This window comes from Carassius gibelio, chromosome A5 (assembly GCF_023724105.1).
Source record: "Carassius gibelio isolate Cgi1373 ecotype wild population from Czech Republic chromosome A5, carGib1.2-hapl.c, whole genome shotgun sequence".
NCBI lineage: Eukaryota > Metazoa > Chordata > Actinopteri > Cypriniformes > Cyprinidae > Carassius > Carassius gibelio.
Window position 1 is genome coordinate 36155202 of NC_068375.1, and position 222009 is coordinate 36377210.

At 36.0% G+C, this 222009-nt stretch overlaps 12 protein-coding genes across 67 annotated transcripts; 7 read left to right on the top strand and 5 right to left on the bottom strand.

Annotated features, from left to right (window-relative positions):
- Positions 1 to 1715: 1715 nt before the first annotated feature.
- On the bottom strand, positions 1716 to 3755 carry LOC128014238 (glutathione S-transferase theta-3). Its single transcript, XM_052597645.1, has 5 exons — positions 3455 to 3755; positions 3168 to 3255; positions 2861 to 3011; positions 2609 to 2782; positions 1716 to 2473 (listed from the first exon to the last, which is right to left on the bottom strand). The coding sequence occupies exons 1-5, from the start codon at positions 3576 to 3578 to the stop codon at positions 2327 to 2329; spliced, it is 684 nt and encodes a 227-aa protein (XP_052453605.1). The 5' UTR covers positions 3579 to 3755; the 3' UTR covers positions 1716 to 2326.
- Positions 3756 to 5047: 1292 nt separating this feature from the next.
- LOC128014249 (solute carrier family 2, facilitated glucose transporter member 11-like) lies at positions 5048 to 16407 on the bottom strand. 2 transcript variants are annotated; one of them, XM_052597665.1, is made up of 12 exons: positions 16285 to 16407; positions 15331 to 15429; positions 13787 to 13947; positions 13557 to 13681; positions 13287 to 13416; positions 12980 to 13128; positions 12081 to 12268; positions 10764 to 10874; positions 10104 to 10205; positions 9825 to 9900; positions 5906 to 6033; positions 5048 to 5684 (listed from the first exon to the last, which is right to left on the bottom strand). In XM_052597665.1, exons 1-12 carry the CDS (start codon positions 16336 to 16338, stop codon positions 5496 to 5498), a joined length of 1512 nt encoding a protein of 503 aa, XP_052453625.1. In that variant the 5' UTR covers positions 16339 to 16407; the 3' UTR covers positions 5048 to 5495. The 2 variants fall into 2 exon arrangements, with proteins under 2 accessions (XP_052453625.1, XP_052453614.1); XM_052597654.1 differs by lacking the exon at positions 16285 to 16407 and adding an exon at positions 15848 to 16230.
- A 1653-nt stretch (positions 16408 to 18060) lies between these two features.
- On the top strand, positions 18061 to 25485 carry LOC128014254 (WD repeat-containing protein 31). Its single transcript, XM_052597680.1, has 10 exons — positions 18061 to 18265; positions 18817 to 18953; positions 19034 to 19160; positions 20590 to 20664; positions 20824 to 20968; positions 21052 to 21152; positions 21259 to 21326; positions 22223 to 22364; positions 22448 to 22610; positions 23366 to 25485. Exons 2-10 carry the CDS (start codon positions 18907 to 18909, stop codon positions 23524 to 23526), a joined length of 1029 nt encoding a protein of 342 aa, XP_052453640.1. The 5' UTR covers positions 18061 to 18265; positions 18817 to 18906; the 3' UTR covers positions 23527 to 25485.
- A 654-nt stretch (positions 25486 to 26139) lies between these two features.
- Positions 26140 to 28967, top strand: LOC127988089 (E3 ubiquitin-protein ligase RNF183-like). Its single transcript, XM_052590621.1, has 2 exons — positions 26140 to 26455; positions 28091 to 28967. Exon 2 carries the CDS (start codon positions 28160 to 28162, stop codon positions 28739 to 28741), a length of 582 nt encoding a protein of 193 aa, XP_052446581.1. The 5' UTR covers positions 26140 to 26455; positions 28091 to 28159; the 3' UTR covers positions 28742 to 28967.
- A 27025-nt stretch (positions 28968 to 55992) lies between these two features.
- On the top strand, positions 55993 to 57169 carry LOC128014261 (uncharacterized). Its single transcript, XM_052597689.1, has one exon. The coding sequence runs from the start codon at positions 56064 to 56066 to the stop codon at positions 56682 to 56684; it is 621 nt and encodes a 206-aa protein (XP_052453649.1). The 5' UTR covers positions 55993 to 56063; the 3' UTR covers positions 56685 to 57169.
- A 9549-nt stretch (positions 57170 to 66718) lies between these two features.
- LOC128014266 (discoidin domain-containing receptor 2-like) lies at positions 66719 to 100142 on the top strand. Its single transcript, XM_052597703.1, has 17 exons — positions 66719 to 66868; positions 77619 to 77726; positions 77823 to 77925; positions 80025 to 80253; positions 81239 to 81386; positions 82847 to 82952; positions 84603 to 84789; positions 88453 to 88699; positions 89305 to 89397; positions 90822 to 90976; positions 92125 to 92329; positions 94383 to 94627; positions 94871 to 94998; positions 95585 to 95782; positions 96827 to 97061; positions 97204 to 97353; positions 97473 to 100142. Exons 2-17 carry the CDS (start codon positions 77666 to 77668, stop codon positions 97608 to 97610), a joined length of 2628 nt encoding a protein of 875 aa, XP_052453663.1. The 5' UTR covers positions 66719 to 66868; positions 77619 to 77665; the 3' UTR covers positions 97611 to 100142.
- Positions 100143 to 101140: 998 nt separating this feature from the next.
- Positions 101141 to 106402, top strand: LOC128014280 (sesquipedalian-1). Its single transcript, XM_052597727.1, has 3 exons — positions 101141 to 101240; positions 102272 to 102372; positions 102956 to 106402. The coding sequence occupies exon 3, from the start codon at positions 102976 to 102978 to the stop codon at positions 103753 to 103755; it is 780 nt and encodes a 259-aa protein (XP_052453687.1). The 5' UTR covers positions 101141 to 101240; positions 102272 to 102372; positions 102956 to 102975; the 3' UTR covers positions 103756 to 106402.
- Positions 106403 to 107546: 1144 nt separating this feature from the next.
- LOC128014274 (SH2B adapter protein 3-like) lies at positions 107547 to 151498 on the top strand. The gene is made up of 8 exons (XM_052597716.1): positions 107547 to 107688; positions 122036 to 123010; positions 141968 to 142072; positions 143439 to 143533; positions 145096 to 145181; positions 145524 to 145738; positions 146402 to 146573; positions 148060 to 151498. Exons 2-8 carry the CDS (start codon positions 122063 to 122065, stop codon positions 148398 to 148400), a joined length of 1962 nt encoding a protein of 653 aa, XP_052453676.1. The 5' UTR covers positions 107547 to 107688; positions 122036 to 122062; the 3' UTR covers positions 148401 to 151498.
- An 8773-nt stretch (positions 151499 to 160271) lies between these two features.
- Positions 160272 to 162008, bottom strand: LOC128014290 (uncharacterized). 50 transcript variants are annotated; one of them, XM_052597960.1, is made up of 6 exons: positions 161777 to 162008; positions 161526 to 161624; positions 161072 to 161210; positions 160917 to 161017; positions 160761 to 160856; positions 160272 to 160574 (listed from the first exon to the last, which is right to left on the bottom strand). In XM_052597960.1, exons 1-6 carry the CDS (start codon positions 161856 to 161858, stop codon positions 160441 to 160443), a joined length of 651 nt encoding a protein of 216 aa, XP_052453920.1. In that variant the 5' UTR covers positions 161859 to 162008; the 3' UTR covers positions 160272 to 160440. The 50 variants fall into 50 exon arrangements, with proteins under 50 accessions (XP_052453920.1, XP_052453879.1, XP_052453858.1 ...); XM_052597919.1 differs by having other exon boundaries at positions 160272 to 160586; XM_052597898.1 differs by having other exon boundaries at positions 160272 to 160598.
- A 2175-nt stretch (positions 162009 to 164183) lies between these two features.
- On the top strand, positions 164184 to 202030 carry LOC128014507 (cyclin-G-associated kinase). Of its 3 annotated transcripts, none has more exons than XM_052598137.1 (28): positions 164184 to 164580; positions 169050 to 169111; positions 169712 to 169771; positions 170004 to 170118; positions 171098 to 171240; positions 171758 to 171883; positions 173031 to 173120; positions 173387 to 173522; positions 173631 to 173743; positions 175657 to 175729; positions 178428 to 178548; positions 180665 to 180714; positions 180817 to 180965; positions 183736 to 183858; positions 184100 to 184233; positions 186580 to 186774; positions 186878 to 186995; positions 188006 to 188085; positions 188192 to 188385; positions 189135 to 189299; positions 190445 to 190870; positions 193364 to 193498; positions 193673 to 193813; positions 196591 to 196677; positions 196758 to 196997; positions 198642 to 198790; positions 198879 to 199055; positions 200180 to 202030. In XM_052598137.1, the coding sequence occupies exons 1-28, from the start codon at positions 164439 to 164441 to the stop codon at positions 200279 to 200281; spliced, it is 3846 nt and encodes a 1281-aa protein (XP_052454097.1). In that variant the 5' UTR covers positions 164184 to 164438; the 3' UTR covers positions 200282 to 202030. The 3 variants fall into 3 exon arrangements, with proteins under 3 accessions (XP_052454097.1, XP_052454089.1, XP_052454105.1); XM_052598129.1 differs by having other exon boundaries at positions 164192 to 164580; positions 193640 to 193813; XM_052598145.1 differs by lacking the exon at positions 193673 to 193813 and having other exon boundaries at positions 164192 to 164580.
- Positions 202031 to 204956: 2926 nt separating this feature from the next.
- On the bottom strand, positions 204957 to 211757 carry LOC128014523 (UDP-glucuronosyltransferase 2B15). 4 transcript variants are annotated; one of them, XM_052598181.1, is made up of 8 exons: positions 210902 to 211756; positions 209989 to 209990; positions 209065 to 209689; positions 208432 to 208580; positions 206365 to 206496; positions 206102 to 206189; positions 205745 to 205967; positions 204957 to 205586 (listed from the first exon to the last, which is right to left on the bottom strand). In XM_052598181.1, exons 1-8 carry the CDS (start codon positions 211632 to 211634, stop codon positions 205304 to 205306), a joined length of 2235 nt encoding a protein of 744 aa, XP_052454141.1. In that variant the 5' UTR covers positions 211635 to 211756; the 3' UTR covers positions 204957 to 205303. The 4 variants fall into 4 exon arrangements, with proteins under 4 accessions (XP_052454141.1, XP_052454118.1, XP_052454125.1 ...); XM_052598158.1 differs by lacking the exons at positions 208432 to 208580; positions 209065 to 209689; positions 209989 to 209990 and adding an exon at positions 210458 to 210606 and having other exon boundaries at positions 210902 to 211757; XM_052598165.1 differs by lacking the exons at positions 209065 to 209689; positions 209989 to 209990.
- A 5745-nt stretch (positions 211758 to 217502) lies between these two features.
- On the bottom strand, positions 217503 to 218744 carry LOC127988096 (T-cell acute lymphocytic leukemia protein 2-like). The gene is made up of 2 exons (XM_052590633.1): positions 218529 to 218744; positions 217503 to 218438 (listed from the first exon to the last, which is right to left on the bottom strand). Exon 2 carries the CDS (start codon positions 218424 to 218426, stop codon positions 218097 to 218099), a length of 330 nt encoding a protein of 109 aa, XP_052446593.1. The 5' UTR covers positions 218427 to 218438; positions 218529 to 218744; the 3' UTR covers positions 217503 to 218096.
- Between the last annotated feature and the right edge of the window lie 3265 nt (positions 218745 to 222009).

A 222009-nucleotide genomic window follows, 5' to 3' on the forward strand; every position in this document is an offset into this window, starting at 1 on the left:
TAATACAATATTTTGAGCAAACTGCATTTGTCAGAGAGATACATCATTGATCCCAAAAAGGAAAAGTGCAGAAACACTTTTTCGTGTAAATTGTGAATAGTTGTGAAATATATCTTTACAGAGTGGCTTGTTTTGAACAGGGAGACAGTTTAGCTGTGTACTTCTCCCTTATTTGATAGACAACAGATTGAGCTTCATCAAAGGAGTCGGAGAGTGCTGACAGAGACAGAATTGTGGCAAGTCACAGATCTGTCCAAGGTTACAAAAAAATTCTGCTGCACTTAAGGTTCCTAAGAGCACAGTGGCCTCCATAATCCTTAAATGGAAGATGTTTAGGACGACCAGAACACTTCCTAGAGCTGGCTGTCTGGCCAAACTGAGCTATCAGGAAGAAGAGGTAAAGAAAAACCCAAAGATCACTGTGGCTTAGCTCCTGAGATGCAGTCGGGAGGTGGGAGAAAGTTGTAGAAAGTCAACCATCACTGCAGCCCTCCACCAGTCGAGCTTTATGGCAGAGTGGCCCGATGGAAACCTCTCCCCAGTGCAAGACAGATGAAAGCCCTGAAGGATTATCTGGTCTGAGGAGACCAAGATAGAACTTTTGGCCTTAATTCTAAGTGGTATGTGTGGAGAAAAGCAGGCACTGCTCATTACCTGTCCAATACAGTCCTAACAGTGAAGCATGGTGGTGGCAGCATCATGCTGTGGGGGTGTTTTTCAGCTGCAGGGACAGGACGAAGGTTGCAATCGAGGGAAGGATGAATGCGGCCAAGTACAGGGATATCCTGGATGAAAACCTTCTCCAGAGTGCTCAGCACCTCAGACTGGGCCGAAGGTTCATCTTCCAACAAGCCAATTACCCTAAGCACACAGCTAAAAAAAGGAGTGGCTTCACAACAACTTCGTGACTGTTCTTGAATGGCCCTGCCAGAGCCCTTACTTAAACCCAATTGAGCATCTCTGGAGACACCTGAAAATGGCTCTCCACCAACATTTAACATCCAACCTGACAGAACTGGAGCGGATCTGCGAGGAGGAAAGGCCGAGGATCCCCAAATCCGGTTATGAAAAACTTGTTGCATCTTTCTCAAAAAGACTCATGGCTGTGTTAGATCAAAAGGGTGCTTCTACTAAAGCAAAGGGTCTGAATCCTTAGAATCATGGGATTATTTCAGTTTTTCTTTTTTAAGAAATGTGCAAAAATGTCAACAATTCTGTGTTTTTCTGTCAATATGGGGTGCTGTGTGTACATTGAAAAATTTTGGCAAATGGCTGCAATATAACAAAGAGTGAAAAATTTAAGGGTCGTCTGAATTCTTTCTGTACCCACTGTAACTGGTCGGTGTTAACATTCACAGTAGAAAAAAAATAGCAAAATGTCTGAAGTTATCATCATCTATAGTGCATAATTTCATCCAAAGATTCAGAGAATCTGGAACAATCTCTGTGCGTAAGGGTCAAGGCCAGAAAACCATACTGGATGCCCGGACTAAAGAGGACATGGACAACCCAAGCTGTTATCTGCGCTCCATTCAGAAGCCTGCATCTCTGATGGTATGGGGTTGTATGAGTGCATGTGGCATGGGCAGCTTACACATCTGGAAAGGCACCATCAATGCTGAAAGGTATATCCAAGTTCTAGAACATATGCTCCCATCCAGACGTTATCTCTTTCAGGGAAGACCTTGCATTTTCCAACATGACAATCCCAAACCTACTGCGTCAATTACTTTACTTTTATTGATATGTCAACAATTACAATTTTGCAAAAACTGTCATTTGTTTCTTATTTTCTTAGAAAGCAGAGGTTACACTCTCTTTGTGAAAAAAAAAAAAATATTTAAAACATTTGCTTTCAAAAGTCACTGTCTAAAATTCAAGAAAGAATTACAAAAAATCTTTTAGAAGGATGTTTGTTTTTGTGAACATAAAGTTGCATGAGTGAATAGTTTAATTGGACATTTTCACCACAGAAAGATAAGGCTCTAATGAGAGAAGGAAAACCATCATTCAAGAGCAAACCTGGTTCTCGATGTTCACACATTTTTATTCTTGTAAATAGTATTCTTTTATCAATTACTGACAACAATAAAATGTTTTTACATTTTCTGCTCATTCGGCACAAACTATAGTATGGGCCCAAAAAAGTTGTGGATATAAACCTCTTTTCAAACCATATATTAATCAGACGTATTGGTAACATGAACTGCATATGCATGTAAAACAGATGCATCATTAATTTGTGACATATAGAATTAATAACTAATAAAGAATTAACTTAAAGAATTAACTGCTGTGAATAAAGACTGAGTAAAGAGTTGATTTTTCACAATTTAGCTGTGAACTTCTCCCTTAATTGATAGACAACAGAGTGAGCTTCATCAAAGGAGTCCGAGAGCGCTGACTGGACTCGACTCCTCCAGCTCAGAAGTTTGGGTCTGTCCTTCAGAACGTCCCTCCCACTACACAAGGGCTGAAAGAGACGATCAAATGGACTGATGTAGACTCATGTGCATGCAGAATTGTGCATTAAGTATTCAATTCTGTCTAAATGAAGGATGCATAACAGCCTCTAAATGCAATTAACCTCACAGTATGTTCAGCTTACCTGCATGAGCTCACAAACTGCTAACAGGTCAGCCAATGAGATGTCGTCCCCGCACAGGAAGGCCTGTCTCTTCAGAAACATGTTTTCTAGCATGTCCAGTGTGCCATCCAGGTCTGCCAGCGCCTTTTCAAACTTCACAGGATTTTTCGGCTGTCCCATCATTGGAAATATAACCTGTACAGGAAAAGAAGTCAAAATAAATAAACTCACTGCTTAAAATTTCGTGTCAACTAGCCACATTTTAAACACTACCTCTTGCAGGAAAACTGTGGCAGCATGTATACGTGTGTTCATATGATGCCAGGCTGTGTACTCATCCACTCGGGCTCTCTTCTCTGGTAGTTTGGGATACCAGTGATCAGGGACATTGTAGGTTGTTGCCAGATACTTCAATATGGCATCACTGTCACCAAGAAGAGTTAATAATAGAAACAACAATTCAAATTTCACATATTAAAAAACTACTACTCCTACTAATAGCAATCATTTCAAATTATAAAATGACAGATGTCCAAATTTTATTTTAAACAAAGGTTTCCTCTTTTTACAAGTACAATACCTTTCAGTAAGGATGAATCCATTGTCGTCCAACACTGGCACTTTTTGCATGGGGTTGAGTTTGGTGAACTCGGGTGTTTTCTGCTGCCCTACAGTTCCATGGTGAAAATTAATTTAAGATGAAGTTTAAATAATACAATGCATACAAAGTTCTGAAACAAATATAGAAGGGCAATGCAAATCTGTAGGACAACCTTTGTACAGTCTTGGATTCAAGCCATCTGGACTTTTACCAATGCACACTGCACTGCTTCCACTGAACTATACACTGACAAAAATGAAGCTCACCTTTTCGTAATGCAATGAGTTCCACCGTATGTGGTATTTTGTTGTGTTTAAGGAATATAAGTAGAGCCCTGCATGGCTGCGACAAGAGGTCTAAGTACGCTTTCACAGCCTGTCTGCCAGCCATAGTCAACCAACTGTAGGCGGGTTCCCCTTTAGACTGAAACAACACTCCTGCTTTGACAAGCGTCACTTCTCTATAGTCCAATCACAAGCTGCTTAAGAAAAACGACACAAAGGTGCCTTCCTTCAAAGCGCGTATAGTGGATCACAAACGCTAAATTAAAACGCCGGGACTGAAAAACAATAGCTATGCGCTTTTGTAATCTTGATAAGATTAAATATTTAGGGTAGTTGGGGGGGGGGGGGGGGTCACGTAATTCTAAACGATTGATTGGTCGATCCGTTTTAGCGCTGAGTAAAACAACACATATCACGTGAAAGGTGAAAACGCGTTTGACGTTTTTACAGCTGTGCTCTAGTAGCATGTAACGCGTAACGATTTTCCTCTGATTAATGACACGCTGGAAATCAAATAAAAGGTTTTTCAGAAAGAAAGAAAAAAAGGTAAACCTTTAAAATATCTTAAGTTTGTTAAGTATAAAAGATGTTGTGAAAAGAACTGTGAAAACTACTACTAGGGGAGTGCGGGGCAGGGTTAGTTGTAACACACGTGGTTTGAATATTTCCACTCAATATTTTAAGTATTGTTACCATATCAAGGAATAAAGAGGGGAAAAAATGCGGGTAAAAAAGATTTTAAAAAATCTTTTGACGATATCGCTGAATATGTATTTTACCATAGTACTACAAATTCTGGCTTAAGTAAATTTTTTATCTCAGGTTTCTTTATTTATTTAAAATGAGACAAATCTGCTGTTATTTTAACCTCCAATCTGTTATTTATCAGTTCAGATAGTTTTTAATAACCAGTTTTAAATTCCTCTTGTGCAGATGGGGCACTTTGTAACACTGCGTTACAAATGTGTTATTCTATAACAATAGCGATGTAAAGAACAACAGGTTAATAAACACTGCAGTCGATGTTTAGTCAGTTTAATGTTTAGAAATTATTAGTCAAAACATGTAATGCATTTTTTCTCATTTATGTGGTTCCAAGCATTGATTGCAATGAGTTCATTGTCAGAATCTAAAATCAGATTATTTTTAATTCTTTAAAAAAAACATTATTTTATTAAAAATATATATATTATTTTATCTTATTAACAAAATATTTTTAGTTTGTCATGTATATATATTTTTTTCAAAACGTATACACTGTAATTGTGAAACAAAGCAACATATTTACACTAGACAAGTGTAAAATTACTGTGTATATAAAAAAAAATTATATTCTTAACCCCATGTGGATGTACACACTGGGTTGTACTGAGAAAGTCAAAAAGTGTTACTTTGTTCTTTGTTCTCTCCTACTACTATAAGAAGAAAAAAACATATATATTGTCATCATTTTCTCAAATTGTTTGTTGACTTTAAAATTAAGTGAATTCAAGCTTGATTCAAGCTGTGGTTTTTAGTGCTTTTAATGTATCTGCAAACTTTAAGAATGTTAAGAATAAAAAATACATGACTGTGAAAGATACAAACATTACCTTTATTGCAAAAAAAAAAAAGAATGAATTGTTGTTGACAAATAAATTTAAGCATGATTCATTCCGTGATTTCACGAGATGTTTCTTGCTTAAGACTATAATATTGATCCATTTTACAGAATTAGAAATAAAAAGTCATTACAGAAACCAGTATCATACAAGTACACTTATTCTAATCATACTTTGTAGTATGACTGCATTGAAGTTTAATGATATTCATTTGTATAAAACACATACAAGAAGTAATTCTGTTGAAAGTAACTACTATGATATATGATCGTTTTGAAGACAAATAATATATAGTGTATATTGTCTTTGTCATAAAGATATTTTCCTGTTTTACATTTCCAAGTATTCTGGCACATTCATACATAAGTACACAGATATTATAAAGCCCTTTAAAATACAGTGCTTTGTGTATTGTGTGTGTTTTACAACGGCGTGGACAGTAGAGGGCCCTCAGTCCCATTGACAGCAATGAGCTTCTTTCTAGAGTGAAACTCGCTCTGAATCTCCAGAAAGGTCTTGTTCTTGGTTTCAGGAACCACAAAAAAGATGTAAGTTGCCACCAAGCAACATATAACAAGGAAAACAAGGAAGCAGTACTGCTTAAGTCCATTCTGAAAGAGATTGGCAAAGAAAAGTTTGTTAAAAACAAAACATTTAAATTCCACTATGTTTTTTTTTTATAATTAAAAGTAATTAACAAATATCATAATTTGATTGTTTTTACAGAATCTGCATGGTTAATAAGGTCCTGTATATCGGAGAAATGCAACTGCTATGTGAAACTAACCACCATATGTATGTGGGTAAAAGGAAAGAAGGTGCTGATATATACCACAATAAATGGAAAGATCATTCCAATGAAGAAGAAAGAGATCCAGTTGATTGAGCCACCGATCATGTACGCAGCAGGTCGATCGGTTTGGATAAATAGCTCTGTTGTTAAAATGTTTGTCACACCACCTACAGCACAAAGCACATTGATATTACTGATCAAACTAGTGTATATACCAGTGTTATATAGCCTAACAATACAAGTGTTGAGAGAGAGAAGTTTTTATTAATTTGCTGAAAATGTACTCACCCTCAGGTTATTCAAAAATTAGTTTCTTCATCAGAACATGTTAGAAGAAAATAAGCATTACATCGAATGCTCACTGATGTATCCTATGCAGTGAATGGGTGCCATCAGAATGAGAGTCCAAACAACTGATAAATGCATCACAATAACCGACAAGGAATCCACATGATTCCAGTCATTGGACATGGTCTATAGAGGGGTTAATATGAGCTAGACTGCTCTTAGACCAGTGGGCTCTACACTCTTAAAGATAAAGGTGCCTCAGAAGGTTCTTCACAGAATGCCATAGAAGAACCATTTTTGGTTCTACAAAGAACCATTCAGTCAAAGGCTCTTTAAAGAACCATCTCTTTCTTGCCTTTTGTATAATCTGAAGAACCTTCTTCCACCACAAAGGAACCTTTATGAAACAGAAACGTTCTTCAGATGTTTTTTTTATGGAATAAGACAAAAAGGTTCTTCTATGGCATCATGAAGCACCTTTATTTTTAAGATATTATGTTCCACCTTGCACTGTCTGTGACGTGTGCAGAGAAAAGAGGAGTTAAAGACCTCTTTCCATGTTTCGTCGTCAATGACGGCACTAATGTCTTGGGACCAAACAATGTGTAGGTTATCAGAGAAAATTATATTTACTAATTTAGAAATTGATCCTCTAGCACAAGGATCCACACCCATTATGGTGTCCAAATCTGAAGAAAAAGACAGTTGGAAAGTGTTTGTAAATATCTGAATAAAATTGCTTTTGGTCATATCAAACTGAGAGGTCAAGTGATCAAAAGAGGCAAAAACACCATTGATGTAAAGGTCACCAATAGAAACCGATCAAAGGCCTCTCCATTGGGCAAAAGCACTGTCCAAGATTGAAAAGGATTGGAATATATGAGGGATAATAAAGGGGTATTATAAAGACCAAAATAGTGCAGGTACAGATTTGACTGTTTTTTACAATTTAATTATCTGAATATTTCATTGGCGCCTTTGTACATTTGAACATTTTGAAGAGCCAGACCAGCCTATTTTTTTTTTCTGAAGAATGCCTTTTCAAATCCTTGCATTTTTTTCCCACCACTACTACTACTACTAAATAAGTATAAAAAATTGAAAGTAAGTTCATCTTAATTTAGTTAACCAGGGATAGAGGGAGGAGGCAACAGTGATTGAAATCCTGTGTAAAATGAGTAACTAACGGGACAAAGTGTCATCGGTCCCTCTTCCCTGTGGTGTAATAAGGCTGAAAAGTTTCTTTTGTCAAATATAAAATTTAGCTAATAACCTGAAATTAGGCCAAAATCTGCTAAGACAATAAAAACCAAAGGTACGGAGGTACCAGGGTGAGACACGTATAACAAGAGATCATCTGCATTTACAGATAGCTTATGCTCTAACCCTCTCCTCTGCTTGCCAGCCATTGTACTGAATCTTAAAGTAGTTGCCAAAGGCACAATAGCTATTGCAAATAGCAGAAGGGAGAATGTGCTGCCCTGTCTAGTCCTGTGATCAAGGGAGAAATACTTAATAGTTATTATTTGTTTGCACACAGGCCATGGGAGATGTGTATAAAAGCCTAATCCAAGCTTTAAATCGATCAGGAAAAACAAATTTATTCCGTGTGTAAAACAAATAGCTCCACTCATCACCATTGGAGATAACTAATTCTGGAGATATAAACAGTAAACAATATTCAAAAGCCAGCTAAGATTACGAAAAGAGTGTCTATTTTTAAAAACCCTGTTTTGTCTGGTGAAATTATGGTTGGAAGAACAGTCTAATAATTGAATATCAGAACAAAGTAAAGATATGGGGCCATAGCTGCTGCACTGAGAAGGATCTTTATCTTTCTTCAGCATAAGGGAAATAATAACCTGCCGTAAAGAGTGAGGGAAGATACCTGAAATGTAGGACTCATTAAACGTTAAGCAAAAGAGTTGATCATTTATCAGAAAAGGCCTTTAAAAATTTAGCAGGGAAGCCATCAGGCCCTGGGCATTTGCCATTTTGCATTAGACTAAGAGAGGTCTTCATTTTGTCCAATGTACAATAAGTGGAGCCACCAAATCAGAATCAATACGAGGCACATTTAGGAAACGGAAAGTGTTATCGAATTGCACATCTTCAACTGTATATAAAGGAGGTATATAAAGTAGCATAAAAGTCTTGTTAGTGGAATAACTGAAGACAAGGTGGAGGTGGAGATTTTAGTAATAAAGTGTGAAATAAAAAATATTCAAGGCTGCTGATAGTAAAATCAAGTCTACTGAGTTTACTGTTAGTCCGAGCTCTGGATGAAGTTGTTGATTTAAGTTCTGAAACAGAAGCCAACCATTTCTTTCCACTTTTTGGAAGTAGGATTCACAGTCTAGCAGGGTAGAGAAGCTCAGGCTTGAGTCCGCATTTGTAGAGTGATGGCTTCACATCCTTATACTCACCATGACGTTTTAAAACCTCAGGGCAGAATCCTCTAAGGTATGAATCTTGTGGCCATCATACAGCTTTTGTGAGATTCACAGATGGCCAAGTCCTTAACTTGAAAGCGATTAAATCACAGAATGATGGGTCGTGGTCTCTGCCCTGTGTGGGTTTTGGTGCAAGGCTATGATGAGTTCCGTCCAGCTTCGGTGACGAGGGTAACACCTAGGAACCAGGCACATTGACCAGAAGTTGAGAGAAAAAGCCATCAGATGCAGCCCGTTGACTGACCAAATACTATAGAATACTCAAGATGTATCACTGGTGTAGTTTTGAATGAGAAAAAATGCAGCGCTCAATATGGTTGCTCTTTCAAAGGAAGCCCTGCCTTCTGAATAAAAGAGCCAATCGTAAAACGCTATTATGTCACTGAAGTCCCGGGTGCTATAGAAACAGTCAGCGTCCTGGAGACGTGCACTTAAGAGTGAAAAAAGCTTACAAATAAGCTTTTTAACACTATTTGAGCGAAAGAAACAACATTTATGAGATAGTTGTTGTCAGATATCATTGGTGATTTCAAACATGAAATTTCATCGTAAGCTTAGCGAACAGTTTGGGAGAATTTGATGTTTACCCATAAAATAGAGATAGGAACTGCACTTGCATGCCAAGAGGTGTTTCAAAGATGGCCATCAAGTGAAATGACTTGCCCTTGAGGTTCTTTGGGTTGACTCAGGTAAGCTCAGTGCTCTGTGGCTGCGGCTCTCAAGATCTGAGACTTTAGCCTTAAGTCACTAATTATCCTTCTGAAGCCTCGAACATGTAGCTTTGACTTGTTCAAGCTCCTGACTGATGTCTGTAGTGCTGGACTCGAGGTTACCGATGCAAAGATCACGATCAGCCATGGATTAATTGTTATCTAGTTTGGCTGTCACACTTTCCAAAGATGCTTTGAAATTTGTCTGAAGTTTATAAGACAAAACTAAGAAGTTTTTGGGAGCGAACTGTGCACACATCTACTCCTCAGACTCCATTACCAGAACCTCTGGACTTTCATTCTGATGGCACCCATTCACTGCAGAGGATCCATTGGTGAGCAAGTGATGTAATACTACATTTCTCCAAATCTGTTCCAATGAAGCAATGAACCGATTTTGGCAGGCCTGAGGTTGAGAACATTTTCATCCAATTAAAATTTTTGTGTTAAAACATTCATATAGGTGTAATTTTACTTCTTTGCTTTCTTTTTTACTCATTCATTCACCTGGTCCAAGGCCAAAACTGAGAATGAAGGCAAAAACACAGATCATACTGAGGTAGGGAACCCAAGGGCTGGACTCCTGTGAGGAAAAAAACACCAAATAAACATCACTAAATCTGCATACATTCAAATATTAGAAAATTGAGATCACAAACTTTATGCCATTTTTCAGCATAACCCCGTAAGTATGATTCTAATAGTTTATGCTAGCAACATAATGAAATATTGCTACAATGCACAAAATAAATATGAGGAAAAACAGCAGGTATTAGGTCACTAGACCTGAAAAGTGAGGGCGATGGTGAAACAGACACAGCACACACTCATGAGAGAGTATCCACCAATAATCAGAGCTCTTCTTCCCAAAGATTCAATCAGAAGACCCTGAAACACACAACATCAGTTTGAATGAACTGGGAACTGACTCAGGCTGAATAATGACATTACAGTCTTCGGTGCAGCTTACATGTGAATTGAACTTGCTTCATAAATTGTGGACTTTACACAAGTATTGCACTAAATCTGAACCAAAACTGAACTGACGGAAGCTGAATAATGACACTATTGGCTTTTTAGAACTTTGAAGAATTTGAATTTGTCTCAAATTTGAAGTTTTCTTCATTGATTGTTATTTTCCTGTTTATTACTGTGAAGCTGCTTTGAAGCAATGTGTATTGTATAAAACAATAGAAATAAAGGTGACCTGACACAACAAAAAAATACCTTTCAAAATCTGGCTCAACATTTAATTTTCAAAAATTTCCATGCACTATGCAATTTAGCCAAGTGGTACATGTTTCTGGATCAGAAGTCATTGGCCAAACAATTTATCTGGCCATAATTTACAGTATAAGCCTCCCAATTAAAGTTCTATGTCATAGTATTGCTTTATTTATGTCAAGTATACAAATTTGCACAGGTAATGGTAAATTCCAGACTTACACACGTCAGTGCAGTGATGCATTCACAAGCTCCAGTTCCCACTGTAGCGTACGGAATCTTGTCAGCTGGAATCCCAGCCTGGGTGAACACATAGTCTGCATAGAAATAGATCTAATGGGAGAGACAAACATATATCAGCAATGCAATACACTAGATATGAAATGTGACAGTTGCACAGTAATAATAAAGATATTATTTCGTATAATAATAATAATAAACACACCTTTCCACCACTGAGTTGAACAGTTGTCTCATTGCATGTTCCATTATTTTTATTTTATTTTTATTTATTGTTAATGCTAAAAAAAAAAATTCAATTAAAATAAATGTCAAGTTCCCATCCAAAATCTGTTTTTTTGTCTTTTATTTATTATTTTTATTTTTTTAATACCATTAAAAATGTGTGCAAATTTTCGTGAACAATGATTATTTTCTGACCGCACCATTAGACGATTTAGTTACAGTTTATTTTTTGAACATATGTAGCCTTTGAAAAGCACTTTAAGTTGATATGTTGATATAAACTAAAGTTTGAATCTAATTTAGATTTAAATCTAATAACAAATTATAACAAACCTTTTACAGAAATATGAATTTCTGCTATCTAATGGTTTGATGTTTCCGCTAATCCAATGAAATGTATATATTTAATTAAAAGGATTCGAAATGTCTAAATAATGTTTGCGTCTGCTGCACATTCTTCACCAATGGCTTTGCCATTTTACTAGAGGATCTCACATGACACTTAATAAAAGCTTTTAAGTATGTGTGCAAAATCACTTTCATGCCCATTATAGAGAATCATGAGCGTGATTATACAACATTCCTATCAACCAATCAGAATTGAGAGATAACTTTTCAGGAAATATCTGTTTTAGGCTTACCATCAGGGTAAGGTGCTATAACACCCTTATTAATCAGCTATCATTTCCCACTGATTTTAGGAATAAATTATGGGTAGGGTTAGGTTTAGGGGTAGGGAATGGGTTAAGTCTATATTTTTGAACAATAATGTTGATCCAGGATCATCAAAAGATGTTGATCCAGGAACATGTCTTACTTGGCAAAATTACGGCGACCCCCATTATAGGAGCTCAAGTAAAAGTCACAGCATCAATGTAAAAATCTGATTGAGTGCTTTTTTCCTTGCTTTAATAATCGTTTGCTCTGAGAAAAGATCAGGGTTTAATCCACAGCAGGTCGATCACATGCCATCTTGGCAGGAAGGGCTGTTGTTTTTTTTAAGAGAGCACACAAGACTAATCTAAGCCCCTAATGTGAACTTGTTGTTTCTGGGTGTCTGAGTGAGATACACACCGCATTGATGCCATTGAGTTGCTGGGACGTGTGAATTACGAAGAGGGTAAGGAGTTGCCAGCGAAGACTAGTGTCCGAAAAAAGCTCCCAGGGCTTTTTAGGTTTAATGCCGATAGCGCTGTCCCTCTCTCTCTCCATATCCTCCTTCTCTCCATGGTACTTATCCTGGCCATGGAACCACATTAGAGCTGAAAGAAAGTGGCAAAGGGCATAACATTCCTTTACTCACGAGATTCTCTTCTCCTCGCTTCTTTAGTTGGTTACAGTTCAGCGGGTTGGATTTATCTCCCTGCAGAATGCTCACATCATGACATCCGTTCAAGTGTGATCACTTCAATGAGATTTTACGCTTCAGTCTTTAAACACTCTGATTTTGTGGTTATACGCAGTCGAGATGACAACACCATCTTTCTTTCAATGGAATCATGAGTTTAAATGTGACTTGTGACCTTATACTTGCCAGAAAAACAGATAAAACTTTTTTTGCCTAGTCATTTTCATAGTGGTCGGTTAACCTGGGTTGTTGAGTAATTATTTCTATCTTCAACGATTTATTTATTGAAATATACCGTTCAATCTTACCTGACACTGTTTCGGAATTATCACATTTTGTTTTTTTGAAAAGTTCTACTTTAAAAAAAATACATAAAAATTCTCCCTCGCTTGATTCTGACATTTAACAAATGCAAAAAAAAATATGTTAATATTTATTGATCTAAAACAGAAAAAGTTTACTCTGATTTAATGCATGACAGTAAAGAAATACAAGTTTTTGTGTTTTTTTTTTCTGAAGTGTATGTAAATATCTGGTTTCAACTGTATATCCGACCACATCCTAGAACACCTTTAATTAAATATTATTTTGCAATTGTAAATGTAGTTATTAAACCATGCTGTACCCTTTTTGCAAGCAACGTCATCTCCGCGGTCGATGAGCAGGTAGCGAGGGCTCTCGGGGAACCAGGGCAGAGTCAGCAGCTGCATTATGGCTGGAATACAGACGGTGGACAAGAGGATGGGCCAGTACTCCTCCTTACCTAACAACTCACTAACACACAGACAAAAACACACAAAATATGAGTCTTAACATCTTTACTTGATATCCTCTGGTGTCTACATGTAGGAATCTATGCCATTTCACCATGTTGAGATCAAACAAGTTTTGACTCTCCTCGTATTCTTTACAGTATATGTTTTATTTCTTACTTGAGACCAATCACTTGTCCTGTTAGGATCCCTCCGGTGATGAAAATGGAAGTTCCCATTGCCATGGCACCACGCAGAGCTCTAGGTGCGATCTCACCAATATACAAAGGCTGCACACATATTCCGATACCTGTCATTCAAAAAAGATGTCAGTTAGGAGATTTCTTCCAAAAAAATTATACTGAGCCCAAACATTTGCACAGTGGTGTATAATGTTCATGGAATCATAATATAAAACTGCTTGACCATGTGCTTGAAAACTTGAGATACCTGCATTTACTCCCGTCAAGAAGCGTCCAATGATTAAAAGCTCAAAAGTGTTGGAGGGATAGCTCAAGCCCATGAATAAAGCAGCCAACAGAGCAAAGACGTTGTTGAACAATAGTGTCCCTTTCCTGATAAAAAAATAAATAATAAGTGATTGATTTGATCCCCCAGTCTTGCACGTTTGGTCACATCCTTTATATATTTTCTGTGCAGAGTTTTTGACTTCAATTCACCTTCCAAATCTGATGGCTAGAGTTCCGCCCACCGACGCTCCCACGAGTCCACCGAGAGTGAATATGGACACTATGGTGGACCAGAGGAGCGTGAGCACCTGTGTGGAGATTTCAGTGTTGTAGCGCTCAGTCCATGTCTGATTAATGAAGTTCTGCACAGCCTGATAGGAAACACACAAGTGATTAAAAAAAATGCTGTCTTGCATAGGAAAGGTCAGCTTTAACTTGGATAATAGTAACATGAACATAAATAGAACAAAGACACATTTTTTTTTAATATCTTCTTTCATGTTCCTTAGAAGAAAGCAATTATTAGTGGGTCTGTTACTAATTTAAGGTAAAGTATGAGCATTGTGAAACATGGTTAACAATGACCCTGGGTTAATGATTAAGGCAAAACCAATGTGTTTTCATGCACTGGTCAGTTTTGAGATTGTTGCCTATTTTGCTTCCATAATTGCAACTAGTGGAAAGAAAACATCCAAAATATACATATAGCCCTAGTTTTACAGAAAATGCTTAGGCTTAGTCCCAGACTAAAATGCATGTGTTAACTGACAGAAACTTGCACTGACATATCTTAAAATATGATGCACGCAGAATTTATACAAAATTTTATAAGGCACTTTTATAAAAGAGACCTTGAGATCCTTGGCCTAATTCTGGCTTAACCTACATTCTCTGTGAAACCAGGCCTTAGTGTTTATTTTATTATAATTCATGGAGAATTACAATAGATTTCAAATAAATTACATATCTTCAAAAACAGTTGTTGTTTTTTTTCATGCAGTCAGAAGTTTTCGCTTAAGTAGCACTTTCATACATCAAAATTTAGGTTTATTGGTTTTGTCTAAATAATATTCACCTGAATTATATTACAATTTATTGCTGAAAACATGGTTCTGGCTTTTAACAGTATATTCTGATTTATGGAGTGATAAGAAGAGATCCAGTCTGTGAAAACTGTAATATGTCGGGAAAATTAAACAAGAATATTGAACCTGGCATTATGCAATGTTCAGATTTGGGTTCTGGAAATGTATCAACATTATTCTATATTTAATTATACAGTGCCTCATTTTAATATTTAAACAACATTTCAGAAAAAGTTACAATTAATGTACTGTAATTAATTAACTGTGAAGTGTGGTGGTATTGATTACAGATGTCAAAATTGTAGTTTTATTATATTTACATGTGGTGTATTGACTATGTAAAAAACAAAAAAAAACAAAAAAAAAACACCTGTGTTCAAAACCCAAATATGGGTTTAGGATTCACTTTTTTTTTATTTATACATGTTTGGGTCAGTCTAGCAAAAATGTGCCATAGACCAAAATCCATATCCATGTGATATATTAACTATCTAAAGAGTTCAGGTAACTTAGTCTGATGAGCTAGTGCAATAATAACTCACAAAAATACATTACACACATGCATGCTGCACTGAACTTAATGTGACTAATGCATATTGCAAAAAAATCTGCTCTAGATGTAAATACTTAAGTAAAGTGATAAGAATAATCAATGCACACTTTTCTTACCTTGGTAGGTGAATTTATGATAGATATATTGTATCCATACTGAAACGTCCCACCAATGCCAGCCGCACAGACAGCTAGAAGAAGAGACTTACTGGGAACCTGTAGAAATCATGTTCAAAAGCAATTTTGATTTAAACTCATCATTAATAACTAATATTTTTACTGGTTAAGAGTAAAGACAGAGAAACCTCAGGACTGCAACAGCAGAAGTACTCGAACAATGAAGAGTTGTGAAATTATGTAATATGCAAAAATATATGTGCACTTAAAATATGTGCATATAAAAGATGCAGGAAATATTACAGTCAACTTCATGTTCATAACTGTTCATTAAAGGTGATGAATGGTACATTATATTAATACTTATTTTTAAAAATAATAATACAAATGTTAAATAAATAATAAAAGTAATTAAATAATTTCTGTATTTTAATCAAAAATAATAATAGAAACAACAATAATATTATATAGTATTTAAAAATATATATTTCATAAAAATGATTTATTTTAAACATACCTTTATTTGTTGAGCCGGTTCTTTGAAGTCTTTAAGTAAAGGTTGATATTCTCTAAGCTCTCCATTGTCTTTGTCCATTTTTGAAAAATATTTAAACATTTTTACTTATTATTCCAAATGCCTCTTAATCACGGATTCAGTCTATCTATGAAATGCAAACTCATCCTAAGACAGAACTGTTCTTAGAGCTCTAGATAAGGTGCATAACAGATATACTAGCAGGAATACAATCGTGCTGTTGTTGATTGCATGACCAGTGAAAACTGCATGCGTTCAGAGTTAATTCAGGATGAAATTCCATTTAGAGCCATGAAGAAGCTCTGTAGGGTATTTTTGTCTTTTAACACATGCATGTCAATTGCTTTCCCATGTTCAGTCCTGTGGATAATGCACCGTATGTGGTGGACTGTAAATTTAAAAGTCAAACGAAAGCTTACCTTTCTTCTTAAAGCTGTAGACTCTTCTGGGCCATTCATTTTAAGTGCATTCATTTAGAGCAACATTTAAAGTTAAGAGTGATAAAGAACTGAGCTATTCCATCATGCTTTCTAGGTCTCCCTGCAAAGATTAACTTTGAAGGGTGGTTGGTCTGTGTGCAGTCATTAGTGTAATCATAAGCTCCAGTTGACCACAACTTTACAATTACCTTATAGGCACAGATTCAGAGTTATTAATGTAAGATGTTGCAATTATAGTCGGATAGTCATCTAATGGTTATTTGTAATTATAATACTTCATGCTAGTTGGCAGTTCTTTGTGAGCAGAAATATTCAGTTATATCAAGCATTGTGCTGCTTGGCCTTTGATCACAAAGAGCACATTGTTGCTGTTTCAGTCAAGTGACCTGCAGAGCCCATAAGCCTCTTTCTGATTCACTAGAAAAATCAACCAGTTTGGAGGTCTCTGAACAAACCAGTGTCATCGTTTTATTAAAAAATTGTCGGATGGTAGGCTTATGTTATATAGGTCAATAAATTATTAAAATGCATGAGACAGAAGGAAAGCTTGTGTTGCCTCACTAAACTCAAATGTTCTGTTCAAGCTCCTAGTGGCCTTGTTTAGATATGAACTGTTCAGTAGAACTAGCAATACATTCATTGACCACAGGAGGGCAGATCTTTGAAGAGAAATCACTCTCTTTCTTTTCTTTTGAAATGAACAAAATGTTATTAACTTTTAATTAGTTTATTATTAACTTAACAATCAGCCCCAATAATGATTATAAGCAGCCCGAAAAGAAAGAGCACCGACCACTAGAACAGTTTTTTCCCCCTTAGGATAAATTCAGGCTAAACTATTGAATAAACTAAACTTCCATACATTGTCCATTATAACTGAAACATTTATAAATAGCATCTGAAAATTTAACTTTTGTAAACTACATAAGCTGTATATTGTAAAAGAAAAAAAAATCATGAAAACATTTATATATTTTTTTTCTCCATATTTCTTCTAATGTATTGTATTGCATTATTTTCTCATATTAGAGTTATATTTAATCTCTACTGAGTAATTCCTATGTGGGCATGTCTGCACTATGTATTTTTTCAGGATGTCTGTACTTTATTCTGCACTGGAAGCTATATAGACAAATTCCTTGTGTGTAAACATAATTGCCAATAAAGCTCTTTCTGACTTTAAACTTCCGAAAAATTTCGTTTCACTTGGTACTTGTATCGACATAATGGCCTATCGACATTTACAGATATGATGCCCCCCACCCCCAATGCAAATTTTAATTTCTTATTTTGAATTTATGAACATATTTAGAATTAATATTTATTTGTTTTCCACTGACTTAAAGAATTTTAATTCTTTAATGGCTGTAGCCTAAAGAACAACAGTAAAGTCGAGAACGCATATCTGTTGTTAAAAAACATATTTGGTGTAAAAGCTAGTCTTATTTTTAAATATTAGATGTATGAGATATTTCTATTCGATTATTTTTGTTTTGTAACTGCAAATTTAAACAACTTAAAATCATTTAGTTATAATATAGTGAGTGTGTGTGTGGTTTCATTTTGTTTCGTTTAACTTTACTTGTGTATTTAAGGTGAAATTATATTTTAAATTAAATTTTTTATTATTTATTATTTTTAAATTTAATTTTTTATTTAATTTAATTTAATTTAAAATAATTTAAATTATATTTTGCTCAGAAAATTCACGTGACCTGAAGCCCCGCCCCCTTTGCGCTCACGTGACCTCCGTGCGCCTGGTAACAGCGAAAGCGTCGCTCCTAGAGAAGCTGCAGACGAGGAGCCGCTGTAGACTTAACGTTACAGCCGAAACGTATCACGATGCGCGATAAATATTTCGTTCACGTACTTCCAGACAGCTCGGACATCGCACACACCCATGCGAGTCGTTCACAATAACACCGACACGCTGACGCTAAGCGTCTTAAGGTTCGGGACGGTAAGTTTTGTTTCGGTCTCGCGAACTTTACTACATTTAATGCGCGTCTGCGTTTGTCTCGTGGAGTGTTATAGCAGATGCATGGTTTAAAAGCGATGTTGTATGTTTGTCATGCAATTCTTGCTGGTTTGCCTTCGACAGAGCAGTGTATTCTGCACCGGCACATCTCTCTCTCTCTCTCTCTCTCTCTCTCTCTCTCTCTCTCTCTCTCTCTCTCTGTGTGAGTGTGTGTGTAGCTGTCTCATATCTGAAGGTTAATTGCAGGAGATGGATACATTGGTTTGGCCGAATATTGTCATATTGCATCCTACTAGTTACCTAATGCGATGAGGCACTAATGCACTTAATAGGATTCAGGTCGCCCTCCCTGTCTTCCTGTAGCTCTCAGAAGCAAGCTGTGTCCATACATAACTGAACCCAGTACATAACTGATTACCAGCTTATGCTAGAGACAACATGGGCATCTGTTCTTGGCAGGTAATAGCTCCCTTGTGAAGTTGCCAAAGGACTTGATATCTTCATTAACGTCTAAATGTGTGTAATTCTCACAGATCCCAAAAGAGTCTGAAGATGAAGTCTTGCGCTGTGGAGAGATGAGTAAGACATCCTGAAATCGGGTTATTGGACACCAATTTATAAGCATGGGGAAACTGCAGAGCAAGTTCCGGAGGCGCTCGGACATTTACAAGTGAGATATCATGATGAGCAGTGGTGTTTTGACAGCTGGTTGTGATGAATTTATGGTCATTGACGCTGTATTGTTGACAGGGCCAAAGAGGGGGCGGAGCCTGCACCTGTGCACCAGGTAGTGCAGTATGAACCTGCTCACACAGATGCCATCAACTGTGTCGTCAGCTTGACCTCTGACCTGTGCGTGTCAGGAGGGCATGACCAGGTGAGTTTGAGAAGCTTTGAATAGGGAGGTTTGGAGATTAATGAGTGTTAGAGGTGTTCCACAAACACCCGATGGAAATGCACAAATAATTAACCATTCGCTAAGCTCCACCCACCTCGGTTATCATGGCTAACTCATAAAGTGGTTCAAACTGATTGGAATGAATTGTGGAATTGCAAAGCATTCTGTCATTTGTTTATCTTTAAAGAAATTTGTAAATAACAATATGTGCAATGAAATTAGAAGTAAACCATGTAATCAGTGTTATTATTGTTAAATGAAACTATTAAAAGTAATTTTTATTTACAATAATGGGGTGGTGTTGGCGCAGTGGATAAGTCACATCCCTTTGGTGTGAGAGACCCGAGTTCGAATCCGACACCATTGTGTTCCTGAGCAAGACACTTAACCCCTAGTAGCTCCAGAGGCATGCGACCTCTGATATATATAGCAATTGTAAGTCGCTTTCGATAAAAGCGTCAGCTAAATGAATAAATGTAAATGTTATTTTATTAATGTATAAATATTAGTTGAAAAACGTCAATGAAAATTAGAAGTTCACTGGAAAAAAAATTATAAATTGAATATACTAAATTTTTATTGTAAGTGGTTGCAATCAGTTTATTTAAATAAACAAATTTTGCTGAAAGTTAATCAACTAAATTTGTTTATTTAAATATAGCTCAAATAAATTGATTGCAACCACTTACAATAAAAACATTTAGTAAATTCAATTAATAATTTTTTTCAGTGTTGAATACAAAAATTACTCAAATTAAAACTGAAATAAAAATAAATAAAATTAAAATTAAAATCTGTAAAAAGAAAGTAAAAAAAATGTCAAAGCATATAAAAATTTATACAAATTAAACAAAAATTAATATGAAAATTATAATAATAAAGACTAATTTGAAATGTTTATAAATAATATAATTGTATAAAAATAATACTCAAAAAGACTGGTGAAAGAGAACTGTGATCTCACTGTAAACTCTACTTATCAATACATAAATGAAATGTAAGTTTGTAAAGTGTTATTAGTGGTGCTTTATTGTACAGTTAAACAAATCTTTAAATCTGTAGAATATTTGATTCTGATTGGTTAAAAACATTCTGTGGTCAAATAATTTTTTTTTATATTTACATTGTGACTGTCATTAAAACTCTAGTTTTGACTGCAGCAAACATACGGAACATCATAGCAACTGTACATGCTAAAACCACTCCGGACATCTTAGAAACCACATAGCAATGCTCTTACAAGATGATAACATCAAGCATGTCAAAATCTAGCTATTCCTGCAGTTCAGTTTGGTGCCACTAGTGGCTTTAAATCAACAGGCAGTAATCGTCATTATATATTGTTCATTGATTTACATGGTGTGGATTTTAATATGCTTTTGTCGTTGTTGTTGTTGTTTTGGGACAGGCTGTTGTTGTCTATGAATGGAGAGCTGGAAAACGGTGTAAATCTTTCCGGGGCCACAGCAGAGAGATTACAAAGGTATTAATTAAAACTGCAGTTAGTGCCTCTAATTTGATTTGACATACAAAGCTTTGAGTTTTCATTGGTGGAGCAAAAATGAATAAAGCATTCATTATTTTGCACACATGGATATCATTCAAGTGTTTTGTATGTATAAATCTCTCTGTTTTCCTTTAGTTATGCTGTTTTAAAGAAAGTTCCTTGGTCTTCAGTGCATCCCGTGATAAGTCGGTGCTGATGTGGGATCTGGGTCGAGATACAGAACCCGTCCAGGAGTTTTGTGGCCATGAGCTTGTAGTTAACGGGGTAGCGGTAAGCCCAGGTGAACAAACCCTCAACGAAAAACACTCAAGGACCACAAAATCTCAAATACGGTCCTTTCATGTGGTTTTATTCATTTCGTAGATGGCTCAAAGCTATGCACGGGCTCTCGTGATAACTCCATGCGCCTCTGGGACATTGAGTCGGGAGAATGTCTGCAAAAACACACCATCTCACGAAACCTGGTTAGAAAGGCTGTATTCAGAATGTCCTATTATTCTTGTGTATGTGTTAAAATTATTTTTGGTCCCCGATTATGAACGTGTCTTGTCCCGTTGCGCTCCGTTTAAGGTGACTCATGTGTGCTGGGTACCAGGAAGCACATCTATTGTCCAAACCTCAGAAGACAAGACGATAAGGTCAGAAGTTTCCTGATACTGTATGTCATATGATCCGTTAAGTTGATGAATGGTTATTGTTTACAGAGATGCATTTCTCAGAAAAGATTTACTAAACGAATAAGCTGAGTGATCGTGTAAATTATATCTACATCAGAGCAGATGTGGAGAAATATAGCATTATATAATTTGCTCACCAACGGATCCTCTGCAAGTGAATGGGTGCCGTCAGAATGAGGGTCCGAACAGCTGATAAAAACATCACAATAACCAATAAGTCATCCACACGACTCCAGTCCATAAGTTACTGTCTTGCGAAGAAAAAAGCTGCATATTTGTAAGAAACAAATCCATCAGGGCATTTTAACTTTAAACATTGCTTCTGGTCAATATACCATACACTATAACAATGCTTTTTCAATTTTTATAATATATATATATATATATATATATATATATATATATATATATATATATATATATATATATATATATATATTAATGCTTTTTTTTATTATTCTGGACTGTTTTAACTAAAAAGTGATTGATATGCATATTTTGGACGAGACACCTTTTTCCTCTGGAAAAGCAATATTATGGATAGAGACTCATACTTATACAAAGTAAAAAAAAAAAATAATAATAAAAGTCTTGATGATGGATTTGTTTTTATACTGATGGACTGAAATCATGTGGATTATTTGTGGATTATTGTAATGTTTTTATCAGATGTTTGGATTCTCATTTCGACGGCACCCATTCACTACAGAGGATCCATTCATGAGTGATGTAAAACTGTAAGGCACAAAAACATTGTCACTATAATTTTCTGTAAAGCTGCTTTGGAACAATGCATATTATAAAAGTGCTATATTAATGATTTAGATTTGTGTTTTGGTGTGTGTTATCTGTCTCAGGGTGTGGGATAGCCGTTCCTGGCAGGTCACTAACACTTTTCCGGCAAAGCAGCACATCCAGACCCACTGTGACATCAGTTCCAACTGTTACCACCTGCTTTCGTCCAGCAATGGTTTCGGTGGTCAGGGTAGTGAGGCCACGGTGAGTGTGGAAACAGATACTGCCAGGACACAGTTGTGCATGTACATGGATTTAAACATTTGTGTGTTTATGCTTTTGTGTAGCTGTGGGACCTCAGACAGCCCGGCTGTAAAGTGGCCGAATACAGAGGACACCTGCAGACCACAGCATGCTGCGTGTTTGTGCCTCCCCGTCCCGGATATCCTGCTCTCGTGGCGTCGTCGTCATATGACAGCTCAGTAAAAATATGGGATCAGAACACTGCAGGTAACACCCACACACATACTTGTAATATGTTTTTCAAACACACACGAGTGAATTGGCCAGGTGGCTCATTTGTTAACAGACCAGTTTCCTGTTTATAGAATTCAACTCAGAAAACGCTCTAAAATGTTTAGAAACTTTGAGAGACTTAGCTGGGGAGGCCAATCTCCTCTGGCTGACATATTTTTAATTGAATCGAAATATTTAAATATATGCCACGTAGTAATTAACTTAGTATTAATAATAATTTAGAAATTAAATAATATATAAGTTACAAGTCAGTAATATTCAAATCAGCATATTAGAATGATTTGTGAAGGATCATGTGACCCTGAAGACTGGAGTAATGATACTGAAATGAGCTTTGTATTACAGGAATGAATTATATTTCAAAAAAATTTATTTAAACCGAAAACAGCTTATTTTAAATAGTAATAATATTATACAGTATATCTGTGACTGCTGTGTTTTTGATTTAAATAAATGCAGCCTTGGTGTAAATAACTTCTTTTAAAAGCGCAATATATTATTATATACTGTATATGTGGAGTTGAAATGTAAATCATTACGAAACATAAAAAATGATACTTCTCCTTTAAATAACAATGTCAAAGGCAATGGTTGACATCCTTTCACATTATATTTCATGTGTGTCGTGCTTTCTGAAGCAAACAGCTTTTGCTAAACATGTCAGGCTGGTATAATTAGCTTAAAATCTACATGGTTTGATTCTGGTCTCCTCCATATTGTTTCCTCAGCGTGTTTGTACACGTTAACGCTGGACGGCTCAGGGCCCTTGGTGTCTCTGGCTCCGTGTGACTCCAGCAGTCTCCTGTGTGCCAGTTTTAACTCAGGACTGCACCAGCTGCATCTAGATCAGGGAGCAGTGCCCAGCCTCACTGAAGTGGCTCGCTTCTGACGTCTATCTGGACCACCTGGAAAATCAAACTGAACAAACACACATATTTAATAACTGGAACTCCTGGAAATGAGAATGCATACTACAGTATGTAGACACTCTATTCTTGTTAAAGGAATAGGTCAAAAATTAACATTTGCTGAAAATGTACTCATCTTCAACATCCAAGATATAGATGAGTTTGTTTTTTCATCTGAACCGATTTGGAGAAATGAAGCAGTGCATCACGATCCTCTGCAGTGAATGGGTGCCGTCAGAATGACAGTCCAAACAGCTGATAAAAACATCCTAATAATCCACAAGAAATCGGCGTGTTTATAATAAATCCTTTTAAGATATTTTTAACTTCAAACCTTCAAATTGCATTAAGCCAAAATATGAGTCCTCTTTCCATAACATCGCTTTCTTTAGTGGAAAAAGTAGTCTCATCTGAATCCAATGAAGATCAAGTATTGTTTTCAAGCATTAGAATTTCTAAATAATAAATAAATAAATGAATGTTAATTTAATGGGACAATATTGTTTCCCTTATTTATTTCTGAAGATTTTTTTTTTTTACTACTACTACTTAATTAAATGTGGACTTTTTTTATATATACATTCCTAAACATATATTTTCAGCTGGATACTTTCTCTTACAACTAAGTAAAATCTAGAGGGGGAGAAAACCTATCCGTGCTGTATTTTTTACACACAAAAAAAAATACCTTTTATTTGCACTTTTCATTAAGCAATTGCTAATGGGTCAAAATGATGCACTGCCAAAATCATTCATGCAGAAAGTACATCAACGGATATGAAATCTCAGTCTCTCACTCTTCACTCTTCTACATCACACAGGCTCAGGGTTTGGCAACATGTGAAGCTGAATCATTTTTCACAAAGAAGCTGCTAGAGTTTACAGACACACACTCATAAACACATTCAAACATTTATGGAAACAGTCTGGTCTTGTATTTCACACTCGGAGAGGGAGAGGATGCTTATGAGATGATCTGGCCCTTTAGAGAATTCCAGACAAAAACAGCAGATCTCAATATTTTCCCAGAAACATGATCAGACAACACAGAATGTGAAGTCAATGAAAATCAGTGATGCAATGTGTTTTGTGGTCGTTGCTTTTAAATATATATATATATATATATATATATATATATATATATATTCTTTAATATTAGGACCATAGTTCTAGAATATTGTGGCGTTCTCTGAAAATACTGTCCTGCCAACATGGCAATGTTGATTTCACGTGTAATGACAGGATTGGGATGTTTTAAAAATATTTTTTCACAAATATACAAACCAAAGAGTTTTTGTTTTGTTTTATGAATTTTATTTCTGCATAACATACAATGACCTCAGAAAAGTATTTTTTTCACTTGAATCACACGGCCTGAATGTCATTGCATTGGAAAACAAAATATCAAGCAAATGCTGCCAGAGGCATTTTATTGTATTTTTATAATATATATTATGTATTTTATTTGTTTATGTATTGTAATATTGTCCTATGTTGAGAGGGGCAGGGGTTTATTTTAATTATATTTGTATTTAATTTTATTATTTTTGCTCCAATTTTTTGTTGTTGTTTTTTGGATTTCTGAAGTCAGTTCTCCTCAAAAAAATACACAAATCTAGTTCATCACTTTACATATCACATGATATTTAGCATTTGTCATCAGCTTAATGCTATGTACTATACTGTGTACTGCAGTGACTAGTTGTGTATTTTATATTGTTCAAATACTTTTTGCAGCCACTATATAACATTAGCAGAATATTGATGAACAAATACAGCAAGCGCATTCATGTATCATGACTCAGAAGGACGTAGAAGGTTACGCTGATGAGTTTATTTGACTTTTATGTAAATGCTGAGGTGTGGAGTTATCAATTGGAAGGAAATGTTTATGTATTTGCACATTACGTGAATAAATTATTTCAGTCCAATGAAAACAACACCTTTTTGTGTCTTTTTTTGCACACAGACACAAGAGGATATGGAAACATCCATGAAATAATACACGCAGCTTGATATTTGCTGCCTATGAATAAGAAAGTTTGGATGAACAAGAACAAAAGCCAAAGGTTTCCCTACAAACTTTTAATTCAATTCATTTTTTTTTTTTTACTTTACAGCTTAAAAAGAAAATTTTCGTCAACATAATTGCACCAAAATGTAATTTTTTTTAATGTATTTATAGTTTTCTTTTTATCAGGAATTAATGTGCGTGTGTGTGTGTGTTTGTATGTGTGCGTGCATGTGTACATGTTTGTGTGTGTGCGTGCATGTGTATGTGTGTGTTTGTGTGTGTGCGTGCATTTTTACGTGTGTGTGTGTGTGTGTGTGTGTGTGTGTGTGTGTTTGTATGCATGCATGTTTACATGTGTGCGTGTGTGTGTGTACGTGTGTGTGTGTGTGTGTGTGTGTGTGTGTGTGTGTGCATGTATATCACAATGGTACTATCCGAGTAACTTTTTGGTGGAGTAAAGATGGAGGCTTTTGGCACACAGTCTTCTCTCCAGGTCAGGTATGTATTCTCTATTCCCTCTTTGGTTCTCTCTCTTTCAGGTCAGGATTGTTGAGTTTACACTGCTGATCTGCAGGGCGGCTATATTTGACTACTCACTGTGCATTTCCTCCTGCCTGCTGCTCCAGTATTCAAATGTTGCCATTCTTTACAGCACAGTGGTAGCGAGAGACTAAAAAAAGAAAAGAAAGTGGTAGAGTGACTCTGTGTTTTTGTTTTTCTATGTAAATCATGTCAGGAAAAGTGCAGTAGATGAACAAAGACATCGAGTCGGCATTGAGAAAAGACACTGACACATATCATTTTCTCCGACAGGCATCAAAGACACAAACTACAGTCTCAAGGTCCAGGACACCTGCCTCATCTGACGGGGTAAAACAAGAGTCAGCTTGAAATGAGTGAGTTACTGTGAATCTATATATTACATGAGTGTATTTTTGTGTCTGCTATCTTTATACTAAGAAGAACTAATGAACAAGAGTGGCTTTAATGTGATATTTTGCTTGACTTGATAATAGTTGAGCATGCTATGCAGCACAAAGCCTGTAGTTTATAAACTCATCATTGAAAACCAATGTGGTTAAATGGGATTATGCCATTATAAAAGAAGACTTTGAATGTGTCATGCATCTCTCATCCAAAACCTTGAGGTATGTTATATGAAATCAGATGTTCAATACTTGAAAAATTGTATGTAGGTAAATTAGAGTGCATGCTCTCAAACATACTGGACATATAGATTAAGTTGTATTGTTAAGTTTGTTAAGTTTGCATTGTAAACTGTGAAGCAACCATCTCAAATCCACTTAAAAATAATAATACAATTGCAGGTGTCAGCAGACTAAGAAACATATTGCAGTTAAATCCTGAAGCCCTGAGCCTCATTTAAACACATCATATTTGACTATACTGCCATCATAAATGCAAACTAATATAAGTTGAGGCCAAACTAAAGGTCATCTAATGAACCTCTAATGAAGTAACCCAATCCTTTCTATCTTCATTATGGCCATCAGTAATAAGACACCCTTCTGCTGCTTTGCATAGTTTTGGGGCAATCTTTGATGGAAAGCATTTCCAAGGCAAATCTTTTTTTGTGAACAAATCTAGATCGTGGGCAGAACGACAAACAAGTCTGTTTACCAGTTGTACATCATTCTCTATAACTGATAGCTAAGAGATGGGACACGGACGGTCCATCTGGAGCAGCCATGAAGTCAAGGGTGTTGTTCAGAAACGTTTCCATTCATGCATTTACTCTAGCAGATGCTTTTATCCAAAGTGGGATATGAGAAATTATCCACACGGCCAACAATATATTTATTGTGTGCAAAGCCAGGTTTTATTTAATTGTATTTTTTTCTATGCAGCCATCCGTTCTCAAAAACAAAATAAAAATTGCTGAAGGTAGAGAAACACTCTCAATGAATGGCTAGTCCATCACTGGTTTACTGTTTTGTTTTTGTTTAATTTAGTTTTTTGTTTTGTTTTGTTTTCTGTTTGAACATAAGAAATTTTTCACAAAGCCAAAAATATTCATAGCATACCACGGTTTTTGTTTTTTGTTTTGTGTTTTTTTCTAGATTTATTTTTTTCTATGGCTGGTGGTACAAAATAATAATAAACTCATTATCATTCTAAACTCATTAACAATCTAACTTATTAATCTAATCCATTGGTTCCAAACCAGATTCCTGGAGGCCCCCCAACACTGCAGGTTTTCCATGTCTCCTTAATCAAACACACCTGATTCAGATCATCAGCTCATTAGTAGACTCCAAGTAAATTAAAAATTATTAAATTAAATTAAGTTTATGCATTTAGCAGACACTTTTTTTATCCAAAGCGACTTACAGTGCATTCAAGCTAACAATTTTACCTAACATGTGTTCCCTGGGAATCGAACCCACAACCTTGCTGAAAATGGGTGTGTCAGACAAAGGATAGATGCAAAATGTGCAGTGTAAAGGGGCCTCAAGGAATGAAGTTGGGAACAACTGATCTGCATCTAATCTGTTCTTGTACTTCTTCAGACTTGCCACATCGCTATGGATCTTGAAGATGCTTGTTGAATTCCCTCTCCCACACCTCCTCCCCGTGTCATGGAGTTTGACCCGAACCACCTCCGTGACCCCTACAAAACTGTGGACGACAACGTCGAGCCCCCCGATCTGGAGTGCGCCATCTGTTTCTGTCAGTTCAACAATGTCTTCAACACCCCTAAGGTACTTCAATGCAAGCATACCTTCTGCCTGGAGTGTCTTGCGAGGATGAACGTGACGTCCTCCCAACCCGACACCATCCAGTGCCCTCTGTGCCGCGCATACACCCCGTTACCCAACTTGGGTCTTCCCAAGCTAGCAAATGACTCCACAGTGCTGTCTTACCTCCCAGCTGCCATGCAGCATGTCTACAGTATCCGCTTTAACCGTGACAAAGGCAAACTGCAGGTGAAGAGAGTGCCCAGCTCTGCCCCGGCTCCGACGCAAGCCATCAGCCAGACTCTGGACGTCGGGAACCCAGCGGGCTCGGAGGGTCACCAGGGCAGAGACGGTGGTAGAGAGAGGTCATTACTGATCACAGTACTGAGAACACCCCTGTGCAAAGCTTTCATCATGAGCCTGGTGGCCATAATGACCGTCGTTCTCACTATTACTATCATCATCATCAGCAACAAGAAATAAAACCAAATATATTGGTTTTTACACATATACGCTAGAGCATGAGAATATCACATACAGTTAGTTTTTCTAATGATTTGTACAATGTACACGCAGCTCACACATGTGCTTTGAATTTTTTTAATTGCACTAATCAGTTTGTCCACAAGGTGGCGACAATGGCCCTGGCTGTTTCACAGTTGGAAAAGAAACAGAACGAGAACAACAACAAACTGCCATGATAACATAACAATATTCGCTGAGTCCCAATTCGCCTACTTATACTACGACCTAAAAGTATGTACTTTTTTTGTGAGGAAAAAGTACATACTTTTGAGTGTGTAGCAAAAGAGTATGCACATTCTGGGACATACTTCGATGACGTCATGCAAAGTGAACGACAATGTGGTTGCCTAGTTACGCACACCACAACTGTTAAGGTTTCATTCATTCTTTATGTCCATTAAAATTTTATTTACTATTCCCATCTTTTTTTCTCATCGTTTTTTTTTCACAATACATTTTACAATGTGTTCTTCTACCAAGTTGAGGAGTGAAGAAGCAGGGCTGCGTCGTCGTAGAACCAAACGCAGGTCGTTTGTGAGGCGGCTGGTTCTGACGTTCATGTGCAAAGTGTGTAATAAAATAAAATACAACTTTAATTAGTTATTAAAACTTTAATAACATTTGAATTATTACACTTAAAAGCTGAGGGCTCATCTCCGTTGCTGCATCCGGCTGCCATGTTTACATCACCGCAAAGCCATCACAAAGCTCCTCCCTCCCGCATGCAATGGGTTGTGGGCAATATTAGCACTTAGAATGTGCATTGATCTGCACTTCGAATTCTAACCGGAAATAGTAGACCATCCGGGTATCTTTGGAATACTCTTTTCAACATACTACGATTTGGGACGTACTAATTCTAGTTTCGCATACTATTTAGGACGGATAGTATGCGAATTGGGACTCAGCAATAGACTTCTCAGTTGACAAGGGATTGCCTGATTAAAATACACCAGCTTCAGTTTAACAAAGACATTTTTATTTCTCAAAACTTTGAGAGGAAAAGCGCAGACACTGGACAAGGAGGAATCTTTCTTTTGCATATAAATGACTTTGAAAGGCTGAGTGTTTGACTGTTTAGAGTACACTTTATGGGCTTTATTATCACTGACAGTGTCTGCATTCACGTCAAATGACAGTGTAAAAAACAAACAAACAACATGACAAACACATTTTTGAATCTTTCCATCCTAGGCAAATTTAATGTCCATCATGCAGTCTAAAGTTATATTTAACATCTGAGAAGGATAGTGGTTACAAAAAAAAAAGGACTATGATTGTACCACAGTATTTACGTGGTAGTACTGTATGGTAATTGCACAAAACACTATACCTTTGTTCTAAGTTCCTTACAGAAAATGATCTGGTGGTATAAGACGGCATGGTACTTTAAACATACACTACTCTCTGGTACACTTCGACTCTAAATTCTTTAGGGAGGTTTTGTCAGCTGGACTGTGGTATGTTGTTAAACAACAGTCCAATCCACTGAACGCACTGCAATTCTTCCCCTTAAAGTCTTGTTTTCATCCAAGTTAAATTCTCGTAATAGGATAATAGAATCAGGTTGAATTAATATTTTTTGGTGTAATTTTCTCCTCATTGAACTGGACTCCTGAATTGAAGTCCGTTGCATTTATATTTATCTGCATGGTAAAATACCTAGGCTATATGGCCAAAGTATTGTTAACATTTAGGCTACACGCGAAAAAAGCAATATATAATAATAAAATGAGAAAACTGTTTTTTATAATTTTTGTCTTTTTTAGGCCTATTACATAAAGTCTTTTTTGTCTTATTTTACAAACCGATTACATAGCGATAGCATTATAAAAGTTGATGTCCTTTAGATGTGTTGCCCTGCGCGTCCAGCAGATGGCGTCCTCTAGCCAGCGTTCATTCACGGATGCGGCCCGAACTTTACCGAGCCTTCAGTAATGAGCCGCTTACACAATGGAAAAGTACTAGAGCTCGTGAGGCGGCACCCTCGGACTCTCTTTCCTTGTATGCTTGGCAAAACCACACAAACCAGTAAAAAGAGGATGATAGCCATCTGAGACCCTTGAAACCTCAGAAATGTGGAAATTTGTTTCTGTGTAAGAGGATGTGAGGGGGAAAAAATGAAGGAAGTAAAGTTATAGATACTTTGCACCGAAAACTGGACTTTTTCAGAATTTTTCTTTTTTTTTTTTTAGAAATAATTACATCATCCATGTGCTATAGAAAATACCTAAAAATAGCACAGCACTAGCACATGCTCAGGTCAATCAGGTCTATTTTGGTCAAATTAGCTAACATTAACATCACATTGATCCACACATAGCCTAGCCTATACACGTCGCCGTTTTAACTTTAAGTCATCATTCATTGCAACTAAAATACAAATCCATTAACTATAACACTTCTTCCAGTGAAAAAGTAAATTTCCTATTGTCCTCTCACATCAAAATCCTCCAACATATTTGTTTAGGACTGTTTTTGCATGTACACTGTGCTTGATCTGCATAATTTGAACTCCTGATTCAGACTTTTTCATTGGAGAAAGCAATATTATGGATTATTATGGGGGAACAGCTGGAAACAACAGTTTAAAGTTTAAACTGTTTAATTGGTTTAATCTTAACGATGGATTCATTACAGAAAAGCAGCTTTTCCCTTCACACAATGTTAACTGATAGACTGCTGTATGGATTACTTGTGGATTATTGTGATGTTTTTATCAGCTGTTTGGACTCATTCTGACGGCACCCATTCACTGTGAGCAAGTGATGTGATGCAAAATTTCTCCACATTTGTTCAAATAAAGAAAAAAAACTCATCTACATCTTGTATGGTCTGAGCAGATTCTTTTTTTTTATTTAATGTTTAAAATGAGACCTTACTGTAAAGTGATTCAGAAACATCTGGTCTTTAAATAAATATTACAGTCTGGAATGACTTGAAGGCATGCCGGTTGTTTCTGTGTGGATTGGAATCAGCTGTCCACAGACATTACAAGTTCGGGTCTAGAGACAGTTTGATTGTACTGTAGAGATGATTTTATTGTACTGTAGTAAGGTAAATGTTTGGTTAGATTCAATGATTCAGACGGTGATGTCATAGTTCAGTGCCACTCTCTTGTGACACATCTCTGCCTTTGTATGGTCGCACTTGCAGCTAATGCTAATGTACAACACAAAGACCGAGCAGACTGGATTTTAGCAGTCTGTTTGTGTTACTGTCCTGCTTGTGTTCTGCTTGTGTACAGCATGTGAACTACAATGCACAATTGTGCTTTTGTTTGAATGTGTTACTGATGTAGAAAGGGAGAGTGTGTGTGTGTGTGTTTGTGAGTACTTCCATAAACTAGTGTGGGCTGGTGTGTCCTTCATGGGAACTGGCACAAGTTTTGTCTGTTCCTTTTCTTTGTTTTTGGAGGTCTGATTTGTTTTGCATGTTGAGTCTGTGTGTGTGTTTCATGGCATGCTGCACTAATATTGGCACCCTTGATAAATATGAGGAAAGTCCACTGTGAAAATAAATCTGCATCATTTATCTTTTTTGATAACTCACAAAATTATAAACTTTCAATAGAGTTAAACAATTAAAAAGTGGGGGGAACTAATATTAAGAAGTCGTGGCCTAATGGTTAGAGGGTTGGACTCCCAATCGAAGGGTTGTGGGTTCTAGTCTCGGGCCGGACGGAATTGTGGGTGGGGGTAGTGCATGAACAGCTCTCTCTCCACCTTCAATACCACGACTCAGGTGCCCTTGAGCAAGGCATCGAACCCCCAACTGCTCCCCGGGCGCCGCAGCATAAATGGCTGCCCACTGCTCCGGGTGTGTGCTCACAGTGTGTGTGTGTGTGTGTGTGTTCACTGCTCTGTGTGTGTGCATTTCGGATGGGTTAAATGCAGAGCACAAATTCTGAGTATGGGTCACCATACTTGGCTGAATGTCACTTCACATCTATCACTGGCCAGACGGATGTTACTGGATGTGAGAATACAGAAGTCCTTACATTATCAAAAAAAATGCCACAATTATTGGCACCCCTAGAAGTTCTTATAAGTAAAATATCTCTGAAGTATATTCCTATTCATATTAACATTTAGCAGACCATGGTGATTATGAGCATGAAATTGTCCAGCCATGACTTACTGTTCTTCAGGTTTATAATTATGGGGAACAAAAAGGTCACATTCCCTTAATCATCCATCACAAAGAGTAAAACCAAACAATATAGTTCTGATGTACTGGAACACATATTTGAGCTTCACAAAATAGAAAGTGGCTTTGAGAAAATAGCTAAAGCATTGAAAACCCCCATTTCCAGCATCAGGGCAATTATTAAGGCATTCCAATCAACTAAAGATGTTCCAAATCTACCTGGAAGAGGACATGCATCTATATCGTCCTAATGCATGGTGAGGAGGAGAGTTTGAGTGGTCAAAGAGTTGTTTGGGAGCTCTGAGTGGGATCGCGAATCATTTGAGTCAGTTCGGGATTTCGGAGCAGGTTCGCGAATCATTTGAGTCAGTTTGGAGATCGCAAATCATTTGAATCAGTTCGGGAGCTCGAAGCGGCTTCGCGGATCATTTGAATCAATTTGAGAGTTCGGAGCGGGTTCGCCAATCATTTGAGTCAGTTTGTTGATCAGGAATCACTTGAATCAGTTTGGGAGGTCGGAGCGGGATCGCGAATCATTTGAATCAGTTCGGGAGTTCAAAGCGGGTTCGCGAATCATTTGAATCAGTTTGTTGATCAGGAATCACTTGAATCAGTTAGGGAGTTCGTAGCGGGTTCGCGAATCATTTGAGTCAGTTCGGGAGTTCAAAGCGGGTTCGCGAATCATTTGAGTCAGTTTTTTCTAAGAGTGTGTTGTCATAACGTTCACCTTGGAAATTGAAAATGTTTATTTTTTGAGACCCCAGGAGCCCAAATTGAGACCCAGAACAATAAAACCCACAGAAGAGGTGGGAGTTCAAAGGAGGAATATTTATATTACCAAACTGCAGGGAGAGGAAGAGATATAAGTCATGATCTGCAAGATTAACCACAATCTGATGTGATTGACCACCTCAGAGAAAACCAGTGTTGAGCTGCTGCAAGAGCTTTAGAAGCACAGCAGCTGTGGTCAAAGAGCTCTCGTGTGTTCTGATTGGTGGATGATGATGATGAGTGGATAAAGACTAGAGCAGTCAAATAGTGAGAGAGTGATCTGCTCACCTGGTTATGTTAATGGATGTTTCGACGTGGAAAGCAGTTTGGAATGTAAATGTTGATATTTTATTTGTTAACAACTTACCTTTCAGTAAAGTTTGGGAGTTCAAAGCGGGTTTGCAAATCATTTGAGTCATTTTGGGAGTTCGTATGGAGCGTGAATCATTTGAACCAGTTTGGGAGTTCGGAGCGGGATCGCGAATCATTTGAGTCAGTTCGGGAGTTCTGAGTGGGTTCGCAAATCATTTGAATCATTTCGTGAGTTCGGAGCGGCTTCGCGGATCATTTGAATCAGTTCGAGAGGTCGGAGCGGGATCGTGAATCATTTGAGTCAGTTCGGGAGTTCGGAGCGGGTTCGCAAATCATTTGAATCAGTTCGAGAGTTCGGAGCGGGTTCGTGAATCATTTGAGTCAGTTCGGAAGTTCGGAGCGGGATCACGAATCATTTGAATCAGTTCGAAAGTTCAGAGCGGGTTCCCAAATCATTTGAGTCAGTTTGGAAGTTCGGAGCAGGATCGCGAATCAGTTCGGGAGTTCGTAGTGGGTACGCGAATCATTTGAGATTTCGAGATTGAGATTTAGTACTGCTTCAGACTCTGAGTACTAAAAGAACACAGTCAGAATCAGCTGACTCGCTAGCTGACATCCCACCAAGCCGGAATGATATCTTTGGAGGTCAGACGCAAGCTAATGAAGAAATGCAGTAGCTCTTTCTAAGGGTATTTTTTCAAAATCCTTTTGCACATTTTATTTATGTTCAGTAGTTCTTTCTAGCTCAAGCAAATCCACAAACTAATAAAATGATCTATTATTAAGGTCGCCTGTTGACTGCTTTATATAAAACCCCTTCAATATAGTTGTTGTTACCTCAGGGGATGAGGGGAGTCTTCAAAAAAAAAAAAACATTGGCTATAATAGAGTACCGGCACCTCTTTTGGGCCACTTAAAGCACTGTATGTATGTATGTATGTATGTATGTGTGTGTGTGTGTGCATTTGAATAAAAATTTTACTGACCGCAAAGATTTTATTATTACTAGAACTAATAACTAAGATTTATACTGTACCATTACATTTAGATTTTCTATGCTGTTTTCCAATTTTCATTTTTGCTTAAAGTTTGTGGCTGTAAATCTCAGAGCTGCTTAGGATAAGTATTACAATGTTTTATTGAAGATGTTTTATTTTGAAACTTTCATCCCTATGGAGAAAATTGAATCCCTGTCCCTGCTTTAGTCATCTTATGAAATGCATGCAAATGCCAAACAAAACACCCTGCTAAACTTCTCTGCTCTTTCAGTCAGAATAGCGAGTCGCTCGTGTCTCTGAGGTAAAGGCCAATGTAATACACCACCAACAAACAAACAGTATTGCTCACCATTACTCCCACATACAGTGGGTTTTCCTGACTTTCTCTGAGTGGATGAGTAATCAGACACCTTTCTATCTTAAGAACATGAAACACGCTCCCTTTTTATATATGAATATAGTGATTTATTTATTTTTATGCTTTATTGGAACATCCAGGTTACAGTGTGGTACAACAGAATTAGAATATAGCAATAATTATAAAAAATAACAGCAATAGAAAGAATAGTTAAAGAAAACCTTTAGCAATGAAAGAGTTTATAGGCTGCAATAAACAATAATAATAAAATAGACTGCAGCAATTAACATTCTGTCAGAACCTTTAGTAAATTACATGCTATTTTTTTTAATTGTTTAAATGCTATTTTGTCTACATTATTTAATTATTTATTTAGAACAATAGTATAAGTATTTGTTCCTGGATTAAATAAGAGTGTGTTCCCCCTACTGCACGACATAAAATATGCATAATTTGCAATAAAATCAGAAGTGCAAATCACAAGTGTGGTTCCCATGTAATGTTGAAACATAAACTCAAAGTCCACTCCAGATTGTGACTCAAGCACTCATTCAGTTTTGTGTACAAACAGAGGAACAGATGACGAACTTGGTGACAAGCGTGTGTCAGGTGGAAATTCAAGGCCATGAACTTTCGTGGATAAATTCATGGTCTCTCTCTGTCTGGGCCGTTGGACTTACAATACCTTCTGTTCATTATTTTGTTAGGAATCTCGTTCTTCCAGCAAAAATTACCCTAATTGAATAATTAGTGAAATAGACTGCAATTAATGCAAAATAAATCCGCTTTCTGTCCCACCCACAGTCTCAGAGCAGTTATGTAAATGTTATTTAAACAGTTTGTGAACAATGTAGATATACGCCAGTGATGCAGAGATGGGTCATTCAGATTTACTGATGTACTTATCTGTTTGTTTGTCCTTCCAAAAATGTATTCATCATGACATACTGTATTTCATAAATGAATTATTGTATAAGATTATGCTTAACAGCATCACATCAACTACAGACCTTTGATTATAAAATGCATTTAAATATCATCTTATTAAGACACATTATTGAGAGATAGAGACTCTTATGTAAGTATCTGCTATACTGTTATGAAGCTGTCATTGATTTATTACAAGCTATAAGAATTTCATCTTACTTTTGCCATATCAATATATGCAACTGCACCAAAAGCCTCTGAATCAAATTAAAGTGTTTTCACCCTTGACTATGAACTTCATATTCTCAGTGTATCATACTATATGACCCAAAAACAGTCTGATGGATCAACATATTTGCACAAATATTTTTTTAAAGATATTTTGACTTTGACTTCTGATTTTTCTGTCTATTTTTTCTCGTCAGGCTTAAAAAGGTTAAAAGGTTTTGATCATAAATTGCCTACTAAAGTAGCATCACTGACAATAGAATCAATTGCTGACTAGTTAAAAAGTTCCTTATATAATACCTGGAACTAAAGCTTTTTATTTTGACTAATTTTGGGGCCTTAATATACCAGTAATAGACTAAATCTAAAACTGTACAACAGTTTATTAACAACAACAGTATTAACAAAATTATGCAACATGCTTTACACAGTTTTCTATACGATTTGCATCGTGACTTTTCCACCTGAATGTACCACTGCAGTTGTGCAATGACCCTGATACAGGCTACATGTTTGAGCTTTATTCAACAACATAGAAAGAGGAAAGGACAACAGGGAGCGAGAGGGTGGAGCTCAAACATAGAGATGGAGTGATTGAAATAAGAGTGAGCAGGTAGCTGAAAGGTGGACAGGACTGGTGTGTTTGGAAGAGGGAACTTTATCGCCTACTTCATCATCAAAATCACCATCTTAAGGAAAAGGAACAAGACTCAAGGAGTAGGAAGCACGTAGATGCCTCATGCAAATTTGAAGGTACCAGTTTCTGTTTTCTTTATCATTTTCTGTATGATCGTGATGTCTCTGTTGACTCAAATTTCTCTTCATCTCATGATGTCAACACAGCTGATACCAGACTGATCCATGTCAGGTAAAAGCCCATATTGCATTACTTATCCGTATAATCAGACAAGTTCAGTCATTTGCCAGGGATGTTGACAAAAGAGGAATCTTCTTCAAATTTTTTAGATCATCTGCTGTATTTACACTCTTAAAAATAAACCATAGATGCCGATAAAGAACCTTTATTTTTAAGAGTGTATGTTCATATTTTATGTTACTGCTGTTGTGCAACAGAACCATTTGCATGGTAAAGTTTGCAGAACTGACCTTGCAGAGCTATGTGCAAACAAACACCATTCTTAAACCATCGCTCCAAAGATGAAAATATACAGTCATGTTTTCATATATGCATCTGCAAGGTCTTCAGAGTATTTGGACACTTAAGTCACACTTAAAATTCTCTGAATGTCATTGCATTAAATAAACAAGGCATTTATATTTCAGGCAAGACATTAAACTAGATATTGCCATACTTCCCCACTTGACTGATTACAAAAAAAAAAATTGCATGCGTTTTTTTTTTTAGATCTTATGTTTCAGAATATGCAAATAATGTATTATCTAATTAAATATGCAATAGTTTGCATACATTTCCATATCAGAAATCTGAGCACTGATATAAAGGCAGGTTCAAAATTCCTCTTTCGTTTTGTTGACTTCTTTCAGTCAAAGAAAGTCATGCGAATGTTCTGAACAAACCCCTCACTGAAAACCTTAAGAATATAGATAAGAATAAAACTGTAAAGTTTCTTGTGTAAGTGCTGCTGATGTGGAGATTCCTGACACATATTTCAGAAAATAGCCTTTAAAGATTTGTATTATAATTGAAATCTACAGATGCAAACCGCTAACATGCGATAAAAATAAACACTTCATTACAAAGAAATGGCAAGTGACACACAGAATTGAATGTGAAATTTTAAAGTAGAATAACTCAAATTGTATTTTCTTGTAAAATGTACTCTAGCAATCCTTGTTTTTAATACAAAATTATTACCCTGTAATTCCAATGGCACAGTATGTTCTACATCAACTTACTGTTGTTCCTGTGCATCTGCTGTAATGCAAAGCAGCAATGTGAGTGTACAGTTATGCAAAATGGTAAAGTCATCACACACTCACATACTGTATGAGGAGATAACCCCCCCCCCCCCCCTCCCGGACACACACACACACACAATCACCCCCCCACCACCACCACTCTTTCTCTCTCTCTGCCCAGACTTGCGGAAGACCGGAAGACGAGGAAATGCACTTCAGATGACATTACTGGGGAAAAATACACCAACAGCACTGTGTTGAAAACTTTAGTTAGAAATACATGTGGACTTCCCCTGCGAGTATGATATTGCGGATGTTGAGTAATTAAACTGGATTACTGTGTTTTCTGAAGAAAACTCAATTGTTTAATCATGCAAACGATGCTACTATTATGCTGACGTGTTTTTGGTCATCACGAGGCCACTGTGAAATACTACTCTGTATATGTTTGTTGTGTCTTTTTCAAATTTTTCATTTTTTTTTTTTCAATTTTTATTTATTATAGTTTTTGTTCATTTTTATTCGTGTTTTATTCCACTTAAAATAATCCAAAATGAGAAATAAAATAATTATTTTATAATTTCTTTATGATTATAACCCTGAACCTTAGATGTAGCAGAGCTTACCTCTGATATAATTTAACCAATTAATATTGTCATGACAAATTCCTTGGCTGTTTCTAAACATAAATCAAGATTTGTGTGATGCTCAAATTTTTCAGTTTACAGGCACAAATGAGCATGTATCATATTTTATAGGACTTGTAACTTTTGCTTAATTATATTAAATGAATTATGATTTATCAGCGCATATTTTTTGTCTGTACTGTCAATAAACGCTCTGTAATTATAGCAATCAATCAGTAAAAAAGCCTAGAAAGTTTAAATCAATTTATGAGCCACGATTTAAACTTTAAAAAAGCAATTAGGTTGATTTATCACCATAATGTTCTTTACTTTGCATTTTTCTTGCCTGAGGTTCATGCTCTACATCCACCCTCTGTACACAGTAACACACACAAATCTCTATTGTTGCCAAATCCAGCTCTTAATTACCTCTAATTATCAAGCGTTTGCCAAGATACAGCAAAATGTATGAATGTTTAAGCCTACCATGACCTTTAGCAGAACTGTATGAACTTTGAGAAGCTGTATGCTATAAAACACACAACATAATGTGTTATACTGTATGTTTTTATGTAACAGTCTTATGTCTGCCTCGCTCAGTTTTCCAGACCGATGGTGGACTGTGAAGGGGTTTCAATGGATAGGCTACTCAGGTGGAAGCGGAGAGAGGAGATGAGGAGAAGGAAGGTGGGAAAAGTGTGTCTATTCTCTCTCCACAGCTGAAAGCCATGATCCGGATCAAGAAGAAATACCTAAAGAAATCGAATTCAGTCAGGTCGGCTCATAATATTAACTCAGTTGTGTCTGATGGTGTTTGCACCCTAAGAGTCCCCAAACCAGGAAGCCCAAGCGCAGGAAGTCCCGCGTGCTGTTCCCAAATGACACTTTGATATGCAAGCCAAACAAAAAAGAGCGCAGCAGAGCGAATCCTTTCCTGCTGCTCTTTAGCATAATCATCTTCATCCAGGTAATTCTCCCTGATATTTACTTTGAGTGTCATTTTTGTGTCAGAACTGAAAAAGTAAAGACTGTTTTCAAAGAAGTTTGTCCCCCATCTACCATTGGTTGGTAAAAAAAGAAAATAAAAAACTTAAATGAATAGTTCAGCCAAAAATGGAAATTTGATGTTTATCTGCATACCCCCAGGGCATCCAAGATGTAGGTGACTTTGTTTCTTCAGTAGAACACCATCAAAAAATTTTACCACAAACTGTTGCAGTCTGTCAGTCATATAATGGAAGTGAATCATGCCTCTGAGAGTCAAAAAAAACATGCATAAACAAAGATAAATGAAACTCTCCGCTCATGACAATACATTTGTCACGATTGGTCAACCGTGATCTCTGGGTTTTGCACTTTGTGGTGAAGTCTGTGTGTTTCGTGTCTGCACTGATTAATTTGTGGGCATCTCCATTAATTGTAATCAGCAGCAGCTGTCACTCATTACACACTCCCTGTATATTGGTTTGTCTCATGTCTTGTGTTTGTGAGTACGTTGTTTTATGTCGGTACCTCTGTCTTTTGCGTCTGTGATGTTTGCGTTGGATGTCCGTGTCTTTCCCCGGAACCTCATCCACTCTCCGCACTTTCACTCTTCATCAAGACTTACCTTCGTCTCTATTCCCCGCAGTTCCTGTGCCATCCTCTCCTGCTGCCTTCTCACCGTCACCATCCGGATTACTCACCGCCTCACCGCCATCTTGGATTGTCGTCTTCCCAGCATTGTTTTTGTACTCTTGTTTGTTTGTTTTATTATCATTAAATTGTTAACTCGCATTTGTTTCCAGTCCCTCCTTCACCCAGTCGTCACAACATTGATATGTAAAGCCACAAAATGATTGGACTGTGCAAGAAACTGAACACTATTTGCTGTATATTGTTTTTTGCCTCTGATTCAATCAATGTCCAAACTGAACTTTGAACTGTCCTGAGCACATTCTCAACAGCAGACACGTGACTCATAATGCACTTATAAGTCTGTGATCCACCGTAAAGCAAGAAGAAGAAGAAGGCAAGAATGCTGCTGCTGTTGAGAAATCACTCAGGTTAAAAAAGAAATATATAAATACTGTTCAGTTTCTTCCAAAGCTGATTGTTTTGTGTCTTTACACATCAATGTATCGTCACAAGCAGCAGGGTTTAATTTGGTTTTGTTTGTGTATGTTTTTTTTTTTTTACTCTAAAAGCCGTTATTCCTATTCACTGCCATTATATGACTGACTTTTGATGATCCTGGATCAACATCATTGTCCAAGAATATAGAGTTAACCTGATCCCTACCCCTTAACCTAACTCTACCCATAATTTATTCCTAAAATCAGTGGGAAATGGTAGCTAATTAACAAGGGTGTTATAGCGACTTACCCTGATTGTAAGCCTAAAACAGATATTCCCTGAAAAGTTATCTCTCAATTCTGATTGGTTGATTTGAATGTTAATGTTAAATATATTAAAAGCCTAAACCTAGAAATTTTAGAAACTTTAGAAATTTAACAGAAATAATATATAAAATTACTAAAACAGAACATTAAATAAAAATAAATTTAAGATAAAATGGAAAATGTAAGAAAATTAATAATAACTAATAAACATGACAAAAGCACATAAAAAATATTCTAAAACATAAAAATAGAGAGTATAAAAAAGTAATTCAAAATATTACAAAATACAGTACTGTAATAATATATATATATATATATAATCTCATTTTGCCATTCCAGTGAGATTTTGTATGCACCGAAGACTGGAGTAATGGACACACTTTATTGTCTTGTGAGATGGATGCAGAAAAACCTTTACAATTTTGATCACCAGTACATTTAAAGAGTCTTTAACAGGATTGTATGTAAAAAAAAAAAAATAAATAAATAAATAAAACAGTCTCTAAGTACAGTTTTATAAAATGTCTGTTTTTATTACATGACTGGAGTTATGATGCTGTAAATTCATCTTCGCATCTCAGGAATAAATTACATCACATATATTTTAGTTTGCAATAATATTAAACAGCAGTAAAATTCATGTTTAGCTGTTAGCAATTAAAAATGTATGTCAAGTACTGCTTTTTGTGTCTCTTTGTAAACGATTTCTCAAAAACATTTCTGGCTGATTGGTTAAATGAAAGGCTTTTTGTGATAACATTAAGTTGCTATAAAAAGAGGAAATATTTGTTATGTTTAGATTATGAAGAAAAGATAATACATGCAGTTGTAAGCATTAACAATTCAGTGCAATAATGTAGTTGATGCTTTTGTACAAAATTGTTCTTGTGAGCTTTGGTCACATGTCACAGGTGCATTTCCTGTGGGCGGAGTTTGTTCTATGTAAACAGTGCTTTATGTCACTTTGATTTCTGGTCAACGTGTGCATGTTGTACAAAAGTTACATGATTTAGTAGCTGTGGCAGCTTTATGTCGCCGTGACAATGAAAATGAAAGACTGGATATAATGTACCTTCACACAAACCAGGTCAGTAAGCCATTGTTTCATAGTAATTTATCTTATCAAGTAATCTTGTGTCAGTATTTTTAAAAATGTGTTTATTTTAATTTATTTCTGAATATGTTATTGGAAGTGTCTTGAAATATTTAGTTATTTGAGGAATGAGTTAAGATTCTTTTGTTGTTGTTGCTAATCAGAATTATGTCACAAATATTGCCATTAACCTATTAAACCCAAAATGTAAACAATAATAATAATAATATGTCCCAATAACAATAATTTGAGTTTCAAGTGAATGAAACACACAGGAAAACAAACTACAAAATAACTTTCTTAAAGTGATCGTTATCCATAATGCTTTGCTAATAGCCTTACGGGAGGAGTGTTTGTGAAGAGAATCATCAAATTATATTTGAAGAGCTTGGTTCCAAAATGCGATAAACGCCATTTAAAAAAGAAAAATTAGTTTTTGCCAAAATCAGTAATGTATCTGGTCGGTCATTTTTTCTCCATTTCTTTCTAAAACGCAACAAACGCCAGTCTCCCTTTTTTGTATAACACGATATATCCGCTCAACCAATCACAGCGCACCATTCCATGCACTCTAGACAGTAATGGTGGCGCTCTGAATACACCCGGCATCCTAGTTTTCCTCATCTACTTTGTACTTTGTGCTCAACAAACAAGGGCTGCACGATAAATCACATGTGACTGTCATGTGCATCTCATCAGTAAAGCCGGTTCTGTGATTAATAGTACCGGTAAATTTCCATCACGTGCTTTCAGATGGAAATTATTCAGATGCATTTAATATACACTATATAGCGTATATCGCGTTCATTAGATGAATCACGTTTGATTATGAATGCGATATTGCATAGCTTTTTAGTCTTAGTGGTTTTATTAATGTTTATTTATTAAGTTTTTATAAATAAAGCACATAGCACTAGTCACTAAATTAATGTACAGTAACATGGTAAAGATGAATGCACTTTTGGAAGTTGAATGCAAGGGAAATGTCATTTTGGAATGTGATATTGTTCATGATGAAATTTTCTTTTATTGCTGTAATTGATTTATAGCATTAACAAGATGACCCGTTGAGTTCATGTTGGAAACGATGACTGATGAATGTATTTTTAGTCCAGTGTTCATATATAAGACTAGTATTGACCAAGTGGCTGTCATTATGTAGATCAACTTACTATGTTGTGTATTTTCGTCTGTTTCAATATGAAAAAGAACTTTCATACTGATTCAATGGATTTGTTAGATTTTGAGAAGAAAAAAAAAGAATAAAGTTTTATAATAAATCTTTGAAAATCAAAACCTGGATTTTAATTTTTAATGTCATTATAGACTAAAGATGCTATGTGAACGTTTGAAACAGAAAATAGAGGTTTTCATCTTGCCACAGTCTTGGTAAAGAAAACACATTTTTACTCAAATTAATCAAAATTGATTTATTGCGTTTTGTAACGAAACTCTTCATTTAATCTGGCTGCTTGTTGCAGCAGTGACATATTTCAATTGTTCGACCATATATAAAAGCACTGCTCTTTTCGCTTGGTTGTTGTTTGGGTTTGTTTCCTCCGCTGTGATTGGCAGGTTGATCTCGATTTCACCCTTGTGTGTATCTGTGTGTGAAAGACAGAAGCCTGTTTACCACCACAAATCCTTTTTAGATCTCAATTACACAACCCATACCTGCCTAGACCTCTGTCTGAGAATGTTGAGCAAAACAAATTTCACTTTTAATCACTTCTAGACACGGCCGAAAAGTGAATGTCACGCCATCACCACACATGCACACACTTTCCATGTGAAATATCTTCCATCTGGAGAAAATGTCTTGAAATATGAGTAATTCTGACTGTACTAGCAAAGCATTTGCAATATATAAAAACATTTTTTTTTGATATTCACAGATTTTCCATAATGAAAGACTATTTTTGCAGATAATGCAACGGAATCTTGCTTTATGTTGTAGTTGTTGCTGAATTGTCAGTTTGTGTGAGACACAAAAAATTTGTAATAATGTATAAAGCCATACCACCCAGCTCTAATTCTGCATAGTTACTTTCATTTATTTTTCCCTGCACACTTTTCCTCCAAATAAAGCACGTGCCAAGCAGCATCAGTGTTGAGACATGCATACTCTTGACAGCAGCATTTAAAGTCAGTTCAATTATGTGCTTTCTGATAAATTAGTGTGATTCAAAATAGCTGAAAAGGCAGCAGAGGTGCTGAAGGGGTCACATTTTTGTGTCTCACACAAACTGACAATTCAGCAACAACTACAACAGCATCACAACCAATTTAGAGTTTGCAAAGAAGAAACTGTCCTTTGTGTCATTTGAAAAAATAAATAAATTAAAAGGTCAAGTGTGAAGGTTTGATTGTGTGTCTGATCTCTAGATTGCATGCAACTATTGTGAGCAAAGAGTTAATATCCGAGGGAAGGTTTAGAACAGAGCCAGTACATTCCTCCGTTTAGTGGTTCAGCCCAACACCAGACTGACTTTCCACAGCTGCCATCAATTTTACTGCAACAGGGTCTTTCAGCGCACCAGAACTTTCCACTGCTGCACTGCTGTGCATTATACAATGCACCTGTACATTTGCTGCTTTATTAAATTGATTTTAAATATTAAGTTGTTTAAAGAAGCAGATTGCAATGGAAACAGGAAAACACTGCGAAGCAACCCGGATAAAAACTTACAAAATATCCTATTAAATCAGGAACTGAAAACACAAAAAAAGAAATCAGACAGTTTTTGCAGAGCCAGAGTTTCACTAAGATCTTAGCTCTGTTAACATCAATATTATCCTGTGTGGAAATAAAAACAGATTCCTGGCACGCACTTATTGTAGAATGAACTCTATTATTTTAGTAAGGCAAGAATCACTTTTATTATTGCTTACAGTTAGTGATTTAAACAAACTCTTCTGCCTTTGCCTTTTACTTTCATAAAAATAAAAAAGGAAATCCTTCTGGGGTGGTACCTCTTCAAAAGGTACACCTCTGTACATTTCTTCTCCCTATAGAGTGCAAATGAGTACCTCAGAGGAACATTTTAGTACCTAAATGGTGCAAGTTAGAATGATTTGATGTGAATGATTTTTGAATTGAATTTGATTTTGATCTGCCAGACAATAAAAGAAAATATATATATATATATATATATATATATATATATATATATATATATATATATATATATATATATATATATATATATATATATATATATATATATATATATATATATATATATTGTACACATACTAACACTAAAAGACGCCCCAAAGCCATATTTAGGGACCAGAAAATCATATAGAGTCTTAGGGTTGGGCTCTTTTAACTTAGGCCAGGAAGAAACCACCTAGCAACCATCCAGAACCAGAAACACACTAAAAAGACAACCTTAGTTATTGCAAAGCAATGTCTTGACGAGGACAAACAGCACCATAGCAGTGGGTTTCTGCCTGGGTAAGAAACACCCACATGTTCTTAGAATATGTAAACATCTAGTTTATTTTGTCACTGATCACCTTAAAACAAACTCGTTCTGTTTATATACAGCAGACTGTTTATATGAATATGTACCATATCCGACCTGTTGACTGGACAGTACCCCACTGAACTTCCAATGTCTTTTTAGATATCCATTTTCATTTTATACATAAATTAGATATGAATTTACATCATTTAGAATGCATCCAATTATATATCTAAATATATTTAATTCAAATAAATAAATGCATGCTTAAAGGTACACACACAAATTTAAGATATCTAAGTCATATGTTTATATAAATTATCTATATATTTACATATAATCAATAAATAAATATATGTTCTTATATAATTAGTTCATATTATTATTTTGCATATATTATTATTATTGGTGCATATAAATGAATAAAGTGTTACTGTTTTTGACTCAACTTTTGTTAGATATATTTTATATAATGATCTTACACGTCTCAGAATCTGACTATGCATTTTATAATCTTTATTTTAACTAAAAGCAATATCAAGGGTTAAAACCACATTGTTTGTTCTGATGTTGGGAAGCCCCATCTCTGAGGGGGATCCTAAATGTTTAAACAGCTTAAGAGTTTGTACATGACCTATGTGTAAGTTAATTTGTAAGTGATGTGGCAGCTGCTATATAAACACGCCTCCACAAACAGCCGGACACGAAGTGGAAATCCTTCACAACTACGGCATCATCAAAAGATAACGTGACCCCATCATTCACTGAAAAAAATACATCCTGATAAACACTAATTGCACAATATCATTGTTTGTGTGGGTGGTGATTATAAGGACTGTTATTCAATTCAAAGAGTATAATCTGACTCTTCAACTATTGTGGTTACCAAGATGGCGGCGCGTCCACACGCAACGGCTTCTCTCTGTCCCGAAGCCGTGGTGTTTTCGTGTTTTAGGTCTTGTGAGTCGCAGTGTTTTAGTACGTCGTCATTGCGTCTACCTGTCTGTAAGTGCGCATACAGTTGCGAGTTTCTGCTTGATGTCGGAAGAACCGCATTTTTACAGTTAAACTCCATGCACGCGGAACAGCTACGGGATCTCGGTCTACTACGGAGGCCTTCACCACCACCGACCCCCACTACTGCATCTCGCCCACAGTGGAGGCACCACAAGTGGTGTGAGAGGAAGCAGAAGAGGGGTAAGCGCGGAGGTATTGCTGCCTTCAGAGCTGGAGATGAGGTGGGCCTGAGAACAGCCAGGGCCAACCTGTCCCGCGGCATCAGAGAGGCTAAGAGACAGCACTCCAGGAGGATAGCTCATCAATTCAGCGACAGCAGAGACACTAGGAACCTGTGGCAGGGGATACAGACCATTACGGACTACAAGCCCCCACCACGGACCTGTGACAACAAAATCTCTCTGCTAAATGAGCTGAACACCTTGTTCGCTCACTTTGAGCAACAAAACAGCACCACTGCACAGAAGACTCCACCTCCTCCCAGCGACCAGGTGATGATGCTGACCCAAGACAGCGTGAGGATATCCTTCAGCAGGATCAATGCACCCAAAGCTCCGGGTCCTGACAACATCCCTGGGCGTGTACTGAGAGACTGTGCAGCAGAACTCACTGATGTCTTCACAGACATTTTCAACATCTCACTGAGTTAGGCTGTTGTTCCCACATGTTTTAAAACCACCACCATCATTCCAGTTCCGAAGAAGCCATCTCCATCCTGCTTCAATGACTACCGTCCATCCCTCAACAGCTTATTTACAAACTGATCCAACTGAGGCTCAACACTTCGCTGTGCAACTGGCTGTTGGACTTTCTGACTGGAAGACCTCAGGCAGTACGGGTCGGCAGCAACACATCCAGCACCATCACACTGAACACTGGGGCCCCCCAAGGATGTGTGCTGAGCCCCCTCCTCTTCACTCTGCTGACCCATAACTGCACACCTTCACACAACTATAACCTTTTTATTATGTTTGCAGATGATGTCTCTACTTCCTCCTCAAACTGAGGAGAGCCAGATCCCCACCCCCATCATGTACACCTTCTACAGAGACACCATCAAGAGCATCCTGTTGAGCTGCATCAATGTGTGGTATGGCGCCTGCAACGCTTCCTGCTGAAAGACTCTGCAATGCATAGTGAGAGCAGCTAAGAAGATCATTGGTGTCTCTCTCCCCTCCCTCCAGGACATTTATGGAACCCGTCTCGCAAAACCCTCCGCATCGCAGGTGATCCCACCCATCACACAGCTTCTTCAGCCTGCTACCATCAGGGAGGAGACTGCGGAGTCTCCAGGCCAGGACCAGCAGACTGAAGGACAGCTTCATCCACCAGGCTGTCAGGAAGCTGAACTCACTCCCAAATCACTTCATTGATTTGCACTCTATCTGCCCTTTGCCTTGCGCTGCTTTATTTAACTTTATTTTTAATTCTATTATATGTCTTTTTTAACATTCCTATTACTCCCCTCGAGGTTGAATTAAAGGCTCAGGTCGTTCTTGGTTTTAACAGACATTTATTTGGACACGAGTCTTCAAAATGTCTTGTACATGCTAGTCTTTTAGCCTTTTTTATGTCCCAACAATGCCGTCAGAACTATGAAAGAAAATACACAAACTTAAATTAACCCTCTAAAAGAGATGTTTTACACATAATAATAAACAAAAAAATACATACAAACGAATAAATAAAGTGCACATTTCCACCAGCAAGTAAATACACTTAATTGGCTAATTATACAGTAACACACGATCACGTAACAAACATTCACATACGGAAACCAGTTAATACGATAAAACACATACCTCATTGGCCTCTCTGACTCAAGAGGAATAAACTTGGAGGGTTACAGCTTCCTTTAAACAAAAACTTGATATCTCTTCTTAGCACCACTTATGGCTTAACTCTTACAGACATGTGTTACTAGTGCGGCACCTCGTGCGGCTCTTCTTACAGGTAGTGCACCGGAAACTATTCTGATAGCAACAATTAAATAATTCCCAAGCGGAACAAAATAAAAAATAAATAGATTCCCCCTTTTCTAAGGTTTTAGCTGAATAATAATAAATTAATTGACATGTATTAACAAAAATATATTACTTATCTATTCTAATGATTATTCTGAACATTTTAACTATTAATTGACCTTTTAAATGTAAAGTACATATAATGAATGAAATATATAAGAAGTTGCATCTGACGGCAGCTACAATTCCCTTATTGTATCTACATTTTATATTTTGATCTAGATTTTTAGGCTTTAAAGTTAATGTTATCTGTGTGCACCGGGGGTCTGAGAGTAACGCAATTTCGATTATCTGTATGTATGTACTGTACATGTGGAAGAATTGACAATAAAGCAGACTTGAACTTGAACTTGAACTCTTCAGCTCTTCAGAGTGTAAGAGCATGTTCTTCAGATGAGTGAGTTGTCAGGTTTCCTTGGCCACACTGGAACATATGATCATTTATGAGGAGTCATCTGAAGGAGTCTAAAATTATTCTGTGCGGAATTTAAAAACTGGATATTCTCCTTCAGGTGTCTCCCTGAGATCTCAGAAACGCCCAGGATGTTCTGTCTGCTTTTATTGTGCCTCATTTATTGTGCCTCATTTACTCATTTATGAAAACCTATAAGTGTGATGTTCTGGACCTGATGTACTTGACCCCGCCTGGCTTTCTCGCAGTTGCACTTCTCTAACAAACAATACAAAAAGAAGCAATGTGTTTTGCATGGAAATACAAGCAACAAAGAACACCCAATATCTTACATTTTGTTTCAAAGCAATGTTCAGCTTACATCGTGATCATGCAAAAGGCAGATGCAGAGTCTCTAACTTATTCTAAAAGCCTGAGTATTGTTGAAATGAGTATGTGTAGACAGCGTTTGTTCCCTTAGGGTAGCAAGCCAAGGCGTTCCTGAAAACACACTAATTTGAAATGCCACAAAAATGTTGCAATATCGTGATATCAATGAGCAATCTTAAGCGACATGCTCCAACAGTTAACGGTTGCAACAAATGAAACAGAAAATTAGAAAGCAAGTATGTGAGGCATGTGAGGGCTTCCCCTGTCAAAGGTGGAGGTCGCAAGGGTAAATAGACATGTGCATCTCTAAAAATATCCCAAGGAACCAATCAACCGCACACAAGGCGGGCCCAGAAACCTTAGGTGTGTGGGTTACACCCATTCCAAGTGCATCTACTGTATAAAAAGGAGAAATTAAATAAGCAGATAAGACATAAAAGACAGTAGCCAGTGGTAACAGGCAAAACTAAGAGGAGATCTTTTGGAAAAAGAGTCAGAAGAGAGACAAACTGTTTGATTTTCAAGAACAGAACAACAATAATGATGTGCTCTGCATCCTCAAAACATCCTCATTCTAGTGTGGAAAGGTTTGGAGATGGACAAAAGTCTTCAATCTCCCCGAAACCCTCCAGACCTCAAAGACCTCGTCTTCGACGGGTCCTTTACCCTCCTGGCCTGAGGAAGATTGTGCCAAAAGAGGAGTCTGATCCTGCCAGACGTTGGCTGGTTTTGCTTTCTGCTCTGCTTTTTCTCCAAATCTACATGGAGGAAGGGCTCTGCGAAACTCTGGGTGTCCCGGACCGACCGCAAGCCCAGGATGATCAAAGCTCAATGCTTGAGGAGAATCCCTTTGGCCAGGCGCCTTCGGAGGTAGACGTGGCTCAGTGCAGGGAAATCGAACAGTCATGCAACTTGTACTGGGAAATGAGGAGCTGTTTCTGAGACGGGTGCCAAATGCAACAGCAGTATGTGAATGCAAACACGCATGCTGAGCTGTACAGGACGCTCGGATGGCGGGCTGCAGGGATTAGTCTATTCGCTGAGTGAGCTTTTCCATCTGTACTTGGCTATGAGAGTGAGTGCAGACGCTCACATACACACAGGGGAAGAAAGATGAGGCCCTTCTGCAGGAACGAGCAGGAAGACTGAATAAACTTGTCTGGGCTGGATTTGATTTACCGCATGTATTGAAGCACCACTCTGGGGTCAATGCTCTGACTGTAACCTGATATGCACGTACGTCACTTCAGCGTAGGGGAAAGTGATGAATCACCAAGTGAAAACAACCTCAAACACTGCGCTGAATGCTCTAGAGCATTGAAACTCAGCCCTGTGTATGTCTGGGAAAGCTTCTGTCATTGATGGCAAAAAATGTGTAATGCTACAGTATGTGTACGAGTGAACATGTTTCCAGGGGATATTCATAACTGGTAAAAAATGTGATGATGTAAAATGTCTGTGCTCTGTCTGGATGTGTTGAGCCCTCTTTCTTCTACTTAAAAGTCACTGTGTAATCGATAGAAAGACATCTAACCAGCATCTATATGCATCATTGAGCAAATAAATATGTCAATATATATGAATGTTTTCCTTGTGGGTTCTCAGTTAATCTTCAAATTCCTTGAAAGGCAACAAAACTGAAAATGAAGTCAACTGAAATCAAGGTGCACATCTTTCTTTTCTTTTTTTAAACCAACCCCACAGCCTTAGTACTGCTAGGGATGTAGTGCTTTATGCTCTACTGGATAGTAGATGAATGTGTGAATGTGAAGGTGACATTGATGGCTGACTGCTAGTTTCATGTAATTGCCGCATAAACATCAGTCTCATCAGAATGACACTCTAAACATGTACACACACAAACTTTACCTTACATTATCTGACCTCCCTCAGGCCTTTTAACGACAAGATTAAAGTTTAGTTCCCATTAAATCTACCTGCCTCTCCTACATCTGAGCTAATGCAACTGTATTGTACAAACAAAAAAATAAGAAAATATATCTAAAATGGTAAATTGTTGTTAAAAATATTTTAATGTATTTACATACATACATACATACATACATATATGTAAATGCATTTATTTTATATATTGCATTTTATTTATTATGAAAAATGTATTAAAAATATTAATTGTTTTGTTTGGAAATAAAGCTGAAATAAAATACAAATATAGGTTGGGAAAAAAATTACTAAACAAAAATCAGTTTTTTTTTTAATGAAATAAATTTTAGTTAAAGTTAAAGCACAAAATGTAGCTGTAAATAAATAAAACTGACAATAAAATAGTTCTAAATAATAGTGTTTATAAATTAAATTAAAATTAAATTAATTAAAATTCTTAAATTATTACATTCAATTCTTAAATTAAATACATTTCTGTTCAATACAATTAAAAAGACATCATTAGTCACTCACTAGTCACCCATTATACTCCCTGAGACCCACCAGTCATCATTATATCATGGTGTAAACAGCATGAGCCAAACACCTGTCTAAAATGAATGACGAAATGTGTAACACCTGCTGAGGGTGACAGAAACCCCCTTTAGCTCATTAAAACTGTGTACGTGAGTATTAGAGCATACATCACAGCTAAGAAAAAGGAAGTCTTGAAAAGCAATGACTTCATGCTTTCACACAAGGTTTTATCATCTTACAAGCATACCATGCTTCCATTTAATTGATTTCATGATAAATCATTCAACAAAATCTGATTGCAGTGACTGATTTATGCACAACAATCATTAGTCATCTGGTCCAATTTTCAAACTCTATATCCTCAGAGTGATTATGATCAGTGTTGTGCTTTAGTCACAGTTTTATATTAAACTCTGCTTGTCATAAGCTGTCAAATGTGGCTTTACCAAGCTCAATGGCTCTGTCCCGAGCTGATATAAATGAAATGCCATTGGCTCTTTAATAAAATGGGGTGAAGCTGCTATTTCAGTTGGAAAAATTCATTCTACCCTTAAAGCCAATTGACATGTCAGATGAGTTGAATGTTTATTCTTCAATACCTGCAATTAATTACCTATGATGATTTCCAAATTGCTCTACTCATATATTGCACAGACTGTACAATGTTCAAGCTACTACACTGTAAACTGTCTAACATTGTTACAGTACAAAGCACAGTAAACTATTTCTATAAAAATATAATTACACTACTGATATTGTGCATAGAATACATTGTTTAACATTACTATTGTATACTCAACCATCTGTATTTATTACCACTGTTCTTACATCGCTGCTGTTAAAAATGAATATAATCCTACATTGCATTCCTATTAATACTATATATATACTCTGCTTAATATTGTATATTGCAACTCCACTGTACATTCTGTAAATAATAGCTTCACTTTCTCTGCACTTATATGTATATATTCTGGTTAGATGCTAACTGCATTGCATTAGCTCTGTACTTGTACCCTGCATATTGACAGTAACGTTGAATCTAATCTAATCTAATCTCATTTTTTTTAGAAACAGTCAGGCATTGAGGAAGCATTCCAACATATAAATAGAAACAGGTCTATAATAAGGAGATCTATTTTAAGACTTTAGAAAAATTTCACTGTGCACTCCTTAGTCATTTTTATGCTCTTTAGCTGTATGCTAAAATCATATTTTGTATTTTAGTTTTGTCATGTAGTGTCCTAATAATGTTTATGTGGTTGAATATCATGAAACCTGTTAAGAAGTCATCTAAAAAATTAAAATAAATAAGAAATTATATTTTGCACTTTTAGAGTTTCATCTCCCTATCTGATGTGAGCTTAAGCCTCACAGGTCTTTCTAAGTGTTCAGCTGTGTCCTGTTGCAATAATTCTTCAGATATTAAAAGCAGGAAATGTGTCTTATCAGTTATATCCATTGCTTCTGCATTCTAAGTCTTGCATTCGATGATGACACACACAAACCAGGATGAAGACGAGAAATGAAAAACCCCAGTTTTAACAGGGGGGCAAACACTTCTTCACACAGGGCCATAGTTTTGGATTTTGTTTTCCCTTAATAATAAAAACTTTCATTTAAAAACTGCATGTTGTGTTAACTTGTGTTATCTTTGACTAATATTTACATTTGTTTGATGATCTGAAACATTAAAGTGTGAAAAACATGCAAAAAAAAAAAAGAAAAAAGAAAAGAAGAAAGAAATCCAGAAGGGGGCCAACACTTTTTCACACCACTGTAGCTGAGGCACACTGTAAATACCTTTACTGTATGTGAATGTGAAACTGTCCTGCCTTTAATGAGTGACACTGTAGATAAATGACATTCAGCTGTCATGATAATCAGCACGTAGACACTTGGCATGAAAGACACGCTGTAATGAGACTTAAAAGCGAACAATGACCCACATCTCGCTAACAAACCAAGAACTCAAATGCTCACTGTTCTGCCTGTCAAGTTGCATCTGTTGCCTTTGCAAAAGCACAAGCTCAGTCAAACAGGGTCATGAGAACTGGTGAGGGGAAAAAAAAGTCAGAATTATGACATTAACAGTCGTATTTCTCTCTTCTCTTCTCGGAAATGGGCTTCATTTAGCGATAACACAATTGTTCTACTAACCAATGCATGATTTAAAATCAGATATATTTAGCCTGAAAGAGCACAATGTAAAAGTCACCACATACCGAGCTGCATTGCTTCACACAACTGAAACCGTAAGTCATACAGCTCGGCACTCACACCCACGAGCACATTCACTCTCATTCCTTGAGTGTTAATTTTAGTAAGGTGACGCAAAGCCTTGAGGCCCTTCCTAGGGTAAACATGCTAGGCCTGAAGCAGGTATTCCAGACCTGAGGTTTCACCCAGGGCAGACATTCCCTACAGACCACAGAGGGTGAGACATAATGGTGCTGCCATTTGATTGGAAAGAATAAGTGTTCATTCAACATGAATGTAATGACAGATACACAGTGGAATCAGTCCATATGAGGCCACAAACGCTTACACTAGGAATCCTCCTTAAGTTCACTGCATTAGATGGTGCAGTGCATCGGAAGTGACACACTTACTAACCAGCTATTTTTAACTTTTTTTCTCTCAATACTGAGATTACATACCACGGTTCTGTTTTTTTTTTTTTTTTTTTTTTTTTCTTTGAAATAAAGTGTAGGTTTTCCTGAGTAAGTTCTGCCCAGGTTGTGATGAATCAAATGTTGGTGTAGCATGAATGTAGATGGCGCTTAATCATGCTTGAGTCACTGATGTGATTCTCCACTGAAAAAAAAGGTGCAGGATTTACTTTGAAACAATTTTCACTCAGAAATTGATGGACGATTTCACAATTTATTACAAAGAAACGACAAGTGACATTTAGAATTTTTATACACTAATGAATCAACTGAATATGGAAATTGTGACATCTAAATTGTTCATATTAAGTTCTGTTCATATTAAACTGTGCGCATAGATATGTCAATTATGTGATGCTGTATTAAGTTATTCAAGAAGAGGGTTCATTTGAAATACAGTGTAATAATGTGCGCAATACAACTTTTCTGTGATGAACATGTTTTCAAATGTTTTATTTATTTTTATTTATTTACTTTATGCAGCTTAAAAGTCAGGAATGCTTGGGACACACACAAAAGAAAGAAATTGAAGTTATTTAAAAGGTCTCATATAATATATATATTATATGTCCTTGTACTGTGTTTTATTTTTTCTTTTGTACTGCTAATTTTATTTAATTGTTTCAAAATTTTTGTAAACCTTGTGTCCTCCAGAATCAAGTGAGGACGCTATATGTAGCCTAACGTTACACAAATATACAGGGGACTTTCTAAAAAAAAAAATCAATCTATCAATCAGTAAATAAAAAAAAAAAATAAACAGTTTCTTAAAAATCAATCAATCAAACAAACAATCAGTCAGTAAGTAAATTAATTAATTAAAGTCATTTAAATCTAACTTGTGATCCTATGTGATCCTATGATTTTTGGTTTGAAAATATATATATTTTTAAAATATTTGTATTTTATATAACCTTTATTATTTTCTACTGAACTAGGCTATCTGAAGTCAACCGTACTTCGCTCCCTATTGACATTTGTTGAGCTCATTTATTAAGTTAAATAAAACATTGGACTTTTTGGTGTATTTTCCGTCTGCCTCGAAGGTGTGGCTATTCTTATGGGCGTCTCTCAAAAGCAATATATATATAAACTCTCGCTGAAGTTAGAGAAGTCACTTTTGACAAGGCACAGAGCAACTAACGCATACTGAAACTGACCTGAACTAGCAATGTACTCCAGAACAAACAGCCTGGTCTTCTCACTGCCAGCGAACACTTTCTTCCAGCCGCAGTCGCAGTTTGAATTCAGACCGATGATGCCGCCGCGCAACACCGAGCCGGAGATCTTCACTTTCGAGCGGATCCCGGAGCCGCAGCAGCCGGCGTTCCCTCCCCGCGGAGCCCCGGTGCGCCCGCGCAAGAGGAACACGCGCGTCATGTACCCCTCAAAAGTGCGCAAATATCTGCCACCGGCCGAGAAAAGCCCCGCCAAACGCTGGCTGATCATCCTGTGCCTGGTGGTCTTCATGCAGATCTACACTGAGGAGGGATCCGTTGAGACCACGCAGAGTGAAGGACCGACTTCATACAATGTTCTCTCCTTCCAGTCTGCTGACGAGCAAACCAGACAAATGATGGGCAACTGTCCCAAGGACTCGAGCCTGGTGTCTCATCAGCAGCTCAAGTCCAGCAGCGAGGAGCAGAAGGACATCTCTTGGCTTCTGAACACTACATGCCCGAGCTCAAACTGGGAGGAGGACATCAACACTCTCTACCAGCAGAGCAGGAGGAATGGATACGTGGTGGCCCTTCTCTACCCAGTGTACCATAGACTTGGTGCAGAAAACTGAACTCAGAATCAAGTCTGTGGACAAATCAAGTTCACTGAACCTTCTTGAAAAAGAAAAAAACAGCCTCCCGTGGCACCCAAGTCATGCCTGAAGAACCCGGCTAGACTCCACAGAGCGGGACGAAGTGATGAAAAACACAAGCTGAGGAGACACCTGATGGACTTGAATGACGAAGAAACTTTAGAATGGAATGAAACTTGAACGGCTCATTTAGATGTTTCACTTGAAGTGTACAGATTTACCATGTAGCCTCACAAGTAGACCTGTTTGTTGTATGTCTAAACTCATGAGGGTGTCGCAGTGACCATTTGTGTTGCTGAACGCTGCCACTCGCACAAATACTTGAATCTCACATTGAAGATTTTGATGAGTGTTAAATGAAGAAATATTTGTTGTAGCTATTTATTTAATGTTATTTATTTATTGTTATTTGCTTATTTATTGCCTACTGTCTTGTGAAATTAAACTGACATTTGCATCTTCAATTCTCATTTACTTTTTCATTGTCTTCTTGAAATATTATTAGCTGTGCTGTAAAATACAGTGAAGAACAAAACTGAAACAAGAAAAATGGACAAATATTTGACTTGTGATGACGTGTATAAATGCATTAATATTTATGCCGATATGGCTCTTTAAAAAGTGGATTTGATTGAAATGTTAGAGCAGAAATACTTTGCTAACTACTCTACTACAATTATGAGAAACATAATATTAACACAAGCTATGAATATTATGAGCACTATAAAAATGAAAATGTTTGTGGTACAATGATTTTCATATAATAAATACATTTGAATTAATCACAATAATGTTTTTTTTTGTCATTTTTCACTTTCATTACATGATTGCATTCAGAACATACACTGCAAAATGTTTTGCCAGGTAACTTTAAAATGTGGCAAGATCAAGATTAGGTTACATGAATAAAGGTTGTTTTAAAAGATCATGCCTAAATATCTATTTAAAGTAAAAACTGGACATTTTTTTAAATGTATCATGAACCAAACCTCTGACATATTCTTAAAAAAGACATAATGAGTAAGTTTTTATGGGAAATACTGTGCTTTGTCACTCATATGCATCATACCATAACTTGGAAATGGATATTAGAGAGAAAATAAATAAGGAAAATCACCAGATCATCAACAGTCATGCAAAATGAGATCAACAGCTTATAGTTGACACATTATTCTATTATTTTCTATCATCGATCTTTACTAATTAGAAAAAAACTGCATTACTATATGAGTATTAAAATATATATATATATATATATATATATATATATATATATATATATATATATATATATATATATATATATATATATATATATATATATTACCATTAATAAGTATACCTTATTACATTTAGGTTGAATACAGTCATGTAATGAAAGTGAAGCATGACACAAAACATTACTGTGATCATCGCAGCTTAATACATTATACAAACATCATTCATTATGAATCTACAAAATCTGTCCTCTGTTTTTGTGCATTTAGGGTTGCCTATCAACCTTCTTAACAAATATTAGACAGTGCATGTACTGTATTTTGTCTTCAATATTAGTCTTTAATGATGCTTTAAAGTTGCTTCATACGTTCTTTAAATCTTTAAAGACTAAATTATATTTTTTGGTATAATTGATTAAAAATGTTTCATTAAACACACATCCTGGGCCTTACATGTTTCCATCACTCTTTGAATGACTTCATGTCAATTATCAGAAATCTCCTCTAACTTACTAAATAGACACACACAAATACATACACAGTATAAGCTCTCATCTGTCATATTTGTATTTGCAAGTGTATATGACCTGGCGGAAATTGTGGTCAGCAGCCCACAAGGAAGCCCTGTGGGGGATTGCCCCGATGCACTTCCTCTCCAACACGCATAAAAAAGCATTTACTTTCCACAGCCACAAATTTAAATAAGTGATGTGGTTTACATTTGAACTCGCCCACACCAAACAGAAACTCTGCCTGTGCAGGCAAACCTCCTGCTTTTCCATGTTTTGTCTTTTCATCCCTGCCGTCTCTCTCTGAATGCATCTGTGAGCTGGCATTCCAGAGCAGTGAGTCAAACGGCACCACAGGCTCTGAATGAATCCCGCCTACTGCCCCGGCACCTGAGAGCTACTATATGAAAAAACATGGAGAGAAAAGAAACAAAAAGTAGAATTCCTTCTGTGGTCAAGGTGTGCTCGGCCTGTTATGGCTTGATCAAAGACTGTACAAAAAATCCAAACCTTACCTTGACACATACCTGTATGCCCACACAGAAACACTGGAGAAAGCCACAGGTGATCTTCTAAAAAATGCTACATGACTATTAGAAAAAAAATTGCATGTGTCATTTCCAGTTTATAATATCAAACCTCAGAACGACCTTGAGTGTGTGTAGAGATACTTTGGTCTGCATAAACTCAGAAATGATGCTGTTTAAGCGTTTTTAGCAATGTACAATCTCAAAAGTCTCATTTGCAAAGTTTGTCCATTTTCAATGAGAGCGCCATGATCATATTAAATATGTGGCACAAACATTATAATATTTTTGCATGCTTTGATGTAAAAATAGTTCATCTTATATTTGATTTAAGTTTCTTTAGTTATAATCTTAAAAATAACATTTCCTTATTTCTATTAATGGTTGCATTAGGAACCTTTAACATCCATGGCATCTTTTAATTCCACAAATGACTCCTTTACTAGATTTTTAAAATGTTCTTCACAATATGGGGAGAAAAGAAGAAATGTTCTCGGAAAAGTTATTGTGGAAGCAAAATATATGCCAACATTCTTGCATAAAATGTTTTACTAAACTAAAATTCTTTTTTTTTTAATATATATATAAGTGGAATAGAAAAAGTGAAAGATAATCAAATATATAAGGAAGTAATTATTCATTTAAATGATTGGTTTCAAATTACTGATGGATTTTTGCTGTTCCTTTGAACTTTCGATTCAACAAAGAATACAGAAAATATGAGAATTTCATAAAAACATTAAGCAGCACAACTGTTTTCAACATAGATAATAATAAGAAATGTTTCTTGAGCAACAAATAAGCATATTAGAATGATTTCTAAAGGATCATGTGACACTGAAGACTGGAGTAATTAATTGTATCACAGGAATAAAAGATACTGCAAGAAAACACCTATTTTATATTGCTAGAATATTTTATAATATGACTTATTTTATTGTGTTTTTTAATCAAATAAATGCAGCTTTGGTGAGCATTTCTTTCAAAACATTGCAAAAGTCCACCAACCCCAAACTTTAGGAGTTTTTATTAGATTTGACGTCTATATAATAAAATAAATAAAAATCCATGTGAATATGAATTATGTGAAGTATTTTTTCTTAGAAATCTTAAAAATCAGCAGCAACAGCATTCTTTTGCTTGTCCTGAAACCACTACAATGTGAAATGTGCTGTTAATGCATCATTTGGTTGTCATTTCTACATGCATATACTTGTGGTATTTTCAGATGCATGTATGGCATTGTTGAAATGATTTTGAGATCTGAAGGTGGCTAATTAAGAAGAAGAATGAGAATATTGCTTCATGCTGATGGAATGATCAAACTAACATGTGTGAACCGATACAACAAAAAAAACAAGGGCTAACTTTATGACTGTAACGATTGTTCTACTGTATGTAAAGAATTACAAAACTTCTGGAAATGATAAGATTCTGTTTAAAAAGGAAGGTGAGAAGAATCTGAATAAGCTGTGAACTGAATGATTGAAATCATTTTGGAAGAATGGCAACTATGAGTTTAGACAAAGGAGCACAGGAAGGAAACTGATGTAATCGTGATTATTTTCAGAACTATGCTTTGTTGCGTAAGGTTTCATAATTTTCTACATTTGTAAAACCACTGAGACTACAGGTAACCACAACCTGAGTTTCAGGTGTAGAATAAAGACCAAAATCATCAGTGAAAGGTGTGTGTGAGAATTTCTGGCATGGTTTCATACACCACTGTCTCTCTCTCTCTCCCACACACACTCTAGTAAATTACTTTTAATTGGTTAATGTTAAGCTCCCTTGCAAAATACTGTAATAAATTGAACAGGACATTTCATACAGTAATATATAGTACTGTAGAATTTACAGTTTTTGAAAGTGAAAAACCGTAAACTGACATTCCTAGAATTCCCTGTGGCACTTTCTGTTTGATGTTTTTTTCATTTCAAATTATTATGTTCCTTAGTTGTTGTTCTTATTTCTATCTACGTTACCATGATGGTGTTTAGTATTTGTACAGAGGACACTGCATCCTCTATATATTAGCATTTACTCCTCAGCATTTGGAAACGCTACTTGAGATGAGTTATAATTTGGCTTTCTCATCCCCAACTGTGTTTTTTGGTAGCTGTCAGTGTATTATAAAGAGACAAAATAGATTTTTAGTAATTCACTAGGTTGGAATTTTAATGTTATATCAGTTAATGAAATACAAAGTATAGAGTTTTCCTGGAAAATATTTTAGGCATTCAGGGTACCGTTTTGAATTGGTTCCAGTCTTTTTTAACTAATAGGATGTTCTCTGTCTGTATTGGAAAACACACTTTCATAACCGGACATCTTTCTTGTGGTGTTCAGCAGGGATCTATTCTGGCACCAACTCTGTTCTCCTTATACCTGCTGCCATTGGGTTCCATCTTTTCCAAATATTGAGTATCATTCCATCTATGACACCCAATTATACCATCCTTTTAAACATAATGATTCAAGTTCCATAGAGATTCTGCTAGCTTGTTTACATGAAGTGAAAATGTGGCTTACACATAATTTTTTAGCCTTAAATGAGAATGAAACCAGAGTTATGCTGTGAAATCGAAGTTAAGTGATTCATATGATTTTGGTGATCTGGACCTTGGCAACTTAATCTCTCATGTTACTCCATGTGTGAAAAATCTAGGTGTGTTGATTGATTCAGGTCTCATGTTTGATAAACAAATTAATTCTGTTGTCAAATCCTGCTTTTATCTTGCAAGTAAAACCAGCTTTTCTTTCTTAAAAGATCTTTGAAAAAAATTATCCATCCATTTCTTCACACCTATTAATTTGATCGTAATTTCTCCCATTTTAACTTCTGCAACAGATTGTACATGAACTGGATACAGATAAATGTCATGGATGTGCATTGGATGGTATCCAGTGGTAGCAGATAGATTTTTTTTATTAAATGCAGTGTGTATGTATAGTCCAGTGTTGAACTGTTTAAGTTAAAGTGCAGTGTGTGGCATACCATATTGTGGGAGTATGCTGTAGGGTGTATTCGTTTTGACAGTTCATTAGTCTGATAGCCTGAGGGAAAAAGCTATCCCTCAGTCAGCTAGTGCGGGATCGGATGCTGTGGAGATATCTTCCTGAGGGCAGCAGAGAGAGCAGACTGTGGGACAGGTGGCTAGAGTAACTGATGAGCCTTCAGGGTTTCATTATGCACCGCCTAGTGTAGATGTCCAGGTGGAAGGGAAGCTCACCTCCAACAATGTGGCTGGCAGTTATATAGTGCATGTGTAGAATGACCTGAGGATGCTGGGGCTCATTCCAAACTTACTCAGCTGTCTCAGGAAGAAAAGGCGCTGATGTGCCTCCTTCAGCACTGCATCAGTGTGTGTAGACCAGGTGAGATCCTCACCTGCTCCTCACCCGTTTACCTGCTCCACATGTGTCTTGTCGATGGTGATGGGTGTGTGTTCTCTGCTCTGTCTCCTGAAATCCTCCACCAGCTCCTTTGTCTTGTCCTCCTCTCTGTAAGCAGTCTCATCGTTGTCGGTGATCAGGCCCATCACCGTTGTGTCATCAGCGAATTTGACGATGACGTGTGTGGTTTGATGCGGTTTGTAATATCAGACATTTGTTTCTGGGAATACCAACAGGGAAATGAAAAGAGATACAGTAAACAAGACAGATCCACAAGATTAAATTTTCTGAAGAAAATGTTTCTTGGCTGAGCAAAATTCACTGCCACAATGCTACAATTGCAAGAGTAGTCTAGGATGGAATTTAGAACTACGGTATCATGTCTGCTCTTGTGAAGTATGATTTCTTCTCTAATTACACACTTATGACATCTCATGTACAGTAAAAGTCTTCTTCATCTGGAAGCAGGGCAGGAATAAACCGGTTAGACAGATGTATATCCTACCGGGGTGTTTCGCTGGGCTGGTTTAAACCAGGAGGAGTTATATAAGGGTGAATGTGTCTGCACGGGCAAGTCTGAACCCCGGCCAAGGCATCTAGGAGTGGGTGGATAGAGAGGGAACCTCCTCACCTCATACACCCTTAACACTGTCATCGAATAAAGATTGGACAACTGATAACAGATCTAATGCTCCAGGATCTGTCAGGACTGTTGCTATGGGATTCTAACAACACAACAAAGATCAACGTATAATAGTGTCATAGTAATCACTCCGATGAGTTAAAAAGGTTTTTATTCGTCATATTCAAAATAAAAAGGTGAATAACAAAAGTAAGGAAAAATATACATATGTTCTAATGTAATGTGATGTAATTTCCTGTATGATATAATGGTCTTGTTGTCACATGGTGACAACAATGGTGCCTGTATGTTACATCACATTGACTTTAACTATTTATTATATTATTTATTAAATAATTGATAATATTAATCATCATTTATATGTGTTATTTTAATAACAATGGTTGTTCTTATTCTTGCATTCTTTACCAACTTGACTTCACATCCCATAATTGAAATGATAATTGCATTTATATGATATATTTTTAAAACAGTAATACATCTAAACAATAAAAATATCATCAATCCATAAATAATCAGCAGTCTGCTGATTATATTTATATTTTCATGTAAATATTATGTACAGAGTTTTTGACAGCTGAACAATAATAAAAAAAAAAAAGCTGAATTACAAATATTAAGTCACTAGAACTAACCCAGAATCTCAAACTAGAATAACCCAGAACCTGCTCTTAAATGTTTCTTAAACCTACTGCGGTCAAAACAGATCACGGGAGAAGATCACTGGAAAAGTTTTTCATATAAGAAAAGACCTTTACCTTGAGCTTGTTGCACATTTAAACAATCTTTAAAACCACATCTATCATACCCCATCTTGATCCTAAGAAATAAACAGTCTGGTTCCTAGAAGAGAGTAAAGATCTAACTTCTGTAAGACTTTAACAACTCCAGTAGATCACTGTAACAATGCCTTCCAGATGTCTGGTGGCGGAGGGAAAGTGTCAGCCTAAATATAGGGTGATTGTGATATCGTTTCTTCAGAAGAATGAATGATAAGGAGGAAGTTTGGCAGTAAATGATGTAAACTGAGCAGTAGCGAGAGAAACTTTGTAAACCTGTTAGCAATCTCACCTGCATCTCCTCTCACCTGTCCCAAAACAAATCATAACTATCATACCTGGTCCATGGCAGTAAAAATGTGTTTATATAAACTACAGAAATAGTTTGTTATGACCAAAGTTGTTTTTATTGTGATAATCTGTGAAATTTTGACCAACAAACATATTAAATAAATAAAAACATCATGTCAGTATGCATTTACTGTACATGTCAGTAGACTGGTCTATTAATATATATGATTTAAAAAAGACAGACATGATCAAATGTTTTTCATTGACACATGGTCAATCAAATAATAAAAATAATAATAATAAATGTTAAATTAAAATAGGATTTAAAAAATCACGTCAACAAAATTCCATTATCTTTTTTTACATTAATTTAGATTAAGAAAGGCAATGCCAGGTGTTTATTTTTATAACACATACTGTATCATACACCATGATTACTTTAATAATAAATAAATAAATGTAAGAAAAATATTCGATTAGTTAAAATTAAATAATATTATTCATTAAAACGTATATAAGACACATAAAAGATAAAAAAAAATAAACCACAATACAATTTATTTGTTAATTTTGGTAAAACAAACAAACTAACTAACTAAATAAACAACTAACTAGCTAATTATCTAACAAACTAACTAAATGTAAATTTGGTCTTGAATTTTTTTTCCACTGTTTAGCTTATAATAATAAGTGCTATTTAATGCAAATTCCTATTAAGATGATTGACCCCGTATAATGTGACAACATGCCCCACATCTGGGTTGTTTTTCTGGTCAACAAATAAACAGGTTAAACTGTTAAACACCTTTTTTTCTGATCAAATCTAAGGGTATGTGTCAATACAAACATTTACTTCACAAATCATCTTTTCAAATGCAAAAGCCGCACATTTGACTGAAAAACTCACAAATAATTTTATACAGTGAATCAATTGAACTGTTACAGAAAAACTAATAATTCCTGCGCAACCCTGGATGTGTTTTCCAAACTTTCTCTCCAAGATCAGCACTCTCAGTATTTCCTGTGTTGTCACGGTTCTGCCCGACTGCTCATTTCCTCTGCCTCTCTCTCTCCTTCACACTGGCCAACAGAAGAGAGGAAGTCATGTTGCATCACTCAAGTGTTGTTTAATACAGGCCTTTCCGAAGCATTTCATCATTTCCTCATTAATTACACGATAATGGTCATTCAGCCGAGCTGCTCATGACCGGTTGCTTTGAGGATGAAGAGGTCAAGAAGCCACGATGACAAAGCACTTCCTGTCAGCTGTGATGTTTCTAAGTGGGATAGATTTTGCCGGTCAGGCTGTAAAAACATAACAACTCAATGAATGTCTAGAAATGTCTGTTTTTGGGGCCGTGAGCACTGTAATTCAGCCTATGACATATGCATGCAACAAACTTTTGGTCTTGTATCAATCTGTTATTTTTTGTTTTGTTTGGTTATTTTGACAGAATGACCAGCTGATTTTATGTTATCATTTAAATAAGAAACATGCAACACACATATACATATTCCATATATTCCATGTTATCTGATTATCTGATTGAACCATTAGAACTGTTATATATGTGGAAGTTGACTGAAAAAAAAACGAAATAAGGTTATTCAAACCTAAATAAGGTTGCATTAAATTATTTAACTTGATGTTTGACATATTTTGCCAGTAACACTTTGCAAACTCGAATATCTGGAAATGGATGTTCAGTTTCCTAGCGTTGTGAGCTTCAGTTTAAAACATGCATACAAAATATGTTGTCTTGTATCATGGAGTCTTGTTGATACTTCCCAAGCAATCTTGTGTGCTTCCACAGACTGCCAATAAGTCCTGTTGGGTCTTGCATCACCACTGACTAAATGCAAATTTGCTGGAAAGATCTGTTGAGGAATGTGCCGAGACAGCTGCTGCCCCCAAGACACATTACAGCTGTCAGAGAGACAGAAACATGAGTCTGTGCTGCCCTCTCGTGGACGACATGAGCAACTACAGCGGGAACGTCCTGCAAATAAAAGATTTTTAGGTATTCAAAATAAATGAATAATATAAACCTGTGTGACAATTTTATATATAATTTAACAGATGTTTTTTTTTAGAAGCGTTTTACTAGTGGCCTAGTTACTAAAGGAGTATTTTTTTTGAACAGTTGTTGTATAGCTTACACTTTGGAGTCCTTATAAAATTATGATTTGACATGCTGACCAGAGAAGGGATACGAGATAATAAATGTGCGTTCATGCAAATCTATGCATGGCATAAAAAAAAAAAAAAAAAAAAAACATTTGGCTATTTATCCCGCAGAGGCTCAGCAGTACAGCTTTATTTACTGTAACACACATACACACGAAGGCTATATTTCATATAATTCCCAACGATTTTGCCTTTAAAGAGGACATCCTGAGCTTTTCAGTTTATTCATAATATAATAATATAATATAATCTATAAATGAGTTTAAATAACATACATTTATTTTATTTATTTATAAATAATATGAATGCAATAATATATTTGATATTTTCATAGGCTATATATGTCTATTTTAAGTGAATACCTTGAGTTGATCAGTGTTATTACATCCATTGCTCCATTCTTCAAGCGGCCGGAAGAGGGATGTGATGTAAACTCACATTGGACCGTTTTTTCCTTCTTCTCCTGCAGCGGAGCGGTCGGATCTTCCGATGCATTGTAACAGTGAGCGAACACAAACTCTTGAACACAATGCCTCGACATCTTCTGTAACGGCGCGGTGACTTTCGGATGTGTCTTCGGTGGAATAAAGGATTGTCAGGATCCCGAAAACAGGTGTTTAGTCAGTTTAGAGATTAAGTTTAAGGAGAGTGAAGTTTCTGGAGACAAACTGAAGTCGTTGGGTCTTCTGAACTCTTTGTTGCGATTGAGAAACACTCTTGCGTTCAGACAGATCAGATGTGTGCTGCTGTTGAACTCGAGGTGATTCATAGAGGTTTGAAACTTTGATTTGTCAACTTTGGACGCTTTTGTTAGACACCAAGAGCAGGTTTATCATCTTTCATTTACAATCTATTGTGTGAAAAAAGTTTGAATACATTGACAATATCATGCACATGGTGCTTTTTGATGTTTTATGGGGTTATGTCGGTAGAATGTGCTTTGTGGCTGTTTTTTCACTTTAATGTCTGCTTTGTGTTTTTATTTGTCTCATTGGCGATGAGCTTTATAAATCAGGCCGAAGTGCGCATGTCTTACTTTTAACTACAAGAACTGATTGCTGTTATCATGACTACCTCTAAAAACTATATGTTTTATTTTGGATTTTGCACGATTGATGTGATTAGTGAATGAGTCTTTTCTGAGTCGGTTCACTAACCGGTCTGAACGGTTCGTTCGAGAATCGGACTGAATCAGACCGAGCCACTACTGATCTATAAGTGGTCCGAAGTCTCCGAACGCTTAAAGGGATAATTCACCCAAAAATGAAAATTTGAAGTTTATCTGCTTACCCACAGGACATAAAAGATGTAGGTGACGTTGTTTCTTCAGTAGAACACAAACAAAGATATTTAACTCAAACCGTTGCAGTCTGTCAGTCATATAATTGAAGTGAATGGGAGTCAGGGCTTTGAGAGTCAAAAAAAAAACATACACAAACAAAACGATAGGTCTGTGCAAGAAACTGAACAGTATTTATATTGTTCAGAGGTGAAAAAAAAAACATATGCTGTTTAATTTCTTGCACAGACAATCGTTTTGTGTCTTTACACATCAGTGTATCATCACTAGACGCAGGGTTTAATTTGGTTTTGTTTGTGTATTTTTTTTTTTTGACTCTCAAAGCCCCGACTCCAATTCACTTCAATTATATGACTGACAGAGTGCTGTCAGTCATATAACACGTAATTAAAAGTGTAACTCCGTGAATACTCAACGAAGAGACATGAGAGAGATATCTATAGAAAGTTGACATGTCTTCTTTAAAACTAAACAAGTGCTGCCGAACATATATTCTGTGATAAAGTAATCCATATGAAAACAATGCGATGTCTGTTTTTCATGTCTCCCTTCGTTATATCTAATGTGACCACGCCCCCGCGATGAACGCGCTATTCAGATTCAAACTGAAGCACGCGGCTTGAATACACCCACACAGAAGAAAAAGCAGCGAGACTGTTCAAGTTTTTTATTTTACTGTTTGCTTCGCGGTGAGAGGAATAAGACATAATTCACCCCAAACAGATGCTAACGCATTGTTTACCGTTAAGTTGTGTGCGGAACAACCAATCAAAACTATGTCAGTTGACCAATCAGAACACAGTATGCCACCAAAAGGTGGGGTTTAAGGAAACTGAATCTTTTGAACAGCTTCCCGCGAACCGTTTGGGGATCTCTGAGAATTAAGGTAATTTTAAAATGATATTTTGACAAAATGACAATGTCTTTTGACCTTGGATGGATTTAAACCTAATTTACAGGACTTATAAATTTCGTCCTGAAGGTTTGGGCAGGTGCACACCAATAATCCTTTCAGCTGTCCTAACAGTCCGTTGCAGTCTCCTTATATCTGATTTGTTGACTGACCCACACTAGACAGTTATAGAAGTGCACAGAACCAGCTCAGTTAAAGCTGAGTAAAACTGTGGCATCTAACCCTTCCCTTTTTTATGATGTAGTCAGTGTGTTTGTGGGTGAACTTTAACGGGTGGTGTGTATTAGAAACATTAATCACTCTCATTGACTATTGATAATTTATTAAGAACTGGTGATGATAGATTGATAGGTTGCTGTTTTGAAAAGTGAAAGATCTGTGATCTGTGCCTGAGAATCCAAGGCATTTCATCTCTTTGTTTAATCTTTGGAAAGCCGGTTATAACATCTATTTCCTCTGTGCTTTTTATTAAGTGTGCTGTTTTTCTTTCTCCTGTGATGCAAGAAAGTGTTGTATGCCAGAGCAGAGGTCAGTCGTTGCCTAACAAATGAAAAATGCCTTGAGCCTAACTCATCGATTTTCTCATGCTCGCAGCTCTTGTTTCTGTCTGTGTCTGATTATCAGGCTGTCTGTTCTACGTTTATCTCTGAAAGTTACTGCAGACCATAACAATTGACAGCATCGGCAACAAAACGATTGCTGAAGCCATTTTGAGGTCAATGAAGAGATGGCTTCGATGTGTTTGTTATAGATGCAGTATGAACGTAAAGTAGAGGTTGAGTGATATTTAAGTACCCAAGCAGATGATGAATTAGAGTGAAGACTTCTATTGAAGACTTACATTGAGTGCACGTAAAGCTCATTGTTTACAATTGAGATTTCCCAGAAATAAGAACAAATGATGCTGTTAGTCTAGTCTTGAACATGTTCGTTTTGCACATGCTGGTGTCTTTTTTCTTTTCTGTTTTATATATATATATATACAGTGGGGATCGAAAGTTTGGGCACCCCTTGCAGAATCTGTGAAAATATGAGTAATTTTCAAAAAATAAGAGAGATCATACTAAATGCATGTTATTTTTTATTTAGTACTGTCCTGAGTAAGATATTGTACATAAAAGATATTAACATTTAGTCCACAAGACAAAAGAATTGCTGAAATTATTAAAATAACCCCACTCAAAAGTTTGGGAACCCTTGGTTCTTAATACTGTGCTCTGTTACCTGATGATCCTCGACTGTCTTTCTGTTTTGTGAGGGTTGTGCATGAGTCCCTTGTTTGTTCTGAACAGTTAAACTGAGCAGCGTTCTTCAGAAAAATCTTTAAGGTCCTGGAGATTCTTCAGTTTTCCATCATCTTTACATATTTGAACCCTTTCCAGCAGTGACTGTATGATTTTGAGATGCATCTTTTCAGACTGAGGACATTTGAGGGACTCAAACACAACTATTTAAAAAGATTCAAACATTCACTGATGATCCAGAAGGAAACAAGATGCATTAAGAGCTGGGGGGTGAAAACTTTTGAACACGATGAAGATGGCCAAATTTGTCTTATTTTGTTGAAATATAATTGTTTTCCATTTAGTTCTGCCCTTCGTAAGCAACAGAAGATACTTGTATGTTTCCCGGTGCACAAATTAAGTACAATTTACCTTGATCTTCAAATTCCAAAAGTTTTCACCCCCCAGCTCTTAATGCATCTTGTTTCCTTCTGGAGCATCAGTGAATGTTTGAATCTTTTTAAATAGTTGTGTTTGAGTCCCTCAAATGTCCTCAGTCTGAAAAGATGCATCTCAAAATCATAAAGTCACTGCTGGAAAGGGTTCAAATATGTAAAGATGTTGGAAAACTGAAGAATCTGCAGGACCTTAAAGATTTTTCTGAAGAACGCTGCTCAGTTTAACTGTTCAGAACAAACAAGGGACTCATGCACAACCCTCACAAAACAGAAAGACAGTCGAGGATCATCAGGTAACAGAGCACAGTATTAAGAACCAAGGGTTCCCAAACTTTTGAGTGGGGTTATTTTAATAATTTCAGCAATTTTTTTGTCCTGTGGACTAAATGTTAATATCTTTTATGTACAATATCTTACTCAGGACAGTACTAAATAAAAAATTACATGCATTTAGTATGATCTCTCTTATTTTTTGAAAATTACTCATATTTTCACAGATTCTGCAAGGGGTGCCCAAACTTTCGATCCACACTATATATATATATATATATATATATATATATATATATATATATATATATAAACTAGTACTTTTATTCAGAAAGGATGCATTCAGTTGATCAGACCTGACCCTAAAGACATTTATAACATTACAAAATAGTTATATTACAAATAATGGCTGTTCTTTTGAACTTTTTATTCATAAAAGAAAAATTGTACCACAGTTTCTACAAAAATATTAGGTAACACTAATATTGATAATAATAAGAAATGTTTCTTGAGCAGCAAATCGGCATATTAGAATGATTTGTGAAGGATCATGTGACACTGAAGACTGGAGTAATGATGCTGAAAATTCAGCTTTGCATCACAGGATTAAAGTATATTCAAGTATATTATATTGTATTAATATAAAACTAACTATTAATCTCGGAAGTACTCATTGAGATATGTTTTGAGTTGCGATTTTATTTTTTTAATTAGTGTTTTTTTATGCATTAGACAGACAATTTTATTCATATTGAGATTTCTGACTTTTGATCACAGACTTCTGTATTTTTTACTTATTTATGTTTATGCATTTGACAGACTTTTTTTTTAGTCCAAAACAACATTGCATTAAAATGATACATTTATCAGTTATTAGCTTGCCATACTAGTTGTTGTTTCCTTCTTTCCTTTGGGTTCTTTCCATGCTCAAAAAATAAAGAGATCTTAGCTTGAACTGAATAGATTAAATGCTTAAAGTATTTTTCAGCTGCAGTTGTGGCCACAGTAAGTTTGTCCCTGAGGCAGCAGAGCATTTGGTTTTGAATATATTGAGACTTCCACGTTTTACTATCCTGTTTTGTTCTCCTATGTGTGTATCTGAAGTACATTGTATCTAACGTGACTAACTGGCTGTTGATTGAGATTATTTACAACATTTATGTCATTTGTGTCTGTGGTTTTGTGCAGTCTCTCTCTCTGTCTCTGGTGAGCTCAGCTGTCAGCGACTCTCTCTTGGTTTTGCTCTGCACATTGTTTAATGTGTTGCATAATTTGAGATGTTTGGCAGTAAGATTCGACAGAGGTCATTGAGTGAACTGTACTGCAGTTCCTTAACACCAGGATGTGAGTGTGATGCATGCGTATGTGTGTGTGTGAAACATGTTGTGCAGATGAGAGTGAACCGAACGCATTCATGTTTCTCTTGGTCCTTTAATTATAGCTCAGTAGGGCAAACACGTTCCTGCATGCTTGCAGGGTTCTGCATGTTTTGTCTGTATGCATGCATGTACGTGCCAGTTGTAAGAGTCAGGAATTTGGGTACTGTAGGTTATGAGATGAGACTTTCTTTCATGAAACAGACTGTTTGTTGTTAGTATAGCGCTTTGTAGATGCATTTTTTTTTTCTATAATAAGAAATGTAATTCTATATAAGTTGATACTAATTAATAAAAACGTAACACATAACTTGTATTTAATTATTTCCCTGATGGCATTTAAAAAAGATTAAAACTATTTTTTATCACTTTCATGGCCCTCAGAATATTTTCCTGTATGTGTATCTGAACTGTGTAGATTTCTTTTATATTTATAAAAACAATTAAGCAAGAGACAAAAAAAGAATGAAGATATGTGTACATGGACAAGATGTTTACTTGATCTACAGGCAGAACGATCTGCATGCATTTGAATTAGGGTGTAACAACTACAGTTAACTCATGATACCATCAGAGATGCTATAGACATGTAGCATGAGCAGTTTCTGATTTACTGCAAATTATAATTTTATAATGTCAAAATTTGAAGCAAAAATAGAATGGTCTGACTTCAGCTTTGTGAAATTATGCTACATAAAACATCTGCACAAAATAAAAACAGCAGATGGGCTGGATGAAAATGCAGTTTCACTCTCTGACAGCAAGGTGGCGCATATGGAACAGCAGCAAGACAGCATTTACTTCGTTACCGCTGTAAAACAAAGCAGCACTGCTTCAAGATGAAAATAAAATGCCGTCTAAACTTTTCTGAAGACAGTAGTTTTCCTCAGAGATACATTCTTATAAACCCCCAATTCAATATTTCCAATATTGTGCGCATCGCTAACAGTGAGCTGCTCTGCCTGTGACAGTAGGCCTATTTTTTTTTCTGCTGATGTCTCTGTGCTCCATTTTCAGCATCTCTCTCTCTGTTAACATCCCATTTATGTCATCACTCGTTTCCGCTTCTTTTGCACCATGTTTTGATTTAGAGATTCAATACTCTTTCAGAACATGTGTAATAGTGCCTCCTACCATATAAAAGTGAAAACACAGAAAGCCAGAAAATTGTTAATGAAGGGCAAAGAGTTAATTTACTAATATTGTTAAACCTCAATAAATTAATGGATGTTTAAGAATTATATTCATTTTGATAGAGTATTATAATTGGCTTGGAAAATTTTAAAATGTCAATGATATTGGTATTGGTACTAATGTTTTGGTATAGTGACAACCCTAATATATTATTTAAATTGCATGGTATTTCTGTATCATTGTTGTTTGGTCATACATCCTTTAATTTATTCAGAATTTGAAGAAAATAGGCTGTATTGCATGTTTGTTTGTCTCTGTTAGCATTGTTAATGTTTTGTTGCTTTATTGTTTCCCAGTCAGTCACACGATGAGGCCCCTTAGAAAGATGAGCAAGAAGGCTGGAATCCCAGCTCTAGACAGGCCTTTACTTGAGCCAAACATTACATAAACCATCTGCAACCTCCATCCACTTCTTCCGCCTCTCACTCTTCTTCCTTTAATAAACATATTACTTTATATCTGTGGCCCTCATCACGCAATAGCCATAAAGTATCACACAATTTTCTTTCCAAACATTTCATTTGCACTCCAGAACTGTTAGTTTGATCGTGTGCATGCATGTGTTTTTGTTCACTGTAACAAGTCGGGTGTTCTTGCAAATTACATAATGGCTCATGGGGTATTCTCATCAACACACTGAGAACACAATGTATGAAAAACACACAAACCACACAAGTCATGATCGTGTTTATATGTAATGATCAAAAACACACTTTTTCTAATAATATGCTATCATTCAAATGTTTTGGAAGTGTGTAAGACTTGTTTTTGAATACATTCTCTTATGCTCAGCAAGACTACATTGACCTAATCGGTCCCACTTTATATTAAGTGTCCCAAATACCTCTGTATTTACATAGTAATTAGATGTGTACGTAGTATGTAACCACAGTGAAGGAAACTAGTTAATGCTAGCTAGTTAATTAGCCTGTTATCTGCCTCGATAGCAAGCCAAATAGTATTTATTTCAACACTGGAACAAGCAGCATGTGTGTGTATCTGTCTTGATCTGGGGTGAAAGAGGGAGAAATGAAGATGATACAGATATATAGTTTATGTTCGACGCAGAATTATTTATTTAGCGATCGGTGCTAAAACGTCATCTGTACGGAACATTGTTGTGTACGGAAGATGGTTAGTCTAAGTTACCCGAAAAATTTCCCCCAAAAAAGTTCTAGGGATTCACCTCCTTCGGCTGTCACACCAACCGGAGGAGGGGAGGAGTTGTGTGACTCGTTACGCTCTTCGCTGCACAAAACTGAGGGAGTCCTGCACTTTCCGTCTTTGACAACAGATAAAAACAAATAGGGCATCCCGCAGGAATGGTTTAACAAAAAATGTTATTGGTTTTGAAACTGTGACCTTTCCAAACCGTGGTATACCTTTAAAACGGTTATCGTCACATGCCTAGTCTCAAGTATTTGTGGGGTTTTATTTAATTCCACTGCGTCTCATATGTTTTTAAATGAAAAACGTACTGTGTGATTGGCTTTTCGTGCTCTGTATTAAACTATGAATGCATACATGATGCTGTTTTGTTTATGGTTTTTTAAGCAACTTAATTATAATTGGTTTATAAACATTATTTTAAATATTATTCACTTAACAGTCATGTATTACTTAACGTGCATTAGTTGTATTTTAATCTATATTTTGATGCACCCTCTTGTGGCATCGGGAATAGAAGCAAAAGCTTTTCTTCACCCTAACTGAAATTTTGCATTTGACAATATATAAGTAAAAAAATCTAATTTAGCTTTTCAGCCATTTTGACAGCCCTAGTATTAAGTGGTGTATAACTACATGATGCTGTTTTGTTGATAATTGTAAATGCAATTTAGGAAATCATATTTGATTTAGAAATGTTAGTTTAGAAGTTATGGATTTTTTTTAATAGACAGTCGTTATTTCATTGTTTGTGTTGACTGTTAAAGCTAGAATTAGTTGTTGTTTGACTCAATAAATGTTGTAATTTAAAAATAAAGTGGTTAAATTTAAGAGGTTGTAAAAAATTCAATAATTATCAATATCGAATGATATGAAACATTATATCGTGATAAATTTTTTTGCCATATCTCCCAGCCCTAGTTGTAAGTAATGGCTGCTGATGGTTTGTGTGTAATTGTCTCTGGGGTAATGGCTGGGGTGTGATGCACTCATGAAATCAGACTCATTCCTGTGGTCTGAGGTTTGGGAAACTAGAGAGACCCTCCACAGTAATCGCGCTGCACTCAGCACACTCTCAAACATATAGTAGTAGTATGTGTTATATATGTGTATATATATATATATATATATATATATATATATATATATATATATATATATATATATATATATATATATATATATATGTATATATGTATATGTTTTATGTATGTATTAATACCAGTTACTACTTCGGCTAAATAAAAATGATAAACTATTGTTTAACAATATTGTTTAACAAAAGTATTTAAGAAAAAATATATCAATAAATAATACAAAATAATATTATTGTTATTATTAGTCTAATAATAATAATTAGAAGAACAGCAACAACAGAAATAATTGTTGTAATAGTTTAATACTAATTATTATTATCATTATCAATACTATTATTATGAATTGTACTACTACTAAATAAAAATTCTTCATTAAAAAAAGTCTTCCTAAAAATAAAACAAATAAAAACACTAAACTTTTATTCATATGAACCACTTATCATTCTAAGTTTAGGAAGATGGATGCTGTATTTTGCGTTTCCAAATGTGTTATAGGCCACCCAATTTAATAATAGCTCTAAATCAAATTTAGCAATTTCAGGTTTATTTTGATTAACCATGCAGCCCTACTTCTGGTCTTAAGTGTCTAGGATATTCTTCTCTGTAGATATGTCTCAAGATGATCCTTCAACACACATCCAGATGCTTAGAAAAGTAATAGAAAAGACCCTCTGCTAAACAAACCAAGGACTCATTCATCTCCAGGACAAGTTATGTTAATTTAATACAGCTAATAAAAGGGTTAGAGGTTTGTGCCTAATTATGAACAATAATAGTGATGTTTGGAGCAGGAGATGTGGAAAATTAGTTTTAAAGTTTTGGATGGAAACCTCAGAATAAAATGGCTATTTTATAGCTTGATTGTGTGAGAGAGACAGTCTGGTGGTTTAAAAAAAAAAGATATTCTCAATGATATTGTGTGTTTTAAGAAAGATCCCCTTTTATTTGTCACTAATGAGAATCCCACCCTGAATGAGGCAGAATTCTCCGTGATTCCCGGCCACATCTGCTCTGGCATTGTTTGCATAGTTAGCATAGCAGTGATACTAATGTGATCTGTGAGTTCCCACAGGACTGAGAAAGCCCAGAGGATTTTTGCAGCTGCGCCGCGCTTGAAAGCATCAGGGTGCCGATTTGTCTTGCATTTACACTCGGCTCTCTGACAGAGTTTAAGGATGTTTTCTTCAACAGCTGACATTAAGAGCAAATTATGGAGCAGCAAAAACATAAGCATACTTAAAATGCACAGAAAAAAAAACTCTGTAAAAAAAAATATAGACTACCATTCGAATGTTTGGGGTTGGTCAGATTTGTGTATGTTTTTGAAAAATGTTTCTGTCTTATTCTCACCAAGTAGGGCAGGTCTGAATACCATTTTTTTGAGCTTCGAAGCTTCGATAGTAATCAACACAGAATGTAGCTTCGGAGGGAGGGGCTTAACATATACTTCTCAGAGCAATACTTTTAATATAGACAAATAATTATTAGTCCGGTGTATTTTTTTAAGTTTACAGTGCGTGTTTAATTTTTTACTGACAGTGTAAAAATAGTACTTGATTGGGTGTTTTCTGGGGATGTAACAATTAACTACGAGCCGGTTGAAAATTGATTTAAATATGTGACGATTTAAATCAGATCAGATGCTAAACAATCGCGATTCAATACAGGGTAGTTTTGTCTTTAGAAAAGTTTAGATGGTATATTTTCTTTTCATCCTGACTCTGTATAATGCATATTAAAGTTCATAAGTTCAGGGCTACTTTGTTTACAGCGGTAACCAAGGAAATGCTTTAAGCGCCACCTGCTGGCGTCTCATTCAGCTCTTCCGCTGTTTGTGTTTCATGTTGATATTTTTTATTTCTAGTTTCACAAATCTGAAGTCAAATCATTCTGTTTTTGCTTCAAATTTCTAAATCTAATTTAGATTAAAAACTGCCCATGTTGTATGTATGCACATTCTTTGTTTGGATCATGATTAAAATACAGTGGTTGCCTCTCATTTTAAATGGAAAGAGCACAGACAAATCCTTATTTTGTTTATGTGAAGATATTTATTTTATTTGTGCTACTTATTTATATGATTTAGGGCTTGTTTTTTTTTTTTTTTTTTTTTAAAGCATTGTGAATCGAATCGTGAGTTGAGTGAATTGTTACATCCCTTCCCTAGTGATTTCACATTAATGTGGAAATTATTTCAACATTTTCTTTATTTAACTTCTTTAAAATGTGTCTAGTCTTTGTCTACAGTAGGTACTGTATGGCTCTGATATTGTTCTGTTTTGATTCCATTTCTGATTGTTAAATGTTTATTTTGGCTGGAAATGAGTAGATGCTACTGTACTGATATGTTTCTTTTGTTCCTCAGAGATGTAGTCTGTAGTCTGGTCTGTCGGCAGACTCTGAGGTCTCACTATGCTGCTTTATCTGCTGCTGGCCATCTCACTAATAAACGTCAATGGCCAGATAGACCCAGGTAATGTTACATGCAGACAGACACAAACATATGCTTTCATGGAGACAGTGGCAAAAACATTCACTTTCTCACCATGTCCTCCCTCGACCTCCTTAGCTCACTGTCGTTATCCTCTTGGTATGGAGGATGGGAGGATCAAAAACGATGACATCACTGCCTCCAGCCAGTGGTATGAAACCACAGGCCCTCAGTATGCAAGGTAACATCAGTGTTATTTTAGTATCATGTGATATTCTGTTATAGTTTTTGTTGATATCTTGAATATGATTTTATGTTTTCTGCTCCAGATTTAATTTTGTGTTTTTGTATTTTTTTATGTCTATATGTTTATAAGTAACTTTGTTTTAATTTTAGTTGTTTTAGTACTTCAAGTTAAAAATAAAAAAGAAATGTTGCCTTTGACAACTAGCTTAAATAAAATAATTTGCAATGGTTTACAGCACAAGAAATCAAGTAAAAAAAAAAAAAGCTAAATTAAAAACATATAATTCAAAAGTTTAGTATCAGGTTTTTTATTATTTTTAAAAGTCTCGCCATGGATGCATTTCTTTAATCAAAAGTAAAAATGCAATATTATAAAATATTTTAGCTCATTCTCTGTTTTGGTATGCTATTGTAGTTTTTGTTAATATTTTGAATTAAAATGTTATTATATATTCGGCTCACACTTTAATTTGAGTTAAAGTTTTAGTAGTTTTGTTTTAGGTGTTTTAGTACTTTAAATTAAACTAAACAAAAATGAGAAGCATTAATGAGAAACAAAGAAAAACAAAACTTCTATAAACTATAAAAAAAAAATCACAAGTAATTTTAAATAACTGTAAGAGTTATTAACTGTTAGAATCAGAAGGCTGAATCCTGACTGACAAAGGAGGAGTTGGGGATGGAGGAGGGTAATTAGCTGATGAGCAATGCTAAAACAGCTGATAATACTGAGGACCTTATATATGAAGGCTTAGACAGGTGTCGTGTTCCCATAGGTAGATGGGGATCAGCTGAGAGTTAGCTGATGCGAGCTTGACTAACGTTACCTGCCAGAACTAACGCTACGCTAGATTTTTGTTGTGTTTTTGTGATTTTTTTTATTTCATGTCTTAGTTTTTATGAAGTAAGTTTTTATGAAGTTTTTATGATAGTTTTTATGAATTTAGTAATTTTAGTTTATATTTAGTTTTAGTAATTTCAGTACTTAAAGTAAAACTAAATAAAAATGAGAAATGTTCAAGTAAAATAAAAATCTAATTGTATTTTATTTTATTTCAGCTAATGTTAAAGGCGACCCCGATCTCCTTCCTTCTCACCCACACAAACTGAAACATATCACACTGCTAAAGAAACATTTGTTATTAATCCTAATATCATCAATCTTTAAAAACAATTGTGGCTTATATACCTCTGGATTTTTCACAGATTCTTGAATATAAAGTTTAAAAGAACAGCATTTATTTGAAATAGACATCTTTGTTAACATTATACAGTAAATGTTTCTACTATCACTTTTGATTAAATTAATATGCCCTTGCTAAATATAAGTATTAATTTCTATAGCATTATGACACATTTAAAAACAAACAATCATTAATTTGAGCTCATTAGCTAATATTTGTTCACATACCAGACTGTGTTTCAGAGCGGAGACTGCTTTATTTAAGTGATGGATTTTCATTGAAGGCAAAGTGAGTGAGTGAGGTTTCAGGTCTATAACACTTGACCCAATCTGATTAGTATATCAAACATATTTATAGTCTGAATATATATGATAACACTTTCTAGCTCTCTCCGTTTCTCATCCTCCCACCCATGCGATGCACATCTCTTGCTAACTATTATGATTTCCCAGCCCATTTCTCACAAGCCCACATGCTCCACCTGGAATATAAGCCAAAATAAACACAAACACAACTATAATCATATTATATTCAAAACTGTTCCCAAAGCTTCAAGTCAGCATAGTCATAACTAATAGTTTTAATACTCAGAGATTAGTATTGTACCTGAGAGAGCCTATATTACATGCAATCTGCATCTCTGCAGAATCAGAGCCATAAAGCATTAATAGCTCCTTGCTACTGCTAGCTGTTGTTTTACTACTATTTTTTTAATAAGTAAGAACCATGGGTAGCATATGACTTTAAGTGGATACGTGTAGTAGATAAAGCTATTAGTTTTTTCGCAGTGCATCAAGCTTGTTTACCTCAAAAATCTAGCTAAAATTAGATTTGTCATGGTCTGACTCCTTTAAGTAAAGCTCTAGGCCTCTTTTACAGCGTAATTTGCATCTGTCTGTTGTTGCATCAGGTTAAACCACGAGGAGGGAGACGGCGCCTGGTGTCCTGCTGGACAACTGCAACCCTCAGATGTTCAGTATCTTCAGCTTGACCTTCGTCAGCTCATCTTCCTCACCGTGGTTGCTACACAGGGTCGCTACGCACACAACTCCGGCAACGAGTTTGCACGCAAATACCGTCTGGAGTACAGTCGCGATGGACACCGCTGGATCTCCTGGAGAAACCGCTTTGGCAGTGAGGTAGGAAAAACCAGAGTGTATTTAATAATGTTCCATTTTTAAATAAATGACCTGAATAAACTAAAGTTTTGATGCTAAACTTAAATGATCAACATTCATAAGTTATACCAGTAAGCAATCATGTTATATACAGCTGTCCAAAGATTTGGGGTGATATTTTTTTATTATTTTTAAAAGAAGTCACTTATGCTAATTTATTTGAGCAAAAATATAGTAAAAAAAAAAAAAGTAATATTGCTGAAATATTATTACAATTTAAATGAAAAATTCAGCATCATTACTCCAGTCTACAGTGTCACATGATCCTTCAGAAATCATTCAAATGCTGATTTGCTGCTCATTTGTCTTATTATAGCAATGTTGAAAAAGATTGTGCAGCTTATTATTTTTTTTTTAAACATGATAAATTTTTTCAGGATTCTATTCATGAATAGAATGTTCAGCATTTATTTGAAATATAAACCTTTTGTAACATTTTGATCAATTTTATACATCCTTGCAGAATATAAGTGTTACTTTCTGACTCAAATGTTTAAATGGTAGTATGTATTAGTGCGTTAACCAGTAATCATAGCAATCCTATTTTAGTTATTGAATAGTGCAGTGTGTTGTGTTATCAAACTAAACCAGTCCTGGATGTTAATTAGTCAATACCTATTGACATCACCTATAAGCTTTGGTTTATGTCAGGGACTATATCTTCTAGTGGAAGGATTCCAGAAAATGAATTGGTTTCATAACATTCTAATAAAAGTGTTTAAATTGAAATTAAATTAAATTCATGCATTTAGCAGACGCTTTTATCCAAAGCGACTTACAGTGCATTCAGGCTATAAATTTTTACCTATCATGTGTTCCCGGGGAATCGAACCCCAAACCAGTGCTCTACCAATTGAGCTACAGGAACACTGCACACTCTTATTACTGTTATGCTCATAACACAGCACAGTCTCGTGCCTTATTGTTTAACTAATGTCTTCTGCAGATTTTAATGGCCAATATAAACACCTACGACTCTGTGGTGAGAGACCTCCATCCTCCCATCATCACTCGGTTCTTACGTTTGATTCCCGTTACTGATGCCGTACACACTGTGTGCATGAGAGTAGAGCTGTTCGGATGCGCCTGGCAGGGTAAGTCATGAGAATTACATAATTCATGTCATGCAGTTTTATATATAAAAAAGTCCTGGTTCTAAGACAAACCACAGTTTTCGGTGTAGTTTTGGGGCTGTCAGAGCAGAAACAAAAGCTGCTCTCTGTGCTCTCTCTTCATAAGTAATTTGCACAATACTTATTTCACAATATTAGATCGAAAGATCAGAAAATCCCACATATACTGGCCCATAGACCCTCCCCTCAAAGAAATCTGGACTGAAGTGGTTGAAAGTAGGGATGCTCTGATCAGGTTTTTCAGCCGATACTGCGTACCGATATCTCATCACGGTGATCTGCCGATACTGATGCCGATTCTGGTGCTTCAAGCTTTATATAGACTAGGGATGCATGATAAATATCAGCACGGTATTAATGTGCATCGCATCAGTAAAGCCGGTTCTTTAATAAGCTGTAAATTTCTACATGTGCGTGCTTTCACGTGGAGCAGCATTTACTACACAGTAGGGGTTGAATGACTTCTCATTTTTAAAGTTGATTTTTATGTGATGAGAGTCGAGTCGAAGTCGACTAGTCACTGATGATGTCATTAATGAACCTGCTGTCTGAGAAACCACGGTTTGTCCCGCGTTAAAGCACCTCCTGCTGCCTGAGAATGAATTAGCATTTTCAGTAAGTCCGTCTGATTTATGCAGAAAACATATTTTGCTTTTCATATATCCAAGTGCGCTGTGGATAATTTGCGGGTTGGGTAATAAAATGCATTCTTAATATTTGCTGGTGTGTCACGGGTGGATAAAATAAATCATAAATGATGCAAAATTAACTAAATTTTTTTTATCATGAGACAGATGACTGTGTCTGTGTGTGTGGCTATATCCAGACTCTAAACTTTTATCTAAAAATTTTCATTATTATTTAATGTTTGCAACACAGAAATGTGGTCTACTGTTTGTGAAGCTGTTATAAACGTAAAGCCTTCATGATGATTGCTGCTCTCTCTGGATCTCTGGATGTGATAGTAATTTCATTTTTTTTTTTTCATCATCATTTAGGAATAATATAGTATGTGTTTGTATTGAGTGTGCAATCATTTTATTATTAATCATATAAATATATGAGCCTACAGCCTATGTATGTCATATTTTTTCCAGACCTCAGAAGTAACCCCCCCACCCACCGTCTACTTATGATCCAAATGACCAAAACACATCTTAATATCAGGTGTTAACAGGACCTCAGTTTCACACTTGCATATGAGCTACAGACTGAAACAGATTGTCTTGGCATCTCACACCCGAGCAGCTGTGGCTTGTGTAGATTTGCCCCCTAGTGTCTGATTTGCTGCTTAGTTTAATTTGACCTCAATTACTCTAGTGCCTTAAACGTGAGCCAAGAGAATGTTGTAATTACATTCTAGAGCTAACGCAATATTAACGTTTGGGACCTCTCTGTTTTCTCTTTCTCCTGCTGTGCAGATGGCCTGACGGCATACAGGTGTCCTGAGGGCCAGACCATGATGGCTCCTGGCTATCCCATTACACCTCTCAACGACTCCACGTACGATGGGGTCCTAGAGCGCAGGTGAAGGTCTCATCTAATGTAGAATATTCCAAAGAATATGTGTAGCTACAATTCTGTCCTTTGCTGATTATACTTTTGCACACTTATCCATCTGTATTTATTATCACTGTTCTCACGTTGCTGCTGTTCATAATGTGTATATAATAGTACATTTGCATTCCTATTTATATTCTGTATATATGCTGCTCAATATTGTATATAGATACTCCACTGTACAATCTGTATATCATAGCTTCACTTACTCTGCACTTATGTATATAAAACACTATATTCTTGCACTTCTGGTTAGATGCTAACTCCATTTCATTAGCTCTGTACTTGTACTCTGCACAATGACAATACAGTTGAATCTAATCTATTCTAATTATAATAACTACTGATATCATATTATGGTTGATGGTTTTGCATACAGACAAAAAAAATAAAGTGTATTAAATATATGTTGTAAACTGTGAAGCTCAATGAAATATATTTTTTAAATCGGAAATATATTTAGTTTCAAACTTTCTATACCAAAATGAAGAATTTGATCGAAGTAAGAAATGCATTCACATAAGTTCAAAAGTGCTAAAACTAATTTGCTCCTGTGAATATGATGGCAAATACATAATTGATAAATAAAACATTTAAATTAGCTGATATTGAAATTCTGTTTTATTTTGTCTAATTAAATAAATAAAAATTAAGCTTGAAAAAAAATATTTTAAATTAGTGTAAAGTACATTTAAGCATCACAACATTAGAATTATTTAGAATGAAAAAATAATAACATAACATTCATTTTGAGATATAATAAAAATTTCATTTAACGTTATTTAACTTTTAGTGTTTTTAAAGATTGATTGTATGTTTATTTTGGTGGGAAATGTAATCTAAATATAATAATAATAGAAATAAGTACTCTACCATCGTAATGTTTTATGTAAGTACATTTTATTTTAAGAAAGTAATACATTTATTTAGCGAGGATGTTTTCAAATTGAACAAAAATTAAAGTAAAGACTTTTATAGTGATTCAAAAGATTTCTATTTCATCCAAAAAAATTATTCATCCTGGAAAAAAAAAAAAACATATTACCACTTCCACAAAAATATTAAGCATTGTAACTGTTAATGATAATAATAAATGTTCCTTGAGCAGCAAATCAGCATATTAGAGTGATTTCTGAAGATCATGTGACACTGAAGACTGGAGTAATGATGCTGAAAATTCAGCTTTACATCACAGGAAGAAATTACATTTTAAATATATATTAAATAGAAAACAGTAATTTTACATTGTAATAATATTTCACAAAATGTACTGTATTTTTGACCAAATAAATGCAGCTTTGGTGAACATAAGAGACTTCTTTCAAAAACATTTTAAATCTTATTGAGCCAAAGAAATTTCTAATATCAGTCAATGCCAATACAATAATGATAATATTTTGGTTAAATACCTCTTTATACATTTGCTGGTTGTCTTTCCTTCACATTAATTTGTCATCCACTTTTTCCTGACTTGTTGATATGAGCCAGGTTTGGAATTGTGGACTTTTCAGGGTCATTCTATGGCAAAACAATCAAGATTGTATATAAGTTCTAGAATGAATGATAATCACTCTTCGCCCAAAACTAAGTGCTTCCTGTCTCTCTCTGCTCTCACAGGAAGTTGTCTGCAGGTCTGGGTCAGCTGACAGATGGTGTGATTGGTCAGGATGACTTTGTACAGAGAAGACAGGACCGGTTGTGGCCAGGATATGACTATGTGGGCTGGAGGAACAACAGCTTGGGTCCTGGATATGTAGAGATGGAGTTCCAGTTTGACAGTCAACGAAACTTCACTTCTATGAAGGTGAGAGTGAAGCACAAGCTGTGTATGAGGCAGGTATGGAAGTAAATAGGGCCAGCATTTGAAAGCAGAATGTAAAGCTTTTATTTTTGATAAAGAGCAGAAATATAGTGAAATATTTTTACCATTCAAAATAACTGTTTTCTATTTGAATATATTTTAAAATGCCATTTATTTCTGGGATGCAAAGCTGAATTTCAGCATCATTACTTCAGTCTTTAGTGTCACTGTCACATGATTCTAATAATCATTTTAAGAAATAATTTTAATATGCTGATTTGCTGCTCAAAAAATATTTGAAACAGTGATACAAATTTTCTGGATTTTTTCAAAATAGCAGCATTTATGTGAAGTATAAATCTTTTGTTACATTATAAATATCTTTACTGTCACTTTTGACCAATTTAATTCATTTAATGCTAAAAACAAAATTATGTAATTTTTTTTCTTTTTTTATTACACTGACCCCAAACTTTTGAACAAAATAATATTTAAATATTGTGGTGATTCACTTGAAACTGTGTATTTTGATGTTTATTTATTTCTGGTCCTCACTGTAAGTCAACTCAAGTCACCTTTATTCATATTGCAGCTTTACAGTATCAAAACAGGAAAATATGGTGTCAGTGCTAAAGGACAATAGTAAACACTCAGTTTTCAGTTAAAAGCAGTTCATCACTGAATTCAGTGATGTCATCATCCAGTTCAGTTCTAATAGTATCTGTGCAATCAAGTCGACAAAATCACTGGAAATTAAGTCACCACAACTAACCAAGCCAGAGACGACAGCGTCAGCGAAGAACCAAAACTCAATCGGTGACAGAATGGAGGAAAAAACCTTGGGAGAAACCAGGCTTGTTCTCCTCTGGCCAGACGGTTGATCAATCCTGCAGCAAGTTAGATTGTGCTGAGGACTCATCTGGTTCCATGGTCTTGTCTCAATGACAAGTCTAGGAGATAAGGTCTTCACTGGGGATCTGATTCTGAAGCTCAGGAAACTCAGGGCTGTAGATGTCGTCTCTAGGTGCTAATTCACCGTCGGGGCTGGATACGGACTGGATCTGCTGTCTATGGTGACCTTGGAATAAGAGAGAAACAGACTGAGATTAGTGTAGATGCCATTCTTCTTATGATGTAAAAAGTACATAGTGTGTTATTGGAAGTGTCCCAAGTTCCGGTTTACCTAATTAATGCAGCCTAACAATCCTTTAACAGATTTGAGTAATAGAAATGTGTACATTTGTTATTTGTAAGCCAGGTTAAAGAGATGGGTCTTTAATCTAGATTTAAATGGTTACTCCACCCCAAAATTAAAATTTTGTCATAAATCACTTACCTCCATATCGTTCCAAAACCTGAAAAGTTTGTTAGTCTTCGGAACACAATATATTTTGGATGAAAACCTGGAGGCTTGTGGCTGTCCCAAAGACTGATAATAGCTTGCTCAAGTTCTGAGATGTTAAAACATTCAGGGCTTTATAAGAAATTAACAGGATTTAAAAATCGATGCAATGTTTGATAGGGAACCAGTGTAGTGTTGACAGAATCGGGCTAATATGGTCATACTTCCTAGATCTAGTAAAAACTCTAGCTGCTGCATTTTTTTTGACGACGATGTGACATTCAGCCAAGTATGGTGACCCATATTCAGAATTTGTGCTCTGCATTTAACCCATCCAAAGAGCACACACATAGAGCAGTGAACACACAGTGGGCAGCCATTTATGCTGCGGCACCCGGGGAGCAGTTTGGGGTTCGATGCCTTGCTCAAGGGCACCTAATTCGTGGTATTGAAGGTGGAAAGAGAACTGTACATGTACTCCCCCCACCCACAATTCCTGCCGGCCCAAGACTCTCACAACCCTTCGATTGCGAGTCCGACTCTTTAACCATTATGCCACAACTTTCCCCTTTTGTACAAACTGGAGCATGTTTTTTAAGTGTTGAGAACATCTACCCAATAAAGCATTTCTATAATCTAATCTTGAGGTCACGAACACATGAATTAGCGTTTCTGCACATGACATTGAGAGCATAGGTCACATTTTAGATATAATGGTGATGAGATAGAAAAATGCAGTTTTACAAATGCTAGAAACATGTCTTTCGAAGGAAAGATTGGGATGAAATAGCACACCTAGGTTCCTAACTAATGATGAAGAATTGAGCAGCCATCAAATGTTATACATTGTTCTAAAATATTACATGCCCAGATTTTAGGTCTGATAATTAACACCTCTGTTGTTGTTTTTTTTATTTAGCAGCAATAAATGACTTGTCATCCAGTCTTTATATCTACTATGCATTCTGTTAGTTTTTCCAATTGGTGTGTTTTGCCAATTTGAGTGTCATCAGCATAAAATTAAAGCTAACTCAATGTTTCCTGATGATATCTCCCAAGGGTAACATGGAAAGCATGAAATGTAATGGGCGTAGTACTTAGCCTTGAGGTACTCCATACCGCACTGATCGATATGATACCTCCTCATTCATTGCTATGAATTGATGGCTGTCAGATAAGTATGATTTGAACCATGCTAATGCACTTCCACTAATGCCAACAAAGTTTATTTAAAAGAATGTTGAGGACGATCATTTTGAACGTAGCACTAAGATCCAGTAGCACTAATACAGTGATACAACCACGATCAGATGATAAGAGCAGGTCATTTGTTACTCTAATGAGAGCAGTGTCAGTACTATGATATGGTCTAAATCCTGACTGGATATCCTCACAGATACCATTTTTCTCTTACATAAGTACCTTTTGGTATATTCATTTTTCAAACTCAGGAACAATGTAATTATTTTATGAACTTGTACTGAACCCAAACCATTGATTTACCATGTGTACAGTATGTGTTCTGGTTTACATGTTTGTAATTTGAACTTCATGTGCTTTGAAGTGTTTTACGGCTGACAGTTTTAATATAGCACTAATTATACACCATATTTCACACATGATTACATATTGCAGCAGGATGGCTTGCCATAATAACGATGCTTATTGTGTCTGTATATAATCATGCCCGTGTCTGTGGAGTGGGTGGTTTAGGTGCTTAATCTTGAAGTAATTATTTTATACATTAGAAAATAACATGTTTATTGAAGTCGGGCCACTTTCTTTTAGTTGCTTTTTATCTACTTATTTTTATTTATTTATTTAAATCGGCATGAAATCATAGCTAATATTATTTACTTACAATTTACTTTTACGCATTGTTTAAAAGTTTGGGGTCAGTAAAAATGTTCTGTATGTTTTTGAAAGTATGCTACATTAATATGTCAGTTTTTAGACGTTTTTTCAGGACATTTCGATGAACAGAAACATTATCTTTTGTATTATTATAAATGTCTTTATTGTCACTTCCTTGAACTACTGTATAATTCCCGCTTTTCACAATTCAATCCAGTCATTTCCCAATGAATACAGTTCCTCCTGTTGTTTTTTTTTTTTATTTATTATTGGACAACTTGTTTCATATATCACTCATATATCACAAATACATCACTTTATTAAAAAAATAGTAAAAAATGTTGTTCATGTTGACTTTATTAGTACATATTATAGTACAATAAGGTTTACAATAAGATTTATACTGAACACAGAAAGGCTTCAAAAAGCCTTTAAATGTTAATGATATTTTTTTATCTTCTTTTGAACAGGTTCATAGTAATAACATGTTCTCTCGGGGTGTGAAGATCTTCGCGTCCGTGTCCTGTGTGTTTAAATTGTACCTCATTTCTGAGTGGGAAGCAGAACCGGTTGAGTTTCACACCGTTTTAGACGACCGGAACCCAAGCGCTCGGTATGTGACCGTCCCGTTAAAGCACAGATCGGCTACGGCGCTGCGCTGCCGCTTCTACTTTGCAGACACTTGGATGATGTTCAGCGAGATCTCATTTCAGTCTGGTATGAAATTAGAACAACTCATCTCTCCCTCGCACTGGTATTCTCAGTATTACCTCATTAAAATACAGCCAGAACCGTGAAATGCTTTTCATATCATTATTCCCAATTTATTTGGGTTTGGGAAGAAATAAAAAAAAATTTTAAATTGAAAGAAGTATCTTATGCTCACTAAAGGATGTATTTGATCAAAATGACAGTTAACAGTAATATTGTCAAATATTATTACAATTCAAAAGAACTGTTTTCAATTTGAATACATTTTCAAATTTAATTTATTCCTGTGATGCATAGCTGAATTTTCATCATCAAGCATCATTACCCCAGTCTTTAGTGTCACATGATTCTTCAGAAATCATTCTAATATGCTGATTTGCTGCTCAGAAACTACATTTATTTAATATATATATATATATATATTTGTAGATGAGACAAAAAGTGTTTTCTTTTGATTCATTTAATGCATCCTTGCTGAATAGAAGTATTAATTTCTTTGTGTGTTTGGAAATGCATACAATATTGTAATAATATGAATCATAAATGCATTTTTAAGTGGGTATAATTTATGGTTTAGTAACTTCCTGTGCTTAAATTATTTTCCATTGCAGCAACTAATGTGCTTCCTACCCAGAGGCCCCAAGTCTTGACCCCTCCTTCATATGAGCTTAATAGCAAAGTACCACAAACTACAGAAAAAACAGGTAAAACGTCGCTGTGCTGATAAATCACTGCATTTTTCTAATCAAAATGTAATCATTTGATACTTAATGCATATTATTTCAAATAAAATTAAATGTTTGTCTAACCAAAATCTTATAGAGAACACTTTTCCTGATCCATACAAATGAAGGAAATGTGTCACATTATGGAAGTAAAATGTGTTGTGAACATCATTTCCTGTTGGCTTTAAATGAGTATACTTGACTACTGTACTATTCTACACACTTTGATTGAACTTTAAAGAGCCAGTCAGATGAAAATTCTAAGCTTCCTATCACTGTTTTATAAGTCCTGTACATTAGGTTTAAATCCATCCAAGTTTAAAAAACATTGTCATTTTGTCAAAATATCATTTTAAAATTACCTCAATTCTCAGAGATCCCCAAACGGTTCGCGCGAAGCTGTTCAAAAGATTAAGTTTCCTTAAACCCCACCTTTCGGTAGCATACTGTGTTCTGATTGGTCAACTGACATAGTCAGGTTTGATTGGTTGTTCCGCACACAACTTCATGGTAAACAATGCGTTAGCATCTTTTTGGGGTGAATTATGTCTTATTCCTCTCATCGCGAAGCAAACAGTAAAACAAAAAACTTGAACAGTCTTGCTGCTTTTTCTTCTGTGTGGGTGTATTCAAGCCGCGCGCTTCAGTTTGAATCTGAATAGCGCGTTCAGCGCAGGGGCGTGGTCACATTGGATATAACGACGGGAGACATGAAAAACAGACATCGCGTTTTCATATGGATTACTTTATCACAGAATATCTGTTAGCAGCACTTGTTACAATTCATTTTAATGACGTGTTTGTAAATGAAGATCAGCACAGAGAAAGGCTGCAGACAGCACACATACTGATAAGATGCTCGGGAGAAAACAAACACATAACTTCATAATCATACTTCGTGTTGTGATTCGGAGATGCTTGTTGGTCTAAATAAAGTTGGTAATGAACCCTCTTTTATGGCCAAATGCTTTGAAAATCCCGCTGTACTCACCGAGATTAGAAAAGCAGTCATCAGTGAAATGTTGTGAACACAACAAAGGGGATTTGTTGTACTGCTCTGGTATTGTGGTGAAAATGAATTTTAGCCATGTGTGTGGGGGTGGGGGTGGGGCAGGTCAGAGTTCGGTTTCTCCCAACACGGTAGGCGGAGATTATTATGCAAAGTGTTCCTAGTGTCGTACATAGAGATGGGCAAAAGATTTGAACTCTATAACGACTCGTTTCAGCGATTCAGAGTCGACTCCTTACTTTAGAGGCCAATAACTTTATAAATCGTGTACTTTTTGGTTTAATTACTTTGCACATTGTTTACACAGATGTACAGCTACATCATACACTGTAATACAGGTAATTTTTGATTTCCCATCTGTGTGGATCTTTAATAACCCGTCTGTGTTTGACAGAGGACCAGACGACAGTAAAACCATCAAAAACCGACTCTCCTGAAGAGAGCAGTACATCGATTCTGATTGGCTGTCTGGTGACTATTATTCTTCTACTAGTGGTGATCATCTTTCTGATTCTGTGGTGCCAATATGTGTACAAAGTCCTGGAGAAGGTGTGTATGTTGTGTACTGTAATGTTTGTATTAATGAAACAAATTATAATGCTTCTCAACAATGCATGAAATATTTGAATAGTATAAAGTGCCTTTTTCTACTGAAAGTAGGGGATCGTTGTATTTAAAGAAGTGACTTCACAGGCATGTGACATCTTTGAGGATTTGTCTCTCTAAATTTATCCCCAAGAAAGCACCGCTTCTAAAAAAATATATATATTTAAGAAATAATAAAAATATTCTGGAATATCCACTTTATTTTACAGTGCAGAAGTAAGCTATTTTCAGTGATTGTATGAGTTTTCCATTTCATTAGCCACTTTAGGTAAATTACTATAAGTATAAATATATGCAATAAACAGATAACTTTGAAGTTTGCACTACAAATGGGTGTTTATGATTATGAAAAGGCATTAATATGATAAGAAATACCAGTTTGCAATATAACACAAGCTAACAAATCCTTTATGTATAAGGCCTTTATGTATAATGCATTAGAAAGATATTCATAAGGTATGTCATAATGCACTAAATCTTTTCATAAATAGTTGTAACCAAAGTTAAAATGCATTATAATATTTGAATGTTTGTCTTTCATGTGTTATAATGCATTATACTTTATAAAGGTGTGACAATGAATGGATAAGTATTATAATTTATTATAACTGTGGTTACAATTATTCATGAGATCATACAGTGCATTATTAGGTGCATTACAAGGCATAAATAATGCAGTAAAAATATTGAATGTTTTTATTTAATTCAAGTAAAAATTTAATGTCCTACCAAACATGCCGAGACTTATATTCTTAAGCAACTTAATAATGCAATTATTAAGCATGCAAAACATGCACAAACTGTACAGTTTTTGCTCTTAATAAAATTTGTTTGTGTTCAATATTTAGAGTAAATGTTGTTTATAATGAATGTCTTTATATACAGTATATTGAGTTATTAAAATAAATTGTTGTGGAGAGAGGGAACTACATAACATCTATAAACTAGCATTTTGTTTCATATAGCATTATTTTACATTTACATTATTTCTAAATGTGATGATAAAACATGGTTTATACATAGATGCATTGTTTTTTGCGACTTATTTTCTGAAAATATGGTAATACAAATAGTCTCTCTCTCTGTCTCAGGCTCCGAGGCGTATTTTGAAGGAGGAGGTGACAGTACGTTTGTCTTCTAGCAGTGACACTGTAATTCTGCAGACTCCTCCGGTGCCCCCGCGCATCTCCCTCGACCCGCCCTACGAGAGGATCTTCCTGCTGGACCCCCAGTATCAGGATCCCGCTGCACTCAGGAACAAACTTCCCGAGCTGTCGCAAAGCGCAGAGGCTTCTGGTAGCATCCATTATACACAAACACAAACTAGCTTTGTGTCAAACCCTGCTGAGCTGAATGAACTACTGATACCATGAATCCTGATGAATTAAAAATGCCACAATATAAACCTATTGCCTTAAAGGATAGTGCACACAAAAATGATAATTGTCCAAGTTGGTCCTGACCTGTATGAGTAGTTTTCTTCTGTTGAATTTAAAAGAAGGTCATTTGAAGTATGTTGGTAACAAAACCAAAAACTGGTGTCCATTGACTTCCATAGTACAGAATGAAAATACCAGCAACTGCAACATTCTTCAAAATATCTGGATAATAATAATTTAAAAAAAAAGGATACGGTTTTGAAACAACATGAGAGTAAATAAATGATCACAGAATTTACATTTTTGGGTGAACTGTCCCTTTAAGTCATAGCATATAAGTATAAAACCAGCATTTTTATTTTTATTTTTTATAATCAAATAAAAACAAACATATATAGTAATATTATTTCAAAGGTAAAAAAAAACACTTTTCTTATGTTCACCAAAGCTGCATTTATTTAATTGAAAATTCAATAAATATAGAAATATTGTACAATTTTATAGTAAATTTTAAAATTTTTCTGACATTAATATTTTTGTGGAAATTAAATGTTTTATTTTTTGATGAACGGGAAGTTTAAACGAACAGTATTTATTTATTTGTAACATTATACATGTATTTGTCACTTTTTATCAATTTAATGTTTCCTTGCAGAATAAAAATATTAATTTCTCTAAATTAAAATCTTTCTGACTCCAAACTGAACTTTAGTGTAAGTACATGAACCTGAAACTGACTCGTTTCCATCAGTCTGGGATTGACTATGATTCTAAGATACATTTCTAAGCTGCCTTAGAATGTGTCTAGAAATAAAATATATTATAATGAAAGTCTTCATGTCAAATATGAATCCTAACAATGTTGCCTAAATAGCGTACTATGTTCTGGACCAGAGCTACTGAAGAAATGCTTTCAGTGCATTACTGAATATCTGAACACGCTGTCCCTTCTGAAACTAACCTCTTGTACTATCTTTTAAGAAATATTCTCTTTGAGTTCTATTTTTCATCCTATTGAACTTGATTTCATTGACATTTGTTTCCTCAAAACAAGTTTGCATGCTGCCTGCCAGTGCACTTTTTCCTTTCTTCCTCCTCTAGCCTTGCGTTCTTTATCCTTTGCTTGCAGTCTATGAACTCCGTCTGACCTTGTTTCCAGACTGAAGGACTTTGCAAGGGTAGGACTTGATGCAAGAGTTTCCTTTGGTCCTTTTTTGGCATCCTGCAGTTTCTTGCACCCAGACACCCCTCAGGGTTTTGGTTGAAATAAAATGAAGTTGGCCTGTTCCTCTATTGTCATCTTCTGCTTTTTCTCTCTCTCTTTCATCCTCTTTCTCTCACTCTTCTTCCAACATTTCCAATTTTTCAATAGCATGTACAGCACTTTAAAGGGATAATCCACCCTTAAATGAAAATTTGTTCAAAATTTATTTACTCACCCTCATATTGATATTTTTAATATTTTTTGTAGAACTAAAAAGAAGATATTTTGAAGAATGTTGGAACCAAATGGTTTCGGGTTCCCATTGACTTACATAGTATTGACAAAAAATACTTTGGAAGTCAATGTTGTTAACCAAACAGTTTTTGAGTCCGTTTGACTTCCGTGATATTTTTGTCGAACACAAAATAAGATATCTTGAAGAATGTAACAAAACAATTTTGGGTCCATTGACTTCTATGAAAATACTATGGAAGACTATGGGACTCAAAACCGTTTGATTACCAGCATTCTGCAGAATTTCTTTTTGAGTTCCAAAAAAATTCATACAGGTTTGGAAAAATATAAGGGTGAATAAATTATTTATTTTTGGATGAACTGTATAGAAAATAAAAAGGGTGGCAAATAAAGATATGCATGAAATGAAGTGGGAAATAAATGGAATGCAATGGGAAACAATTTAAATATAAAATAATATAAATTAGAATTGACTAAGCTGACTGACATGTTGACCGGTTTCTCTGCGCAGCCTGCAGCGGAGGATACGCTGAACCTGATGTGACCCTGTGCACCCCACACCAGTGTTTTCAGAGCAGCGTCCCACACTACGCTGAAACAGACATCATAAGTCTGCAGGGCGTCACCGGCAGCAACATGTACGCCGTTCCGGCCCTCACCGTTGATTCCCTGACACGGAAGGACATCTCTGTGGCCGAGTTCCCTCGAGAGAGACTGCTGTTCAGAGAGAAACTGGGAGAAGGCCAGTTTGGTGAGGTGAGTCCCAATGAAGCACAGCAAGAGCTTTTCTTTCCACTTCCTTTATTCCTTCAGCTCCTTTGTCTTTTATTCAGAGTTAGTTGGTTAAACAAACAGTGCTGCAGTGCCTGATATTTGTTGCATGACATGGTAATACCATAGTACGTTGTGGTATTTTTGCATGCAAGTGTATTTCCGTTCCCACGCTGTTTAAGTATGTTTGTTGGCACATGTTCATAGTGGTGTTGTTGCTGTTACCAGGTACATTTATGTGAGGCCGAGGGTTTGGCTGAGTTTCTGGGAGAGGGTGCACCGTTACCGGAGCAGGACGGCAGGACGGTGCTCGTAGCAGTTAAACAACTCCGAGCGGATGCCACCAGCAATGCCAGGTTTGGGGGGGTTACACACAAAACAAAATTGATTGGAAAGTTGCATCATAGAGTGAGGCTTCTGGGAAGCTCTTGCTTAAATCTTTGTAAATGGTTATGTTGTTTTATTCGGTCGGCACACGGATAAAGACAAATAGTAGGTAAATGGCAAGTTTGTTTTATATAACAAAAATTAATAAATATGTGTTATGTTTAATTTTGTTTTATATATATATATATATATATTATATATTATAAATCAATTATGAATAAATTATTTAAAATGTCAAAGTATTCATTGATTTTTAAAGTGATTTATTTATATAATATATATATATATATATATATATAATTTTATTTTCTTTTTTATTTATTTTTTTATGTGAAGAAGATTGAATCCTAATAGACTCCTAATTCTTCATAAAATGTATCAGATTGTTTTAGAATGCACAGTTATCATTGTAATTTCTCTATGAGAGTTCTAATCGGTTTACAGCTGGATTTTATTTCTCATTTATTATCGTCAGTCAGTATTTATTGATGGATGCTAAACTTTAACCTTTCTCCTGATCCCATGATAACCTTTCAGACTTTTGTGTGTGTGTAGAAATGACTTCCTGAAGGAGATAAAGATCATGTCGCGTCTGAATAACCCAAACATCATCCAGCTGCTGTGCGTGTGCGTGAGCTCCGACCCACTCTGCATGGTGACGGAGTACATGGAGAACGGAGACCTCAACATGTTCCTGTCCCAGAGAGAGATAGAGAGCACACTCACGCATGCCAACAACATTCCATCTGTCAGGTGTGTTCATCATTATGAAGAAGCCATTCATCTCCAGACGCCTCAATATTGCTATTCTACAAGTCAGAGTCAAGCTTAACGTTCTTAACCTCCGAATTCTTCAGCTTAACCTTCCAGTTTCTAGTCAGCTCTCAATTTATGATGGAAATGTTTCAGATCACTGGGTAAAAATCAAGCCAACTTTTGAAGTGAGACCTCTGAGTCTTCAAGTCATAATAATAAAAACCTCAGAAAATCATTTCAGTCTGTCCTTTTTTCAAAACCTGAATTAAAAACCTGCATTTTTGAAGAAGAACCTGCAATCAGATTTGTAACTCTCAACTGCTGAACACACACAAAACATAATAATAATAATAATAAAAAAAAAAAAATTAAAAAAAAAAAAAAAAAAAAAAAAAAAAAAATATATATATATATATATATATATATATATATATATATACACACATATATATATATATATATACATATATATATATATATATATATATATATATATATATATATATATATTACTCACCCTCAAGTTGTTTCAAACCTTTATGATTTTCTTTCTTCCTTTCACACTGGTGTTATTTTAGTATTATTTATACTATTAGATTTATTTACTATTATTTTAGTTTTAGTAGTTTTGTCATGTGCTTTTGACATTATTCTTTTTTTATATTTCTATTTAACTTTAATTTATTTTTATTTCAGTTTTAGTACTTAATGATTTTTTTTCACTTTATACTTATTTATTTCCTTTTTTAAGGTTTTCATGTAATATTTATTATTAATGTTTTATTCATATATTTATATATATATGTGTGTGTGTGTTTCTCTTTCTCTCTATAAGTGTGTGTGTGTGTGTTTGTGTGACTATTAAGCAAGTCTTCTGAAGCCAAAATACAGTTGTAAATTAGATTTCCATCTCCGTTATAGCTTTCATGTCTCTTTTGTGCTTTCACACATTCAGAATTTGATACAGGTTTGAACCCAGGTCATATTTTGTGTGCATTTGCTGTTTTATTCTCATAAACTCTTTTATTTCGGTCTCTGCAGCATTGCTGACATGTTGCACATGTCGGTGCAGATCTCTTCTGGGATGAAGTACTTGGCTTCTCTGAATTTTGTGCATCGTGATCTGGCCACCCGGAACTGCCTCCTGGACCGCCACCTCACCATAAAGATCTCTGATTTCGGCATGAGCAGAAACTTGTACAGTAGTGATTACTATCGTATACAGGGGCGCGCTGTGCTGCCTATACGCTGGATGGCCTGGGAGAGCATCTTACTGGTGAGGGAAAGAGACGCTGTAAATGCTGTTCTTTTGGACTTTCTATTCATTCAAGATTCTTTTGTAAGAAATGTATCTTGGTTTCCACAGAATTATTAAGCTGCTTTCTTTGAATCAGTGCAGTATGTGTGTGTGTTTTTAGGGAAAGTTCACCACAGCTAGTGACGTGTGGGCATTTGGAGTAACCCTGTGGGAGATCTTCACGTTATGTAAGGAGCAGCCCTACAGCCTGCTGTCTGATGAACAGGTCATCGAGAACACCGGCGAATTCTTCAGAAACCAGGGGAGACAGGTACACACTGGGACAACTTCACTTTGATTTTGGTTTCGCTTTTGATTTGAAGTGACTTTGAACACTGATGTTTCATCTAAAAGATTTCTTAACTATGTTTTCTCTCTCTTTCTCCCTAGATCTTTCTCTATGCTCCACGACTCTGTCCATCCTCTCTGTTCGAGCTGATGATGCGTTGCTGGAGTCGTGACATCGCGGACCGGCCCACTTTTCACAGATTGTATCAGGCCCTGCGAACTTTTGCGTCCCACTCATGACCGAAAATTGCTCTTCTGAAATAACCTGGAGGAAAACGGTTACACAAGTCTTCTGACGGCTCGCCAGTCGCTGAAGTAGAGCAGGAACATTATAGCCACAATGTAGCGCCATTAGAGCGATAGAAATCCAATGGAGGAGAGATCTAGAGATGATGAGATTTCACTAAAGGCATTCATTCATTTATCCACTCACATATTCATCTCCATTGGGATTCAAAGAGCTTTTTTTTCAATCCGTAGACACTTGAGATTTTTTTTAGACTTGTTGTTGTTCTTTCCCTTTTTTCTTTATCATACATGTTATTTCTGTGTTTTTTCTTTTTCCCAGAAGAACAGTGACTCTTGAGCCTACTGTATATTTTAGGCAGAAAGAAGCAACTGGACAAATGTTGTGTTTGTCAAAACTGTGGTTGTGTATCCTTAAGCACTGCTGTCTTTGGTTTTTATTTCCTTTTTGTCTATTTTTGTTTCTTATTAACCCCCACACTGGAGTTACCGTGTCTTAAGATATCATTTGTTGTTTTGCTCTCTAAATATGAATGTTTTTACAGGTTCTTTGGATATAGCCAGGTCAGAGACTTGCTCTGCCTGGATCTAGCAGAACTACTGTTATAGTTAGATTAAAAACCCTTTCAGAGGAGGAAGGAGAGGGTTATAGAGCCAACAATGGACTGACGTGCAATTTAATGCACTGTTTCTTCCCCCAGCTTCTAACAGGCCACTTTAAAGTCAACATGAAATCAGAACAGACCAATGGACCAAAATAATTATTTTGAATGATTCATCCGTGCAGGTTTCCAAAGAAGACAATGTTTGTTTTTGTAGTATTTCAACAAAATATAATAACTTGGTTCTTGGTTAATGTTAAAGAACAAGAAGCATTTCCATTGTGATATGTCAAAATGTTCTTGGGGTGAATTTTGCCCCTTAGGCTCCACATCCAGATGTCCAATTATAGAATTAAAATGGGTTGTTAATGCCATTTCATCTTGGCTTTAAAGGAATAGATCACCCAAAAATGAAAATTTGCAGAGCATGTAGTCACCCTCCAAAATGTAGATGAATTTATTTCTTCATCAGAACAGATTTGGTGAAATGTAGCATTCCATCACTTGCTCACCAATGAATCATCTGCAGTGAATGGGTGCCATCAGAATGAGAGTCCAAACAGCTGATAAAAACACCACAATAATCAACAGAAACAAAGAAAGCAATATTATTGCAGGTGACTCATATTTTAGCCTGAAGCAGCAGTTTAAGCTGAAAAACACCTTAATGATGGATTTGCTTTTTGCTTCACTTTAGACATTAACTGATGGATTGTAGTCGTGGCGTAGTAGCTTGGATTATTGTGATGTTTTAATCAGCTTTTTGGACTCTCATTCTGATGGCACCCATTCACTGCAGATGATCCATTGGTGAGCGAGGGATGTAGTGCTACATTTATTTCAATCTGTTCTTATACAGAAACGATATGCATCTGCATCTTGGATAGTCTGAGAGTGACTACATTTTCAGCTAATTTTCATTTTTGGTTGAATTACTCTTTTATTATCCAGAATAAAAAAAAAACAGCCAAACAAACTGAATTTCAACTAAGTTGCAAAGAAAAACCCTATACCTATACAATGTTATTGGCATACAGTTCTACAATTGCATTGTTGTTGTATTTAAATGAACTAAGTCTGGCTGAGGACATAGAGGACCAATAATATCAATATTGTAGAGATCTATTTTATCTTTGATCTCTGTAGAAGGCACATGATTACGGGGGAATATGTGTAAGTTTAAAATTATTCAAAGCACATTTTTCTCTTTTATTCCACTTTAATGTTTTATAAATGTCATTTAATGTTTTTTGCAAAAGTTTGTGAAATGAATGAGTGTTGCACCAAAAAAAAAACAACAACAAAAAAACAAAAACATTTGGTGCACTACGATGTAATCAATCTGACATTTCCATCTTTTATCATCTGTGTGTACTAGTTTCTACATTCCTTTTCTGTAGTTTGTGTTTACTATATTTCAGAAATTGCTTTCAAATGTACAGGAGAAATTTTATTGTTTGGCTGCTGAAAGGTTTGGCTATGCAGGACGTTTTCAAGAGTCCTCCAATAGCACTGGGATTTAGACTGAATGTCAGTGGTAGGAAAGCTAAGGAGATGGGCAACCACTAAAACTCCATCTCCCAGAAGCCTTTGCTGAAGTGAGCCTGAGGCAATTTCTGTTATTACTGATCAGAGTTTGCTTTTTCCTACATATTTAGAGACCAAGAGTGCATGTCCGTGTGAATGCGTGATACTGTGAGTGTGGGTTTTTTCTTTTCAAGTGAAATGAAATGTATCTTATTTTATCGTCTAGTATTCAATAACAGTCTTTCGTTCAAACATTTTAACTCTGTATGTGTCCTTTATGTACATTACATAAGCAGAGTAGATACTGTATGTATAGTAATATATTGGGAACTAAGGAAGACTCGTTTTCTGTCATCTTCTTTCTTATTTTCCATAATAAATACAGATTTTGCTGTAATTGCCGTGTAAATGCTTTGCTTGTTCTGAATACTATTTTATTTTTCTAAATATCTGATAAATAATATATAATTTTTTTATTTAATATTAATATTATTTATGTATTGTTTATATTCATGTACAATGCCACAGTCATGGTTTTGCGAAATGTTAAAAATGGCAGGCTGTATTTCATAAAACATGATTTTATAACTACTTATAGCTTTGGATATGTACCATGGAGTACCATATAAATACCATAAAATAGTATTACCATGTGATACCCAGAGCTGGGTTTAGAATCAGATTCCAAAAATTAAAAGCTTGTTATTATATAAAATAACATTTTAAAATAATCCTAATCAGACTACAGTTACTTTTTTATTGATTACATGAATGCATATTACAATAGCAATACATTATTCATAATTAATTAATGAATAAATTATTCATAATTTATTGATTCTCCCTAATCTTTTAAATGTCCCTTTCTGAAATAGCCTACTTTATACAACCAGAAAGTCTTCCAGTTTTGTATACATTCAAACAAAGACCTAGTAACCTCAAAGTAATGTTATGTTTAGTGCACTTCATTGTATTAATAAAAAGAAATGATATAATTTTTTTATTTTTATATCAATATATGGTACGAGATAACATTGTATCCTATTTCAATATGATAAACTAGTGAGGTCAAAAGTAATCAGAAAGTAGTCGGATTATATAATCTATCATGTAATGTAACGCATTACGTTACTAACTACATTTTTGTCGCGTAATTTGGAATCAGTAACGGATTACATTTCTCAAGTAACGTTAGGCCTAATCTGCGAGCTCTGGCGATACCATCACTGTTCCCGCAGTATTTTATCAATTATAACCAAACGGAATTCATGTAATCTAAATACAGATGTATATAATCATGTTCTCACTCTTAAACTTAAGTTTCGGTGTGTTAGAAGAGCGTGTGACTCATTGTGATCTTTATAATAACCCATTGTGTGAGAATACGCACACACGAGCGAGAGATTCCTGCAGCGTCACGTGATCGACAGACTCAGGAAAGGAAGACTGAAAAGGAGAAAAACTGTCTGCTGGGGACCAATAACACGCTCAAAAGGCAGGTTAAACATCGATATAATCTCGAAACGACGTACTGTATTTCTTAAACCTTTCCCTTGACGAGTTTCTCTATCTTTGTAACGCGGCTTTGTATCAGTTTTAAGATAGTTACGGGGCAAGCAGTCTGCTCGCGCTGCGAGAGGAGAATGACAAAGACTGCATTATTAAGACACGTTGAGTTTTTCCTAAACGTAATGCAAATTATGCATGATTTGCTTACTTTACGGATTTAAATGAGTTTGATAATGTTTAATTAAGCTTTCAACACCGTTGTCGTTGTTGTTAAGCCATACTTGTGTGCTAAATCTGACTGTATTTCTGAGGCTTACTTGAAATGCAGTGTATGGATGTTGTTTAAATGTTTATTCTTGAACGCACGCTGATATAAAAGTGCTATCTGGATCACTAAAACTTTTGCAGTAGCCTCTAATCGCTGGTTGGGTCAGTAACACTGTTTTTACTGTGATAGTACTTTGATATTTTGATGTATACCATGATATTTACATTTTTGTTTCATGGTGTATACACAACTTAAATCTGTTTTCAAGAACACCATTGGTAATACCACAAAGCATGTATAAAACATGACACTTTCATGATGCATGGGTCCTTTTTTGTACATGCATACTAAAGAAACAAAAAACCAAAACAAAGAAGTGATCAGATATCAAAGGATAATACAGTGGTTCTTTGATATGGTAGTGTAGCATGACATTTAGATGCAAAGATAGTTATTTCCTGGAGTATTTTGGTAGTAGCATAGTAAATATCCAAGGCACTTCAGAAAATTCCATGGAAAAGTGATTGTATAGCGTAGTATCTTTTCATTAAATATCTTTGTCATTGTTTTGACGCTATGCCTGATTCCTGTACAGTTTAGTCACGTCCACAGACCTTTTTTTGACACTTGTTTCTTCCACATGAAGAGGAATTTGCTTATTTTAAACCAGGCCAGATGTGTGAAGTAAGATGTTCCCGTATATATGACACGTCAGTCATGTGTGGCTGGTTTTGTTTTTGTTTCTTTAGATCAGAAATGGGATGGAGCTGTTCGGCAAGTGCTGGTGTTTCGATTGACAGCTGGAAGCAGGCCACAAGTGAAGGGTCTACAGAAAAGCGTTGAAAGAAAGGTGAATTTATTTTACATCTACACTACTGTTCAAGAGTTTGGGGTTGGTTACTTTTTTATTTATTTTTTTAAAGAAATGAATACTTCTATTTAGAAAGGATGCATTAAATTGATCAAAAGTAAAGGGGACATATTTTACAATGTTACAAGGTTTCCGTTTCAAATAAATGCCGCAGCACTGGTTGCTGGAAATTCATATTTGCCATTACAGGAATAAATGACATTCTTAAAATATTTTTACATTGAAAAAAGTTATTTTAAGTTGCAATGATATTTCACAATACTGTTTTCACTGTAGTTTTAATCTAATAAATGGTGAGCATAAAATATATAAATGTACATAAATTCTCAGTAATTTCTATTATCACAGTATTGAGTAACGTCATACATTGTTAAATAACCGATATGCACAACACATTTTTTTATTGTATTGTTTTTTCTATTACTCATCTTAAAAGATTTGGAGATTTAGAGGTGTTAGTAGAAAAGCGTTAATTAGGGTAAAATCGATATTATTAAACCACCATCTCTAATATTTACTTTAAATGTATGTACTGTAAACTAATTTTTGACTTCTGTTTCAGAGTCAGGTGTCCTCACCATCATGAAGTTGAATGAGAGGAGCGTGGCACATTATGCCACATGCAACTCTCCTCCAGACAAGACGGGCTTCCTCTTTAAGAAAGGGGAACGGAACACAGCGTACCACCGCCGCTGGTTTATTCTGAAGGGCAACATGCTGTTCTACTTCGAGGAGAGGGAAAGCCGAGAGCCGATTGGCGTCATCGTCCTGGAAGGCTGTACGGTGGAGCTCTGCGAGTCTGAATCCGAAGAGTTTGCCTTCGCCATTAAATTCGACTGCGTCAAAGCGAAGGTCTACAAGATGGCCGCGGAGAACCAGGCCGCTATGGAATCATGGGTCAAAGCTCTGTCCCGGGCGAGCTTCGACTACATGCGTCTGGTCGTGAAGGAGCTGGAGAGGCAGCTGGAGGAGGTGCAAGAAGAAACCAGATCGTCACTCGCGAAAAGCAAGCTGAAGAAGCACCAGCCGCAACTGCAAGGAGCAGCAAGTTTCCAACCCGCAACCTTTTCACTACAGAACGCCACCATTACAGCGCCTTTGCAGGAAGGGGTGTCTAGCAGGGAAAACGGGGTGTCTTGGAGTAAACTCCCCAGTGTGCCAAACGGTGTCAGCGACCCACAAGTGAACTGTAGTGAGAGAGGAGATCGAGTCAGACCACCTCCGGTTCCTCCACGAAGGAAGACCATTGGCGGATCACTCGAGAGCCCCGTTTCACCCGGCACAGGCTGCTTCTCCAAACTACATGACTGGTACGGCAAAGAGGTGGCTGAACTGAGAATAGAATGGCTGCAGAGCCAGTGAATGAACGTGAGGGCTCGAAATATACATCTGCACACACATCACATGCTTAGTGCAATCTCATTTGAAGACATAAAGGGTCAAAAACAGAGAGAGCATTAGAACGACAACTGCTTGTACACTGTTACTGATTGATTTTTTTTCCTTAAACAGGACCAAGCCATTTTTTAAAGGAACATTCTGTCGTCATTTGCTCACCCTCATGTCATTCCAAAACTCTCTGAGAAATACAGAAAGGAAATAAAATGGGAAGCAACTTTTTTAATTATATGGTACGATATGACAAAATAAATAGCAGTTTTTTTTCTTACATTTGTTTTCTTAAGCATTTTAAAGGAATAGTTCAACCAAAAATGAAAAGTTCCTGAAAATGTACATGGATTTGATTCTTTATAAATACCGATTTGGAGAAATGTAGCATTGCATCACTTGCTCACCGATGGATGCTCGGCAGTGAATGGGTGCCGTCAGAATAAGAGTCAAACTGCTGATAAAAACATCACAATAATCCACAAGTAATCCACACGACTCCAGTCCATCAGTTAACATCTTGTGTGCACTTGTGTGAAACAAAATATGAGGATGTCATATTGTTGTCCTCGCATCAAAATACACCAACAAATCCATTTTGGACTGTTTTTGCTTGATCTGTGCATATTTCTCTCTTGATTCAGAAAAGACGACTTTTACTTTTGGATTATTGTGGTGTTTTTATCAGCTGTTTGGACTCATTCTGATGGCACCCATTCACTGCAGAGGATCCACTGGTGAACAAGAGAGGTAAATGTGTTTCCATTTACCAAAATCTACATCTTGGATAGCCTGAGGGTAAGTCATTTATAGACAAATTGTCATTTTTGCAAAAACTATTCCTTTAATACGATGAAAGACCTTCCTTGCACTTCCTTGAATCTTGTTGGTTGACCTAAATCAATCACTGAATCAGTTTTTGCAATCGATTTATTAGAACACACAGTGTGAAGTAATGCAATGAAATGAAAAAAAAAAAAATGTATTCAATATTTGCTACTAAATTTAGACATGCTATTAAAATCATTTGAACATTTCCATACTTATAGGTTATGTGGCAAGGAAAGATAAAAAAAAAAATATTTTAGAAACTTGATAGCAAATTAAAAATTGCATTAAATCTTCAATAATCTCAATATTATAGTGTTGCACTGTTGAATTAAATATGATATATTTTGCCAAGTATACAGTGCTATTTTTCCTTTCATAGCAAAAATAAAAAGACACTGGGTCAGTCAAGGTTTAAAAACTGACAAAAAAAAAGCACAATGAAAGTGTCTTGATACACCTTGATGAAAGATTCATTTTAGAGATTATAATTACATTTGTCACCCAAAGATTTATGACTTCAGAATACTTGTTTGTTGAATAGGTGGTATGGACTACATTGATGGTGCTTTTGAGTAATATTTTAGAGCTTGATTTTCTCCGTTCCCATTGTATAAAAAACTAAACAAAAGAGAGAGAGAGAGAGAGAAAACATTCTGGATGTTTTGCCAAACTAGTACTGTTCTGTTCATGGAAGCAAGAAAGTGATACCGGTTTGGAATGACATGAGAATAAGTAAATGATGATGCTGTTTTCTTTATTTTGGATGAACTATTCTTGCACTTAAATTCATATTGGGATTTTCCAAGAACCTCATGTAGAAGCAACTTGCCACTTCCTTATCATTTGTATTTTATTTTGTATTGCGGTACAAGGTCCATGTTAAACACCTTGAATGTTAAGCATTACGGTGCCAGAGCTGGTCTATGGCGATTTGTAATCATTTTACAGTATAATGTAAAAATATATATATATATTGCACAGAAGCACAAAAAGTTAGATGTATGCCAAGATTAATAGAGTTAACCTGATTTCACTCCAGACTTCTTGGCGGTGAATTTTATGCTGTATTTTAGGAGCTGTACAATCAGTCCAGCCAAAAACATAATTGCCAAAATGACTTTAATATTAAAGTATAAAGTATGAAATAGTATCTCAGACAATGGACCTAACTAGCCAGCTAACATGTAATCTTCTGTTGATGGATCTTTTTTCTAAGCAGCTTTAATACACCATGCTATTCATTTTTAGGCTAAGATTTGCTATGCTTAAACATATATTTGCATTCTTGCCAATAAGCATGCCAGCGCTTTGCCTTGCCTTTTAAAACTGACCAATTATTATTCATCATTCTGTCTGTGACCAACATTTAATACATTATATACATACAACTTATTTATGGCTATTTGTAAATGCATTTTAATGGTACGAACAGTGTGCAATCTTATAATCATGTTTGGGGAGATTAAACTGACAGACACTATATGGGATCCTTGCGTGGCCAACCACAGTGCCTTCAGATTTCATCTAAAACACTGTGTTAGACTCCACAATAAAAAAAAAAAATAAAAAAAAAAGGAAAACACCAGCAGCTAAGAGGTTAATGTGGATGAACTGTTTGTGTATTAACCAGGTACTGGTAGTAAAATGACAAAACTAGGTACCTTTATGCTGAATAAAGTTGTATTGAAATAACTAGATCATTATATTGGGTATACTATTCAATTTGAAGAAAACATGAAATTAAGTTGAATGTTTTCAAATGATTTAAATAAAGATGAGCATCCTCATATATTGTTTATGTATTTATTTATTTATTTTTATATCAAAATGTGAACTCACTATTTGGCCACAAGATGGCTCAGCATTACTGTGATATTTTCACATCACATTCACTGATCCTGTTATTGCATGGAGATGCATTGATTTTGTATTTGATGGATGGTTTCTAAAATTCACTGTAGTCGAATTTCCTGGACATTTCTCTACTAAGTTGTAATGTGCATAAACGAAACAAATACTTTCACATTTAAATATGCCCTTCGTGAGCTTTTTCAAGGACATGAAAGTAAATATTACGTTTTGAGTGAATTGTCCTACTGTGGAGGATTTTTTCTGCACTTAAGACTTCATTAATTTATCAAAACACAACCTGACAATTTCATACTCTCACTGCTAGTAACACGTTTTTAATGGGCATCACACATTTGACAACGGAAACTACAAAATCTATTGTGTGAAGCCACAAAGAACGTACTGAACTTTAACTGTTTTTAAAATAAAAGTCCCAAAGCGCCGCATTAAATATAGTTGACGTCAAATAGTCTTATAATGTTACTATACTTACAACTATTTTAAACATTTATTGCTTACAATTTACAATTATTAAGCATGCAATTTGTATGACCTAATATCTATTAACTGACAGACTAGATTATAATGTTGTACTTAATTTGTTATAATATGAATAGATATAACCTTATAAAATATTTCTCAGAACAGAGCTTTTTTACACACTTACTGCTTTATATATTTATATATATATATATATATATATATATATATATATATATATATATATATATATATATATATATATATATTTAATTTCCTTATTGTTATTGCATGCATATACAACTTTCATTGTACCCACTCCACACGAAATGCAATTTAATTAATTTTTTTTTTTTTTTTTTTTTTTTTTTTGATAAAGTATATTCATATATTGGTTTAAAAAAAATAGCTGTGTGGGTGGGTGGCGTATAGTTGATACATAAAGAACCTTTTAAATATTTCTCAGAACTGAGCTTGTCTGTTTTGAAATATTATGTATAACACATATAGAGATATAATAATTAAGAAGGTTACAGAAACTAAATCGCTTCAAAAACAAAATGGGGCTTTTATTTAGCCGGAAGCTCAGATGTCTCGCCACATCAAGGATTTTTCGTCGCTTGTTGTCGCTGTGTCCATGAAAAGTTTGTGTGTGTGTTTTTTTTCCTTCCTGAAAGTTTACACAGGGCTGTTGTTGCGCGCATCCAACATGACAGAGAAAGTAACGGACATCGCGGCTGGCAGGCAAGTCGTGTTTAATATTTATTACAGAATAATGTAGATGTGTTTAGAAGGATTCAGCGAAAGATTAACTTTTGGTGATTTATAATCCCGACTCTTTTGGGCCAGACGTCTCTTGGTCAGTGAAGATAAAGCGGAACGCGAGAGTTTGAGTCGAGAGCGGGGTCTGCTCGGACACCGTACTAATTATTCTGAAAGTTTGGCTTGTGAATTCACAGTTTCTATAACTCATATATTGAGTGTTGAGGTTACTATGCGCTGCTATCTTCCCTCCCAAATTTTAGTGCCAAGTTATAATGAACTTGACTCTCGCACGCGAGGGGCAGAAGAAAGTTTAAAGGGATCACGCAGTTTCACAGCGCGCGCGGCGCGTCAGGGTCGGTCCGATTACGTACGTATTCTTAGAATTTGCGTCACTTCAAAAAAGGCACTTAAAGAAAGCCCGGCAAAATGATTAGAAGAATGTAAAAAAAAAAAAAAATTAACCGCACGTGCTTATGCGTTCAGGGCAGGCCCGCTTAGATGTTTCTTAATGGAGTCGATTTAAGGCCGGTGGTTACATAATTTTGTTGTTACACAACAAATTTATTTATTTTTGTTATCATTAATATTTTTATTATTAATTGTAATAATGTTAAGAGAACTCATTTGCATACTCATGCGAAACCGTTTATGCAGATTAGACGACTGGAAGCACTGCTTGTTGTCAAGTTTATAATATTTTTAATAGTAATAACAAAATTGTGAACTTTTTTGCATGCACATGAAATGGGCTTGTGTACATGTTTATACAAATACGTTTGTAAGATAATAATAATCAAGCGACTGCTTTTACTTCGGTTTATAATGTATTTTATAAGTGCTACTACTAATAATACTAATGATATGAGATACGTTTATATGCATGCACATGTGAAATGGGCTCGTGAACATGTGTATGCAAATGAGTTCACACCAGACATGCTTTCAACATCTGGGCCTCTGGATCAGTCTGTGATGTTTATGTCAGGCAGATGTTATAGCCTCACAGCTGGAATGCAAATCGTAAATTGTGAAGTACTTGGGTAACATCTGTTGAGTGTACACTCTTCTTATTTAATGTTGTTTGACTTGGGAATCTAAATTTGACTTCTTTTGGAAACCGATATAAGAAAACATGAAAGTTCTTGCACTGGTTAAATGGTATTAAAGAGTTTATATATATATATATATATATATATATATATATATATATATATATACTGTTTAGACAGGAAGTGTGTATAAAGTGACCTACTACTTTTTCTTTGAGGCAGGTTCCTCTGAGATATTGATAGATTAGACTATACCACAATAATTAAAACAAAACACTCTTTGGCAAATACATTGACTAGTTTTACCTTGTAAACCTGACAACAAATCCAGTGTGCTGTTACCATTGGAAGTTGTGTAGAATAGCCAGAGAAAGTGCGACCACGGTCTTTCAGATTAATTTTGGTGCAAAATGCCAATGTGTGTTCTATTTTTAATATGTGGTACATTTTATTGGTCTGATCAGGGTCCAAAATGTACAAAACAGATTTTTGCATTTATTTGTATCCTTTTGACAACAGAGCCATTTAGCTTCCTTGAAAATATCTTTTTTGCATCAAGCAGTAGATAAACAAACAAAAAATAAACCATGTGTTGTATTTACTCTCTCTCTTTTTTTTTTTTGACTCATTTGGCGAGTGTTAAATTTTGACCCTGTGTGATATATATATATATATATATATATATATATATAAAACAATCGTCAGTACAGTTTCACTTTTGTGTGTGTCTCTATACTGTGTGGATATGAACTGCACCTTTTTAGATATTTTGAATGTATGGCCAAGTACAGAGAAACGCTTTTGCCAAAATGTGCGTATTCATATATAGAACAGAGGATTCTGTTGAATCATGCATTTGTCTCGGGCTGTAAGAATCCCCCAGTTCCCACACTCGCTGGCCCCTCAACTCCCACCCTTACATAGGGGAACAGTGTGTCGCGATGTGACTGCGTGATATGGTCGAAGGAACCTTAAATGCTCAGAGTAGCATGTTTCTTTTATGTATGTGTGTGTGTGCACGCATGTGTGTACATGCACTTCCTTTTGGGCTATGCAGCCCAAACCTCGACGGGCTGTGCAGCCTCATAAAAGGGCGCAAAGCCTTCAGTTTATACACATTTTCTGCCCCCTTTGTTTTGGTTTTTTGAGTGCATACTGGTGTCACTGAGAGAGAATGCATACTGAATGGGCTTGTGCAGGATAGAAAATTACAAGGTATCTTTGTATCATGTTTGCGGTCGAGTCAAGAATGCTGTCATTGTGTGTTTGGAGATGCTGAAGATTTGTCTAGCAGATGCACATACATTGTTGAGTGCTATATAGAGGTGTTGTAATGTGCTTTTGCTCATTTGAAGGCACACTTTGGAATACCTCGCACTAAGTGCGTATAATAAATGCTCTGTGCAAAAGCAAGCATCAATAGTACTTTTGCTCACATTTCGAATTAGGGGTGTGTGCAAAAACTGTGATAGTTTGTGCTACAGACATTAAATCAATTGTAAAAATCAAAATTGCGATTTTCACACAGTGGATGGTAAAATAACAGGCATGCCATATTTAGGAACCAGGGGCCGGATTTACACAAATCTTCTTAACCCTTGTGATTGTGCTGAAAATCCTTTACCTAATTTGGCGTGTCTGGTAAAAAATTACCAATATTTTAATAATTGCTTGTAAAACTCTCATTCTATATTATCATTGACTGAGCTTGGTTTTGGAGTGAAAAAGGCATAATTTGTATATAATTTTGGCCATTTTCACTAAAAACAGCTTCAACTCAGAGCTAACCTCAGATCTAAAAGAAATACAAGAACTGTGTTTATTGAAATAAAACAAGTTGATAAAGAAAATAAAAAAAATATTGAATCCAATATTTGGTGATAATACAGCATCACAAGAAATCTATGAGGATTTTTTTTGTAGGCTGGTCCCAAAAAATGCTAATATTAGGCCATCCTTAAAAATATTTTGGTTTGCAGTAACAGTAATTTTTTTTTTTTAAAAGGGTTGGTAGGTCGGTCTATATTTTTTTTCTTCCAAGTTTCAATGTTAAAAAAAAGGAAAAATTATGGTCATATTGATGACAAAGGTATGAATAATTTAAACAAATTAGCATATCGTGACATCACTGAGGCCATCCTTTAAAATATTTTGGTTTGCAGTAACAGTAAAAAAAAAAAAAAAAAAGGGTTGTTACTTTTGTGAAAAAAAAATCCTGTTTGATTTTAGTGACAAGTGTTCATTGAATCGATTGTAAAATCGATTTTGCATTTCTAAATAAGTTTTATATGGCAAATAACATCAAATATAGGTAATATAAGGAAGCTGCCTTATGACCCCTGGTACTTCACAGTCCGTGTTCCATTCCATCTTGCACAGCTGTCTACACAAATTATATAAATATACAAATATACTTATTAAATATACTTGATCTTTAGCAGTAACGCACAAGATGCGATGATGATTTATGTGGCATTGCATTATAAGGTTTTGTTAGCCTAAAAAAAAAAAAAAAGAGAACATCAATGTGGAAAAGAATTTGTTTACATCAAAACTGAAACCAAGCCGTTCACACAGAATGCATATTTCGCGCATTTTCTAGAAAGACACCGTTGGACTCGCGTCTCGCACAAGAGAGCCGCATGTTTAAAAAGACATGGAAAATTAATGTATTTAATTTAATTTTCTGAAAATCTCTTGAGACTTTATGTTGGGTTTTTGTTCCCCATCCCACTGCATCTCATGTTTTTAAAAGAAAAATAATTATTCTGTGTGACTGGTTTTCCTTTCTATTTATTTAACAATGCATGTATACATGAAGCTGTTTTTTATATAGTTCTCTTAGCTACTTAATAATAATTGTTCATAAAAATTATTTTAAATATTGTGTTGTTTTTTCACAGTCATGCGTTCTAATGCTTTGAATAAACGTGCAGTAATATTTTGATCAAACAGACGATGAACACTATTAACATAAATAATTATATGATGAAATCAAACTTATGTTAACATTAGTGGCGTGCCCTAATGCTACTATTTCCTGTCACTCTCACTGTCGTTCAGAGATGAAGACTGACATCTAGTGGTCGAGATATAAACTCAAAACGAAACCACTGCCATGAACCATGTATTAACTTTTTTTTTTATGTTATATCGATATTCCGTTTTTGAGAAACAATACAGTATAGCCAAACAAAATTTCGCGATACTCACGTGTATCTATAATTTCTTACACCCCTAAAGAGCAATTGTTTTGGGGGGGTTTTTTTTACGTTCAAAAAAAGTTTTTGTAAGAAAAAAATGGCAGACGTTGGTGTTATATAATAAGTTTCTTATAAACTCAATGAAAAACACTTAAAAGTCACATTTATTATAGTTATCAGCACTCGGACCTGCTGTTTTTTTTAATCTTTATAAGATCATTTATGATGATTATTTAGTGCATAGTTTTTTCTTTTTAGGAATCTTAAAGTTTTGTCTTTAGAACAACGAAAAAAGACAAAAACATCTTTAATTTTTTTTTTGGGGGGGGGGGGGGGTACTTAATATTAGGGCTGCACAGTTATGACAATAATCATTATTCCCTTGAAATTGTAATTGTGATTATTAAATATGATTATCACAATTTGCATTGAATGATATTTATACCATTGTTTGACGCAACAGCATGCCGTATTTTTATATGAAAGTAAACAAGCTAAAAACAGTGCTTTTAGTGCTTTTCTATAGTATTAAGCCTCAAATGTCAACTATACATCAGATTGGTTTCTTTAAATTATAAAAAAGTTAAAATATGAATGGTATTATAATGTTATATCCAGCCCCAGAATATCATAGAGACTTTGAGCTGTTTTGGATTCGGGGTAGAAAGCACTACTAGTATTGTGAACCTAGCACTGTGTCTTTGACTTTTTCACAGGCAAATGTCACTTGTATTTTATTTTAAAATGTATTATTTTAAAATATAAATTAAACTTAATTAAACTTTTAAAAATAATTTAAATAAAATGTTTATCTTTTTAAACTACCCCAAAAAAGTACATGAAAAATAAAGAAATATTAATCTTTTTCTGTGTTTCTGAGCATGATATGTGTGAGAATGTATGCTGGTGACATGGTGGGCATAAACAATGTCTGGACAGTGTGGCCAGCTAGGTCACCGGAAATGTGACGTGAACGCATACAAACGCAATGAAGGCAAAGGGGAAAACAATCCCAAGAGCCCCTTCTTCTTCGTATCCTGCTGTTTACAAACCATTCCTCTCAAGTTGATTGCTTAGATTTTTTTTAACTAATTGAATTATTTGAATTATATGCTAATGAATTAATCAAATTTATCACTAATAATGTGATGTGAAAAACTCCAGTTGTGTATTATTGTGGCACAGAAGAGTAAATCACTGAAGAGATATAAAATAATGAAAAAATTGTCTTAAGGACAATGTATTGTACTGCAGTCCACATGCAAAATATTGGAGAGCGTTGTTTTTCCTGCTCCCTCCTCCTCAGACTCGATGCTCACATGGGTTGCCAGATTGTAGACACTCAACAGGAACGATCATAACTGACAATGTAAGTTGATTTATCTCATTTTTAATATGCCTCTGGTCATAGTGTTTTAAACATGGATGCTGAGGCCTTTTAGGTCAGGTACAATCAGTTTGTTTGCTGGCTTTTATGGATGTGATGCGCTGTGTTCCCACCAACTGGCGACCCAGGGTGTCCACAAAATCTTTGATTTGAAAACTCAATTCAAGCTCAAATTTAAATGTAAATATATGATCCTATCCACCCCAGCTCAATGGCTTTAAGTTTTGCTTTAACTACTTGACCTGTCACGCCTAAAACCTTGAAGTCAAATTTCATATCTGCATGTGAGAATGGTGTGTGTATAAGAAAGTGGTCACTTAGGCAGGGCAGGGTTTCCTGTTTCTGTGAATAAGCCCACTGCCTGTCTGCTTCCCGCACTCTTTATTTTTGTGAGTCGTTATAAAGAAGTTCCCATGCTTTTTCAAAGTTTTCGTTCCGTGTTTGCATGCTCGTCGAGTCATGAGGAGGAAGCAGGCATGAGGTTGGCGTTTTCTCTGATTCAGCAAAATTACGTGTATGAAATCAGTTTCTGAGACTCTGTATCATCTGGGCACTGCTTTTATTATCACGACCCTACAGTACAGGAAACTCGCTGTGTGTGTCGAGCTTCCAAAGACCCCAGCCGGGGAATTAGATGTTGCAAATGTAGCGGACTTAAAGTTGAATTGGAATACAAAGTACGTAAATTACACCAATGCACGCTGACGAAGTGTTTGGCTTGAATTATTATTCTGAATGGTGTGTGTGAGACCGTGTTAATAGAGCAGTGGATTTGTCTTCTCTCCATTATGTGTGTTAAATTATACAGACATATTAGCTGTTTTTTAAGCATAAGGATTAAAATAACTTTTTTTTTAAGTGCCCCTATTGTGCCATTTCCAATATTGCCTTTCGTTTAGTGTGTAATGTAGTTGTATGTGAATGTAGGCCTAAACTATCAGCAAAGTTAAAAACTGAAAGTGCACAATAAATAGTTATTAATAGTTAGCCTATATTCTATGTTGGCCGGCCGCGAACTGACTGAGGCCAGTGTAAAAAGACAACCTGCACAACGTTTAGCAATTGCACGTGTTTTAACCACAAAGTCGTAATTACGAGTAAGAAAATCTGAATTTTCTTTAAGCCACGAGTTTCCAAGTTGGGGGCGTGTCAATGAGAAACCTGACAGAATCGATGTATCGATGGATTGAATGTCTGTTGTTGACGGTAATTTTTTTGTTGAAATTGATAGACAAGATTGCAATATAACAATTAATACGTTTTTATGCGATACAGATTAAAGAGGCTTCATGAATTATTTTTACAAATTAAAAATGCAAAACACACCTGATGCAAATTCTTTGCTATTTATTTTCTATAAACAGAGTTAACAAACCCTGTTGTATTTTTTTGCAATTTATTAAAAGAAGGTACACCGCCATCTTGTGCCAACTAAACTGACTTGAATGCACTAGAGTTGTTCCGATTCCGATACTAGTATCGGAAATATCTCCGATACCACAACAAATTCTGGCATCGGCATCGGCGAGTACATGAACCCATATACCGATCCGATACCATTTTCTTAAAAAAGACCTAGTTATGACCGCAAGCTTTGCCTAACCGCTGCACGGTTCTTCTTCGCTGCTCAAAATGCATTGAAAACACAGGAAGTTGTGCTGTGTTGCCACAAGCAACCCCTGTTTAGAGCAGCGAAGAAGAAATGAAAACGCGTTAGCAGCCCTTATCTATATATGACTGGATCACTCATCACATTCTAAACTGCCAAAAGACAGTGAAGCCGCTACTATATTATAGATCAGTGGTTAGCAGTATGTCTCTGTAGTACCGGTAGTTACAGACTCTCGAGTATATTCAGTACCGGCAACTGCGTTCAGTCGCTTCCGTGTAAGTCAAAACGCAGGGCTCCAGACAGTAGCCGAATATATACTAGTGTCTGTGAATATTAAACTGCAAAATACTATTTAAATATTACTCCCGCAAAATCTACATCTCTGTGGGTGACTGGCACAGATGCGCGAGAGCTCGCTGTTTTGTAGTCTCTGCTGTGTGTCATGAGGACACGAACGCATAAACCGTCACTTCATGAGAATTTACCGTTTCATTTGAGAATACTGTCATATCATAAACACAGACACTCAAAGATCTTCATGGCAGCCCATTAAAATAAATGTTTGGTTTACATGAGTAAATTGACAATATATAAAGCTACTGTTGTAGCCTACAGTAATAATAATACATCTCTATAATAATAATAATTATGCCTAGATGGTTGCTTGTTTTTTACTTGTTTTGTTGTAAAGAGATTATCTGATTAATAGATCTTTTTTTATATTCCTAGACTTATTTGTTGCAGTTTTTTTATACAGTTATATTGTAAAACTTAAATACCTTTTTTAGTTTGCGGTGTTAGATTTTTGGCTGCATTTGAAGTTCTTTTTTGCATAAGAAAATAAATAATACTGTCAAATTCATGTTAGATAATAAAAATACTGTAATAAATACAGTAGTTCACCATGTATTTGTTCATGTTTTATTGAGGGATCTGTCTGAAGCACACCATAAAAAAATTCTAGCAATTTACACAGGGCTAGTAGTATATACAGCTGTATATACAGATATACACCCAGGTATCGGATCAGTACTCGGTATCGGCCGATACCCTGAGCCCAGGTATCGGAATCGGTATCGGGAAGAGAAAAAGGGTATCGGAACATCTCTAGAATGCACCTGACTTCATAATTACGAATGTGTGGAATGTGCATCATATTGGACGTATAGTCTCTTAAAGTGACCGCGCCTAATTTACTAGCTGCAGTAATGTCCTTGATGTTAATCCAAGAAATGAAATGGAAGAAAACCACTCACTGCTCTTTACTGAATTACTGTGTACAGTATTTTTTACAAGAATTAATCTATATTAATTATTTCGTCATTAAATATATTTAATTTATACAGTAAAGACTATGCAATGCTATTTATATTTGATTATTCAGTTTCTGTACATGGACACCTAAAACTTAAACATTGTTTAATTTGTATATTTGTGTTTTTGTGCCATTTACACAATTTCAAACAGCGCCCATTGGTAAAACCTACACCGGAGCCCCACAAAACCAAATAGTTTGAGAAACGCTGGAAAACAAAGTATTAAATGCATATTTTGAGAAAACGAAAGCATTTTTTGTAAGGATGCAAATCGTAACCGGACAGTTTTTGCTTGAAATACGTGATCGGCAATCGGACGGGGTTTTTTTTTTTTTTCGGCCGATTTTTCCCATGTGCATGGACTACATTGTAGTCATTCACTTTCATGTCATTTGTGAGGAAGTATTTTGAAATCTGTGCACAGGACATGGCAGCCGATCAGCACAGATAGCAGGAAGCTGACAGCCGACTGCACAACATAAGAGTCCCTTTTCAGCGCTCACTGAAGCTGAATGAGCATATCTGTATCTGTCCGCACCCCGCACAAACAGGGACAGTGAAGGGATGTTCAGCTCAACTTCTGATGTGTTGGATGAGAAACAAAACTGACCAAACTGTGACACAACTGATTTTATATTTTTTATTTTGTAAAGTAGAACCTGCATACATATTTGAAAAGCCAGAAGTAAACGTCAGTTCTTTATAGGATGATTATTTGTATTTTAAATTTAAAATTATATCTACTGAATTTGATTTTAAAATCACCTGCTGTAGCACACTGAAAAAGGTGTTTCATTCATCCAATTAAAAAAATTTAGGGTAATGATTCGCATCTATATTTATTAACTTGAGAAAATAGTTATTTATTTTTCATTGGCTCAAGTAAAAAAATATAGATTTAAATCATTACCTTAATTTCTTTTAATTGGATGAATGAAACACTTTGCATCTTTGTTTTATTTGCACCAACATGATTAGATTTGTGACTTTTTGGAATAATGTATTTATATAGAATACTTTTATTTAGTCTCACTGGTAAAGACCTTGTTTTAAATTTAAAACCAAATTTAAAAACTAAAAAAAAAATGCTGATTAAGAAACATCTTATTGAATTTGTGTTGATTGTGTTGTTTGGATTGTAGAACTATGCAGTTATTGCCTTTAATTTCACATGGTTACAGTTAATCTTTTTATTTAAGGCCAGTTCTCTGTAGTTTCAAAACTATTCAATAACAAAAGCTAAATGCTGATGTCTGTACCATCTATGTTTGTATTGAATGTAGTCTACTTACTCTGCAGATACTGACGTTAATTTCAGATGGTTAAGGTTATTGTTTTCAATAACCAAAAGCCAGTTTGGCCTATTAAATACCAAATAAACATCTTGTTTATGCACACTTTGCTTCTTTCTAGTTTGTTGCTTAAAGATTAAAAAATATCGGTAACGGAATTGGCCAGTTTGCTTGAAAAAAAATCGGTATCGGAATCGGCCATGAAAAATAATGATCGTGCATTTTTTTGACCTTGCATGCAATCATATTGTAGGAGATTCCCAAAACAATATTAGGAACTTTAAATAGGCATTATAGGGACTCTTTAAAAAGGAGGAAGAATAGTAAAAATAGAAAAAAGTTTTGAAATAATTTCTTCAGAAATTCACTTGCACTCCTGAGGAGTCTGCCGTTGCTAAGCAACCATGACCTGCTCTCTCCATGAAGACGCGAAAATTTCAGCAATGGATAAATGGATTTGCAGCACTAAAAACTGCTTGCAGTAGCACTGTTACTAAATTAATTTTAAAATCCACATACAGCTATCAGCTGTTCCTTCATCTAGGCTGAGCTTTCATCGTTGTTACGGAAAATGTGAGGAAGTTACATGACCTGCGGTGCGTTTGCGGCATTCTGAGAAGTTGAGATGTTTTTAACTCGATGCGGTGCGGACGCGCCTGGAAAAAAACTGCTTGTCGCACAAGTACTGAAAGCAGAACCGATACCGTCAGATCTTACTGATACTACGGTCTTTCATAATTTAGCCCCGGGGCCATTTTAATACCGGGTTTCAGTACCCATCCCTTGGAGTGTCTGTGATAGGGCGCCCTCTGGCTTCCAGTATGAATGACATTACATGTAAATAGTGCTCAATAATGACCAATGCATCCTATTTTGAAAAAATAATAATAAAAAAAATATATATATACTTCTTTTAAAGGACGTTTCAAGTAAACATGATAATTTATGTTTATCTCCAGTGTACAGAAGTGTACAGAAGATTTTTGTGTGTGTTTGAAAAATCGCATTATAAATCACAAAAAACCCTCTGATGTGCCAAGCCATCCAAACTATATAATCTAAACAATCAGGACACCTTAGCAACCACATAGCAATGACGTTAACCAACCACAGCCAATGACTCACATTCAAGTTTTAGAAAATTGTTAATATTAGTTATTTACAATGTTTTTAATGCAGTTTTTAGCCATATGATTTTACAACAGGTTTTGTACAACATGAAGATGCATTTGTACTGATGCCAGACTTAGTCACTGTTCATACAGAACATGTTTTTGCATTCCACTGCACTTTTCCATTGTTTTCTATGTAAACATATGCTACATGGACCGTTGCACTCACATCTTGCACCGTTTGCAGTGTCTTTCGCATGATACAATGTTCTAAAAAGTACGCTGCACAAATGAAAAGATTAACTATTAAAAAATGTGTTTTTTTTTTTCGAGTAGAAATAGAAAATTTAATGGATTGTCAAAAACATTATTTTTATCACATATAATTTAATATGGAAAATAATTTGGGGTTGATTTACATAAAATAACTATTTTGGATTATGCTGTTAATTTAGGCCTAAATCCTGTCTAGGACTTCTGTTTAAGGCCAGAAAGAGCATCACCTGGGTAGTTAAGACTACAATTGCAGAGATTAGGAGAGAGGAAAAGATAAGTGAGTGAAATGTATAAGCTAATGGCATGAAACAGGAAATGGTTTAAAAGTATGAGGTTGCGTGAGTCTGTAGAGGTTAGTGCATGAAATGAAATGAAAGCAGAGTGATGGAAGTATTGCAAGAATGGGAATTTAACATGCATGCGTGTGAGGGATGAGGAAGTGATGTTAGTCTGTTTGGGAGGTTGCTGAGTCATTAGTGGGCCGGATGATCACTGATAGAACGAACACCCAGGGGCCAGTGCAGGGGGCGGGACAGCGTCACACGGCATGTGCTCTGAACAACAGCATGAGCGCGCGTGGTGAGAGTGTGCACTCCACAGGACGTCCCGTGCTGTAAACACCATGTATGTTATGAATTCAGCTGAAAACATCATGTATGACTTTGATGAGGTGCAGGCTGGTTAGGTGCTAGTCTGATGCTGGTTGACCAAGAGCGTCTTGCTGGTTGATGAAATAGAACATGATTGCATGATTTTTAAAACCTGTAAACAGAACAATATTGCATGATTTTACAAACACATTGCAACGCAAGAGGGTATATAAATGATGGCAATATCTTCCAAAGAAAAGTGGGGGTTTTTTTCATAAAAAAAAAACAACAACAAAAAACATTTGATTTAGGGTTTCTTTTTCGGTCTTGATTTCATGCCTCAAACCAATACCAAACTGGTTTTGCAGTGATAAGAGAGTATATAAATGATGCCAAAATCTTCTTTCTGTTCCGTTACACTGCCCTAAATCTTGCATTTTAAGATACAAAAAATATACATTTTGTGTGATTGACTCTCCACATTTGCTTTGAATAATCTTGTTTTTCAGTTTGCACCCATAAAGTTAATAAGTTCAGATGGAAAATAAACGATAATTTTCATTTGTAAAGTATTTTATTTAATGAATTACACACATTTTACCACATTTTATATATATAAAACCATTTTTCAGGTTGATTTCCATCAAAAATCAGTATTGTGGTGTATAATGTTGTAAACGATGCCATAATTAGCATTTTTGAGCAAACCATTCCTTTAAGCCCGTTAGGAAGCCTTGTGTGCAAACCACCACACCAGCACCACATCTCAAAGACGTTTGCGATCAGTTTTGCTTGTGTTCTCAAAAAAGAACTTTGCACACAAAAGAAAACAGCTATATGTGTGATGGGTGTTCCTCTCCTTGTGTAGGTTAATGCTTCCTGTTACCCAATGAGAGAGCAAAGAGCGTGTGGTGCCATCTATAGAATGGCCCCCTCCTTTTTTTCTCTCTGAATATGCAAGTGTTGTGGTTTTTCTGATCTATTGCTTTTTTCATGTACTAAACCTTCATTTTGTCATGCTTCAGGGCTTCCGACAGAACTTTAAGAATGCATTTACTTCTCACGCACATTTAAACGTTCACAGGCATCCGAGATGGCCACGCGCTGGTAAATGAGAATGTAGGGAGATTGGTTCCATTTGTGTCTCAATGCATCTGGTGAAGCACGGCACCATGTGCTGATTTTTTTTTTGAGCTTCAAACGAAAATTTCCCCTTGCTGCAAATGGCGTCTGTGATCTGATTCTGAAGGTGGTTTGCACCACCCATCGGTGACTCGTATCAGATGCCTTTGACACTTTCAACTTCCTCAGTCTTTCTCTTCACATCAAAGATGTCCTGACAGATATTTCTGCCTCCGACCTGTGGCGTGTTATAAAGCAGCATGAGCGATATTAGTCACTCTCTTCCTGTACTGGAGAGTTGAATGAGTGAGTGAGTAAAAGTTTAGAATCTGTATCGTACCTTTTGGGTTCAAGAGATGCCGTCAATGTGGTGATGAGCAAAACTGATACACTTTGTTAGTGTTCATAGAAAGTTGGATTCATTGAACAGTTTCGATACTCAGATTCGTACGTCAGTAGATGCGCAGTGTAAACAAAGAGATGGATTGTTCACACTCGCTAGAATAATTATAAAACTTTATATGATTAAAAAAAACTATCTCTATAACACAATATATAGAATTTATTCTAATTAAAACAGAACAGGATGCTGCTGGGAGTAGAATGGGGAGTTCTGCAAGTGATTTACTACCGATACTCAAAATAAAGAAGCAAGCAGTGCCAATGATAAACGGTTTGTGTTATCTACTAACAGCACAGGTGCAAATTGTTAAGACATGCTTTCTACAGTATAATACCAGTAAGTTGATCACTCCAAACCTTCCTAAATCATGCAGTGTGATTCATTTAAGTATTCTCCTCCCATAAATGTTGTGCCTTATAGGGAAACTCCTACAGATGTAAATGCAATAAGGTGCATGTGAATAAAATAATTTTGTGTCCACCCCTTTTAACACAAATTTTTCACTGCACATTTTTTATAAATCCTGACAGTAGTTTTTAATGTCAAAAGTAGGTTTGCACTGGCGCAAGCATATGGCCCTAAGTTCTTCGACGCCCCTCAACGTGGGCTGAATCAAGCTCAATTGCATTGATTGTGGTCAATCCTATTTAGCCATCAATCCAATTATAAACATACAAGCAATGAGTAACATTAATGAATAATGTATGCTTGTTTTGCTACTGCATAGGGTTGTCAATTAAAAAAATGTGAATTTTGAATATTCATCATATTTAAAATAAAAACTTTACATTTTACTTTAGTTGATGAAGTTAGGGTTGCAAATGGGTGGTAAATTACCATAAACTTTTCTAAATTTTTCCTAGAAATGTTCTGCCTCTTTGCAACCCTGGACGCAATATAGCACAGTTTCATAATTTATTACTTATTGATGCAATTTTTATGTTGTTTCATTTGTTGTTCACAGTGATTCCCTGCTGTGCTGGTTACTGCAATGAATGGTAACACTGTCCAGCAGACCACAAGCACTGCACCCTCTGTAGCACCCCCTTGTGGATGGAGGGAGTTCTGTGAGTTGCATGCCAGCACCACGGCCCGAGAACTTGCCCAGCACTACCGGTGCTTCGTCAGAGAGCGGCCAGTGCATGATGTGGTCCCTCCAGAAAGTTTCTCTAAGCAATTCAGCGCCCTTTTCCAGCACCACTTCAGCTGCGAGGTTGCTAAAAATGCAGAACCTGCCCCATGGCTGCCGCCTCCACCTCCCTTACTGCCCATGACTGCCCGCTTGCGCATCACTTCCTTCTCAGGGGTGCTGGACTACCGGGAGACCGTGCGGCCGGGAGGGACTCCACTAGTTGCTGTGTTGGCACCCAAACCAGATGCCGCCAGCATCCCTAGGGAACAGGAGCAGTTGCTGCGCTGCTCTTCTGCAGACACTACACACAGAACACGGCATCATAACCAGGAAGATGAACACCCGGAGCGGAGGACCGGGTCTGAACGATATTCTCCCCCTTCGTTTCCCTTTCCTTCCCGTAGTGAAGTAACCCACTTTTCCATCAGGGGTATTCGAGAAAGCGTATGCCGACTCTTTAAAAAATCCCCGCAACTTGACGAATCCTCAAGTGGTCTCCAAAGGGAGGATTCGATCAAAGGGGCCGGACCCTCTGCGACTCAAACCCCACCTCAGACAGTGCAGGTACCCGTCCATCACACCTCGCAGAAGGGTGCGCGGTGGGAACGATGGAATCCGTTGAGAACTGTGAGAAGGAGGCAAGAGTCAGGAAGTGTTTGTAAAGAGGGACAGCTGAGGTACCTGGAGGTGGATGACACTATCTCGGACACGCCCCCACATTGGTTGCGCTGCCGCCTGCAGGTCAGGAGGATCAACGAACAAACCACTAGTGAGAAGTACCAGCTGGAGCTCTATGACCCGCCTAAGGTAAGGTGAACTTTTGAGATCTTTGTGCGTCTTTCAAGAGTTACTACTTCTATTGTTTTTGGCCTGATATGATAATTGTATTTCTCAGAGTTTGTAGTTCTTGTTGGCTTATAATAGCTTGTTATATAGATCATATCTATTAGTAATGATTAGTCAACATTATTGACAACGTCAACAATAAAAAACTGTGGACAGATAGATATATTTTTGTTGTCTAGTAGTCATTTGTAAGAGTCTGCAATAATGGGGTTTGACCAGTGTGGCTCTGCAGTGCGTGACTTCACGTTTTATAGTACTTTATGCAATAGATAGCCTTAAATCAAGCAGCTTTACAGTATTAAACCTGAAAAGCAAGAGTCAGTGTAGCTTTCAGTTAGAATTGCAACTTTATTTTCTGTTATAAAGCAGCTCTCCAGTGTGTGGAGCTAGCTAATGATAAAATCGTTTTATTAGTGGGGGGAAACTTTTCATTAAAGTTATAGTTTTGTTTGTAGAGATCAAAGCTTGATCTAGTTCTGGACTGTTTTGATTATCATAACCCTATAAGCTATTTTAAGAGAAATTATGTTGTGAATACAATAGTTTATCCAAAAATAAATCGTCTCATCACTAGGCGTTTGCTAAGTATTGCTTATTGTATATTTGTTACAACAAAGAGGAGTCCAGACGCAGCAATACTTAGCAAGACATTTATTTGAACACAACAAAAATAGCATAAATATAACATAAACAAAGGAACAAGTCAGGGCTGGGGGGGACACTCAGCACAATGCAGAACGTCAAACTCCATGCCGGAGACGATTTCCCAAATTACACGTCCAACAAGTGTCAGGTGTGCGAGCCACACCCCTTTCAGGTGGTACCTAAAACACATACACTCCCCACAAATACATGCACAGCCTAAGCTAGGACGTTATAGCACTGTGACTTATGTCGATTCAAGTGCATCATTCTGCACCCTGGATGTGCATAAGAGCTTTGTCCCACTCTGTTTGAAGAATCTCACATTATCAAAAATTTGCACACAGGTTATTAGAAGCTTTTATTTTCCTCATGATTTATATCTTATTTTCATGAATTTATTTTGTAAGATTACAAATAGTTGAAAAAATTTATTAATTTAAATTAATAACGTCTCCTCACTTGAGGGGTCACGGCACCGCCGGATCAAGACTGATTGGCTGCTGAGGAATCTTGGCAGAGATGCGAGGACTTGTTCTGAATGTCTATGTAAGGGAAAGGCAGTTTAGCCCAAGAAAGTTCAAACACTTAAAGTGTATACTCTCCAATAAATGTCAGAAGCATGCACATACGCTTTAGCTTCAAACTAGCGATGCATTCATCAGTTCTTTTTTTAAGACATTTTATTAGTTACATCTTGTTAAAGAGAGAAATGTGTCTGCTTTTTTGCTTTGCATGCATCTTACTATGTGTGTGAGTGTGGAGGCTGCATTAAAAAGCACATGCTAGTTCATGCCTTGATTCTGTAATTGTATGCACTATGTTTGATATGTTCGCTACAATAGCAGCAGTGAGTGCAGCTATGCTAAGAGAGGAAGCTGCAGGCTGGCTGATAATTTCTTTGCGTGAGAAACTTTGTTTCAGGGAAGTCCTAACTTTAAAACCAGCCTGTGCACAGCAGATAAATTAGTATGATTATCTGCTGTCAGATTTCACAGAAGTGTTGTATGATCATCAAGTTAAAAATGACTAGCTAGACCAGAGACAAAGTGCTAGCATATTGTGTGCATTTATATATATGCAATGTAGGAAATACAGTTTGTATTAGACTGCAGAAAGCCACAACTAACCAATCAGAGCCAAGCATTGCACAAAAAAAGAGCCTTGCAGTATATATGTGTGTGTGTTTTTTAATACTTGTATTTGATGTTGTTTGGAAGGCTTGAGAAACATCTGTTGTTGGCCTCAAATGGTGTTCATTAAACAGGGCTTCCAGGGCTGGAGACCATAGACCTTTAACTGCTGATGTAGTATAAACAAGTTTGGTGGAGTGCTTAGAAACCTTAAAATTCAACCAGTAAAGCCAGCAGTGTGCAATACATTTGAGCCAACAGAGTGTGGATTTGTGGATTGGATAAGACCTTATAATTGAGTTTTATGTTGATGTCTTCTGATGTGGCTTGTTGGTGTGTGATCAAGCAAGAAAGAAACCATGCTGTATCAAAGTTAGATTTCAGATTTTGCCATTCTTTTTCGTGTTGGAGGTGTCTTGTTTTTCTAGCGTTATTTTCTGTACAACTATTGCAGCCAGTGCTGTGGAAAATATTTCTAATTCTAGAAAACCGCATCCTCCCATCTGGAGCGTGTTAGAGCTTCACGGTGACCTTGTGCTCATGCAGATGCTCACACAACTACATCCAGAGTCAACTCTTTAACAAGCCACTAACAACCGAATCAGATCAACAACAGTGTTTGGTATAAAAACAGGCTGCCCAGATTAAAACCGAAACTAATTGCCAGTTGCATATGATATATGGAAGTTTTGTTGTTGTTTATTATGTTTTTTGCTTGCATTTTTAAAAGTGAAATATTGATTGGCATCTTAGAGGAGGCTTTGGTTCTGAAAAAAAAGATCTTTTTTTCTTCACAGGGATTACATTTTTTTTTTGAAGCTAACCAACTAGCTTTGAGATGATTCATAACATTTGCAAACTTACATGAAGTAAAAAAAAACCTAAAAAGACAGTTATTTATGGAGAAAATGAATGGGATTTTTACTTGCAGAGCCTGACTGTTAGGCTCTGTTGACATGCCCTCATTTGTTTTCCATTTGACTTTTGAAGAAATGTTCTGAAACTTAACTGAAACCCAGTCTGACTCAAAGTTTCATTTCTTAACGTGATCAAGAGCTTCTCTGACCTCTATTTATCAATATGAAAATCTGCAGATTGATAAGTAGGCCACAGTCATCAGTCATAGCGAAATCAGACATGTCCCTTTTTCTCCGAAAGCATAACGCTTTGACAATATAAAACCAAGAATTATATCACACACAGAGATGCAGACAGCAGCAAACGCTCTGATGCATTTTCAGAGACGTCCAGACACACACACGTAGTTTCATGTCACATATGCTCTGTCACATAGTGTCTCAACTGGGGACATGCAGCCCAAAACTGACTGGTTTTGATGATTTTTTTTTTAGATTTTTGGGCCTGCATAGTTCAGTAAAATATTAATACATTTTATATATGACTTTACAAGTTCCAAAGAGTCTTCATTTTGGGATAAAATAATTAGAAATGCATTTTAAATCCAATAACATTTAAATTCTTAAGGGGCCGGCATTTGTAATATGTTTATTTATTTTATTTTTGTATTTATTGGTATCTGTGCACATTGGTTGGCCCATTTAATAATTTAGGGTTTTTGCACCTCATGGTTTCCATCAACTGACTGGTTTGTTTTGTCTGTGGACTGCTGCTTTATGTATTTACTGTTGTAGATCAATCATTAGTAGTAAAGCACATCTGTCAACATAACTGTTCCACACTGGTACAGACTGTCCAAAACTTCTGCGTCTGCAGCATTGGAACTGAGATGAGATCCTTTGTGTGCTTTGCATATGACAGTTCCTCATCTTTGGCTGGTTGTGTGTTTTTCTGTAAAACACATTCACACAATACCTTTGAGAGCTGTGCACTCAGAGGACAAACATGGCCATGTGGGTGGTGGGTGTGAAACAGCCCATGCTCAAAATATTGACTGTGTAACATTGCAGTGTTGCCTGTAATTCAGCACAACAGCCCCATGACGCCTGTGTTTTTGGACTCGGCCACTGTTAAAGGCCCCAGTGTGAATATTCACAACAGCTGAGCAGTGTGTGAAATACTGTATACATTGAGTTCTGGGTGAACATCCATTTAAATTCGTTTTTGTTGTAGTTTGTTTGTTCGTTTTTGTTTTTTAATTTTATAAAACATTTTAGTCATTTTGTTCAGTTTTTGTAAAAAGAGCCTATAGAGCCTATTTTATTTTTAGTATCTTTTACCTATTAAATTCTTATTTTAATTTCAGTATTATTATTATTTTTACAAGTTAAACTACAGTGTATTAAAATTGCCTTGGGAGGTAACTAAAATAAGCATAAGATTTTTATATTTGATTATTTTTTCGGATAAAGTTTACAGGTTCTTCTCAATGAATTAGAATGTCGTGAAAAAGTTAATTTATTTCAGGAAATCAACTCAAATTGTGAAACGTGTATTAAATAAATTCAATGCACAGAGACTGAAGTAATTTAAGTCTTTTGTTCTTTTCATTGTGATGATTTAGGCTCACATTTAACAAAAACCCACCAAATCACAATCTCAACAAATTAGAATAAAAACATTTTTTATAGTGAATTGGCTCCTTTTGTTTTAATTACTGCCTAGTTCGGTGTGGCATGAAGATGCTCAGTTTGTGGCACTGCTGAGGTGGTGTGAAGCCCAGGTTTCTTTGACAGTGGCCTTCAGCTCATCTGCTTTTTTTATCTCTTGTTTCTCATTTTCCTCTTGATAATAGGGCTGGGGCGATATGGATATATTTTATATCGATATATTTTGCTATATCTCGATATACGATATATATATATATATATATATATATATATATATATATATATATATATCGATATCTTTACAGGAAAAATAACCCCCCAAAACTACTGCAAAAACAAATATGCCAAATATTACGTTTATTTTTTTACGTATATATATATTTTTTTTTTCTTTACCAAATGTTTTATTGATGCCTAAATCTGTGTTTTAGCATGTGTACCGTATTTTCCGGACTATAACCGAGAGAAATGAAACAAGAGAAAACATTACCGTCTCCAGCCACGAGAGGGCACTCTATACTGCTCAGTGCTCTTGTAGTCTACACTGAAGACATAGAGCTTCCTCTCGCGGCTGTAGACGGTAATGTTCTGTCTTAGTTCTTGGTTCTAAATAAATGTGACCTATAGTCCAGTGCGACTTGTATATGTTTTTTTCCTCGTCATGACATATTTTTGGACTGATGCGACTTATACTTAGGTGCGACTTGTAGTCCGAAAAATATGGTAATTATTTAAATGCATAAAAACAACTTTATTTGTTACATTATTTTCTTAATTTTTGTCTGTATCATCTATGTTTGTATTGAATGTAGTCTACTTACTTTGCAGTTACTGATGTTAATTTCAGATGGTTACGGTTATTGTTTTCAATAGCCAAAAGCCAGTTTGGCCTATTAAATACCAAATAAACATCTTGTTTATTCACACTTTCCTTCTTTCTTGTTTGTTGCTTAAAGATAAAAACTAAATCGGAAATCGGTATCAGAATCGGCCAGTTTGCTTGTAAAAAATTGGCCATGAAAAGTCATGATCGTGCATCCCTAGGTTGTAACGTGGTATAAAACTAGTTAAGTACGCAGGAGCTAAGCCATTAATGGCCTTTTAGGTAAGTAATAATAATTTGTAACTGATACGGAACTTAATATGTAGCCAATGCAGAGACTGTAGAATTGGGGTAATATGATCATATTTTCTTGACCTGGTAAGGACTCCTAGTTGCTGCATTTTGGACTACCTGTTGCTTGTACTGTCATAAATAATGAGAGTACTGTGTCTGTAAATGCATCTAGCAATTTCAAATGAAAATTGAGCAACCTAATATTGCTAAACTTACTGAAACATAGTGAAAGCACCTTTGAACCAATTTATGAAATGAAAACACTGTGTAGTAGAAATTACTTTTTAGTGGCGTCAGACCCATTCAGGCCCTGTAATTTGCATCCTGCGGGTTTGAATTTTACCAGCACATTTCTCATCCACTAGTGTGTAATTTACACCTGGCATTTTCTGTCTGACCACACTGAAGGTGCATTGGAATGAATGTTTTAATGCAATCTTGCTAAATAAATATTGGGATACAAAATGCATGTTAATGCCAGATTTAAAGATGTTTTATTTGTTATTTCTACTTTGCTTGAATCCAGCAGTCTTGTCAGTCTTTTCAGATGCAGAGACTAGCTTTTGTTTTCAGTTTTGGCCCCCAGATGTGAGCACAGGTTTCTCAGCATTGTTTTTCAGTGTGTGTCCATGTGGAAAGCATGCATGAGCTCTTTAATTTGTATATCAAAGGTGTTTGTGTAAATGCAGTGAAGTGTCGTGCAGTGTGTTTTTCCCTCAACTAACAGCTGTTTCAAGCTGTGTCTACTGTCTACACTGTAGGTGGAGACGTGACGCTCTGGTTTTGATGTGTCATACCAAGACCATTTCAATGCAATCTAGATATCAATCAATCATTGCAGTTGGTGTATTTTAGATTTGTTGCATTGTGTTTGCAATATACTGCAACATTAATGGAGTGTATACTTCAGTTGTAGTCTAGATTTTGTCATCTTAGGGGTAAAGTACCGTTTTTAAATGATAAATCGGAAGTATAAATGAGAAACCAATATTTTTTTATAATAAAAAAAAAAGTTTAAATATTAGCATTTGTAATTTTTTTTAGTAACTAAAGTTGTTTAATTTTGTAATTATTAGTATTATTTAATTTAAATATATTTTATTATTAAATATTGAATAATTAATTGTTATTAAATGCCATATTGATAAATATTATTTATTGTATTTATTTATACATAAACAAAATAGTCTAAAATGATTACATGTCATAAAAAAACTAAATAAAAATCATTTCAAATGATAAATCAGAAGAAAAAACTAAAAACCAATGTGCTTTTGTGAAAAAAAAAGTGAAAAGTGAAAGTGACTTGATATACAATCGAGTATGGTGAGCTATACTCGGAATTTGTGCTCTGCATTTAACCCATCCAAAGTGCACACACACACACACACACACACACACACACACACACAGCAGTGAACACACACCCGGAGCAGTGGGCAGCTGTTTATGCTGCGGCGCCCGGGGAGCAGTTGGGGGTTCGATGCCTTGCTTAAGGGTACCTCAGTCGTGGTATTGAAGGTGGAGAGAGAACTGTACATGCACTCCCCCCACATACAACCCCTGCCGGCCTGAGACTCGAACGGCTCTGTTTAGTAACAGCTGCTCGATGTGAAATCATGCACCTGATGGAATTTACCGCTGATTAGAGAACCGTCTTTACTGACGAGATGCGCATTAACGATCGGCTGATATTTATCGTGCAACCCTAAATAAAAATGTCAAGCATATAATATGTTTTTTTAACTTATTATTATTATTATTATTATTAAAGATGCTATAGTAATATATTTTACGTGTTTGTGACAGTCAAAGATGATAATGTCATAAAAAGAGAAAATAACTAGATCAAACAATAAATAAAGAAGCAATAAAACGTTTTAACGATAAAGCTTTTTATATAAAGATGGCAGGCAGATATTATTTTAATAAAAAGAAAACTGATAAGAATATAATTTAAAATTATTTTAAATATTTTTATTTTTACATTTTTAGATTTAAATGTTAATTATTGACTATATTATTATTATTATTATTATTATTATATAATAACCCCAAATGGAAGCATATTAGTTTCTCCCGTGCAATGAATCATTAGCAGTGCAGATTCTATATTGCAAGTATGTGTGGGCATTGTTGCAGCTCTTTATGTTAAAACCTGCAACCACTGAGCTGGTATACCTGACCTCACTGAGCTATACCCATGGAAAGCACCGCTTGCTCCCCCTCAGTCTCTCTCTTTCTCTCTTTCTCTATTCGTCTCGGTGTCTTGATGCAAGTAGCTTCTGTGGTTCACCTTCTCTAGTCCGTAAACAGGATGCTTGCTCGACCTGTGTGAATATGAAGTTGTATATGAGTAGCTGTGTGTATGTTTTATAATAAGTGTATACAAATTACACACATGTGTCATGTTATGTACTAACACTTTCCAAATTGCATGTGCTTTTATAGTGATTAAGCCAGTAAATATTTTTATATAATTTAAGCCCTGGAGCATTTTCTCAACATGCTATTATTATTGATAAAAGGTTTTTGAATCTGCAGCTACAGATAAACTTCTCAAGCTGGGAGAGAGATTGAATTAAAAAAGCAAGAAAAAAATGAACTCTTCTGCTTAATGCATGAATGCACTTATTTGAATTTTTTTCCTGCAGTGCATTTAATGCAACAATCTAATAGCATTTAACATAGCTAGCGGTGGATGACAAGTGGTTTTCTAGCTGTTTCAGATTACAGAAAACATCCCTTTTCTAAAGAAAAGTAAGATATTTGTCCATCATCTGGAGGTTTTGACTGACAGAGGAAACTGGCTCTCTTTATTTTCATCTGCACTTCTCCTTCTCTCTATCTCTGTTTGTTTCTTTCATGTGTATTTTCTCAGTACTGTGTAAAGCTGTGGTGGGGCTTTCGAGAGCAGCAGTAAAGGTCAGAGTGATTGACACACTGTTTTAGCAGTGCGTTGGGAGGGAGAGGGAGGTAAATAAGTGAAGGAGTGTAAAAATAAAGCCAGTGAAAACCATGTGCAAACCATTCTGACCAAGAAAAGGATCAGTCTTTAGCACAGCATGCATTCGTGTACAAATGTGTGTGTGTGTATTTCAAAAGGTGGGGAACTTAAATGTCAAAGAACGTGTTATATGCTGAAAGACATGCTAGCTGTCAACACCACTGAAGAGCATTGATATAATATTCTGTATATATAATAATATATATATCAGTGCTTTCCACACGCTTTAAATATACTTGCGGGGGGTAGCCGAGTCGAAATCCTTCTATTACCTACAGCACAAAAATGGTCTACTTCATGTGACAAACTACAAATAATGTGACTTTTAACAATGTTTTTGTTTATAGAAATTCATTTTGATACAGCTTATGCTGTGTTTAGGGGGATATGAAGTACTTTTTATCCATGAACCTCTAAATTCGTCAACTACAGCATTAGCATGCATTTGAAATACTAAATTTTTACTTTAACACTTTAAAGGTGCAATATGTACGTTTTTGACTCTACTAAAGCACAAAAATACCATAATATGTTTGCAGAGATTTAAGAAACATGCTAAGTTAACATACTTGTTTATCTGAAAAACAATGCCACAGTCATTTATTCTCCTTTAAAATGTGCGTTCCTGACCGGGAATGTCGATCTTTGTTTTGGTTTGTGGAACCCGCCCACTGCCAGTTTACCCAATTGTATTTTGGCACCCGGGTTGCAAGTTGGAGGAAAACACGGTGTAATTCATTTGTATTTATCGTCAAGTGTGCTCGTTCTTGTTTTTGCCATCAATCAGGCAACCAATTCAAAATTTTGAATTTGGACTGCAATACCTAGTTCATCCACTTTTTGTCAATCCTACATACAGCACCTTTAACGATGATCAAAATTGGTTGTTTTTGGATATTGATCTAGGTGTTTGGGAAGAATTCTGCCATCTGCTGGTTGTAGAAAAATCTGGAGGAAATACAGTAATTATATTGAAAGCCATTAATTTTTCTGTATGTGTCTAGCTCCTCTTATAAATGCAATGGAGAACAAAGATGATCACACAAAAATACCTAGTCTTTGTCTACGAAACCACCGCGTCTCTGCAGCGCATGTGGGACTTTCAGTGGGACTAAACAGTTCTCACACACACCAAACGTCTAGGAACTTCATGTCGTGTCTTTTGGGTGCTCAAACGTGTTATTTTAAATGTAGACACTCAAATAGAGATCAAGAGCCCAGCCAAGATTGACGAAAAGCTGATCATAGCTGTACAGGTTTTTTATCATTATTTTTTTTCATCTCCCTAAATATATCTAGTATAGTAAAGTTAAAACAAGTGCTGGAAATCCATTTATCCTTGACTGAAACGTATGTCTTCTTGGAGAATGAGGCCAGCATTTTTTATGTGTTTTTAGACGCCACATGTGAATGGCCTCCAATTGATGGTTTCATCATCTCGGGCTCGGGCAGATAAAAAAGTATAAAAGGATAAAAATAACGAAAAGCTAAAACATATTACCAAATATACTTGGGCCAGGTAAAGTCTATGTGTGGGAAGCTCTGTATATTTTTAAATCAAGTTCTGAAAATAATTATCAAATATATTAAATTGAATTAATGCAAATATTATAATGTATATTGACTTGATTTCATTTACAGCAATGAAAACAATCATCAAATGTAAAGCGTCACACAGGAAATTGTGGGAATGTCCATTCAAGAACATTTTCCCTGTTATTTATAAGATGACTTCCAAAAACAGTGTTTTACTGTCAATTAAATTAATTGAGTGAGTGAGTGCCAGCGAGCGAGCGAGCGACCGACCGGCCCTGGAGCACAAAAGTCTTAAGTCACTGGGGTATATGTTTAGCAATAGCCAAAATAACAATGTATGGGTCAAAATGATCGATTTTTCTTTTATGCCAAAAATCATTAAGACATTTAAGTAAATATCATGTTCCATGAAGATATTATGTAAATTTCCTACCATAAATATATCAAAACTTATTTTTTGATTAGAGGTATGGATTGCTAAGAACTTAATTTGCACAACTTTAAAGGTAATTCTCTTAGTATTTAGATTTTTTGTACCCTCAGAATCCAGATTTTCAAATAGTTGTAACTCAGACAAATATTGACCAATCCTAATAAACCATACACCAATGGAAATATCATTTTTTCAGCTTTCAAATGAAAAATGGTATATAAATCTCAACTTAGAAAAATTTACACTTAAGCTATATAACAATATATGTATGTATGTATGTATATATATATGTATATGTGTGCTTTCTGTGTCTTGTCGTTTCTAGATTCTTTTCCAATTGTTATTGCCAATTTCATTACGTGACTCATTTTGAAAGGTTGTTCTGAGAATGTGAGCAAAAGCAAAAGTAACAATTAGGAAGTGGAGTTATTCAGATGAATGGTGTGGCTGTTTGTTGTGGCATTTTAAATTACACTCATACACAACACATGCACAATTTAACCGTGTTTTATGCGGTAACACTAGAGAACATCTGTGAGTTGAAATGAAACTTTTTAATATGAGGATGAGTCATGAAGTCCTTATGAGTTATAAATAAGGATTTTCATGCCATCGCAGTCGATTTGTTTATATGTATATAAAATAGAAAAACAACATTCTACACAACCTCGCAAATAATTTGTATTGTGTAGAGTGAGAGTAAATATTCCAGCCTCCAACACACAGAAACAGGGACCAAATACGGTCATAATAAGCAATTCAATATGGATTTCTTAGTATTTTTCACTTTGGTTTAAGAACCATCATGATTTTTCTCACTTGGCTGGCAGCAGTTCTGGAAGTCACTTCACAAGCTAGAAGCTAGATATCTTCAAGCTTGCTTAAGTTTCTCATAACTAAACAACAGTAAAGCAAAAGGAAAAGTGCTTAGGTGCACTAAACTACTAAATATCTTTTTAAATGTAAGATTTTCTGGCACAGTACCACTGAAGGTATTTGAATGAATAGAGTTAAATTACACTAGTTATTTGTATAGTGCATACTGCAATACTGATTGTGTCAAAGCAACTTAACAGTGTCAAACAGGAAAATAGTTTGTCAATAATGCAAGAAGACAATAACAGCGTAATTTTTCAGTTAAAGTCAGTTCATTGATGATTCAGTAATGTCATCACCCAGTTCAGCTCTCTTCCAATATTGTCTGGGCAATCAGTCAAGCATCCCCAACTAAGCAAGCCAAAGGCGACTGTGGCAAGGAACCAAAACTCCATCGGTGACAGAAGTGGAAAAAAAAGCCTTGGCAGGAACCAGGCTGAATATGTAAATATGTGTTGTGTGCTTTTTTTCTCAGTAACAAAATAAACACACAACAAAAATTACTGTTGTGGGAAAACAGCAGTTAAGAAAGCATCTGATGATAGCGATGTGGATAAGCTTGCAATCGGCACTCCAGTCGTGTCACATTTATTTATGTAGCACTTTATACAGAAGATTGATTGAAAAGCGTGCATCTTTACATTAAACATGAAAAATAAAGTCTCAAAGTGTCAATCTCGCTTTCAGTTGGAATTACAACTTGACTTTCTGCTATAAAGCACTTGTCCAATGTGGAGCTAACCAATTAATTTTATTAGTGGATGCATAAATAAATAAACATTCATTACATTAAAGTGATAGTTTGGTTTGCATAGATGAAAGCTTGATCTAGCTCAGGACTGCTTTGATTACTGTAACACTGTAAGGTGTTTTAAGAGAGCTAATGTTGCGAATAAAATAATTGATTGAAAATAAAATGTTTTCGCAATATATTTTGTCCCATATTCGACTTAAAAAAAAAAAAAAAAAAAAAAGAGAGATGTCTGGTAGAATGATGCATCATTCAGTCAGTCAATTACTTCATGAAGTTAAAGGGGGGGTGAAATACTATTTCATGCATACTGAGTTTTTTACACTGTTAAAGAGTTGGATTCCCATGCTAAACATGGACAAAGTTTCAAAAATTAAGTTGTACGTTTGAAGGAGTATTTCTGTTCCAAAAATACTCCTTCCGGTTTGTCACAAGTTTCGGAAAGTTTTTTTCGAGTATGGCTCTGTGTGACGTTAGATGGAGCGGAATTTCCTTATATGGGTCTTAAGGGCACGTCTGCCGGAAGAGCGCGCGCTCCCGTATAGCAGAGCACTGAGAGGCTGAGCACACTGATCAGAGCGAGAGCATCGCGAAATGTCACAAAAGGAGTGTATTTTTGGTTGCCAGGGCAAGACAACCCTGCACAGAAAAAAACAGCATTAAGGGACCAGTGGATGGAGTTTATTTTTACAGAGCATCAACGGAGTTGTGCAAGTGTTTGTGTTTGTTCCCTGCATTTCGAAGATGCTTGTTTTACAAACAAGGCCCAGTTTGACGGCGGATTTGCGTATCGTTTATTTCTTAAGGATGATGCAATCCCAACGAAAAAGGGTCACGATCGTGTGTTGGAACCCCAGGCGGTGAGTAAAACTGCTTCAAATATCTCTGCCTCCTTGTTAGTGCGTCCGCCTCCCATGCCGGAGACCCATGCCGGAGAGTGAGTCGTTGCTGATGCTGCTCTCGTTCAGTTTCAGCCTCGGGATCTGATTCTGGATCATAAATAAACGGCTGAATCTGACTGTAAGCCATGGTTTGTTTTGGATGATGGTTTTTCCCTCACGGTAATGTCACAGCTTCCACATGCTCTCAACGCAAAAGCCTACTGGCGCTCATGATTCTTTAGCTCCGCCCACACATCACGCCTCCAGCCGGTCGTGTTTTTCCGGGAAAAATCGGTACGGACTATCTTTCTCTTATGAATATAATAAAACTAAAGACTTTTTGGAGATATGAAGGATGCAGTACTACTCTATAGGTACTCAAGATTAACAGGATATTGAGTGAAAACGAGCATTTCACCCCCCCTTTAATTAAATGGTGAATGAGAAAGTCTTTCATATCATTTTGTGTGCTAAATATATTTATTTGTATTGTAAAAAGAAGTGATTACCTTGTTTATTAGTTAGAATATGTGTAACTCAGTATTTTAACTAATTGAAAAAGCAGAATACTAGAAAAAAAGCCTACCGATTAATTGGTGAAATAATTGATTAGTCAATTAATCATTGCAATAATCGTTACATTATTAATCAATTATTCAAATTATCATTTGTTGCAGCCCTAGTTTTAATCATCTTTTGTTTGTAACCTTACTTATACTAGTTTAAATAATTTTGTTCATGAAATGTATATATTGTTTTAATTGACTTTTGTTTGTTTAAACAAAATATCATATGGATATTAGTTTAATTCATATTTTGTTTGAAGTCATACATATACTAGTTTAAATAATATTTTGTGCATAAATGTGTGTAAGCTATTTTTAATCATGTTTTGTTTGTAACAGTATGTGTACTAGTCTACCCCCCCCCCCCCCTTTTTTTGTGAACATGTATTAGGGATGCACCTATCCGATACCCTTTATCAGTATCCGATAGTGCCATGCGATATACACTTCAATATCTCTTCCTTCTTTGCTTAACTTTTTTTATGCAAAGAGATGCACACTGTGCCTCCATGTTGCTTCAAGTGTTTCATTCTGCTCACAGGATGTGCATAAAGCACTTGTTGTTATTGTGGTCATACACAAAATAAAGAAGACATTTAAGTTTCTTTCCACTGTTATCACAATGCAAGTTATCAGGTGATAAAAACTAGCTTAATTTTAGTTTTTCCGTTTCTTAAATGAATCTAAATAATAATATTATCAAACCCATGGTCATTTCTCTTTATTTCTAAGTAAACAAAATATTCCAAGACCAGAGTGCAATTATTGAAGAATATTGTATTGTAGACAGATTGAAGATTCATCCTAATAAACATGCCGTAATAATAAAAACAATAAATAATAAAAAAAAAACATTTAAATGCATTTAAAACCTTGTATTTCTATTATCCACTTCAGCAGCGTTCAGATCCTCATTTATCTCGGGACTGTGGCAACAAACAGTTGCTTAGCTTGCTCACTTAATATAACCATACATCTTCTATAACGAAAATACAACAACATAATTTTAATGATAAAACATCTCGTTATTACGAGAAAAATCATTTTGCCGTTTTAATGAGATAACTCGTGATAATGAGAAAGGATACAGTTTTAGAGACACAACATCTCATTATGACAACAGTATTGAGTAGAAAAAAATATGTTTGGCAGCAATGTGTCACTGTACTTTTGTTTGTATACTAATTTCATTCATCTTATTCGTAATCGTATATCTATTTTTAATCATCTTTTGTTTGTAATGGTAAGCTATTTTTAGTTGATTTTTGTAGCTATACTACTATTATAATAGCCTACTACTTTAAATTATATTTTGCTCATCCTTATGTACACAAGTTTAAATCAAATACCAGTTTCAATCATCTTTTGTTTGCAACGATGTATACTAGTTTAAATCATTGTTTATACCATATTCATGCTAGATTTAAAAAATTTTTGTTTCATAAACATATGTACATGCACTAGTGATGCGTGGGTCAGGGTTTTTTCCAACCCGCGGGTCTCGCTTTTATTAAATTATTTGGCCCGCCCCACAAATAAAGTAACATTTCTTGACCTGCCCCGACCCACCCCGCGCATCGGGGACATCACAGAAGTTACGTTGCTACTTAGACCTTCGTATTGTAACCTTATCAATATAGACTATAGGTAATTGCACTATGATGGTTCGTTAATGAACAAATCTTTTAGGTGAACGAATCATTCTCGTTTACGTAATCCACTGACCAAAGACCGTAAAAGACTAATTTCTCATTCAATGAAGTTCCTCCCACAGCAGCACGCGAGCGCGGGGCTATTAGCAGCGCATGCGCAACTCGTGAACAGCTCTGTGAACTGTTTCATCCTGTCAAAGAGAGTTACTCAAGATGTGACTGAGCGGGAGAATGTGACTTGTTGAATGTAGTGAACGAATATGATCTTCTCGTAGGTGAAAGAGTTGAATGAACTGATACATCTCATTCGTGAATGAAATGAATTTCGATCAGCAATCAGCAGATACAAAGCGGTGCACATACGATCATGGTGCACATACGATCATGCACACAATTTAATAAAGCCAAATCAGTTTTTGCCACAAGTAAATGTTCATTGACTTAAGACATAACACAAAAGACTCTTTTTCACCTGCTGGCGTATTTGTTTAATATGAAGAAATGGTCACCGAACGAATCAGTGAATAAATCATTTTGGTGAACGAACTGAAAATCAACGAATCTCTTGAAAGAATAAAAATTTCCACCACTAAATTCCATGCAACATAAATCGATTTTTAAAAATTTTGTTTTTAGTAACCCGCCCCAACCCGCCCCTCAATAAAGTGCCAATTTCTTGACCCGCGGGTTATGAGACAACCCGTGCATCACTAATATGCACTATGCAGCCATAACTATAGGTCTAGTTATTTTACAGTGTATTCTAGGAATTGCTGAACAAGCACATTTCATGCATTTGCGAAAAGACATGAAGAAAAACCAATCATCTGATTTAGCATGTATGTGTGTGGTGTTTAATACTTTAATCACTTCTTGTTCCACTGGAATTAGTGCAGAAGTGTGCGTTTGTATGCAGATATCAATGAGTCAGTAGTGATTTCTTGCTCTCCTCTGTGAGAATTGACTGCAGTTCAAGAAGGCAAGATTGTAAAATTACAACACCGTTGATCTGGCAGGAGCCTGTGTGTTTGAAGCTATTTTAAGCCATGATTTCGTCTGACTCACTTCAGTTTTGTTTGAGAGAGAAAGAGCTTCTTCATTCCCAAATCTTTGATGTGACACTCTGGAAATTCCTGCAGCTCCGAGCGTCCGGATTCATTTGGAGCTCTCACAACTTCCCGGAATCCGCTCTCATTTTTTCCCAAGGAGATTTGGTGTGCGAGTGTATTTTGTGAGTGATTATGTGTGTGTGTGTGTGTGTGTGTGTGTGTGTGTGTGTGTTGTGTGTGTGTGTGTGTAGGCGTAGGTCGAAGGTTTCAGATCAGGGGTCATAGATCTATTCCCTCTTAATATCCAGATGAACATTCTTAGCTAATCCCAGTAGAACAAGAAAATCATCCCCCTCTAATTTCCCCCAGTCTCTGTTCAAACCCACACTGGACTACATTCATGGAGTTTGTCATGCTTTACAAATGTATGTTTTATCATCAATGAATAGTAGTTGTGTGTCAGATTGTAGTGTACAATTGCATCTCAATATATTAGAATGTTGTGGAAAAGTTCACTGATTTCAGTAATTCAACTTAAATTGTGAAACTCGTGTATTAGATAAATTCAATGCACACAGACTGAAGTAATTTAATTCTTTGGTTCTTTTAACTGTGATGATTTTGGCTCAACAAATTAGAATACTTCATTACTTGAATAAAATACTTAATCATTTTTAGTGAATTGTTGGCCTTCTGGAAAGTGTGTTCATTTACTGTACATGTACTCAATACTTGGTAGGTTTGTGGCACTGCTGAGGTGGTGTGAAGCCCAGGTTTCTTTGACAGTGGCCTTCAGTTCATCTGCATTTTTTTTTTTTTTGGTCTCTTGTTTCACATTCTCCTCTTGATAATACTCAGGTCTGGTGAGATGCTGGCCAGTCAAGCACACCAACACCATGGCCATTTAACAAACTTTTGGTGCTTTTGGCAGTGTGGGCAAGTGCCAAATCCTGCTGGAAAATGAAATCAGCATCTACAAAAAGCTGGTCAGCAGAAGGAAGCATGAAGTGCTCCAAAATGTATTGGTAAACAGGTGCAGTGTCCAAAAAACACAATGGAGCAACACCAGCAGATGACATTGCACCCCAAATCATCACAGACTGTGGAAACTTAACACTGGATTTCAAGCAACTTGGGCTATGAGCTTCTCCACCTTTCCTCAAGACTCTAGGACCTTGGTTACAAAATGAAATACAAAACATGCTCTCATCTGAAAAGAGGACTTTGGACCACTGGGCAACAGTCCAGTTCTTCTCCCTAGCCCAGGTAAGACGCCTCAGGAGTGGCTTAACAAGAGGAATATGACAACTGTAGCCAAATTCCTTGACACATCTGTGTGTGGTGGCTCTTGATGCCTTCACCCCAGCTTCAGTCCATTCTTTGTGAAGTTCACTCAACTTCTTGAATCAATGTTGCTTGACAATCCTCACAAGGCTGCGGTTCTCTCGGTGCGTTGTGCATCTTTTTCCTTCCACTCAACTTTCTGTTAACATGCTTGGATACAGCACTCTGTGAACAGCCAGCTTCTTTGGTAATGAATGTTTGTGGCTCCTTGTGAAGGGTGTCAATGATTGTCTTCTGGACAACTGTCAGATCAGCCATCTTCCCCATGATTGTGTAGCCTAGTGAACCTAACTGAGAGACCATTTTGAAGGCTCAAGAGACCTTTGCAGGTGTTTTGAGTTGATTAGTTGATTGGCATGTCACCATATTCTAATTTGATGTGAGAATTGGTGGGTTTTTGTTGAATGTGAGCAAAAATCATCACAATTCAAAGAACCAAACTCATTGAATTTATTTAATACACGTGTTTCACAATTTGAGTTGAATTACTGAAGTGAACTTTCTGTGACATTCTACCTGTACACTAAAATCTGATACACAACTGCACCTGTATATCTGAGTGTTGCATTTTTATATTTTATGTATTTATAAAGAAACTTGTTTGGTTTTGTGTCAGTATGAGTCTATGGAAGCTTGTTTCCACCATGGTGTAAAAAATCATTTTTATCTCACAATTCTGATTTTCTTCTTCTTTTTTTCTTTCTTTTTTGTGTGATATAAAAAGTCACAATTGCATACTTTTATTACTTTATCCTTTGCCAGAAACAGGCTTCCACAGGAAAGAAAAAATTGAATTGAAAGATGTAAACTCAGAATTCAGAGAAAAAGTCAGAATTGCAAGATGTTAATTCAGAATTCTGACTTTTTATCTCTCAATTCTGACTTTTCTGCAAGGAAAAAACGTGAGATACAAACCCCCTAATTGTGAGGTAAAAAGTCAGAATTGTGAGATAAAAAATGCAATTACCTCTTTTATTTCATTCAGTGGTGAAAACGGGCCTCCATTTAAATCACAATTCATTGCTCAATGTCAAATTTGACATTTCTGTTTATTTTTTTACACTTTTATCTCACAAATGAGAATAATATAAGCAGTTGTGATCAGTTCTTGAGTAATAACTCTTATCATTCTTATAATGCAGTGTCAGATTTGGTTTCATGGAAATCTGCTCTAAGTTTAGTAGCAGGTTTCATGCATTTACACAGAGAAATGGAGAGGAGAAACTTTTTCAAGAGAAAACGGTGCTACTGTACAACAATTTAATGCATTTACAAGTAGTAGTAAAAATATAAATACAATATGCAAGCACAATATAAATGATAAAGAAGTTTTTTTGATATATGAATGGAATTAAAGACATTATTTAACTAATTATATTAAGTTGTTGTGCTTTATGTTTTAGGACTACAAAACGGCAAAGCTCACTGTACCCTGTTCGGACATCCAAGAGATTCGACGCTGTAATCGCCTAGAGATGCCAGACAACATGAACACATTTGTCTTAAAGGTGAACAAAGACACACAGTCCTGAATTACACACTGGTTCATTTTATTGATAAACTAATATATTTACCTGGCTGATTCATTTGGATCATATAAGACCATTTGAGTTTGTGTATAGGTACGTCCTGTTTTCATGATGTTTTTTTAATAGTGCAGCTATTAAATTTTGTTACATTTACACATAATAATGGAACTATATAATACATCCAAAAGTTTAAGACCACACTGAAAGCATTTTTCTTTTTATATTTATATGTGGAATCAACAAGGTTTTAGGACTTTCTTTATAAACTTCATAATGTAATAATAATGTTTAGGACTCATTATCAAGTAAATGAGTGTCATTGATTACGTGAATCTTGTACAGTCAGTTCTTCCATTGAAGCTCTCTGAAACAACTCAAATTATGCTTGAGAATATGATCATCAGGTTTCATACAATAATTATGAATTAAAAAAATGCAAATAGAACCATTTTAACTCGTCTCACAATCCTGGAACCCACTGTCATGATTAGTGGTTGACCAGAAAGGGTTTTGCTTTGGTCTCTGCTGATATCTAGAGAGCAGTAGCTGATGGCCAATATAATGCATTAACATGCTTTTCTCTGTATAAAACTACTATTTTTATAATTATCATGTATGCAGTTTTTATGGCCTAATTTTTAAATGGAAATTTTAAATGTATATATTTAAATAAGTTTTATATATATATATATATATATATATATGTATGTAAATAAAAGTTTTTTATTATAAATTTATTTATTTATGCATTAAGCAGACGCTTTAATCCAAAGCGACTTACAGTGCATTCAGGCTAACATTTTTTAACTTTCATGTGTTTTATGACTTTATAATAATTAAACAAATACATGGAGTAGTATTTTGGAATGTATGTATAATGTATAAATAAAACATTTATGGCCTCTTTATAATTGAGAGACTATATAAACCTTTTACTAAAATGTATAAATCCAAAATTACTGTCCAAATTTGGATTTATAGATTTTAGTAAAAGGTTTATATATTTAAATAAATGGGATCATTATAATGATAATTATTACCTCATAAAATATATATCATTTTAAATCGAATTTACTCCTTTTTTATTGTAAATATATTTATTTTAGCATTTTTTTTTCTAATATTACTTCAAATTCACAGAAAAAAATCTTTAAAAATATGATGCAGGTAATACACAAAATAACCAAAAGTCTGTAAAAATACATTTAACTCGGTCAGACATTGTATTTGTTATGAATACAAACATTTTTATGAATCCCTCCCCAAATGTCAAGTTCATTTCCAAATCTTTAATTTTCTTTTGTTGGTCATGTGTTTCTTTTTCTCTCCTCTGTTCTGCGCTCAGGTTACTGGTCATCCGGGTAGTTTTTTATTTGAGGCTGATAATGAGCAGCAGGTCAGCTCTTGGACCACAGAGCTCAGAGAATGCATCACCAGCAGGTGAGAGAGCAACTCTTTCTGTGTCTTAACTAAACTTAAGGATCCCAGACATCTGCAAACGTTCCTGACATTCCCCTTCTGAGAAAACCCCCTCAGTTCCTCTTTTACGCACATACATAAACTCTCACACACACACAGAATAAAACAGCTCTATTTTACAGAAACTAAACTTAGTGCTACTGCTAAAGAAACGCACATCGTTTGGGTTCTCACATATTTTAGTATTTTTAAAAAGTCTTAATTTAGATGTCAGTCTGTTTTTTTCTTTTCTTGCAGACATGTCGGCACACACCATCTGAGTGTTCTGCGTATGCTATGTCTTTCACTAAATGTGTGTTTGTGTGTGTGCACGCATCTGTTTCATTTCCTTTTATTGGTGTGAGGGTACTGAGAACTCGAGCCTGTGTGAATATATCAATGTGAGTTTTAGGAAGAGAGAGAGAACGAGAGTGAGGTCTTCCTGTTTTTCTGATTACTAAGAATCTCAAGAACTCGACTCAGCACATCTCATGGCCTCCTTTTTCTCCATGCCCCCTTCTTTCTCTTTTTTACTCTGTCTCGTTTGCCTTTTTGTTTTTTACCTTTTTTTTTCGGTCCACCCTGTGTGTATGCGTTCATCTTGACATAAGAGCATCATATACAATAGGGTTTGTGCTTGTCCAAGAATTACACAACACATTTCCTGACTCGAACCAAAAGCTTTTGTGCTGCTTTTCCCCGCAACTTCCCCAAACGGCCCTCCCCTCCCCTCCCCGCGTCTTGCTTCTGCTCTCTTCCTCTAACCTTTCCTTCATTTCGTCCCTATAGGTTTCAAAGTGACGTCTGTTTTTCTAATTCTCATCCTGTGAGATCTTCTCTCCTCTTGACCCAGTTTCTTGTTGTATTCATTCCATTCCAATTTATTAATTAATTTATTTTTAATTAGTCAGAATTTTCACCCAGTCTTTCACCAGTTTTTACTATTTTTTTTATTATTTTATTTATTTATGAATTATAAACATTTTTATTTAAATGTTATGTTTTCAATTCATATTTTCATATTATGATTTTATTATCTAATATATTAATTATAAATGTTATATTGTAACTTTCTATTTATAATTATATATATATATATATATATATATATATATATATATATATATACACACACACAAACACACACACACTATTTCTACAATATGCATAGTAAAAGCAGCACCAAAATTGTCTTTTTGCAAGAAATATTTGAATGTCCTACTACATTTGCTTGTTGTACAGTATACTACTACACAGATAAACGTAGCCCACAATGCACTGCGTTGATCTTGATCTTCCATTTGCAAAATGACACATAATCCAGAATTAACTTTTAAAATCACTATTTTGATTATTTAAAGACGTTTCACACTGAATTCAAAATGTGAAATAATAATAGTTCATAATTTATTTTATTAAAAAAATAAAAAATGTACTTAGTATATGTGATGTGGTTGACTACATGACATTCTGTGACTTCTTCATTATGCAGGTAAAGAAGTTCATCGATGTTTATGAGTGTGTGTGTGTGTGTGTGATTCCAGGTCAGATAATGTGGATAGAGAGCAGTTTCCTGTTAGTGACTCGCTCAACGCAGCTCGCAGAGGGAGCACAGAGCACGGCGGCCAGGGTGAGTCACACACACACACACACACACACACACTCTCTCTCTCACTTATCAATACTTAGATTAATGCAACTATGCTAAAATAACTACAAATTCAGCTCAAAAAGAGACATTTGTGTAAATAGGAAAACAGGCCAGAAAACTGTCCGTTTTGATGTAATGGCATCTGTATTGTTCATTCGTTTTGGTTATACTTTTAAAACAGTGTGACAGTTACATTTTCTATAGATTTCCACTATAGCTAATGTATTTCTTATTAAATAGATGCGATTAAATTATTAAGCACAGTAACCCACTGCTCTGATGTCTGTAAACCTTCTGTCTTGTGTGTGTGTGTTTTCACAGGCTCTCTGGGTTTCGGACTCGCAGAGCACACCTACAATAAAACAGATCACTTCCTGTCCTCTTACCCATGGTTCCATGGGCCCATATCACGTGTGCGGGCCGCCTGTCTTGTACAGCATGCTGGGGGCAGCGGTCATGGGAACTTCCTCGTGAGACAGAGTGAGACACGGAGAGGAGACTACGTCCTCACGTTTAACTACCAGGGCAGAGCAAAGGTAATGAGGCCCCATCATCATCATCATCATCCTCGTTTCAAAACATTTCATTTTTATTTAAGATTATACAATATCAGTGACCAGTTTATTCTATATTATTAATTGATATGATTTGAAATTATTTATATATTTTGTATTAATACAATTTTATGATATTATAAATTTTAGATTTAAAATATATATATTACTATAATAGTAATAATATAGAATAATGAAAAAATGGGTGAAAACGGTGACATGCTGGTCTCAAATATAAAATATATACAGTATATATATTAATATGTGTGCATAAACTACACACACACACACAGATATATATATCTATATATCAAATTTTAATAATAGTTTAAATTTTTATTGGTATCATGTTTAGGCTGCTAATGTTAAAAGCATTAAAAGTCTTGTTTTTATTTTTTTGTTATTACTGTGCTTTATTTAGTTTGAATACTATTTTATCTAAAACTTTTTTATAAGATTGGCCATCATATCAATATTAGTCATTTCATCAAAATAATTATTGTTCAGTTATTTGTCACAATTCTTGTAACAGTATCAAGTATATCTGATCTTTATTTTGGTGCTTAGTAAGGAATGACTGTTGCACATCTTTCTGTTCATGTATGTCTTTATATTGCATTCTTCACTGTTTTTCTTCCTTTGCAGCATTTGCGTTTATCTTTAACTGAGTGGGGTCAGTGTCGTGTGCAGCACCTGCGTTTCCCATCAGTCATGGACATGCTGAGTCACTTCCGCAACTGTCCAATCCCGCTGGAGTGCGGCGCCGCGTGTGAAGTTATGTTGGCCAATTATGTGCGGGTAAACCCCACTCACACAGGTCAGATTCTATTTTGCATTGTTTTTGTTAACAATGCATATTTGACCCTATTATAATGACATTGTGCGTAATTGTGACAACAGAGTAGATTAATGAGTGAATGAGTAATTTAAACTTAATTTAAATTAAATTTATGCATTTAGCAGACGCTTTTATCCAAAGCTACTTACAGTGGATTCAGGCTATTAATTTTTACCTATCATGTGTTCCCAGGGAATCGAACCCCCCATTGCAATTCTCTACCACTTGAGCTACAGGAACACTTTTATTTTGTAATTTTAATTTGTGTGAAACTTTACCTGTGAAACAACACCAGGGACACATTGTGATTTTGCTCCTCATACTTTAGTTCTGATGGCCTAATATGAACAATATAACACACACATGCCACAATGTCAGGTTTTGGAGGGGGAAAAACATCCTTTAAATATCCATTTACACATCCCATTTTCTTAGTTAACTTGATTTAAATTGAGTCATTTTCACAGTCTGGTGTAAATTATGTGATTTTGCAGGTCATAATGGCGAGTAACTGTGTTTGATTTAGTCACCATTGTCATTTTTTTCACACATTTATCACTTGGCAAGAATTTATTTTGGATTTTGTTTCTAAATCACATTAAAAAAAAATATAATAAATTTAGTGATCATAAACGGTTTAAACATAAACATTTAAAATCTAATGTAGGACAGTATATAATAAAAATAATATTACTGTATGTAGCAGTTATTGATCTGTAATGTTCAAGCAGTTAAAAACATGCATGCAGGTTCTGTCTTGTCTCTCTCTCACACAGAGAGAGAGAGCTTGACAGGATCCATTTTTCTCTTGTGCTTTGTGGTTTAGATGGGTTTTAGTAGGTCTGTGAGACTTGACATAAGGAAACATGCACTCTCTCAAACACACGAGCACACACTCATCCATGCACGCAAAGCATATCATCAGAACTGCAGACACTATGACTTCAGACTAACCTGCCATCAAGTTTCTGTTTCCTGCAGTCCCTCCCTCACAAGCTGTAATAATGCGGTCAAGCCCAAAACTATTTTTTAGCACACACATTCATATACACATTTGACTTCTATATACTTCAAACACACTGTGACACTAGTAGAGGTTGTGAGTGTGAAGACAATGCCCTCTATGGGATATAGGGAGTATAATATGGTTATTGAGGTTTAGATTTAAAATAGTTCATGATTTTTATCCATAATAATTTCTATTGATGGAAAGAATTTGTAAGAATACAAAAGGTTCGGGGTCGTTGTTTATAAAAGAAGTCTCTTCTGCTAAACAAAGCTGGATTTATTTAATAAAAATTCAATAAAAACAGTAATATTGTGAAATATCATTTCAATTTAAATATGTGAATATATTCTGAGATGTAATTTATTCATGTGTTCATTATTCAGTGTCACATGATCCTTCAGAAATCATTCTAATATGCTGATTTGCATTAATAATTTCTCTGTTGCATCTCTCTAGGTCAGAGTTCGGCTCTTGGCTCTCCGTTATTGGTGCCGTTCTCTCGCTGGAGCTCGGAGCCGAGTCTGGCTCACTGTAGTCCGGATTCTTGCCCTCAATCCAGCCCCTCCACGGTCCAGTCGTCCGCATTAGACGCGCTCCAGCACCACATGCCCCTTTCATTTCCAGATCGCCCCGTTCCCGTCCCCCTGCGCCGGAGCGAGTCGGTGGGCCGCAGAAACCTGCTCCGCCACCCAAACCCGCTGCCGCCCCTACTGGCCAACCGGGACTCTGACTACGAGCTGGAGCCTCCCAACAGGGGGCGCAAGAGAGCCATCGACAACCAGTACATGTTCTTCTGACAGAGACAGAGGATGAAGAATAGAACAAAAGATGAAAAGTGCTCCAGAATTCCCGCCTGGATGGAGAGCACTCGGCAGCCAAATGGAGAAAGGAGTTGGAGTCGTGCGAGATTGCGCACGAGACTCGGGGTAGAGGCACGTGTGGCACTCGTGTGTTGCACATGTGTTTGAACAGTACTGCCAGACACCTGACACCCAACCCTGCCAGCTGTCTACCTTGTGAATGTATTATACAGATGTTTCACTATCAAATCGTTGTAGAAAAACTCAAGTAAGAAGGTGTAATAGACGGCTGCTCAGAGGATTTGTTGGAAGTAGCAGATGGGAACGTTTCACGATGGCGTCAACAAACCAAGGGTCTATTCAAAAACACGTCTGTGTCTACACTGGAAGCGGCCGACATCGCAACAACTTGAGGTCGTCTGCACTGGATACGTTCACAGTCAGCAGTAAGCTCGAGGCTAGACTTTAGTAATCAACGATTACTAAAACAACAATCAATCAGACCAAAACTTTTGTTTGTTTGTTTGTTTTAAACAGAAATTGATATATAGCATGTGATTGGTTTGATCATTTTATGTATGTTTGTATTCCTACAACTGCATATTCTTATTAGACAAAACAAAATCATTCAAATTAGTACGTCAGACCAGAAGGCTAGACTTCAGCGATCATTAAAATAACATTTTTTTTTATTTATCTTTATCTTATTATAAAAATATATTTTGCATATGATTAACTTTATTGTTAATGTTACAAATGTTTGTATTCCTGCAAATGCACATGCATTTTTTTTTAGAAATCATTAAAAATCATTAAAATTAGTAAAATTAGAAGGCTGAGCGATTATCAAAATGACAATAAAATCACTTTAATTTTTTTTAATAGAAATCTATTATAGAATTGATTTTGATTAAATTTATAATAAATTGTACCTATGTTAGAATTTCTACAACTGCATGTGCGAATGGATAAAAATAAATAATTATTAAAATGATTGTCAGATTAGAAACATCATGAGCTGGCTTTTGTTATAACGGTCAGAATTTATTTAAACCTGTAAAGAATATAATGTAATGTATACAAAGAAATTAAGCAAATTATATTTTCTTTATAAAATCGCTTAATTTTAGATGAGGCTGGAGTCCGAAAGAGAAATGGAGAAGTGGGGTGTCCACATCAGGTGATCACAGTGTAGACGACAACTTTTAATTATGACCAGAGTCATTTAGTTTTGTCGCAGGTGTCTGGTGTAGATACAGGGTTTAATATCTAAAAGATTCAAAAAATTTTAATCTGGATGCACACACACACACACACACACACACACTTTCAGATTGTTTATGTATTATACAATAGATACACAGGTTTCTATATGTTTTGTGTATTAGAAAGCCAAATAATATAGACTATAGAACCACATGTTAACATCAACACAGTAAGTCGTGTCATCTTGGATGCTAGAGGTTCACAGTTTAACTGACCAAAGAATAAAATTCACCAAACCAAACCAGCAATAGCTAGAATTATAGGTAATATGTTTTTATGCCTCAATTGTCATATTTTATAATGAACTTGTTTTAACCTATGAATACATTCTTTCTATCTGTTTTAACACATTTTAACCTGTTTCATGGCTTTATTAGCTGTAGAAATACTACTTTTAAACTAACAGCTTCCAAATCTGACACCGTAAATAGTTGATTTTATGCTATTTTTCTGTCATTTTTCACTAGAAAAAAAAAAAACATTGCTTGATGTTTTTGGAGCTTGTTCTCCTTTTTGTCTTTTTCTGAATTGTTGTGAATGTCTTTATTTGTGGCTTAACACTACCACAATACTCTGTATTAAGCACAGATGCCCAAATCCCTTAATATCTCATTCATACAGAATTTGGCAAAATCACATTTCAGTCAAATGTCAAAAGAAAAAATATATAATTAAAATAATTTATATATATATATATATATATATATATATATATATATATATATATATATATATTATGATATTATAATTCTAAATAAATAATAATGGTCCTAAAATAAGCTTCATACCATATAATTACTTTTTTCTTCTGGTTTTGTGAGTTTCAATTAATGATCCAAACCAAGAAAACTTTCTAGACTCTCATCTGCTTTGCTGCAGAATCCGGTCTGTGCTACAGTACATTTAGTTCTTGCTCTTCAGATCTTTATCAGCTGTATTTTCTTCATTTTTCTATCAAGCCCTCGATACCACAAACTGTTTCACAATCCTGTCTGTGGCAAGGAGTATGCAACCACATTCTACACTCTATAAGTATATAAATATTTTAAACATGATATGAAAGTGTGAACTGTACCTGTGTATCACTACCTCGCATTGCATTGTGGACTGTGTATTCCAGGTGGACTGTTTTTTTAATTTTTATGATTGGATGGTGTCAGAGCAGTATTGAGCAGATGGAGTTAGAATAATTCAGTTCCTTAATTACTTGTGTCATTGACATGCATGTCCACCAATCAGTGATGTGCTCAATTCAGCAGAGTATTGTTCAAATTAATATGCTGCTTTGCAGATGACTCAGAATGTCCTTTTATAGTTATAAAACACTTGTTTTATGCAAATACATTGTTTCTAAAATGATTTGTAATATGTACAGATTAAATTTCATATAGCTGACTCGATCAGAAAAAAAAAAACCCCGCTGCATTGTCTGGTAATGAATTGCTTACTCCAAACAGGCCATATTGACAAAAGTGCATCTCAAAGTCATTTGTGTTGTATTATATTGTGACTGAAATGAGAAGATCTGATCCTGGAGTGGTGTTGTGCACTTTGAGATGTTTTGTGCATTCAGGCCCTGTATTGAGTCACATCTTAGGTCCCACAAAGTTTAACTGATGAATGTATGTCTTCTCTCTATACTGTTGTTAGTAAGAATTGTAAAAGAGCACTGTAATCTCCTGGGCTTACCCGCAGCTACTTTAACCATTTCATCACTGCTTTCTGATCAAACTTTCTAGTTACTTTGCATGTAGCAAATGCATATTAAATTATATCAACTGTATATTTGATCTTTTTTTTTTTAGAAATAAAGCTAATGTTTCAATCCACTAGTATTTTTCGCTTTTTTATGTTGAGTGTATTGAACAAAATTGAAGAAATATTGTTTTATGGACGCACATTTTCATGTTTCAGATTGCACTCAACACTTTACTAATTTACTTTCTAATTTGTTCCAGAGGTTCATTGTTAAATAAGGTCATTTAATTTTGGACATTACATAACATATTTGTATAGAGTAGAAATGTATATAGTATACAGTTCATACTACATAGCCAGTACCAAGCCAAGCCTAACTATGCCGCACACTCGGGACATCCTGGGAGGCTCACGGAGAACCTACAACTCTCAGATGCTGTCCTATCAGAGCTCTGGCATATGGAGCCCTCAATATTTTAACTCCGTACAGTGAGAGGAGGCCTGATGATGCTCGTAGTACACAAGGAGGCACAAACAGAGCCTAACAACTTGGCAAGCTGCCTAGCGACCCCTACTACTTGCTAAACTGTCTGAAATAGATGATGCATCCACAACCAGCCACTAATGCCGAACCATCAGTAAAGCAGGTGATGGAAAGAAGCATGCTGCCAAAAACATCATAGGTCCAGCTTCAGGGTCAGATGTAAAAGTGCATCATAGCCTCCACCCAAATTCAGTCAGATGATAGTCGCAGGAAAGAGGCAGATTTTAATTAGCCTCTGGGACCCTAGACTACTCCAAGTGATTACTCTGGATCACTTAACTGAGATCTTTTCTTCTCCCTCTAGCTTTGTGCCTCCTCCGTTGTGCTCTACCGCTTGAAGGAGGTCCTCAGATTGGGACAGACCAGCCCCCTTCATGGCTTGAGGCTTTTTACCTGGACCAATGCACTCTAAAGGTTTAAAGCTGCGACATATGTAATTGTATTAGAGTCTTACACACATGCTATACAGATAATAGAGTCGTGCATTATTTTGAGTGATGACTGCTATTATAAGAGTGGCTTGATGGAGCGCAGGAGATGCAGATAACATTATATTGACCCTTAAGAAACTTTCATTAATGCTGTGACGTAACAAATCTGTCAAATGAATAGATAATTTCTACATTCAAATAAAAATGTAAAGACTGCACAACTATTATAAATTGTGAATCTAAATAATTGGGAATCATGAAAACATTTCTAATAAAATAAAAACATGTATCTATTATCTGTTTCATGTATCTATTATAACATTTATGTAGTTTTGTTGCTTGGCTGTTTCCTTATAAAAGTCCAGAAATTTGTCAAGTTTTTCGTCGGGTGTCGTTTTAAATTATATGACGTCATTACATTGGCGTCTTGCCACCAGCCAATCGCTGCACTGCTGATCATGATTTCGAGTATCGATACATATCCCCTTTTAAGACAACACATGAATGCGCAATTATCTCAGATAACTCAATCGAGCGATACTAATCATACACAACAGGTGTGTTCGAATAACCCAATTAGCCGGGTCATGATTAGCACGATGATACTTGGATGTGTCATTTGATCTCGGATGTAATAAGCGACGTACGAAGAACAGGCCCCGGGGCTTCATGTCATAATAAAATCTTGAATACAAATCTTCTACAAAAGTTATATTTAATATGAAAATATTTGTTTATCCCCCACATGTTGTCCCCATTTATGAAGCTCCATCATGTAGGAAAGCAAACACTTATTTAAAAATAAAAATATTAAATTCACACTAGTAAATGCCACCAGACGCTTTTAATTCCACCACAGACTGCAAGCAGATGCATTTGTGACACCTGAAACAGCTCAAGAACCTCCATGAAAATTGGGCCAATACACTTTAAGGAAAAAAAAATTAAAATAGCACTTGTAACCAGGGGCCGTTCTTCGTACGTCGCTTATTACATCAGAGATCAAATGACACATCCAAGTATCATCGTGCTAATCATGACCCGGCTAATTGGGTTATTCGAACACACCTGTTGTGTATGATTAGTATCGCTCGATTGAGTTATCTGAGATAATTGCGCATTCATGTTTCCCTATCATAGGTCACTTCGATGCTGCGGTGACGTCACCACGTATGGGAACACCTCTGGTGTGACGAATGTCTGAAGCCCTATACCATCCCGCCAATCCTATTGGCCAAATGGCGCATAGCACCACCCTGCGCATGCGCGCGCATGATATACCTGGGTGCAGCGCGCCATTTCGCTCAGATTTCATTCCTTCAGGAATAGCGAATCATCTGTGCCCTATCGTCTCGCGTTCTCCAGCGATCTCTTCGAGCAGTGTTAACTCCTCTTCGCGGACGCGATGAGCTTTCGAAAATGTAAGGAGCCATGTACCAGGTACATCACGGCGGGGGACACTCATGACAGGTGCGTAGTATGTCTTGGTTTACATCACGCACAGGCGGCGCTTAGCGGCCTTTCTTCCTGTCCCCATTGTGATGGCCTGCGGCTCAGAGTACTGCGCTCCAGGGTGGAAGTTTTCTCTAATGTCGCCCTCGAGTCTAACCCCCGTCAGGTCACCTCTGCGACTGCCGAGGCACCGCACGAGGCGAGGGCCTGGGGTGACACGTGCGACATGGATTTTGTGGACAGCGCAGCGCTGGAATATTCTCCACATCGCTCGCTCTCCCCTACCCTGCTGCAGAATAAAACTTATACTGAGCCCGTCGTCTTCTCTAATGAGGATTTACTTCCCACACCGGAGGCATGCACCGCCATCTCCTTCGGTTGTGGACGCTATGACGACGATGTTTTATCCACCGCGGCCTCGGGGTCTGAGGACTTCGCGACCGACACTAGCCCTCTTCCTCCTAGCGGACAGGAGAGGCGTGTTTCCCCCTCCTACAGTGAGCTGTTGGATGTGGTTTCTCGTGCGGTGGGTAAATTGGGGCTAGACTGGGAGGTTGACAAGGCCGAGGCCCAACCTTCTTCCAAGCTGGACGACCGTTTTTTAACCAGTCGGACACCTACACAGCCCCGAAGGCCTTTGCCTTTTTTCCCGGACCTCCACCAGGAGGTTTCGAGGTCCTGGAAACAGCCATTTTCGGCGCGGATTACTAACGCCGCGGCCGCGGATTTCGCCACCGTTTCTGATATGGCGAACCATGGCTATACTATGATGCCCCCGGTGGAAGAGACTCTCGCCGAACACCTTGCGCCTAGTTCGGCCGCGGCTTGGAAGTCTCGCCCCCTTCTTCCTTCGAAGGCGTGTCGAGTCACGTCTAGTTTGGTGGGTAAATCCTACATGGCGGCTGGTCAGGCGGCTGCGTCGCTCCACTCTATGGCGGTCCTTCAGGCCTACCAGGCGGAGTTATTAAAGGAATTGGATGAAGGTGAGGGCATCACACCGGAGGCAGTTAAAGAACTGCGTAGAGCTACGGATTTGGCGCTACGCGCTACCAAACATACCGCTCGTGCAGTGGGCCGTACTATGGCCGGTTTGATTTCGGTTGAGCGCCACCTCTGGCTTAATCTCACCGATATAAAGGAGAAGGATAAATCTTTCCTTATGGATGCCCCTGTCTCCAGGGATGGATTGTTCGGTGAGGCTGTCACGTCAGTAGTGGAGAAGTTCAGGGCAGCGAAACAGCAATCAGCCGCTTTCCGCCAGCTGATTCCCCGCAGACCCAGGGAGGTCGAACGCCGGCAAGCGCCCGCGCGTTCTCGCTCAACCTCCTCTCACCGCCAGCGAGCAGCCTCTCGAGAGGAACCTACACCCATGGCGCCTCCTCGTAAGGACTGGGGCCCTAGGGTTTTTCCTCCGGCGCACCAGCGTCAACGTAAGCGTTTGAACCTGACCTCGACGGCTAAAGCCTCTCGTTCTCGGGTGCCGAATAGCAGCTCCTGATCCTTTTGCTGCTTGCCAGGGACTGTGCCCTCCGCTAGAGAGCGCTGTCGGACCGCTTTCGCGCATCCCACACTCTCATTGCAGTCCCCATGCTCAAACATTGATTGTCTCGCCGCTAACAGCGCCTCGAGCAACATTGGATCGAGCTGTAATGACAGACGCTCCCTCAGACACTCTGCGCAATCCTGCTTTCGGAGTTCGAGGGACGACTCAAGGACCCTACACAAACGGCCCGTTTATGACGGCTCACACAGCCGCCGCTTTTTCGCTAGCGGCAGAGCCCGATGTTCCATCTGTTGGCCTAATTCCTGCCGTGGACACGTTTCAGGATTATACTCAACGGAACGCAACGACTCCGGCGCATACGCTTCCCCGGTGCACGAACACCACGGGTTTTTCGTGTCCGGTCGTTTTAACGCGTATGACGGCGTTGCTGGGAGCGGAAGCTTTGAAACCGTTAATATTGTTTCGGGCCGCGTGGGAACGCTTGCCCGGCATTCCTCAATGGGTGTTACGCACGGTTTGTCACGGATACACCATTCAGTTTCGGAAAGGCCCGCCTCCTTTCCGCGGAATTCTTCCCACTACGGTGAAGTCTACGGAAATGGCGGTGCTGCGACAAGAAATGTCAGCTCTGCTGAGCAAAGGGGCTATAGAAGAAGTACACCCCTCTCAGATGGAGACAGGTTTTTACAGCCGTTATTTCGTGGTACCGAAAAAAGACGGCGGGTTACGACCCATTCTGGATTTACGCCGTCTGAATCTTGCACTCAGACCGAGCAAATTCAAGATGTTGACGGTGAAAAATATTCTGTCTCAGATCCGACCAAGCGATTGGTTTACTACGATCGATCTGAAGGATGCGTATTTCCATATTCAGATCGTCCAGAGACACAGGAAGTTCCTCAGATTCGCTTTAGAGGGCAAAGCGTATCAGTACCGCGTTCTTCCCTTTGGCTTGGCTTTAGCGCCCCGTACGTTCTCAAAGTGCATGGACGCAGCTCTGGCCCCGTTGCGGCTCCAGGGCGTTCGTGTGTTGAACTATTTGGACGATTGGCTGGTGATAGCGCAATCGCGGACTCAAGCACACTCTCACCGAGATCTTGTGCTGAATCATTTAAACAGCCTGGGCTTACGAACAAATTTCAAGAAGAGTGTTTTAACTCCCTCTCAACGGATAACTTTTCTTGGAATAGATCTGGACTCTCGCGCGATGACAGCGAAGCTTTCTCTCCCGCGCGCTCAGTCGATTGCGTCATGCGTGCGGCACTTCAAAGCGGGTCGCACGGTGACGGTGAGATTGTGCCTCAGGCTCTTGGGTCTAATGGCAGCAGCATCCCCCGTGATTCGTCTGGGATTGCTTCAAATGCGCCCTTTTCAGTGGTGGACGAAAAGGCGGAATATTTCACCCCGTTGTCTCCCGCATCGCACGATTTCGGTGACACGGCGGTGTGTGATGTCGCTGAAAATTTGGATGTCAACCGAATTTCTCCTGTCAGGAGTTCGATTGGGAATTTATGCTTTCCGAGAGACTGTCACGACGGACGCGTCTTTGACTGGTTGGGGAGCTGTGTGTCGAGGGCGACCAGCCCACGGAGTGTGGACAGCGGCTCAGCGCGGCTGGCATATAAACAGACTGGAATTACTGGCAGTTTTTCTGGCTCTCCAGTATTTCTCGGATTTGCTGATCGGCCGTCATGTGCTACTCAGATCAGACAACACAGCGGTTGTGTCTTATCTGAACCATCAAGGAGGATTGCGCTCTCGCCCCCTGTGCAGGCTGGCGAGGCGTGTTCTTCTGTGGTCTCGGGACAAGTTTCTCTCGATCCGGGCCATTCATGTCCCCGGACGATTGAATTTCGGAGCGGATCTGTTATCCAGACAGGCTCTGGAACAGGGAGAATGGCGATTACACCCCCAGACGGTGGATCTTTTATGGCGGATATTCGGCAAAGCGAAAGTGGATTTATTCGCATCGAGCATGACTACGCATTGCCCGCTATGGTTCTCCCTACGCTCCCCATCGCCCCTGGGCGTGGATGCGTTAGCTCACAGCTGGCCCAGGACCAGTCTGTATGCTTTTCCTCCGATTCGTTTGATCCCAGCGGTATTATGCAGATTACGCCGGGACAGAGTGGAACAGCTGCTGCTGGTGGCTCCGCGATGGCACACGCAGCCGTGGTTTGCGGATCTGATCAGTCTGCTAGCGGGCTCTCCGTGGGAGATTCCCATCAGACAGGATTTATTATCACAAGCACAGGGGCTGATTTGGCACCCGAGGCCAGATCTGTGGAAACTGTGGGCGTGGCCACTGAGCGGAGTGCGTTAGTATGTCCCGGTCTTTCTGCTGAAACTACTGAGACTATATTGAGTTCTAGAGCAGCTTCTACGAGACGCTTATATGCTTTCAAGTGGAGACTGTTTACAGCCTGGTGTGGTAATCATAATGTGGATCCAGTTTACTGCCCAGTGGCTTCAGTGCTGGAGTTCCTCCAGGAGCGTTTCTCGGATGGCGTTACACCAGCCACTTTAAAGGTTTACGTGGCAGCCATTTCAGCTTACCACGAATGCATAGGCGGTGCCTCTGTGGGGCGTCATCCATTAGTTTCTCGTTTCATACAGGGTGCGCGACGGCTGAGGCCTTTCCGCCCTGTGCGAGTTCCTTCATGGGATTTATCCATTGTGTTGTTAGGTTTATCAGGGCATCCGTTTGAGCCCTTGGAGACCGTATCGGATAAAATCCTGACATTGAAGACACTTCTTCTCATGGCTTTATCCTCCCTCAAGAGAGTTGGGGATTTACAGGCTCTTTCTGTTTCACCCTCATGCATGGAATTTGCACCAGGCTCTGTGAAGGTGCTGCTGCGGCCCAGGCCTAACTATGTTCCTAAGGTCGCATCTAACCCTTTTCGCTTTCAGCAAGTGGTTCTGGAAGCTTTTTCGCCTGCCGAGGCCGGGTCAGGAGATCTAAGTCTTTGCCCTGTGAGAGCTTTAAAGACTTATGTGGATCGCACAGCTCCTTGGCGTGGTTCTGACCAGCTGTTTGTCTGCTTTGGACATAAAAGTAAGGGCCATGCAGTTACAAAACAGCGCATGTCCCATTGGCTGGTGGAGGCGATTTCTTTGGCCTATGAGGCGCGCGGACTCGCTTCACCCTTAGGGGTTAAGGCTCATTCCACTCGAGCTGTAGCTTCTTCTCAAGCTTTTCTCAGTGGCTCTTCTATGGATGATATCTGTGCTGCGGCAGGATGGTCCTCACCGAGCACTTTTATCAAATCCTACAGTCTGGATGTGAGGATGGCCCCTGGCTCCCGGGTTCTCTCCGCTTGAGCAGTTGCTTCCTCGGATCTCAGTTATCAGGTACGTCAGGCGTTTTGGTATATCGTTCCCATACGTGGTGACGTCACCGCAGCATCGAAGTGACCTATGATAGGGAACATCTCGGTTACGTATGTAACCTTGGTTCCCTGAATAGGGAACGAGATGCTGCGGTTCTGGCCGTTCCGTACCTTGATAACTCTTCATCTTCAGTCATGAAATCTGAGCGAAATGGCGCGCTGCACCCAGGTATATCATGCGCGCGCATGCGCAGGGTGGTGCTATGCGCCATTTGGCCAATAGGATTGGCGGGATGGTATAGGGCTTCAGACATTCGTCACACCAGAGGTGTTCCCATACGTGGTGACGTCACCGCAGCATCTCGTTCCCTATTCAGGGAACCAAGGTTACATACGTAACCGAGATGGTTGTCTTAAAAGGGGATATGTATCGATACTCGAAATCATGATCAGCAGTGCAGCGATTGGCTGGTGGCAAGACGCCAATGTAATGACGTCATATAATTTAAAACGACACCCGACGAAAAACTTGACAAATTTCTGGACTTTTATAAGGAAACAGCCAAGCAAACAAAACTACATAAATGTTATAATAGATACACGAAACAGATAATAGATCATTTTTTTAAATTTTATTATCAATGTTTTCATGATTCCCAATTATTTGGATTCGCAATTTATAATAGTTGTGCAGTCTTTACATTTTTATTTCAATGTAGAAATTATCTATAAATTTCATTTTATATTTGGACAGATTTGTTACGTGACAGCATTAATGAAAGTTTCTTAAGGGTCAATAACATGTTATCTGCATCTCCTGCGCTCCATCAAGCCACTCTTATAATAGCAGTCATCACTCAAAATAATGCAAGACTCTATTATCTGTATAACATGTAAGACTCTAATACAATTATGAAGTAATTTTATGACAAATAAATATTTGCCTATAGTAGCATTTTTTATATTATTTTTAAATAATTAATACAATTTAATAAAATAATCTTAAATAATTATTTTAAATTGTCCCTGGATCAGTACGATACTCTTGTAATAAAGTAGCGGTGGTAGCAGACATATTTTGAGTATCAGTTCTGGTTGAAAAGAAGCGATCTAATCCTGTTTACATGAAATAAGCCTGCTCCCGAGCAGGTTTAAGCTAACGGACCGGTTGCTATGACAGAAGCTCCGGGATGATCTTCGAAGAACCAAACGATCCAAGATCACGCCAAATCGTCAACATTCAAATCCAGCTAACGGAGTTAGCGACCTACGAAGAACAGGCCCCAGGTCACTGGTTCACGTCTCAGTGCTGGCAGGAGTTGTAGGTGTGTGGGGAGTGAATGAACAGCACTCTCTTCCACCCTCAATACTTATGGTTGAAGTGCCCTTGAGCAAGGCACTGAACCCCCAGTTGGTCCCCGGGTGCTAGATATAGTTGCCCACTGCTCCGGGTGGGTGTTCACTTCTCACTACAGTGTGGGCACACTTGGATGGGTTAAATGCAGAGCACCAATTCAGAGTATGGGTTACCATACTTGGCAAAGGTCACTTTTAAATGTCCAGGTCTCAGGGAGGAGACTGGTGCCAGACACGGATGCCAGAAAGCAATTGTGAGAAAACAGCCAAATAATAAGACAACTCTTCAATCAAGCAATTTTCTTTATTTGAGGGAAAGAGTCTTTCTAAATGGTTTTTGCAAAAAAAGGAGGGGGGGGGCATATGAATAATGCACTGAATTGAAAAGATCTACAGTATGGGGTTATGAAAAATTTATATGAAAGTTTCAAAGTCCACAGTTTCCCTGACCACATCACCGACCGTGGCCCTGACTGCTCCCTTGGCCCATTCCTTGGCCCATTCCTTGGCCCATTCCTTGGCCCATTCCTTGGCCCATTCCTTGGCCCATTCCTTGGCCCATTCCTTGGCCCATTCCTTGGCCCATTCCTTGGCCCATTCCTTGGCCCATTCCTTGGCCCATTCCTTGGCCCATTCCTTGGCCCATTCCCTGGCCCATTCCCTGGCCCATTCCCTGGCCCATTCCCTGGCCCATTCCCTGGCCCATTCCCTGGCCCATTCCTTGGCCCTGGCCCTGGCCCATTCCTTGACCCTGACCCATTCCTTGACCCTGACCCTGGCCCTGACCCATTCCTTGACCCTGGCCCTGACCCATTCCTTGACCCTGGCCCTGACCCTGACCCATTCCTTGACCCTGGCCCTGGCCCATTCCTTGACCCTGACCCATTCCTTGACCCTGACCCATTCCTTGACCCTGGCCCATTCCTTGACCCTGACCCTGGCCCTGACCCATTCCTTGACCCTGACCCTGGCCCTGACCCATTCCTTGACCCTGACCCTGGCCCTGACCCATTCCTTGACCCTGACCCTGGCCCTGACCCTGGCCCTGACCCATTCCTTGACCCTGACCCTGGCCCATTCCTTGACCCTGACCGCTTGGTTCACTGCATGCATGGCCACGAGTGGTTGGGCAACATTTCTGTGTGGCAGGGCACTGGCCATCACGGACACAGCTTTCAGCAAACAGTGGAATGTTCTTCGGGTCGGGACACTGACCTGGCTTCACTGCATGGACACAGATCGTCAGCTTTAGTCTGTGCATATAGACGATATGCCACATGAACATACTGCTCAAAACATTTAGTTTAGGAATAGAAAGATATACCTACAGCGTGAACTATAGTCCAAGTATTATTCCTGTTTATTCTAAAAAATCTGTCCTGAGTTTAATACCTATCTTAAGGGATGCATTCAAACTTTAGAAGAGAATAAAACAAAAAGGGCAAAATGTATTACTTCATCAACATCTGACCAAAAATAATGTCTAAAGGCTTTTTTTGGAGCACCCCTAGCATCAATTAAAAACCGAAACAGGCTCACAGTGAAATTGAGAACATTTGATTCCTCCAGAGCATTCTCGATCAGAAGGAAATCCTCGATGGGACAGCAAACCCTTCAGCTTCCCAAGACATCCCAAACCTTAATTAAAAATATAACAACAACAACATTTATTTTCAAATCAGAAGCATTTTAAAACATACTACCCATTCCCAATCCTATATTCAAAGACTGAGAACCACTTATTTCTCCATTTCTTCAGGCTGTGTAATGAAATCAACAGATATTCTCACCTAGAGTAGCGTCTGTTATGCTCAGGTAACCAAACAGACACAACGCAACAGCAATCATTGAGCAATAAACTCGAGTTGTCATCCTCCCAACCTATGATTCCACAATGATCTCTGCTGGAAAATGTACTGAATTGGTGTGCCAGAAGGAGCAGACAGTGAAGCGAACAAAACTAAAATGAATAAACGTGTTACTATAACATCAACCTCTGTAAATTAGGGTTTTAAAGATCCAAAGATGATCAGGTCAAATCCAACCCTGATCAAACTCACCTGCCCGTAGCTTTCTAGAGATCTGAATGGAAGGCCTTGATTTGCTTGTTCAGGTGTGTTTGATTGGGGTTGGATGAACTAATGATTTTAAACCATGTCATAATAATTAAGGTAACCTTATTACTAGAGGATTCTGCATTTCTTTATATTAGGCTTGTTTGAGATGCGCCTTGCCTCGCCTGAAATGTAGGCGAGAGTAGGTGGCTGCAGTAAGTGGAGGGGTCAAAAAATACCTTTAAAGTCGGACACTTCCTGAATCTCGCTGTTTTGTCGCCAGCAAACGTAGACGAAGTTGATGTAATCGAAATACCACTGTTTTGTCATCATGTGAAGATCACATCCATGGTATTTTTTTCCAAACTGTGCAAGTCAAAGCTGTTTTGTAGCAAATATTCTTCAGAATTGTTTCCCTTGTTTTAAGCCAGACCCCGACACTTCTCAGATGAAACCACACAAAGATGAGGCATAATGGCTAAACAGTCCATTTAGATATATATGGAGTGCACCTTCACCTCCCTAAACTTCCCAACCACCATCTCGACGGATGTGCTGAAGAGGTTGGAAGCTGAAACAGGCGCATTAAGACATTTCTCCTCCTCCCCAATATCTGCCAGATTAACCCAAAGATGTCTCTCCATAGCCATGGATCCACAGATCACTGCGGCAGTCTGTTTGGTGGCAAGGAGAGCCATCACCTACGGGGAGAGGCCCTAGCTCTGGTCCAGCTCTTGCAGTAGGTCAGTCTGGAAGGCCTCCAGCACAGCCATCATGTGCAAACCCACATGATACAAAACCTGAAAGTCTGAGGTGCAGATGGCTGTCCCGATTCCCTCAAGAAAAGGGAAAGATGAGAGCGAAGCTCTCTCTCAAAGAAAAGTGCTCACAATGCATTCAAACAGCCCCCTCAAGTACTGAGTGTGCATGCTCCTCACCCAGGATCATAATGCCCATATGTGAGTAAAACATGTGTGAAGAAACACTGACTCGGATTAACACACTTTCTAAATTTTGTGGTGCTAGTGCTTGCCATAGTTTGCCTGTTTAGACACACTCTGAAACAAATGGCTTCCTGAAGTCAAGAAAGTGGGTGGTGTATTTTACAGCTGCCCTTTTATACTCTGGGCTTCACCAGTTGTGATGTCATAGGTTGCCGCCTGCCATTGTCAAGTTCATTGTCGTGTTTAACTTTAGACTAATGCTTCAGACACCAGTCATGCCAGAAACATTCCCCATAGTGCCCTCTGTTCCCCCTAGTTCCCATTCGAGAGGGACTTACATCTTTAATTTTAGGGCCATAAATATTTGTCATAATATCTTACATCATATGTGATATTTCCTCATTTTCTGTTACGTTAAAAGCTTTTTTTTTTTTTTTTTACAATATCACAATAGAAAATTACTGAAATATATTATCACAATAAATTTAAGGCAGTACACCAAATATTTTACCATTTAAATCTTATGGTGTTTGCATGATTGTAATTATGGGGTAGTTAAAATGCAAATATTAAACACTTCAGGTGATTGTAAGTAACTATGATATATGATATAAATATATTTTTTGATAGTGTATGCTGCTTATTATGTATAGTCTGTATTGTTTTCAATCACGTATGCTTGTATTATATTCATTTTTAACAAAACATCAAATGTGCCATGGTACTTTACCATTGTATTTTTAACATTACAGTAAATATCATGGTACTTTCCCATTGTATTTTTAACATTACAGTAAATATCACGGCATATTTAAAGTACCAAGTACTACCATCTGATGATACCATAACTTTACCATGCTACTGTCCGCAACAGTAGTCTACTTTTTTTTGTAAGGGTATACTAACAAAAGGAATGGTTTTTGATACGGGACCCTACATGCACTATGGTATTACCATGTAAAAACCATGGTACATGAATTTCCCTATTACCATCTGATGCCATCATCACTGTATGGTACTGCCACGCTATTTTAGACATAGCCTATACTTTTCCGATTTTTCCGTCAATTATTCATACACTTCGATGGATGTATAGAATTCAGTGCACTTTGAAACCTACAATTCAGTGACTTCCAATCACCTTAGTCACCAGCTACGTTGCAGATCTGACGGACAAAAAAGACCTGCCAAACCAGAGCAGAGTTTGAAAGCAACTTGTTTGTGTGCGTGTGCGTGCGACGTCACCGGCCCACGTCAGCACCTTGCGGAAATACTGCTGAGAGAGAGCAGGTCGATCGGAACCAGTACTCGGGATGTATTCACACTAGAATAGAGACTTTCACATACAAATTAACGCTCTGTTATCTAGTTGCGTCACCAGTTGAGTTAGTGCACTTGTTCTCCCATCCGGTGCCGGTTCCGGTTAATAAGCGCAACAGAAAAAGAGGGACAGAATGTCCCTTTTCCAGTCAGCGCTCGATTTCCTGGCTGGGCCCGGCGGATCCGGTGCCGCCAGCCGGGATCAAAACGACTTCGTCGGGCAGGTGGTGGAGCTCGGAGACATGAAGCTCCGGATCAAACGAGTCATCGCGGAAGGTAAAGACTCATTCAAAATAGCATCAGGCTAGTCATGCTAACCCCTGCTTAACATGAATTTAATTTAAAACAGCTATAAATCTGACGATATAATGTTCGTAATATAGTCTCATTTGCATTTATAAACATTAGGGTTAGTATATATGTGTATATTTGTGATTATAGTTTAATGACAATGGACTTAAACTATAGCTAAGTTGTTAGCTAGTCACTTATGCTATGATACACCTGACATCAACTCATACATTTGAAACGTTCATTTGTGTCTTCTCGAGGCTATTAGATATATATATATATATATGTATATGTGTGTGTGTGTGTGTGTGTGTGTGTGTGTGTATGTGTATATCGTTATATTCTGTGACTGAATATGAATAGTCACGTTAATATTGTTCATATTCATATTCCATAGGTTCATCTGTATGTAAGAACTGATCTTAATTTAAACGCACCTCTGTACAGAATGTATTCACACACCATGCTATGTGTAAAAAAAAACCATGAAGGTACTACTGGTATTTTCTTAGTAGTTTAATTCCTTATCAAATGTTCTGTGGTAGTACCATAGTATCACATCTTTATGGAAGCCTGTTTCTGCCATGGAATACATATTTTAAAATTCTGATGCATCAAATAAGACAGAGTTCTGAGTTTATATCTCACAATTCTGTGCTGACCTTTATTTCTCAGAACTGTGAGAAATACACTCAGAATTCTGGCTTTTCCCCACAATTCTGAGTTTGTCTCACAGTTTGGACTTTGTTTCTCTCTCTAAATTCTGAGTTTACATCTTGCAATTGTTTCCACCAATAAAATAACACATCAAATATGTGTGGTGCTTTTTATTCCATATTAGAAATGGGCTTTCAGAAATATTAATGCTATTTAATTTAGTACTGTAAATCGTCCTATTATTAATATCACATATTAGTATTGTAGCAATTATCAATAGTACTGAAACTGCTTCATTACTCCAGTCTTCAGTGTCACGTGATCCTTCATAAATCATTCTAATATGGCGACTTGCTGCTCAAGAAACATTTCTTATCATTATCAATGTTAATGACGGTTATGTTGTTTAATATATTTGTGGAATGCAGAATTCTTTGATGAATAGAACGTTCAAAAGAACAGCGTTTGTTAATCTGTTGGGTTATGACAGTAACATGTCCATAACTGTTCAGCCCTTCATTGACTTTCACTTTGATCCACTGGCTCAGGTGTGTTGACATTAACAGGCCTTAAATGGAAACAGAGGGCATTCTGGGTGATTTGCGTAGTGGTTAGAGATCTAGGCTGTTAACTCTGCAACTGATGAACGATCAACTTCAGGTTTCTGTCTGTATGATGAGGTTCTTTGAATGAAGGCATCATTTAAATGACAGCATCTGACATGGTGTTGTTTACATAGCTCTTTGCATCACAATGGCATTTTTGGACTGTAATGTTGATCAATATTATTAGAAATTGTGTCTAGAAAAGGTTTTAATTTGAAAAGAGCAGTACAGCAGTTTCTGAAGCAGTAGGCTGTATGTTTTATTCACCTGAAGACTCTTGCTCCTCCTGTTACTTTTTGTACTGTTCTTTGCAAATTGGCGGTGCGTGTGAATGTCAGTGCGCTGTAACGTGAAACTCGAAAGCTTCTTTGGATTCATGCAGCCCGACTCGGGCCCCCACTGGTATTCATTTACCCATTACCATGGTTACAGGGCGTTTTGGGCACTTGAGGATTGTGTCACAAGTGTCCATAAATACCTTGCATTGTCACTTTTGTTCATGTAAGACATACACACCTGACACAGTCAACATCTGTTCAAGGAGCCGTACTTTAAGCCGTATTTTAAGAATCCGTCATGAAATGCTTGTATGATGTGAAATAGTCATTCTTCATTTTATATCTTCATGCATAAATAAACATACCTATATTTACTTCCTTTATACATGGTCCTTATTGTTCATGAAGCATGTTTTGCATATCTTTGTGTGTTATTCGAAAGAAAAATGTTTGTGTTCATCTACAGTATATATAGATATTTATATAAACATAAAATGTAACTTGTTCCACCATTAAAATGACTTTTAAAGGTGAACACCTGTGGCCTAAAATATCTACTTGAAGTACCCTCTGAGATTTGAATTTAATATTTCAATAATTTTAATGACACATTCACATATTTAGGATTCGCTTATTACAGTTAATGGTCACATGACTTGCAGGGAAACAATAGTTGTAATAAGTGTTTTGTGTAATTCGCTGTATGTTGATAATGCAACTGAGAGAGAGAATTTAATGTGCACTTCTCGTTATATATTTTGTTTAGCTCTTATGGTGATTTTTTTGCAGTGAAAAAGGAGGCAGTAAACTTAATAAAACATCAGTATTGTTTTAATCATCATTCAGATGAGGTCTGCTACACTTATGAAAGTTACAGAAGTTATTTAGTCAAGAATATTATGCAATCTTTTGTTTTTTGATTAGTGTTAAAGTGCAGACAGCAGTGCTAGGATTATGCAACAGACATTTTACAGCTCAGTGTCTTCACACAGATAATTAATCAACCATCGGTTTGTTATATCAGCCTTTTTTCTTATATAGCCGATATGCCAATGGTTGTAAATTGAGGAAAAATCATTCGATAAAAATTGCCCCGCCGATACATCGGTGCATCCCTAATAGATAGATTTCAATGTCTGTAGCTAGTTAATTAATTTAATTTGAATCTGAAAGATAGACTGATTGCCTCTCTGCTAATTGCTAGTTGTATTGGTCAAACTTCAGCCACATTATGTCAATAAGGTCTGTGTTTTTAGTCCATTTACAGTGTTTTCTCCACAGCACTGACAATTGATGATGAAATGTTTTTTTGCTGAGATCAGTGATTCATAAATGCTGTGTAGTGTCATAGCTGCAGATATAATGAGTTCACTCTCTGTTTATTGAATAATGACTGCTGAGGGCAGAAGTTTCTTTCTCTGTGTGTTATTCATGCTCTCTAGAAGGCTGACTCATTCATGTTGGATTTAACAAGAATTTTATGATGCTGGAAACGTTGTCTATTACTGACTTCCGTCTGCCACCACTCAGAATTTTCTTCACCTTTAAAATAGATTGGGGCCACTTAAACAAACAGCCACTATTTAGGTTTTAGATGACTAACTTTTAAAGACTAGTTTAGTTTAGAAATCAGTTTTATATATTTAAAAAAAAAATCCAAATAATTTTTCCTTTTTAATTTTTCTCGACTCCTTTTTAATAGTTAAATTATATTTATTAATCAGATTTTTTTTATTTTAATCAATTAAAATCATGCATCTTATACATTTTCACATCAATTTGCTAAGTAAAAAAAAATTACATATTTAGGGCCCTATGAAATGTTTTTTTTTTTCTCACCATATTGTTTATTGTAACCAAATTCTGTGTTTTAACACGTCTAATTATTTGAATGCATAAAACAACTTAATTTATTCAACTTAATTTATTCATTTATTCACAAGTAGCCTCATGATTTTTTTCCCCCTCAGAAATTCCGTGTTGCGTATTTAAATGTTTCTGGTTATCAAATTCATTTATCTTTTTATTATTGAAAATTAAGCAAACTTTATTTTTTGGCAAACAAACGGGATTTGCTATTAAAATTAAAACATGGAAGAAATGTTGTATGATTATTCCTTTTTAAAATAATGTTTGTTTCATTTTAGTAATAGTAGTTGTAGTAGTAGGCTATGTACATTCTGCTGAACAATAGTAATAGGCACAATGTCTTCAAGTCAATTTAAATATGAATCCTGCATGTTCTGCGTGTCTCTGTTAATGAATGTCGCAGACGTGCAGTTTCATTTACTACACATATAATGAAGCACAGACTTTTATTTTGACAGGTGGCCATAAGTACCTTTACAGTTCTGTGTATGTGATATGAGACTGGTTTTACTCAAATCGAATGGTCAAATGACACTCAGAGGAGTTCTGGAGAAGTTATTCATGTGTTTACATACTCATTTAGTTTGATGTCACGTGTGCTTCAGTATATGTGTAGTAAATGAAACCGCACGTCTGCGACATTCATTAACAGAGACACGCAGAACATGCAGGATTCATATTTAAATTGACTTTTGCAGCTTAATATTTACAGATACTAGTCCATATTGTGATTTGATTTAAGTGTAATGACCCACTTTTCATTAATTCAACTGAATTCCATTTTTAAGACTGGATTTCGGGTTTTCGTCCATGTTTCTCACATCGCGGAAATCATAGGGCCCTTCTAGTTTTAACGGTTTATGCAGCCGGCCCCTGATTCCAGACATTTCTACTTATCTTTTGGGAAATGCTTCTGTTTCACGTCCTGTTGGAGCCACAATCCCAAGTCAGCAAAATTGAATCTGCCAAAATCCTCATTCAGATTGGTGCCATCAGAGTTAACTTAAAATAAGCCTAATGATGAAATGTGTTTCCTCTCTTATAGGTGGCTTTGCATTTGTGTATGAAGCCCAGGATTTGGGCAGCGGTAAGGACTATGCGCTCAAGGTATGATAACATATACATTGTGTTAAAATTTAGATTATTACAGTTGATTGACTGCCATAATTTGTACTAAAGAGTTAATTATGCACTACAAAGAAGTGGATGAATTAATGTTATTTCATAGCAATATTTACCACATGAAGATTTTTTTTTGAATCTTTGATGGCATGTATTAAAAATTACTGTAACTGAAACAAAAATAAAACTAAAACAGAAAAAAAATATTATAATAAAAATAATACACAAACAAAAATATAGTATAAAATATAAAATGAAAACTATTTAAAAATATTAATAAATGCTGCAGTAGTACAGTATATAAATAATACTAAAACAGCACTGAAAAAAATAAAAACTTTGTCTTGTCAGTTGTTCTGAAAAATGGACATTGCATATACAGCACTGGATAGACCTAGAATAAAATATAACATCAAAGACTACATGTGCAGAAAATTATGAAATTAATTTTTAAGTATTTGTGGCATTTCTCTCACTTTCTGTGGTAATTTTTCCTTTTTCCTGTTGCTAAACAGACACAACAACAGATTCAAGAAAGATCTGAAAAAGGTTTTGATTTTTACTGATTTGTCTGTTTGTGTGCAGAGACTTCTCTCCAATGAGGAGGAGAAGAATAAAGCCATCATTCAGGAAGTCTGCTTCATGGTAATAATTTAAAATATGAATTGAACACGTTTACTACATAATCACACAGCATTATACCTAGGCACTTTTTTCATGGCTGGTTAAGCAAAGATGTTGCCGGCATCTCTCACATCTGTAGAGCAGTATTTCTTTGTCACAAAAAAAAAAAAAAAAAAACGCATTACCCAATGAAACAAAACCTTGCTAAAAAGCTGTAAGATGCTTGATCTGCTTCTCCGTGTGGTCTGTTTAGAAAAAGCTGTCTGGTCACCCCAATATTGTTCAGTTCTGCTCCGCTGCGTCCATCAGTAAAGAAGAGTCGGACACGGGCCAAGCAGAGTTCCTCATCCTCACAGAGCTGTGTAGAGGTACGTCCACTCAGGAGCAGAAGATTTATCACATTTAATTGTGATTCATTCAAATTCAAATCACACTTTTTACAAGTATTGTTATTTGCAGTTATTGGATGACAGAATGTAATTTATCCATCTAAAAATTACTTCTTGTTTTCTAAACATTTAAATCCCACACATGGCAGTTTTTAATTCAACTTTAAGAATAAAATGTTTTATTCCCAATTCCTTGTTGACATGATGGATGTGTTTTTTATGACAAATTTATTTACAAATACATAAAACAGTGAAGAAAACAAGTTAAGTGTAAGGAAAATAAAATAAATATGTAATATAGGGCATATACAGTATTTTGCAATTACAAAATGTGATGTCATAATTGTTGATTATTCCCTTGAAATTGTAAATGCGATTATTAATTAAGATTATCACAATTAACATTAAATGAGGTTTATGCCATTGTTTGATGCAACTGCATGATTTATTGTTATATGAAAATAAACAAGTTGAAAACAGTCTAACTGAAAAACTTTTAGTGCATTTCTATAGTATTAAGCCTCAAATGTCAACTATACATCAGATTGTTTTTTTCTTTAAATGAAAAAAAAAAAAAGTATGAATGGTATTATAATGTTATATTAAAACTAAAATTAAAATAATGGGGAAAAACCCTTAAGATAATATGTAGATAGAAAAAATGCATCTTAATTACACCGAATAACATAAGTGGACTTTGAAAGATTAATTGCCGCTTTGAATGATTACGTAATTGTGGCATCCATCGATGAATTGTGCAGCCCTAGATGTAGAAGATCTAATTAAAACTCATTCTTTCGGCCTGCTGAAATTTCATGCATCACTGCTGAATTGCAAAAGTTTGAAAAAGAGGGAAGCTCTTGACTGACTTAACACATTCCACTGTCTCCTTCTGATTTTCTTGCACTGGCGTGGCTTTCCTGTGTTCACATTGACCTCCGCCCTCTGTTTCCTACAGGCCAGCTGGTTGATTTTGTGAAGAAGGTGGAGCAGAGAGCACCCATGTCATGTGACACAGTGCTGAAGATCTTTTATCAGTCATGTCGTGCTGTGCAGCACATGCACAAACAGTCTCCAGCAGTCATCCACCGTGACCTGAAGGTGAGACCCACTCACCAAACCCCTCTTTATTTATTAGCTCATAAGTAATATGGCCTATTAATGCAGTAGATTATGAGTCTCTTGAAAACATAACCCCAAATATCAAAAGAAAAAAGAATTGCAACATTACTTTCATGACAGGTAATTTCAGTTAAGCACATTTTCTTGGCCTTTTTTATTTATTTTAATATGTAATAATCATCATAATAATACATTTTTATTTATTGTGTTTTATTTTAATTTGATTCTTTGTAATTTATTATTCTCAGTGGTGATTCTCATTTTTATTCCTATAATTGTTTTTATTGAATTTATATTTAAATCAAATGTTTTAATCTAAATCAGCATAATGCAGTATACTGAACACTACCATCGTGGTGTTTATATATTGTGGTAAAAGTACAGGTGCACATTAGATGACTTATTACTTTAATAAATATAGCAGTGTGTATTTTCTCACTTGATCTTTGCCGGATGATCATATGCATTGTTCAGTAACATTTCCTCTTCTCTGTAGATTGAGAATTTGTTGATCAGTCATCAGGGCACTGTAAAGCTGTGTGACTTTGGCAGCGCCACCACCGTGGCACATTACCCAGACTACAGCTGGTCTGCTCACAAGAGATCTATGGTGGAAGACGAGGTGAAGACAATACAAATTCTCTCTTCTCAGCCCATCCAGCTTTTTGCTACATAAATATTAATACCAGGATAACGTCACCGTGATATCACTGTCCTCTGATTGGTTCGTTTTGCCATAGTTTTGATTGTGATTCATGGATTGTCACAATAATTGTGGAAATGATTACATTAAGTGGTCAAAAAGAAATATTTTGCGGTGATTGTATTAAAATCTCTGGCTGTTTCCCGTGGAAGCATTCACTGATTTAATTGTTTTGTTGATTCAGTTAGTTAGTTTGGTTTCTGGTCCTCTTAAATCAGTTATTTGTGGTAAATTGAAACCCACGCCATGCACAAAGCCCGCCATTTCTCCGCGCATGAATGTCTGTTTGTTTATTTAATGCATTTTTGTTAGCAGCTAATTATAATAAGGACCAGTGTTTTAGCATTTTGTGTCCTAAAGATTTTACTCTTTTATTGATCTAAAATATTAAGTTTGAAAAAAATGTATAAAAACTACACTACTGTTAACAAGTTTTGGGATAGTATGACTTTTTTTTAATCATGATTTCCACAAAAATATTAAGAAGCACTGTTTTAAACATGGATAATAAAAAGGAAATGTCTTTGAGCAGCAAATCAGCATATTAGAATGAGTTCTGAAGGATCATGTGACTCTGAAGACTGGAGTCATGATGCTGAAAATTCAGCTTTGTATCGCAGGAATAAATTACATATTAAAATATATTCAAATAGAAAACCTTTATTTTAAATTTTAATACTATTTCAAATTATTACTGTATTTTTATCAAATAAATGCAGCCTTGGTGAGCATAAGATGCTTTTTTGTTTTAAAAAATATACACACCCCACACTTTTGAAGACTTGAAGTATTGTGTGATCGAGCATGGAATATAGGGAACTATATTTCACAATATTACTTTTTTCAATGTATTTTTGATCAAATTAACTATCTTAGTGAGCATAAGAGACTCTTTTTTTTTTATTTTATTTTTTTTATTATTATATCTGTCCCTTAATTTTAAACTGTTGAGCAAGTGTTTATTAAATGCTTTAAATTATTATAATCATTGCATGCAAGCTTTTAACATAAAGACCCACTAAATTATAAATAGTTTTCCTTATCTTATTCTCTCTTTATCCCTCAGATCACTAGAAACACGACTCCAGCTTACAGGACACCAGAGATGATCGACCTCTATTCCAACTACCCAATAAACGAGAAACAAGACATATGGGTGAGTTAGTATAGTTATGAGCAGATCCAGATATAACCTGCAGACTTTTTCCACATCATCTGTGCTAAGTTGGAAAGAAAATGCTGCTTGATATTTGAAAGGCTTGGAAAAATTAGAAGGCTGAAAAAGAGATTAGATTTTTTTTTTTTGTCCAAACCAGGTGAAGAAGGCTTTTTGGCATTACTTATAGCTCCTGGTCAGGATACAGTGTAACAGGTTTTTCCTCTTGTCCTTGTGTTTCGTAAGAGTCTTTGTTTGTTCTCTAGGCTCTGGGCTGCATTCTGTACCTGCTCTGCTTCAAGCAGCACCCATTTGAAGAGGGAGCCAAACTCCAGATAGTAAACGGCAAATACAACATTCCTCAGAATGACACCAAGTACACAGTCTTTCACCAACTCATCCGTAAGTATCCTGCAGGAACTTAACTGCATTCCCTCTTCCCAAAATCTCCCCTACATCATATCTTTATTTTGTTTGTGGTGTGTCAAAAGCCTTGTGTGCTTGTTCCAGGATCGATGTTGAAAATCAACCCAGATGAGCGACTGTCAATCAACGAGCTTGTTAGCCAACTACAGGAGATCGCTGCAGCCAGGAACGTCAACCCAAAATCACCCATTACTGAGGTACTTACTGTCTAACAAACACGGTCTCTTAAATCAAGTCTTCACTGGTCATTCGTAGGTTTCTTGTTAAATACGGGATGCAAGAGACTAGTTTATAATAGTCAATCAAAATTCACAGATTCGCATCAGGGCATCAGCATAAAAATTAACAATGCAATGCACTGATTTAAAAAAGTGCATCAGATACAAGTTGGCATTTGTATCATGATGCATCATTTCTAATATATTTGCATTGGTAAACACAGATTAATTTATGTATAGTTATTAATAGATAATGCTTTACTTTTATTATTTAGAAAGTGACCAATCATTTCTGTCTAGTATTTTATATGGAGATTGCTATATGTAAGAACTCTTTCTCAAGCATGTTCTTTCATAACTGCAGCTATGTAAATATGATGTATCATAACACTATGGAGACCGAGGCGTGTCCTGAAAATAATAAAGATTAACATGGCAGAGGTAGAGCTGCATATCTCACCAAATAATGACAAGAAATAATCATAATGGTGTGAATCATATCGCATCAGTAGCTGCTCCATATGTATATATTAAATGTATCGTATCGTTGGCTATGCATCGAGATTCTTTTCCCATCCACCTCAGTTATAGAGAAGCACATCCCTTATATATATATATATATATATATATATATATATATATATATATATATATATATATATATATATAATAAAATATGCATTGCATGTAAATATATTAATTTAGATTATAATGTAAAATGTTTTAACTCGTTCTAAATATAATGTATTTGTTTATGTATATGTAAATTATTATTTCTTGATCTGCCATTTAATGATAACAAATTCTATATTTTTTTTTTTGATAATTTAAAGATGATTAGATGTTTGCTATGAATTTATGTAATATAATTTGTAATTTGCATAGTATTTATTAATATTCATTGAATATTATAAATAAGTGATTCTGTCAATAAAGAATAGTAATAATGCACTTTATATTAAATAAATAAATACATGTATTAAATACTTTCTAATTTAAATATAAAAATAATTTGCAATCATTTAGTTTTGCATGTTATTACAAAATCTATTTTATCTAATGCAATAACATATCAGCAGTTGCCCTCTTGGCTCTTTAAATGCCAGCACCTCAGTGATCTCCTACCACTAGTTTCAGTTGGTATTGGTGTTAGTAATCCCTCCTTCAGAGCTTCTGTTTGATCACCCGTCTGCTTCAGTTGGTTGAATGAGGCTCTTTTGGTGCTTCATTTGAAACAAACCCCTCATTCTTTGACACTCAGACACACACACACACACAGAGATGAGGAGAGTCCCACATACTGATCACAACTCTCTGAAGGGCCATTTAGAGACACCGCCGCACTCTTCCCTTTGCGTTCTGTCGTTCTTTCCTTTCCTCCCTCTCTCTATGACCTCCTGGAGACAAAGCAGCATCTCATCCCTCTTTTTCTCTCTGACCTAATGGCCACTGATCTCACTACATAAGACAGAAACAGAGGAAACACTGGGAAGACCAGGGCTGTCCCAGCCTGTTTGCTCAAAGAACAACAAACAAATCATCCGTTCCTGGATTAATAATTCTTGGATTAATGCATGAGAATGATTTAGTTAAGAGCATCCAAACAGCAGTGTTTGAGTGCGATAGTCAGTGTTATGCTCCTGTGTGCACACATGGTGGAGAGGGCGGTTTAGATGCATCTGATCGGGATTAAGAAGGGATTGCCATCGACAGCCAGAAGCTGCAGATGATGCTCTGCTTTTACAGACTAGTGTTCAGACACGTGTGTATTCTGGAGTCTGGTCTCCTGCTTTGCTCCTGATGTGTGTGTGCAGCGGACTAACGTCCTGATGAGTCTGTTAAGTTCATACTACTGTCTGAAGTCTGTGTATGACGGCTATGAATCCCTACAGCTCCTGGAGCAGAACGGAGGGTACGGGAACAGCACACAGCTTCCCTCGCAGATCAACAACATAAACAATGCTGGTGAGTTCTGCATTCATATTCGTTTTTTGGCAAGCCATATTCATCGTAGTACATGTATAGCTTCCTTTTTATTCAAATATGTCACCCTTCCTTTGTAATTGTTATGACCTGTAATCGAGACTGATGTCACGCTTTTACAAACGTACTTTAAAGGTTTACAGGCTAGTGGAGAAGACCGTGTTGTTGGATTTTATCGTGTCGTGTTGATGCACTGACATCCTATGTTTACATGCATTACGTTTGGAAGTTTCTCTTTATACAAGTTATAGCTTTTGAATTGTTTTGGGTTGTTACATTTTGTTAGTTATTTAGTTTTTTTGTTTTTTTTTGGTATGTTATTTTTTTATTCATGTTAGTTTGTTGATTGTTTGCAACATTAATTCAGTAACAACTTATCATTAATCACTTACCTTGTTTGTCGAGGCAAGTGATTAATGACAATTTTTTTTCATTTTGGGGTGGATTATCCCTTTAATTATTGGTTTGCTTATTTTAATCATTTAGTTATTTTTGGTTCTTAATTATTTTTTTTGTAATTTTGTTTGAGTGTGTGTGTGTGTGTGTGTTAAGGTGTTTTAGTTAGAATACATATAGTGTACTGTGCTGTGAAATATTTCATCGGCTGTGAATCTTCCTCTTTGTGAGTGCTTTTGTAAAGTAAAATGGTACCATGCAGCATTTAATAATATACACAAGTAATATCCGGCACAGCTGTATTTTGTACACTTTGTTAAAATGCTGAAAAGCTCTTAATACCACATATTACTGTATTCAGGAACTGGCTGAGTTGTGTAAAACAATGATTTGTGGCTTTAAGCCCACCAGCTCTTGTGGAAATGAGAAGTGCTTTGTTTGTGAGTGATTCATATCAAAGAGTGTTTTAGACTTAATTAGAGAGAGACCGCCCGGATACAGCATCGTCATTCATGTCATTATACTTTCGTTAAAACTGCATACACAGTTTGAATGAGCTCTTTAAGATGAGCTCTTTCTTACCTGACAGACATTCACACACAAATGAATTAAAGTGCTTATACATAAAGACACTCGCTCATGCAAGGAACCTGAACAGTAGTGGACGGATGCTTCAGCAGGAACTGACTTTGAAAATGTAGCCATGATATTTCAGCCTGAATGATGTTACATGAGTGTAACCTTCCAACTACCGTCACGCTGTCATAATACTGTACACAAACAGATCGTGCTCTGTACACACCCCTGCCCCCATATTTACCCCGAGGGACAATTTCTCTCTCCGTTCTGTAAGAGGATTGGTCCTCTGGTCACCATCTGCTGAGTTTACTGAACACAGTCAGAAAATTATTATATTGTCCTCATTTGTAAGTCACTTTGCACTTAATGTAAATAATACCACGTATCTTGTTTCTTCATTTACAGTCTAATTACATGGATCATATTTTACACTTTTGTAGCATTTCCTTTTTCACTTTAAATCCATTTGCTTCAAGATTTATGTATTAATCTCTTTTATCTATGCACACTATTTTAGTTCACTCAGTTTTGGTTGTTTTTGTTATTTTTGTTCAAGAAACTCTTTTATTATTTATTATTATTTCTAATTTGTTAATGTTTGTTATTGTCTCTGGTTAACATGTGTCAACTACATAAACCATAAATTAACAACTAAATGAACAATATTTGTATTTTGCAATGAGCGGTTTTTAATGCTAGTTAAAGTGCAGTAAAAATGCATTAACTAATGTTAATCAATGCAACTTTTAAATAATGTTTTTTCTTAAAAATAAATAAACTAAGATCAATAAATTCTATTGGGTTATGTTAACTTATATTAACAAATGAACCTTATTGTAAAGTTTTACCAGTTATTCCTGTTACTTATTGGTTGGTTTATTAGTTTGTTTTATATATTATTTGTTTGTTAGTTGTTGCTTTTTAAGTTTACTTTAAATTTACATTAACATTTTATAATAATCATTTGTTAACATTAACAAGACCTAGCAATGAGCATGATTATTATCATTTTTTTAATTTTTTTTAAGTAATTTTTCGTTGGTTAATGGATGTTAGTTATTTGGTTTTCCATCGCAATACGAAGGTGTAGGAATACTGAATAAGCATTTGATATTAAGGATATGCACTGTCATATTGGTCAATAAAAGCGCTTGTTCATGTTATCTAAGTAATGAATAATAAAAGTAAAACAAACTATACTAATCTATATCGGCAGAGGACATTATAAATAAATGGTTATTATATTGACCCAGACATTTTGTAGATCTTAGACCCAAATGCTAAGATGATGGTCATGTCACATATATAGAAATTTGGTCATCTTTGCATCTTATTTTGTCCAAGAGCAACCAGATCATCAGACACCCATATAAAGCCACCAACCTCAGTTTGTATGTTTTATGAAACGTTTAGGAGCATGAAAATCCAATATTAAATACTTGTTGATTACAGAGTGGTGTTTTCAAAACTCTTAAATATCTGTCAAAGTTTTAATGGCGTGAAACTTAGGTATTTTAGAGTGAAGTAACCCCTAGATCTGATCAGTTGGGTTGTAAAGAACAGTTCTTTGTTCTTGACAAGTGTTATGAGATGATTGTGAGTCATCGTTGCATAGAGACATTTCTTGTGTGCATATGTCAAAAAATATTCATCGAAACTCTTGTCCTGTAAAAGCACTCTTGACAAGCGTTGTTTGAATCTCCAGGTGTGAATGAAGCAGACCCGGCCATGGGTGGAGGCTTCCTGGATATTCTGAAAGGAGGAACCGAGCGATTCCTGACCAACATCAAAGACACTTCCTCCAAAGTCATCCAGTCGGTGGCCAGGTGAGCGATGCATTCAGACTGCAGTGAAACACCCCTGAGACTGTCCCGTATCAGCTAGTGCACACGCCTTGCTCGAGTCTGTTTTGGCTTGCCTTAGTTTCGTTATGATGCTTCTCTTTCCGCTGAGCCATTGACAGTTTCAGCCGATTGGTTGAAGAGGTCGTAGTGGTGGATAGAGTACTAGTAATCTGCAGGCGGTTAATCTGATATCACTTAATCTAGCTCAGAAACAATGCCATCCACTGCTGTCTTTGAGCACGTTTAGCAAAATCTCTTTTCTTAGTATAAAAAGATTCAGAGGCTCTTTTTCATGAGCTGTAGCATTTTAAAGCCTTGAAGACACACTGTGCTAACATGAAGGATTTTTCAAAAGGTTGTCAGAATAATAATTCTAGAAATTTCTGCAGTAGCATCACGTGTATTCTTTACATAGAGAATACATTGTGGTGAAAACATCCATTCAAGATTATTGATTTATAAATAGGTTGTTTAATTTTGAAATTATAATATATAATAATGTATAATATAATAATTTAAAGGGGAGTATTTTTCCTAAACTTTGCACTACATGTATTTGTATGTCTCAAATCAGTAGTATTATAGTAGTTTTAAATCTTTTGAATTAGCTTTTGTTTTATATTTTCAACTTTCATTTTAATTTAACTTTTACTAATTTTATATCTTTAAAAAAAATCCTATTTAGCTTTAATTTTAGTTAAAATTTTAAGAAATTGTACGTCTTATTTTTATTTTTTATATTATTTTTGTTAGTTTATTTTTTCTTTTGTCATTATAATTTTTTTTCAATCTTCCTATTTAGCTTTAATTGTTTTTTTATATTAATATTTTATGATTAATAATATTGGTTTGAGTTTTAGTTGTTTAATGTTTTTTGTCATGTTTTTTTTTTGTATGTATCTATATATTTATTTTCCCATTTAATAAACACAAAAAATTAAAGCAAAAAATAAATTATTACCTCATTACAGTACATGTAATGATATACTCTTTAACTAATAATTATTTTCATATGAAACGTTTATTTTTAATGAATTAGCCTGGGGCCCTACTTTTTTTGTATGTTTTTATGTAGAATAACTTATGCTTATGCATCATACTCAAAACAAAGGACATTTTTAAAAGTAAATGGGGTCAATTCTGAGTTCATGTTGATTCGATCCTGATTATCTTCATAAGATAGTAAATTTGATCTGTCTAATTGCAGTGACTGGACGTTAATCTCGATTTAAACTCAATCAGGGTTTTGTTTATGACACGCTCTGATCTACCAGATCATAAATTCACCTCCATAATCTGCTTGCATGCATTAATCAGGTTTAATAATTATCCCCTCAACGTCTCCACAAGTCTGTCATGTTTATTTTTCTCCTCTGTTGGCCCATTTTTGCTGTTCATTTTGTTGTTTTGTTGATTTTGTTCCTGAATCACGTCTCTCGGTCCCGCAAACCCCTGGCAGCTCCAGGTAACTATGGGACAGCGCCTGTGTGTATATGTGTTTGCGTTACGTGTGTGTAGTGTGTGTGTAGAGATGGTGTGTGCACTTCACTCCACCTTCATCTCATGGCTTTGTTCGCTGTTTGTTCATAACCTCAGTCTGAGTCTGCTCCCATCAGCACAGCATTACCCTGATCAGTAGAGTTTCTTAAAAAAAAGTCTAAACAGCTGCCTACTAAATCCATATGTGTGAGTGCTGCTCCTCAAATGACTTTAAAGGAATAGTACACGTTATTCAGTGAGAAATCACACTGTATCCCAAGCCTTCTATATAAATAAACAGTGACTAAAGTTGCATTATATTTGATCCAAAAAAGGTATTATTTGAATCTATTAAATATATTTATTTAAAAAAAAAACTTTGACTGACCCAAACTTTTGAAGAATATTGTATAAAACAGAAGGAATGCAATTGAGTTCACTATTCCTTTAAGTCTAATCTTTTTAGACCCAGATTTTGAACGGAGTTTATGATACGTTTGTGATACAAGCCGTTACTCTTTTTCTTGTCGACAGGTTTTCCGTTGAGATTTAGCTTGTAATGTAGATGTTCTTTTAGTTCTTGCATTCATACATCTAACCGTGTCCTGTCCTGTCTCAGTTATGCTAAGGGAGACCTGGACCTGTCCTACATCACCTCCAGACTAGCAGGTACAGTCACCTGTGTATTCCAGCTTTCACATTCATTTTGAATGCCTTAACACTAACGTAATGGTGTTAAAGTTATTAACCCGTCGATTTGTGTTTTTGCAGTCATGTCTTTCCCAGCTGAAGGTGTTGAATCTGCAATTAAGAATAACATTGAGGACGTGCGTCTGTTCCTGGATTCTCGACACGCGGGTCATTATGCAGTATACAACCTCTCCACACGCTCCTACAGACCGGCCAGGTTTCACAACCGGGTGAGAGCGGACCGCAAAGCGTTCGATCGACTCATTACAGGGATCCAAATTGATGTCTTATCATAATATCATAAATCCTGAGTTGTTATTGTTAACTAAAACCTATTTAATTAAAACAATCCGAAATAAAATATAGATATTAGATGAAAAACATAACATAAATGTAAAAGAAAATCGGTTTAGTTGAAACTCTGTTTAGTCTGAAAACTGAAATAAAATTAAAATCAAATTAATGCCCAATAGAAATATAAAAAACTAATACAATATAAAAGCATATAACAACTGAAAATATGAATATAAAATGTACAAATAAAAACCGATTTAAAATAATAATAAATACTATGATATTATATAAATAATACTAAAATAACAGAGTATACTTAAGTTGATATGGATTGAAACGAGGCTAGATAGAAGTACAGTGATGCAGAAAACACCTACAGAATCAACAAAATCTAGTCATAAAAACACAGAATGTCATGTTATTAAATCATAATAAAATCGGGATTTGGTAAACCTCTGTTGTAAACAGGGGTGATAGCGTTCCGGCACCACGCCGGATTTCCGGCGTAGGCTACTGTGGCTGCGAAAAAAAAAAAAAAAAAAATCAGGTTGGTTATATTGGTCTACGGCGGCGTTTTAGTGCCATGTTAAAAAAATAATAAAAATAATAATAATAATAAAAAAGATTGTCTAATGTTTATTTGATGTCTGTTTTTAAAAGCACGGAAGAGAATATGTGCTGTTATGTTAGACATCGTTTCAGCTATTAAAATAGTTCCGTTTTGTATGTATGGCAAAATGATTTCGTTTCTGTTTTTATTAATTAAGTTGTAATGGGAAGATTTTTTATTAGTCAGATATACATAAGGTATAGGCGCATATCCAATGGTTTGTGCGGAGAGTGGAAGCTTGCACAATGCAATACAGAGGCGCAAGAGTCGTCACTTGCACTTTTTTTTATCCAGTAGAAACGAATTATCCTCAAAACAATACATGCCTTACCAACATCAAATACATAGATGGGGAGATTTAAATTACTGCTTAACGAAATAAAAAAAAATCAAACCAAAAACTCTTTCATTATATCTGTAAAGATGCATTTCTCGCGTCAAAGTGGAGATTTCTATTAAGGATCTTATCACTGATTTAGAATACACTAGTTTATTCATAAATAATTCAAATATCCCCTTACCCTCCGACACATTCATTGTTATGTACAAGGAATACAAGTTGATGTAGACTAATATAAATTTAAAATACATCGTTTTAATAAATACAAATCAGCAAAACTGTTTCAAGTGATAGGCATTATTCAATTAAAAGTATCAATGAATAAAACATTATGTTGACCAGGTGGATTATTCATTGAAATCATGGAGAATGACATTTAGTTTTATTTTCATCATGAATGACAGCGCACCGTGTATTTACAGACAAACAAAATCTGCAGACGTCTCTTTACTGCGGAAGTGAACTTAATAAAACAGAAACGAAATCAATGTGTCATACATACAAAACGGAACTGTTTTAATAGCTGAAACTATATCTAAACGTTTTGCTATGTTCTGTCTATGCAAACAGAACAGCAGTAGGCTACATAGGCTAATAAATCAAGTGCGTCATCGTCACAACCATAGCCTTGTTTCCGCACGGAATAAAGTATTTTATTCTCGGAACATTTCGACTTTATTCTCCGACTTTATTTTTATTATTAATATTATTATTATTTTTTGCAGAGGTTAGATATTTCGACTTTATTCTCTGAATATTCCGACTTTAATCTCGGAGTTTCGACTTTATCTCGGAAACTTAGATTTTTTTTTATTAAATATATATTTTTTTTTTTACATGGCACTATATGTCGTCGTACTGATCTGTCATTTAGATGTGAGATGCGCAGGTCAGAGAGCAGCTTTAACGCTCAACGACTCATGAGCCAATCAGAAGTAGTTAAGGGGCGGGCCTCGTGTCTTTGTCAAATAGATTGATACAGGTTAAGGCAATGCTCCATGCGCGAAGGTGTTTGCAATTGTGTCTCATATTTCTCAACTCCAAACGTAAGTAATGGCACTTACTGACCTGTCTTGGTATGACTGTAGCATCTGCAGCATTTACTTCCAGTGATTGTACTAAGATGGGCTAATAAGGTCAATGTAGGCACTGAACATATTGAGAAGAAAATGCTGTGTTTTCTTGAATAATACTGAGGGCATAATGCAAATATGAAAATATCTAAAAAAGATCCACTTGTCAATAATGATGATCAGGGTTATACATACTTAGGCTGTTTATATATTTGGGCCCAGGGGCCAACAAGTTGTGTTAAAAGTGCGTCGCATACATAATACCCTCTCGGGGGGCAAGGAAAAAAAGTTCAGGCTCAGGAATTTTTTTCACTATCAGCCCTGTGTAAAGCACTTTATGGCTAAAAAAAGAGGAATTGTTACATTTTCATAAGGTTACATTTTAAAAGATTGATTAAATTGTTAACGTTTTATGTCTTGATTTGAAATGAAACAATAAAAAAAAACAAAAAACATTAATTTGGCCCAATTTTATTATTATTACATTATTAAACTGTTATAGTTTTATTCATTAGTTCATTAGACATGCTTTTTAATTTGATTACATTTATTACAACCATTGAGACCGATATAATAAAAGAGGATCCAGAAAAATTCAAACATAATTTAGGAAAAAATAAGACCAATTTGATAAAGCCCTACATCCTGTACTTGATGAACTCATAGTTGTGTTGTGTGTGCAGGTATCAGAGTGCGGTTGGCAACCTAGAAGAGCTCCGACTCTGAAGAACCTGTACAGTATATGTAAAAACATGCACCAGTGGCTCAAACAGGACCAGAGGAACATCTGCATCGTACACTGTCTGGTGAGCACACACACGCACACACACACACACACACACACAAGGCCCTTTTCCAACAGTGTTACTATTAGTGCTGTCAGTCGAACTAATTATTTGTGATTTAATATTTTAATGCCGTTAAAGTAAAAACCATTAATCAGATGCGTTAACATGCCTACAGATAAACATATTACACTGTGGCCTTTGTTGACAAGTCATAATGTGTGTCCTGGGATCTTCATATTGTGTCTGTGTGTGTTTGCAGGATGGACGGGCAGCGTCGGCTGTGGTGGTTTGTGCGTTCCTCGCTTTCTGTCGTCTGTTCTCTACGGCCGAGGCTGCAGTTTACATGTTCAGCATGAAACGATGCCCACCAGGCATCTCGCCCTCACACAAACGGTAACTTCCTGTCTTTTTCTCACTCTGTTCCTTTGAGTTAAGACGTACTGCACAGCAGAATGTCAGGGCAGGTTGTTTTAGAGAAATTACAGAAATGAATGCTCTGTGGATTAATTCACAGGAATTAGGTGCTTGAACATGATCAGTGAGCCGCAGGTGTGACGGTTCTTTAGTGATGAGGTCACTTCCTGCCACAGCTGTTCTTTGGCTTGCTTCTGCCGAACTTCGCAAGCTCATGGGACTTTTGATTCTAACCAAATGTGACAAATATGCGTGGTTACAGGAGCTGATAACAGTGACTTTGTCAGCTAAATGTAAAGGAAGTGACGTAACCTTGAACAGAACGTTCAGTTCTGCTGCTCACCAGAACGCAAGAGTGTTGAACTGCATTTAAAGGAATTACTTTATTATTCTTATATACTATTATAGTATTTATTCATATTTTTAATTTGCTTTTACTATTATATTTTCCATTTAAATTTTTGTAATTTTATAACGTGTTTTTGTCATTTTATGAAAAAATTATTTTATAATTAGGCTCTCCGTTTTAAAACATCGTTCAAGGTAAAGAAGAGGGTGACATCTAGCGGAGAAGACAAGTAAAAAACAGAAATAGATATGAAAAACATGGATGCACAGCTTTTGAGAATCGACCACTTAAAAAAAAACTTTTAATCAAAAACTCACATTTTTTCGCCCAGCCCTAGTAAACAAGTTATTGTTTATAAAAACTGAAACTATAAAGAAACATTTTCATTATTTGAAATAAAATAAACATGAATTGAAAATAAAATATTTCAGCTAGTTGTTCTTTTGTTTTGTTTAGAATAATATGAAGTAAATAAAGTAATTAAAATCTAAAACGTGACAAAAACTATGCAGACATATTTAACAAAAAACAAAAAGGACTTTCAAATTCAAATGAGAACAGAAAATATAAACATAAAATCTAATTCACAACATTTACAAAAACTAGAACACAGGTTCTCTTGCACACTATAAATAGGGCTGGGCGATGTACCCAAAAAATTATCTTGATACATTTTTTCATATCAGTCGATACTGATAATTATCATCATAAATTTCAAATCTTTATTTCTTTCAATTTTAAAGGCTTATTTCTGCTCCCAAGAGAAAGTTGTAGAAATCAGGCTCCCAGAAACCAGTTAATTGTGTTTTAAATGACTCTTTATTCTCAGAAAGTGACAAACACTTCACCTTTTTAATTCTTTACACTTTTCCAGTCATTCTTCCTTAACAAAAAAAAATATCTTAATATAAAATTTCTAGCATTTTCTAATGTTATTGTTTCAAATCATGAAACAGGTTTGTGTTGCCTGACTTTGACGCGGATCTTAAGCACAATTTGCTGTGCATGCTGCAATATTAATAATATTAAATTGTGTCTTAGAAATGCACGTTTGACAGTAGCTTGAGTTTACAGTAGTAGTGGCTTGAGTTAGGATGCAGATGTAAATTCATGTTCATTATCAAAAACAGTAACATCTTTAAAGAGTGTAACAACATCATTTTATATGGTAAAATTTAGTTTCTCTGATTGTTTGAGTTGTTGAATTAACCATTAGATTACCAAAGGATTGCCTCAAGATTTAGTCATTGATTATTTTTGTGTTCATTTCTTAAGTTAAACAATCATGACTCCTGTCATAATCGTATAAAGCTTGTAAACCATGCAAAAATAGACCAGTAGTATAGAAAAATCCAAACAATCACCACAGTAATAAATAAAAGGACAAAAAAACTTTGCAGGTCAGACAGCACACATTCGTGAACATATCTCACGTTATGATATCTCCTGATGTGTGAAATCTGCTCGTGAGGATGTGGGGTTCAAGGCAAAGATTGATGTTATCTCAGTTTTAAATGTTCATGAGAATGAGGTCAGGCATCTCATCCCAGAGCGTAGATGTTCGCTGATGAACCATGCTGATTTTGCTGGTTGTTAATAGTGCTTGCTAAGCAATCAACGTTAATACACTGTAAAACGTCACTATTGCCTTTAAAAAGCTCTTTGTTCGAACCCCTGGTGTATTCAAGTCTTATGAAATAAGGTCATTTGCATATAGAAAAGTGCACTTACAGCCTGTATAACTAAAAAGGCTCAGAGAGGAGGGTGAAAATGTACCAAAAAGTACATTAGTTTTACATGGCCAAGAAACTTTGGCTAATGTCTAAAACAAAGCAACCGCACATGAAAAAAAGTTACAGGGGATAGCCTCGTATATTTGGGTTCGGCTCATGATCAAAATGTGTAGTTTACTGTAGATGCTCGTCATAACTGCATGTTGATGCATTGCAGTAATTGATGACTGTTGTTGTTTGTAGGTATATTGAATACATGTGTGATATGATGGCAGAAGAGCCCATAATCCCCCACAGCAAGCCTATTACCATCCGCTCTGTAGCCATGACTCCCGTACCGCTCTTTAATAAGCAGCGACACGGCTGTCGGCCGTTCTGTGAGGTTTACGTCGGTGACGAGCGAGTCGCAACCACTTCACAGGACGTGGACAGAATGAAGTAAGTCAACCCTGTGATGAAACTTAACGTCTTGCTGATGGGCATTATTGAAAAAATATAAACCTAGTGTCTGCATCTCTAACTACTTTTGCCGTTTCTGCAGGGATTTTAAGATGGAGGACGGGCGAGCGGAGATTCCTCTGAATATAACGGTGCAGGGAGACGTGCTGATCGTGATTTATCATTCACGTGCAACGCTGGGCGGACGCCTGCAGGCCAAAGTAAGACTCACAGTGACCCATAGTTGCCAATATCTTCCCAGTACACGTTTCTAAGCAGAAATTAACAGATGCGAGTAAAATGTTACGCACCAGTTAGCCGGTAAATTTATTAGGAATTGCATTATTATGATATTAATGGCATTAATGGGTTATGATGTAAGAACAGTAGTTTAACCCCTACTGACAATTTGAGCAAATCAAATCGAAGACAAATATACCATTGTGCATCTTTTACAGAGCGTCTCTTCCCAATTAACCCAGAGCAATTAAAAATATGGTAAATAAATATAAAAAAAAATTATTGTGCATCTCTTTTACAAATTGTACCTCGTATGTCATAATTATACCCTTTTAAAGCCACCAAAATAAAATTAAAATAGAACAACATTAAGATTACATTTAAAAAAAAAAAGTTTGATGTTTGTGAGATTTGTTGCATTTGATTACAAGTTTAGTGTTTTTTGTTTTGCCACAAAATGCAATGGATAAATGGGGATAATTAATTTAACATGAAAAACACATAGATTGATTTATATTATCACAGATTTTATATAGCTGTTAATGTAATAATTTATTTATATATATATATATATATATATAAAATGACTACATGAACAACTATATAAAATCTTTAATAACTGATAGAAATTATACAATTATTTCCATTAAATATTTTATTATTATTATGTCTTATGAAGTATAATTTGTATGTTGTAATGTATGTTACTTTTAATTGCATATTGTATTGTTTTTGTTTTGTTTTTTTGCCCTAAATATACCCTTTGATATGAAATTAAAAATAGTCCATAAAAATGTTTTTTGGACAATAAGAAATATTAATGGGCTGGTCATTTTTTTTAATTTCACCTACAGTGATGTATATTCTTTCTATTCTATTCTATTACTTGCTTCCAACAGATCTTCACACTGAAAGCCCTTGAAGTCTAGTGCACCCACTGTTCATATTTTGTCAATGCTTCTTAGTCATTGCTGTGTTGTGGTTTTTGTAGATGGCTTCCATGAAGATGTTTCAGATTCAGTTCCATACTGGGTTTGTGCCCAGAAATGCCTCCACTGTCAAATTTGCAAAGTAAGTTTCACTTCACTCTCACGAATGATCTCACATCAGTTTCACATTCAGTTTTATGTCAGATTGTGCTGCTCTTTTAAGATGGTGGTGCTGTGTGTGTTTGCAGGTATGATCTCGATGCGTGTGACATCCAAGAGAAATACCCCGACCTCTTCCAGGTACATGTAAATGTGGAGGTGGAGCCTCAGGATCTCCCTAGCAGCAAGACTCCGCCTTGGGAAAATTTTCCCACCAAAGGACTCAATCCCAAGATCCTTTTCTCCAGCCGAGATGAACAGCAAGAGATCCTGACCAAATTTGGTGAGGTTTCAGGGTTCTCACATGTCCTTAAATAGTCTTAAAATGTATCAGGTTCAGTTTGTGTCTTAAATATCCAAAATGGTTTAGAATTGGGCACAGAAATGGAATCGAATAGACACAGAAAAACAGGAACTGAAATACAGCCTATTGTGATTATTAAACATATAAAGACCAAGATCAGTGAATACTGATTGCTTTTGATCCACTGTTGATCGATTAGGACAGGGTTTGCTTTATTTAGTTTATATTATGAATCATTATATTTGATCTTGTTTATATATTTAGGCTTGTTTATAATTAACGCATTATGATACAAAATTGTATTTCGGTTACACAATAAACTATATCTAGAACTTAATCACACTCTGTCAAAGGAAGTAAAGACTAATAACATTATTTAAAACATTCAATATACAGATTTTATTAGTTTTGTCACAATAATCTGTATATTGAACACGTTAGGTAAAAATTGATAGCCTGAATGCACTGTAAGTCGCTTTGGATAAAAGCGTCTGCTAAATGCATAAATTTAATTTAGTGTTGCATTTCTTTAAATATACCAAATACAATATAAACCATCCTTTATTTCATATGCACTAATACATTTCAAGTTATTTAAAATCTTAAAAAGGACTATAATTTTAAAACTCTGCAGATACCTTGTTTCTTGTTTCTCATCGATGTTATGTTGCAGATTTCCAATTAGTTTTAACTTGAGATGTTTGTTCTCAATCTTTCTGGTTGATCAGGTAAACCAGAACTTCCACGTCAGCCTGGATCAACAGCCTGTTACAGCTCTGAACCGGCCCAGCCGGAGCGCTCGCCTGAAGGGCCACAGACCGAGGAGGACTCCCCTTCTCCTCAGAGCACAGACACCAATGCCAACAACTTCTTCCAGATGCTTGACTGGGAAGGTATACAGTACATTCATAACATTTCTATGCAAATGAGCACACATAATCCATAGACTTTTTCATGGTTTCCCACATTAACTAACATAAACTCACTATGAGAAATACATACACAAATACAGTATTCATTCATCTTTGTTAACATCAAATGTAAAAATCCATTAAATAATATAAACATAAAAATCCATTAAATAATATAAACATGTAAAAATCAATTCAATAACATAAACAGATACAACTTTTGATTTTTATAATGTATTAGTAAAGGTTGGAATGAATGTTAAAATTAACATTATTATCATTGTTTGTTCATGTTTTCGAATGCAGTTAATTAATAACAACAAAAGGGGAACCTTGTTGTGAAGTTTTGTGAACATTAAAGGTGTAGTGTGTAACTTTTCATAATATTAAAATATTTCCTCCTATCTAAGTTTATTGAATAATTGTAATATAACAGAGCTCAACAGTGCATTTGACTTGCATTTATGACTAACTATAGATGTGTGTGTGAACTGTACTGTGTATTTAGGAGCATGTGTGCAAATAAAAAGTGGGTCCCTAAAAAGTCTTAAATTAAAATTTAAGGTCATAAAGTCTTAAGTATCTTAAAAATACCTAAGCAAAAGTCTTTTAAGATGGTCTTATATTTGGGGCTTGAAAACAGGAATTTTGATACAGCTTTATGTGATTATTAAACTTCATGCTGTGATTTAATTAAATAAATGTGAGTGCTGCACATTTCAAAGTCAAAATAGACTAATGGATAAAGCACCTTGAATTGGTAAAGACATTTCAAAATTGGAGTCCCGGAGAACTTTGCTGGTTAGTGTTAGTATTTTTGGTGTGCAGTAAATTGTATCTGACATATGATTCAATGTTTAAGATATAAATACGTTATTTTAAATGAATAGTTATTTTTTCAAATTAGGGGCACATGTGATCCTCGGGGGGAAAAAGCAAGCATTAAACCCTGTTTTCAGAATTTTATGCACATTTTGTTCCCCATAGTGATTTATTACATAGAAAGTTGTTTTATGTCACTTGTGTTCGGACCATCATCTTTTCGCCAACCGAAGCATTTCTTTCTTCAGCCTTTATTATGTTTTATGCACTTGAATTAGCTGGATTGTATTATGGTGTGTTTACAGACAGCAGTCGGCAGTTTGATTGTTCTGACAGCCAATTGGAGGACCAGGATGATTTGAGTGGCGGATCGGAGGAGGAGTCTGTGTCTTACTCCGCCCCCATCGATGGGACTCTGTCACGTGACACCACTGAACCGCTCTTCGAGGCAGACTTCACAACCACACCACCTGACCCTCAGCCCGACACAGAGGACCTACTCGGCCTGAACTCTGACCCCTGTCCCCCAGCAGCCACCGCTCAGCCGGGCATTGCGAATGAGACCGGTTTGAAAAGTTCCTCCAGTAACAGTGATTTACTGAATGACCTGTTCGCCCCTGCACCCAATACTGTGCCTTCAGCTAACGCAGAAGACCTGATGGGAGAAGGTCCAGGGGAAGATCTGTTCTTCAGCAGCACATCCAGCCAGCCGGCACCAACCGCTAACAAAGGTAAGAGAGACTTCACGTGAATGTTTAAATGTAGCATTTAGTAACAAAAAGCTGGTCACCAAAAGTTTGCATTAAGCATTATGCCTTAGAGCAGCCCTTGTGACCCCATATTATTCCAGTGGAACCATCTTTGTACTTTGTAACATTTCCTGCTGCTTGCTTTTGAATAAAATGACAACAAATTAAATGCATGTAGATAAAGATAAAAGCCAAAAATCTAAAATTAATATTTTGGTTTAAGTAAACGAAGCATGTTTTAGGAATAATATGATTTTTGCATTTACATTATTTTATCTCAAATTCTCTTCACATATATATATATATATATATATATATATATATATATATATATATATATATATATATATATATATATATATATATATATATATATATATAAAATGTGATATAAATAGAATTGACTTGATGATACAGTGTGGGGGAAAAGCAACATCAATAAATATTAAGACAAATTACAATAAATTAAGACAATTCAAACAAATAGAGCTCATGATAAAAAGAAAAATAGAAAATATTGCCATAGGATTATTTTTATTATTACATTACAGAAAGTAGAATCATCACTGAGAATAATGAAAATTACAGATGCATTATGGTAACAAGGACATATAAATTAATTAAATTAATTGCACTTAAATTATTATATTTATGCTATATATATATATATAGGGATGCACCGAAATGAAAATTCTTGGCCAAAACCGAAAAAGAGAAAACCAAGACCGAAACACCGAAATAAATTATGCCAATTATTAGTACCATTGCATTGATTGCTATGACCGTGTACTAACTTTACTAAAATTAAGACATTGCAATTGCATAAATTAATATTAAAGTTTCAAAGATAATTACAATTACATAACTTATTAAAAAAAAAACATAAAAATACATAATTACAAATGATTTAAATATTTATTAATCACATTGCAACAATGCACAGTATAAAATAAAATTCAAACTAAAAATTTATCCCACTCATGTGTATATTTAATAATAATGTACAGGCCTACTGGCCTGCAGAAAGGTTTTAAAATGAACAGTTCTCTCATAAAAACAAAGTGCATTTAGGTGAAGTGCATTTGAAATTTTTCTATGTAGGACTAGAAAGTGCATTAATTCTCCAGTTGGCAAGACTGTTATCACTTCTGGGGATGGGGACTTCAGACAGATAACCATCTAGCTGTTGAGCAGTTGAGCCTGTCATCTGCCTGACATTTGAGAAATATTTGAGAGAGTGTATTTAAATTGGGCCAGGGCATAAATAAACATTTTTATCAAATTAAAGCAGAAATCTAGCAGAAATATGACTGAAATCTGATATTATGTATGTGTGTGTGTGTGTGTATGTGTATATATATATATATATATATAGTAGCCTAAAGAACAAAATAGCCAACGTATTATTATTATTTGAAGCACTTTCTTGCAGAATTCCACTGAACATATCAGACAACGATGGTGCATGCCACTCATCTGGTGCAGAGATCAGTCTTTTTTTCTGCGCTCTGATCTGTCTCCTGCGATTGGCGCTTCTCCGTCTCCACGCGGGTTCTCCGCATCCAGCGCGGCCTGGATCATTTCTCGTGCGCGCTGCCTTATTTCCGCATCCAAGTAATGGTCATTATAACGCGGATCAAGGACATTCGCGATGAAGTGCAGAGGATCCGACAAGATCTCAGTGAGACGTGTGCTAACAGACTCTATAAGACTGTACTTTTCTTTGTTTTTACTTCGTGGTCCGTCTTAATCTCTTTGTTAGGAGACGTTTTAGTGCTGCGAATAAAGGAATACGAAGAGAGAGAATGTTCTCACTGGTGTTAAGTGAATGTCGCGTGGAGCTCGTGGTCTTTGCTATGCAGATGCAGGTGCACGTGCAGGTCGCGGTTTCTGTTTGCGTCATCACAACATTTCGGCCGTGCTGTTTCGGTGATAAAAGTATATCGGCCGAAAACCGAAAAGGCAATTTTCGGCCGAAAATTTTCGGTGGCCGAAATTTCGGTGCATCCCTAATATATATATATATATATATATATATATATATATATATATATATATATATATATATATATATATATATATATGTGTATGTATGTATATGTGTATCTATGTATATGTGTATCTATGCATGTATGTATGTATGTGATACACACACACACAGACAGACAGTGGGTGTAGAAAAGAATCACTTGGATGTTATAAGTTGCTAAATACAGCTGGATAAAACAAAACCTGTGCCCGTCTTCATTTCAGGCTCTAAAGCAACAAAATGTGATTATTTTAAAGGCCGGTGATTCTTTTCTATACCCACTGTATATTCTTTTCTTTTCTGTTCTTTTAATGTTGGGGTAAAATTTCACCTGGACATGTTGTTTGTAAATGTATTTGTTTGTTATTAATATACTATATTATTGTTATTATTATTTTACATTTTGTTAATGTGTTTTCTAAATTATCCTGAACTTCTTTCTGTAGACTTCTTTGACCCCTTCGGTGTGGGGTCAGCCTCTGCAGGGTCCGATCTGTTTGGTGACCTCCTGGGGTCAGACAGTGCTAGCAGCGGGTTCAAAGCTCCGCCTCCTGCATCTAACTCCAGCCTCTTTAACCTTAGTGAGTTCTGCTCTGATTTACATATAATTCAACACTTTGGAATACTAAACATGTTATTCAATATAAAACATAATCGCCTCATTTTCAAATGGACACAGAAATTGTGTTTACTGAGAGGGTAGTTCTGTGCTGTTTTCAAAGCAAACCTCGGGGTGTCTGAAAATGTTTCGCCAGATAAGTTAGCAAGCGAGCCTCCGAAGATGACATCATCAGCGAGTCAGCCTGATCTGTTAGGAGGCTGGGAAAACTGGAGCACAGGAGGAACCAGCACCACTAGTAACATGACCACTGCTGCCAGCAAACCTACTATGAGTGGTAATCAATCAGACCTTCACTCAGATTACCGAAACAAAAGAAAAGTCTATTTTATTATTTGTTAATGCATTAATTAAAATTAAGTGACATGGGCAATTTATTTTGGTTGCACTTTATTTGAAGGTGTCGTTGATACAGTATAAATGTATAACTATGAAGTCAAATTTATTAACATTGTACATAGTACAGGACTAGGTTTTGGAATTACTCCAATTTTTTTTTTTTTTTTTTACAGTATGTACACTTACCTGTGCTTACATAAGAAAGTATTGGATGATATAATGTAATTACATGGGTTAGGGTGAGGTTTAAGGTTTCAGGGTAGGTTCAGGGTTCAGTACATAATTATTGTAATTTCTATAACGAATACTTAGTATGTACATGCAGAACAGGACTGTAAAATAAAGTGCTCCTGGGTTTGGTTTAACCCTTTCGAGTCGATTAACGCATATATGCGTTTTGAGTCATTTTCACCTGATAACCCTGAAAAGAACTTAAATTACACTCTCAGTTTTAATCGTACAGATAAGAGCAATACATCAATCGAATCTGTAAAGGGTCTAGTTTTTTTTGGATACAGACATAATAACAAAAAACCTTTGTGCACTTATAAAATAAAGATAACAAACAAGGTGCGCTGTCTACAGTCTTTGTCTCCGCAGATCGTCATGTACAAACACGTCATTAAAATGAACTGTAACTCCGTGAATACTCAACGAAGAGACATGAGAGAGATATCTATAGAAAGCCTGAAATGTCTACTTTTAAACTAAAAAAGTGCTGCCGAAAACAAATATTCTGAGATAAAGTAATCCATATGAAAACAACGCAATGTCTGTTTTTCATATCTCCGCTCATTATATCTAATGTGACCACGCCCCCGCGCTTAACGCGCTATTCAGATTCAAACTGAAGCGCGCGGCTTGATTACGCCCACACAGAAGAAAAAGCAGCCAGACTCTTCTTCAAGTTTTTATTTTATTTTACTGTTTGCTTCGCGATGAGAGGACTAAGACATAATTCACCCCAAAAAGATGTGATGTGGTTGAGGATTTGAGAAATGGATTTCCTCAGAAAAAAGAATGAAGCACTTTATTCAACAGGGATCATAAACATGAGTAAGTCTCTTTTTATTTATTTGTACTAGTTTTCACATAACGTGTAAACATTTTACTAGTTAGACTTTTTCCAAATACTTTTTCCAAACTATAATTCCTGACTAAATGTATAATCAAGTGAAACATTATGAAGTTTCAATAACAATATACAATACTATACCATTCAAAAGCTTGATGTAAATAATATAAATGTGACAAATAGAGATAACTCTAACAAATGTAAAAACAATGCAGTTCTTTCGATTTATTCCCCCTAAAAAAACCTGAAAAATATTATCAGCTCTTTTCAACATTAATAATAATAATAATAATAATAATAATAATAATAATAAATGGGGTTTATTTGGTAGAAAATAAGATTGTTAAAAGGATTTCTGAAGGATTGTGTGACTAGAGAAAGGATGCCAAAAAAATTGAAAGTCAGCTTTGATTGTCCCTAATAAACTGTTTAACTGCTCCCCCAAGTGGATATTAAATTATGTTGTGGGATAATTAAATATATTCTTAATAAACTACACACATAAAATTATATACTTTTATTTTGTTCTCACATTCTTTCTTGTAAGTCCTCCCTCACATTGGCACAGTTGAATGAGAGGCTCATTATGCAGCTCATTATGCAGGCCTTTGTCTTCTCAGGTGTAAATCACAATGATATTCATGATAGTTGACGCCTACTCGCATATGACTTTTACCAACAAAAAGTGTTTTAGAAAATTTAAATCAATATATTGTTTTCTGTGAGTGAGTAAACAAGATGATTTTCACATCATTCAGAAAGAAAAATTCTAGGCTACAAGCTCCAGTTCTCAACTTTTCCGGCAACCAATTTTATGTATGTGTTTTATTGCCTTATTCAAGTGATTTAACATTTTTAGTTTTTCACTAACCATGCATAACATTTTTTTTCTCAAAAATACAATCTTGTACATGCATGCATTTCACATATTATTATAGCCCAGTTTGTGCTGATTACAGTGATATTAGACTTTACCCATTTAGATATTTATAAGAAACTGAAAAAAGCAAAAATGTCAGGGCATGACAAAACTTCTCAAGGCCCCAAAAATACCCTTAGACTCCAGAGGGTTAAGGTTAGTTTCTTGTAATTATGTGTTATTTACTGTTATATACTATTACTATAGTAAGTACATGCAACATAATAAGGACAAATAATGTATTACCTATATTTTTACAGCATTTATTAAACTTTGTTAATGTTAGTTAATAAAAATGTCCATGTTAGTTCACAGCTGTTATTGAAGTATCGAGATATTTATTGTCATAGTTACAATTATTCTTTTTTTTTTAATAGTTTATATTTTAATTGCCTTGACAAATGTTGCCTTGAAAACTAGTTTTTATTTTTTTACTATTTTAAAATGTTTTTATGGTTTCAGTTTACTTTGAATAACCCTGGTTCACAGCGCATATTTAAATAAACAAATAAACAAATATAGTTAACTGATGTTACCTTATTGTAAAGCACTAACGTTTAACCAGTAACCATTACTCGGGTCATACAGTCAAACATTTCCTAAGTTTACCAGCCAATCATATTTCTTGTTAAATCATAAGACTGCTCACAATCCAGTTGCAGCAGTCTATAAAGCATCTCAAACATTTCTTTTGTAACCCATTGACTTTGTGTTTGTGCAGCCTCAGGAGTTTCATCTTTCTCAAAGGCCAAATCTCAGAGCTTTGACCCCTTTGCAGACCTGGGTAACCTGGGCTCAACACTGCCTGGTATGTTTGTGTTTACTCTCTACCAGAACACTTTCTCACGTATCACTTGTATCATGTATCTATCACTGATTTGTGTTCAGGCTCGGCCAGCACTGGTTTCTCTGGCTCAGGTTTAAAAATGGCGCCCTCTGCAGGAGGCCCTAAGAACTCAGGTCAGCAGCGGCAGCAGGCTCCTCGGCCCTCCTCCGGCCCCAGCAAACCCTGGATGCCTCCGAACTCAGCACCCAGAGCACAAACCCAAGCGGCCAAATCAAACTTCAAGCCCAGCTTCAGTGTGATCAGTGGACGAGAAGAGAGGGGGATCCGTGCGCCAGGGTTTGGTACGCTTTCACCAGTTTAAGAAACAAATGAGCATGAAAACTTGGGTTAAACAGCACAACAGAAATCATTCTAATATACTGATTTATTATCAGTGCTGGAAACTTGTGCTGGTTAATTCTTTTAATTTTTTTGGAACCTGTCATACTTTTTTCAGGATTCTTTGATGAATAAAAAGTTAAAAGAAGAGCATTTACTTAAAATAGAGATCTTTTCTAACAATATATACTACAGTTCAAAAGTTTGGGGTCAGTAAATTTTATTCTTTTTTTTTTTTTTTTTTAAGACATTTTAACTTTTATTCCGCAACAATGTGTTAATTTGTTAAGAAGTGATAGCAAAGATTTATGTTATTAGAAAATATTTATATTTTTAATAAATGCTGTTATTTTGTACTTTTTATCAAACAATCCTGAGAAAATATTTGGCAGCACAACTGTTGTCAACATTGATAATTCTAATAATAAATCAGCATACTAGAATGATTTCTTAAGGATCATGTGACACTTTATACAAGGAATAGCTGATGGAAATTCAGCTGTGCATCACCGAAATACATGAGAATTTCGAGGATACTAAAATAGAAACAGTTAGAAACAATTTATATTATTTTATATTCTAATAACATTTTGCTAAATTAATGATTTGTTCATGCATTTCAGCCTTAAGCAGAAGAGACTTAAAAAAAACAAAGTTAGGTTATCCCCAACTTTTGACCGGTAGTGTATGGATATATTTCTAAAGGCACGTTTCCTCCAAGGGGCCAGTGCCTCCTCAACAAATTGGGTGAGAAAAAATGTACCAAAAAAAACCCCACAAATATTAATGGGAAGATTAATTAAGAAGTGAACAACTCACCCACTCAGATATCAGTGATTTTTCATTTCAAAATCAAATCTGAAAGGACTTGAACAGACGATCTGTGAGGGTTTTTTAGTGAGCATTATTTTATAGTAGTACAATTGTATTATATTATTATTGTTGATGTATTTTAGGTATTAAAGGAGTAATGTAATATAATTACTGTGTTTTTTTATTGTGATTAAGCTAAGCTTTTGTGCATTTATACTAAATGTATTTAGATTACTGTTTTTCAAACAAATACCCAGAAACAATATAGTTTCAATATTTGCATGGTACTGAGATGCTGTATGTGTGGTTTTAACTCACCAGATCTAAATGTGTGCTACTATGGAAGACCCCAATGGTTCATTTGAATAAAATTCAGAAATTAAAACAGTCAGAATGATAACATTTCACCATATAAAAAAATAGGATTTTACAATTTTGACAGATGTTACGGTTTTTGATAATGAACATAAATATGCATTCTTACTCAAGCTACTGTCAAATGTGCCTTTCTAAGAGACAAGTGTGCTATTATTAATATTGCAAAGTCAGGCAATACAAACCTGTTTCATGATTTGAAATAATATCCTCATTAGGAAATGCAGAAACTGAGAAATAAAGAATTCAGAAGTGTGAAGTGCTCTATCATATTCTGAATAAAAAGAGTAGTTTAAACCACCATCAGTGCTCTGTAAGTTAGATTTATTAACCTGGAGAACATGACTGGTTTCAAATATCTGATTGTCAGGACTAAATGCATTAATCATCATCACGGCCTGTTTGTTTGTGCTCTTTAGGTCCAAAGCCCAAAGTGAAAGAAGATGACTTTGAGGATCTTCTATCCACACAAGGTTTCGGCTCCAAAACTGACAAGAAGATGCCCAGAACTATTGCTGAGATGAGAAGACAGGAGCTGTCTAGAGACATGGACCCTCTTAAACTTCAGGTATGACCGTGTAACAGAATTTACGTTCAAGAACACAGTTGCATGTAGATGTGCTTTGGGCTTGATGATGCTGTTGTTTGTATGCTAGATCTTCGATTGGATCGAGGGGAAGGAGAGGAACATCAGAGCGCTGCTCTCCACGCTGCACACGGTCCTGTGGGAGGGAGAGACCCGCTGGAGACCCGTCAACATGGCAGATCTGGTCACCCCTGACCAGGTGAAGAAGGTCTACAGGAAGGCAGTGCTTGTTGTGCACCCAGACAAGGTTTGATTTACATTCACATAGAAACCGTTCTTCTAACAGTGAATCGATATGTTCTAAAGTCAACATGAATTCAAAATTGACTCTTAATTGACCCTCAAGTCTTATTGCACGTTGTTTGTCAGTGCACACATCATGCATTTAATCTTTTCATCACAATGCAAAAATATGGCCTCCAAAATATACTTTTTTTTCTGCTGGAACAACTTTGTTTTATTTGTTGTTTGTTTTTTATAGTTTTCTTTTTATTTCAGACATGAGAATTTGGGGAAAGTTCTTTTTTTTTTTCAAGATAATAATAATTAAAGCAAAATGTTAGTTATAATTAATGTTAATCCATATATTAAATATTAATTGAAACAATATATGAATAAATAATATGGAGGCAAATTATAGACGATACTAATAAAAGAATAAAATGAAAATTGTATGTATGTTTTTTTTGTTTTTTCATTGTTTATTATTTTTATTGTTTATTTATTTGTTTTTTATTTATTTTCATTTTTGTGTTTTTTCTTTTCATTTCAGACGTGTATTGCGGTAAATTTTTTATATTCAAGAATATTTATTTTGTACATATTTTTTATATATTAAGCAATTAATTAATTATTAAAGTAAAAAATATATGAATATTGTTAAATACTGTATATATTTATTGACAGTAATAAAAATATCTGTCTATAGAACAATAAAATAAAACGTATGTATTTGTTTATTGATTTTATTCATGTTTATGATTTATTTGTACATTTTAATTTCAAACAATCAGTGGGGGGTATATTTATAAATTTATTTAATGATGTTAATGATTATATTTATTATTAATAAAACAATATATTAATAAATATGGTTACAAATGTATAGGAAGTAATACAAATATTAATTCATATTGTCATAAAAAGCAGCTTTGTCATTTTTGACGGTCAAAAAAAAAAAGAAAAAGTAGTTTAATGTGCATGGACGAATCATTCACTATAAATCCCAAAGCATACATTAAGAGGTTCAGTTCTGATTTCATTCTGACTTTTTATTCAGCGCTAAAGAATATTCTAATAACAGTCTGTTGGTGTGACTCTCATCCGTGTATTCAGGAACTATGGAGAAATAACTTTTTTTCTGGTCTTCAGGCTACAGGTCAGCCGTACGAGCAGTATGCTAAAATGATCTTCATGGAGCTGAGCGATGCCTGGTCTGAGTTTGAGAACCAAGGAGCCAAAGCCCTGTTCTGAGCGTGCTCCGTGAGCGGCCAGATGCACAGCGCTCTCTCCATACACACAGACACGCTCTGAGAGAGAGAGATCAGTCCGAGGAAGAAAACTGACCTCGTTCTGCTTGAGGAACAGGCTAATCTCTTCCCAAACTGTGATGCACTCTTCTGAAGAGTGAGACCTGTGGCGCTGGATCTCTCCTCCTTCAAAAGGGGAACATGCCAGCATCCTTTTGTCATTTGTAGATGATTAAAAACCATTCACACACACACACACACACACCTGAGACTACAGTCTGTGTCCTGCACTTCAAAAGAGCTCCACAACAGATGGTTTCTGGGATGAAGACAAAATGCTGATTAATGCTGATTTTCTTTTCTTGCCATTCTATGCATCACACTTTTTTCACTTTTTGTTTTCGATCAGCGTGGCTTGTTAATAACTGATGTAAATAATGACTCGACGTGTGTGTGTTTGGGGGTGGATCATGTTCATATAAAGCTCAAGCAGAGGTTTTGACTTCTGTGCTCCACGATGTGAAGGTTTTTCATCACTTTCACTTCAGTTTGATCAAGTTTTCGCTGATCTCTAGTGTTAATTCTTTCCAAGCACCTTGTGGGAAGATGTTTGTGTATTTGTGGGTTCGAGGCTCAATTTCTGCAGCCCAAAGTGTATTTCAGTGACCGAAAACAAACTTAACATCAAAAATTGTGAGCTTTCCATATATCTTTTTTTTATTTTTTCTCAAGGACCAATCAGAAATGTCTGTCTTATTTATTGTTTTGAAAGCTGTACATGGCTAACTGGTGGATATAAGAAGGACTAAAATATCAAATTTATTGTAAACGGTGGAACACACAAGCTTAGCGTTTTCCAAAACTAAAATCATTCCAAAGCATCTACTAATATGAATGTGCTTTTTAAGATTATTGCTGGAATGTAAATCTTTTTTTATTATTATTCTTGTACCTTTATCATATTTTCCACAATATTCTGTTTCCATAATCTCTTAATAATGACACTAGAATGTTTGCACCAGTCCCTCAGGACATGAGGCCAAATGTAGTGTCTTAACTGAAAAGAATAAATAAATGTCTGATACACCTTAATAATAGACGATGAAGTGAGGGTGAAAATTAGTGTTGGTTTTTATATACAGACCTAATAGTTTGCAATATTTCTTAGAGAAAAATTCTACAGGGTTTGTATCCTGCTGTAAATCTGGGATTATTCATATCTGATGCTTACGGGGCGATTCGGTCAGACTAAAAACCAAAACCTTCATGTGTGTTACTGCTTTCTGAGAGTTCATCCATTATATGGTAAAGGGACTGAGGGGCTGGTTCAGATTGTCATTTCACGGTTTGGCTTATTCACCCTCTACCAAAGTCATAAACGATCATAAATGTTTCAGCCTGGAATGTGGCACAGCTGTTCAAAGTTTTTCACGGTTGTATAATCAGTGAATAAGCTGAATGGGCTCTGATTGATGACTGAATCTAAGTCTATTTGAAGTATTCTGGGAATATATACAGTACTTCTCTTTCCCAAGAGATGAACAATCCTGCTGCATTTTGGTGGAGCGTGAATAGCTTTTATTAAGACACCTTTTCTCTCTTTTAGCCCACTCAGCTTTCCTTTGGATGTCACTAGTGTTTTTCACCAGCTGTCTCCTGCGATGCAGAACAAAATCATAACACCACGGTCTTAAAGATATTTTTGTCATGTCTTCTTTTCTCAGATTTTGACCAATAAACCATAATCATGGTTTGGGTTTAGACGGTCTCTTTTATTGCAATTAGTCATTAGTGAAACTGCATTACAGTGCCATATTGAAAGAAAGAAAGAAGGACAATACATTGAGAATAGTCAAAATTAGGAGAATAAAATCTGATTCGTTTGTCACCTAATGATGAGTGAATTAAGTCAAATTCATGTTAGAGAATTTAGGTTATATCGAGTGTATTTTCTTTAAAGTAAAGTGCAATATTTGTTTAATAGCATACTACTAATACATTTTTGCCGTATGCAGATCTGGTCAGGTTACTTTTGTAAAATCGTAGACCGCAACTTAATCCATTACTCGTTTTAGATAATCTAATCAGACTACTTTTGATTACTTTTGACTGTTTAAATAGGAAAATCTTGTACAATATTGATATTAACATACGAAGAGTAAGGAAATATATATATCATATTTCGTTGTAATTAACAACATGATGTGCATTGAACATTATGTCAAGGTTTCCCAAAATGGGGATCATGAGTTTAATGGACAGTTGATAATTATTTAAATTACAAATTATAAAAATGTCAAATAACATCAACCGAAATAAAACACTTAATAAACAAATGAAATATTTTATTTGTTAACCTGCATGCCATGTGACCATTAACTAATGTCAGAGAACAATGAGCAATAATAATTTAAATATTTTCAAATCTCAGGGGTACTTCTAGCAAATATATTAGATTAAAGCAGTTCAGATGGCACAAAAAAAAGCGTTTAGGAATGCCTGCTTTACATGTAAATAAGAAATAATGTGAATTTGTGCATTTGAATGTGTCAAAGACAAAGGTGATAATTCTAATACAAATCTATGTGTTCATCAGTAGTTGATGCAAAGTTGAAAAACGTATTAAACCTTATTTTTTGTAAATCCAGTGGTCAAATGCTGACTCCTGACTAATTAGGGAGAATCAATAAATTATGAATTAATTATTTCATAATTATTTATGAATGTGTAAGCATGTAAACAATGCAAAATCTATATAGAAAAAAAAATAACTGTAGTCTGATTATCAGTATTTTAAAATTAAATGTTATCTAATTAGAAGAACTTAATTTTTGGGATCAGATTATATGTAATCAGTTACTATAACCAGCTCTGGCAGATCGGTGAACAGCATTCAAGTTCTCTATATTTCTATACCCATTTACTTAAGTCGATCAGTTAAATCGTTAGCTATGCATTTTAAATAGCAAGCAGTATGCTTATTAGTGGTCTCAGTTTCACGCAACTTCGCGCATCATTTGCGTCAGAATGCACAGATCTGTGACATCATCATTGACCATAGGGCTCTTATTATGCAACTACAACAAACATTTCCGAAGCTGTAAAGACAATTTAACTTTAATCGAGAACAGTTACACAATTATAAAACTAATTCACAGGTATAACTTAAATCCAATTTAAAAAGGTAATTAAGAATTTCATTTAGATTATATAAATGGATGACCCGTTTTAACAGTTAACGTAACTAACCATCTCAAATGGACTACAGTTCAAATGTAGACCATCAATCATGCGGCAAACCTTCTCTAATCATCTCGGGTTTTAACCGACCATATAAGGTAAACGGACAGGATCACTGGAAGAGCTCGCTTGCTTGTTGATAGTTTACCTTTTCGTTCGTGATGTGAAGTACACTACTACAGCAGATAGCCTTCAAAATAAAAGTCCCGTTGTAGTGATTTACAATGGTCACAGGGGGCAGCCACGCGCTTCAAAACGATGACTACAGAATAAATTAAACGAGTATATATTTTTTTTTTCCTCTTCGTTGTTTGGAACAAAATATTTGTAAAGTTCTTAATGATTAAAAACGTTATTTAAAAAAAAAAAATTATATATATATATATAATATTTTTTACAGATTTTGCATCCATTTCACCGCAAACTGCCATGTGGAATATTTAATTTGCATTATAGTTAGCAGGCAGTTTCATCCAGAGACAAATGAAGAAATTACTAATGAAGCAAATCAAGTGCAAGACCCGCCAATATTAGCACTACCACAATGTGGAGTTTGAAACAGTACAAACACTACAGTTATATATCTGCAGAAGAGTAAACAAATTGTTTTATTTATAAAACATGTCAGTTCAATTCAAATGTACTGGTATGGTGGTAAACAACCAAAGGTGGCATCAATGAGGAAATAGTTGAGAATTATTGCAATTAAGAATTACTGTATTATGTTTATTTCAAGTGCATTACATTACTTTTTTGTTACTTTTTAAATATGAGCAGGGCGTGGTTGTTTTTAAAATAAGAAGTTCTAGCAGTCCTTTCACACCAAAAAGTGAAATGAATAAACCTTAGGCTGAAGCAAAAGAAAATTCACGTCTGTACAGTAGAACACAGGAGAAGAAAGTTCTTATCCAGAGTGAGAAAAAGGGCTGTCAAAATCACTCTGGACCCCTCACATCCAGCACACTCCCTCTTTGAACTGTTGCCATCTGGTCGACGCTACAGAGCACTGAGCACTAGAACGACCAGACACAGGACCAGTTTCTTCCCTCAGGCAATCCATCTTATGAACAGCTGACAATAATGGCGAACACACTACACTTTATATTTATATACACACACACTTTATTTATCTAACACACATACTTAGTATACACTTAAATTTTGCACACAATATATATGTACATACATAACTTCACTTTGTAATATACCTGCCTACAATTGTCATTTGTATATTGTCATTCACTGTCTACATATTTGTATTTTTTATTCTTTTATTATGTGTTTTATGTTCTGTCGCTGTCATTCTGTTGTACTGCGGAGCTTCTGTCACGAAAACAAATTCCTCGTATGTGTAAACATACCTGGCAATAAAGCTCATTCATTCATTCTGATTCATTCTGATTCTGAACACTCTTCAGCAATAAAAAAAAACAATGAAGCACAATTGTTAGTTTATTTAAAGTCATTTTTTTTCTTATTAGTATGGTTAAGTTAATTGCCTTACTTTTTTGAAAAAGCAGCACAGATATTTTCTTGTAAATTAAAAAGTAATGCGTTACTTTACTAGATACCTGAAAAAAGTAATCTGATTAGATAACTTGCGCTACTTGTAATGCATTACCCCAACACTGGTGGTGATGAGGCACATCTTAATGATAGCTTAAGTTAGCGATAGAGATGTTGGGTTAATAATAGGACAGCTACTGGACCTTAGGATGGACATCTCATGGTAAGATACATAATTTTCATAGCAAAAAAAAAAAACAAGTATTTTCCAAAATTTTCATTACTCTTTTTTGGTTTTCCTCTTTGAACTAAAACAGCAACGCATTATAAAGAATTTGCACATTTTAAAGAAGACGTAGAGGACTACAATCAGGACAGTGAGGAGAAAAGCGAACACATCCAGACAGTGGTACTGAAACCAGGTAAGGTTGTGGGCCTCGACACGCAGGTGTTTAGCACCTTTATTGCGCATGACAAACTCAATCCAGAATACAGCCTCATCCAAAGGCTTCACTGGTCTGTCATGATGAATCCTGGACAAACGCATAGCATTCTCTTTATACCTGAGGAGACAAAGACAAATGCTGTTATATGTCTGAGTATATAGTCCATATGCAGAGAGAACATAAAGCCCTCAAAATATCTTATCTAGACTGAAGTCCAGAGTCCTGATATGCACTGACATCACTGTATAGTAAATCAAATGGTATGAGTGACTTACGAGGGATCATTAATGACGGCATTGAGTCCATCCACCAGTTCTTGTGGCTGCGTGGTTTTGATGTTATCCATGACAACAGCAGCACCTTTGGCCTTTATATGGGCCAAATTATCAGCTTGGTCACCAAACAAGGGGATCCCAATCATTGGAACGCCATGATAAATGGCCTCATATATGCCATTAGTGCCTCCATGAGTGATGAATGCTCTGGTTTTGGGGTGACCTGCATCAGGAGACGAACATGGGTAAACAAATAGCAGTAGCAGATATTACTTTTTAATAATAGTTTTCTGTATATATAAAAAAATATTTTACTATTTTTTTAAGTTGTATCGAGTCACAAATTATAACACAAACCCAATAAATCATTCTGAGGGATCCACTTATAGATTCTGGTGTTTGCACCAAGAGTATCTGGCTGCTCTCCGCCATATCGCCATAAAACCTGCAACATTTATACAACCACGCTCTCAACTAATCAGCAGAAAATAGCAAATAAATTACATTGAGATTGAATTGTGACAAAGCTAAATGACTTTCCCTCATTACAATCACATCAAGAAACAGTGCTTATACAGTCATGATATATGGATGAAAAGACTGTAACAATGGCCAGTTACCTTCTGTGGAATCTGTGCCAGTGCGGAGGCGATCATATTGCTTGTTTCTTTAGGCATTTTGTCTATCATAGACCCCAGACTGAAGACCACAATCCCATCATCCCCTGAGCTCTGTACAAACTCCTCCATGTCCTATACAAAAAAACATCATGAACTTCATAATATATTTCGCAAAATGTAAAATACTTAATATGCAGTCACAGGTTACAGCTCACTGCAGATTTCAGGTAAAATAATATCGCTACTGATATTACTAAAAGCAGTTGATGCAAGTACTAAGTTTCTCCCAAACTACTGAACTTTCAGTGATATGGTAAAATAAATTATATTTAACAGGTCTGAATGAGATACAGTTAAAAATATGTATAATTAAAACAATCTAGCACTGAATAATCGCAGGAAAGTTCTTTCTATTGAGATTCCCAAATACAAAGTGACCAGAACAGTCCAATTCAAGAACAAATGATTCTTGAGTAAATTTTTTTGTTACTGAATCAAAAACATTCAGCACAAACAGTGGAGTTGAGAATTTACTCTTAAAAGCCAGTTGTTTTAAAAGGGTCATAGGATACCCATTTTCCACAAGTTGATATGATGGACATAGATTGGTTAAAATTTCTCAATGGTAGTGTAAAACAACCCCCTTTTTACCCTGTCAAAAACAGCTCTTTTTTTAGAGCAAGCTGTTTTGTAACATTTTCCTTTAAATGTTAATGAGCTCTGCTCACCCCGCCCCTCTCTTCGAGCCACTCTCTGAGCAGAACTGGGTAGATTACTTGTGAATAGTAGTCTGTTACTGATTACAGATTACATGAAACATTTTGTAGTCAGTAATACAATCTCTTAGATTATACATTTTTGGTCATGTAATCTGATTACTTTTGGATTACATTTAGATTACATTTGTGCTTACCCTTATTTGATATCACATATAATCATTTAGCCTAATATTGTACTTTTTTGGAAATATATTTTAAAATATACATATTTAATTCACCAAAAAGAGCCACAATAGCTTCTTTTTCAAGTGCAATGTATGAACAGTTAATACTAACAAAATACAGTAATGTACCTTGCTGTTAGTGTTTGCTTGTAACACTGAATTACACAAAATCACATCTTATGATTTTAAAGCATATTTACTTATAATAAAGTAAATTTAGAAAATATTGAAAAACATGAAATTCTTGAGTCATTTTTTTTCCTGAATCAAAAACATTCAGCACGAATAGTGTAGTTTGATTCCTGAACAATTTACTCTTATAAGCCAGTTGTTTTAAATGGGTCATAGGATACCCATTTTCCACTAGTTGATATGATGAACACAGATTAGTTAAAATTTCTCAATGGTAGTTTAAAACAACACCCTGTCAAAAACAGTTCTTTTAGCGCAAGCTGTTTTGTAACATTTTCCTTTACATGTTAATGAGCCCTGCTGACATAAAAAGAACATAAATGTTTATATAGATCAAGGCACATTCCCTTCAGAAACTAATGTAATCCACTGCATCTTCAGCAGCTCAGATGTCAGGAGTAAAGGAAGAGTGCTATTTTTATTATAACATCCAACAACAGAACACCTCAATCTATTAGGAGTCATTCTTGCCTACATCTGCTCCTGTTGTGAAACAATGGAGGACTGATGACGGCACACTCAGGGCGTGTCTAATCACTGTCAATCAAACTATCGTGGGAGGGGCCTGTATGTGTGACATCACACAGGCTCGATTTGAGAAAGGGGCAAAGATTTGAGTAGATAAAAAGAAACACTCGTTGGATTTTTATCATTATAGAGTGGTTGTGTACACACACTGCTAACACACATTTCAGTTTAAACAGCTTGTAAAAGTGCATGTGGCATACTATGACCCCTTAATAAATATTTTCGGAAATTCTGAAATACTGAGACTGGTCACTGATCATCTAATTCACTGCAGTGAAAAAATGTAATCTGTAAGTGTGTTTCGTGAAATTCAGATATCCTTTTTTCTTATTAACAGTAAATGAGTTAGAATGTAAAAAAGAAGAAGAAGAAGAAGAAGAAGAAGAAGAAGAAGACAGAAGCACCTTGGGTAATGGTTTGGCAGGAGTGCAGTGAATTCCTCCAACGTATTTGAAATTGGGCAGGAATGGCCGTGGAAACTCAAAGTCCCAGTAGGTTCTGATTAACCAGATATCAGCTTTACCCATCATCTCACAATAGGATGTGGGCCGTCCTGGAAAGAGGGGTACTTTAGACATGCTTAAATATATATTGCATCTGCAGCACATAAGAAACACAAATGCAAATTCCACGTGAGTGAAGTATGACATCATGACTAAACTGATTGGCTGATTGGAAAATCCCTAAACCACCTTCATTTGATGACTGTCAGCATGACTATACAAGTGTGTCCATTACGTTCCATAAGGGGAAGATGTGATGATGGCAAATGTCAGTGTGCACTGATCAGTGTTTGAAGGAACGTTCTGTGTTTAATCATGAATATAAGCTCTATCATCTGTATTTGTGGCATGTTGACCACCCTTGAAAATAATTTCAATTTGTTGCCCAGATATATAAAATAATAATAATTAATGTGTTTAACAGCAACAGAACCTGCTTTCCCTGATCAATTAATTATTATCCAGTTTAAAACTACATGAAGTGACAGAATTGACTTGTCAATAAATTCTCCCCAGAACCTTCCTTTGACTCACCAAAATATTCAGTGTAATAGTTGTCAAATGTTTTCCAAACAATAGAGGCAAAAAAATCTTGAGAAATGTAGAAGAGCATATTGATGATTCGTTCTGGAAAGCTCATCTTATCCGTGAGTTTACTCATGGCTCCAGGAACAAAAGATGGTGGAGCTGGTAACTGACCACATATTCGCTCTACAGTATGAGCTAAGGAGAACCGGAACGTGAAAACCAAGGGAACGTTCAGCACTTCAGCCGCAATATCACTGCACGCGTAGATCGGATCTGACAGAACAACATCAAACTTTCCTTCTCGTAATTTGTCCATCAACTCTGGTGATTTCAGAATGCCGTTACATTGTGATATAGACATATCCTGATGTTTGGAAGCAAGATTGTAGAATTTCATTTGAATCTGCAGTAGGTTTAAATGATCCATCTCATACACTGAGAAGTGAAGAAGTTCATCAAGGAAGTCTTGCATGTCCTGTGCAGATGTGGACACATTGAAGTGCTGGAAGGAGAAGCGATCCGATTCTTTGGCTTTCATGAAGAGAGCAGCATCTGGCATCAGCACTGTTACATTGTGTCCTCTGTCAATCAACGTTTCCAACACAATCTTAAGATTGATCCAGTGACTGCCCTCCGTATACCATACTAAAACATTCCCACATTCTGCAGGGCAGAATACAATGAGCAGGGAAAGAAAACAGCCGACGAGTCTCATGATTGCAAGATAGACTGAGATCATCTTTGTCCAGCATCAACATGTACCGCCTGGTGTAATTATTAACCTAGTATATGGATTTTAACAAGTCATGGCACTCATAAATCAACAAAGCATTAAAAGTAAAGGTCAAAGAGACCGGTAAAGCAGGTTCATATAGCTTTCAATATCCAACAACAGAACACCTCAATCTATTAGGAGTCATTCTTGCCTACATCTGCTCCTGTTGTGAAACAATGGAGGACTGATGACGGCACACTCAGGGCGTGTCTAATCACTGTCAATCAAACTATCGTGGGAGGGGCCTGTATGTGTGACATCACACAGGCTCGATTTGAGAAAGGGGCAAAGATTTGAGTAGATAAAAAGAAACACTCGTTGGATTTTTATCATTATAGAGTGGTTGTGTACACACACTGCTAACACACATTTCAGTTTAAACAGCTTGTAAAAGTGCATGTGGCATACTATGACCCCTTAATAAATATTTTCGGAAATTATGAAATACTGAGTTAACTGAATAGAATCCATTCAGACTGGTCACTGATCATCTAATTCACTGCAGTGAAAAAATGTAATCTGTAAGTGTGTTTCGTGAAATTCAGATATCCTTTTTTCTTATTAACAGTAAATGAGTTAGAATGTTAAAAAAAAAGAAGAAGAAGAAGAAGAAGACAGAAGCACCTTGGGTAATGGTTTGGCAGGAGTGCAGTGAATTCCTCCAACGTATTTGAAATTGGGCAGGAATGGCCGTGGAAACTCAAAGTCCCAGTAGGTTCTGATTAACCAGATATCAGCTTTACCCATCATCTCACAATAGGATGTGGGCCGTCCTGGAAAGAGGGGTACTTTAGACATGCTTAAATATATATTGCATCTGCAGCACATAAGCAACACAAATGCAAATTCCACGTGAGTGATCATGAATAAACTATTTGGCTGATGGGAAAAGCCCTAAACCCCCTTCATTTGATGACTGTCAGCATGACTATACAAGTGTGTCCCTTACGTTCTGTACGTGCAAGATGTTATGATGACAAATGTCAGTGTGCACTGATCAGTGTTTGAAGGAATGTTCTGGGTTTAATCATAAATATAAATTCTCCCCAGAACCTTCCTTTGACTCACCAAAATATTCAGTGTAATAGTTGTCAAATGTTTTCCAAACAATGGTGGCAAAAAAATCTTGAGAAATGTAGAAGAGCATATTGATGATTCGTTCTGTAAAGCTCATCTTGTCCGTGAGTTTACTCATGGCTCCAGGAACAAAAGATGGTGGAGCTGGTAACTGACCACATATTCGCTCTACAGTATGAGCTAAGGAGAACCGGAACGTGAAAACCAAGGGAACGTTCAGCACTTCAGCCGCAATATCACTGCACGCGTAGATCGGATCTGACAGAACAACATCAAACTTTCCTTCTCGTAATTTGTCCATCAACTCTGGTGATTTCAGAATGCCGTTACATTGTGATATAGACATATCCTGATGTTTGGAAGCAAGATTGTAGAATTTCATTTGAATCTGCAGTAGGTTTAAATGATCCATCTCATACACTGAGAAGTGAAGAAGTTCATCAAGGAAGTCTTGCATGTCCTGTGCAGATGTGGACACATTGAAGTGCTGGAAGGAGAAGCGATCCGATTCTTTGGCTTTCATGAAGAGAGCAGCATCTGGCATCAGCACTGTTACATTGTGTCCTCTGTCAATCAACGTTTCCAACACAATCTTAAGATTGATCCAGTGACTGCCCTCCGTATACCATACTAAAACATTCCCACATTCTGCAGGGCAGAATACAATGAGCAGGGAAAGAAAACAGCCGACGAGTCTCATGATTGCAAGATAGACTGAGATCATCTTTGTCCAGCATCAACATGTACCGCCTGGTGTAATTATTAACCTAGTATATGGATTTTAACAAGTCATGGCACTCATAAATCAACAAAGCATTAAAAGTAAAGGTCAAAGAGACCGGTAAAGCAGGTTCATATAGCTTTCAATATTTGTTAGAAAAAACACACATATTATCTAAATTAAAATGCATCATATTTATTCATTTGCCCCACTGTATCTCATTCACAGTGACAAAAAAACTTTAAGTTCTCATTACAGTTTCTGCATATTCATGATTTTGCAAGACAATGATGCATGCAAGGTTCAGTGAAGTTCATTTTCTCCTTATATGGCATCGCAAAACCACCGACTTTGAATGGAAGGGAAAAAACTAACAAAGTCCACTTAGTGAATGAGTGGAGTGGGTGGATTTGAGCTTGTTTTTTCAGCAAGTCGCCTATGGATTTGGGTAAGGCTATGGATTATGGTTTGTTAGGATAGGACAATCTTTGGCAGAGATACAACTATTTGAAAATCTGGAATCTGAGGGTGAAAAGAAAAATCCAAATACTGAGAAAATCACCTTTGAAGTTTCCAATTGAAGGTCTTAGAAATTCATATTACTAATCAAAAATAAAGTTTTGATATATTTGCTGTAGGAAATTTACAAAATATCTTAATGGAACATGATCTTTATACAATATCCAAATGAATTTTGGGCATATAAGAAAATTTGATAATTTTGACCATACTATGTTTTTTTTTTTTTTGGGGGTGGTGGGGGGGGTGGGTTGGCTATTGCTAGAAATATACCCCAGCGACTGGCTCCAGGGTCACATAAGAAATATTTATAAAATATATTTAGACACAATATCATGTCTTCATATCTAATCCAGAGGACAAAACACTACAAATAGTTAAAAATTAGTAAAACTGTTTTTTATTTATATAGATCCATCATGTGTTTATGCACTAGGGGCCCACACTGTCCAAGAAATGCTGATACTGTTTTTTATTTGTGATTCATTGTCATAATTTAACATAACCCTGCGGTAAACTTACAAATGCTAAACAAGATAACCCAGGATTATGTTCACCAAGGCTTCAGAATGGACCTGGGGTTTAAACAGACTTCTTTATATATGTATACAAATAAAACAAAAGTAGTATATTAATATGAAGCCCCAGTGATCCTGAGCTGTGATTCCAAAGTCAGCAAATAAAAGTCAATTTTAGACAAAGAATAGTTTGAAATAGAGAAAATAAGATCAGTACATTTTTTGCAGATGGGAGGTTATTTTACATTTGTTCATTTATAATTCATATGACTATTTTATGTGGGGTTGGTGGATTTTTTTTCTCCCATTGAACACAAATAAAACCTGAAAGCCAAAGCAAAATTTGCAACAAAATTATTTTCTGGTGTATTTGACATTACAGTCTGAAGAAACATAATCTATAGTGATCACGTCAAGAAGGGGGGAAAAAATCCCCCACAAAAGAATTACACACTGTATTTCAAGTCTTCTGATGTCGTACTGAAGCATTATGTAAGAAACAGAATTCAAGTCACTGTTAATCTTTCTCTCCAGTATCTGTCAACTTGCGAATGGGATTGTTGCAGTGCTGAATTTGAGAACCAGATAATTCCGACTACTTTTATGGAGACTTTTGTCCTCATTGGAGCTTGACCATCGAATTTTCATTATATGCATGAAGATCCTTCAAAATTATACTTTAGTGTTCCACTGGGAAAAAAAGAACAGCGTGTGGGTTTGTAAGTACATGAGGTGAGTAAACAGTTTTCACCAAAACCAAAATCATTGTCCTTTCTCTTACACACCAAAATGGAAAGAGCATCTTGAGAAAGGTAGAGCAGCATACTGATGATTTGTTCTGTAAAACACACCTTGTCAGTGAGTTTAATCATGGGAGCCACACGGGAACATCGTATCCGACAGAACAACGTCAAACTTTCCATTCCCCAATTTGGGTGTTTAGCACCTTTATCGTGCCTGACAAACTCAATCCAGAACACAGCCTCATCCAAAGACTTCATGATGAATCCTGGACAAACACACAGCATTCTCTTTATACCTGAGGAGACGAAGACAAATACTGTTATATGTCTGTGTATCCTTTGCTGTTCATATATATATTGTTATTTAATGTTAACGAGAAAGACAGCAAAGAGCTTTTAAAATATCTACACTGAAGTCTTGAAATCAGCTCATGAGGGATCATTGATGACGGCGTTGGGTCCATCCACCAGGTCTTGAATTTGAATACTGTTGAAGTCCTTGACAACAGCAGCACCTTTGGCCTTCATATGGGCCAAATTATCAGCTTGATCACCAAACAAGGGAATCCAGACCATGGGAACACCATGGTAAATGGCCTCATACAGTGTATACCATTAGTGCCTCCGTGAGTGATGAATGCTCCGGTTTCCTTCATCAGGAAAGAATACATGGATAGAGAAGATTATGTTGTTTGGCAAAAGTTAACCAGCTTGGGGCTATTGTTTAATTCACTTTCTTGTGCCATTAACCTGAATGCAGTATTACTCAGTTGGCTAGCTATAAATGTCAATTGACTAGCTCTTGGAAAAAAAAAAACTCTTAAAAATTAATACACGATTATAAATTATAATACAAACTTAATAAATCATTCTGAGGAATCCACTAATTAATTAAATCATAGAAATCATAAAAATGTAAAACAAATAATTTAAACACCTGAACACTAAAAATATAAATATTTAATATGGATCTCTCGTCTCATGACAGTATCTGCATGTCAAGTGACATCAAACTGTTTAATGTTTTGTTAAATTACTGAAATATAAACTTTCTCTGATATTTCAATAGTATTATATTAAATATAATATTTATTTCATAGTAAATATCTCATGTCAAAGGGGTTTGTCTAACAAACAATGTTTGGGAATCCCTGCATTACTTGAACATATTTGAATAAACATTAGAATATGATGGTATTAAATGTCCAAAGTCTTCCAGGCTAGAAATATTTTGTTCAGACTTTCAGAAATCAAAAGTTATTGAAGGTTGGATATGACCGAGTGTTTTACAGCTATACATTACCAGTGTTTGATAACTTGCATAATTCTGTGTTTCACACATGGTCTAATTGTTTGAGAGATGCTTTTTCATCCAAATTCAGAAACATGGTTTGCTAATTTATTTACATGACCATTCTATATTGTGAATATAGTCAAAGAGAAATGGAATTACACACAGTAGGATTTTTAGTGAAAAATGTAAAACAGAAAGAAGAATTAGGGAGGATGAATAAATTCTGCATAATTTACTGCCATTGTGTGAATAATATGTAATCCATAAAAAAGGAACTGTAATCTGATTATTAGCATTATAATGTGTAATATACACAAATAAGTGTACTTGATTTGCAGAATCTGATTATGTAATCCAGATTACATGCAATCAGTTACTACCCAGTTCTATTCATTGCAATTTTTTTTACAGTGGAAAAAAGTTCTTGAGATTATTCAAATATTCTTCACACTAAGAAAATGGTTCTAGCATTGCTGTGAAAACACACTTTTGGAACCTTTATTTTTAAGAGGATGTGATGATAGAAGAAAATATTCATCAATAACATCTGACAATACAAAAGGGTTTTCACTTTCTACCCTCTCTTCTATGCTTCCTTTTTATGGGGGCAAATATAAAGATTTATGACCCCTCCAGCCCCCCCTTTTGGAGACAGGGTCTCAGATAGAGTGGGAAAAATTTTGCATGCAGCATGTGAATTGGTTTAGACGTATAAAGAGATCAGGGCTAATCGGTTGGCACCAGAGACACTTCTGCATTCAGCCTCTTTTCGGGGAGGGCGATGGAGCGCGGGAGTGAATGCATGTGAGAGAGGGAGGGAGGGAGAAGCCCATGATCTGCTCCATTGTGATAACAGATTTAGGCAGAGTGTGGGGTTCCGATAAGGAAAAGCACACTCAATAGCAGATTAGCCGCATACTTGGAGTAGAACAGTGAAGGAGAGGAGGACACTTGGAAGGAAGAGGAGATGTGTTAGTCATGCTGAAATGGATTCTGTTCGTTATTTATTATTAATGGTTACTCTCTTTTCATCACATTAACATTTGCTTTAAATATCATTTGCTGTGCAAAAGAGCTCGAGTCCAATCTATCAAATTTATTTATATAGCACTTTTCACTATACACAAAACGTTTCAAATCAGCTTTACAGAAAATCATAATGTTAATGTTGCATTTAGTGAATTAGAGCTGGACAATAACATAGTTTACATCATGCAACGATACAAGAAATCAAGCTGTCAAGATTTGCTTTATAATATATATTGCCCTACATTAGTATATTGTATGTATGCGGTAAAGTTGGGCATTTTTATACAGTACAACTTTATAAAGCGAGCATTGGAAATAGTAGTTTACATTTTCCATTGATAACAGCAAACAAGCAATTGGAATTGGCTATTTAGTAGGCTGTGTATCATTCTAAGTGAGTGTATAATGCATTTATGCAAACATTTTTACACATCCAACTTGATGATAATATAGTTACATTTGCAATTAAATAAAAAAATCAAGCAGTTGAGATTTGCAATATATTGCCTTAAAGTATATTGTAATTATGCAGATAAAAGAAGATATATTCAAATATCCACCTATATATAGAGCTTGCCAATAATATAATAATATATTGCCCTAATTGAGTATACTATGCATGAAGATAAAGTTGGATTTTTTTATTTATCAAAAAGAGCTGGCCAATAATATTTTGCTACACAATTTAAAAAATCAGCCCTTTGAGATTTGATATATAACTTTATATACTGTCTGATGAAATATACAACCCACTACAACTGTGAGATAATGCAGTTTATAGTGTATATTCTTAATTATGCAAATATTGTTAGTGGTTGTTGAACATTATTTTAAACGGAAGGCTCTTAATAAGCATTAGCAACCATTCACATACTTGCCAGATGAGCTTTGCTTTTCTGTGTTTGGTTTTAGGATCACAAAGTTCCCTTTTCTGTGTTTGCAGTTGTGATTGTGTGTTGTGTTAAATGGTGATTAGTACAGAGGGTCGGTCAGCTGCTGATTTCAAACGGGTAAACAGCTGCCCGTAAACTCACTCTTCCTCTATGATGATGATTTTTACATGGATAAAGTAGATAAAAAAGTATTTTTTTAATTTTATGTCAAATGTGGTCTAAATACTAGAAGGATATGAACAGAAATTATATATATGGTTATCTGTAGTGTTATATGCATTATGCATTTATCCAAAATCATCTCATAATAGGCTAAATCTCATGGCCAGATAATATTTCACTCCAAAACGAAAAAAATAAAATAATAATAATATATATATATATATATATATATATATATATATATATATATATATATATATATACTGTATATGAATAACTATTAACATTTAAGAACCTCTGATTTTATTAACACATTCATCCTCCTAAAATGTCACAAAAAAAACTTTATACTGCAATAATACTGAAAACTATGCGGAGTTTGAATGCAACACGAATTTACACACTCCCTCTTTGTGCATCTGATTGGTCACTGACAAGTGTGAATTTTGACTCTAAAATGACCTCTGGCCTCAGACCAAAAGTTAAGCTGTGTCTACAATCACCTCTCTCATGTGGCTTGGACACTTCCAGAGGTCATCGCTTTGGTCACACGGCTCTTAAAACAGCCACTGCAGTGAACAGTTATCTGACCGTAAAATAAAAAGCCTTCAGAGCATGCACCCTTGTTCATACAAACAACAGTCACTTTTAACAACCTGATGATGTTTGAAAGAGCTTAGTAAATTTGCAGACGGGATTTTTTTTAAGCATTTTTAATATCAAACAGACTACATTTATACAATAAATAATTTTCAAGTAACAATTATTTGATTTTTGAGAAAAAAGACATTCTACACTTGAATAATGAATGCACAAAAATAATCTTTGGCAAAACATATTTTGTATTTGTGAATGCAGAGTAGTTTAAACAATAACATTTTCCATTTAATAAATTACAATTTAATGTACAACTAGCCGCATTGAAAGCATAAATATAAAAAAATAAATAAATACGATCAAATAAATTACAGTTTCAATTCGGAGGTTGCCTTCAACCTCAAACAAAACATTCTTGAGTGTTAATTCAGTCAAGGAAATGAAATTACATTAAAACTACAAAGCGTCAGTTAGATGCTTCCAAAGTGCATCCTTGACCATGCATATGTTGTTCGTGGTTCCTGCTCAAGAGCAGTACTGGTGAATATCGTGTTTCCAAAGAGCATTCGTTTCCAAACAGCTTGGCTGAAATGAGTGATTGTGATGTCATAGCGAACATTCCGAGTTCCAAAAATCCAGCTTTGTCCCTCCGTGGCGATGGAACTTGCAAAAACATCACAATCACGGAATCCTCTCACTTTCGTTCCGTTCTACCAGGCTTCTGAGCTGTCGCAGCTGGACCCGGGTGAGGGCGGGTCGGTGTCGCTGGTCCAGGTGCGCTCGGTGCGCAGCTTCTGCATGTTCCCCGTGATCAGTGTGAGGAGCGCGGCTTGCGATTGAGCTCCCGGCTCTCCTCCCTGGCTCTCCAGCAGAGTCACCAAGAAGTTGATATAGCGCATGGCCAGCCGCAGGATCTCGTTCTTGCTGAGCTTCTTCTCGGGCGGGTGTGTGGGGATGAGTTTCCGCAGGTCTGCGAAAGCTGTGTTCACGTTATGTTGGCGCCAGCGCTCGCGTGTGTTCGTGAACACCTTCCTAGTCATGATGCAGTACTTCTGCAAAAAAAAGACGGTCATGCCATTGTCTGATTATGAGCATGGGGAAAAATTAAAAGGATTTTGTTAATAGCAACAAGTAACACTTACCACCTTCTGTTGTCTTGAAGCTCTATGAATGTTGGAGCATCAGGCACAAATTTTCAGGCATGAAAAATAGTCTCCACATCAAGTGAAAGCAGCATAGAGCAGGGTGTTTAGGAAAGATAAAGTGCTGTCAGGTAATTGCAGAAGTAATAAATCAGCATCCGTCCTCTCAGTCTCTGCTAACCAACACTCCTGAACCCCTCAGATGGAAAACAGGAGAGGGATGGGGTTTGGCTTGTGCTTCTCATTTTTATAGTCATGCCGCTGTGTGACGTAGCAGGGTGTAAGGGGGTGATTTTTACATCTGCCATTAATGCGTTTAAATTGATTAACATAATGCGTTGTGTTTCCATTCACAGCTATAGCATCTGGGGGGCTAAATACAAAGAAATCCAACTTTTTACCAACTGAACATGTAAAACAAACTGCAGTCTAGTGTTTAAACCAAGCAGGGCACATTCATTTCATATAAAAAGCTTTTGTATCCATCATGTCCTGTGCTTAATCTTCAATTAAAAAAGTAAATAGAAAAAAATATTATGTTTAAAAAGAATAATAAAATAGAAACACAAAAAATATCAACTTTAAATAGGTGTCAATGGATAAAAAAAAAGAATTAATCACACTTTTTTCCTGTAGTTAATTATGATTAACCCCACTTAACATTTAAGTTTTTGATTATACTTTTATATTGCAATAATTTCACATTGAATCTTCAAATGAATGTAGAAACATCATAAAGACATCTTTATGTTTAATGACACCTTTTTATGAGGCGAGTATCACTGATGCCAGAACTCTATAGCCTATAACTATAATACAAATATTTTATATACTTTACAGTAGACTGCCAGTCATATTAATGCATGGATTGGCCAGAGGAAATAAAATGAAGCCCATCTCATTGGTATAATCAGTCTCACCAAAATGTCAAGCCAAATATTTTAGTTTTTGATGTTCTCATTTTTATCCACCAAATAATGTGTAAATATATTTGCCATATTTTCCACTCTCTTTAAAAGTCAGCTGTACAAGTGTACATTTTCACATTGCACATCTTTTCAAATAAATGAATGGCACTTAATGAAGCAACTGAACCAGCATATACCATTTTACCCTGGAGAGTTTATTCATAATCTTAAACCATCGGGAAACAACAGAAAGGACAGACTATTCAAAGCAGACTTATTGCCTATGAGCTCTAACAAATACGTGGCTGTTGTACAAAATGTGCTTCCCTCTTTTGTTGGGATGCTGGATGTCCACCTGCTAACAGATCTATTACAGCGACTCTGTCCAATAGTGAAGTGACATAATGGAAACCTTCCTCTTATTGGACAACACTGTGCCAAAATACCCCACAGCATATTCACCCTGACAGAGTAATAATATGGGCTTTGTCTGAATGTTGGTAATCTTGTTTAGAATGTCCTGGGGCTTCACATAAATTACACTAGGTTATGACAGAGGCAAGCTTGTGGATCAACACATTCTTCGGGGCCAAGGTCTCCGAAGCCCCCTCTCGCTCTCTCCCAAACTCTCAGCCTCGCTTCAGATCAAAAGCTGGTGTCTCGCTGCAGCAATTGTTGCGTTAAAAGTCTCTCTGAGAATTGTGGGGGATTTGCATAATGGGATTATGGAGGGATTAGGAGTCAGGCAGAGGACGGACACAGTTAGGACGGAGCCGAATTCACGACTCAAACTGCTCAACACATCCTGCAGCTGCAGAGCTGCCTTTCAGATCTGCCAAAAACTTCAGCAACACGCAAACCTGCCCGGAAACAAAACTCTCACCCAATCCACACTCAAACTTTCAGCCGACCTGAGCTCCGGTTTCCCACTGGAGAGAAACACCATGCAGTTGTTTCTCCAAGACAGTGATCCAATTAAACAAAGGCTTCGATATTTCTCCTGTGAAAAACACTCCATCTCTCAGATTTGGTCAAAAGTCTGCAACCCAAAATTTGTATTTGTCAAAAAAGTTTGAATTCCAGTGTTTCAAAGACCAAATGAGCTATGCAGTCCAAATGAACTTTATCAGAAGAGTCTGTTTTTATTTTAACGAATTCCACAACAAAACTGGTATTTAAATGAATTAAAAATAACTAAATTGAAAGAGCAAAATATGAGAAATACAATTTAGCTTATTTTAAATAACATAAAATAATATATTTAAATTGTAAATACATACAGTATATTATTATATTATATAATATAGTGTATATAATATAGTATATATATATATATATATATATATATATATATATATATTTGCTTTAAAATAATATTCTATACAACATTTCAATTTATTTTAAATATATTTTAAAATGCTTAATTTTTTTTATTCATAATTGTAAAAAAATTCCATTATATTTAAAATAAATTACAAAAAACTATTTAATTAAATTTATTTTTAAATATATACAGTATATTATTTATATGAAAAATGCAATATGAGAAATATAATTTTGATTTCAAAATAATTATAACTGTAATATATAATAATAATATATACAAATGTTTTTATTTATCTAATATTTAGAAAGTATACTATTAATAGTATATTTAGTATACATCATTTATATTTGAAAAAAAAGAAAAAAAAACAATATACACACACACATATATATATATATATATATATATATATATATATATATATATACATACATACATATATATACACATACATATATACAAATATATATCATTTATATTTGAAAAAAAAAGAAAAAAAAACAATATACACACACATATATATATATATATTATTATGTTATTTGTATGATGGAAACAAAAAGCGAATCAAACATAAATAAATCTGACTGAAAAAGTAACTTACTGTGGGGTCAGTGGTTTGATCAGATCACCTCAACAAGGACTAGTTAAATGCAGAAACCTTGCCCAAATGTTCTTATCTGAGCATTTAGACATTGTTAAAACTGTCACTCACGTTTTTGAACATAAACTTTGTAGTGCACGATCCAAACTTAAATGTGTATAATTCATGAATTAAAACATTTTGTAACATGATAATGATGAACCGTTTACATGGTAATGCAATGGGTTTTAAAGGATGAATTTTCAGATTTTAAGTTTTCAGTTGATATATAATTTCTGATGATTTCTAAAATGTGATAGAGAAAAAGGCAACGAAGAAGTCTTTTTTTTAAACAAAGGTCAAAACTCCTGTTATGAAGTAGATTTTTGATGATGCACTCTTGTCATAAATTAATCTATTACTTTTCCTACATAATTTTTAACAAAAAAAAATGGTAAAATATATATTCGGGAGTCTAAGACCTTTCCAACGATATATAGTTTTTCAAGATTACATTAGATTTAAGTGTAATATAGAGAAGTAAATGTAGCGTGCCGTATACGAGACGGGGTGACAGTTAAAGGGTTAAACACTGTTGCCAGTGTAATAAAGGTGACAAGAGATTTGACCCAATGTTTGCAATGAAGAGAGTGGTTAAACAAC

Coding starts and splice junctions, on each gene's coding strand:
- LOC128014238 (XM_052597645.1), bottom strand. CDS start 3,578: ATGGCTGGCAGACAGGCTGTGAAAGCGTACTTAGACCTCTTGTCGCAG. Junction 3,012..3,167: donor GGATTCATCCTTACTGAAAG/GTATTGTACTTG, acceptor TCTTGGTGACAG/TGATGCCATATTGAAGTATC. Junction 2,474..2,608: donor CAGTTTGTGAGCTCATGCAG/GTAAGCTGAACA, acceptor CGTCTCTTTCAG/CCCTTGTGTAGTGGGAGGGA.
- LOC128014249 (XM_052597654.1), bottom strand. CDS start 15,946: ATGTTTAAATATTTTTCAAAAATGGACAAAGACAATGGAGAGCTTAGA. Junction 13,682..13,786: donor CTAGCCATCAGATTTGGAAG/GTGAATTGAAGT, acceptor TTTTTTTATCAG/GAAAGGGACACTATTGTTCA. Junction 6,034..9,824: donor CAGTTTTGGCCTTGGACCAG/GTGAATGAATGA, acceptor TTTGTGCTGTAG/GTGGTGTGACAAACATTTTA.
- LOC128014254 (XM_052597680.1), top strand. CDS start 18,907: ATGGGGAAACTGCAGAGCAAGTTCCGGAGGCGCTCGGACATTTACAA. Junction 19,161..20,589: donor TGTCAGGAGGGCATGACCAG/GTGAGTTTGAGA, acceptor GTTTTGGGACAG/GCTGTTGTTGTCTATGAATG. Junction 21,153..21,258: donor ACACCATCTCACGAAACCTG/GTTAGAAAGGCT, acceptor GCTCCGTTTAAG/GTGACTCATGTGTGCTGGGT.
- LOC127988089 (XM_052590621.1), top strand. CDS start 28,160: ATGGAGTTTGACCCGAACCACCTCCGTGACCCCTACAAAACTGTGGAC.
- LOC128014261 (XM_052597689.1), top strand. CDS start 56,064: ATGTACTCCAGAACAAACAGCCTGGTCTTCTCACTGCCAGCGAACACT.
- LOC128014266 (XM_052597703.1), top strand. CDS start 77,666: ATGCTGCTTTATCTGCTGCTGGCCATCTCACTAATAAACGTCAATGGC. Junction 77,727..77,822: donor CAATGGCCAGATAGACCCAG/GTAATGTTACAT, acceptor CGACCTCCTTAG/CTCACTGTCGTTATCCTCTT. Junction 88,700..89,304: donor CGAGATCTCATTTCAGTCTG/GTATGAAATTAG, acceptor TTTCCATTGCAG/CAACTAATGTGCTTCCTACC.
- LOC128014280 (XM_052597727.1), top strand. CDS start 102,976: ATGAAGTTGAATGAGAGGAGCGTGGCACATTATGCCACATGCAACTCT.
- LOC128014274 (XM_052597716.1), top strand. CDS start 122,063: ATGAATGGTAACACTGTCCAGCAGACCACAAGCACTGCACCCTCTGTA. Junction 123,011..141,967: donor AGCTCTATGACCCGCCTAAG/GTAAGGTGAACT, acceptor TTTATGTTTTAG/GACTACAAAACGGCAAAGCT. Junction 145,182..145,523: donor CACAGAGCACGGCGGCCAGG/GTGAGTCACACA, acceptor GTGTTTTCACAG/GCTCTCTGGGTTTCGGACTC.
- LOC128014290 (XM_052597739.1), bottom strand. CDS start 161,858: ATGACAACTCGAGTTTATTGCTCAATGATTGCTGTTGCGTTGTGTCTG. Junction 161,211..161,525: donor CAAATGTTCTCAATTTCACT/GTGAGCCTGTTT, acceptor GTGTCCATGCAG/TGAAGCCAGGTCAGTGTCCC. Junction 160,707..160,742: donor GGGTCAGGGTCAAGGAATGG/GTCAGGGTCAAG, acceptor GCCAGGGCCAAG/GAATGGGCCAGGGAATGGGC.
- LOC128014507 (XM_052598129.1), top strand. CDS start 164,439: ATGTCCCTTTTCCAGTCAGCGCTCGATTTCCTGGCTGGGCCCGGCGGA. Junction 173,523..173,630: donor AGTCTTTCACCAACTCATCC/GTAAGTATCCTG, acceptor TGCTTGTTCCAG/GATCGATGTTGAAAATCAAC. Junction 188,086..188,191: donor TCCACTGTCAAATTTGCAAA/GTAAGTTTCACT, acceptor GTGTGTTTGCAG/GTATGATCTCGATGCGTGTG.
- LOC128014523 (XM_052598181.1), bottom strand. CDS start 211,634: ATGATCTCAGTCTATCTTGCAATCATGAGACTCGTCGGCTGTTTTCTT. Junction 205,968..206,101: donor CCCTCAGAATGATTTATTGG/GTTTGTGTTATA, acceptor CTCCTGATGCAG/GTCACCCCAAAACCAGAGCA. Junction 205,587..205,744: donor GCCGTCATTAATGATCCCTC/GTAAGTCACTCA, acceptor TTGTCTCCTCAG/GTATAAAGAGAATGCTATGC.
- LOC127988096 (XM_052590633.1), bottom strand. CDS start 218,426: ATGACTAGGAAGGTGTTCACGAACACACGCGAGCGCTGGCGCCAACAT.